At 40.8% G+C, this 288,358-nt stretch overlaps 8 protein-coding genes across 11 annotated transcripts in view; 3 read left to right on the top strand and 5 right to left on the bottom strand.

The window, feature by feature from the left end:
* Positions 1-1,650, top strand: part of PRELID3B (PRELI domain containing 3B) — a 6,003-nt gene extending 4,353 nt beyond the window's left edge. The window contains 1 exon segment of the mRNA XM_062009367.1: positions 1-1,650. This exon segment is cut by the window's left edge and continues 360 nt beyond it. The gene's annotated coding sequence lies outside the window, so the exon portion shown is untranslated.
* A 7,105-nt stretch (positions 1,651-8,755) lies between these two features.
* On the top strand, positions 8,756-14,413 carry ATP5F1E (ATP synthase F1 subunit epsilon). 2 transcript variants are annotated; one of them, XR_009819825.1, is made up of 4 exons: positions 8,756-8,862; positions 9,023-9,149; positions 10,587-10,728; positions 11,887-14,413. XR_009819825.1 is itself a non-coding variant. In XM_062008786.1 (3 exons), exons 1-2 carry the CDS (start codon positions 8,831-8,833, stop codon positions 9,144-9,146), a joined length of 156 nt encoding a protein of 51 aa, XP_061864770.1. In that variant the 5' UTR covers positions 8,756-8,830; the 3' UTR covers positions 9,147-9,149; positions 9,742-9,876. The 2 variants fall into 2 exon arrangements, 1 of the variants encoding a protein (XP_061864770.1); XM_062008786.1 differs by lacking the exons at positions 10,587-10,728; positions 11,887-14,413 and adding an exon at positions 9,742-9,876.
* Positions 10,829-15,240, bottom strand: TUBB1 (tubulin beta 1 class VI). Its single transcript, XM_010207175.2, has 4 exons — positions 15,069-15,240; positions 13,311-13,419; positions 13,017-13,127; positions 10,829-12,894 (listed from the first exon to the last, which is right to left on the bottom strand). Exons 1-4 carry the CDS (start codon positions 15,123-15,125, stop codon positions 11,822-11,824), a joined length of 1,350 nt encoding a protein of 449 aa, XP_010205477.1. The 5' UTR covers positions 15,126-15,240; the 3' UTR covers positions 10,829-11,821.
* Positions 15,241-19,457: 4,217 nt separating this feature from the next.
* On the top strand, positions 19,458-25,242 carry CTSZ (cathepsin Z). Its single transcript, XM_062009477.1, has 6 exons — positions 19,458-19,723; positions 20,001-20,164; positions 22,519-22,698; positions 23,271-23,421; positions 23,655-23,817; positions 24,296-25,242. The coding sequence occupies exons 1-6, from the start codon at positions 19,587-19,589 to the stop codon at positions 24,407-24,409; spliced, it is 909 nt and encodes a 302-aa protein (XP_061865461.1). The 5' UTR covers positions 19,458-19,586; the 3' UTR covers positions 24,410-25,242.
* Positions 25,243-26,743: 1,501 nt separating this feature from the next.
* On the bottom strand, positions 26,744-35,598 carry NELFCD (negative elongation factor complex member C/D). The gene is made up of 15 exons (XM_062009476.1): positions 35,524-35,598; positions 35,010-35,125; positions 34,713-34,822; positions 33,547-33,656; positions 33,126-33,233; positions 32,366-32,518; positions 31,839-31,969; positions 31,257-31,422; positions 30,484-30,618; positions 29,789-29,928; positions 29,303-29,417; positions 28,870-28,965; positions 28,513-28,653; positions 28,034-28,163; positions 26,744-27,635 (listed from the first exon to the last, which is right to left on the bottom strand). Exons 1-15 carry the CDS (start codon positions 35,587-35,589, stop codon positions 27,601-27,603), a joined length of 1,752 nt encoding a protein of 583 aa, XP_061865460.1. The 5' UTR covers positions 35,590-35,598; the 3' UTR covers positions 26,744-27,600.
* Positions 35,599-42,835: 7,237 nt separating this feature from the next.
* GNAS (GNAS complex locus) lies at positions 42,836-188,174 on the bottom strand. 2 transcript variants are annotated; one of them, XM_062009497.1, is made up of 12 exons: positions 187,876-188,174; positions 126,899-126,971; positions 92,929-92,983; positions 92,725-92,844; positions 80,902-80,999; positions 51,757-51,811; positions 50,999-51,072; positions 50,178-50,236; positions 48,824-48,944; positions 48,206-48,336; positions 47,604-47,671; positions 42,836-46,740 (listed from the first exon to the last, which is right to left on the bottom strand). In XM_062009497.1, the coding sequence occupies exons 1-12, from the start codon at positions 188,132-188,134 to the stop codon at positions 46,594-46,596; spliced, it is 1,260 nt and encodes a 419-aa protein (XP_061865481.1). In that variant the 5' UTR covers positions 188,135-188,174; the 3' UTR covers positions 42,836-46,593. The 2 variants fall into 2 exon arrangements, with proteins under 2 accessions (XP_061865481.1, XP_061865482.1); XM_062009498.1 differs by lacking the exon at positions 187,876-188,174 and adding an exon at positions 130,907-131,997.
* Positions 188,175-218,987: 30,813 nt separating this feature from the next.
* Positions 218,988-233,825, bottom strand: NPEPL1 (aminopeptidase like 1). Its single transcript, XM_062008857.1, has 12 exons — positions 233,641-233,825; positions 232,539-232,724; positions 231,250-231,420; positions 228,607-228,696; positions 227,868-227,949; positions 227,565-227,707; positions 226,946-227,023; positions 224,575-224,675; positions 223,801-223,924; positions 222,901-223,077; positions 222,076-222,186; positions 218,988-221,289 (listed from the first exon to the last, which is right to left on the bottom strand). The coding sequence occupies exons 1-12, from the start codon at positions 233,788-233,790 to the stop codon at positions 221,131-221,133; spliced, it is 1,572 nt and encodes a 523-aa protein (XP_061864841.1). The 5' UTR covers positions 233,791-233,825; the 3' UTR covers positions 218,988-221,130.
* A 4,066-nt stretch (positions 233,826-237,891) lies between these two features.
* Positions 237,892-250,543, bottom strand: STX16 (syntaxin 16). 2 transcript variants are annotated; one of them, XM_062008858.1, is made up of 8 exons: positions 250,297-250,543; positions 245,355-245,462; positions 244,021-244,161; positions 243,288-243,450; positions 242,256-242,347; positions 241,482-241,625; positions 240,917-240,997; positions 237,892-238,791 (listed from the first exon to the last, which is right to left on the bottom strand). In XM_062008858.1, the coding sequence occupies exons 1-8, from the start codon at positions 250,429-250,431 to the stop codon at positions 238,687-238,689; spliced, it is 969 nt and encodes a 322-aa protein (XP_061864842.1). In that variant the 5' UTR covers positions 250,432-250,543; the 3' UTR covers positions 237,892-238,686. The 2 variants fall into 2 exon arrangements, with proteins under 2 accessions (XP_061864842.1, XP_061864843.1); XM_062008859.1 differs by having other exon boundaries at positions 250,351-250,539.
* Positions 250,544-288,358: the final 37,815 nt, after the last annotated feature.

The raw sequence follows: 288,358 nt of genomic DNA on the forward strand, positions 1-288,358 counted from the left end.
GTGGAATTTTTAGTTTTGTGTGACTGATGGACTACCTCTTTTGGGACCAAACCCAAAATTAAACAGAATGGTTTGTTCCAGCATTGTTCTGTTTGTTAATTTTTAACAGTTGTGTGATACAACTTGGTTTAACAGAAAGTTTATTACTTGATGCTTGAAATATAAAAAGAATGTACAAAATATTTTTAGACAAAACTTTTTAACTTGTTTGGTTGAGCTAACATGGTACTCAAGCTGGTTTTTTTCAGTCAATATAGGTAAAACATATGAAATGTCTTTTATCTACTAAGACCTAAATTCTATTCCTAGATGCAACATTCATGAGCTGGGCAGGCAGTAACTTGAAATGAAATTTTGTCTTAAACTTCTATAATAAGTACCTCTGTTTCTAAAAGCCAGTTAAATAAAGGGGCCCAGGAAGCATAAGGGTTTAAAATCTTGCAAGCTGACAGGGCATCTAAGAATAGTAGGAGTTCACTTCAGAATTTCAAAGCACTTCTTAAAGGACTACACTTTTGTGAAGCTGGCTAAACAGTTACCTGGACATAAGAGGAAGTAATGTTAAAGAATGCTAATGATATCCTCATTAACTAGATTTTGCTCCAAAAATAACCTGTTCCATCAGCTGAATATTGTGTTGTCCTTTTAAAGTGTTTTAAGTTCCAGAAATTCCACTACCTTTTGAACTCATTTGAACAAAAACCTTGAGGATAAAAAGTTTCCTACAGTTCATGTTTCTTGGTACTGTCAGCAGTCATCAGCAGTGGGAACTTATAGGTCAGACTTTGACAGGTCAGACCTTGCCATCCTTCCTTCTGTGCCACACCAGTCTGTGAGTGGTCCTCTGGCTTCAGCCGGGGCTGTCTGTCCCAGGAGGCTCCTTCAATGTGAAGGAAAAAGGGAAGGACATAGCCTTGAATTAGCTGATGCTTATATTTTGGTGCCAGAGGCTTTTCCTGGAATTTTTATTGTAAACCTACAAGACTGTCTCTGAGCCTTTAAGAACTGGACTGTCACCTGTCCCAGCATATTTTATGTTGCATGCCATTTCTGTTCTGTCAGAGTTGCCTATTGAACAGCATCTGCTACATGCAGTAGCAGAGCTTATAATAAGTGATGAACACATCCTTCTGTAAGATTTGTGTAGGAGGAAAGAAAACCAGGTATGTGTATATGTGTAACTTTAAAAAATTCAATTAATTATTTTTCTAAAAAGAAATGCTTTGAGAATCCCATACTGAGTTGAACTCATTGAGGTTGCCATGCTTTCACACGAGATCATTACAACTGAAATAGCATTTTACAAAAGTGTCTGTGCAGCTTCTGCCAAACCCTACCATCATTCTGATAGAAATGCAATACTTGGAACTAACATGAAATGTTTTCTTAGCAGTTCATATCACTTGGCATTTTTGAGACAATTTTCTCTTTCCCTGATTTCCTGCACTAAGGACTGTGTGGTATGAACTCATTTGCCCTTGCACTGAAAAAACCCTACAGTTTAACTTTTGCAAATATTCCACAACTTCTTGAAAGATGCTGATTTTCTTCTGTTTTATTTCTGTACCTGCATCCTCACTTTCAGAGCACAGCTTTCTGTATTTCGTGCTTTTTCAATAAAATTTTATCTGATCTGGTGAGTTCCTGAAACTTTCTGATCTACTTGGTTTTTATATAACTACTAGGTGAGTAATCTGAAATGAGAGGGATGAAGGTGAAGTAGTAGCTGCTTCTTTTGAAGTACATAGCCTAAAATGCACATTCAGAGTTGCTGTGGCCTTTTTTTGCTTCTAAATAACTGCTTTTCTGCAAACCTGACACGTTAACAAGCAACCAGATTACAGTCTGCTAGATGCTGTAAATAGATTTTTGGTCTACTTGGACCGGGATTTGCATTCTACATTTTCTCTTTTAAGGAATGTGTCTCTGCACGTGGAATCTAATGCTCACTATTGTAGAGAGCAAAAGAAAAATGTTTTTGAGTCCATACAGTCATGTAACAACTTGTCTGTTTAGCCCCAATTTTCACAAGATGAGACTGCACCTAAAGAAGCTTTGCTTGATGGGGAGTAGGGGACTGCATGGAGCAGTTACAAGGTATGTGCTGTCCCACAGCAGGAGAAGGAAGTGGACACCTGCCCTGGGCTCGTTATGCTTGCACATGCACACTCAGTTGGCTACTTCAGCAAGAAGAGGGATCCACAGCACGGCAGGGTTGGCGATGCTCTGGGGAGGGGCGATGCTGCAGTTGAACGCACCCACGCTGAGGTCAGCGTGACCTGAGGAGAGCAGGGGAGCTATGTTTAGGAGTGGAGGAGGTGGGTATCAGCGCTACAGCTGGAGGGACAAAACTAAAGGAAGGATGGGGGGGTGGGAGGGGAGTGGAAGGAGCAGAGGTGGAGGAATATGATGTGAACCAAGTGATGGTGTGGTCTTGGGTGGATTTCTGCCTGCTTCTACTTGCCTGGATGGATTCACGTTTTACCTTCTCTGCAGATTTAGCCTTTTTATAAGTAGAATTTTAAACTCATATATGTAACTTTGCTGAGAAGTAGAACAGAAGTGAGTAAGTTTTAGATCCAAAGCTCTATGGCCTTCAGAATATTTAAGATGACGCTTAAATCTTTTGTTCTCACTGCTCACTTTCTGAAGTTTTCAGTGAGAAGTCTTTACGTTTCCTTGCTGATCGTTTTCTTCATTATTTTGGATGACTTTCTCACATTCCTGTGACCCTTAAGTATACCCAACACAGCTACTAAGGATTTCTGCCAGGAGGAGAGGCATGTTAATAAGTCTCAAAAGCATTCTTCTAAAGCAAGTTGCATCTAGAATGCTATCACAATAGCATTAATTGAAAACCAGAAGTTTAAACTGCAGCAGTTGGAATTTTGAGGTCTTGGCAAGCTTAATGCCCTCTTCTGTTGAGACTGAACACTTGCATCATCTCCTGCTTCTGCTGGAAACACAATGCTCTTGAATTCTAAAACATTTACATGGCCAGCACCATGTGCCTGTAGAAACGTTCTTTTGAATGAAACTACTTATCTGATTTGTATCTTAAAATTGAAACAAGGAATGCAAAAATGACCTTTTCTTGGATTTGACAGAAGAATTGGCCATGCTAGGAATGAGATGTTGCTGTTCATGTAGTAAAGATAAAAAATCCTTACTGTAAATTACGCTGATCTTGTCCTTCACATCTTGGTTTAAACAGGCTCAAGAGGGTTAAAGCAGCACTATAATGGAATACTCGTTTTACACTGACTACAAGGCATTCTAAGAAGAGGAGATCTATAGGGTTTAAAATGTCTTTCAGTGGTGTGTAGTAGCTTTCATGTGCCCACCTGCACTATAAACTTGTTGAAGACTTGTGTCTGTGCACCTTGCTAATTGCCTGCTGCTGTCATGTTCTTCAAGACACTGCTTTTTGACAATCTGAAATGATGAAAGCTGCTACCATGGAAGAAAGCAAAATACTAAATTTATTGTGACTTTGAAATGACTCATGTCTATGTGAACACTAAAATAATACCACTTTCTTCAGTCAGCAATAGAAATGAACTTTAAAAGGCTTAGTTTACCTGAGAAGTATTTCTCTTTGCTGACAACGGCTGTCAGCACATGTTCAGTCACAGAGCAGTGAATTATGGATGTAAATGCGTTGTTTCCTCTGGAACACACAACAACACACAACATTGCTGATCTGTCTGTTGTGGTCAGTACTTGAAACTGTACAGTCTAGCACCTTTCCAATAACTGTCATATGCAATAAACCTACGCACCCAGCGTTGAGCAGCTGCAGCCTTTGAGAACCCCTTGGCCCTGGCAAATAGTTGGTTCAGAGGGAAGATCAGCATCCTGGTGAGGTTCCCCTTTGTGGGAGAACTGCAGAGTGCTGATTGAGAGCTTGTGTGAGAGCACTGAGCCAGTTTAGAATCCTTCCATTTCTCAAGATGAAAGTTGTTCTTTCACTTGTTAATTTCTTTCTCAAATCATTTGATAGATTTGCTTTCTATTCCTGCTTTTCCTGGGAAAGGACAGAACACAGAGAAGCAGGGTGCTGCTGCACAGATTATTTTATTTCCCTACCTGCACAGTCTCCCTTGTCTTTCACCTCTCATACTTGCTGAAAACAGACTCCAGCCATGGACATCACCTAGGTGGTTTTAAAACTTATATTCATTCTTATAACCTGTAGACAGAATGTTTTACCTTATCATCCTATTTTGACGTAACATTTTAAAAGTAGCATGACTAGCAAAATGATTAAACACATTACAATAGGAACTAATGCACAAGATACTTTAAACTTGAGTGTACCTGAAATCTTCTCTGCAGATCCTGGGTCCCTCCACAGACTGTTTGTGCCAGTCTTACAGAGTGGACAGCTGAGAACTTGGATGACACTGCAAAATTATTTTTACTTCAAATTCAGATGTCCAAAACTTAAAAAATACTGTCTTCATTGGCTTCATCAACCAACTTTTGTCCTGTAACAGGAATCAGCACAGACCTGCAACTCTATCTCCAGATCCCAGCCAATTTGGGAGTGTGTGTTGTACACTGTGCAGTGCTGTGCTTAGACAAGAGGAGATTAATGGGAGATGACTCACATTGTCATCAGCATGGCATGATTTCCAGTAGCTGCGGAACAGATTAGGGTCAGCAGCAGAGAGAACAGCGGAGCTTTATCAGCACAGCCCAGTATGGCTTACACAGGCAGAGAAAGGAGATAAATCCACAGCTATCAAAGGTAGGAAGCATTATTACTGACCTGTACGTTTTATATAATAGTGACCATAACTCCATGTTTCTTGACAGCATTTCATAAGGAAGTGTGCAATGACTCTACCATTTTAAATTAAGGCACACAGTGAAGGGATGATGAAGTTAATAGCCTGTTGGAAATCAGATTGATACTGGCTTTTTATTGTATTGTACTTTGCCTTTTGTATAATTATTTGTTTTCCCCTGAACAATGCACTTGAGAAACCTGAAGTCAGTCACATAACGAGAGTGTGGCTAGATAGTAAGGGATTTTATTTTAAAGGGGTAATTATTGTTTTCTTAATAATATGGGGCAGCAAGTAAACTTGTAATTTCATCACAAATTATGCATGTTAAGAAATATTCCTTTGTTCTGCCTTTTGAGCTGTAAACATTGTACTCTTGATAGAATTACAACTATTTTGGATGAGCTCTAAAATTACAGATGCATTACAAATAAATAGTAAGTGTATTTAAGAACTATTTGGGGTCTCATATTAGTACATAAGCAGCTTTTTTTTAGTCTAGTAATTTTTGTGTTGTGCTAAATCCCTACTATTTTAATATTTGCATAGTAAGACATAATTCCTGTCAACTTCAGTCCATGTTCAGCAGACACCTGCTTCAGTTAAGAGGTGACCTCAGTGGGAGTTGTACCCATAGTGATTACGTTAAATCCATTATACACTCATCTGGACATCAGTTGTGTAATGTCAGGCAAAGCTTGGGTGCATTCACCTGAGAAGCTGCAGCCTCCTGTATGTGTGGATCTTTCACCTTGGTCCATTAAATACTTTTGTGATGACTCACTGAAAAACTTTACGTGCATTCTGTGCCTACACCTGTAAAGACACCAGCAGATTTCAACTACTTTCTGCTCTGCAGCAGTCCTGAGATTGGAGAAGGCAGCTGTTGATCAACTTCTTGATCTACTCATACTATAATTAGATGCACTGTTATGAACTGTTTTCAGGTGTCTGCCTTCTATCAGAACTTCTTTGTAGGATATTTTTATTAAACTAGTCAAACTAACCACAAACAAAAAAGTATTGTTATTAGTGTGCATGTCCAGAGGTACAAAATAAAAGTAATAAGTCCTCTTATTTTATCTGAAAAGCAAGTAGAAATGGTGATGCTGAAGTGTGTATTTCTTAAGTCACAGAACCCGTTTAGCATCCCGCTAGTTTCCAAGTCCTGCAAATGCTGCAGAGAAAAAGACTGTTTTGTTTGCTATTTTTGTTACCATCATCAGGAAGATCCAATTTGTTTAGATGTTATGAATCAAAAGGAAATAATCCCTCATACCTTTATAGTCAGAGGCCCTGATTGACTTCTTGCCATTTACAACTGTGTATTTTTTTAAATCTCTCTCCATAACCAGTCAGCCCAGTATCTGGATATCCTGTAGTGTCTGGATATCCTGTAGTGTCTGGATATCCTGTGGTATCTGGATATCCTGTAGTGTCTGGATATCCTGTGGTATCTGGATATCCTATGTTATCTGGAAGAGAAAAACCATTTAATTTCTCTTCTATTACATAACTGTTATTTTATTCCAGACCCTCAGGACAGGGAGATGGCATTTGACAGGATAGCCTTGTCAGGCTATCATAGATGCTAAAATCTGGTTGAAGAAGAAGAGATATGCCAGGATAGAGCAATGTCTGCTACTGTACATATTATTCTGTACTGATGCTCTGTGAAGGAGCAATAGTCTAAAGAAGTCTGTGAGCTCTTATTATTGGAGTTTTTCTGCACCAAAAGAAAAAGTGCTAAGAGACATGAAAAAACTGTATGCTTAGTTATTTTCAAAAGTAATATTATTTGGGTTCATTATGTCTTTTTTGGTGTGTTTTAGTGTCTTATTATAGATTTTTAGTTTAACATACTTCTGCTTTAACACCAATCATGTTGTGGATTCACTTGGCTTTTCAGTGTCACCTCTTCACTCTACCTGGACCTACTTGGTCTCACCTTTTTGGCCTCCCTGGACCCCTCCAGTGTCAAGACCACAGCCTCCTTGGAACTCTTTAAAATCCCATTTTCAGATTCTTTGGATTTATCCAGTCTCAGCTCTTCATCCTCTGTGGACTTCTCCAGTCTCACTTCATCTTCTCTGGACCTTTCAAGTCTCACATCTTCAGCCTCTTCAGACTTCTCGAGTACCTCCTCTTCAATCTCCCTAGAGCTCTCCAGCCTCACCTCTTCAGATTCCTGGGAGCGCTCCAGTTTCACCTCTTCAATTTCCCTGGACCTGTCAAGTCTCACTTCGTCAGCCTCTCTGGATCTCTCTGGTGACAGTTCTTCAATCTCCTTAGATCTCTCAAGTCTCACCTCTATATCCTCTCCAGATTACTCCAGTCTTACTTCTTCACCCTCTCTGGACCTCTCCAGCCTCACTTCTTCATCCTCCCAAGATGTTTTCAGTCCCACCTCTTCGGCTTCCTTGGATTTTTCCCCTACAATCCCTCCAACCTCAGTAGGTGTCTCAGAGCACACCTCTTCCACCTCCTCAGAGTCACTAGATCTCACTGATATTAACTATTTCACGTTTCAGAGCTCCTCTGAACTATCCTCATCGGTCTCTGTGGATGTTTCCAATCTCATCTCTACACCTTTTCTGGATGTCTCCCATCCCACCTTTCAGGATGCTTCTTCCCTCACTTCCTCAGTTTCTTTGGACATTTCTAATCTCACATCTTTAGTTCCCCCAGACCTATCCACTCTCACATTTCTGGATGTTGCTAATCGCACTGCTTCAGCTTCCCTTGATCTCTGCATCTAACCCTCTTCACATATCCTTTCTTCTCTCTGCAACCTCTCTGCATCTTTCTAAACTTTCCTTCTTTATGTGTAGTCATTGTGTGATTCCCAGGGATTTGCACTTCAGCAGGAAAACACAAAGCCTCTGTGCAAAGAGGAGTAAAGTCATCAGTGTTTCCTCAAGACCTGTACAGTCTCTGGAAGGTTCTTACGTATTTTGTGATGTGATTTGGCTCTGGATGGAAGGAATAGAGATGTACACATACTTAAGTGGAAGGATTTAATAAAAACTCAATCCATAATCTCCTTAAGTCCTTAGTTGTAATTATTAGGACCAAACTGATTCCTTACCAAACATGATTCAAGTCTTCTGTTTTTGCTTATTATGTAAGGAAAACTCTTTGTCCGTCAAGTGTCAACAGGTGATGATTGCTTCTCATTTCTCATGTTCTGTTTAGAGCAAATGATTCCATTTCATTTCAGGGGTATGTGTAAACGGTCTTGTATCCAAAAGAAACCCACAGGCCAAGGCACCCCGTCCAACGGGACAGAACTTGGACTGTGGCAGGGCTTGGCCACACCTGGATTGTAACTCCAAATGGCAGTCAGTGCTTGTATACCACTTTCACCTCCACATTCTTCAGAAAACACCAGGGCACGGAGGGCAATGGCAACTGACTTAGCTGGGAAACAAACCCATTGCTTTAGCCCCTTGCTTGGATTCTTAAGAGTAGGACAGGACTACTGAGAGCTGAGTTAGTGTGTAACCAACGGCAGTGCTGGGTAGTCACCCGTCAGCCTCACAGGACAGGCTGCTAACCCCGTTCTTTAGCCGACAGACGGCTACGACCGGCTCCACACCACGGGAGCCCGCATGCCCTCCCGCTTCTCTCGGCCCCCGAGGCGGGTCCCAGCTGGCTTGGGCCGACCCCTGCCCAAGCGGGGAACACCCGAGGCCTTTCCGGCCGCTGCTGCCGGAGGCGCAGGGACCCGCTGCCAACCCCTGCGGCCTCCGCTGCCCAACCCCTGCGGCCTCCGCCGCGGCGCCTCACCCGGACGGGCCGCGAGCCGCGGGCTTCACGCCGCTCTCTGATTGGTCGGTGCCACGGGAGAGCGCTTGTGACTGGAGGAGCGACTGCGCGGTTGCCATTGGTCGGACTGCCTGAGGTAACTCGGATTGCGATTGGCAGAAGGATCATCCTGCTTGTTGATTGGCTAGGGAGCAGCGCGCCGCTGCTTCCCCTTCCGGCGGGCGCTGACCTTGTCCGGGCGCCGCCGCTCGTCCCGCGGAGCCGCAGCCATGGTGGCGTACTGGCGACAGGCCGGGCTCAGGTACGCGCCCGCCGGCGACGCGGCCCCGCTCGCCTCAGCCTCGCCGTTGCTGTAGCGGCCGGAGGCGAGGCCCGGCGGGGTCACAGCGGCGCCGCTGGAGCGGGCGGGGCCGCGTTGGGGCCGCGTTTGGGTCTCACCTTGGCTTCTCTCCCGCCTGCAGTTACATCCGCTACTCCCAGATCTGCGCCCAGGTCGTCAGAGCGGCCATGAAGCCGCAGTACAAAGCAGAGGCAGAGAGGGCGGCAATGGCCAGTGTGAAAACCGTGAAGCCCAAGAAGGAATAGAGAGTAAGTACGCGGAGCGGGCAGGGGCTGATCGGCGCTGGGCGCGCCAGCGGGGCCGCTTCCCAGTGCGAGCCGGGTTCATGGCAGGCTTGGCTCGCTCTGTACTATGTGTGGAGAGCAGATTGCTGTCTGGTTTAGGGCAAACGGGTTCATCTGTCTCTGCATCCTGATTCCGTGTGGGATGGGAAACAGCTTAATCTCACTAGCTCGGTGGAGTGAGATGTTCTGTCCAGCCGTGCTTGCAGCAGTTGCAGGTTTGATCAAAGTTCTCATGGACTTAGGCAAAACAGTGGGTTTCTGCAGTGGTGTTCAGAGGTTTCCAGGCTCTGACTTTATTAAGCTGTCAGACAGCCTCTCTGACCTAGTGTTTCACCCATCAGCAGACTTATTTTTGCAAGGGTTATGTGCTGTATGTGAAGGAGAGATGCTACTTGCACCTCCATTTCTGATACTGTATACATAGGGAGCAGCTGAAATCTCTTCTAAGTAGAACAGCTTCTGTTCCTGATCTGAGGTTAATACTATTACCTTTTGTTCGAAGCACACCTTGTACATATTCTTGAATCTAATAACCTGTATTTTAAATCTCTCACAGAAACTGATCTATGGTGAATAATAGCCAACTGCAAAGCTGTAAGCAAGCTCAAGATTCTGCAGTATAATGTCATCACCTTGACTGTAAAACTTGCCTCTGTATGTTAATCTTGCTAATAAATGTAATTTCTGTTAACTGAATGTGTGCTAAGTAACTGTTGTTCCTCTTGAAGCAAAGTACCCCATTTCACAGAGATCTTTGTGTTTCACTTGCGTTAAACTACCAGATTGGTTTTATCACGGTTCAGTAGCACGTTTTTAAGGCAAATCTCGTATTGAATTTCATGCTGATATTTCAGGCATGTAAATAACTAACAGATTTAATCACTAAAAACTTTTCTGCCTACTTCATTTCAATGATTAGTCATTACTTTGGAAAAAAAAGATCTCTTAACTAAAACTTATGTCAAGAGAGACTGTAGCAGATGGTTTTGGTAATTAAAAATACCTCTCTCTGCTGGAAGTGGTATGCTGATGGCTTTAAAATTCCCTGTTATTGTGGTGTTCATCTTCTCTTTCAGCTCAGAACAAAACTAACTCCTTGAAAATCAATTTTATGAGGCTTAGGGTTACAGCTAAGGAATGTCATGGATGTGCTGCCAAAAGCTCCCAAAACTGTCAGGGATCCAGTGGGTACAGAAACCCCTGGGCTGTGCTCTAATCACATGGCTATTGGTTGTCCTCTTCGTCACCTCTTTGTCTCTTTACTGGGGGGAGAGGGTTGTTTGCTCACTGGGAAACAGTGTGGAGGGTGATATTTCATCAGCTCTTGTCTGGGGAGGAGTGTAGTTTACTTTCAGCTGTCATGGTTTGGGGGAGGACTTTGCATGTTCTGTGTCTTCACAGCAAGTGCAACAGTGTCCTGCTTCACAGGAAAAAATCCAGTGTGCATCCAGAATGGGCATTGGGTTTGTGTTCCCTTAGACACTTCTGCTGCTGACTTGAACATGAGATCTTACATCCTTCACAGTGTATAATAAACTCTTCTGTGAGTATAATAAAACAAGCTCCATTTTTTCATGTAGTGTGAAGTTAGTCCATAATAAGCTGATGTTTTTTGTCTAGCAAATGTTTCAGGTATTAAAGTATTGTAGAGAATGGTATATAACTTTTATTTTAAATAGTAGTATCATACAGTGTTAAGTAGATGGCTGTGCATGGCAAGAAACTTGTCCTGAGGCCACAATACATTTTTGACTTAGTGATTGCTGTTGAACTCGTCTCTTAACTAGCTGCAAACCATTCTATCCACTTTGCTGTACTAAGTGATAGGAAGAAAATTTATACTAGTTAGTACAAGGGGAAAAAAAAAAACAGAACAAACCCACAGCAAAACTTTTACACAGTGTTCACAGCTCAATCTATAGTTTGAAATGGGAACAAACCACACAATGATAATGAATACAAGCTCTGCAATAGTATAAGACAGCAAGGTGATAGAACTGTGAAAGTACTTCTCTTTCTTCAAAACAAACTAAAAAAAAGAATGTGTACATTCAGTCTTTTGCCCTGTGTTGTTTCCCCTTTCCTCCTCTTGGCAGTTTAAGGACCTGAGCTTGGCTGCAGCTCTACATCAGCCTGTGGAGTGTGTGATAATAAGATTCTGCTGGTATGGGCCTTACTACAGAGGTGCAGGTGTTCCTAAACCAGAAACAAGCTCACAAACAAACCAGGGACTGGGTTTACCTGAGAATAAATAGATTTGATGAGTTGATAGCATATTATGCTGTTGCTTATGATCCTGATACATATATACACAGGCACAGAGGCTGTATATTGCATTCAGTATCTGGTGGTAATATTCTAAAAGTGAATACATTTACAAGAAAGGCTGTTACCAGATAACTGGTCTTCCTAGTGGCTCTTTTTTTGGAAGAGATTCAGTGTCAACAATTATCTAGGAGAGTAAAGCATAGCTTCCATTATCAAAAGGACTGTATTGTAATATTGGATATAGTTTGGCCAGATGCAGAGGAAAAAATGTTACGGCAGGTGTTATTTTTCAGGATGCAGACGATGGCTATTGCTTTAGTGAGAGCCAACAGGCCTATTTGGAGGATGTTTTGATATTACCATTGTTTTTATTGTGCTTCCTTTTCTGGGCTGGCTTCCACTTCTACCTCTTCATATTCCTCAACATCTGCAGTGGCATCCTGGTACTGCTGGTACTCAGACACAAGGTCGTTGGTGTTACCTTCTGCTTCAGAAAACTCCATCTCATCCATCCCTTCACCGGTGTACCAATGGAGAAATGCTTTTCTCCTGAACATAGCTGAGAACTGTTCAGAAACCCTGATGAAGAGCTCCTGAATGGCTGTGTTATTGCCAATGAAGGTAGCTGCCATCTTCAAGCCTCTTGGTGGTATGTCACACACAGCCACTTTGACGTTATTAGGGATCCACTCCACAAAGTAGGAACTATTCTTTGTCTGAACAGCCAGCAACTGCTCATCCACTTCTCTGGTCGACATTCGGCCTCTGAAGATGCACGCCACGGTCAAGTACCGCCCACGCCGAGGGTCGCAGGCTGCCATCATGTTCCGGGCATCAAACATCTGTTGAGTAAGCTCTGGCACCGAGAGGGCTCTATACTGTTGGCTACCTCGAGCTGTCAGCGGAGCAAAGCCTGGCATAAAGAAATGCAGGCGAGGAAAAGGCACCATGTTAACAGCCAGCTTCCTCAGGTCTGCGTTCAGCTGGCCGGGAAAACGGAGTGAGGTGGTGACACCGCTCATCGTTAGGGACACCAAGTGGTTGAGGTCGCCATAGGTGGGATTGGTGAGCTTTAAAGTTCTAAAACATATATCGTATAGAGCTTCATTGTCAATGCAGAAGGTTTCATCTGTGTTCTCTATTAGTTGATGGATGGAGAGGATGGCATTATACGGCTCTACGACTGTGTCGGACACTTTGGGTGAAGGCACGACACTGAAAGTGTTCATAATCCTGTCGGGATATTCTTCTCTGATTTTGTTGATGAGGAGCGTGCCCATACCTGAGCCTGTACCACCACCAAGTGAATGGATGAGCTGGAATCCCTGGAGGCAGTCACAGCTCTCACACTCATTCCTGACCACATCCATGACATTTTCAATCAATTCAGCACCTTCTGTGTAATGGCCCTTAGCCCAGTTGTTTCCAGCACCTGAATTGCCTGTAACCAGAAAGACAGAAAGAACAGCCACAAAGTTAACAAGAGAAATGATTAAAGGGAGCTAAAAGGCCATTTTAGGACAGTTGGCCCTAGTTAGCTTGCTGACAGCATGCTGTACATACCGTGAATAAAATTGTCCGGTCGAAACAGTGGGCCTATTTTGCTGGATCGTACACTGTCCATCGTACCAGGCTCCAGGTCCACCAAGATCGAACGGGGCACGTACTTATGGGCTAGGACAAAACAAAAGGAACATGACCAATTACTGTTAGAAGCCAGAAAGAAAGGCTTATCATCTACTCTCAAAACATCCAATCCATCTAAAGGCATTTGGGCTTTGTTTTTAATTATGACTTCTTTTAACCTTCATGTTGGCTCTGCAAATTGCCAACAGCCTCAGAGTGCTGAGCACTTACAGTAAGCCTCATTGAAGTACACGTTGATGCGCTCAAGCTGCAGTGATGCATCCCCATAGTAGTTTCCAGTGATGTCAATTCCATGTTCATCACCTATCACCTCCCAGAACTGAAAAAGGAAAAAGATATTCAATACACTCATCAAAAGGTTGTTTCGTTTGTGTGTGTTTTTTTTTTCCCAGCACAATGTGTTCAGCTCCAGGCTCATGCCTGGCTGCACACAGACTGGGAACTGTGCCTGAAGTGGGGGGATGTTTTGCTATTGATGTATTAGAGCAGGTATCTGCTTCTCCTTCCCTCCCCAAATAAGTTCAAGGCAAAATTTAGTAGGCTAGTTATGCTACTTAGCTATCACCCATGCACCAAGTGGAAGCCCTCAAGTTGTTCCCTTTGCAGTAAATGAGAATTGATATTAGTTAAATAACTCAGGTGCTAGTTGTTAATGAGCTTAACAAAAAAGTCAGGGCTGGAGGTGGACTGGTGAGGGTTGCTTTGAGGCTGTCCTGTACAAGTGGGACTGTGGCACAGCAAAGCTGCCTCAAACACATTTGTAAGTGAGCAATGCTTTCCACAAACAGATGTTCGTCCTAAGTGTCCTATCTTGACATTCATATGGATGTCCTATACTGGGGCTCTTATCTAGGCAGCAGACACAGCACTGTTAATGTAGACACACCCACACTCTATAATGACCAGGCTACTTTAATTTTAAAGGTCTCCTGGTTTAGCATCCAGTCATGTTTTGAGTGTACAAATACACCATTGCCAGCATGTGTGTGGTGATTAGTGTGTCCTTTTCTACAAGTATTAGACATAAGCAGTTTCCAGATCAAAGCCAACAGAAAAGAACACAAGTCTTTTGACTGTCACACTGGCTGCATTCAAACTATCTGAGTCTAATAAGACATTCCCTGGCCATCCACAGCTTCAGGCTCCAATAAAAGGAATCAAGATGACATTTGTGTGAGCAAGAAATGAACACAATGGCACCATCCTTCAGCTATCGTGCCTCCAACGACCTTCCAGCCACAAATTAACACAGATTTTTTTCCTGACAACTTTCTACTTGTCAATAAAAAAAAGGACAGCGTAGCAAAAACCAATGTATCAAGGAGCTTTTTGTTCTGGTTTGTTTTGTTTTTCTCCTAGCACACAAGGTAAGCAATGAGTGACTTATTGCTAAATAACACCATGCCAGTGTTTGAACTACACAAGAATACTCCAAATGACAACACCACCTCTAACAGGAGGCCAGTTAGGCAGGAATCCTTAACTGCACTTTGTGCTACTCAGAAAAGTCTAATTGGTCACTGATAGCACAGGTCATCCTGTTGACTAATACAACTCCATTTTAATTATTATAATATGGCACAATTACTGCTCTATGTCAGAACTAATGTACTGACATCACAAATTTGCAGCCCTGGAATTACTAGCTCCTTCACTTGTCCCAGGATTTCACAGACCAGATTAGTGCCCCGGGGAATATGAGTCTCAGCTGGAATGCTCTAGAGCACTCAACAATCACTGTGCCATTGTTTCTTTGACAGCCCCAACATTAACCTGTGCTTGAGCAGCAAGCCCATCATATGACTGTCATATCAAAATACTCACAGTCACTGCTAACGAGCCATGCACCCTGCCACTGAGTTAACAAAGCAGTTGTTCTCCCCAAAAGCTCCCATCCATCACCAGTGTTTAACCTGCCATCACTGCTGACCCTTACTGCCCGTGACCATTATGGACAAGAGACCTTACCTTAGCTCCAATTTGGTTCCCACACTGGCCAATCTGAAGATGCACAATTTCACGCATTGTTGTGTAGCTCAGACCTGTTGATGGCTCCAACCTAACACAGGGTTTCCAGTTGCAGTCCCCAAACCAAGCCCTCTTTCTGCTGCTTTATCAGCTACACCCAGTGCAGTCCACCCCAAAGGGCCTTTTATAGAGTGGGACTGTCACTCAGCCAGGAAGGGGAGTAGCCAGCTCCTCAGGCTGCTCCTCAAAGCACTTCACCAGCAGGTAAAGCACCTATTCACTGCCTGTGTACAGGGTCCAAGAGCATAGGTACATTACTGAGTCTCTTGGGAAATTGTCACACACACTCCCTTAAAATGAATTCCAGTTCCCTGTGCACCAAAAAGTGTGATTCACAACTATCAGTGGACATCCTGTGTGACTTGCACAGGTGGTCCTGCTCTGACAGGGGGATTGGACTAGATATCTTTCGAGGTCCCTTCCAACCTTTAAGATCCTTTGATGCTGTGACATTGTCTTTCAGCATTTTGTTTACATTATATTTAAACAAATATAACATTTTATGCATATATAGAGATTATACCCCAAAATGAGCAATCTTAATTTATGAAGAACATGTGTTTCTGCCATGTAATTTAAATTTTAACATCATATGAGTCATATGGGACAATATCCATAATAAAATCAATAACAAGTTTTGAGCAGTAGCCTCCTGGAATCAAAACATTCAGTGGTGCATTACCAGGCAAACTTGTAGTTCAGTAGGCATCATTCTCAGTGTCTAACTGCATGAAGGAGGAAGAGAGGATCAGTAACAAAAAATTACCTTGTAAAACAAATATAACACTGCTCTCCCAGTGATCCATGTTCCTTAAACATTTAATAAGGATCCATTGACTTCAGATCTAAAATCTGAATCAACCTGTGACTAATTTGCATAAAAGTTCTCTCTCTCTCTTCCTTTCCTGACACTAGAAATACAGCATTTACAGTCTTCCTTATTTTCCTGTATCTGATCTGTATTTCAGAAGCTGCCATGAAAATGCTGGAGGTGAAAACCCAGTTCCACTGGAGTTAACTACAGTGCTCACTGTGTTAAATGTTTGACTGCGTTAGAGGAAACGACGCAAGGCTGAGCAAAACATGGCACAGTCATGTTGCCTGCTGATAAACAGCACTAATATCACTCAGCAACAGAAACACAGAATGGCTTCTGGAAGCATGTAGTAGCTTTATTACATCAGACTACTGTCACAGCTTTGCAAGTGCTCCTTTTAAGGACAGGAAAAATAATGATAATTTGGAAAGCACCTTAAATTATTTTGTATAAAAAGATGACAGTGGAAGGTCTTGACTCACTGAAAGCTACTACTTCACCACTTCATGGGTTGCTAGAGATAAGGAATCTCTGAGCTTCCATATTGTTCCAAGAGAAAAATCAGCTTACTCCAGACTTCCCCACCACAGATGACTTCCACTTCTTCCACCAGCCAGTGGAGAAACTGACAACTGCTCTGAAGACAAAGCTCAGCACTAGTAGCACATTGCAAAAACAAGTAGCCAGCAAGCATTGTAATTCTCTGCCAAACTATGAGCCATCCTCAGTAGGGAGCAATATAAATTCAGGTAGATTCATTTTGTTTCCTAAAACACAACAGTCTTTTCATTTTCTAAAAAATCAGTATTCTCTAAGCAGTTTAGTTTACTCAGCAAGACAACACAACAGTTCTATTGCCATACTGTAGATATTCTCTACACTGGCAGCAGGTTATCTTCTACGATTTCTGAAGACAAAATGCTGGAAAGGCTATTTGGACATTTACTTTGAAAACAAATTCAATTTTATTCATGCACATTTCATATGTTTCCTCCAGCTACCCTTAACTAAAAATAATCATGTAGTTCTACCTTGTATATTCAGTTGCTGCATTCTGAGGGAGAGCTGCATGGACACAATGTGTCAGAGAACTAATGACACTAAACTGATAGCACTTAAAATGCAATGTACTAATCTACACTAGCCACAACTTAGGAAAAAGCTGAAGACACTAATTCACTGTCCCAAAAATTTGGCAAAATCATTTCAGCAATAAACATACTGAGAACATCTCACAAGCAAAGAGAAAAAAAATGGGGAAGTGAAAGAAATATGCAATCACTTAACACTGGTGTTTTCTTCTTGCTAAAAATAGCTCCCTGGAATCATGTGCCTCCTCTGAAGCACTTCCTTATAGAGTCTTAAAGATTATGGCACATGACACAAAGTACCTGAGGTGCTTTGAGAAGTAGAGGCAGTTTTGTGCCTCTTTGCCCTCTTCTCTCCACCCGCATTTCTGTGAATGTCCAAGTCTGCTCTTACACCAAAATGTCTATTTCTTGGTAGGTTTTGTTTTCAGGCCTGTCATCCCTCAGCTCTGAGAACCCTCAGGCCTGTTAACTGCCCAAGCCTGCTTCCCAGGCCCAGCCATGCACCAGCTGCTCCTGCAGATTAGCAGTGGGAGCGTCAGCAGAGAGAGGAGCCGCTGGCGGCCACGGGGCTCAGCAGAACTGTTGGCACTGAGGAGATTAGGAGCAGCCTGGCATGGCACAGCCATCACCAGCCTGGCCCACACTGCCTATTATCAGACTGCCCACTGCTTCCACTGCTCTCAGAGTGGGCCCTAGATACCAAAGCCCTGGGGACTGGCCTAAGCTAAACCACAAACAAGCCAGGTTTTTTTGTTATTGTGGGTTTTTTTGCTCCTGTTTTTCTTGGTTGGCTTTTCTTTTTTTAATGTCACCACAGTGCTCACTAGTGGCAAACACACACGTGCAAGGAGGCATTTTGGGATACTTTTTTGGTAACATGTTTTTTGGGGGGAGGAACTAGCTTTTCACAGTAGCAGAGAAGATCCAAGCCTGGCTACAGGCCACCAGATGGTCTTACAGAGATCTATGAATGGCCACCAGATAAGCTGATGCTAGTCTCAATTAATCTGGGCTAGTTACATCACCATAAGGGAACACTACCAAAAACCACTGCATTCAATAGGCAACAGAAGCTACCTACTTAACATTTTCATTTCAGTTAGTAAGAAAAAATACTTCAAGACTCTGGGAAGTGGGCCAAAGGGAATAAGGGAGTAAAGCTGCCCAGTGCAAATTGCCATCAGTATAATGACTCCCCATGTTTAAACAAAAGGGGTTTGGTACAATCAAAGTGTACAACTGAGCATTGTGTTACCTTCCCCACACTGGTGATCTTATGATATAACAACAAAAACCTGGGGCTTGCAGCATGTGAATTGTTCTGCTGGGTGATGCCCTAATTTGGGCCCTACTGCCACAACCACAACTCCTGTTAAGTTAAAGTCATTCCATGAATTGACAAAAAGGTCAACCACACAGCAGGCAGGCCCAGTTTTTGCTCTGCTGTTCCCTTTGTTGCAGTGGTTCTCAGTGCCTCAGCTTCTCTGACAATGTGGAGCTATATAATCCTCGCACTTTTCATAAGAAGTGCTGAGAGCTAAGAAAGAAAAGCTATGAGGGCAGAACTGTCTGTGGTTTACTAAACCTGTCTACCAAATTGTGAAAGCTCTACAAAAAATATGGGAGAGATGACTGTCAGTCTACTCACACAGATAAACTTTCTGCAGGAAAATCCTGGAGGTTTCCAAAACCCGTCTGGACACGTTCCTATGTGACCTATCTTGATGAACCTGCTTTAGCAGGGGGTTGGACTGGATGATCTCTAGAGGTCCCTTCCAACCTCATCATTCTACAGTTCTGTGAAAATTAGAAAACTATTTTTGCTATTGACTAAATCCTATAGAAGATAACGAATCTTCTACAAGATCCTTCAAACGTCATAAACGCTGAAGAACAGCCTTAAAAATGGACAAAGGCCCGTATTTCTTTGTAAATCGTAACATAAAAGGGCTTGAGAAATTCAAAACCTGGGACTAGCAAAAAAACAACTCAACCAAAAAAACCAGCCCGCCTGGCTCTGTGCAATCACAGGGTCACTGGGCGCTGCCTTGCACAACACTGATGGCTTAGGCCAAAGGTGAAGCAACCTGCGACCCAGGCACACACAGCAGACCCAGACACCAGTCCTCCCCACCGCCCCTGTGTTGGCTCCAGCTGAATATATCGAACCTTCTTCATATTTTAATGGCTTTTCTCATTTTAGGGTGGGGTTGGGGTGTCGATGCGATTACAACTGCTTCATTTTTGAGGGTGTGACACAAAGGCCTCGCCCGAGGGCTCGGACACGGAGCGTTCCGGAGCGGCGCGTTCAGCGCTCTGTCCCTTATCTCCCGACACGATAATTAAAGACCATTGGGAAGGACTTAGCGACCTATCACGTGCACGTAGCGTTACAGAGTCCACCAGACACACCTTCGCAAACACGAAGCGAGGTACTGAAGAACCGCCTCGCCCGCCCTCCCCTCGCGGCACCGCCCCCTGGGGCCTCCCCTCAGCCCTTAAATCCCGGCGCCGGGGCCGCGCCGCAGGGAAGGTGCCGCTGCCCTCAGCATGGCGGGGCCGTGCCGGCGCCTCGCGTCGCTGCTGCTGCTCTGCGGCTGCCTGTGCGCTCCCGCCCGCGCCGGCCTGTACTTCAGGGAAGGGCAGCACTGCTACAAGCCGTCCCCGCGCAGGGCGCCCGGCCTGAGGTGAGAGCGGCGCGGGCAGCGTGCCGGAGCGGAGGCCGCGGCGCGGGGCTGCGGCGGCGCGGGAAGGGGCGTCCCGGGGCTGCGCCGCGTTCCCGGGCGCGGGGGGGCGGTGCGGGGCGGTGCGGGGCGGCCGTCACGAGACACGGCCCCGTTACGAAACTCCAGAAATCTGGGGTTTTAAAAAACAACCTAAAAACACCCCCCCACACACCCCACGCACACTGCCCTGGAAAGAGCAGCGCGGGAGCTTCCCCCTCCTCATTCTGCCTCCGCACAGGACCTACCCGCGCCCGCACGAGTACCTGGACGTATCCACGCTGCCCGCCAGCTGGGACTGGAGGAACGTGAACGGCGTCAACTACGCGAGCACGACGCGAAATCAGCACATCCCCCAGTACTGCGGGTCCTGCTGGGCCCACGGCAGCACCAGCGCCCTGGCAGGTACGCTGGGACCGGGAGCGCCCCACACGCTCCTTGTCCCCGCTGACAAAGCCTTTGGTAAAGAAAGGAACTTTACCTTTAGCTGTGAAATAGCTGGTAGAAGGATCAGGTGCCAAGTGACCACGGTGGCTGATGCGGCAAAAAAGGCTGAGGTGTCTGTGAGGGCGCCAGGAAGGGTGGGAATGCCAAGGTATGGTTTCAGTAAAAGCAGCCAGTGTGAGGCTGTCCCTGATGGAACTTTCCAGGTGTCTCGGGAAACGAGCTCTGGGGATGAGAAGAAGGGGTTAATGCCTAGGCTATAGTAACACCATTTAGGTTTGGATGACCATAAATCAAGAGCTTCATTATGTGACCCTGACTACTTTGTATCCTTCAAGAAGAGATAAGGAGCTTCAAGAAGATTCATAAGGAGGGAACCACCTGCCTCAGAAGGCCCAAAGACTGGATGGTGCCTAATTAGCATGAAGTCAGTAAATGTCCTCCTGGGGGAAAGGTAAAGGTGGTAGGGGGAGATTGTGACTACTGACTCACAGACCACCTGCCCAGTTTATACCTAAGTATACTAAGCAGCATGCTCATTTACATGCCAGGTGAAGGACTACCAAACAATTACTACACAGAACAACAATACTTATGTATTGGAATATAGAATATGCTACTGTTTTGTGTATAAATACAGCACAAGAGATAGTGTTGGAGTGTGCTGGCCACACAATGCAAATACGCAACAAAATACTTCTGCTTTGTGTATGTACCTTGTTATCTTGATAACCAGTTAAATGACCCCACCTCGGGGACAACATCCCAACCCTCTCAAAATTGTGTGAGTGAGGAACACTGTCATGGTGAAAAAGCTGTTTGCAGAAGGAATGCAGTCACACCTCCTGCCATACTGCTCTTTAGGGTCTGGAGTAAGAACTGGGTTGTCTGCCACTCTTCTTGGAGGTGTGGTGATGGCAGCAGCAGATGTGAAAGCAGTTATTGTGTCTCCTTCCCTTTTTTGGTACCTCAGCCTGCTGCACAGCCTCTACAGCAACAAGGGGCTGCTGATGCCTGAATATGAGGAAACAAAAGTTGCCTTTTGTGGGAAGTGCCTCCATGGTATTGACTTCAACAGTCCTGTGATTCAACTGAACTGACTACAACAGCATGCAGACAGAGCTGGGCTCAGCAGATTCTCCCCATCAGCCTTTTTCTTGGAAAAGAGGTTTGCTGCAACTGGAGAAGTATCTTCTCTAGAGAATACATCATTTGCACACAACAGTAACATGCTCCAGAAAGTACTGTTTGTGTGGGGAGGCTTAGGAGGATTAACTGTGAAGGAGAAATAGAGGAAGGTGTGCAGAAATTGGAAGACAACACAGATGTGAGCAGACAGTAGAAATCGTGTAGGAGCAAGACAAGAATACTGACATGTATGAAACCTGCCATGGTGCAGCAAATAGATAAAAGATAACAACTTCTTAATCATATAACTTTGGTTCAAACTTAACTGTATACATAGGTATGCCAATATTTGCATGTTTGTGAGTATAAAAGGTTGATTATAAAAATCAGGGTGTGTTTTTCTTAACTGCTGTGACTAGTTAAAGCATTCACTCCAGCTCTTGTTGCTGGAAGCTCTGGTGGGATAATGCCTCCAGTTCTGTCAGGTATAGTTGAATGTTGTTAGTACTAATAGGATTGAAAGTACTACAGTGGCATCAGTTAATGCAGTGTGAGAAGCAGTTTATAGATACCCATCAGGAAGTGAGTTGTTTGTGACAAAATAAGGCAGCAGGGCTATAATGCCTGTCTGAGATGGCAGGATAACAGTGAGACACTGACATAACAGCAGGGATAATACTTCTGAAAGCTTTTCCTTACTTAATGTTTGTGAATGCGCTCTCTCTCAGAACTGGAGATGTGGGCTGCATGGGCTTATGACTCTCTGCATGGGCTTTTGCATAAATCTTTACTCCTGTAAGAGAGGTTAGTGAGATCTGGTCTTACAATGTGTATTTGAAAACTCTTTGCTGTCAAAGCCAGGAAACAGACATGGAAGTTTTCAGAAGCTGTGACTTGAATCAAAAGAGGTTTAAGGCACTTCAAGGCTTTAAAGAGATCTTACTCAACAGTCTCTTTGCTGTTCTTAAGGGGAAAAACTTCTAATGGAAACCCACAGTAATAACTCAGTCTGCCCGTCTGAGTTGGGTCATGCCATGTGCCTTGCTGACAGCAGCAGCTTTTCCAACCACAAGTACTGTTGCTTGCAAACGATTAGTTTCAATAAAGCAGAGACTGTTTTAATGCTAGTTGCAATGTGTAGCCACCTACATATTCCCCTAACAAACCCCAGTTTCTCATCCTTACAGATAGAATCAACATCAAGAGAAAAGGTGCGTGGCCTTCTGCTTACCTCTCTGTCCAGAATGTGATTGATTGCGCGAACGCGGGATCCTGCGAAGGTGGAGACCACTCGGGGGTTTGGACGTATGCCCATGACCACGGCATTCCAGATGAGACCTGCAACAACTACCAAGCTAAGGATCAAAGTACGATGCCTGTTTATTTTGCTGTAAGGCTTCATCTCAGGTTTAGCAGATTTTAACACACACACACACGAGTTTCTTGGGCTTTCACTGTACTGGTTCCTGCCTTTCAGCACAGTACCTCTCTTTGACTGACAGAACGGGTTTTCTCTACTCCAGCCAGACAATGTAGCATTAAATCATGCCCAGACAAGCTGCACAGCTCAACTGTTTTGACTGAATTGCCTAAGTCTGTGATATACTATCTCTAATGTACTGAAATATTTACAAGTGTCACCTCAAGCTAAAGGAAGGAGAAATGTAACCTTTGTCTGGCCATGTATGACTGAAATAGTTTCTGTATCTATAGAGAAGTACATCTGAAACATTTTCTCATCAAAGCACTTAGGCCTATGAAGAATAGGGATTAGTGATTGTAGGTTTCCAGAGAGCAACTTATTTTACCAGAAAGAGTATGTATTAGCAATTACTCTGCCTTAGAGCAGTTAGAAGAAAAACCATAGCTTGGTGTCATATCACTGACACCTCAAGACAAATGTTGTGTTGCAGTGATGATCTCAATTTTGTTTTCCTAGAGTGTAAGAAGTTTAACCAGTGTGGAACTTGTGTCACTTTTGGAGAGTGCCATGTGATAAAGAACTACACTCTCTGGAAAGTTGCTGACTATGGGTCTGTCAGTGGAAGAGAAAAAATGATGGCAGAAATATATGCTAATGGACCAATTAGGTAAGAAATGTTTATATACCAGTAATATTTGGATCAGAATACTTCAATCAGTCTGACTGAAGTGTAATTCTCCACTCCAGCATATGTTAGCAGCTCTGCACTAGTATGCAGACTTCAGCTTGTTTGTAGATGAATTGAGCTCTGAAGTCAAAATGCAAGAAAAACAATTGTTTTAGCCAAGTCCTTGCCCTGACCCCCTTGTATAAAAAAATGCTTTCTCTGTTTTATTATAGCTGTGGCATAATGGCTACTGACAAGCTGGATGCCTACACTGGAGGACTTTATACAGAGTACAACCCCTCGCCTTCGGTGAATCACATTGTATCTGTGGCTGGCTGGGGTGTGGAAAATGGAACGGAATACTGGATTGTTCGTAACTCGTGGGGTGAACCCTGGGTAAGGAAACATGGGAATAAACAGGATTGCAGAATGACTTTAAGAGAATAGGTGGAGTTTTCACTTGCAAACAGGAAGCTGCAAAGCTAGTCTGTGGATGGGAAAACTTCCTTGAACTAGACTAGCAATTTAAAAATGAAACCTAAGTAATCTGAAGACAATGATATTCAGCCAAAGTTACCTGAGCAATGTGAATGCCATCCCAAGTGCGACCCTTCCGTGGATGTGCAGCTCCTGTTATGGGCACCTGTAAATTACTGTTACCTGTAGGCAAAATTAAGTCTCATACCTGGAGTAGATGAGGGGCATGTAAATTCAGCCTTTCAGCAAGGTTGTTGCATGAGCCCAGCGTTAGACTTCACTAAGTAAGTTCCTAGATTCACTTAAATCATGCATATTTGGAAGAACAGACAGACTCAATAGCATACATTTTTCTAGAGTTGTTTGCTAATTCATAATGCAAATTAATTCTTTACAGGGTGAAAGGGGGTGGCTGAGAATTGTGACAAGTGCATATAAAGGTGGAAGAGGAGCAGAGTACAATCTTGCTATTGAAGAGGACTGTGCATACGGAGATGTTGTGCTTCCCTGACCCCGTACTGTACATCTTTGTTTAGGAACCACTTTGTTTGGAAGCTTCTCCACACAACCTTTTTCTGTTTAAAAAATAGTATAGAACTTTTTCCACAGTTCAACACCATGAGGCAGTTCTGCAACATTAGCCCAGAAAGCAACACTCAATGTCTTGGGAGTAAAATAGAGCTGCCTGAGATAAATATTTACAATTTTATAACAAAAGTAATTTACCCATGGAAAAAGGTGTCAGCCTTGACACAGTGTTTCAATCATACTGAATTATGTCACAAACTGTATATGTAAATCTCACAACATTTTTTTAAATACTCATTATGTAGGCATACTGGGAAGGAAAAAGTATACTCAATATTTGGGTCTAGAGCTTATATTCAATTCTCTGCCAGCACTGTGCATGTATCCTCTCACAAGAATGTACATGAAAATGCAAAAGCCAAGTCTGGACAGGACACACTGAAAAACTAAATCTGCTGTTGTTTCCCAGTGCAACAGTGTTGTTGGAAGTCTCATTTAATGCACTTGCTTTTATCTAACCTAAAAACTGGAAGAGGAATTACTTTGATCAAAATATAGTCTAAACACTCATTGGTTATTGAATTAGTCTTGTCTTTGCTCTAAATTCTTGCCTTAACATGGTATTGGATGTGACATTTTTCTACTAAAGATGCAAAGTATCAATTGCCACAAGCCAGAACTCTTCAGTAATTAGGAAGATACCAATTTCTCTTCCTTAGTAACTGTCTCAGTTTTGAAATGACCCTGATTTGCCATTTAGATGTTACTAACTGGCATTGGTAATTGCCTTTAATAAATGGACTTTTTCTTACATGACTACGTATTATAAGAGCTTATTAATACATGGTTTCAGTTGTCTTTGATTGCTGTACTAAACAAGTAGACTAGTCATACCAGGCTGCTACTGCTTTTACTGGACCTCTTCTTGTGAAACTACTGGTTGATAACCCAGTCTATATAGAAACTATGATAGGTCAAACAATCCTTCGACTTTAATTGCAATAATTAAGACAAACTACAAGGAAGCATCTGACTTCAGTAAGCAACGGAGAGAAAAGATGTTCAGATCTGCCTTGTAGAACACCACTTTGTCAGTCTCCCAAGCCTACCATAAATCATACCAACCTCTGAATTATGCCTCAGTAAAACCTGTAAGTTAAAGCTTTTTAGTGGTGCAGAGGAAGAAAAACAAAGTCCAGAAACTGTCTCTATCTGCTACCTCCCAGTTGGCAGTTTTTGCAACTTACCTTGGTTTAGCTGTGCAAGAAGCCCCTCATCAGAAGGTAAGTTTTGCAGAGTGGTAAAGACTAGTAAAATTGACTTCTTACATACAGGAATCATACTCTAATCAATCACTACCATTCAGCTCTTAAGCACAAGAGACAATATTAGACCTCTAAAGCTAGGCAAAGGACAATTCCATCACTCTCCTTGGCTTTGCTTTACTATAGCACTCTGCCACCAGTAAGGATTAATTCTGCAGTGTCTGCTCCAAGTTGTTACATTGAGATATGAACACAGCAGTACACCAGTACTGATGACAGCTGCATTAAAGTTTCTACTAGTTAAAAATCACCATCTGAGTAAGTGCAGAGGTATTCAAATGTTGAGAGGAAGTGATACCAACCTTGAACACCGAGAAAAGCAAAAGTATACCCCAGTTCAACAGCTGGCAAACTTGCAACGGACAAAGTGCTTGTGAGCAGGAGTAAAAGAATACAGGGCTACATCTTAGAATGAACACAGGGTGAATTGCTTCTGTAGTTAGTTTCACAAAGGAAGTTGGGGGCTACAAAAAGCCCAGTGTGTATGCTCATTCTACTTCAACTACTGTGAAAGCTTATGTTTATTATGCAAGTTTAAATGGTGAGAGTTAGTTGGAATGATAGTACATCCTCTATTCCACACTGCACAAAAGTTCAGAACAGCTTGGGCAGAGGCAAGTTTTGCCTTTTCAGTTCGTGCTTTGATTAGAACACTCTGGCACTGTGGTATGAGTATATAAGGGAGCAGCTGAGGAAAGGGAAGATGCACTCCTTTGTGGAAGGAGTTAAGAATGTGTATAAGTGGCTGCTATCTCTGTAATTATGATGGTAGCTTAGAGATGCCATTCATTAATCACTGACACCAGAAGAAAGTTGCTTCCTTTTTATATTTACATGCAGTTGGATGTATGTCAGTGTCTTTTAGAGACCAGGTTCTTCATAAAAACAGATGTGCTTGGAAAAGCACAACATGCTCACCTAACACCCCCCCCCCCTTTAACAACTAACAATTGTCTGTACAAAGAGAAATCCAGCCCAACACAGAGAAAGAGTGGTCTTAAAGAAAAGAAAAAAACTTTTATTTAAAGATAAATTATAAGCTTGGGTGTATCTGCCACTGTTTGACATCACCCAGGACAGATCAAGTATAAAAACCAAGCCACAACAAGCAGTAATGAAATTTCTGCACACACTCCTATTTTTGGACAGCAGTACAAGTCTGACACGGTAATGAAACTTACCAGTAACACCTGATGCATCTATTTAACAAAAATAGATTCTGAAAGACAACACACTCAGGTAGGATTGATCTGGTAATACAAAACTAACCTTGAATGTTACAACTTGTGTTACACAAAATGGGTTTTTTTCATTGCAGTAAGTATGGAGGACATTTAGAATTCCAATACAATACAAAGGTGAGAAAGAGGCATTGTGGCTTCTCTCCAGCACAGAGCTATCACACAAACTCCTTTTTTACACCAAAACCTACAGCATTCAAGATACAGTCTTCAGAGAACTATCTGCAAAGTAGTTTTAGTAGGAACTACCTTCCCCCTTCTTCAGCTTTTGTATGAACCAAAATAACACTATTTGAAATAAATCTGTTTCTCTGCTGTTATCCCTTTGGAATATTCTGGTTTACACTGATTTGTGTAACAGAAAATCCTTCAGTATTATTCCATTTTCCAAAATACATTAACAGTCCTCTGATATAAAGCTCAAGGTCACCATGCAAGACCATCAAATGCCCTTCAGCCCTTTCTTCCTCCTTTTGGGCTTGTTGGTTTTGGTATTTTGTTGGTTTTGGGTTTTTTTTCTGTTGTGTTGGTCAATTTTAGAACCTTAGTGGTGGAGAGGACAGCAAAGTAGTGATCATGTGCTTTGCTTTCTTGATATTTCCCACTGGTTAGTTCATCATAATAAAGTTAGATTTGCAATGAGCTTAAAAGAAAAGAAAAAAAGGAAAGTGTTCAGTACATTGCTGTGATTTATCTGCTTGCAGATGTATTTCTGTACTGTGTAAATAATTAGGATTTTAGGGGCCGGACAGATGTTTTCATTTTAGAATAGGAGTGCATTAGGACAGGCTACTTCCATTCCCCTCCTTTTCTTACTGCAGTGCTAGTTCTAAAAACCCAGTATTTCTCTCCATTTTCCTCACTAATATCCAGAGATTCTTGATGAAAGGGAAAGTGCTAAACACAGCCCCTAAAAGCAAAGTCATATCTGAAAATATCTGGCAGGTATTCCTATTTTTAGCAATCCTTCTCCTAAACCCTGTTTGCAAGTTATAACAAATACAAATGGAAGCAGATAAGTAAGGAATAAATATGACTTACCTATAAACTCGGTGACAGGGTCATGTTCCCCTTCTGCTTTAATAGTACCTGCAATACTTTCATTCTCCAAGATTGGAAGAAAAAGCTGCACAAAGTCTGAGGTATATGGAGGAGCAATCACATCCAGCACCTGAAACAGCAGATGAAAATGGATTATTCTTCCAGTGACAGGAGTAGTAGGGACAATATTTAGTTCACAATACTAGTCTTAAAAGCATAGAAGTAGTTACACTTATGGCCTCTTGTACTCCATTAAAGCAATTAAGTATTCTTGTGGTACTCTATCCAGTACATTTCAGAAGTCAGGAGTCAGTAGGACTAAGTGACATCCTAGTGAATACTGATACTACATACATTGCTCAGAATCTGATCTCTTATCTTGAAATATCCCTGAGTCTGAGGCAAGCCAATTTAACATCCAAACACACACAACTCACACTAAAGTTTAGGCTCAAGTAAAGACAATTTTTGCAGCTGACCTCTGTAACAAAGTATCTGATGAGTGAGATATCTGTATCCAGCTTCTCCAGGCATTTGCGGATGTAGCTGACCACAGGCAGCACATATCCTCGACTGAGTAAGTGCACCATTCTATCCAGGAGAGTCTTCTTCAGTTCCAGCTGATGGTGTGGGGAGGGAAGAACCAACAGATTAGGCCTTCCTCTCCAAAGTCTGCCATTTGCATTGCTCATTCTTATTGATTCCTTATCTGCTATGTTACATTTTAACCGTGACCATATTCCTAAATTAAACTCTTACTAGCTTTTGCCCTCACAGCAGTTTTATCTTGAACAAAGTGAATAAGGAACACAAATACTGAATCCTGAGAGAATCACCTGCTCCATTACATCAAGCTGCGAATGTTCTGTTTCAAAGAGCTTGACAAGAAGTTGTAGAACTTGGGGGTGGAGCAGCTGATGGCATGTACTGATCTGCAAACACAACAGCAAAGTGAGATCCTCAGAACTTCAATCTAAAAAAACCCAGCAACGTCCCAGTCTTTACTAGACGAGTGTACCTGGATGTTCAGTGCCAGATGTAAAATGTTTTAGAAAAGTATTGCACTTCTTTCTTTGATGCCTAGTTTTCCTAGCATAAATAATGCTGGTCTGACAAAACCAAATACTTAGCTCTTTCTATTAAGAGATTCATCTTTGTATATTTACTGACTTACTGCAAATGACAGGCACTTGGGGAACTAGGTGTACTTCCAGTTACACACATCAAATCTGTTCTTACTCTCCAGCAAGGTTTTATATAGACTTTTACCTCATCTAATAATGCCAGATGAACTGGAGTGTGATCAGTCTGCAGCTGGAAGTATCGTGGTTCTGACACTGTCCAGTCCACCCACTTTAATACACCCATTGCCACCACTGGGAACCTACAGAAAGAGAGATCACTTCAGCACAGGAGCATGGAAATACCCCCAAAAATAATCAGAACACCACAACCAACCAAAAAACTCCAAACCAAATAAAAAAACCTATCATCTTTTTTCAGAGGCAGAGAAAAGCATGTTCTGTGACACAAGGAGTACAAATTGTCTGTGAAAGCCAGAGTTTATGTCCTCATGTAAGAGATTCCAAAGAGCCAGATGTACAATTCTGAAAGCTGCTCTCAGAATACACCTTCATGCATTGTACTGTGAGGGTGTCCTCACAGAGGAGACCACAAAGCATTTCCCTTTAGCAGTACTACTAAATCATACTCCCCTTCCAACATCTGCAGCATGGGAAGAGTCTCTCTGCTCACCTGATGCACTGATAGAGTGTGCTCAGTTCTGCCACCAGCTCTGACGCTCCTTTGTTCTCATTGCAACACAGATTGTGAACAGTTTCAATGGCTTTGGAAGTTGACTTGAGTTCATCCTTGTTTATACTGACTCTCTTGTTCTGGAAAATAGCAAAGTTTGAATGCAAGAGTTGTGAATATACCAGATTTCTTTGATTAATTAAGAAAAGGAACCTGTGATAAGCTAAAGACTACATCCTGTTTCTCACCTCAAATGCAAGTTTCAGAAGAACTAAGTATCAACAAGTACAAGGATGTTTGCTTTATTTGGACTAGATGATCTCTAAAGGTCCCTTTCCAACCCCTATCATTCTATGATTTAATTCCCTAGGAATTACTTCATCCTCTTCATAGAATTAAATTGCTTTTCCTCTGAAAAAACACATACAGCTCTAGCAGCACAGAACTGCTATTGATAACCTTTGAAGGGAGGTAGGGGAAGAGAGAAAAACCATTTAGTGCACTCATCCTTTTATACTATTTGATCATCAGGATCTACATCTTTTAGTCATTTTAGTTGAAGCCAGAAATACTTCACGTACATATTAAAGTATGTATATCAATCTGAATACATTATTTTAAACTGAGGAACTTCACAAACATACATTTCCTTCATCACAGTCAGGACACTGGTTACTTACAGAACTAAGCATTACCTTTTTCCACATCTCTACTACACTAGCTGCATATGCCAGTATGTGAATGTATTTATGTTTGTGGTCCTGGTTGATCTTAGCACCTGGCTTAAACAGTGACTGCATGAAGAGGTCCAGAAAGGCAGGTACCCGAATCTGTGAAGAGTATTAATGGTTTATTAGAGCCCAAGAATTGCAAGAGGCAACTGAAAATACAGTTTTTGCATGTTATATACTTTGCATTGAATGAGACATACCATGTTCTCCCTTTGGGGTAGGTTAGATAGTTTTCTGAAGTGACTCAAACTTTTGACAGAAGGGGTGGGGTGGGAGGGGAAGGAAACAACAGTTACAGACTCTATTGCCACCATTTATTACCAGAAGACATGTTACAGAGGGGCAGTGAGGAATGTGAAATGGGCCATTTAGGCCTGCTTGTAACAAATTGCAGAGCTAGGTGGGCTTTTAAAATTCTTTCTTAGCTTTCATTAAAAGAAGTTAATGAATTTGTTTCCATCTTTATCCCTTATTGAGAAGTTCTTGAATTAATTTCATTATATGTAAAATGACAAGTCAGAATGATTAAACAAAAAAACTCAATGAAGAAGCTAATCCAAAATAGAACACAAGTAGTAGTTTCATGTTCAGACATTACTTAAAATTATAGAGGGAGGAGTCTGAGTGCTAACTGCTATTTTTGTCACTACAACACTTTGCGCAAGAAGACTTCGTGTTTCCAAGTGCTACTGTAACAGAAGTTAAGTTTCAGAGGTTATAAAAAGATAAGTACTGACCAGTTCTACTGGAGGTGGGTCCATGCTTGTAAACATTTTGAAGAGGACAGTGATATCTGCTGGATTCAGAGCTCCTTTGGACAACATTGCACCAAGAGCCTGACATGCTCGAGGATAAGAGGCTGCAGTCCCCAAGGCTAAGGTGATCTGACTGGCATCATGGCCTCTAGATGAGGAGCAAATATACAGAGCAACTTATTTTCTTGATTTGGGCATTTTAGTTTTAGCCTCACCAAGTCAACAGGGCACGTCCTATGGAATGCAATGCCTTAGGGTAGAATCTCTTATCCTGGGCAGTAATAGAAAGAGGCCTGTATTTCCCTGTTTTGTTTCTGAAATGTTTGTAGGACAACAAAAACATTTTTTAAGTGACAGAAATTTCAATTCTTTGCTCTTCTGGTCTCCCAGTACAGGACACTGAACTCTTCTGTTGTTCTACAAACTAAAGCTTGCTACAAGTACTGCTCTGTTGTAGCTAAGAACTCTCCTTTTGCTGGTAAAAGGTAATCAGGAGTGAGCAAAAGACAGTAGGTTACAAATCCTAGCGACTTACCTCTCACTAATAATGTAACTCTCACTTACTTCTCATGGGCATATCGCTGAACCTCCTGAGCAATCCGTCTGACAGCTGATCCTCCTTGCTCTTCTTGAGCTAATATGGACATCATAGATTGAGCAAAAAGGTAAGTGTGTTCTCCATGGCACACCATCTTCTGTGAAAGCAAACATCAACAACCTTTTCAGTCAACAAGAAACATGCAAATATGCTTCTGTGATTTCACTGCCACAAGAGCAAAGACTTCACTGAAGTCTATCAATGAAAAGAAAAACAACAACCCAAACACAAACAACCAAAAGAGAAAACCAACACAACAGCCAAGAAGAAAGTACAAACAAGCATAGTATCACTGTGCACTGATACCATGCAAGAAGAAATGGCTAAATTGAGAACTTCACTTCCCAAATGCCAAAATCCAGGGGAAAATATATTCTACTGACATTCAGGACTTTCTCCACGATATTTAAAGAGAAGTACAAAGCCCACCCAAAACACTGTTGTCTTTCCACATATAAAAGGAAAAAAAAAAAACCCCAACAAACAAACTTACAGCAAACTCAGGGAGGTTTTTTTCAAGGTTTTCTTCTCCTCCATCTAAAATTGTTGCCAGAGATGTACGCAGGACTCTGGAAAATACTTCTAGTTGTTGACAGGCTGTTGAAACACTGGTTATTTCCCCTTGATATCCAGCATCAGATATGAGCTATAAAAACAAAAACATCAGAGAAAACTTGTATTACTTACATTTATGTTTCAGATATCCTGCCAAGTCTAGAAGACCATACAGAATGTAAGATTTGTCTCTGCATACACTTATTGGAATTCACATTCCTCTTTTACACTACAGAAAAGGAAAACAGTAAAAGGTGTCGCAAATAACAAAAGTAAACCATAATTACATAAAACTACTTCATAGACCAGCAAGATGTAACATTCCTCCCCTGTCACAGAAACATAGACTGAAAGTGACTGACATGTTCCACTGAGAAAGAAATCCAGAATTGTCAAACACAGGTCAAAGGAAAACAAACACCAACAAAACAAAGAAAAAACCCTCTAAAGAAAAGAGAAGAGAGACATCTCACCCGCACCCGAAAAAAACAGTACTTCGAACTAGGAAACTACACTAACTACTTGCAAATTGTAACATAATTCCTCAAACCATTGTGTATTTGTAACTATTCTGACATTTGAATATGTAGCATTAGAAAGAACATGTAAAAGACATAGGCAAGACCACAGCCAAGGCTTGATACCAGTACAATTAGCCCTTTATTGATATTCTCATTTATTAGACTTGAGTACACTACCTTCACGGTAAAATTAAGCATTAAACAGTCAGGATGGGCTTCTGCCAACTTGTAAAAGAGATCTCTCCACGTAGTATGTGCTATCATTTGCTCAAGCCAGGCTGGAGTCTGAAAAGATTAGAGCAACGGAGAGAAATGTAACATTACCTGGTTGTCAACATCATTAAAAATAAGCCCTTTACCTCTCAGGAGTCCTGTGACTTGTTATACACAACTTCATTACAAAGAAGAATGCATTCAAAGTTTCTCTAAGCCTTTCAGGACTCCAATGAGACACAGCTGGTTTTCTGAAAGCAGTTACTTCTTAACCAAAGAGCTTGGAAGATATAATTTTCCTTCCCCCACCATCTACTACTCCATCAGATGAAAGGGTCTATGTAGGATCCACTCATGTAGACAGTAACAGGGACTCCATGCACACCTCTCCTTCCTCTGTAAAGATGGAATCTGCTTTCCGAGGGTCAAAATGCTTGATAAGTAAGCTCTTTAAATGGTTTTCTACAGTCTCCTGAACTTGGACTGGCTCAACACCTGTATAGAAGGAACAAAAGACTTGGCAGATGCAATCCAATCAAATACGACAGCAGTACCTTCAATTTTTCAATGAGAACAGAAACTACTCAGAAATGTATCAACACAGAGAAGCTGAGGAGAACTATCGGTTCTACTATCCAGCCACACTGACACAAACAGATTTACAGATTGTCTGTCTTTTTTCCTAGATGCAGACTGTTAGGGATCAGAGGCAGGTCCCATCAGTCCCTTTCCCTTGCTCCTTTCATCAGTCATGCAAACAGCAATGCCAGGTATCTCACAACACTGTTACTAAGCATGATACCAAAATGCACGTATCAAACACAAAAAGGATTACCAGGATAGGTGCAAAAACCAACCCTACTACAGACTAAAATCTATTAACATATTGGCTCTCAGGAGCTTTGACAGTATACTACAAGACAACACACAAAGCAGTAATCAGTTGCTGTACATTTCTGAGATCAGAGTATAATAATTCTGATGACTTGCAAACAAAAGACTATACTAAGGGCCAAAGATATAAGATAGTGATAAAACATGTCTTGCAAGAGGCTGCTGAAGAATTCATAAGCAGACTGGTAATACAGAATTCTTGCCTCAGAGAACAGAGGCATCCACATGAGAACTCTCCATCTAGCCACTGATCCAATGAAAGGAGACACTTACTAGTAATAAGGTAACTGGTTTTTTTTCAATATTAATTCTATGATACTGCCACCAAATCTCAGGTATTGCTAACACCATCTCCAGAGCACTGCCCCTGCCCTTCCGCATGAAAACAAAAACAAACGATAGTTCATGCAGCTGCTTCAATTATATGACCCTTTACAAAACAGTCTGTGAGCATTTCAAAACACTCATCAGCACATTACTGCACTTATTCTCTGAGTGGTATAACATAGTATTCTAAAGAATTTAGTTACATACAAATACAGGATGACAACTTCATAATGATCACCTTCCAGTGTACGATCAAATTTGCCGCCAATTCAGCTATTTCTGACAAAAGAAAGATTATAATCCTAAATTATACTGTATAACTTATCATACCTGTTTGAATGAGCCACTCTGCCAGCAAATTTACTGTCTGTGCCACCGCAGTGTAGTTCTCAGAGAGGAGCTGGATAACATTCTCTGGAGAACCTCCTGCTTGGAAATATCTGATGAAAGGATTGGAAAAGAACGATTTGAAAGTCACATCAATCACAGAATCACAAACAAAAGCAACTGAACTCTAAATAAAGGGAAAACCATAGCATCATTTATACATTTTCAGAGACACTTCCATCCAAAGCGACAACACTGCACCTATAACACACACTGTAACACACGTAAGGGCACACTCACCTCTTCAACGTGTTAAATATTGACGGCTCCATTATATAGTCAGGGGTTGAAAATTTCTTCAGGCATTCTTGCTGGACTTCGGCATCATCTTCTCCCTCCCCATCCTCATCGTCTTGCTATTCACAAGCACAGTCAAGTCAATCACCTCTCTTGTCCCGTTTCCTCCCCCGCTCCTCTTATATTTAGGCTATTTTTGCCCACGGAAACTCACACACCTTCGTTCCCCAGACAAAAAACGATTTCATAACAGAGGAGGCGCAAACCCAAGCGCCGTCTCGCAGCTGTTTTCCTCCCTTTTAACCCCACCACAGGGAAGACGGCCCCGGCGGCCTTTCCGCTCGGCGCTTTTGGCCTCAGCTCGCAGCCGCTGAGCGAGAGGGCCCGGGAGCTGCCCCAGGGCCCGGGGGACCGGCGGCGGCCCCGGGGAAGCCCCCGCGCTCCCGAGCGGCGCGGCCGGCGGCTCCCGCTCACGGCCCGACGCCGTGCAGCCGCCGCACCCCGCGTCAGCACTCACCGTCCCTCCGTCCGCCTCGTTCCCCCACTCCGCCGCGCTGCCTTCGAAGTAATCGGCGTCCTCCATAGCTCCTCCCGTCCCGCCCCGCCCCGCGCCGCGCCGCGCCGCGCCGCGCCGCGCCGAACGCGCCGCGGCGGCAGCCGGAACCAGGCCGCGGCCGCCCCCTTGGGCGGAGCGACGGGCAATGGCGGGCGCCGGGGGCGGGGCCGCCGTGGCGGCTCGCAGCGAGGGCCGGGAGGTGCGCGGATCGCAGCGGCCGGGCCGGGCCGGGCGCGCGGGGCGCTGCGCGTCCTCTGCTGTCCGCCGCGCCGAGCCGCGGTGCCAGGAGCCGGCGGCAGCGCGGGCTGTGGCCGCCGCTACCTGCGGCTCAGTGCCTGGGGAATTAACGGCTGAAAGCGTCCATGAACGCGGGCACATAAAAATGACGGGCGAAACGCAAAAGCGGGCCCCGTCGGGTTCCCGAGGAGGTGCACGTTGGCTCTGTCGCGGCTTTAAGCAGTTCACCGTCGCAGGAGCACAGCGTACAGGCAGAGGGAAAGAAAGAAAGTCTGAGAGAAAAAGAAGCCAATGGAAAATGTAAAAACCGACTTCCCTATCCAGCGAAACCTCCCAACGCCTGCCTGAGCCGCGGCTGCTGGGTGGGATCGCCAGGGACGAGGGGAAAATGGGACGTGTGGCGAGGAATCGCAGCCTCCTCACACTGTCCGAAGCGTGAAGATGTTGAACAGCAGCAACGAGTTGATAAGAATGATCAAATGCTATGGTAGAACTCAAAAGCTTACAGGTATAAGAAAAAAAAGGGCTAACTTTGGTGGAATGGAAGTGGTAAGATTTTTCTGACCAGACTTTTAGTGGTAAGATTTTAGGACCACTGAGGTGTAGCCATGTGTACCCAAAGCTTGCCAGAGAATAATGTTAAAGAACATTTCTGCCTTTTCTCATTGCATACTTTTTTTTGAGATTACCTCTAGCCTAAAACAAAACTGTGAGGTCTTTGGTCTAAACAAGTCTTAGTAAGCCAACTATAGCCTGTATCAATAACACTACTGGCAGTAAAAGTTAGCAGTTTCATTTCTGGTCAACAGGGCAGCCTGTTAAAAGGATTTATTCCCCTGTACATGAAGCTGTACCCCCACAGCAGTGGTTGTGCTAGCCTCAGCACCTTAGGATAGTACTTACTGGGGGTACTGAAGGAGACCGGCTGAGCTGGGGTGCTGACCGAAGGCAACAGGCCAAAAGGGCCCCTGCTGACAGGAGGAACTAGGAAGTTACAGACAAAAGAGGGGACAAATCTACGCCAAAAACTGATCATACAGTCTGACCTTAGGCAAGGAGATAGCCATTACTGAAATGGAGACCATGTGAGAGAAACAGAGTCCCTTTGTCTCTCTTCAGTTGTATAAGAGTTTAACTGTCAGAAAGGGGAGGGTGAGGGTGTTGTTCTGGGATTTGGAGGGCAGCCAAGAGCATTGCTGATTAATTATTTAAATGGTCCTTTATTCTCATCCAGTTTCTAACTGAAAAACAGTAAAAAGAAATGCCAGTCTTCCATGCAGTTCACGAAATCGCCTGGGAGAAAAGGTCAGAAAATCCTGTTTAGAAATACGTTGTCACAGGATCTTCAAGAAACACAGTCCTTGTCTGCAAAGTATGGGCACAACACCACTAGTTAAAGGGCTCAGTGCATGTAAAATTTCAGTATGGAAAATATACAGCATCACCTGAACTGCAGCACAGTGCGAGCTGGATTGTCACGTGCTGCCCTACAGTGGTAAAGCAACTCTTCCTGAAACCTTTCTTCAACATTTTTGTGAGCCCAGGATAAAACGTTCTTTTTGCTCTGTCAACAGAAAGGAAAAGAGACTTTTCCAGAACAAAAGGCATGGGATTGAAGCAGAGGCAGAATGGACACTCCACCTGTGCTAGACAATTGCTCAATGGCCTGCAGTCAGGAAGATGGCAAGGGAACATCTTAACACCTATGGAAGCACTGGGCATTTTTTTAATGAAGAAAGAACTGAGAGTGAAGTGACAGGCTGAGGCTGGACGCCAATGGAAATATCCTTGAGGAAAAGTTTTTGGCTTATCTCCATTTAGTTGGCAGGCAATTTCCATCTCATAGATGTGAGAAAAATAACAGTGTACTCAGAACAGACAGTATAATTAACCAGTCAGAACTGCTAAGAAAATACCCAAATTTAATCTATCCCAAACCAAGAAAGAAGAAGGACGAGAGTCAAATAAGAAACATCTATACACCTCCAGTGCTTCATCAGCCCTTTTTCTTGGCTTGTATTGATGTACAGTATTACAAGATGAAGGATGAATTCTCTGAAGGTGATTTCAGGATGACTATTAAATTACTCTTAACAGAAGGTCCAGAAAATTTACAAGTCTAGAATTTAAACCAATATTCCAGTGAAACTGAATGGGAAAACCACAAAGCTACAACTCTTTACAGAAGGCTCAAATAAATACACTTTGTATGACAGCTGTCTTTATGTAGGCAGGAGAGTCTTCCCACAACTGAAATCTGCTGTGCACCTCCTAGGGTCTGCAGTCTGGCAGAATTCCCTTGTGCCCAGAGCTTACGAGCTGAAACAGGACATCTGAGCTTCAGTAAAGCATTTTTAGAGCAGGTGAAAGTTTTGTCTAGTGACAACAGTTGGACCTGTAGGACTTCAATGGCAATTATGCTACAAAACTTACTGCTCGAGAAAAGAAAAAAGGAACAGTACCAACTGTGAGCAAGAGGCATGGGGGTATTAGACGTTAATGATACTAGTAATTTCAGCGTCTGAACCTCAAAATTAGAAGTTCTTTTGTCTTTATATATCTCTTTATTTCATTTGCAGTAACAGAAAATGAGTTTGGGGTTTTTATTTAATATATAAAGAATGAATAATACTCAAAGCATTTACTTTCAGCTGTTCTTGAGGAGAAATCTAGGGACCTGTAACAGAGCCAGACAATTGGTGAATAGCCCTTTGCAGAAAAATTGCAATATCCAAGCTTTTTCCCCACTTCAGGTCAATAAACAAGAGGCAAAGTCAGATCAAAACCAGCTGTTTCAAGGTATCATTTAAACTGTGATGAAACACTAAATGTACCAGAAATTCATTTTGCAAACTAAACTTTTACAGCTTTAAATGGAAACAATGTTGGTTGCCTTCTGGGGCTTAACTGTATTCTCCCATATGGATTTGTGTTTTACAATGTTCTGTGAAATATTAATAAATTGAAGCACTTGAGATTTCCCTGTCCCTGATTTTGCATATTTGACTACATTTTGTGTGTAAGATATTCTTCAGTTGCAATTCTAATCTAAGGAGATTTTCATGAGGCAGTGAGCACATGAAAGGTAAAATTGTGAGCCCAATTCATATCCTATGAAGGGCAGCCTAGGAGCCTCTGTTGCATGCTTTAAAGCAGCAGTGAAGGCATCCTGGAAAGCTGATGTGCAGGAAGAAAAGACAGGTCTAGAGATATGTGGAAAACTACTTTTCTAAGGGAGTAAAGAATAAACCAGGTATGAAATGCTCAAGTTTCAATTCCACCCACCTATCAAAATTTGTTGCTTTTTTATCAAATTACTTAACAAGTAAACGTCAAGATTCCCTACCTAAAGAAGGGCTGAATCTAACATAGCTGATGAAATCATCCCATTTCATTTGGTTCCTTCCTAGAAAAGAAGAAAAATCCCAAACAGAAGAGCCAACTTCAAGAAAACTGCCTTTTATTCACGGTTTTTAAAAATATCCACTCTGGCATTCTCTGTATGCTAATCACCTTTGCTTCTTGCCCTCTACAAATTCTTTTAGCATAACTCTGCATTTTGTACTCTAGCCCTTTACAAATCAGCCAATACATTCAACTAGAGATAAGGTAATAGACTTTCAAATCGAGTAGGAAATTACAGCAGCATCAAGTCAGGCTAATGAGTTTTGGCTAAAGAGTTCTTCCTTCTCAAGCAGAACCTCAAGATAAAGCATTTTTCTTTGTACCTCGAGATTCACAATTACTGGTAACAGTGTTATTCCAGACACTTTGCTCAGTAACTGAGAAGTGTTCTGAGACAAAACAAGGTTGTTTTCAGGTTGCCCATAATGTCACTCTAGTCTCCTTCCAACTTCAGCTTTGAAGTCAGAACTGTATTTCTATACTGTGGATTGCTTACAAGCACAGCCTCATAGTGCCTCCAGTACTCGTCAACATGAGCCTATCTTCTTGCTTCAAAGCAAGTTCCAGTTAATTTGCATACTGATCATTAAACTTACACTTCACTGAAGTATCCCCCAGTTCTGCAACACATGGATTAAGTGCTTTTTTTGCAGTTTCTTAGTTGGAGATATCCTGGCCTTTTAGAAACACACGTTCTCTGCCTGTGACAATTTGTACAACGATCCCTGCCTGGGTCACTTACCCAGGGAATGAAGAATTTCCCCCTTAAATATATTTTTCATTCTCCAAGGTGATGGACCTAGGAGTCTGGTTTATCTAGCTTTCCCTAGTTCCTCTGAACTTTTGGTGAGGTTGCCTTGGAACTTTCTTTCATAGATGCTCTATTCTCTCTTATCAACCATATATGGTCGAAGAGGTGGCGTGGGGAGGTGAGGACAGGAGAAAGCAGCTGAATCCAAGGGCAGCAATTTTTGGGCCATGATGTTGGACAGAACAATTGGCTGTAGGCTCCCCAGTTTTAAAGTACAAACAGGTTAACAAGAGCTGTTGCTTGTGACAGCACTGGGCTTCCTGTCTGTCTTACACAGATGAACCTCTGTAGCCCAGCAGTTTTGTCCTGTGGGAAACAGAACTCAAGGTTAGCACCAAAACTTCAATGAAATCTATTACTTCATTTTGGATGTCGTGCCTTCAAACAGAAAGAGAATGCAGACCAAAAATACTGAGATCCATATGAACCACCACACACACACTTCAGGACAAATGTGCCATCTCCCATGGCTCTAGCTTCATACAAGTTTGTACCACCCATCCCCTTCATTTGTCTTTTATGGAAGCTGTTCTGACCCTGCCAACAGAAAAGGGGTAATGCAGTGAAAAAGCAATAGAATGGGCCCTCTTTCCAAGCAGCCTTTAAGTCACAAGCCTGGTGCAGTAACCGTAACCCTCATGCAGCACCTCCCTCTGCCTGATTGCTGCTGGCACTCTCAGATCTTAACTGCAAGAATGGCACAATCCCAAAGTCGTATCAAATACTGTGAAACTACAAAGAGAAACACTATACTTCACTATTAATCATTCACATAAAATTCACAGCCTAAAAACATCAATTTGCATAACAGAACTGAGAGAACTCCCAACATTACTACCTCTGTCCTAAGCTTGTTCCTTCTCCAAACTTTAGTAGTATATGTACTATTTTTAAAAAGGGTATTAGCCAACTCATTTAATAAAACAACTGGGTAAATTAAAGTGAAGAGATACATTCACATTTTAATTTTGAATTTGCTTACATTTGTCTACTGGTACCCCAGCCTTTGAAAGCACATTATGTTACACAAAAAACGCATCAGCATCTTCTCCCTCATAAACCGTATCATTCTCTGTATTTGGGACAACACTTATTTGTCCTGTCATTAAAAGAACAATTTTTGAGGCAGACTCCCTAGTGAAAAAACCTCTAGTTTGGTGGTGGTTTTATTTTTTTCTTGAAAAGAATATTACCTGTTACATATTGGGTCAGTTACCCCTTGTTGCAGAGCTATCAGGGAGCACTCACTGTTCATCTAGCGAAGAACTCCCTATTTTTTCCACAGAGACAGGTTAAGCTTATAGGATCCCAGAAATTAGGAAAACAACCCCTTCACCTTGTTATTTTTATGTTTAATGCTGTGAGAGATGTTTGCCTCCTCACCTCCTTCCAAGTTGCGTTTCCAAGTAGACTTGTGTTTTAAACTGCACCCATTTTGCTCAGCTCAGTACATTGAAAGTAGACAGGGGAAAGAGCAGTTTTAACTTTTAGTAAGAGGAGATTCATGGTTGAAATTATGAAGCCAGTACTCATGGCTGAAATTTTAGCCATCTCTGCAATAGAGTAAAATACTCCAAAGCAGTTTACCTACCTAGTAACTGAAACACACACATCTGCAGTACTTACGCTAATTGGTTATGACCAGGATTAAAATAGGTTCACTTATGGAATTTCTACCTTGTCAGTCACCAGGGAGATTTTTCAGTCAGAAATCCCCTTTGTAGCTTATTTTATTTACAAAGACACTTCAAAGTTTGTCACAGAACAGAAAGACCTTTTCCCAACAGATGAATGTTCAGAAATACCAAGCTGAGAAAGAAGGGTACAGTTTTGGTTTTGAACTGCAAAGAGATGTTTGCTTGTAAATATTTTTTCTGTTACACTCAACGTGTATTTTAGGGATGAGGATCTGTTCCTGTGTGAGATTTCCACTGATAGTAATCATTGGCCCTGATCCTGGTTCTTACAGTTAGTAGGAAATTCATCATCTACTTCCATGGAATAGGAGTGCCAGCATTGTTAGAAACACACACAGCATACTGCATACGGCTGGGGAAAGAAGAGAACTTGTTCTCTTCCAGAGTATTACATAACTTTATAACAACTTTTATCAATCTTAGACATTTGTATAGCACCAATCACCAACAGTATTATCACTAAGGCACTGGACTGGTACTCAGCTGTCGCAGGGTCTATCTCCATATCTGTGGTCAACTTCCTGTGCAATCTCATCTCTTTTGTTTTTCTTGGTACATAATTTTTGACATTGGAAAATAGGATATAATACAAAACATCCTACATCATTTACAGGAATATCACACCACAACTAATTACAAGGTGCTCAGATTCTAAAGTGTTGAACATTAGTATTTCTGTGCATAGATTTACTGGTAAAAGAAAATTACCTTCCAGATATCAATGATGTGCAACACACTGGAACAGAACTGGCTCCAGTTCCTCTGGAGCTAACGACATACTGAAAAGTTCTGCCCTTAATGTCATCAAACTTTTTAGATAAATGAAGAGAAGCCTGCAGGGCTCCTGTCTATGACAACTGATCCAGCGTGTCTTCGTATGCTTTTGCATCAAAGTCTGCTCCTAACGACTTACAACGCTCCAGTTTCAGCCTCTGAGAGAGCAGGTTTTGATGCTTTCAGAAACAGCTCATTATTTTTTTCTAGTCTCTCCACATGATTTAAAAAATAACCCATCAGGAGTTCACTGTTCTGCTGCATCACACTGGCTGCTGAGTATGTGTACTGATGTACAAATTACTAAAAGTTCTTGAGTTGAAATAAGTTACTGCAAATGCACAGTAGCTGATTTTGAAACCACAATCTCTCTACAATTTATTATTGTTTTTACAAATTACCCAAAGTTATCAGACCATATTGTAGGTTACTGGCTTGCCAAAGGTTATGTTTGAAATTCAAAACCATTTCTGAGTTACAGAAGTGCCAAAAACAATCTTGAACCAGGTTTGTTGTTTCTGTGTTTTTGGGTTTTTTTGTTGATTTTTTTTTTTCCCTTTTCTTTAAAACCAACCCCCATCCAACAAAACAGTTGTATAACTTAAAACAGAAACAAGAGTTTGTGTTGGAAACTGTTTAAAAACCAACCCACCAAGTCAAGCTTGAGCAGAAGCCTTGTATGGCAAAGATTTAGCTTAAGGCAATTTAGTGCCAAGATATAGACCCCCTATGGGTTTATAATGGAAATACTGACACAACCTTAACTATAGTGATGCAAATGTGCCCTAAAACACTGTATTTGCTTTTTATTAATAAAAGTGGTAGTGTTTACATTTGCAGGAATCTTACACTTCAGCATCACGATGAATACTGAGTAAAATGAGTTAAGTTTTGGCTGTAAGGTCAGAAGTTTCCAAACAGATGAATGAGACAGAAGTAGAAGTCCTCCATCATGAAAAAAAAAGTTCAAATAAATAAATAAAACAAAACTAGGAAATATGGGTAAGCATTAGGTTGGAATGGTTCAATTAACTGCAAATTATGGCCACTAAATTAGAGACAGAAGAAAACACAGTTACTTATTAAATAGCAAGCATTAAAGCTTTATGGGTTTGTACTTTAAAAAAAAAAAAAGCTGTTAAAAATAAGACTTGCATTTACCAGGCCACCAAACTGCATGGACTAATAGAGACTAACAAAGGCAATACTGAGACATTAAGACACACACACGCTCCATACTTGTGCAACTCAACCATTTTCAAAACAATTGCCTTTTTCCTTGCTTAAGGAAAAAAAAAAAGCATCCCCTAAACATTTCTGTTCATATAAAGCTTTAGGTTTCCTAAACTGTTGCTGACTTATAGGGCTCATTGTTATTTTGTATCCTTCTTATTACCAGAGGAAGAAGCTTATTCTTTAAAAAGAAGAAAAATAATGGAGGTGCTTTGTTTCTCTCAGCCGAGAGATTACATTCCTCACATCACGACAGCTTTTTGCCATTTAGAAATTTGGTGTTTACACCAACTTGTCATAGGCTTGGAAAGATAAGGGTTGGCACTAAAGTAAAGATTTTGGCTCCCGTAACTTAAATTAAGGCTCTCAATGAATTTCCTTCCCACTACATGTGTCCGATTTTTACCTAGTGGAAACGTCAGCCCTTAACCTACAGGCACTGGGTACATTCTTCAACTGCAGGGGGCTAGTTTCAGTCACGTTCTCCTACAGTTCCACAAAGTTCAGGTGGCAACTTTCTAAACCTGTGGACAGGAAAGATAATTTTTAAAAGATGAGTGGCAACTGCAGCTACAATTTTTAGACGATTTAGTGTCTTCTGGAAGATCACTAGTTAATTCTGAACTAAGAGAGACAGGACAGTAACTCCATCGTGTCTCTTTATGTGAAAGTGGACAAGGTGATTCATTTTCATTTAAAAGTTTTGCCACAAAAGCAACGAAAACTCACAATTCTGAACAGTTGCAGTTCTTAGTATTAAAAAGGCATCTAAAACCTGAAGCAAATCTAGCTGCACAGACACCACTGACCACACCTGAATTTTCATTTAAACTGGACCTCTTTCCCAAAAAGAAAGTTAACACAGTCTCTTGGGTGGAGGGAAGCTAGTGTGAAAGGCAGAGAGGCAAGAATTTTGGTGTTTTTTGTTTTCTTTCATTTGTTTTCCTTTTAAAGTCACTGCAGTAAGATCCAAACCAGTTTAGGGGTGTAAATGAAGGGGGAACAGGGGTGTTTGAGTAATATAGGCTAACACTGTTCTAGATGTGTTATTACAGCTGTAATTTCTGACTCTGTACAAATTGTACACGTAGGTTTAGACACATGAAAAAGTAACACACTCACAGAGACATAAAACACCTAGGTATAAAATATAAAGCAGTGTAGTAGTTACTAAAATTACATGCTCTCTTATTGCTACAGTGATTTTTGCTCTTTTTCTTTTTACTGTACCACATGTTGTTCTAAGCATATAATTTGCATAAATTATTCAAGTTTAAGAAAAATCCACACATCTTCACTTTAAGCTACTTATATAGTTAATATAAAACAAAAGGTTCTAAAGTATCTCTTTATTAAAAGAGAAATAAAAATGTCACTTGAAACTGGAGTTCAGTGGCCAAATCCAAGGGCAGTGCATACCTTGTCACTCTGGTAGCAGTTTGCCCACGCAGCGCCAGTGGAGGTTGGTGGGGTATTTGGCCCAGTCTCGAGATGGTCACCAGACCTGCATGATGCCCTATGTGTCTTGTTATTGTTCTGGTTTTGTCTTTAGCAAAAAGGACTATGAATGACCAAAGACTAACATTTATAATTTGTAGCAAAATTTGGTTTATGTAGAAACAAGCCATGTTTTGCATTTGGATAGAGATTTAAATGAATTAAAGCTAAAAATTAAAAAGCATGATGCTGCAACATCTGGTCACTTGCTGAAGACCTCACTTTTAAAGTGGTTAAGTTTGCACAATTTGTACTTTTTTCCTTTTTTTTTTTTCCTTTTTTTTTCCTTTTTTTTTTTTTACTAAACAGTATTTTTCCTTCTTTTATAAACCAGAAAAACTAAACTACAGATAAATTTTCCCTACCTTGAGCTAATGCTGCAGATAGGGTTGACAAAGCTGTACAGCGCAATCAAACATACTTACATCTTAGCTCATTGTACAGGTACAGCCATAATCAAGGCACAAAGATCTTCTACAAGTTATTTTTTTTCAATAAAGTTGTACAAAATAATACATTTTACAGTCTGTACAAGAATAATAATCCAGCAGTAAAATAAAAAATGAGGGGAGGGAAGAAGAAAAAGAAGGGAAAGACTGTGAGGACTACAGTCCAGATAATGATTTTTATAGCAGACGGGATCATCAGTGGACAAACTGAAAACAGTGTGTGGTTAACTCTCTGCAATCACAGGCCATACGCAGTTCAATTCATAAATGTCCATGGTTGTCTTTAGACCACCAAGACTGGTTTTAAAAATACCCTTCTGAAAGGTAGCAGTTGGTTTTTGCACTGTCTAGGTCTGTTGTAGAATTGTCAGTACTTCCGTTCAAAGCCACATTACAGTCAGAGAACCAAACTCGAGTGTCTGTCTTCAAACTTGGTCTGTGACTTGGCACCTTCTTTAGTCTGATGCAGTGAATGACTCAAAGTGGAGATCAGGGGTTATACAGTTACGCCCACAACAGTGCTAAATTACCTAAAAGTTTTCTCTCCCCAATTTTTGTTCTACGCTTTGATTTTTTATCCCAAATTCTTTCAGGTGCTCCACATTCAGGGCTCTTAATTAATTAGGCTTTATTTCTTTTTTTTTTTCCTCTCTTTTTTTTTTCCTTTTTTTGTTAATAACAGTGTTAGGGAATCCTCATGGAAATGGCCTTTTAAAGGTTAGGGGCCATCTCAAACTGTCCGAGGGGTACAGAAGCAAGCTTAGAAGTGCTGCTATTGTCCAGCAAAGAGAAAAAGTTGAGGGGTGCAAATCAATGGGAGATTCAGACAGTTCTCTTCCACCCTACGTGGGCAAGGGTGGGATTTTTTTTTCTTTTTGTTTTTTAATAAGGAATAAGGAGTCCAAAACACAGAAAAAAGTGCTCTCCATCACAACAACTCGTATTGGCGAAGGTGCATGCGCTGAATAATGTCCCGACAGTCATTGAAAACCCTCCGGATGTTCTCTGTATCCACTGCACACGTGAAGTGAGGATAGCAATAGTGCCTTCCATCTCCACTTGCTGTGCTGATTCTCTGTTGAGAGAGAGAGATAATGGGTTAAAATAAAACTGAATAGAGCAAAATCTTCATGTTACCAAAACTCAGATGAATGAAGATACCTACGTGTGAATTGTGTTTTCAAAGGGCGTAACAAAGTGGCAAAATGCCCACAATTTTTTCACTCTCTCACCTCAAGCAGGATATTTCAATTTAAACTGATCAAAATGATACAGTGAGAAGGTCACTACATACTGGGGAATTTCAGAGTTGAATGAGAAGTCAAGAAATTGCTATAATTTATATACAGCTTTGGTGAATTTATCCACACGACTTCTAGTCTTTTTCCATAAAGAAAGTGGGATTTTGCTGCTTTACACAAAGGCAGCAAAATTTTACTTCCTCAAAATTTTGTTTTGCTCCATTGAAGTGAGTCCACAATTTGATTGTCATGCTCACCATCACAAGTAACTGTAATAATACTTTTTAAAAGCTATGTCTATTTATAGCTTCAGCTGACCAGTAATGAGAGAGATAATAAGAACAGAACATTAATGTTTTACAATTGACATACCTTTTGATTAGTCTTTCCTTTAGAAATAATGCATGAATTAAAAATCTGCCCCCACAAATAAGAGCAAGATGTCACTCATCATTCCATAAAAGGTTTGTTATTTCTCACCAATTCTTTTGCTATTTAATTATGTATCGTGTCAACAAACTGACAGCCAAAGAGCAGCTAACAAACAGCAGCAAAGCTCTTGAACGTGCAGTGTTTTATACAGTGTGGATTTTAAACACCACAAAAAGCGACAGCACTTTGCAATAGTAGAAAGTGTATAAAAGCTTACATTTGAGAAAAATCACATAAGAAATACTGAAAGAAAAGAAATACTTACAAGAAACTCGTCTCTAATAAAATACTTGGCCCTTGTAACTCTGGGATCCTCACCAGGCTCTGGTGTTGCTGATTAATAATAAAATAAGTATCTCATTAAAACATACATTTTTTAATGATAGTGACTAAAAAAAAAAATCATAACTTGCTCTGTTTTCTGCCCATGGGATAGAAACATACTTTGCAAAACTGACTAGAAGACAAACTGTAACATGTTATTTAAATTATCAAGTTGTTAGGAGAACAAAGGAGTGTCACAATGGCCACAGTACCAGGCATTTGGCAGGTTACAGAAATGATCAGAGCTATGACTAGCAGGAAGCCACAGGACATACCTGTGACAAGCTGTACTGTGGTCTACACTGGCAAGGTAACAAGATTTTTGCATGATGAAATTATTTATTTGTTAAATATATAAAAGATAGATCATTAATATATAAAAGATCATTATTAATACCTACATTTTAACATTATGGTTTGGCTGAAAGACATTCAAGCTTATATTCTCTAAGCGTTTTCAAGTCTTAGCTGAAATTACCAAGAACATTTCAAACGTGCTTAACAAATAAGTGATAAATTGATAATAAAACCCCAAAATCTTACCATCATCTGGTGTAGTGTAGCGAGCAAATTCTGGAAAGTAGTCTTCAATTTTAGATTTCCCTGCCAAAACTTTCTCTGCTAGCAAATCTTGTTTATTCAGGAAAAGAATTACTGAAATGGTCCGTAGCCACCTGCAAAAAATGGAAACCAAACCCTGAGAAGGCACAGTGAGGATCCCACAGCAAAAAGAAACTTAATCCAGTTCTGGAGACAACAATCAAATGACATACTCTAATGATTTTGAAAGGTTCCCTCTATACCTGAATGCAGTTGTGTAACTCCAGGTGTACACACCCTTAGTTTCGTTTGTGTGCTTCTAATGTGGGCAATGAAAGTTGCTCACTTTCTACTGCTAATCCAAATACATGCAAACAGGTGAGTATAGAACCCAAATCATTCTACAGTTCTATGATATCCACTTTTTAGTGTGCTACTCTATCACTGCTTTAATTAATACAGCAAGCACCAATTTCTAACTCTCCAGAGTTTTCTTCAACTGGATGAGTGTATTAGACATTAACATAACAGCTAAGCAGTTGTGATCAATTAGCTTGAGTATAGTTTAAGACAGGATTACTAATTTAAGTGATATGAACAATGAAAGTTCAATTCACTGACCTGTTGTTCCAGATACTCTTGAAGAGGTTTAGTGCTTCTTGAAGTCGATTGGTCTGATTGTCCTCTCGTATAACCATGTTGTAGCTACTGCTTGCTACCACAAATATGATAGCAGTCACGTCTAAGTACAAAAAATATACATTAGTTAATAGCAAATTTCAGAAGAAATATCCAGGAATCCTGAAGTTCAGTAAAAAGTTGACAGACTTCCAGCTCCATGAAGAGAACAGCTGACAGCTTTCTAAATACCAAAAAATAAAAAACAAGAAAGGGAAGAAAGCATGAAAGATAGGAAAGCCAGGCCACAGAACAGAAGCTGACAGAAAGACAGAAAATGTAGGAAAGAAAGGAACAGAAGAAAGAGAAATAAACTGAAGAAAGGTAAGAGGAGAATTAAAAGAAGATTTAAAAGGTGTAAAGATATTTAGAAGGCAATTCTGAGCTTTCAGGATAGGACAGAGGCTCTTGGGTGAAGACCTCAGGACAAACAGCACTTTTGATCTGTGTAAATGGTAATAATAAAAATAGTAGATTGCTGTGAATTCATGGTTCTAGTCCTCCTATAGTGCACTATACTGCCTGGAGGCCCTTATCTCTTTCCTGGGAGATATTTCCAGGATCACAGAATCCAGATCTCTGCATTTCTGTGTGGCTGTGCTGCTCCACACCCTTTGCACAGACTTCCAGGCTCAGCTACCTCAGACACCAACAGCAGAGAGATGAGTCAGATCATGAGGTAACAGGAAAAGGAAGGAACAGAAGTAAAACCCAAACAAATCTGTTAATAGCATGAATATTGCACAGTAGTTCCATATATATATATAGACAGAGAAAGAGAGAGTATTCAGGTGATACTTTGTAACAGTAACTAGCAAAACACAATAAATTCCAAGTTGCATTCTATTTTATCTGTTCTGTAGGATCTCATTACAACTTTTCTACAAAAAGATACTTTTGCACAGCTTCACAAATATTTGGACCAAACAACAAAGACGGACAAAAATATTTTCATAATTTCCAGATTTAAGAAAACTTGTGTGGAGAAAGGTTTCACAAACAAAAAGAGATACAGAATAAAATAAACAGTTGTAGTGAAGGTACATGCAACACTTCAGGATATATACAAAACTTCCTGATTTAAATTGTATGAGATAATATATTATATTAAGAATATAATCACTTGAACTACATTTATGGGGACATCACTTTATAAACATATTAACTATGCTCTGATAAATTCTTTACCGGGCTACATTGAAGAGAAGATGGCTCTCACACAGTGAGAAAATTAAGACTGGGTAGTAAAATTTTGCAGAGAACTATTTTATGAAACAAACAGAAATTCTAATCATACCATTAAAACACTGGATCCATTTTCGGCGTTCATCTCGTTGCCCTCCAACATCAAACATACTAAGAAAAGAAAACTGAGTCAGAATACATTCTGTGTGTGTGTGTTTTTCCCCAAATGCAAACAGAAAATGTAACAAATTTCAGGACTTTCATGTCATAGAAACCCAAAAAAACCTGAGGATTATGAGAGTCTGAACAGGTAACAATAAACCAACATATGCAGGCAGAGCTTTCATCACAAAACATAATTATGTTTGCTTTCACTAACGTCTGTACTTGAAGGTAAGAAATTCTGGTGTTTACACATTGCAGACTCATTTTCACCCTTGCTAGCTAAGATTTCATTAAAAGAGATCCTACAAGTCACGTGCTAAAAGAAGTATCACAGATCTGAAGTCAACAAGACCAGACTAAAGCTTGGGGCAGTTTTTGTTTGAGTCAAGTAATTTTTCTAACCTGGGACAGTAAAAGCACTTGCATTTTCTGTTACTTAGATATGTACAAAGTTTTTGGTAAAAAATGGCACTATATAAACTAGTAATGAATCAGACAGAAAAGGCATTAGTAAAATAGTAAAATTAGTAAAATAGATTTAAAGCATTTTGTTCTCTGCAATACAGAAGAAAAGCAGAAAATTTCACACCAATTTGAATTTCCTTTGAAAGCTCAACTGCTAAATTAAAAAAAACCCCATAAAATACTTGCTTTCTATTAAACATCAGCTTTAGAAATACAGTACTCTCAATGACTATATGGTAGACTGACCTTCAAATTACCAATGCAAACATTTATCTGCATTGTTATAAAAAAATAGATACTTACTGAAAATTTACTTTATCCACCTGAAACTTGGTTTCAAAAATTCCCGATGTCAAAACTCTGCATCTCAGAAGATCCTAGAGCATAAAGGAAAAGTCACTGATTCAATACAGATACTTCATAATACAAACTGCTCTTTCCTCATCAATACAGTCTGCAAAAGTTTTTGGACATTTATATGTTTCTTGGTTATTTACCCTATAAAGGTACTCTGGAGGCTTAATAGCATTATTTATGGGCAGAAAGTTAGAAATATACATGTAATTTTGCATTAGGGATTTGGTCCTAAAAAGATCCTCAGATTATTTGTAACAAAATGAAAACCACAATTCCTATTCTGGTAAAAAATGAAATCTTCTAACAAGGTTATTTTTACCAAGTCTATTTTACAGTGGAAGCCAGTGAGACTGAGAAGATAACAACCAACTTTGCATCAAAGAGAGTGCATGACAGCTATGCAGTAAGGAGAGTAAAACATTACAAATTACTCATTTAAATGGATATTGGAGTTTTGGTGTCACAGAAGCATGATGTAAAGTTTGAATCTAGGCAGGTTTTCATTTTGTAGTATATTTATGTGTCCAAGCGTAACCTCATTCCAAATGACAAAGTAATTTCTACTAGAATACTGACTATTCCAGTACAGCATGTGGTTAAAACCCATATTAATGCCACAAATGGCAGTTAGAAAATTAACAAGATAGTTATCCTTAAAGATGGAGGGGGCAGAGAGACTAATTTCTCAGGGAATGTTTCCTTACCTGGTCAGACGGTGTATATTCATTTTGTTTGACTATGTCAATCTTGTCTAGAAAACTGAGGAGAGGGAAAAAAAACACAAGAGAGTAACTTTTCATTCTCAAATCAGACAGATCAGTAACTGAGAGGTTCCCAAATAAGATTTATAGCATTTTAATGCACTCGAGATTCAGAAAAAGCCGACTCCAACGGAGCAGCTCACCATCCGCGTGCTGGGACCGAAACCCTGCACTTCCCAGCACCGCCCAGCAGAGGGCCAAGGCCACAGCGCTACTAACGGCTCTGGGCATCTCATCCCAACCCCCTCTCACTCTGCTCCCTCCGGTAACACAGACAAGCAGCTTCATGGAAATCGTACTATATAATCTGCTACTGCTAACAGTAAAGCAATGACTCAAATAAATTGCCTACATGTAATTTTCCTCAAATTAAGATGAATATTAAAAATATTATTGTCACTGTAATTGTTTTAATAAACAAAAACCCGAAACCAATTTCATTACAAGTGAGAGGGAATACAGATTTATCTGTCCATTGTTGGTTCCAGTTTGTCAATTTACTTTCTGAAGAAGCAGCAGTAGTAGGCCAAGTGGGTATAAAAAGAGACATTTTATTAAGGATACTCTGGAGTCTTCAAATGTTTCTACCAATTAACTGCAATATCTTAACCATCTTTTTCAAGTCAAAGAGCAAAAATCTCAAGGAATCAATCTGTTAACTTTGTTTTACTGTGATGTTACTATGAGACTCATAGATGTTTTGCTATTTGCACTCCCAATCACGTTGCCCAACACCAAGTGTGCAGCAGGGTTACACAGTGCTCAGATACCTTCCATTTCAGTATTACTACATCTAGCAATGCTTCTACAGTTAACTTTACCTGCAACTCTAATGATTAATCACAGTCTTAAACACAATATACTTTAAGTTTCTTTTAAAATTTCTTTGCAAGAATTCTTGATAAAGCAGAAATCACAAAGATAAATGAGTTTTCCATTCTTATTCCTGCACAAAAGCACTGAAAGCACATTAACTGCAGCCACAGGAAACAATTTAAAAAGGATGAAAAGGCAGCCCCCCTTCCTGGATTCTCAAATCAGAAACCAAAGCCCCATTAAGAATCAGCAAGTCTCAGTCCTCAGTGTCAGATTCTGCTTCCCAACTGACTTTCCAAAGCACCTAATGAAGAGCAGAGGAAAGACGAAAAATAACTGTATGTTTAAACAGTGGCTTCAATGTAAAGTCTTTTTCATCAGGAACTTGATAACCATCTTGTTTCAGAGACAAATTAAAAGGAATATTTGTTTAGTCTGAATCGGAGTTCTAAACACATTAAGCTGTATCTTAGTAAACATGTTACTAAAAACATGAGACAAAGTGTGAAGATCAAAGTCCATCATGAAAGGTGACAGAGACAGATATACAAGGATAAAATTCATGACAAAATGTGTACTGCAAATTGCCAGCTGGATTTTTTTCCTCTTTCAGGCTGTTACGTAGTTTTTTGAGGTTTTTAAAATCCAAACAAAAAGAAGTAAAGCTCTTTGTTCAGTACACAAAAGATGTTCAATATGTACAACTATCAGGAATTCCAACTAGTACGAGTGTTGTCACATTATATTCTCCCCTAAGATGACAGTTTGAGAATCATGTGGCAATTTCACAAGTTGGAGGGTGCTTGAAAAACGTTCAGAACATACCACGTTCATAAAGATTTAAAGGTGATTATGGCAACGACCCAGCCTTTCTGTACTGAATTTGTCTAAGCATAATGTTTTATGCAAGGTTCCACAGAGGTGGATTTTGGGTTTAGGCTGTTTTTTTCATTTTTTTCCCCTTCTTCTTTTGTTTTTAAACACTCTGCTAATCGGCTTAATGGATTTTGGAAACTGACAATTAGAAAATAACAACACGATATTGCTAAAACCTGGAACTCAAAGTACAAACCTCTTACTGTTGTTTATGCAGACTATTTTTAGGCCTATGATTTCCTTGAAAAACATCAGCCACATAGAAGCAGCAGTACTGTACTTGAGATGAATTCCAATAGCAATGTTCATGCCAGGTAAAACAAGTTCAAATGGAATAAACATTTCTTCTTCCCCCCAAAACAAGTTCCAACATTCAGTAACATCTGACACTCCTAACAATACTCATTCAAGAAGGAAGTCTTTCGCTGTGTGATAGTTACCAGAAAGCCTACTCTGCTTCCAGTGGCATTTTAGGGAAAAACCAATACATTAAATGGACAATTCCCTTGTGCATATGCCTTTTCATGAATCTGCTCTAGCAACTTTAGAAAGGGATGAAGATATTAAAACCCAGCTTGATTTGTTTCTCAAATACAAAGGGGACTATTTTTTCAGTTGGTCAACTAAAAAATAAATATGTCTGTAAGGGGAAAAGATTAGCAGGAATTCAATCCAGTCTGATACACCTAAAATAGGAGCAACAATGGGAGCATGAGAGTTCAGAAAGATAAATACGCTATTGTTCAGAGACTTCTAAGTCAATGTTAGTCAAGACCAAATAATTTATCCAGTAAATAAAACTCATAATCAAGTCAGATGAGAACAAAGTCTAATTAAAAACAAATTCACCATCATTAATTTCTATTTTTAATTCTTGTTATGCTCTACCCAAAACACAAGTGAGGCCACTTCAGTAGTACTTTGTGTGGTGAGTTCACTGCTGTTAAAGTCTACTGGAGATGTGCCCATCTACTATGTCAGCAATGAATTTTGCAGGGAGAAGGAAAAGTGACCTTGGTGAAATAATTCAAATAAAACTGTCAAAACCACAAAACCAAACTTTATACTGTGAGCAAGTCTTGCACCAAGTTACAAAGTCAGGTGTTTTCTTCTGTAAGATTTTCCCAGACATTATACAGGAAAGCTATTTTCCAGAAAGCAAATCACTCATTCAGCATCGCTGCCAGTTCTCACTTAGGGCCAGATTCTGGACATGACTAAATAACAGGATCAGTTATTGCTCTGCATAGTACTGTCAGTATAGGGCGCTTTTGCCTGTGCTATAGAAACATCGACACTGATATGACACATTAAAAAAACCCCACAACATTAGATCATTTGTACTCAGCAATACTAAGAAGTATCTCCAGGACTGCAGCAGACATGTCTCTCAGATATTAACATGAAAGATATTAATAAAAATTTAAACCAAGTGCTTTATTTCTGAGTTCCTTTCTTTAGCTTGGGGAAAGAAAATCACAAGTGAAATGTTTTAAAAAGATCACTGTGAAGCAGCATCTTTAATTTTAAGGGGTACACTTAGGAGGCAGCCTTCATATAGAGATACACAGAAGCTTTCCTGAGTCCCTGCAAGTCAAAGTTCTTAAGCCACACACCTATATTCCTAATTGTTTCCAAATTTTTAACAAGTGTATTATGTCAGAACCACGTTCCAGTTTTCAGATCAAGATATATGGCAGTTACTGATTTTTTTTTCAGGAGTTCTTTCATACAGAGAGAATTGGTTTATATCTATGTGGAGAGAATTTCCTTAACGAACAATGCTGCTGCCAGACTAAGAACTGCAGCCTGCACTCATTTTCTCCCCACTGAAAAGGTATGTAATGCATTAAATCTTCTACCTCAAGAAACAACATAACTTCATAGTTTTGGGAAGAACGGGGAGGGGGAAATCAAATTGCCTTCCTTCAGCATTTCCTGACAGTCTTTTCAATAAACAGTAACTTGGAGTTTTACTCTTTGTGATCTGACGAAATGGTTGGCAGACAATTTTTTTTGCTTTGTGAAGAAGAGCTTTTGTTTTCAGTCTAGAAGAACACTGAGAGACACATAGAACTGACACCACACCTATATTTGAAGAGCTTTATTTCCATCACATTATTCTTTTTGTCAAGTCATAACCTGAATTTGTATACAAAATATCTTTCAAAAGACAAGTTAAGATCTCATCTTTAGTGTCAATAAGACACAGCAAATCAAGAAATTAAAATTTCGATCCCAACCAAACTTAAAGCACTCAACAGTAACTCTGTATTTCTGAAGTTTCTTGCCTCTGAGTGCCTGAAGCTGTTTTACAGATGGTAAATTATCTGCACAACGCCTATCTGCCTCCACTCATGCTGCAGTTCTTGCCTTTACCATCGAACCCCAAAATGCACATCTTATATTAACCCTATTTTAAAGACAAGCACAGAGAGAGCATGTTAATTGCCCAGAACCCCTTGAGTCAGTGGAAATGACATTTTCATTTCCTTTGAGTCATGTGTTCTTATCAAGATCTTACTAAGAAAACCAGAATGTTACTAACAATTAATTATCAATAACCTACCAAGAATTAAAGTTGTATTTACCCCTATCACCTCTGAAATAGTTTTTACAAATCAAGTTTCTATGCCTGAAATGAGTGTTTGCTCACTCATCTTCCTTAAGACCAAACAGTGCAAATACTCAGCAGGCTTTTTATTTATCCATACCTTACCAGGACTACAAAACTAACTCAAAGCTCTCCAAAGTAGTTTTAAGCAGAAATTTAACTCAACATTTATAGTGCTTATAAACAACAGTGTATTTTTTATTTCTCAAAACATATCATGCTTTACTTCTACTTTAGTCTGGTTTTAGTCCTTGCTGTAATCCTTTATGTTATCCAGCAACAGTTTTCTAAATGCTAAATAGTTAACTATTTAACAAATTCCTTCTGTAGCTTTTTTGTCTATGCTGAAGCCAGAGTCACAGAATTAGTACAAAGATGTAGCAGTCTATTTAAGAGGATGTTCAAGCTAAGAAATACATGATGTACATACAGTTTAAAAACATGGTAACACTGAAGCTTTTTCCAAACCTTGAAAAAACATGTGTGTTAGTGTCTAAACCATAGCTTCCCATGCAGGCCAATACACTGACAATAGCTCTGGGGCACGCGCGTTATTTTCAGTTGCAAGCACACATCGACTGTCCCTCAGGTCTGCTCCTTTCTGCTGTTCTTGGGAGCAAGAACTGAGAGAGAATCTTATTCCTTAAACTAGTGGTAAAGATTTCTGTTACATTTCAGGTAGTTTACTTTGCAAGAGAACCAGAAATGCCTGTGACTTTACAGGAATGATGCAAATAAAATAAACTAATGTTCAGTCTCCTCATATTTACAGTATCCTGCATCTAAGGACAGTATTTGAAACCAAACCTGTCCTGTTTTCCCTCAAAATGAAGCTAAAATTGCGATGTAGTAGACCTTTTTGTTTGTTTTTAAGATATACAGATAAGGTGGAGTTGGCACTGTTAAGGTGGTCACAGAAGATATCCCACAAGTATCTTACTGGACGATTAAAAATATTCAGAAAGGCACGGGTCTTTTTTTTACCCTAAAAAACTAGACAGAGGAAAAATTATATCAAAACCTTTGGAGTTACTTGAACTACTTCAAAGAAAATTAAGAAAAAAAAGTGCCTTTTGAGACAGGCACATAGGGACAGCACTGTAACAAACACTACTGGTATAATTATGAGACCACTATTTTGCACGTAAAAATATTTCACATACGATGCTCCTGCGATGAAATTCTGCATGTCAGTTCTCAGATATAAGGACCCCATTCAAAATCAGAATTCTATTGGAAATGAATTTTAAAATGTAGCGTAAAACTTGAACAGGAGCAAACCAAAAGACAATTCTATAGAAAATTTTCCCAAGAAGCTGCCAACATTTCTTTAATTTCCAATTTCAAGTCAAACAATTATTCCGATTTCCTTATCTGAGTAGCAAGTCACACAAAAAACATTTCAAAACAGTCTAAAGCTCAGAAGTTAATTATAGATAGTATTAATGCATACATATCCCAGAAAAGTGATTTTGAGAGCGGCCCCAGCTGTAATTACAGAAGAGCCTCACGGCATTCCAGCCGCTTGGAGGCGGAGGGGCACCATGGGTCTAATTTTGAAGCAAATAATGAGAAAGCTGAAAAGTATGACTCCATATATTTGGAATCATCTTGTGGTAATCAAGGTTACAGTTCCTTATATGGTGTGGAGAACATGAAGCACATACAAAAAATAGAATATTAAAACTACAGGGTATAAATATCTGCAACTATTGCAAAACCCCCTAAACATAACCCACCGACCAACCAGCAAAGCCCCCTTACTTTTGTGCTGCCATGAAATACAGACCTTGCCCTAAAAACGAGGCTGGTTACCCACCCACCTTCCTAAACTGCATAATTAAAAAAGCGTAATCCGCCGGCAGGTATGAATGAATTTTAGGCAAATGCAGCAGAAGGCAAACCATCCCTTCAAGAACTGCTAGCAATCAAAAAGAGAAATGGGGAAAAGGTACAGGAAAAAGAAAAATCTATTTAAAGAGGTTGTAGTTATCTTTTTTTTTTTCTTCTCTTCTTTGCCTGTCTAAAGTTAGTCTGGCTTAGAGGATGCACTAACTTTCCCAATCAGTTTTACATTACAGCACAAGTCCAGAAATAGCTCCCAGCCGCCTTGGCCTCTAGCACGGTTGCCATGACAATGGAACCACAGTGCTATAAATAGCTCATCAGCACCAAATCTTGTGAGACACATCTGGAATGGGGCCAGCCCAGCCCCGGCCTGACAAATAAAAATAGGCACAGGCAGTTTCAAAGGCTGGAAAGGTACAATGCGGCTCAGCTCGCGTGGAGTGGAGGGCAGAGAAACGGATTTGATTGCTTGTTAGCATGAGATTTATTTGATAGGATATTGGGCAAAGTATAAAAGTTACTTTATTGCATACTAAACAGTCAGTCTTTCTCTAAGGTCTATTTTTATTTCTCTTTCCCCTAGTCTGCAGCAAAACCATACTGCTTTTGAAACTTAACAATGCAGTCTTTTGCCCAGGAGACCATTAAAGTAAGGGAAAACAGAAGAGGAGAGATCTTCAGAACTTCCCCCTCTAACTATTTCTGTACATTTTTGTCTCAAGTGTATTTAAGCACTTCTGCGAGTCCTACAAGCACTCTGGATGGGATCCTGCACGGGCTGGAGCCCTTTGCTCCAGTTCAAATAATTCACAGGCTGATCAGTGCCTCCATCAGCCTAGTACGAGCCGTAGTTCCTCAAATCCTGCTGCCAGGCTGCAGCAATGGCTGCTCTCCTTTCTCCTCACCCTCAATTCCTCACTTTGAATCGTCACCAGGGACAGAACTGCAGCCGTGGACTACAGGGAGGTTACAAACCAGCTGCATCTGCAGCTCGGGCCAGACCTAAGCCTTGCCTGCAGAGGTGAAAGGCAGAATCAGTAGTCACGGCATAACCCAGCCCACTTTCCAATGGCTCTGCTTGACAAAAATGCCTTTTGAGCATGCATTTTCTTTCACTTAGTGGGTGAGAAAATGTCTTATTTTTAGCACAGACTCTTGATCAACCCATTCAATTACATCCAAATTATCTGTGTGGGAACAGAATGTTATGTCAAAAATGTTATTCAGTATATTTGTCAATATTACCCAACAGAAGACATTTGTATAATCAGGAGATTCAATATTTTCTGCAGCACATGAAAGCAACAGTTCAGGAATCAGACTGAAGTTGTAAGACTCTGCTTTTGCACAGACACTGGAAATAGTACTCAGAGTGATCTAACATAGCAAACACCACTCCCAAAACATAAAATCTGAGTTGCTGTATCAAAAACCAATACAGAGTACAGATGGTAATCAAAAAAACTGCAACTATAATAAGCATGAAGCCACAGTAAAATAGCTTCTGTATACCACAACAGCACCGTGCATGCGCTCCACACAAACTGCACCATCAGCCCACAGGATTCCTTTAGGTCCCTACATGGATATCTTAATTTCTAAAAATTGTAGAGTAACTTCCATCTAGACTTAGAGCTGTATATAAACTTCCCTCCCCTTCCCCCTTCCTTTTACCACATCCAGTCTGCTCGTTTGTCATCTGAACAATGCATGTTTCATAAAACAGCAGTCTTCACAGAAATATTTTGGAAACTGCACTTCAGAACGTGCAATGGAGCACAATTCAGGGGTTATTGTTTTTTACAAAGATATGCTGAGTTAGTTTAAGAGCCTATAATCAACTGGAAGTTTGGATTAAAATTCTATAAAGAACTAGATACTTTCTTCTTCTTTAAAAAAATCCAGTTCATAAATTATTATGAGATAGCCCTTTCTGGCTCATATAACGAACAAACTTTCTGGCTTTCTCTGGGAGAAAGATGTGAGGGAAAGGGCTGTAGAGCAGAAAACACTACAAGATAACCCAAACCTGGCCAGTACTGCAGTCCTCAGGTGGAAGAGCCTCCACAGTACCCCCAGGGTGCCTGCCAGATTCCCTCTGCCATTAACTCTTCACTTTGATTTGATGCTGCTCAGAGATTCCTCCTCCTCCAGCTATGGCTTTGGAGGGATGTCTGCCCCAAGCAGACCATTTGTGCTCCTTCGTGCTTCCCACTGCCCAGGGCCACAGTTTATCCCCAACATTACAACCATCTGCCCGTGACTGCACTTGATTATCGGTTTCCAAATGACATGCACCCTGCACAGCTTCTCCCCACCAATAACTGACACCAGCCCTGAACACCTGAGGCTGCTCGAGCTGCCTTCACTTCTACTTTGCGAGCTTGTAACAAAGGTATTTTCACACTCTACAACTAGCAAAACAGACAGATTAAAAACAACTCACTACTGCGTGCCTCCGAGGCTCACTCCACGATACAAGCCTGTATATGTCAAATAACTTGAGAACAGCCCCTCACCCCACCCCAAAAAATTACTTTGCCGTGCCAGGAAGAAACGTAAGCTGATCCAAAGCCAAGGCTGGGTACAGAAATGAAAGGTAACGACATGGATGAGATCACTATGTCGTGATCTGATTCCAGGGCAAGCCCGGGGCAGGAACACAGTGTGAGTAGGGAGGAACATGGTGCAATCCCCATTTTTCATTCTTTTAAGTAGGCTGCTAAGGAAGACAAAAAGCATGGGAAAAAGAGAAGCAATGAAATGGTCCTGTAACAAAATTTATCACTTCACTTTGCTTTTTGCCCCTTGTTTCCAACTTTTCTTCCTGAATTGTGGTGGATCAAACACCATAGACTTGGATCTAATCAATGCCATCTGCTGCAAAACACTATCAAATCTATTGCCTCAGATATAGGATGCTGTTTCTTCTCTATGCTTCAATACAATTTCCTTTACCTGCCTTCATTTTTACTTATCTCTATTTATGACTCAGTGTTTAAAATAAACCAAGTAGTAAATTAACCAAAATGAAAATATCAGCCAATTCCCGTGTTACTGGAAACAGAATGAAATGTAAGTGGTATGTTGAGCCTGGAGATTTCCCAGGGGAATCCAAACGTGGATGTGAGTGTGGGAATCAGGGATGGTGAATGGGAGAGCTGATGCAGCACCCTGCCCTTCCAGGTTGGTCTGTGACTTACTTGATGCCATTTCTGTCTTTCATGATGCTTGTAATGAAATGGTTTTTACCTCCTGTGACCCTCAAAGACTGCCATCTTGAAGAATCAAACTTCTAGGTATTCCATCAAGTTTGGTACATTTGCAGTTATTTCAGGAAGAGCTCTGCACACTAAAGACTACAATTTCAGCTTTTACACAAGGAATGAAAAGCTGAAGTCTAATACCTAACTGCAAGAAAATAACCAATTGTTTCCATGGTACTGACTATCAAGCCACCAAGCTGGACTAGTGAGAACTAAAGCATGGCTGACAACTTCTTTCCCATTCTGCTCCTCCTCAAATAGCCATATTCTTAATACAATTTTTTGCCACTCTTCTTTTCTGGGATGTAGAAAAAGATCTAGATCTATGAACAAGGTCATGAATTTTTCTGTTGTGAGCTCTTTTTAACCATAACCTAAAGTCACAAATCTTATACACGGCAGAAGAAACCAACACAGCTGTACCACTGACTGCATCACTCCTGTGCTCTGTGGGGGATAAACTTGGAAGAGAAACTTTGAATTCAGTATTGTTTTGAAACCTATTTAAATCAATCAGGTACAACAGGGATCTTCTTAGACAGCTTTAAGAATACTTGCTGCTAAGTTAGACTAAGGAGACTGTTTAAGCACAGTCATTTAGGCAAAAATCAATATTAATTATTTTAATGGAATTAAACAGTGCCTCCAGAATATGAATTTGTTTGAAAACTCCCCAACATCTTTGAGCTCAAATTAGCAAATGAATGCTCCAGTCAATTTCAGATGTCATCTTTAATATGGCAACAACCTACGCTTTTTGTAAGTATGTCCCCTACTGTAGGCTGCTCTGAGAGATTAAACAGGTGAATTTAATGGCACATCATTTCACTGTGTTTCAACTAATATTGTGAACCTTGTCCTCACATCGTGAGGTTCATCATGGCCCTCCAGTGCCATCAAATCAACAGATTTCAGTTGATAAAGACCATCATCACATACATACAACTTAAAAACTACATTATTCTGACAAAACTAGTAACATCATTAATAAACAGAAGAATCTTAATACTTTAAACTGTTAATTAAAAGCTTATTCTCCCTCAATGATTGTGACCAAAAACACAGCTGGGGTAAAAAAAAAAAAAGAGACAAGAAAAGAACTAAATCTGAAGTAGGAATAAAACTATACTGACAGTCATGAAATGCTTTATAGTGTTATTTGTAACATACCTTTCAGATGATAAAAGAATTAATAAACTAACATCCCATGCTAGTTTCCATAATTTGAAGAAACGAAGCTATTGGCAAAACCAGGTGAATCAAAGGTTCAGACAGTTCCCACATTTTTAGCTTGCATGTGGCTTGTATAACCTAAACCCCAAGTACCAAGAATACAGAACTAGATACTTCCCCAAGTGAAAAATGGGCAACATCATTTCTAACAGAAATTTTAGAGACGGAAGAAGGTGGAACTGACATGATCTCACATGACAGAAAGGAATTTGATCCCAAGACTGAGTTTCTGCAGGAACTGAGGAAGCAGCTATAGCTCAGAGAAAGGAATCAGGCCCTAGATGAGCTCAAAATAATGGGAGGACAAAGAGCTGCTGGGTTTTGAGCAGGGTGGTAGGGAGGACTTCACTGCCTTACATACACTTGTTCGAAGACAAATAGTTCACACGTATTTCACATGCAAGAATATAAATTTCATGTTGGAATTTTGCCTACTTAGGTGCCATCTGAACTGGGATTTCTGGTCAGTATTTTATGAAGCTAGGTTATTTTGCAAAAAGCAGTAATTTTGACTGTTATCCTGCTCATAGGATGATCAAATGTTTCACTTCTTTTACTCCAGCGTCACACGTGATGCTTGCTGCAGGCACTCAGGACTGGAACGGCAACAGTGTGTTCACAGTATTACCTGTCAATACCTGTTTGGGAGCCGACAGTTTAAACAACTCACTGCAGCTCACGTTTCAGTTTTTGCTTTTCTCAGAGGTATGCTTTTCCCCCCTGGCCTCCCTCCCTTTTTTTTAAAGTGTTCTTTTTCTAACCTTGGAAAAACAACTCCAGGCCTCTGTAAAAGAAGGCACAGAATCTTGCATCTACTACTAAAAGTATCTGTAAAGAGCACATCTCTCGTTCCGGTGTGTTATAAAGTTAACCTGCTCTTTTCTTGAAAACATTTGCTCAGTCATGAAATTTAATACCAGATATACTTTAAAAATTCATTTTAAAATACCAAAGTGATACAGAGCTAAAACAGCATTTTCACACTGCTAATTTTGAGCAGTACATTGACATTAATCTTGGCTACCATGAAAAGCATTGCCTGCAAATACCTATTTCTTTGTTCTTTTAGTAGACAGTAAAATGAAACACTAAAATTTAAGTGCATATCTCTCCTGACTATATGTTACATTCAGGCAGATAGAAGGAACAAGAGAAAGCAAGCTTGAAACCAAATTCAAATGCAAACAATAATGATGAACATACTGCTTCTGTGAGAAAGCCATCCACAGGGAGTGACCAAGTTTCTGAAGAAGTGCAGCCAAAACCAGCACCATTCAGTCTCATGATTTTGCTCTTCCCTCAGGTTTTTGGTACTTCTAAAGCAAAAATCTTAACACAGACTCTCCACTTTCACTCACTTGCTCACATGTTGTTTGTGAGAAATCAATACATAGTTACTAACTAGGGATTATTTCCTCAAACTGCATTTGTATATTTAGTCCTTTGACTCTTACAAATGAAATGGCCATCTCGCAGAATATCATATCTTTACAAAGGCACACAAACAGCACTAACTTAGCAAGTGACATGATATACCATGATAGAATCTTTTAAATAAAATATCTCAGCCCTTCCCCCTCTCCTCCCCATTGACCTGCTAACGTGAGACAACTTATTCAGAAGCAGAATTTTAATTATAGAAATACAAATGACTCTAAATCCCATCTCTCTAAACAGAAGGCTGTCTATAAAAGCCCTTAAAGAAAGTATTAAAAGCTGTAATCATTCAAATGTCTGTAGAACAGACAGTAGAATATACTTTGTATTTGTAAAACATATTTTAACGTTTGTTAAATGTATTTTTTAACGTGGACTTTTCTAAGCTGCATGCTTTGTAGATTAAAGTAACAGAGAATTTAGAATGAAGTGTGTACAGGAAAAGTAAAATCCCTGACAAGGCAAAACCTTAGTCTGCTTCCCCTCTCAGCCAAAAGACATGTGTGCTGGTTTCGGCAGAGATTTCCCTGACTCACAGACAAGCAGTCAGGTGCTGCAAAATATGGAATAGACATATGAACAGAGTAAGTGTGCAGAGCTGTGTGTGTGACAGACAGATGTGCCCGTGTAAGAGCAGAAAAATGACATGAGGGAAGAGTTTGGAAGGACTTTTAAAATCCCTTGTTCTCTAACTAGCTTAAGACAATGTTACAACAAGCAAGTGACAATGGAGCGGCTTCAGGTGGAATGAGGTTTTTTAAGGTAGCTTCCCTGACTGTACTACAGTTATATCAAAGTGCTGTAATTATTTAAACAATTACTAAATATATTATTTATAAAGAGTAATTATTTCAGCACTGTAACTTAGAAACCCCTCAATAGCAGAACGGATTGCTCTGTCTCAAAATGGAACCTTTTTCTCAGGAGAATATTAAGATTCAGGCGGTACTAAAGGTGACACATGCACTGCCCTTGCAGTTTCAGCATCCTCCTCATCGCTCTCTCTGTTGTCAGACTTCACATAAGGCCAAGGAGTGAGAAAGCCTGGGCTGGGAGTGTTCTCCCATAGCCCCATCCTTCTCTTCTGACATGGGTGTCTGCGATCCCATGCAGTGCCAGGGCCTTGACCACAAATCAGCCTTCTACCGAGTTCAACGAGAATCTCGGCACAGAGATACTGTACAAAACTTTGCTAAATTTAAATTACTGCCAAGGTTTCTGGAAACCTTAACTTTAGCCCTCCTCTCCTCGGGGGATGGGGAGAAGGAGATTCTACCATTATGGTTGTGAAGCAAGTACAAAATGGTGCTATAAGCTCAACCTATACAGGTAGCATGAAACAATCCCATTCAGAAGTGGAAAAGAATTTAATCTCAGTGGGCACTAGTTCCGAAACTCCAGTGATGCTGGTTTATGCTTTTGTTACACTGAAAAGAAAGTAACACAAAGTTATGAATAACAACTTATTTTTACACCACAAGAGACTGGACTCCCCAGTCCCACACGCTCAATCACAGACGGCCAGCAGGGTAATCCGAGGGAAAGAAAAGCCAAATCGAAGAGCCCAAGGTGTGAATTCAATTTCAGAAAATTTCCAAATTTGACTGGATGACTGCAGTTGTAAGCTTCATGTACGACAAACATCTTTACCATCTCTTTGTCTGCAGAGGGCACTGCCTCATGTTTGCATTTTAAATGGCTGAAACCTTAAACCTAAATAATTTACTAACACATTAAAAATTTCCTATATGAAGAGAACTTTTAAACAGTCTCAGGAGAAGAACTGAACTAAAACAGATGCTAAAACTCATGGGTTGAATTGCTGCAGTGGAAAAGATGAGAAGGGGTCTAAGAAGGCATTTGTGTTTCACAAATGTAGTGCCTATTCCCACATCCATGCGCTAAGGGGTTACGCACCCAGTCATGGCTTCCAGCCACCCTTAAAACACTGTGCTCAGTACCCAAGTCTATTACTTTGCACAAAGACATAAACCCAGCAACTCTCTGGAAACATCTTACTGCAAAGAAGCACTAAAGGATGTACAGTACCCTTCAGCGTTGCTGTCTTGGTTCAAATATGTGTCTAAAACTTCGTGGGCATCTGACATTCACAGTCCACAGATCTTGCAATAAATGTGCAATTCAAAGCTGTGCTGGGAAGCAGAGGCATACAGCAGCTCTCACGGAACAATCATGATCCAGTTGGAGCCTGGATGAGCTCACCTATTGCTCTGATACCTGTAACTAGAAACTAGGTGATTTAAGAGTGCTGAAGACAATTCCAGGATCTCCATTTGTTCTGCATTACTATAATTAGAGCTTCTGGATCACAGTTTACACTGAACAGCAGCAAGGACTGCAAGGTGGAAGAGACTCAGATCAGATGGGTCAGATAAGGAGAAAGTCTGGAGAGAAGGCTCAATGGTTCTGGTGAAAAGAAGGCATGTTCTTACTTACACCCTATCAGGTGCTTATACGTACACAGTCAATAAACATGTGACGCACAATTTTTATGACACTACAGCATTTTAACTCCACTACCCTACTCGGCAGCAAGCTATTAGATTTGCTACAAAAAAAAGAGAGTGCCTAAACACAGAAAGTGGTATATTACACAGAAGTTAATAATATGCAATTACTAAATATAGCCATTCTCTGTTTTCTTCTACAGTTTTCAGCTTAGGACATTTCTGCAGCATCTTGAACGCACTAGCTTCCCTGTTCCGAGTGTGATGCTCAAAACTAGTGACAGATGCGGAGCTCTCAACACGGCGCTTTTCCCTCACCTCATCCCACCCACACATAGATCCTATGGTTCAGTTTGTAAAACTAAGAGTTATCTTTTTTGTATAAATGCACATGCAGAGGAAGTCCAAGGAAGAGACTGCCAACAAGCAGACGAGAAAATTAAGAGATCTGAAAAGCTAATAAACCATGCCAGAATTCTACACTGCAACTAAATACAGGCTTTAAGGGAACCCAATGGAGTACTTCTGCATATAAGCACATCCTTCACTTTAATTAGAAAAGAAAAAAATCCCTTCTTTGAATGAACTCACTTCCATTTGCGACACCTATGTTTTATTAACACCTGTTACTTCTGCTTCTTTGCTGGAAGACAACAGAATGGGGGGGAATTAAAAAAAAGGCCCACAGATTCATTACATTCAGATCATTAACTTTTTTGATTGTGGCTCCAAATAGGAAAATTTAAAAAGGAAAAAACCAGCCACCCAAACCCCATAATGCTCTACAGTAGAACTTCCTCCTGTTACCCACATTCATTTTCATCACTGTAAGCTACAGAAATTTAGTGGATATAGGGTAAAAAGGTACTCAAGGAAAAAACAAAACATCTTCAACTAGCATCACAAAAGAAAAACACAACTTTTCTAATGTATTACTGATTTTTAAGAGAGTATGCGGGGAAACTGGCATACATTTAAATAAACATATATGTCTTAATTCTGTGGAGTAAAAACTTGTTTCAGTTTTCCATATGTCTCACTTTATTACAATGATCTGTCACATGGATGTTAGGGATAAATATGAAAGAGTTAAGAATTTACAAGGTACACTATTTAGATATGGATACTACACCTCAATTCACTCTGTAATCCATGTAAGAGCAGCGTATGTTTGAACAGATTCTGATAGTTACAGAGTTTTGTTTCAAAAACTCCCATTTCATACCATATAAACACTGTAATTGTCACTTTATCTTACAATCTACACTGTGATTTCAATTACGCACAACAAAGGAACTGTTCATGAGAACTGAACTGAGAGAGTAAATCACATCCCCCATAATACTAGTAACAAACCTGTGTTCATTAATGTTTGTTTGTTTTTAAAGGTATTTGTTGAATTATTGCAAACACCTCTTATAGACTGGTGAAAAAAGAAAACACACTGGGTGCGGCACTAATCTTTCATTTGTAAAACTTGTCTTGAGGGAAATCAGTTTCATATTCTTCACAGCTATGTGACTATCAGAAAACCACAGCACAAAATATTGGCATAATTAGCAGGACCTTCTTAAATACAGCCCAGAAGAAAGCTCTGAGGGAAACAAGCACATTTCACATCATTAGGGAAAGTCAGAGCTGAAATGAAGGTACCAGTCTCTGCACAGAACAGCAGAAATCCTACCTATTTTTAGTTCACAACTCGAATAAGAAAACAGCTGGGAGTCTAATGAAATTATCTTGGTGACAAATTTAATGAACTGAACACTGAAGTTACTATTTTTAAATAAAGTTCCTAATTATCTTGCAAAACAAGAAGCAATTAAGCAGCAGAAGAGCTACAGCTTCACTCCAATCAGATTGAAACAGGGAAACAGCTCAACACCTTTCTGATCCTAAAAACTGGTTGAGGGCCAGGCTCAGGGTTTGGGCTTTTTTTAATATGTTTAATGAAAGCAGCTCTGCCTTGACCTGTCCAGTCCTGCCTTGCCCTGTTTTTCTATGCCTGTTCTCCAGTCACCCTCCTTAGGAGCAGCAAATGCCTCTGTGCAGCTGCACAATTTGCAACCTGCCCACATGAGGAGAAGGTCGAAAGGAAAACAGAAACGGGGCTTGTAATGTATGAAGAGAACTGGTGAGAACGATAAATTATAGCAAATTGCCCGGACCTGAAGGGTAGTTGAGCTCTGTGGAGAAGTGGACAGTGAAGAACTCCAGAGACAATGGTGGTATTGCCTAAGTCCAGAGTCAAGGACATCACCTAGCAAAGAGCTCTAAAAAGAGCACACAAGGAATTCACAATATGGAGCACATCGATATTTGCAAATCTACTGAAGAAGTCACATAAATCACAATAAAGCAAGTTATAATACGACATGTTCTGCTCTAAATAGCTCCTAAAACAAGACATTTTAATTACTGGTTCCTTTGATAACATACTGTGGCAATAAAGGGTATGTTGTACTTGTAATCCCATGTAAGATGATTCCACACTTCATATATACTATATATGCCTTATTTTTAGGATAAATTTTTAACGACAGGGGCAGAGAATTGCAATTAGCACTGAAAACACACAGATAACTTACTGATATCTACATTTTAATGTGACATAGAAGGATCTCAAAGTCTGGAATGTCCATTTGGGGAATATACAATCTATGCTGCAAGGACAGGAGGTCATCTCAAAATTCATCCTTCCACCCCTTCTACAAAACGATGGCATCCTGTCAAGATTCTTGATCATATTGAAATATGTCTTCGTGCTCTACCATGAAAGACTCAACAATAACATCCTCCACTTATCTGACTTCACTTAAAACATCACACTATCTAAAATCATCCAACAGGATTTGCAGATGTGAGTTTTTGTATTTTTCTTGAAGGAGAGACATGTCCCAACATCCATTTACAAACGAGGAAACTTAGTTTCACCCAAGTCTGGCCTTGGGTAACAAAATGTGCGGATCCTAAAACAGTTCAGCTCCATGGAACAGAAGTGAGTACCAAGTCCTCCAGCAGAAATAGTGCTGAAAAGCCATTCAGCCTGAACAAAGAAAAAACTGAGACTATACATCTTAACTGTCAAATCCACCCCTTATGACACACAAATTGATAAGCAGTGCTAATGTCAAGTCCAAACCAAAATAACAACCATTAGACTCAAGCAAGACTGGTTCACTCTTGAGATTGAATTTGATGAAAGTATACCCAGAAAACAGCCACACTCTTGTATGGAGCAAGGTAAAAAGATTACCTCACCAGACACGAAGCTTTGAGATGCCTATCTTTTCCACATTGTCCCATGTCTTGTAAGATCTTTATTAGAATTATAAGTGAGTAATTAAAATCCAGCTGAGATGCCTTAATAACAGTGGTGGACAGTGTGTGGCTCCCACCAGCACCAAGCTCCTCTGGCAGATCGTGCTCCAGGACCCAAAGCTATGTCCCTCCCCCAGCTGCAACAGCTTGCCTAAAAATAGCCCTCCACTGGCTTTTACTCTGCAGTTTACATAAGCCCTTTGGGGGAAGAGGAACCTTGCAGAGTACCCAAGGCACTTCACAGCCTTCACAGAAAATTTACTGGGCAGCCAATATGTTTCAAGTGTAAATTACCATCCATACACTCAAAATCCTCACTTGCATAACAAGTACACTACAGTTTAGTGGGAGACTTAATTAGTGTTCACCCCACAAATAGCACAGAATGATATTTTAACTGTAACAACTTATTTTAACACATTTCAGCTACAACATCAATGTGTAACATACTGCAGAGCAATTAGTTCAAAAATGGTATTTCAAATCACAAAACCTATCAATGACATCCTGCCTCCAAAATTATTCTTCATCACATGCAAAGTTAGCTAGCAATTTCTTTCAGTTTTTTTAAGACATAGTCACATACTACAAAAAATACTTAAAGAATACTTAAGTTCAGCTTAGTTTGATAAATTCATTTGATATGAGCTTAATCTGTTTTTTAATATTCAGCCCTCTTGAAGTATGGATTTTATGACCACGTTCTCTGCATGCAAGCACGTGGTCTCTATAAAGTTTTGAGCTTGCTGGTAAATTTCTACCAAACAAATTGCAGACATCTTTGCCAGGGGTCTCAAAAATAACAAATTCAGCAGTACCTGTGAGTGCAGATGACTACCCACACAAAATAAATTGAAATTTAAATCCCCAGTGAAGGAAAGGCTTTGGTGCACCATCAAACAGTGCAGTTCACCGAAGAGGAAAAGGAAGGAGAGAATTTGCAAGTGGACTGCACGGAGTGGTGCCTCTCCCTGGGACTGGCAGTTACATATTCACAGTGATTCAGCCCAGGGAATAATTGGGAATTGAACCCGGTGCTTTCTCATTGTACCAGCAAATGTACTGGCCTCATTTCATCCTTGTATCAGAAATTTTCCATTGCCTCCTATCTTTTGGAGCACTGTGGCTTTTAATTCCTTTTTTTTTTTTTTAAGCAAGTCTTTAATGAGGTTTTACAATTATCTTTTTAGGTCTTAGTTTGATAAAAGTATTCTCCCAATTGTCGTCTGCTAATCTTGAAATGTTCCTTTTCTGTAGCAATACAGCATGAGTGATAAGAGCTCTCATAAAAAACCCCCAACAACCCATGCTCAAAAAGCCGCCGTGCTTGCTGACAGCGAACATCAGAAACAGCAGATCCCAAGGTCAGGCCAAAAGTTCCAGCAACTACTCACCCACCAAGGCAAGTAAACTGCAAAATCCTAAAAATACCAGTCACACCTGCTCCACGTTCGCTGCCATGGGAGCGCCTGGAGCAGCACACCATTTCAGCAAGCCATTTCCTGCTGAAGCAGCGTTTACTGTGGCTTCCACAGCAGCTAGACCTGAGGGGTGCCCCCGCTGCCAGTCCACCACTACCTCCCACACCAGCTGTCCCAGCACTCCTACCACCAAACCCACCCAGGGAACACCAGCCTGGCTGTTACAGAGGCAGTGCACAAATGATGCAATCCACACCCCACTCTTTCTCATTTCCTCAAATGTTTATTTATAGCTTGCCCTGTATTCTGCGCCTGCAGATCTTCCTGCGGAAGGGATTCCTAGTGAAGGCTGCTCCAGCCCGTACAGGAGTCTTGTTTCCCATGTTTCTGCGTGATATTTGTTCTAATCACTGCTCAAAACAAACCTAACTCAGGGCACTTTCTTTTTGCACAAAGGGAGGCTGCAAAAGCACAGGAAAAGGTGAGTGAAAATTAATTCTCAGGAATTATTATGGAGTTTGTTAACAGCGGCTTTGATTGATCTCAGCACTTGACAGCCATGGTTTTTCACCACTACAGTAATCCAAGACCACTATACTGTAAGTCCAATACTAACAATTCCAGATGTTGTTCACTTGTTTTTAATAATGTTATGGGAATTTTAAAGTAAAACCGAGCACATTTTTTAAATTAATGGGTAAAATTTCAATCAATACAAAAGTCTAATACACCCTAGATGCATGACAACCTTACACAGTTTACATAAACACAACCCCTCCTCTTAACTTCTCATTGTAACACAGAGACTGACCACTATCTGTCTCCATAAAAATCAGAGGATTTAAGAATACTGTGTACACAATATCACTATTTTGCTGGTTCAAATTTACTCAAAGAGCATAGATTTTTGAGAATGGAGATTACAGACATATCACCTGCAGTAAACAGTTTTTAAGGTAAATTTGTTGCACTTTACATCCCCATAATGAAGAAATAAATTCTGTGCCTACTGAGAAAGAGACAATAGAAAAAAAACGGCAACACCATATGCAAGATCCACATAGAGTGAACGAAAGTCAAATAATCTTGAGCTTTCACCAGTTATATAGCTCTGCCAATTGTACGACTTTCCAAACTCATAAAATCTTGTCAAATGTTGGGCCTGTCTTGAAGTAAATGTACCAATTGTGTGTTTATCAGCTTTGCACTAGGAGCCTGATAGGGTGTTCTTTGTACAACAGAGAGATCCTCTCACCCCAGGAATTCGTGACATCTTTTAAAGGATGACAGGCTGCTCAGGAGAACACCAAGGAACCCCTGCAATCAGTGGTGTTTGTGAAACCTGCTGTTAATGAATTAACTCACAGTAGGAGAGACTCCACCTACTTTAAGAGAGTTCCTGTAAGGATTAATCCAGGCTTCGTTTTTTTTTCTTAATCTTCACAATCATGAAAGAAAAATAAAATTGTGTAGTAATGCTATGTTAGTAGCTTCAGTTAATGATCTTGTGCAACTGTGTAACATTCTAATTTCTCGAATAAATTATTTCCTGTCAGGTCTTTAACAACAGTGATTAATTGCTCAAATGGATTGTGCATTGACTCAGGGCTTTAAATACATACATGACATCTTGCTCACTAAAATACAGTTGTTTGAAAAATACTGGTGATTTTAATTACAGGGAAAATGACTTATGAAGTCTCAAAATGTTAACAAAGAACTAAAATCAACCCTACACGTCTCCTTGAAGCAACTGAACATCCTCAAAACATGTCTTTGAATAATTGACCATACACAAAGGATCTCAAAGTCCTTCTTCATTAAAAGCTGGAAACATTAATTTTCAAGGTGGCAACTCTGTTTTGCATAACTAACCCCAGAGGTGTTTGGCTTTAGGTATAGACATACAGACAAAGCACACAGTTATGGGCAGAACAAGGACCCTGCCAGTGTAGTTCACTAATTTTCATTTTACTACAGACTTCTACCTATCAACAGAGCAAGATACCAATGCAGTATTCACAGCATTCCTTGATAATAAGCCTCAGCATATTCTCTCATTTTATTAACATCACAACAAAAACTTTTGGGGACAGGAAAAGGAAACTGTGGTAAGGAATGGGGAACCTGCTGCCATTAACATGCAGAAATTAGTAAAAGTTTAATTAACAGAGAGTTTAGGCTTATATTTCACCACCTGCTGTACTGCATTTCAACTCTTCCCCTTAATCCACAGAAAAAAACCTCTACTGCATTTGAATTTGTACATTTGCAGAAAATAGAGTCACAGAAACTAAATTAGAAGCGTAGACAGGTATCAGAAACATCCTGAGTAAGAAGTCCTGAGACTACTGAGCCAGACTTAGAAGCAATTAGAAAAATAGGCACCTGATGTTTGCTTTAAAAAAGATTATTTTATTTTCTCTTTTTGAAATATAGATCACAGGGCTTATGCACATTTTATCATTTGTTTGCATTATTTGTTTACTAAAACATTTAAAATCATTTGGTGACGCAAGCATAATATTCTTTATCAAACACAGCTTGCCATTACCATTAGTAACAAGGAATCTGTTATTCTCTTAGTGAATTATTTTTAACTCTGTGTTAATTAACTATATGAGCATAGGCAAACCATCCAGAAACTAGGCTACAGAACAGCTTTGTCTGCAGAATTTTGAACTGTAGCCAAATACTTTTAGCCCAGAATTATCTTATGAAGCTGCATCATCTTCAACATTACACAGTAGTAGTTACTCATACATTCACATTCTTTGATAACATCAACTTTGGTTTTAAAGCAGACTATTAAAGTAAAATATTAGCCAAGTGATACATCCTGAGCAAACTACCAACTGGAACTGAAAAAAGTATTCTTCACCAGACAACTAAAACGTTGATACGCTTGCTATTTAGTCCTGCACTCACAATGCTGTCTTGACGTGCTTTTGCCCTTTAAACTGAAAATTATCTGTCAGAGGAAAACAGTAATCTACTGAACTAATCATGTGGATGCCTACTTATGATCACAAAGGACATTTACTATTTAAAAGACAAATTTTATTTAAACAAAATGTTAACATTCATGCCAAAGTTTCAAAAATATTCCCTAACAGTTGTGTGTCTAACCTGAGCAAGTTTTGTGCATGTGACTTTCTTACTGAAACAAAGGAATGACTGTTTTAGCGGGGAAAATGCTCCATTTGCAGGTGAAAGCAAATCTAACACATTGAGAAATGAACATGCCACTAAACCATGCATCCATGAACACTTGCACTAGGGTTTATCCTTAACTCTTGCAGGCATTAGCAAGCAACTCATTAAAAGACAAAGTGTGACTCTTTGGATGCAGATCTGGGTCAAGAAACTGAGGAAGAAGTTCCAACCCAGCTTTTTGATGCTCTTCTCATCAGGTCAGCCTCGTCTCCAGCTGACGGCAAATCCTTCCTATTCACAACTAGACATGGAAAGGAAGTTGCATCTGTAGCCAAAGTCCAGAAAGGAACTGACACATTAACAGATGTGTGGAACAAAGGAGAAATAAAATGCAAACGAATGAAGGTGATAGGTGCAGAGTATTTACAATGGCAGAGCAAGTGAAAGTGAGGACAGAAGAAACCAGATTCCTGGAACAGTTAAACCCTTTCACAGTAACTCAGACCGATGTGGTGGGCATCACAAAGACCTCAAATGGCCATGGTATGACTCCAACAAACTGTTCCAGGTCACCTTCTGTTTTATCTTTCTTCATACTGGGATGTGATTTATTCTAAAGACAGAGAAGTTTATCTGGGGTTGTGTAGCTTGAAATTATAAATTTGTGATTAACTGTGACAACTGTGGAAACATGTGTTGGATTCATAATCCATTTATTGGCTAAATTTAGGTAATCTGGTTTTCACAGCACTTGCCAGCAGGCACATCCCTGCTATTGATAGTCTGAAAGAAAGGGCAGACACATGGAGTAGTTAAGTATAATTCAGCTACTTAGATTGGACTAGTTTTGTTGGTAGTGACTTAAGTCATGTAAAGACAGGAGTTACCGTGTTTCTCATTATCTACAGCAACTTATCAACTTATTTCTGCACCTAATACCCCACTGGACTGCAGAAAGAGGGTTTTTCTGTGGGTGGGGTTTTTTGGGGGGGGGAGTGTGGGGTGTGCATATTTAAATTTAACCTTTTTGAAAACATGATCCTCTGTAAACTCAGGATGAAGAACCTAATTCAGTTATGTCCAAGTGCTCTGGAAAAAAGTAAGGTGGCTTTTACAATCAGGACTAAGGATTAGAAGTTAGATGATCTAGATCTATTCCTTGACTTGCTGAAGAATTCACACAGCAGTAGGCAAGCTCATGAGTTTTAGCTCAGTGAAAGGGGACATGGATATTATTCTTCCTCATGGGAATGTTTAACAATATAATTGTTAATGTCCGTAAGAAGCTCATGTATGCCAGGAATATAGGCCAGGGAAATTCCTGTCCTGTTGAATGTGAATATGCAGACATAGCTTGCAGAACTGGAGGAGACGAGCAACTGCTCTGCCAAAATCACATGGAGTGAAAAGAAAGTAAAAAGAAAAAAGGTAATAAATAATATGAATAAGACTCTAGACTACCAGTAGTGCCCCTGATAAACCAGACACTATTTTTAAAAGGTGAGACTTTCAGAAAATGCGTTTTACTACAAGTTCCATGAAGGGAACTTTGTAATGAGATGAAATCAACATGGAAGAAAATCATTAAGTGTTCGGATCATGGCTCTTAATTGCTCTCTATAAGCCAGCAAACCAGAAATAAAACACACTATAAATCTTAATAAAAATATAAAGAATTTACAACCCATAACAAATTAGAAATTAAAACACCAGTGTGTCCACATTTGCTGATCCCTTTGCAGTCCCGCACACAGTTGGCTAATAGTTGCACTCCCCCTCTTTCTTTGATAAGTATTTTAAAAACAAACATCTTAAAAAATACTTCTCATAAAACTCTTCTGGAGCAGCCTGGCACAGTTTCAAGCTGTCTGAGTGACTCTGCTGGTGCTGAAGTTCAAGAAACACGACTCTGCACCCACATCAGCCACCTCCCCGTGCTTTCTCCTTCCCTGAAATGGCAGGCGGCAGGAGAAAAGCCAGCGAGGCCAGCGGCAGGAAATAGCGTGAGAATGGGCTCCCTCATGCTACTTCCAGTCCTTCCTGATATCGGAGGGTGTGAAATGGGTTGCAAAGACTGCCTCTCACAGTATTTCCTTTTCCAATCCAGCTGAAACCAGGCAGCGTCGGCTAGGATATACGTAGAGAAAGCATCATGTAAAGTGAAGCACAAAATCAAAGGCTAACTAAAGCAGAAATTCAAGGATCTGTGAGCACAGCCTAATATCAGCAATTCTAAGAGGCTCACATACCCAGGCTCTGCTTTTTCTTTGCTACACAGCTATTCCAAAGGCTACTGACATTTAAGTGATTTTCTTCAGGATATCCACAGCCTTTGGGTCGGACCTTACAGGACAGTGCTGGCACCCTTCACGCCCTCATGCCAAAAACAGCACATCTGTATGGGAGATCCAACTTTGACTACTCTGCTGTGTATTTGTGAGGCTTTAAGGACACTGGTCCTCAAGTGAAAACCAAGGTAAAAGTATTAGAAATAGCACTTCAAAGAGATCATGTTTGTTTCTGTTTGACAGAAGGCATATATTTGACAAACAGGTCTTGGCATATTAGAGTGGAAATGGCTTCTGTATTCTTAATATTAAAGTAACATAGTCAAAATACAATCCTGTGCCTTTGGGAAAGAAATACAAAGGATGGTAAATCATTTCTTTATCACTGTTTGGGGTTTTCTATATTCTAGACAGTTCTGCATTCTTCTGTTTATTATTAGCCAAGAGTTGTATCACATGGTAGCTTCAGTACAAACATTCATTCTCTTCTGTATACATCCCCATCAGATGCAAGAGCAATAAAATGTAGTCTCCTCATACATAATGCTCCCTCCTCACAGTTAAAATACATTCCCCTCAGAGAGAAACTGGTGACAACCTCACATACTATGTTGTTCAAAAAAGCAGTACTGAAACTAATTACTTAGTAAATCCTGTTAAGAAAAGGGAAACAGCCTCCTTGCCTTTCTCTGCTTCTGAAGACTGTAAAATATGGCTAGGCAAGAAGTACAGTAAAGCTCATGATGAGCAGAGGCAGCTACTCTTTCAAAATGAACAACGTTCCTCCAAAGTGACATTTTCATTTAGCCAGTGAGCTTGAAGATACAGGGCAGGATACTAGAAGGGTTCTCTAGCAGATGAGGTTACTGGCCAGGCCTCTCAGCTTCCCATCTCCAAAGATCACAACTGCACTTAAATGGAAAGCCAGGACAGTACCTGTGGCTTTTGGTAAAATCATATTTTCTGAGCCAGTGCAACCAGGAACTTGGTGGAGCAATGGTAATAGTGAATATTAGCATTAACTTCTTATGGGGAGATGCTGAAAAATTTTAGTGAGTCAGCAGGAATTATTACAGTATCTGAAGTTACTGTTCAGGACTAAGTGAAAAATAACATTTCAAGAATCTAAACCCCTACATTTGAGTTAGGCAGACACAACACATTAGGTTGATAATTTCATTAATTCCCACTTTCCTGAGAAAGCACAGGCAGTAAAAAGCAGCTTTCCCCTTGCCATTTGTTCATCTAGGAGAGCTCCTAACTCATGAGCTAGTCCCCCTCTTTCCTCAGCACAAACACTGAAAGGAGTTTAAGTCTCCATCTCCCCAATATCTTTCAAGATACACCAGCATATCCTGCAGCTATGCCATAGAGTCCTTAACTCTGAAAAAACCTTCTGTTGCACTGTAGCTAAGCTGCCTACTTGGAAAACCAGTTTTAATCCAAGAAAAGAAATGTAAAAGTAGCAATGACAGACAGAAGGGAACTGGGTAAGTCCTTGTGGCCTTCCTAGTGCCTCACTGCCACCATCACACCAGTAACAAAAGATGGAAATGAGGGAAAGGATTTTGCCAGATCTCTGAAGACAGCAGGCAGCGTGCTGCCTTAACAGCTGCCACACAAGCAAACCAGAAGCCCTGCAAGGTGCCTACTCCCTGAGCACAGGCATGAACTCTTCAAGATCCCTGATGACAAAAAGCCACCCAATGAGGTGCTGAGGGACATAGTTTAGTGCTGGGCTTGTCAACATTAGGTGAGCAGTTGGACTCAATGATCTTATCGCTCTTCCAACCAAAACGATTCTACTGCTCTGGAAGAATCTCTGCATACATTTAATGCAGGTTTGGGAGAAACATTAACGAATTTCATTTTGATATTAGTATTTCAGAAAGTCTAACAAAGCCCAAACACACTCCTCACTGTTCCCTGCTAGAAGACTGACAAAATTCATTTTGAAGCACTCGCCAACATCTCTTTGCAAAGCCTCCTATATATAACTGTGTCACTTCCAAGATGAAAAAACCCCTTCATTTAAAAAAATGCAGAATGTTAAATGAGCCCATATGAAGGAAACTTTACACTAAGCAATTCACACTTCAAAAACTGACAGTTTAAAAAAATATTAAAATGTAGAAGTACAACTATAAAAAGTTTATTTCTGTGAACAAGAAACATTGTTTAGAATTTTAATCAATTTCACCAAACAAAGAATCCATTCATAGTTAAGAATTTTTTCAACTTTCGAGAGCACAAAGGGATTTTTGGAAACTAGATTGATCCTGAAAGAGGAAAGTCACTTTCCTACCCTCCATTTTAATCATGCTTTTCTTGTTTTAAACAGGGATTTCAAAAGGATAAAATGTTTAGAAGGACTCTTCTCTAAAAAAGAACTGTCAACTCCAACAATGTTTGCTCAACTTTCTAACTTCTGTTAGCCCTAATGATGATTGCTTGCACATTCAAATTAATACCATTTTCACCTGATAAACCTTAGCTACATTTTATATTTTGCCTTTGCTATTTTTTGAAGAGTGGGCTCATCAGGTTAATTTCAAGGTATCAATCATGTCAGATTTTACATTAAGGTATTGAATACAATAAAAACAAATTCAAAATTTCAAAGTGACATTAACCTCTAAACAAACATTTTGACATTAAAAACCTCTTACTTTGCACATTCTGTTATTAAAAACATCAGTACTGCATAATAAAAATTACTAGAAACAAGAACTACCACAACTACTAGAAAGCTCCTTCTGCAAGAAATCCATGTCATATACTTAACTAACAAATTGAATAAATATTAGAACTATGAAATATTTTCGGAGGATGTAGTATCTCAAAAAATATCTATAATTTGTCAGCAATGTAAAAGGTTTATTTTTGGCTCAATAGTCCGTGATGTAGAATTAAGTGCTCCACTAGATGGAGCAGGATGGTAAAACCATCATGAAGGCCACCCCCCTTGCTGGCCCATGAAAAAGTCAACGTCCAGCAATCGAGATGGTAAGAATTTTAGTTTTCTTCTGTGCATTCAGGGCAAAACAAAATTTGTTTCTCTTCCAAAAAAGGGCAACACAAAACCCCATCAGTCCTTCTACCAGTCATATAAGCTGAGTATTAAACAACCAACCAAACTATCACAAACAAAAATAGATTGTCTCCATTTCTATCAGCTTTACGCTAAAAAGGCAAAATTTACTAAATAGTTGACAATTTCAATCTTGTAGTATTTTTTACTTTGTACCAACTGAACTTGCAAAGAGATCCATGCCAAATGATCAAACATTAGTCACCTAATGCAGAAAGCATTGCCACACATCAAAAAAAATCACACTAGAAACAATGGCAAAACTTCAAAGAGGCTCCTAAAGACCTGGAGCTGTGTAAGTCATAGTAAAATTATCTCCCTGCTCTCTTTTCAAACAAAGTTAATCATTGATTTATCTTTAAGTCTACCTAAACAAACAAGAAGAACCTTACAAATTTAATTCCATCAAATGTTCTTTAAGAGATGCAGTAGTAGACAAAAATGCTGCTGTCCATCATCATGTGAAATGAGGAACCTTCATTTCTTTTACTATTAAATCTTATTTCAGCATCTCCAAAAGAAACAGAGAGACTATAAACTAACAATTAAGAGTCTTAACTATTAATATTCCAAATTCCATACCAGGAATGGTCACAACTATCACAAACATCTTACCATAAAAAGATTCTGAACCACACTATATTGCTATATGTGATAAGTAACTACAAACATGCAGCAGTCTCTCTTGCCAATATTAATTACTACAGTAGTGTAACTAGTAGAAGAGAATAAATCATTTGCAGATATATGCATGAAGGCACACAAGCAGAAGTCTCTGTGACTGATCACAGGTTGCTGCCCATGGTTGTTGCTGCCATTACTTTGTTTTCAGATAAACTGAAACAAAAGCTACAAACATAGGCATGTTTCACACAAATGAATTTTCCAACTTAACTAAAAGATGCTGCAGTATTTCAAGCTGTCATTTGGCAATGAACTGGTCTAAGTGGAAGCAGCAGGAAATTCTATCTTTGAGGCAACACAACTGTCCACTGCGTTATGGTAACAGCCTGAATTAAGACCATTTGAAAAGCTCTGCAGGGCTTTCAATATAGATATTATTGTTTAGCTGAATCCAAATTTTTCCTACCTCTCTGAGTAGCTGATTAGCAAAAACTGGCTATATACTGTACACTCTTTCTCCAAGGTAAGAAAAGGAAAGCATTAGGACTGTACAAATAAGTGTCATTAACATTCAATAAAACAATTTGTGTATCGCAGTCAATATACAGGAGAACAGAAACGATACTTACTACTGTGCACAATCAATCAGTTGATATTCATTAGATCTTTCATAGCAGGCTTTCACACCTTCATCTTGCCAAAGTGTTTTTGTATGTTCATAAAACTCCTGAAAGAGTAAAAATAGTATTAGCAAAATGGATTACATATTCTGCACGTATACAGAATGTATTGTGACTCAACTTACTACTAACAAAGCTAGGAATTTAGAAAATGAATTGTCAATTGTATGAGATTTTTTTTGTCTGAAACAGCAGCTGATTCAAATGGACACACACCATTTAAATTATCTACACATACATCCCAAAATACTTGCTTCATCTTTGTAAATAACTAGGCAAAGATAAGTTTATAGTAACTGCAATAAACCAGAAAGATTCCTCATCACTTACAAATGCACATTTAAAGTGAGAAGAGTCAGTGCCTTAACAGAAAAAAGTCACAGCACAGGAAAACTGCCACAAAAATCAGAGACAGAAGTCCTTCCTCACTACAACTATGGCACTCTGGTAGAGAATGGATATAAAGCAATTATTTCACAGAACTTACAAGCACCATCAAATTTTACAGAGAAACATTTGGAGTAGTTTCTGCAATCTTAATATGGGATGAAAATTAAATCTAGTTCCTTGCCCTAGCATACCATTCTATGATTCTATGGTAATAAAAAGCCTAGGACTTAGATTAACAGAACAATTACATATTATTCAGAAGAGTCACCCCTCTGTTCTAAGGGCAGTTCTTAACTTCTAAGAAAATACATAGATTACAATAACGGGATAATAATGAATGTTGGTATCTTGCTAGGCCAGCAATAGAATACTTAATACTGCCTTTCTGTCTGTCCTGCTAATCTGAACTCTAACCAGCAATATTTATGCAACCTTTTCAATATGGTTGTTAACTGTCCATTAGGATGGAAAATACTTAAGTCCAAATTCTTTAAACTTTTTATTGGTGTTTCAAAATCAGGATCTACGAGTAATAAATTCTAATACAATGATACAGTGAGGTTTTTTTGGGGGGGAGAGTTTTTTATGTTTCTCTTGGTCTTTTTGTTTTAGCTTTGTTTTAAAAATTGAACCACATGACTTGTGACAGCCAAATATGAAGGCCTTTTATTAACAAACAATGTTTTGTCTTTAGGCCACATGAAATACACCTTCATATATTTGGGGACTCCTGCTGACCCAACTTACCCACCTGTCAACTAGGAAGGTGTTCACCAAAGAAAAGTTGGAACTAGGCTTACCAAATTCCGCTCTTGCTTTATTAGAAGCCTGCTTACGCTAGTGACTGATTTTGGAACCAAGACATAGTGGCTAGTTGCAAAAATAACCAGATTCTTCCTCCTTCCCAATACACCTACACTAACCACAATTCTGAAATAATATTTAAGAAAAAGAATAACATAAGTAATCCTCAGCATCCCATCTGAGTCATGGAATGTAGCCTGGGGCTATTCTCAGGGAAGGCAAGTAAAACCACAAGATTTGTTATGTATTTAGGTAAAACAGGGGCTTCAGAGGCCACTAGAAAAATCAAGCTAGCAACAGGTTGGTTGGTTGGGGTTTTTTTTTTGGGAGCTAAACAGGTCTAATTTGTATGAGATCTCTAAAAATAATGAGTTAGGAAACAAATCAACCAAAACTAGCAGGCAAATTTCCTGAAAAGAAATAGCCTGAAAACTAGTCCTTACATGTCTGGTTCTTGTTTCCATAACACTGATTCATTTGCTGGCACATTCTAATATAACAGACTCTACAGCAGCATCAACACAGGTTTCTCTTGCTTTATAAAATGGAGCTCCTAACAAAACAGCTAAAATAAACAAATAACACTAAGTAACAATTGGGGTTGAGATGACATCTTATAATAAACAGGATTTGAATGTAAGGTTCCAAACGATCCATAGCATTTACAAAGTACCATCACACCATCCGTTGTTGCCATATGCATACTTAAAACTGAAGAAAGTATTCAAGTTAAGTCATTTTCCATTAAAGAAAAAAAGAAGTATCTGCAGTTACACAATACACACCCAAGATCCTGTTTAAACTATAGCTGAAGCTGTGTAAAGCAACAAAAGTCAACAGAAGTGATGACAGCATGGCATCGCCAAGGAAGGTGAGAAATGAATTCTTCCTAAGAATTATGTCAAGATTGTAGCATTTATTTACCACCAGACCAGATTTTACACTTTTCAAAGCGCTAACATAACCCAAGAGGGAGAAACCCTAGTGCAGATCATCTCAGGAAAACAATGCCAATGTAACACAAATCTGAACAGAACAAACAGGGCTTGACTTTGGATGTGTTCAGGCTCAGCAGAGGCACAGTCTGAATTCTGGGCACAATCTCTAACAGGCTATGCTTCTGTGAAGATATTAAAAACTCTGAGAAAATCCCGTCTGGGTAAACCTTCTCTGATCTTACTTAGGTAACTGAAGTATCAAGGACCATGACTTGCTGATGGTGAGGAAGCCTCACCTCTCATCATACTGTAACACAGCAATTAATATCAAAGTTACGAGAAAAGAATTAGATGATACTTTCTCCACCTGCTGAAAGTTTCTCAATACAATAATTCAATAGGCAACATTTGTAAATCACTTGTATTTACTTACTGGAATCTACACAAGACCTCTAGAGCAAAAAACCTATCAGTGGAAATCATCTTGTAAAAGAGATGCTTTAAAAACAGTACTTTGTTCCTGAAAGAATTTACTGACAATTCTGGTTAGAAAAGGGACATTACAGAGTCTGCATATTAAGTGAATTTCAGGAAATTCAGGAAGTGGCAGCAGGTAAACAGTGGTTTTATTGAAAGTCAAACCAGAGAAAGTGTTAAAAAACTTGAAGGTTGAGCATTTTGGTTGTTAAAAAAAAAAATCCTCAAGAGACAAACTCAAGGCCTGGGAAAAAAATATAGGAACCAAGATCAGCTTTGGAGAGATAAAGTATTAGTAGAAAATGAAAGAGAAAACTGGACATACTGTCTACAAGGTTTTATTCCTTCCAGATATATAAATACTCCAGAGACTTCAAAAAAAATTATGAAGCAATGTTTTATAGACATTAGGATGCTGGCAAAGAAAAACACTGGCACAGTTACTGACACTGATACCATGTTCACAGGAAACTTAGCATGGACATGCAACATTACCTTTTCTTTGTAAAATATAATATAGGGTGGATCTGTCATTAGAACAGCTTATTTACTGTTTAATTCCAGCAGAAGTCAATGTCATTGAAAAAAACCTTACCTATTAAAAGGTGTGTACAACCATTACACAACATTGTGGTTAAAACTGGGATTCAATTCCTGAGCAAAGTTCACTGTCCCATAGAGTTGTTATTTCATAATAAGAGTTTTTTAAATAGGTCATTCACTTATAAACCTAATGTTTAAAGGTCAAACCAAACCCAACTTCTAACTGTAAAAATCTATCTTGGAGGATATTTGCTTCCCCATGTATTCAGCTCTTAAAAATAACACTCACTATTGGTTTCAGACTCCTTTACAAGCCTGCTCTGTAAGGTGGGGGCACACGGACTTTCATGGCAGTCAAGCACTTTTGCTACATTCCACTAATGGACCACATTAGAACAGACTGGTTACAGGACAGCAGGGCAACAGGGAGCACTCCAAGATGAACTGCTTGACTGTCTCCTTCCAGGATAGGTAAATACACAATAAATTGATTTATTTTTCACTGCTCATGTCTGAAATCAAGTGATTACTATTGACTGTAAGGCCAAGCAGAGGAAACGGATGGCATTGTGTAGTTTTCTATGTTTGGGCAGGGATACTAGAATGTGTTAAATTTGTCAAATCAGACAGTTTAATAAGTCATTTACTTGAACAGGGAAACATCTGCATTCCTAATGGTGTGAACAAGTGTTAATTATTGCTTGCTATTTTAGGGAAAATATGCTGATGATATCACAAAGGAAACGCATACCTACAAATAGTTGAAGATATTCTCCAGTTACTGGCACGTATCCAGAGCTGAATACAAAACTTTGGGAGAGGCCAGAGTACACAGCACTTCCCATAACTGAGTCAGAAATATTTTCAGCAAAGATTCAGTCTCACTATCAATAATTTTTTGTGTGTAGAAAATAAGAATGATGATGAACTACTTTGGGCTTCTGCTTACGGTATCTTCACATTTCTAGTAGCAAATTAAACTGCACATAGCCATGGGACAATGGCAAAGGGAATTTCATTTAAGATACTCCCATAAAGTTTGAACTTTTCTTTTTTCCTTAAGAATTTCAAAACACCACCATATCTGAGAGATATGTCAACATACAATACCAATAATCTACAAAGTCCCTTTAGTTAAAAGGCCTCACTAGCATAGTATCATCACAGAAGTTTAATCCATTGGTAACTTAGAACACTTGTCAGATTTAATAATTTTTCACATAATTCCAATGTAAAGCACATAATGTACATTAGGGAAGAACTACTCACTTTTGGGGAGAGCACTACAATGGAAGTTGGCAGATGTGGATCCTACTCCCCATTTCGTCAAGATTCCTCTACAATTTTAAACCACGTAATGAATGTTTTTCTGCTTCGTCAGAGTATACTCACACATGGAAAGAAGGTAATTCACAAATGGATTAAACTTACCAATTGCATAAAAAGCTGACAAAGAAGTCTGCTACACCATTCTAACTCTCTCTTGGGGCAGCAGAGTGGGCATAGAGGTATTTCAACCATCAGCTATTTTTGTATATCTCTGGCTAAGAAGGAAGTTTTAATAAAACTGAGAAATTTCCTTTGAGTCTTAAATTAGAGTTTGGAAAATGTCTTTCATACTATGTCATTTAGTTGCTTTTTGTGTAATGAATATACAATACACTTAAAGCAGATAGTCAATTCAAACGACCTTATTACCTTACAAAGTGCTGAGAAAAAAAAAGTCATTTCAAATAATGGCTTGAACCTGGGACCATACTGCAACTTTGCTGTCCTCTTTCAGGTTAGAAACGAAAAGCCTATTTTTTCCAGAAACTTCCACCAACACAAAAGGGTAAAAGATACAATAGTTTCTCCTCATTTTAAACACAGACAAATTCCAAGGACAGAACACTAATCATCTTACAATTTTTCTGAGGAAGAGAATCTGTCTTAGAGAAGTCAGTTTACGTACTCTTAAAGTAAATTAACAGTTCTGTTTATTTACTGGGATTTTTTTTAAGAGTAAAATGCAATACAGTTTCCTGGGAGTTTAAGAAATCTTATTCAGAAATTTTACTGAAACAGTCACATACTCTCCAAAGACAAACTGAAAACCGATAACTTGCCGGTTCTCTGATTGGCAGGACTCTAAGAAGAGGTGCTTGCATTTAAAAAACACAACACACTTAACATCTCTGGGCACAACAGGTCTCTGGAAAGATCAAAACTTGGAGTCATGCACACAGCAAACAGACAAATACCTGTTCATCCACACACCTTCATTCCCACATGAGCTCTTGCCAACTTTCATTCAAGTCTGACAAGGGAAAAGGCCTCTGCTTGTGGATCTCTCTCATGATTTGGAACCTGACATGTTTTTAAAATTCCATCATAACTTCAGAAACTAACAGCACACTCCCTGTGAAGTCTCCCTGTTGGGAATTCACAGATGGCTGTACTTAAAAAAATAACTGTACAAACGTACCGATACCACAGTATATTGTATTTGGTACTGGAGTAATTAAAAAAAGTTGAAATTTAGCACTGTGTAAAAACAGCAAAGATTATTCCACAGAATCAAAATGTAAGATACATCATTGCTTTCTTTTTAGTTACTTCCATGCTCATTTAAATTCATCCTTTACTCACCTGAAAACGTAAATGAAATAAAAATACAAAAAAATCACCATTTTTTAGAAGCATGTTTATCATCACTTTTTGTTGTACAGCCAAAATGCATGTCTATAGGGCAATTATCACATTTACATGTTGCTTAGTCTTCATACAGTCTCTCACAGAAAACCTTCTCAAGCCATTGCAATACCAAGTAGGCTAACAGATACAATTTTACCTCAACTACGTGTACACCATCATTTTGTGATACTCTATTACTGTGATTAAAACCAGAAAAAGCCTAAGAATGTCTATATTAAATTTATGCCTATTTCCTGTTTAATTCAGATGACAGCTCTTCTATTTCAACATAAATTTAATTAATCTGTTCTTGTTCTTTAAGACTGCTCTGAAAAAAAAAACAAAGACCATCTAACAAGAAATTAAGTCACAATTTCTCCAAATGAATTTCTTAATACAAACTTACGAACCTGTAAATATGGTACGGAGGGAATTTACAAGTGCAGAATGAGCATTAGAATTTACTTCAAATGCAAATAAATTGATAACAAAGGAAAAGATAGGGGTTTTTTTGGTACTATAAAAACAACTGCCCCACAGGAAAGAGACATAGATAATCTCCACTGTCTTAAGTCCTGGACTGTAGAGTCTCCAATTTAAGGAAATACCTCATGGTACTTAAACAGAACTACATGAACAACTCAGTGAAAGCATTGCAAGATTTAAAGGGCACACTCCTTTAGTTTCCTAGCCAAAAATATCTTTACTTTATGCACAGAATATGTTGTATTTTACTGCATGCAACAAACTGAAGAAGTAATAGCATCCCCATTTTCACTGCAGTCAGAAATTGCTGTTACTGGCAATAAAATCTGGATTACCAGAGGGTGGGACAAGAGTTGCTCCTACAGATGCTGTCACATTTAAGAATTGGATCAGGTGTAGCAAAAAGTACATGTTTTATTTATGAGAAACAGAAATGAAGACAAGTGGCTGCCTACCTCAGAGTCCCTATACCAAAAGAAAGCTTCACAAGAACTCTCTAATTAATGTGTATTCAAGAATTTATTTCTGCTATTAAAGGAAAGGGAAACTAGCCTTATTTAAGTCCTGTTAAACTTTAATCAGGTAAACTAATTAGATTATCTAATAGTCCATTTAGAAGGAGCTGCTCTGTATAGATAAGATAATGGAGATTTAAAAACACTAAGGAAAGTTTATTTCAGAGGATCTAGTACCACATCACTCTGCTGATACTGTGTGTAATACTCCCCATTCCTTTTTGTTAACAACATTAACATTCTTGAGGTGTAAATACTTCGCAGATCTTCATTTTCTAACAGTTTTGCACCTCAAGATGCATCTCCTAAATACATATATTATCACTATTTTAGAGATAAGAAGATATATGGGGCATTTTTTAAAAAAGAGTATATAGGACACTGAGATGACTTGCTCAGAATCATAAAGAGAGTCTGTCTGGATAAGAAAAAGTAAGAGCCTCAAATGCTCTTGCTCTCATAGCTAAGCAAACTGCATACAATATTATCCAGTTAACTAGAAATTGGGCTCTTACTCCTACCTTTCCCAGCTTCCCATGGGTATAACCACAAGAGAAAATGTTTTGCCTACTTTCACATCCCAAAATCTATGATATTTGAGATATTCACTCTAACTGGGGACATTTCCCATAAGGCTATGTTTGTCATTACATTATAAAGCTAGTGATGCTGTCAAACCAGAAGAGCTCTCTTCTTCTTCCATGATGTATTTAGACAGGAATAATAATATATCTATCATTATACACATCAGGGTGATTATCTACTGGGACAGATAATTTTGTTCTGTTGCTTACATAATTAAAGAACACTTTTGGCAGCAGAGAGATCCTATTTCCTATCTTTTGTTACTCAGACTATATTTTCTTGTAACCTTCTTGAAGATTTGGTTTCAAAACCATATTAAGGACTCTTATCCCCACCTCTGACCCTGCTGTGCATTAATGTATTACACAATTTGTACCACCTCATTTATATCACCCTGCTTACGTGCCATGTTGTAAACCAGCCCTCAAAACCGATCCCTGTTAAAAATAACGTCTCCAAAATAGAAGAGAGAAGAAGTAAGGGTTACCAGGGTTATTTTTAACCTGGATCGGTTCAATGGTCTGATTTATGCTGGGGACCTGATGGGAGGTTTTCTTGGCACTAATGAGGGTGGCACATCATGGTGTGAAGGAGAGGGAAGGGATGGCTGTGGGCAAAGGGGACGCTAAGCTGGCTTTGAGGCCGAAGCCAGCATGTGGTAAAGCTCAGCCTCAGAGACATCACTCAGAAACCATAATAAAACTATTCATCAGCACTGGTAGTGGGAGATTCAAAATAACCACAATGAAGCAGTGTAATAAAAAATAAACTGGGATCAAAAAACCTGTGGACAATTTCACCAATACCCTAAAAATTATCACGTCTCTTCTAAACATGTATTTCCTAGACCCAGGGAGACACAGGCTGCAGTGATTGATTTCTCGGTTATTTTGCATTTCAATATGTAATATTCCGATTTTACTACTTTTTTGAATACAATCTTTCTGAAGTCCTTATGGTATTTTCAAGAGACATCTTCCTCAGCTGAGTCTAGATCAATTAGAAGTATGCAGTTGAAAACACAGTTCTGCTATTTTGGCTATTTCATGAAAGCCAGAATTATAAAGGGACCGTAACCCAAAATAAACAGGTTTTATTTAGCAGGTTGGTTCAAACTGATTGAGCACAGAAAGCAAATTGTTCATAGAACATGAGTATTTCCTTTCCTTTTCTAAAAAAGCAAAAAGAAAGGGACGAGAAAATGGCCAGTGACAATTTAATTGCACGGTAAAATCCCAATTTGAATAAAGGCAGTGACAATGGTCATTAGTACTCTAATGTTTTAGAATAAATGCAGTTCTGCATTCAGTACTTCTCTACAGAACGCATGGTCTCTATGTTACTCTCAGTGTTCCTTCAAACTAGCAGGGCTAAACTTTTTTTACCAGACTTAGTCATTTAATCTCCTGTTATTTTAGCAAGAATATGTTTCCCAATGGTGCAAACAGAATACTACACACAATATTTATCAGTGCTGTTCATATTTATGAACAATAGTTTACATGGTCCTAATTAGACTTCTGTGATTGCCATTCTGCTTTGCTCTAAGAAAAGGCTATGCAACAAGTCTAATAATAAAGATTTTATTTTACCCTCAAAAGAAGCAAAGTATTTTGCAAAACTAAATCAGAACAGCACTCCATTACCCATGGAGGTATTATGTCCTCAAGCTATTTTAGAACTCCACAATGAGCTAAGGCAGAAAACACTTCAGAGAAAAACATGAACTTACTACTCAGTTGTTTTGCCTAGAGTATTACAAATTAGGGTTCTTCACAGGTTTTCAACGTGGTTATGTTGCTAGCTTTTATCAATTCACTTCAGTCACATTGTTTTAGGTTTCTTTATGAAACTGAAAACATAACGAAGCATTGCACTGTACTAACATTATTTTTAACTTTAGTTGTTGGATCTTTTCTGGTTTTTAATTCAACACAATATGCTTGACACAAATGGCACAATTTTCTGTAAGTCAGATCTAAAGCATCACTAGCATAAGGCTATCCTTTCCACTTACAGAAAACTGTTTTCTTCAAAGTACTTTTAATCAAACTGTAATAAAGTCAAAATTATTTTTACAGAGGTACCCAAGGATCAGGTATTTCTGATACTACCTACTGAGAACTGGCACCTAGGGACTTAACTTGATTTAAAATACGCAATTAAAATCCAGGTTCAGTTTTTCGGGTATCAAAGGACTATAAACCTACATTCAGACAAACTCTGAACTTGGATACATATAAGCTTATTTAATCACCAAGGGCAGCAGGAGCCAACAATATTCCTTAAAAATGAGATCTAATATATACTCAATTAAAAACCTCAACCCTACAAACATTTACATATGAAACAGTTAATCATGACAATGAAGGTAGTTACTAGCTCCAAGTTATGCACAGGTCTAAATCTCTGTAGGCTCAGGGCGTAAAAATTTAACACAATACCTTTGCTTAGAGAAGAAAAACTAGTTCTATTGGAGCACTGCTGTTCCTACAGTTGTGTGTCATCCAACACAAAGACTAGTCACTAATCATGAAAGTACTTATGGACTTGGTAGGTAATTTCTGCTGCTTTAGATATCAAGGGCTTGCTAATATGTACCCTACCAGAGATAACACATAATAAGTATTAAGTTTTTTTATATAAAAAACAGTTATGTAACACATGTATTTGGGTTATTCATTTACCACTACACAATTCTCCTTTGATTTAAGAGGAAAGGAAAAAACTCCACAATCATTAAATAAATAAATAAATAGATAGAGAGATAAAATACTGGATTCCAATTGAATGAAAGGAAAAAAAACAAAAATCACTCTGAGATAGAAGAGAGAGAAAAATCAAGTATTTCAGTACAAGGTAGGTCACAGGAACTTCTTATAGCATTGTTACAAATCACGACCTGAACTATCACAAAACAATGGAGAGCTGCGGGCACACAGCCAGCTCAAGAGCACACAGGGTGGAGTAAGGAGTCACTGTCTTCTTCAAAAATTGTCCTAAAACTATCATCAAACAATGAATATTTTTGTCTCCTTAGCAGGACAGATAATACATGGAGGGAACGAACATTCCTATGGACAGCATTTGACAAGTATCAAAATTAAAAAGATGTCAAGTAAAAAACCCCTCAAATAACAAATGTTATTAAAGATAAAATCAATATTATTACAGCTTATGCGTTAGAGAAAAATCATATCTGCCCCTCTACATCAACCTGTCTGTGTCTGCTGAACTTTGAAAGTTACTGACGAATAGTACAGTGTCAGTATTTCCAATTACTTCTTAATAGCACGTGACTTCTGCTTTGTACACAAAGTATGTGGTTTTGATTGCTTGATTTTCTCTTTTAATAAAAGCTGACCAAAGCAGAGAAATTCCCAGAAGCGGCAAGTTGCAAAAGGTAACTGTCACTGGTTTCACAGATTTGTTCTATAATGTTTACAAATCAAGAGTTACGAAAACTTTGCTGTGATGCAAACTATCCCACATCTTACTACTCTTTGCACTTGCACTTTCCTTCCAAGCATCTGGGACTGACTACTACTGGATACAAAATTCTGGTGTAAATGGATCATAGTTTTGATACATCATCATAGTTCCTACCCTCAGTCCTCTGGAACAGTGCATAGAGAAAGAATATGAGCTTTGAAACACTCCTGTATTACTGCAGATACAAGGTACTTTGTGGTAATTAGTAAAAATGTCTTCTCAGTATTTAAGAGTTCAGTGTTTGTCTACTGTATTTTCATGGGCTTCTGCTCCTAACCTGGCTGAGACATGGTAGAAAACTAATCACAGTGTGTGGGCACAAAGTTATACCATCAACCAAATAATTATGCTTTCTGCATTTTCTCTGGGACTGTTGGCATTCTGAATGATTAACTAGGACTGGGAGGGCTGGGGCAAGGACGTAGAGTGTGGAGCCTTTGCAGAAAGCCTGGCTGACACAGCTGTCAGAGAACATGTCTGAATCAGCAAGAAAATTCCACTATTCTTCCAAAAGAGAGAAATACAGGATCACTAAATGCCAGCTAATCATCAACAGACTGCTGTGCATATCTTTGTTCCTTTTGAGCAGGACACTTCCCAGCAATATCCACACTTTACTGCCAGCACTGTCCATCTTAACTCTGTAGCTGGTTATTTCAGTGGAGCACGAGAGAGCAGACACGGGTCTCTGTGTTCATAAAGATTTAGCCTGAATATTCTGTGTTGCTGTACACTTTATTTGATTAGCACTGACCAAAGTCATCTACTGTAGCAACTCCTAAAATGCAGCTCACTGTTTTTTGTAAATATTTACTATAGTGCAGTGAAATATAACAATTTGCAGTCGACTGGGATTGTTTACTTACCGGTGGGAAATCAAAGTCTATCTGGTTAGCTAAATTTAAGATGTAGTCGATTCGAAACTGGTTCTCTGGATTGGCTAGTTCAACTGGAGGTGCCAAATTGCCCATTGCTGTCACTATTGTCTGCAAAGAAATAAAATAAAATATTGTAGAGAGTGTCTAAATAGCTAGCCTTGAATAATTAAATACAATAGCTCATAAGTTTACCTCTATAGCTTCTTTAATATTGTTTTTAATATCTTGAATTTTCATCTTCTTCTCCCTGTAATAAAAAAAAAGTACATGATTAAATTTATAAACCCTAAAAGCAGAGTATCTTTTTGAAACAGACTATGAACTTGAAAAGTATTCTATGGAAACTATTGCCACTAGTGGCTGAAGTGCTCTTAGTCACACAATACTTTTGTAGACAGACTTCATTAAATATCTCCTAACTTTTCTACTTAAACAGTAAATACTCATTTGTATCCAAAAATCACTATCTAATTAAGTAAAAATTTACTGGAGTCTTAAGACTGGGACTAAGATATTCTGCAAAATCAAACACATTTCGATCCATTTAAATGCAAAGTACTAGATGTACATGGAAGTTACTTAAAGAGGCATAATCTGGGAATAAACTGAGGAAGAAAAAAAGTCAAAGTTATTAAACACCAAAACAAATGAAAAGAGATCAAAGAAACTCAAAGTACAAAAATTTGAAGCACAAACCCGATGTCATAGCTGAAAAAAACTAGAGCAGAGAACTCAACCTGATAGAGACAGTCAAACTAACATAATAAATAATAAAGGACTAATCTAATCCAAGTATGTAAAATTACCTTTTAGCTACAAGCACAAGAGTAGGCTAGAAAACCACTTGGAATGTTCTATACAAGCATTATGATTTGGCATTAACAGGAGCTTTATTAAAAGTGTAACAGTCTCAAGCAAACCATAGTGTAAATCATTGCCTCTACTGCAGTATATTGTCTTCTATGTAAAATCTGACAACAGTTATTTTCAATGTTAAATAGTACAGTCAAATGAAATGCATGATGAAACATTTGGTATAACCAAGAATCAGTATCCTAAAGGTTATTACTACTAGTACTGAGTCTGCAAAGTGTAACTTAATTGTAATGCACTATGACAAAAGTTCTACATTAATTTCTTGCCATACACAGCATAAAATTACTACTTTGAGGTAAACGAAGTTAGCCATGTAATTACTAAAAAAACTCCAGCTAAATTGTCTAAGTGACCTTTTAATCTTCACTAAACTATTTTTACAGAACACTTTCATTATCCGAATATTTATACCAACTAATTTAAATTTTGTTTCATGTTGAAAATAACATTTTCCAGTAGAATTTATCAGAGACTTTAAAATATCAACACTATGTTTTCTTTTCACCCTTTAAAAGGTAGCAATGACACATTCAGCTTACAGACCAGCTGGAAAACCTTCAAGTACTCATTTTGCAAATGCTTTTTATCACTTTATCCTTTTTATCATTATTTACAATCAACAACCAAAATGAAACTGAAAGCACATTCACCAATCAAGAATGCAGAAGAAAACAGGGGAAAAAAAAGTATTGCTTAAGTAACATGGCAGGTGCAGACATCCAAGAGTGGTGGGAATTTTGGTTATTAACTGAAACATTAATGCAAATATTATAAAAGACAGTCAAGGAAATCAGCACCACGCCAGCCACACGTTATGCTGCCTTTTACATATAGATGTGGAGGATCTTAACTATACATGCTACAGCTGTGAAAGCGTAACTGCAATGCAAACATAGCTCTTACAGGTGGAAAGCAAACAGCAGCATCAAATTATCTTGTTTGGGATGACTTAGCTGTGTAGAGAACATGTCTGAATCATGAGCAGAAACTCTACCAAACAGAAACATGATTATTTCTAAACATCAACTCCTCATCACCGAGCACTGCATATATACCCCTAACCTTGGGGTTGAGTGAGGAAGGTCACTGAAGCTTGATGTAGAGAAAAAAATGAGATTATGAATAATCAGACAGAAATTTTTGGTTTCCCCTGAAATTCATGATCTACCTACAGACCACCTTAGTGCTGCAGACTAACATTTTTTTGCTTTAGAGATTTGGCAATGCTGATGGGAACAAGGCAGTTAGCCAAGAAAGGCCAAAGCACTGAACTAAGGGAAATAAATAAGACTGGAAAAGAGAGGAAAAACTGAGGCCTTTTCACTTTCTTCCTTCCCATCTTCAATGCTTTCTATTGCCCCAGGTCTTAAGAAACTTCCCATTCCACAAAACCAAAAAGACTTATAGTAGGTGTACAAATACTGTACATTTGGTTGCCAAATACCAGCCACTTTCGGATTTTTTAAATTGATGGGTTTTTTTAATTTAAAAAAATGGAAATAATGGTATGAAAGCAGGAAATGTTTACCTAAGCAATTTGTCTGGCTAGAGTTTGCACCCAGTTTTCAGCTGAGTCTTGAACTTAATGAACAAGTATCCAGATCATTGAGATCAAAAGGGCAACTGGTAGGCTGAACCAAGACAGCAGTGTTTTTAAAGAATTCAGTAAAGAAATAATACTGTCATTTTACTTTGCTTTGGAACATCATTAGACAAAAGTTTAAGACTTTTCTGATTGTTTTAAATTTTCTTTTAAGCAAACTGTAGCTCTGTTCTGTCTCCTGGAACACTCACAGCATCAAAGCATCAGCTTAGTGCACATTTACTTGACACTTCCATACCATACAGTAAAACACTATTTTTATTACAGGTTTCAGCCTAAGTTTCACATTTACACCTTATCACTGACCCTCATGTTACTAGCAGCACTGCAAAGTGATAATGAATATGAAGTGACATAAAACTCCAGCAATTAACAAACTGTTCAATAACCATCATCATCTTTACAACAAGAATACTCATAGTTCCTATTTCTGGTTTTGTTGCCATGGCCCTATAGCATGTCTGGTAAACAAGGAATCTTATTACACAGCAATGAATGTATCATGTCATTTTGTGTTTTGTAATGTTTACTAAGCATAAATTTTCCATGACAATGAGATACTTTCTTCTGGAACTCAACACGTTAATCAATCAACAGCTTACATACAACTGTAACTTCTCTCAAAATAAGCAAGGTGAAACTAATTTTACTCAGGGACTAATGCAGTGCAGTAGACAAAAGCAAAACCCCACCACCTCTGACAGAATTGTTTTTGAGAAATCCCAGCCAGTTTGCACTTTAAATTTCCAAAAGTAATTGAACTTTATTTTCCCCAAATACAAAGGCTGAATATTCAATTTAAAAACAGATTCTTGCTTTCTTCTTTCTTGTTCCCAGGTGCTGGCACAATGGCAAAAACTACAAAAGCAAAAAAGGCTAGGTTCCCAAAATGTTTTCCTCTGGAACCAGAGGAGTAAATTGGGAATGGCACCATGTTATCCTACCTAATGAATGACTGGTGTCTCTGCAGGTCTGTTTTATATCTTTAGATGCCATGGGTTAATAAGGTCATATTTTTAATCCTGTTTAAAACTTTTCTTAGGCTGTGTAGGGTAGGCCAAACAAAGCATTAAAATCTATTAGTTGAGGATTATAAGAAAAATCTCAAATCCTGCTGTTTTCAATATTTAAATGGGCCAAAGCAAAGCTGCACATAGCTTTCAGGAAAACTAATAAAGTCTATTTTAGGTACTGTAAAAAAAGATGACATTTTAATTCAAATAACGTGAAATTAAAAAGACAGGAAAGGTCAGGAAAATCAAATATTCCTTGAAAACAAACCTAATGAGTATTCAGTAAAGAACTTCTGCATCTATGGCCGAGCTTTACAATTAAAATGACAACATTTTTAGTCAGACTTTATCAAATCTTATTCAATAAACACATTACCAAACAGATTATCAGAAAGCAAAGTAATTGAATTTTAATGTTCATTTCTGGTTTACCTTCCAGATAATATGAGTAACCACTACTAGGAACTTGGAACAAATATTTGAAGTTTAACACTCTAGAGGAAGAAGGATTCAGCTCACCAAGTAGAAACATCTCACAGGTAGAAAAGTTTAAAAAATTTGTGGTGAAATGAGGTCAAAACAAAACATGTGAAAGAATTTAAAATTAAAAGAGAGAAAAATAAAATAAAAAAGAACTAATAAATTCTGTGACTCCTTTATGCCATTGATCTAAATTCCTGAAAGCAAAGAAATCTGAATTCCTATATTACTACTGACAGATTATGTCTTGTTGAAAAGTTCTGTTCAATAGGAGGAATACAAACAAGATCAAAGAAAACTGTAAAGAACTAAATTTAAATAATGTGGTATATTACTTATTTTTTCCAGAAAAAAAAGACTTTATGAAGAGCAATGAGGTGATATGTTTCCTCAAACCCTACAAACCTTCAATAAGATAGCTAGGAAAAAATCCAAAGCGTGCAAAGTGCAAAAGAACAAAAAAATTGATTTGTTTTCCTTTAGAAGGAAAAGAAGTTACGATAATATAGCACTATCATTTTAACATATAACAATTATCTAAGTCAGTGGGGAAACCCTCCCCACATCTCTGACAAATTCCCTGGTTATACAGGAAACTGCACACTTTAAATGTGAGAATATTTTAGGAGTCAAACATTACATGTGTCACAAAGAACACTGTGAAGAGATGAATTTAATGCTGTGGGATGCATTGCTTGAGTGAAAGTAAGAAGACTTTGATCAGATAATATGCAACAGAAAAGAGTTTTAATGAGGGTAAATTATAATTGCCAATTAATCCCATAATGAATATGGCCTAAAAAAGGAACATACCCTGGAACATGAATATATAAAACGTGAATACAAAATATTAGAAAATTCTTTGCAGGTGTAACTTTCCTACTCAATTTGTCTTTTAACACATGGTCGTCTACATGCAGACTTAGAATGATAAATAATGCCACATAATGGTTTGCAATTTAATGGTGTTTATATATTATGTCACCACAAGTGAGCCTGTCTAGAATCCTGAAGCTATGTAACAGCATGGGCAGAGTGTACCATGCAGCACAAGCACATCTACTTAAAAATTACTGGCTATGTAATACATAATAATCCCCTCAAATCATGTTAAAATGTTCTTATTCGTTATGTTCCTCATTTTTTTGTACTTCTCTGGATGCTGTTGCAAGTAAGAAAACCAGAAAGTTTCTCTTTAAACTTGTATTGCAAAATGTACATACCTGGAGAGCATACCCACTATTTTAATAGGGTATATTAAAATGTAATCACATAATATTAAATACAGAGCATTAGCCTTTGTCTTCTTTACAAGGTTGTAAACAGCCTGCCTCCTATCAACTTCAGTGATCAGTATAATGCATAAATTACCTTTATTTCTGAAGCACTGTCAGACTTCACTCATCCTTTAACTAGCTGACATAACAACCCTACCTAGTGAAAAGCTTCCTTTGCCCATGCAAAGCAGTGCCAGTTATGTGAATCAATTTGCAAGTGTAAGAGCCAGAATAAAAATCTTACTAAACAATTCACTTGCCTTCTGGCTTTTTACAGGAGAAAATGACATTGCTGTATTTCAACACAAGTGCATCTCAGTTTGCTTTCAGGTAAACCTGAACACACAGGGAAGTAGCCACAGGCTGTCCTCTTTCTGCTTACTTTCCAAAGCCCATCACAATTACACATTGAAAGCAATTCACTTCAAAACATATCTCAGTTCTTTGACAGGCAGTCATACACTCACAGGCACGTGGGCTTTAAACATAGCTATTCATCTAAATATGTGTCTATGATACAGAGAAACACGCTCATGGATTTCATAAACACTCCATTAAATCTGCATTAAAATTTGTTTACTGCAACTTACGAAGGTTAACAAAAATACAAACAACACTACCTATCAATCTACCTCATAAAAACAGGGCAGCACAGTCAAGACCTTCAAACATAAGACCACAAGCAAGGAAATTCAATTAAGATTTTGCTACCAATTCACATGACAAAAAAATTCTGCGGTACTTTTACAATTCAACGGGAAGATAAAATTGGTTTAGCAGCCTGGGTTATTTCTAACAGAACAACACAGCAATTACCTCAAAATATAAGAGCTAGAATGGCAAACAGGGCAGAAACCAAGACAAAGGCACTTGAAAACCAGGGAAAATGGATGTCTAGAGTATTCAGAGAGAAGCTTAAATAATTTCTCTTAGACCTACAACCAAGTACCAGTTTTACAGACAAAACTGCTAAAACGCAACAGCAAAAACGACAGAAAATCCTTTACAAACTCTTCATTTGTATCACACCACAGAGATATCTCAGTAATTGTGCCAACTTCAAAGAGCTTTTCTATTTCGTCCTGTTCAAGAACCAAAGGGACAAGTACACACAGTACCATGGGGTAGGAGCTACCACATAGCAGCTGCACAGCACTAACTCTGTATGGTTTTTGACAGGAAATATCATTTAGTTGGGTTCTTGCAGCAGAACTGAAAGATTTTCTAACCACACCAATACTTTGTTCTTGATAACTCTTGTCACTTTGTAAAACAAAATAATGTTATCCAAAGGCATAGTTAGCTGACAAAATGTAACCTACACAGTCATTGCTGAGCTGGTTACACTCATCATGTGTGTAATAAGCATCTCACTGAAAGAAACAGACTCTCACTGCCGCTGGATGCGGAAGCGTAGCTTCCCCTCCCTAATGCTATGCTCTTCCTCTTACACCACCTTTTCCCTTCAACATCTACTTCACTTTAAAGACTCCTGGTTTTATTTCCCTGAGATTCTGGGTAACAACAAATTCTACCATCCAGCTACCACAGATGACTTACTGTGAGGAGCAATAATAATATTATTAACAGAAAAAGAACAGCTATGAGGATCGACTATTTACTTTCTCTGTAAACAACACCTTTTGGAAAGACAAAAACCCGACAGTTGAATAATTTTGTTATTATATATTTTGGTTTAGGAATACAGTTAAAAATTAATTATGTTGCACAGATCTAACTGTGATCTAAATTATTTGAAAGAATTCAGTGCATTATCCCCTGAAGCATTATCACTTTCACACACACAAGTGATGAGATCTACAGATCTATTGGAAAAAGCACTGTAACTGCTTTACTGTTACCTTTTTTAATACATTACAATATTTACCTCCATGAGTTATAGGCATATCTTATGATGTGGTCACAGACAGATGAACATATGATAAGAAATGTAAGTGCAAAGAGAAATCTTCTATTTACAGAATGACGGAATCTCCCTAAGTTAAAAGGCAAGAAATACAAACTACTAAAGCATTGACAAAAACCACATCACAGCTCTGTGAAAAGACAGACGATGATATTTTTGACCCTTATTTACACTAAAGTGTTAGAGGCTAGGGGTATGACTTGTTTCTTATTTTAAGGAATAGTACCATAATGGAATTCTGACAAAACTCTAAAAAAAAGCATGCCTAAATATAAACCTAGTAACTGAACGTTTAGCTTTATTCCATTTGTTCTCATTGTGATATCCCAGGTGTAAAGGTTAACAGGTTATTTTGTCTCAAATATGTATCTGATATAAAGACTAGCTGTAGGTAGGTTTGGTTCTTGATGAAGTTCAAGGAACCTGGAGGGTGGCTGGACCCACACCTAAGAGCTCCTTTGGTAGGCATTAACAACCCAGGCACATGGCATCCTGGTCATATAATCTGCCCAGGTGGCACAGAGATGCAATTCTGGCTTTAATCCACCTTGGGCCTCCCCTTTGATTTTGTGAATTCCTATATAAAACCAGCTTAACTGGTTTACAGTCTCTATATACCTGTAAGTGGCACAAAGAGACCATCACAGATGCAACATTAAGAAGCATAACTCTGCTTATGCTGCTCCATTTACCTCAGCTAATTAACTAGCAATAGTTTAGGTAAGGAATGAAAACAGAAGTGTTCACAAAGAGCTCTGTGATCTATGAGGTTGACAAAGGTCCTTTAATTCATACTGTGCAATTAAATATCTTTGCAAATTGCAAACGTGGTCTCTAGATCTTCAGGCATGCATACAGCAGGTAACACACCAGTTTTGTTCTCTTGCTCAAAGTACAAGGTAATTAAGTGTATTACAATAAAAGGTGTCCTCAAAAATTTATTATTCTCTCTAGATACCAGATACAATAATTAACAAGGCTAGAGCCTTCAGAGTACACTTTGTGATTATTTTCTGGAACAGAAGGACACTCTCAGAACCACTGGAACAGGAGGACTCAAGTCAAATTTGCTGAATCATCTTACCTTGTACAATTCACTATTTTGAGATAATAATTTTGAATTGCTGTCAGGAAACACAAAGATCTTATTTATTTATGTATTTAAGCACTGTGAATGTAATCATTATTAACACAGAAAAAAAGGAAACACGAATGTTGGCCGTCACCTTTTTGAAACATATCCAACAGTGCAACAGCACTGAAATGCAGCTCACAGCGCCTCTCAGGACATCGCTCTGCTGTCTCAAGTTCTGCTTGTACAGCCATCCTTCACACCAGGGCCAGTCTACTAGGGCCGCCTCAGTTACCTGACTGGGTCTATCAGTCTCTTCATTTCCAGAAAAAAACCTGTGGCGTGAGTACATACTGACTATACACCGCAGTATACATGGATCAATAGCACCTTCTTTTAAAACTGGGGTTAACTGCTGTGTTGTTCATCACTTCGTTCTTGTAACTACTGAGACTTTGCTTCAAAATGCAGCCAGGTAATAGCAGTATTACTGGGAGTCTCGGTCTCATCCCAGTTTTCAGGGATTTTCAAAGCACTTTTGTCTAAACTTTGAAACATCAATCTGATGAGCACCATATGAGTTTCATTTGCTCTGACACTGTTTTGTAAATGTCTGTATGCTAGTAATTTCTTCAACCAGGATCGGGTATGAAATTTTCCAAAGAGGGCAATCATGTCCCAAAGCTCTTCAAGAGACCATGTAAAAGGAGGAGAGCAATAGCTCCTATGATGGTTAGTGACCTCACTGCTACTTAAAACTAAAAAAGTACACAGCTGGCTACGTCCTGAAAATCTCTTGATATTTCATGTGATTATTATCTCCATTATTATCTCAAATACTTCTGGCATGTGATGCTGTAGACAGGCAATACGGAAGGTGCTTGCCTCTAACAGTGACGAACTGCAAGGTTCTTCCCCCAAACCCCTGTGCGTTAGTAGGTAAGATGTAGCTGTCAGAAAGACAAAGCACAACAGAAACAGAAAAGGAGAAGGCTCTAATTCACAGAATGTGATTTCCTACCAGAAACATGGTAAATTCTCCAAAACGTTTTCTACAAGCGTCCACTGTAACTTTTATTTGAATTACCTACATTTATTATCACTCCACATTTCCAACATCTTCATTCAATATGACTAAGGGCTACTAAAATATGCAAAAAGCTTTACATGTGGTAACAGTTTTCCAAATTCACTAAGAGAACAACTGAAATAGTTACCTTCTTGCTTAATGGGGACATACACTTTAGTTGTTAAAGAAAAAAAAAAAGGCAATTTCAGTAGAAAGCTAATTTTGTGGAAAATGTTATAGATGCCATGTTTCCATGTAAACAATTAGCACACTGTATTCCCACTGAAACACCCAGAAAAAAACCTCCTCTGAAATTCTCAAGTACTATTGGACTTCAGGAGTTGCAGTTGTGTATTTACACTTCCAGATAGCACATGAATTTACTATGACCGTGCATGTAAACTGCATTTTTAAAACATAGAGTAACTAAATATTGGAATGAGTAAATATGAAAATCTGTCCCTTAACGATCCAGGCTAATGCACAGAGAGGCAGGTGTAAGACAGCACATAACAAAGCAAGGTGCTGACAACTTTGGCTTTAATCCATCAAAGCACTTAAGCACATGTTTAATTTTAAGCACATGAGTAATTCTATCAACTTTAATAGGGCTACTCATGGTTTAAGTACCGTGATGGATGGGGGCCAGAATGTGCAGAACCTTTAAGAATGCTGCATGGTCTATGTTATATGAAGGAAAACCAGCATTCTTCCAGTGAACAATTAAGTTCTAAAAGCTCTGGAAGCAAAATGTACCTTAAGTTGAACACAGGTCTGCTTATGTAAACACAGAGATGCAAGTTACTCTACAGTTTTTGAAGATGAAACATCATGCAAGTTCTTATGTGCAAGACATCCACATGTCTTTAGTTTGCTCTTCTCTGACAGCTCTGTTACGGTTATATGTCATCTATGTCCATCACACTTTGCTTCAAAACAGAGGGGATCACAGTTAAGTTGTCTTAAGCATAAAAGACCAAAACTTTAGCTACTAGTTACACTTCTTAAAGACACTGCTAGATATAGTTTGCAAGCATTAATACACAGCCTTTCAAGCTGGCCTGCACAGACACCAGTTTCAACTGTAGCTGGCTTAATAGTTCAGTAAAACCTCTGTAATAACAATTATTTTGGCTATACAAAGCTGTACATGTGCCTTTTTTTGTACACATACAATGTGTGGCAAATTCAGATTTGAGTAAAAGTATGATTTCTTTACAATATTTTATACAGTCAATGTTAAGGATGTTAAAAAAAAAGAATCAACAAACCACCTGCTCCACAAATTTCTAGCTAGGACAGCCCCTGCAAATCAGAGGTGACTTATCTCTAAACCACTCACAAGAAAATTCTAGATCTTGCTTTATCTGAATATGGCTCCAAAAAATTGTTACCAAGTTATAGAAAACAGCTTTCTAAAAAAGGAAGGGAACAGAACAATTTGAAAAATCCTTTACAGATGTCTTCCAGGAGATTAAATCAGTCTCACTAAATAGCCACACACAAGAGCCATCTAGTTTTACTCCTGCACTTGTAACAGAAGTCAAAAAAGATCCAGAAAAATCTCAAGTTATACGCCATGTTATCTCTGATGTACAGTGAATTTTAACAGCTTCTAAGATAATATCAAGTGATATCTGCTCTGAAACAAATACTAAGTCAAACTCAATTAAATGATCCCTATAGCCAGGGACCAACTCTCCCCCCATACCAAAGATAACAAAGTTTCTGTGCTTACTATCAAATCCCAACCAATAACAGATGAGGAAGGGAAATGTATGGCTCACAGGGAAACAAATATATTCTGCCAAACACTGAAAGAATTAAAAAAATTGTCACACTTTAAAGCAGAATAAAATGGAAGCTGATTATTATTTGTTTTTCCTTCCCCATTGTATCACATAAGCGTACCATACAGTATAAAACCAAAGCTGCTGGTAACCTGTTCTACTCTTCTTGCAGCAAAAGTTAGAGGGACTCAAAACTTCAAGGTCATGGAAAATGAAGGTCATGCAAGACCACCACTTGTAGCTGTGTCTTGGTTCTTTTGTCATCTCAGACCATTAAACTAAAATTTATTCCCTCCATGACTGTTACCACTCAAAAATTGGTATAGATTTTGTTCTGACTGTTCCTAATAGAACCTAAACACAGATATTTTTCACTCCTTAATTTGTCAACAAGTATGATTAAGAACAAATGTGTGTTTAGGTTTCTTAATTTTTTCCTTTTTGTTGTTGTTTATTTCTTGGGTTTTTTACTTGCTAGTGAACATGCAGCAAAGAGAAGGCAAAAAAATAGCCTTTGCATGGATTACTTTTTCTGAGATATCTTCAGCAAGGGAACTATACACTACTACTTATTAGATGGAATTTATGGAAAATAAAGAACATTACTAGGAGACTTTAAACTTCCCTTAAATACAATTCAAAATGACAATGCTTTAAATCAGTTACTGCAGAGTCTCTAATATCTGCCAGAATTCTCAGTTTATTAAAACAGTGTGTCTAGTGTGATACATAAACATTTTTTAGTGCTACTACCGTTAACATTTCTAATGGTAGTTCTGACAATTTCTAACTTAAAATGCCTTTTAAGTTATCACAATAGGTTTTTGTTATAATTAGTTGATTTTTGTCTTCTGGCAGTTTTACTTCACTTATGTACATCTATCCCAGCAGTACCGTGTGAGATCACAAGCTTATTATCCTTGTACATAAGTGAATGGAGGCAAAGAGTCTATGTCTCCAAGGGCAATTCAGAATAACTATAACAGAAGTAAGCCTTTCTCCAAAAAACAGCCAGAAAGCAAACAAAACAAAAAACCCTAACATCCCGTGCCTCCAAAACAACAGCATTACTTTTCTCTGAGTGAATTCCTCGGCATCACACACAACTAAGGTTGTCTTTCTTTCAAGTTAACACATCCAGAACTTTTACCACCTTCTCCCGTCTTTAAAATAGGAAACATACTGTAGGTTTTGAGCCATGTTGCCAAGGCTTCCAGCAATGTATTGGTTAATCAAGGGTCTGTTTCTACATTCAAATATAGATATGGTTTAATTGTGTTCCAAACTGGAATACAAAGCAGTTTCTTCTGTATTCAGGATGGTTTAAAAATATTACTTATAAAGTCAGAATCACTGTTAAATGATTTTCCCTTATATCTAGCAGAAGTATCAGTGAGCAGGTAATACTCAACAGAGAAAGTCTACCAAACTTCACTAGAAACAAAACACTCTGTTACCCCTAAACACTGAGGTTTGTTCTTCGAGCTCACAAGAATTAACATACAGACATAACAGCTCACAGATTAACATACAACCTCATGTTTATGAAAGACAGATTTATTAATGCTAGTCACACATTTATGTGTTCATTTCTATGTAGTAAGAAGTACCTGTTTCACGACATGACACAGTAAAAATTAAACCAAGCAAAATTTAGTGTGATGATTTCCATTCAAAGCGCATCTCTATCACAAAATCAAAAATCCTGCATACAGAGCTCCAGGTAATCTGACTGCATTGCTATTTATATTGCATCTCTCATATCACTAATATTACAATTACATTTCCACTGAGATGAGACTGTGTCAAAAATCGAGGGCACACAAGATGTGCACTGCATTGCTCGCTATAGTTGGGAAGTGCTCAGACCAGCTATGCCAATGCAGTATTGCTCTGGGGACAGAACAAGACTAGCAACAGGGAACTCAGCAGGGAGAAATCTTGCGCCAGTCTTAGCATTGTTCTAAAAAAGAAATAAAAATTTCAGCAGCAAAAAGCTTGTTGGTTTAAATCAACAAGCATTTCTTATGAAAAGTCCCCTACTTCACCGGGTGACATTCAGCCCTCTGCAGACAGTAACTGGAATGCTGAAGTTGTTCTAATGCCTCCTGAAACCTCACTGGAGGGATGCTTTCCTCTAGGGGAACAGAAAACTTTACCCTCTAGATTAGCACATTCCATTCCTAAAGCTCTGAGGTACAATAACTGGTGGTTCAGTTACAGCTCAGGGTCATTCATATCAAGTTGAAGCTACCCTCAACATAACAGATATAAAGTATACCTTTTTTAAGTGAACACCTGAAGTTTTTATGTCTCCTACACAGCTTATGGGAAACTTTTGTGATTTTAAGTCTTAAAGAAGTCAAGGAAGCACCAACTCTCCTGACATAAAAACAAGTACTGAAATCTCATTTCTGAGACTTTAAAATCTCCTGTTGTTACAAACAACACCTGAACCTGTAAATTTCAGGAAGAAAAGTTTACATTTCACCTTACTTGTGCAATTGGCAGCATTTTTGGACAATCAGTTTCACATTCTAAAAAAGTTCTGTTTTAGGTTCTCACAAAGTAATAGGAATGAAAAATCACTAATTAAAATCTCAAGAAAGGGAATTCTAAGTATATTACATTAAAGTTGCTAAATTAAAACTACAGTAGTTACCACACTATCTTTGTATGCTCAGTAAAGTTCCAATGTATACACAAATATCTTGACACACAGAAGTGAAGTTACTCTCTTAACAGCCCAAGAACTAAGACAGAAATTATTTATAATCAAGTTTCCATGCAAAAGAGATCAAGCATGCTGAATGTCAAATATTACCAGGCATCAACAACAAAAAAATCTTCACTTCCTTCCAAGCACAGCCAAAAGTCACCATCATGTTAAACCCTGTAGCAAAACTCTTTAGCCAGCATCAGAGAGTATTGTTTTCATGCAGTAGGTTCAACCTATCTGTTCTTCTTGCCAATCTAACTTCAGAAGACACTGTCGAAACCAGGTATTTTATCTAGCCATCTAGGACTCTACTTACAGAAAAGCTGGAGTCAATTTATTGCAAGAGGCACAAGTTTCTGTAGTGCTTCTTCTGAAATAACTTTGCTCTGGATTAAGTCAATCTATGTAAAACTGAATTTCAAGTTAACTGACAAAATGTTTTACTACAGAAATCCCATATATTTAACAAAACGTTATCTTCCTGCACTACTGAGAGGCTGTGGAAACGAATCTGAAAACATGATACATATTTCCCTTACTTAAATATTATATTTACCATCACATCCATTCACTTAAACTGTGTAGTAAGAGAACAATTCTTTCACAATTCAATTTTCAAGTTCCTTAACTGTGTCGCAGCATGCTATATTTAGGCATACAGTTAAGAACGACTCTTGAACTCCTTGTAAGTTAGCCCTGAACAGATGGGTAGAGACAAAAAAACCCTCTCTTCTCAGCTTCTTGTCTCATGTGCCTTACAAAAATTTGCTTCTGTGCCAGGCAGATGAATCTTAAAAGATAGTACTTTCTAAGCAATTTTAAGTTGGCAGGGCAGTTTTTCCAGTTTCCTCTTACGCAGATTACTTCCCAACAGACACCAAGAGGCTGAATCTTCACTCCTTGTGGAGTTATTTACATTCAAACTGAGCACAAAGTGGATACTGAGCATCTATACCCTGATTCATTGCCTATTTAGTTCCCACTTATGCAAATCTAGGCCTGAACACACAAGATATAAAATAGAAGACTTGAACAGCTGCTCAGGTTAACAATTAGGTTACTGAAAACAAATACTATCAAAATGAAAGTCTTTCTCATTTAAACTATCAATATTAAACCCCAAAACATTTCAGTTATGCAAAAAAATGTTTTTAAAAAATCTGCTTAGGAAATGCTGCTTCTGGAAGCGAAGAACGTTCCCCACAGGCCACATTTCATGATTCCGGGCTTCCAGGGAACCTCACCTTTAGCACCAGGAAGGTTTGTTTAACCAGGAAGATTGATTCATGTTTTGGACAAACGTTCAATTCCAAGTTAGTGTCTTCTCCAATGAAACACAAATTAACTGGAAAAATTCCTAACAGCTCTTATTGAGAAGTCTGGAAGACATCATGGATGCAGTGCAAAAATTTTCACTTTGCTGTACTCAACATCTACTTATATTTGGACTCAACAAGTAAAAAGAATGACCTTTCACTGAGTTTAAAATTGGAAATTAATTATACCTGAATAAGCACATTTATTATCATTTCCCCTGATAAAAGGGAAGTTATACTGCTGTAATTTAAGTCAAACTACGACAACAGCACAATTACCATGTCCTGGCCCTGACCTGACATTTCTAAATGGTAACAGAGAAGAAGATACCATTCACATTGACAGTATATAACAAATGAGTATGTTAGGCCAAAAGTTATGTGAGAAATAATTTGCTGCATCTCAGTTAGAACATACAGCATGGCACTCTGCTGTAACTGTCCCATTACTTCCACAACATATAGTCCTTTAAATATTAATACTACCGTTTAAATGAGAAACATATACAGCTGAAGAAAATAATCTCAAGAGAGTGTGTATATTGCTATAAGTTATAACACTGCAAATTACTTCAACAGTATTGCTTGGCCACAACTATTGATCGAGCTTTGGCTGTAAAAAAAACAACCTATCAAAAGCACTGAGAAATTGGAGATACATTGGCTCTATCTAAATCTGATTGACTCAGTGACATCCCAGCTACTGCAGATGTATTAACCAAGCAGTACAATTCATTTGCAAGATTTGCATTCTATTCATGGACAATAAAACAAAACAGGAAACTAAAAAACTTCAAAGGAAAAAAAGAATTTTAGATTATTCACAGCTTACTTTTTAAAAAGAAAAACAAACTGCATGGGACTTAACTTCAAAACTAAGAATCTTGCTTCTTGGAGTACCTAAAGTGCCAGTGGCAGAACCTGGCAAGAGACCTGAAGAGGAGTCACTGCAAATCTCTTACAGTTTTTCCATAATCCTCCACAAGTGCTATTTCTGACACACGATATTCAACTACACAAACCATTGGTCTAATTATCTTCCTTGAAATTTTAGCAGACTAAGATGCCACTATGTCATAAAGATATGTGCTTAGTATCACAAATTTGACTTGTTTTAACGTTTGAAATAATTTGGTGAATCATCAGTATCTGCAAAATTCTAAAATAAATATTATCTATCAGATCTAGAAAACAGACTACATGAAATATTTCTTAATTTAAATAAGAGAAGCTGCTTCTTAGCCAACGGGTAGAACACAAGGTGGGGTGGAAAGGTAGAGGAAGAAAGAGAGAAAAAGAGATTAAATAAAGCATCTCTCTTCTCTCCCTCCTCCCTTAAAAATAATGATAATAATAAAGAGTCAAAACATTTGTCTTCATCTTGTACTTTCATATATCCGACTATTCAGAGTAATTATTGGTCACAGATCTTCTCAAGAGCGCAGCTCACTGAGTGCAACTCTGTCTCGGTCATCTGCAGCAGCAGTTCTCAGCTCTGTCTGCCAACCTTCTGAAACAGCAGTTCTCAAACTTTTTTGTCCCTCCCTACTTCTGTTACAAGAACAGGACAGATTGTACCTCGAGGATTGCAGACCATTAGAAAGAGGCTGAAATGCTGCAAGGAGACACAGCTTAGGAGAGCTGGGGCCGCTCTGTGAAAGCTGTGGGTTGTAAGGAAGGGTAGCTGAGCAGAAGCTGCCCCATCAGCAACCACTCAACCTGTCATGGGTCCCACAGTGAGGCACAAGAACAGCACTGTGACTCCTGCCGCTCTCCCAGAAGACTGCTCCTTCCAGATACAGCTCCTCAGAGGAGAAAGGGAAGAACGTTCCCCACGCTGGCAATCACTAACACAGCAAAAAACACAAGGCTTTCCTCTTAAATGTTTAATGTACAGAACTACAAAATCTCCTTCTCCACAATAAGTTTAACTGAAGGAGAAACTGGATTTATTCACACAAGCTACAAGAGTACATTTTCAACACGTGCAAACAATATGCAGAAATGCCTTATGAATCTAGTGCATGGAAATCAGATAACACAGATCTACCTACAGCATTATACTACTGACTGGCATCTCCTCACATGCTTTCATGCAGGAATGAAACTAGACTTTTTAGGAGTTTAGACCTCCTATAGAATACAATGTAGCCAACTGCATATGCTGCACGTTCCAAATACATTTATGAGACGCTTAAGTCATGTATTTTAGTAGGTTATTAATAGTTGGTGTTGGCAGAGAAAAGCTGCGTTTCTCAGAAAATGTAATTCATGTAAAACTGGTCATAAACATTTTGAGTAGGTTTTTTTTGTATGAAACACTGTACTGACATTACTCAGCCAATCCTCAACCTTTTTGTAAGGAGTAGATTAAGTATTAAAGTAGAAACTAGGTGTGGCATCATACCAGTTTACCCTTAGTGGCAGTTACGCTTTCACAATTAGAGCAAACTCTATCAGCTTCATCACTTGAAAACAGAAGCCTATGACAATGCTGAATTTTACCAAGTGATTCTGAGGGAAAAATATCCCAGTGGACAACTTACAGTCCGAGTTGTATAACTACATATTAAGTCACTAGGGGGAAAAGATTAAAATAACCATTTTCACATTACATGGTAATTATGCAATCCACAAGGTACGAAGGTAGTACTTAACGAGTTCTGTCTCGAGCACCGTGCCTCAGAAACTACTTCAAATATTTGTCTGACCTAACTGCATTTATCAATTCTGCATTAACAATCGATAAAAAAGGAGAGGGGACAGCATAAGTAACTGAGTAATAATTTCCCCTTGGGCAATCAACATTCATATTCATCATTAAAATTCAGGAACTGTCCCAAGTCTCAATCATTAATGATTAAGTATCACCACACCCTGGAATATTTTACTACTTATCTGTATTGACATCATGAGATTCAAACTTCAAATGCAGTTGTTTGCCATTTTAAAGATCTTCTCAGAATTAAGGGATGTTGGCTACAACTGCATATATGAACTCCACCTCTGTGCCCAGGCAACAGATAACTGAATTAAAACAGCTGTACCCTTAGCTTCCAACTCAACAGTTCGAGGACACAAGCCATCACCTTCTGGAAGACTGAATTTAGCAAATTAAACCTTAGTCTAAAGAGAGACTCCTTGTATTTAATGAGAAGCACTGCTTTGCCTTTTCACCTCACTTAGTGTAATATATCTTCTGCACACCTTTCTAAAATAAACAGAGCCACACTCCTGAGCTTGCACAACTCAGCTTTTTGTGAACAGTAATGTGCACATCCAAATCGCTCTAGGAATCAAAAACACCCCTTGACACGCAGCATTGCCCAGGAGTCCCATATTACAACTGTGACAACTGCTTCAGCAAGCACCTGCACATTTTATCAAATCCTTCACACCACTGAGCTAAGGAAGGTCCGAAAACCGGGCTGCTGGTGGGTACCTGCAAACCCTTCATGACTGCCCCTGCACCAGCTCACATTCTGATCAGAGCTGGACCTGGACCCACATCTCTGACTGTACTCACACTCCACTAACCTCTGCAACACATAAATGGCTGTTGAGTCCTTAAACAGGTTGCAGTGAGGTCTTTAAACTGGCAGTTTCTGACTGCAGATTCAAGTTGTTCTTCCAGCAGTGATAAAAGTACATGACGGTAGATGATGCGCTGTGTCTGCCAAGCCCCTTCACATGCACCAACTGCAAGGGGTCCTACAAGTTGCTTCTACCAAATCTTAATTCATTGGAGATCCTCAACAAGGTTAATAGAGAATTCAGAAGTCCAATGACATTTAGATACAATTCCATTGTAATAACTTCTATAATAAATCTTCTTCATAAATCTTCTTAAAAAAAACCTAACCCAAGAAGTAGAGATTTCAATGTTTAAAGATATTGACCAAAAAAAATCTCAAGTAAGTCATGTATTTACTTTCATGTTGCAAAAAGGACATTTATTTTTGTGAAAAGGTGTTCTCCACAAAGTAACTGCGTGTTCTTTTTTACTGAAGCAAAAGCTAGACAAGAAGAGAAAAACAATAAGCAATCTACAAATACTATCAAATCAGATGACATATTTGCTTGAAAACCTAAAGTCTAAGGGACTGCAGTGTATTGAGTACCATTCCATATACAAGTATGATACAAAGGGTTAACATACAATATGTAGCAGTTAATTGTCATAATAAGAGTTCAATAAATTCGTAGAAGGATTACAGTATTTTATTATCACCTCCAACACTTTTACTGATGTGCTTATTACTTTTTTTATAGCATATTGCTCTTGAGCAACCAGTTTATAATATTTACCCTTTAAAAACTAGGTATACAGAAAAAAAAAATCATATATATATAAAGGGCAACTAAGTTTACATGGCAATACTAGTGCAGCAGCTAACATATCACATACATATAGTAATTATACACCTCTTGCACAGACAAACCTACTTACAAGCCTTGCTAGAGGCAAAGGACAGCTGCCAAAATCCACGCATTTTATGCATTACAAAGAAGCATGAACTAGGACTGGTCTTTTTCTAAGAGAAGATGAGTATAAAAATATCACCATTACAGTTTTTTGTGTACACATAACACACACAGACACACACACAGAGAGCACTTTTCTATCCCTAAGTTACCTCTATTAGCTGCAGAATGTCTAAAGAAATTTTATTCCAACATAAATAAACCTTAGATGTTGAATATGGTTAAAAATACTACATAATACTGGGATGTTTTCTCATTACACTTCAATCATTTCCAAGTGTAGTTCTTTTGTATGTCTTCATTAACTTCAGTTTTAAGGATAAACTGAATTATCTAGTATTGGTTTTAGCCCTCACATTAAAAGCAAAGGAGAACCTACCACCAGCTGAGTCAAATTCACTACAAGCGCAGTTAGTGAAACATACCACCCCTCTCACATACGGCAAAAAACCAACTCTTCTCAGGCATGCACGCCTTTGGGTCTGCGTTGTGGATGAACACACAGAGAGTAATTCAAACTGCTTATGTTCTCTTAGTAACAGCTGAAAGTATCACACTACCTTTAAAACATCTTATACTCCTGTAGAACCAGGATAGCAGGAAGTCACCTGCAATGTAAGCTGTGAATCTGCACACTGTGTGCTCTCTTTTGTGTGTGTGTGTTTATCTGTACCACACATAAAACACCTCCTACATTCTACTGTTTCTTCTTCATTTTATCTTGAACAATGACAAAATGGAAGCCTCTTGACAAAACCACCTATGTGGACATCCAGTGTATAAACAGACTTGGCACAAAACACTGTGCATTTAAAAGCCTCATGGTGTCTGAAGCATGTCTGACAGGTGTATGTCTTCCACAGACACTGAATATGTAATTCAGGACACATCCCAGTTTGTGTATGAATTCACATTTGCAGTACATCTCTTTTTTACTACTCTCACCCAAAAGGAGAATGAGGAAGTTTTTAAGAGCATCACCTTCAGAAAAAAAAAAAAAAACCAAACAACCACCACAACAAACAGACAAGGAGCAGAAAGGAAAGCTTTAAATTGTAACTAGGACCAACAGCCCTTCAAATCAACACCTGTGGGACAGCTCAATGGCACAGAATTCAGTAACTCTAGGCAGACTGTGACTGAAGGAAAGTGAGCATTCACAGTGTCAGAACCTGCTTTAAAAAAATGCATTACAATCAGTTACTGCTTTTTAGGAGTTAGTTATAAAATTTAAAGTTACCTTTTCATATAGGCAGTCATTGGCAATGGTGGCCTAAATTAAAATGAACTCAAAATTAAGGCAATCTTAATTCAGACACTTGTGTCCTCAATAATGTTGCTTTAGTCAGTCTATATTTAATATATACTTCTTTTTTTTAACTGAAATGAAGATATCATAGAAAAATAACAATCTAAAACCAGAACAACTTTATTTTCATGACAATATATTTTGCTTTGGTAGTTTGTTTGCTGCTCATAGCACACTCTCACAGGAGACAATATAAAAATAAGCTCTATTTATTGCTTTATAAGCATTATAGCAGTATCAAGTAAAAGAAGAGCTACATGCAATTTATCATACTTCTAGTCTAGAAGACTTTCTAGGTGACAAATATTTTAATCAAACTCAACATACTGCAGGTGCATCAGCATGGGATGAATAGACAGTGATGGCTATTTATCAGCAATCACACAAAGATCTTCCAAACCCTTCCAGTTAATCTGCAGTCTAACTAAGAAACACAGGAAGTCAATACAGGTCAGAGAAAGAAATACATATACTAAACTCCTGCCCTCTTGGGACTAAATCTTGCCCTGTGCTCTATGAAGCATAAATATAATTGTTTTTCATTCACTGAAAGGAAAAAAAATAGTCTTTATTTGATAATGTTACAGTTGCTTGATTAGTGCTTGGAAAATAAAAAGGACTACTTAAGTGCTAAACATCATTAGCTTTTTCAGCTCTGAACCTGCCACTCCCCATTTCCTTTCGTAACTCTTTTCATTCATGTCATCAGAAGGCATCTTATTTTCAGCAACAACTAATCTCTTTTTTTTTTTTTTAAATGCTGCTGGATGTGCAAAACTACTGTTGAGGTTGCTTGGCAACTAGTGAGATGTATCAGAAACAGAGATAAGGTCCAGAATGAATAGAATTGAAGAGAACTATATTTGGCTTCATTAAGAGACAGTAATGCACTCACACTATACCAATTTGAATTATCCACACTACAGTGAAATTTTGCTATTTCTTTCAAAATACAGACTAATCAGAGTCCCACTAAATCCATTAAGCCACCTCCTCAGGAAGAACATATGTGTCTGCCTTTACATAAGAGACTTCACAATCAGGACTTCTACCTGGGTTTGCAGTTTCATCCAGCAAGGAACAGTCAGATAACAGACAGTTAAGTCTTTTGGAGAATTTTAGGTCAGAGAGGATAGTTGAATACTTCAGTCTGTTTTCCTGTGTATCACAAGCCATTGTGCTTCTCCATATACTTTAATATCAGGTTGGAATTTCAAATGAAACAACTTTTCCTAAAGGTCACAATTTGAAACAAGATGAAATTGATTACCCACGACTCCTGCAATGTCAGAGAACCAATTGTGAAAACTCTGCCTTAATAATCTGAAGTTGTAGTGGGTCTGAGTAGTGATTTTCCACAGCAGCTCTTGCAAGGCTGTGCTTACTGTTGGTATCAATATTATGACTACTGCTTGCACAGCATCAGGGCTGTCCCTCCAGCATTCCTTCCCCCACCTTCACCAATAGCTGTGGGTGGGAACAATCTTGGGAGGGACCACGGCCAGAAAAGCTGACCCAGGCTGACCAAGGAAATATTCCATACCATATGACATCAGCTCAGTAATATAAACTGGGGGAGAGGAGCAGGAAGGGGAGGCAAGATTCATTTCTGGCCTTCCAAAAGCAACCCTTACATGTACCGAAGCCCTGCTTCTCGGGAGGTGGCCGGACATCGCTGCTGATGGGAAGTAGAGAGGAACAGCTTTATTTGCTTTTGCTTCGCTTCTTGCACGCGCGGCTTTGCCGCTTCTTTATTAAAACTGCTTTTATCTCAACGCACGAGACTTTCACCTTATTTTCTCCCCTTCCCTGGCTTGCTGAGGAGGTGGGTGATAGAGTGGTGTTGGGCACCTGGCATCCAGCCAGAGTCAAACTACCACTGAGGTCAAAAAAGCCTTATGCAGTAGAATATGGAAATGTGCCTACAGTTCCTAGTGAAAGTTTCTTATCTCAAGCTCTGCAACTAATTTTATCTGGATCATGTGAGTAAGAATCAACCAGTCTGGCAGAAAAGAGGATCTTCTAACATCATCTCAACCCTGCCCAATCTTTGATGCTTCAGAAGGAAGTGAAAACAGTGACAAAACACAACTAGCAAACTACCTAAAGGGGAAAAAAAACAAAACCAAAAGTCAGTCCCCACATTTTCCCACCTCTCTGATGCCTGTAGGCAGACATAGGACTCCCAGGTTTCAAGGTTTCAAAATACCAACACAGAATTGCACATATCATAATGATGTTCAGTGTAATAAAAGCAAAAATAAAAGCTCATAATTGCCAAGGAAGCAGTTCATTTGCAGCACATAAAGCAGGCTTCGTGCTCCCCAAGGCAAAGGTGGGCACCAGAAGCATTGCATGCTTGCATGAGGAAAGGTCTATCTCTAGAATTTAGATTTAAATGTGGTTTAAAAATGCAGTTCTTCCCTGGCAGAACTCAAATGAGGCTTCCTCATCCCTGATATATTATTTCAATTAAAGTATCTCTAATGTTAAGGATACGAATCTCTGCTTTCATTTTTAGGTCTCTTTCTCACATGGCATATTACTATGGACATCAGCTAAGACTACCACTTCTCTCTACTTTCCCTTCTATCTCCTTCCCTTGTTTAAGCCACTCCTTTGATGTTTGCAAAATCTGAATGAAACTGTGAGGAAAAATGCCAGACAGTACGATGCCTACTTTCAAACTTTTTTCTGACTTACTGTGATTATGCAAAATAAGCAGAAATGCTTTACTAAACTCAGTCTTTTTTCTTTTCTGTAGTCCTCTTATTTTTCAGTAGTGCCAAAAAGATATTCAGGTAGCAGAAACCTACAAAGTTCTTTGATGATAAACGTAAGTAAACATATGAATGCCTAAGACACAATTACATAAAATGTGGACCATCCAATTAAGCGAAGGCACAGAGGCAGTACAGAGCATCTCAAATTCCAAGCAGTCTGCTGATACTAGAGCCTAGTGACAAAGTTCTCTCTCATTTTCAATTAACAAAACTAGCAGGCAAGACAGTTACATTTACAATTTTTCAGTTTCTGATGTGTAAGTTACAGGAAGTATTTTTATCTACAATGTTCAGCTATGTGCAACAGCAGAATGTGTTCCTAAAAGTAACTATTTTGAAAAAACATTAATGATTTTTACATAGCAAAACTAAAAGGGTGCATCTAATTTACAGGCATCTATTTTAGTGTGCTTCAAAATCCACTATGGGAAATTCAGTAACTTCCTACACTACAGAAACCTAACAACCAAACACCTCAAACAACCTCCTAAGGCAAAAATCTTCCAGAAAGTTCTATAACATGCTTGCTGTAAAGTACCCTGAGACAATGTATCAGAAAACTAAAAATCATAAAAATCCCTACTGACACTGACCTCTGCAACTGTTTTGACAAATATTTGGAAGTGTAGAGGTGTAGGCCAGGACAACTGGAGAACTACAGCTGCTCATCCTCATCTGCATGTGGACTTGGGACTTGTATAGTAGATTGGGTCAGAGTATTATTAGCTTTCCCAAGATCCTGACGATTTAACAGAGCCTTCCCTCTTTCAGTTTTCTCACTCATTTAAAGAAAAAAACCCAAACAACTCAGATCGGCATTGTGCTTGTAATTTTTTCCATGAATAATGCAGTGCTGTCATCATATACTCATTTCAGAAAACCAAAAAGATAAAAGGTAACTAATAAAATATTTTCACCAAATGGTCATGTCCTTATGATTATCTTCCGCTTATTGTAAAAAAGTTATTACTACTAAGTTTTCACCTTTAACTGAAATGGTCTTAAACTGTTAAAGGCAACACTAAATATGTGAAGCTATGTCAATCACTGTTTTGCAATTAAATTAAAATTCATGAAACCAATTAGTTTAATTTTTCCATAGTAATGCCATGTTAAGTCAAATTTAGCAGGCATATTTATTTAAATTATCAAGGTTAAAACTGGTATTACACATAGTCTTCTAAACTTACTGTGCCAAGTGTCTCACAATGCATTTGTGATTAAAAAAACCAACACAACAAAGCATCAAGCAAGATATGAACAAGGCATCCTTTCTCATCACAAATATCACAGTGATTAAGGAGGTAATAATGAATCCCCCAGCTAGCTGTGAACTTGCCATTCAAGGCTAAACATAAGGCCTACGGAGACTACACTAAATCTCAGAAGGAAATACTGCACACCTCTGCTTGCTCCATTAGTTCACCACCACTCCCGGGACGCTTCAAGGATGCAGCTGGGAGAGATCATTATTTTCTGATGCCTTAACTAAAAGGACAAGTGAACACAATGACTTATTAAATAGCCCTTTGGAGAATATAGCCAGCAACAGGTAGCTAACAGAGAAGGTCACAAGCTTTATCATACTTTTGTAATAGCGAACATCTTCAAATAGAGTATCTCATCAAGATATTCCATTACAACATTTCTCAAAAACTGGGCAATTTTTCCTCTTAGTTCCCAAAACCACACTTGTATTGAAGTTTCTAAGAAATCTCAGTTGTAAACAAGTAATTCTGATCAACTGCATGTTTACATTAGAAAAAAAGTTGGAGAAATAACTATTAAAAGCTGGTGCAGTTACACTTGCACTGTATCATAAATACCATTGCATTTATTAGAAACTCAGCATTCAATTGTCGAAGTAAAATGGAGAGTATAGTAATTTCTACATCAGGATTTAAATTACATTTAAAAAAATAAACCCCTCATCAGTCAAAATTCCTTCATTTCAACTGAAAGCTTTGAACGACCAAGGTTAAGCTGAACAATTTCTCTACCTCAGCTCTTCATCAGAGATGGGACTTGGACAACCCTAATAAACCAAAGTACGATATATCTAAAAAACAGAGATACGTTTGCCTGCAGGATTACACTTCAAACCATTAGCTATACCTGCCTTGATCTAGACGACACCTGGGAAGGAAGCTTACAAAACTGGAACAGTAGTAGTGTTTTTCATTTAAAAAAAATACCTAAAACCCTCAGAACCCCAAACCTGCTCTCTCAGTCCAAGAGGAGAGAAATGACAGGACATTTCTTCACTCTTACCAAACCTATCCCGTAAGAAACCATAATAACGCAGGAAGCCCAGCAACATAAGAAGCAGGAACAAGAATTAACACTCATATCTAGATTGCTAGAAGGAGCTGAGAAAGGCACAGTATTTATTAACAATAAATAGTATCTTCTAGAACAAAAACACTACGTTTTAACATAACAAAACTGAAAATATTTCCCTAGTTGGAATGATTGGCAACAGATGAAACATAGCTATGTATTGAAGAGGAATCTTCAGGGGCTGCATTACTGCGAAGGTATCATTTTAACAGCAAAAAGCTAAACTTCCATGAGCTCAAGATGATAAAAGGTGTTCATATATATATATATATATATATATATATATATATATATATATACACATACACACAGTAATTCAAGAAGTCATCTGGATAAATCAGTGAAAGAGTTTTTTTAGTGAGAAAATCACAGTACTGCCCAGTCTGCCCATCCAAAATACACAGACTAGAAGAAAACCAGCGAGAGACTAGAGAACAAAAGTCTTCATATAATACTGATCCTGTAACACTGTCTAGAGAAAAGGTAATCACTCTGCAGGTTTAATCCTTGAGAGGACTTAGGGAAAACCTCATACACTGAAATTTCAGAAAGGACACTGACATGTGCAATACAGATACATATTTAATATCCTCCACACAGAGTTGTATTTTTGACGTTATCTAAAGTTTTTGGGGGTTTAGTTAATTTAGTTTGTGACTTATAAAATAACAAGTTAAATAGAATGTGACACACTGGCTTCCACTAGTAGATGTTTGCTTAAGATAAGAAAATGGAGAAAAAACTCTCACCACTTCCACTCATGAATGTTTAGAGTAAAAATATTTCAAAAAAATATTTTGAGTGAATTGAGGAAGCGTTGAACTTTTTTTAGCTGTTTTCTCTCGGTCTCACTTTCTCTCAGATACTGCTGTCCAACATCAACCACACTTGGAAGGAAGGTTGCTGTTGCAGAGATTAATTTACAGAAAACAAAATCAGAAGCTGAGTAGAAGAGAGACCAAAATTAGTGTCCAATGAGGAGAAGCAGGAAGGGTTCGTGTATATCTAGCCCAGCACATGCTGTGTCCAAGTGGCAGGAAAAGCAGAAGGACAAAAGATGGGATGATCAGTAGTATTCAGAAGTTGGTGTTGCAGAGAAGATCACGGCCATGGACTAGAATGAGGACTGCACTGGTTGGGGATACAAATAGGGGATCCTTGGAAAGTTACGAGTCCCATAGGGAGGAGGTGCAGATGCTGTATGGGACTCAAGAGGGACTACTGCAGAAAATATTTGGGAGACAGAACAAGTGGCAGAAATCAGACTTCATTAGCTCAGCTACTCACAGAGCAGTTTATTTTCTGTTTTGAGAAAGTAAAAGGAAACTTGCAAATTTTGTAAAACAGTTTATTTTCATTTGTTTGTTTTTACCAACACTAATGGATAAAATCTCACATCTGTCATCAAAAGTAAAAATCCTCCCAGACTCATTCACACTGTTTTCTGCATAGTTGTCTTAAGCAATCTTCTGTCTCTCCTTTGCCTCTCATATTACGTCATACTTATTCCACCATTCATAGTTATTACCCTCCAAGTTCTCTACAACTCTTACCTATAAAGCTCTCTACTAGGTTGATAATTGCCTATGCATAGTAAAAAAAAAAGCTTTTGTGAAATTTAAACCTCAAAATAAATAAAACTATCATCATATTTTTGGCCAGTCTCTTTACACAACAAATCATATCTGCATCATAGGGAAATCTGGCTTAAGGGATAAGTTTACTATTGGGCTTTTTGTTTGGTGGGTTTGGGTTGGTTTTTTTAAATCAGAAAGCTGAAATATTTAACTGAAAGCATACGTGTCACATTGCAAGGTCAGAAAGAGTAACTCAGAGAACAGAGAGCTTTCAATGTACAACACCACAGAACTTCTAGTTTAAATACTGCTTTGCTAGGAGTATTCAAAATTTCCCACCAAGCAATAAAGGCAGATTCTGCTATAAGCAACATTTTGCTTCCCATACAATTATAAAAGCATAGAAACTTTAAAGCTCAACTCTCAGGTTCCTTCTTTACCTAAGTAAGAGGTTCTTGAATAAACAAGCACACAAAACAGGCAGCTGGAAACAAAGCATAAAGTAAAAATGAAAGTCTACGCTTTCTTTTAATATTGTGCTGTCATCTCTACAGTAAATGGTTACCCTGAGCCTAACACGACCATGTAAAAACAGAACTAACTAACCTTTTAAACTTTTTGATTCTTTTATACATTGCTTTTCTGTAATACTTTCAGGAGCCTAAATAACATAATTTTGTACCTTGAAAAATAAAATTTCACTTCATTTGCACATGGAAATATCTTAATGGCTTGATTTCAGAATGCTTTTGGGCAAGATAAAGGAGGTATTTCACTGATGATTAAAATATCAAGCACTACAGTATGTTAATACTCTTTGGCAAATAAGGTCCAGTGTCAGTATTACAAACTATCAGAATTTTCTGAAAATTCACTTACAGTATTTAAAAATCACGCTTGAATAGTAGATGTCAATGTGAAACATCTGCATATGTTCCCAATAGAGAACACCTAAGATCTGACTGCAAGATACCACAAGAAACTTGAAAACCACCAAGAAAAGAAAATCAATGAACTTCAGGTTTATGCTTTCACAGAACTGAATTTTCTTCTTTGCAGAAATAATTGTATTTCCAAAGAAAAGATCATTTGAACCACATAAACTCAATATTAAACATCCTAACACTGAAGAATTTCTTGTTTGCTTGGGTTGTTTTACATCACCAGATATTACCTCCCATTTCTTTTAAGTTAATGGAAGTTATACTTAACTTGAATAAACATTTTGCATAAACTTTTACAAGCTCTATGCAGTATTCAGTTCTTAATCATAGTATTTATTCATTGTTGTTATATTCTTGGTTTTTGACAAAACTCAAATAATTTTGTCAGTTCTCAGGCCAAGACCTAAAATAGACTGAAATATATATCCTACTCCCCTCTCCATCCACCCTTTCACTATATGATCTATGATACAAATTTTTATCAAAACACATAACCAGTTTTTCAGTTGTAATCCAACTTTTCATAGTCTTGAGCAGACATGTACTCACAAATTTTATAGCAAAGTAATATCTCATCTGTGTCCTACAACAGGAGCTGAGAAAAAACCCCATGCTCTCTGCTTCACATCTGCAGAAGCCTTCTGACATACACTGTGATGCAAAGAAGGAAGCAGGGAGGAGGGAAATCACAGATACCAAGTCCACTCCAGCCTCATTTTTAGTGTTACTCAAAACATAAGGAAAAAATATTTTTTGTTGCCAGCAGAGTAAAATACAATAAAGTCAGTTTCTTTCTTGGCAAGGAACTGATGTGATCGTTCTAAAAACACACTATTGGTACACAAATTAAAGGAACTGTAAAAACATAGCAATAATGTTTGTGTATACAAACTAATATTAGCCATTAGGAGGGAATTCATTGTTTTTAAATACATAGGTATACATTATAAATACTATACTTTTTCTTCACTCAGTAACATGAACTGCCCTTCCATAAAATCACCCACATAAAAAGACCAAAATTGGAAAACAAGACACAGTATCAGAAGGCAGAAGAGTAAAGTTACCGAGATAGAAACTGTTTTGGACACAAAAGGGATTGACGCTGACCAACGTGACTGGAGAGGATAATTTACTGGTTTATGTGAAATAACAGCTGTACTGCAGTTCGACTTTTGGTGAACGAGATGTGTAAAGAAAAGATTAGAAGGCATTAATGACTACTTTTCTTTCCTCACAAAGTGCTAAATCTAAATGAGGAAACATTAACAAGATCCAAACCTTTAGAAAGGGTGACTTGGCTTTCTTAACTTCTCCATCAACATTTAAAGGTACAAGAGAAATGCAAATACATTTGTCATCTAAGTCTTAAAAACAAAGCTATTCAGTTATGCTTTTGCCATCATTATTAATAGATTTGAGAAATATACAAACTCCTATTCATCATTTAAACACGCCAGCTCAAGAAACAAGGTTGTCTTTATAATAACATCATTTGGGAAACTGAGGCTGAGAAGCACTACCCAAAATTCCCTATAACCTCAAGGCTTCTCAAATAATATCCAAACTTACTAATCACAAAGGCACATTCCCTTTATTTGTCAATATTTGTAGTGGATTTCATAAGTCACATTTCAACAATTTATTTCTATATAAATATTTCTGCTTGTCCCAGTTTTTCCCATGACACTTCAAAATTGTCTCTTGCCCTTGCCAATTCTTCCAAAATCATGCATGACAATGACCCTCTCCTTACAGTCTGTCAGCCAAATCCACAGTGATCACAGAGGGGAAAGATGACTAAAAAAACAAAAAAGTGAGTGAAAGGGCATCATCTTAGAAGCAAAGAACCTCAGCTACAAGATAAAACAGAAAACAGTTACTTTTTTTTCTCCTCTAACTTTACATTTACATTAACCCTTCCACATATACTCCGTATTCCTCCTATCCTCCCTTTTCCATTTTTCATCCTTTATAGTTCATAAATATTGGCATCTGAACTTGTGTGCAGTCAAGGAGAGGTTTTAGTTCCACTTTATCAGTGGATGCTCATATGCAACAGCAGAAACCTGTTCCTCTGGAATAGCCTCATGAAAAGACAGCTGAAATGTTGAAGACTGAGGGAAGCAAAGGAAGGGAAGACACATGCTTCCTCCTATTACAGGCCAAATTTAAACCTTTTCTATATCACAAGGCGCTCTGTTGTTGGCAGTAATGCAAAAAGGAGAAAATTTGGTTGATATAGACTCTTCATTATGCTTAAAATGCACCTCTTCCACGTTAAGACGGGGCACACGAGACTACAACTGTGGGGAAGTCACACTTCCATAACTTCCAAAATTGCTGGAGGAAGATGTCAGTTGATAGCACAGCCAACTGAAGCTGTCCTGTAAGATCTGGAAGCAGGATAAGCCCTTCCAAAAACTCCATCCAGAAAAATTTATGCTGCAGACCATACCTTGCTTCTCCAATATTCTACTTTGCTTACCAAGGCCACAGTGCTGTGACTTCCTCCATGCCACCTTCACAATAGGACCAAAAAAACCCACCAAAACCCTACAAAATCCCAAAATATTTCTGTCTCTAACTCAACTACAGCTTATAAGAAGAGCACTGAAAAAAATTTGAAGTCTTTACTGTAGTTAACTTTAACCACCTTCAAATTCACCTTAGCATTGTTAACTATTGAGCATATTAATTACCTGGAACACTTGATTCCATACAGTTCCTCAAATAATTAATTAGCTAAAGCGATCAAGGATTAGAGTCCCAGAGGAAATTCTTCTAGTTTTATAGAACTACATAGATTTCACCTTGTTAAATGCTGTAACAATTCACCTAAAAGCACACGAAAACTGTTTAAGGCCTGAATCCTAAAACCAAAACAAATAAGAAATCCTTACACTCACTGAGGGAAGCTAGTGCATTTATCTTCTTTAGTCACCAGAAATTAAGAAAAGTATTTAAGCAACATTAAATAAAGCCTTTTGATTCCTTTGTTTGTAGCACATTAGACATCTTTTATAATAGAAAGATGCTTCTGCTTTGAACATCAATTATCACAAAGCAACCGAATCAAAGGCAAACAAGTTTTAGACAGGACTTTAAACTGGTTTTCTTTCAAACCACATGAATAAGCTGCATCAACAGAAATAATTCAGAAGTACAGTTATGTACATGGACACTAACATTAAAAAGTGTCTATTCATTTCCAGCATACAATGATTTTCACCTCCCTCTCTCCTGTTATTCAACACATCATCTGTGGTGTTGTACGCAAACATGTTTACATTCTAGAACAACTGGTAAGAACACTAAGAGAAGTAATGTTTTACTTTTCCTAACCTTCAAAAAAACCTCTGTGCCATATGTCTCGTTAACTAAACCCCAGATCATTTTTTCACAAGGTAAGAAGGGCAAAAAAGGAATAAACTGGGGAAAAAAAAGATGGCAGAGAAAGCAGGATAACACAGGGAGCAGGTAGTTACTTGTAAGAAAATTTAGGACTAACATGTAACTTGCAACAATTTCACAGCACTGAAAAACAGCCTTATTCCCTCCTCTTTGTGTTATGATTCGCTGATTATTTTTGGCAACAACAGCCTAAAACTAGATGCGTTGAAACCTCTTGTACATTTCATATCACTTTTTATTGGATTTTTATGCATCTGAATGTTCCAATACATACTACCCACAAAAGGATCACGACAAAGGGCTGACTGCAAGACAATATGCCATGGGGTGGACAACCTATGGTTCCTGAGCTGCATGCAGATCCTCTGCCACTTGCGCGTGGCTCCGGCACTGGGGTATGTGATGTGATTGGCAGCAGGGCTGTGCTGGCACAGGGCTGCTAGGTAATCCAAATCCTTAGCTATGAGAAGGCAGATGCCAGCAGAGGCTCCTGAGGCCAAATTTGCCATGTTGCTCTGGAAGCCAGCTACACACTCAGCTGAGCCCCCATCTACAACACAAAGTGAGATAGATACTCAAAGAACACGCCACTGTTGCAAATTTCAAGAGTGTTTCAGTCCCTCCCTAGATCTGCAGGCTTTGTGTAATGGGTTTCTGGGCTACTGGTTTCCACAAATTCAGGTATGCAGCTTGCATGGTTGAAGTTATCTATCCATGTAATGCACCATTCATTACACAGCATCATCATCTCTTTTCTAAGCATCTATGTGCTTAGAAAACTCAGAACTGTGTTGGTGAAATGGATTGAAATTTTTAAAGGTGCCAGGGATTCTTGACTTCCACTTTCATTGACCAACTTTTTACTTAGAATCTAACGTTGAGAGCTGCTACATCAAAGTCGACTCAGGCAAATGTTTTAAGTCACTTAGGTCTTTTAAGAGGTCTTTAGTAACAAAGGCAGTCAAAATAATGAAGACAGCTCAGCAGCAACTGGATGGAGGACTGGGCACTTATGAAAAAGAATTGCCTTAGACAAAGAAAATACTGCCTAGGAAGAAGAGCTAAAAACATGTAGCACAGAATATAATTTATTACGAATCAGTCTGGACTTTCTTCCAAAATACTGTACCTTATTCTGAACTAGCACTTGCAGATTAGGAAGAAGTATTGTCCAGGCTCCTTGGCTAAACTTTTAGCTCAGACACTCTTGATAAATAATGAACTACCAAAAGACTAATGAAAGCTAAATCTTCTCAAAAACACAGGACTCAAAAAATAGATGACACTACCAGAAGTTAGAGAAAGTCAAACCAAAAATACAATGTTTGAAAACATGAAAGACAAAATCAGTAGTATAATCCAAAAAAATTAAACACGGAGAATAAGCTCTGACATTACACCACACTCATTCAATTATAATTAATTTAGCAGTTTTTGGTATATGAGCACACACAGATGCTTGCAAGTGTAAATTAACACACAGAAAAATCTCTCCCTACTTCCTATCAAGGTTAGATGGAAAGTTAGCAAACACAAATCTTTCTCAGCAAAAAAAAACAGATTTCTATTTCCCTCTCCTAATGCCATTTCCTCCCTCACAACTGTAAAATCACTGAAAAGATTTTAAGTGAAACCAAGAAAAGCTTTTAGAAATAATGTAACACAAACATCTGGACACAGAAACACAATAGAACAGAAAAGAAAATATAACTTACTACTCACAAAATTCGTAACAGTCTCATTTTCTGAAGAGACAAACAAAAACCTTACTTTCTCTAAATAGAAAAACCTGCATTCATTTTGTATGCTAAGAGGAGGTATGTTTACAGCAGTACGAATCAATGTGCTATAGCAGAGGTAAATCAGTGTCAGCCATGTTGTGAAAGAAACTGCAGTTAAAAAAAACAAACCACAAACTTAAGCCTTAATCAAATCAGCTATACTGAACCCTGACACAAATAATTTTATATCATACGCTCTTACTTATTATTGGTGCATGACTTTCAGTTAATGTCTATTAATCTCATCTAAAAATACCCATCCAAATTCTAGAGACTGTGAAACACTAACAAGAAGAAAATATGCCAAGATATAAAACAATAGCAATGATTACTGTGTGGTGTACAGAGGTAAGGTAGTTTGTAAAGTGAAAAAGCAAATGCACTTACTCAGCATTAAATCCATTCACATGCAAGATCCTCATCTGTTTGACTATTGTGCTTTTACCGGATTCACCAGCACCTACAAAATGAAAGTAAATCAATTTCAGAAGGAAGCATGAGTGATGATGGGGCACATTAGAATTTTTTTCTTCAGGGTAAAAAAAAAAAAACAAATCGAGAAAGTTGGTTTTCTCAGTATAAGAGTGAAAAGTGAAAGAAAAAGAATTGCCACTGGAAACTTCAGTTGTAGCTAAAAATAAATGCCCAGCTCAAGTCATGTGTCAGATTTGAATCTTGGATCATTTCACTGTCCATTTTTCCAGTGTCAACGTTAAAAGCAGATTGCAGGGTTTAGAAGGAAAAAGGACAACTTCAACATTTGACAGAGAAAGAGACAGAGAACGTCAAAATCTGCTTTCCTCGTCACTACTACCCCATGGAGAGAAAGACTGAAGTCCATATTAAACTGAAGCATTTTTATTAGATCCTTAAAATATTGTAAGTTTGGCTGCAGTTATCATCACCCAGTCAAAAGACTGTAACTTGAATCACAAGAACCAAAATATGTAGATATTCACATCTCAAAAAAAGAAGGCATCCCTTTAAGCCTCCACCCACAAAGCTACAGAAATCTCCTTCTCTAATTTGTGTCTCATAAGCAACCTCCTGCCCTCTCTACATGTTCCAAATCAATCATATACACAAGGAGTCGTAAAGACCACCTTTTGTGGCTGCATGTTCCAAACAGCTCCCCCCCTCCTCCAGCTCTCCTCAGATTCCTTTATATACCTGTATAACAAAAACCCCACTCCAGTTTCCATAAGTAGACGTATGCTATTTCTGCTGTGCTGCACGGATGCCAGTGCACGGGGCAACCCATTTGCCTGTAGTACCCGTTTTTCCATGGACACTAAAAAGACTCGAACGGCAGCATTTAACTGAGCTGCTCCACACTGCCAGATCAGTAGCGTTCTATATAAAGCAAACATATTTTTGCAAGAGTACTATCATAACCTGGCAAAATTCAGAAAGATTCCCCTTCACATCTCCCAGCTACTCGTTTATTCCTCTCATTAGCCTCTGTCTCAACAACAGAAAACATATGTCTGTGACAGAATAGGCAGAGAGGTAGTTTTTATTTATAGGATGCCAGGCCTCCACACACTAGCACACACTGACAGCACAAGCCTCCATTTTGAGCCTCACGTACAGAACTGTATTTTAGCAGTTATATTTCAAAGTTCATTTTCTGAAAAATGCATTCCCTTCTGTTTTCTCCCTTCCTTTCCTTCTTCCTCATGATAAGTTTTGCTCTTCTCGCCATAGAACCTGTCAGCATGTTTTGCCACCTTAATACCAGAGCCTTGCTCTTTTTCCTCTCCTTGCTCACTGATGTTTTGTAAGCATTTTAGAGCAGTTTTTATCTACCACTCTTCATGCAAGCACCATCTCTCCACTAAACTACTATTTTATAACATACACACTCTGTTTCTTCAGACATACTGTACCATGCAATAGATAGGTTGCAAAACTAACCAATATGAGTATCTTTGTTTAAGATAAAAGACTGGGTCCTCTTCACAAGTAAGACTTATTCGGGAATAGTAATATATGTTATGGTTGTATTTCCATTCAGAATAATTGATAAATGAATTTCAGTTGTAACTAAATAACATATTTATAAGGACTGGAAGATAAAATCTTTACTTAAGTCAAGAACAGGAGTACGTAGCTGTTGGATTTGCTATAAACACGTACAGTTTGGTATTGACATACCTACGTTCTCTTGATCAGACACACCATCAGTGAAGCAAAATGAAGTATAACACCTACATTTCTGAAAATGCCCATTTCTATATTTGGCTACTCATTAAGGCCCTGTCCTTACCAACAATTATGCATACATTTAACTTCACCACCAAGGAGAGTTCCATTAATTTCAGTGAGACTTCTTGTGGCAGAAGGGGCAAACATGTGTGAAGTGGCAGGGCTTACAATGAACAGTATAAACCCATTAGAATATTCACCAGCTCTTCTTTGCTGCTGTTTGAGTATGACGTGAAAATCTGAAGATTACTTTCAAAGTTTTTTATTTCATGAGTCTTATACATTTAACATAATGACAGGCTTGTTAGCTTTTTCATTTTTTAACAGTGAATTTGTGTTACAGACTGTCCACAATTCATGACAGTTACTGTTAGAACCTGCAACAGCTGAACTATCAGTTTAAAACACATGCACACAGATGACCTTACAGCCATTGCTAAACACCCGCAAGTTTTTATTTACATGTATCTAAACTATTTTTTTAGCCACTTAAACTAAACAGAAAGAAAACCCAGGCGGGTCCACGATGCTTCTGTTTTCTCTATTTCTGTTTTCAAGAAAGTAAATTCGATCTGATCTGATGACAAATGGTTTCTACATATCTACGTAATGTTCATCCTGAAATCTGTAACTCCAAGACTTTCCCCACAAGCTAAAGTCCAAATTATCCTGCTGAAAGACTTCTGCTGGAGCCCTGGCAGGCTCCTCCGTGCTGCAGGTGCTGCTGTAGTCCCAGTCGTGCTCTACATTTATGTTAATTCTCTTTCTTCAAATTAGTATTTCAAAGATTTTACTGTTAAGAATACACCTCTAAATTCTCAGCCTTCAAATATTCCTTTTTTTTCCCCAGTTAAAGTTGTTTCACACCATAACTGAGTCAGCTCACTGAGGCCTAGCCTCTGCTCCACGCTAAAACCCCTGCGTAACGTGAACAAGTGGTCCCTCGGCATGACCAAAATAACCGAGATCTCATAACTGCATCTTATTTTAAAACATTATTTTAAAATACTTCGAAATAATGTGTTTGACGTATTTTTTCCTTGTTCTCACCAATAAAGGTTTCTGGACTTTCTCCTTCCTTGAAGCTATAACTTGCATTTCTAAATGTATGTCCTAAAAAACATGACACATGCAGGTAACCTAAATTAACCGCTGAAATACCTGAACCCATGCTACAAACGTTCACTTCCCTTCAAGCGCGCGATACGTTAATTAATGGTGCGACAAAAGTGATCCTAATGAGCCTGCCTGGGGACAGAAGACCGGCCCGCGACCCGCCTGTTCCCTGCCCGGCCCTGGCCAGACTCCCCCCGCCACCGACACGGAGCTCCCTCGTCCTCAACGCCGGCCGCCCGCTTCCCTCCGGGACCGACATCCTCCCTCCGTTTCCCCCAAACGATTCCCCGACTTCCTCCCTTCCTCTTCCTCCTCTCCCCGGCCTGGCCGCACGTTCCTCGGCACCCGTGCCTCAGCTCCCCGCGCCTCAGCTCCCCGCGAGGGCAGCGCCTGGAGCCAGCCGAGCTCCGGCCGCTTACCCCGCCCGGCCCCCGGCTCCGGCCAGGCCGCGGTAACCGCGCTTCCCCGCGGCAGCCTGCCCTCCGCTCCGCACGCCCGAGGCAGGCCCACGGCCCCTGTCAGCGCCCTGCCCTGTTTATCTCCCAGGTTCCCCTCGGGCCCGACGCTCCCGCGCCCCTCGCCGGCGGACGGCCCGGCATCCCCGACCACCTCCTCACGCTCGGCTGCAGGGCCCGCTGCCCGCCCCGGCCAGCCTGCCCGCTCTGCCCCGGCGGCAGGCGCTGCCCCCGCGGGCGGAGAGCGGCCCCGAGCCGCAGCTCCGTACCTGCGGGGCCTGCCCCCGGCCCCCTCCGGCGGCGCCCCGGGTGGTGCCCGCGACTTCGCCGCCGCCTCCAGGCCGAGGAGCCCGGCAGGCACCGCACCGCTCTCCTTAGCGCCCCTGGGCCCGTTCCCCCCCGGGCGCTAGCGGATCCACGCAGCCCCGGCAGCAACGGGCTCGCCGCTCGTCCCCCGGACCCGAGAAACGGGTGGGCCCTGAGGCTCCGCTTCCCCCGGGCCCCACCTCTCCCCCGGGCCTCGCCGTGCCCGCCGCCCTTCCCTCTTGCCCTCTTCCCCGACGGGGAGGGCCCCCGGCCCGCTGCCCCGACGCCGTGCTGCCCGCGGCCCCCTTACCCAGCAGGAGGAGCCGGTGCGTGGCCCTATAGACCTGCTTGTCCTTCTGCAGCTGCTTCTCGATCTTCTTGTTGGCCTCCCGCTGTGCCTTCTCCTCGTTGCGCTGATCCTCCGTCTTGCTGTTCCCTAAACAGCCCATCTTGGGGAGGGGGAGGCAGGGACGCGGGGCGAGGGGACGGGAGGCGGCCGGGGCTGCCGGGGGGAGGGAGGGAGGCACTCTCCCGGGCTCCCTTCTTCTTCCTCCTCCTCCTCCTCCTCCCCCCCCTACTCGCTGCTGTGGCGGCCGCTGCCCAGAGCCAGAGACATGGAGAGAGCCGAGCCTGGAGCCAGCCAAGGGGGGGCCGATGCCGATGACTTTGCTGCTGCTCCGCCGGGCCTCCTCCCCGGCAGCTGCAGCTGCTTCTCCTCCCCCGCCCCCCCGCTCCGATCCCCTCAGCGCACCTTTCCCGGGGGGAGGTAGCAGCAGGGCCCGATGCGCAGCGATCCGCGGGGATCTCCGCGCCCCCGGCCGGGCCGCCGGCTCCTCTAGAGGGAACAGAGGTGCACCCCCCCGCGCCGCACGCACAGGAACAAATCCAGCTTCAGTGCCACCCCCCCAAAAAAATTAATCCTCTTTAGATCCAAAGGCACGGGCTCCGGGTAAGGAAACCTCCCCAAATCCTCGGCGGGGAGGATCGCGAAACGTCTCTTCCTCGCCTCTCGCCCTGCGCCGACGGGCAGAAGCGCCGAGGGGGTCACGCCAGCCCCAGCTCTCGGCGGAGATCGGGTCCCCTTCCCTCGCCGGGCGCCGCAGCTCCTCGCCCTCCGGCCGCCACGGGTCCTTCCTCCCGCAGCGGGGCGGGGGGTCCAATCCAAGCCCCCCTCTTTTTTTTTTTCCCTTTTTTTCCCCCTCTCCTTGCTGCTGCCTTTTCACATCAGCTTTCCAGGCGGCTGAATCCTCTCGGCTTCTCCGGAAAAAAAAAAAAAGCAAAAAAAAAAAAGCAGAAGGCAGCCGGCTGGGTCTGCGCCCCCGCGCCCAACCTGTCCCTCACTGGAGGATTTTCCCCCGTATTATTTTTCGTGCTCTCTCCCACATTTCTTTCTCCCCCCCCCTTCTTTTTTTTTTCCTCCTTCCCCCTATTGAGCGGCTCCGCGGCGGCCGGGCGGCGGGGTGGGGCGAGCGGGCCCCCGCTGAACCCTGGGAGCGGGGCCGCTCACATGACACCGCGTCAGCCCGCGCCGCCGCTGCCGGCGCCCTCTTCGAACCTGCCCCGCGCCGCTACCGGCGCCCGCTGCCGTCCCGGCGCGGCTCGGGACGCTCCCGCGCCGTGCTGGAAATAACCGTCCTCCGCCAGCCACCCGTCCCCTCGGACGGTCAGCCGCGTGGGGAACACACCGCAGTCGTCCCGATGGCGAGTGGACTCTAGGAAAGGCTTGTCGGGATGAAGGCAGCCCAGAAAATATTTGAGGTTGAAGTTAATAGAATTCTGAATAAATGTTATGGGAGTCGCACCCTGGGGCACTTTATACTACATTTCAAAATAATTACTGCAGAAGTTATTGTACAAAATAGATATATATTTATGTATTTTCTCAATCGATGAACTGCTGTCCCACAGAACCACTCTGCACACGCCGAGGGGCATTAATTATTCTTTTACTGAAGCGGTATTTCTCGACAAACGCACTCTGAGCGCTGAGCACAACGGGCCAGGCAAGCCTCGTGGGCTGTGGCCAGGGACACGGCTGGGACAGAGACATGGGCAACTATGTCATGCAGGGTGGACTGGGGGAGTACCAACCTGATCCATGTAGTTACTCCTACAGAAGGTTTAGCCAGATATCTAGTGCCATTTTGGTTTTTGAAACCTCACTCTATAAATGCCCCAGTAGTTTCCATGCACAACTATCTCTGGAAAACGAGGATTGGTGCTTTGCTCTTTGGAAAACCTGGTTCCCTAAAATATACAGGTAGTTTTTCTCTACCTCCCTTGAGATGAGCAAAATGCCTTTTACTATACATAAGTTGCTTATCCTCATTCACAAAATTCAATTACCTATAACACTATTCCCATAAGCGCACCTTCTTACGTCATCTGGTCACTATATTTAAAGCCACCTACAGTAATATAATTATGTGACTAGAGCGAACAACTAGAAGGTCATGGTTAGTGTCATCAGATACATCTGTTTAGCTGCCCTTGCTGAAAGGGGAGTGGACCTCAGGAGAAACGGGGAACTCCAACACCAAATCTTCGTCTTTGAGGCATTATTGACCCTTTCAGTCTGTTCTTAAATGTTACAACTTTGGGGTACTCAGAGCCTAAGAGATTTGGAATCTGTGGAGAGACTCTTACTGACTTCTCCAGGTGATGTCCATTTAGGCCAAGGCAGTTTTAAAAGGTCTTGAAGAGTCCTTGGCTCAGCAACACCCAGATTCATTTGAAGCAAAGACTATAATAATTCCTTGCATCTTTTATAGGTCTCATATTTATTTGTTTTGTTTCCATGTACTATACATTATTCAAATATATTTTAATTGTGGAGTTTACAAAGCATAAAGGACTCAATACAGCAGAATTCAGACTGAAAAAGCGTAAAACCTCATAGCTGTTTTATGGTCACATGTATCAAGAGAATGCAGAAATGCCAGGAGCTGCCACCTCTCACAACAGGGAAAATCTGCCCCAGCTGCCAGGCTCCAGGCTTTGCTTCCCTCCAAGTCCCACCAGAGGAAGAAGGGAGCTTGTCTCAGGCTCCAAACATGAAGGAATACACAAACAAGATAAAACAATTATTGCTGGAGATATAGAAAAGGCTAAACTCTTGAATAGTGAGCAGTGTTAGAGTAGGGAAAGGGGAGTGGTAAATACACCAAATTATCCACCAACAAGGGAGTCATTGCTGTTGTCCAGCAGGGCACACTCATCCCTGGCCCAAACACAAACTGGAACGGGCTCAGCAAGGTTAAACCCTAGCAATTGTCAGCCACTGCACTGAGGCACAGGAACTGCTGCCATCCTGGTATATATACCCTGTGCCTCCACACGAGTTCCACACGAGTTGAACAAAGGGAAAACGAAACACCTGCTTAATTATGACAGTATTAAGAATTAGCTCCTTGTATTGCAAGTGTCATTAAAGTGTGAAAGTATCAAAAGCAACAGAAAACAAAAAAACCCCCTCCCAATTTGTTAAACCTATTGTCAATTACAGACTTTTTTTGTCTTTCTGAAATAAAACGGGACACAAGACATAAGGCACCAACTGTACTTCCCAAGCCCACTGAACTGCCATCATTTTTTCTAGTGTTGCCCTGATTAGAAGAGCATAATTTGAAGAGTGAGAAATTAGCTGTTCTAATTCTTTTCTATTTGTTTAAATAACACGCTGCTACCGTGTCTTTAAACTGTTTCTTATTGGAATTACTTGCATTAGCTTCCATCTTGTAAAAATAGCCAAACTTCAGTTTCACGAGACTCCTGCCATCAGAAAGGTAAGTGCAGGCAAAATCTGACCCCTAACTCACCGTAAAATTAAAGCTCACTTCTGAAGAACCTGCAGCTAAGGAACAAATGAAGGCAAAGATGAAATAACTATATGTATGGGCACAGTGCCTCTGTGATAAAACTCTATTTGAGGCTTGAAAATACTCCAAAGAGGCTGTTAAAGGACCCTGCTGCACGTTAAGATGGAATATTTTCAAAACATGCAAGGGAACATTAATGTGGAAGTGGCTGCAAGGGACATTAGAAGACTTACATGTATTGACTCAATCCTGCACAGTTTAATGGGAGATAAGAATTTAGGCACAGAAGACTGTGAAAATTATCAGATCTCTTACTTTTAAAAATATCATTGCCATTATTTTCTCCTTTTTCTCTCCACATCTTTTGCTCAGAAAACTACTGTTTGGTGTCTGAGACTGAGGGAAGATTTGTAACAATAGCCCAATCCTGTAAATAAACATCTCTACTCAGTTCAGTAGTCCTATTGAAGTGTATTATTTATGCAGACTTTACTCTTCCCAGCTAGGACAACTATATTAGCTTGATTTAGAAATGGTTAAAAAGTTATAAAGTGGAAGCAGACTACCAATAGTAGTACAAGTGAGAGAGAACTTGTTGAAAAGTGTATGTCCCTTTGGCTTCCCCCATTCTATATATATAAACTCCTGTCTTTTTAAGATTTACATATAGTACTTGTTAGTATAATCACCCAAAAGGACTACAAGAAAAATACTTTGTCCTATTTTAATATATTTATATTTGACAGACCATTGCATATATTTTAATGCATTTTCCTTGTGCTAGTCTCCGATATTGTGCAGGAAGGTATTCAAACTTGTACAGGTAAGAGACAAAGAAATACTATTGTAAAATTCACAAATATTATCTGGACAATGGAGATACAGGAGTTGTTTTTGGAGTTACTACTTTGTTACTAGAGTAGATTTTGAGCCTGTTGCAAAAATGCTTCTGAGGCACATACTTCATGTCATTCCATTCTTTTTGCTTTCTAACTGAATAGATAAAACTTTCTGCTTACATTTCTGATGTTGCATCAGTTATATTCTCTAGTGATATGAGTTAGGGTTTGAATTCACTTGAATTCACTTCTTTGTTTATACAGGTAGTTATAAGACTCAGATCAATATTTCAATTTTACACCACAAATGCGTTCTAAGCCCCCCAGGTAACAAACATCCTTATTTCTTATTGCAAACAATTTACATTTGTTACTAAGTTGAAGGTACTGAGCACTTTGGATGCCCCAACCTCCAGAAAAAAACAAACCAGTTAATTTGGTTTCAGACGGGACAATTATACAGTTCCTTACGGGCTCACACTGTCCACAGTGAACATGACCTCATAAACTTTTGGCTGTGAACTGTGGGGGTGGAGTTGTGACCAAACCAATGTGCTCATTTGGAAGAGAAGACACAGACAACATCACACTTGAGCATCCCTTAGCAACCAGACTGAAATGGCACTGCAGCTTTTGAGGAGGTTGTCAGCCTTCCTTGCCACTGGAATAGCCTGTATTTCAGTTCCTACCACAGCTGAGGAGACACAGCAGAGAAGACAACATTTTTAGTCAAAAAGTAAAAGTGATTGTTTCTGTTTAAAGGAAATAGCCTATTTTCAACAAGTCTTTTTCATGGAAGGATACAGAGCTCAATTGATCTGGGGAACACAAGAAACAAGTGGTTCTTACAGCAACACCTTTATTTAGACTCTTTCAATTTGAAGACTGACACTGTAAACTTTATGACATTCCTCTCTATATCAGGATGAACTGAAACAGAGCTAGGCTTGCTTGCGTGTGTGTGAAAAAAGTCCCCAAACAGAAAAGCATCTCTGATTTTAAGCTGTAAAGGAGTGGATCAGTGAATGACAAACTATGGGTCACTTTACTACAAACCTGGAAATGCAGTTACAGCCACGGATCTCAGTTATCTCCTCTCCCCAGTCCTCACACCTGTGAGATTGCTCCATTCCTAAGAGTTTGGATCAAAGCTGCTCAACATGTCAAGATGAACTTTCAAGGAGAAGACAGTTTAATCTTTGTTCACTGAGAAACTGCAACCCTGTATTTCTCCCATAGCTGAAGATATGCTATTGTAGGATAACGTCTGTAGCCTGCTTTCTTTCAAAAAGAAATAAATCTATGCATTCTTCTCCACTCTGTTATTCACTTGAAATTTTTTACATTTGTACATTTTGGTAAGAATTTTAGAGCTGTGCTTTTTATTTTTTTAGGAAAGTGCTTTTTTCCCTTTTTCCCTGCTAAGGTTTTCAAAGGACTGAAAAGTACTGGGAAAAAAAATAAACAGTGATTGAATTTATATTAGAAAGATGCAGAAGTTCCCCCTATGCATAACACCTTTGAGGAAATATGAAAGAGCTGTGAATTTTTGCCAAGGTGCCTACATTACCTAACGCTTCATTTTGCTGTCCTACAAATTAACAGTGCTGTGGCTGAGCAGTACAAACAGACTTCCCTCTTTCAAAAGCAGGGATTACCTCTGGGATAGATTGACTCTTTCAGTTAAAGGACATTTTTTATAAGCATACACTGTATGTTTTTGTGTATTGGTACTTTTCTGGTTTGAACTCTGTTAACATTTTCAGCTTCAGAAATACAGAACTGTGGGCATTCATTCTGGGCCATAGAAGTAACTGGTAGTACAATACCAAACCTATTGATCTTAGTGTATTTAATCAGCAGTATATTTAGTCTTTTAGTTAGTCTTTTAGTTTTAGTTATATATAAGGATTAATTAAGGTTCTGATTTAGACTTAAATCAGTGGTTTTTTCAAATGCTTTGAACACTAAAAAGGCTCCCATGGCCTCTTGCAATGACTCAGGTCTGCTGCTCACGCTTTCCTTAGATGGAGCCATCCTCCACAAGCTATCGTCCTGCAAAATCCTTTGGACTCTTGGAGGAACGAAACTTGATGATAAAAAGGGAGACAGTTTCAAAGTCTCCAAGTTACCCTTTGACCTGCTGAACAAGGAACCCTTGAGTAATCTCAAACCCGTTTAAAGGAGAAACAAACAAATTAAAGCCAAACAATAATCTAAAAAGGAAAAACAAAGCAAACAGATTAGAATGGGAGCAAGAATCCAATAAGGGCTCCTTTTTTTTTTTTTTCAGCTGTTTCCTTTGCTGTGGCCAGAAACAAAATCACTTTAAAAAGTATTTAAAGGTAAACAAGGTAGGAAATGAAGCCACTATCAGTCAAACCCAGGGAGAGCAAAGCAGGGTCATCAAGTAATGAGACAAGTTCGTCTGTCATATGGGGAAGAGTGAGCCTATCCCAATGCAATGAAACGAGCATTGTCAGGAAGAAATTAATGCACCACTAATGTCTTCAATAAAGAACAAACACAAAATGCTTGAGTACAGATACTCCAAAACAAACATAATGAAAAGGAGATACTTCCCTCTCTGGCAAAGAAGGAGAATTTTTCCATACAGAAATTCTAAACTTGAGAGGGATTTTTGTTTTGTTTTTAAATAAAAACAAGCCCAAAGTCTACTAATAGAATTAACCAAGATCTTCCTTTAAACCAAAGAAAAAAAAAAATCTTTGCTTCTCTCCTTTCACTTCGAGGCTTTTACTCAGAAACATTAAAAGAGACTTTAAGGAACTCATGGAATTATGGAAATAACACACTGAGTAAAAGCTTTTCATGTAGTAGCTTTTCTTATTTTCTGGCAGGTTTTTTTCCTGGTAGTCTTTCTCACTACTCATGCATTCGGCACTGCACGTTATTAAAAAATCCCCTCTTACATAACAAGTACTAGCAGCACATCCTCACTCTCCACATAACACATATGGAATGCCGATTCCCCCCTCCAAAAAATTGGAACAAGTCTTTTCTCAGATTTAGTTTCAGTATTTGTCAACATTTACTGCAGACCGACCCCCGACTGCAAACTTCTTTTTATAAAGAATTCTTCTGCTTTAATCCTTGTTACATCTGGGTCACAAAACTCAGAGAGGCTGCAGTAGTAAAGGCTGTGTTTTCTAAATATCGGGTTATAGTTAGCTCCTGCAAAGAAGCCCAAAACTCCCAAGCCTTTCTCCTGCCGAGGGGGGTCAGCAGAGAAGGAGAAACTCCTGGCTTCACCTTCCCAGCACACGAGGCAGCCAAGCAGTCCGGCACCAGCCGCCGTTCCCACCGGAGCAGGGAGGGAGCTGGGGCTGAGCGTGGCTTAGGCTCAGCCTGACCCAGCCTGCTCTCCAGCAGCACGGTGAGCTATCCCTCCTTGCTGATATTATTTATTACTGACACTGCATTCTCATTTTATGGCGCATAACAGGAAGGGGAATAAGAGGATTGTTAAAATAGTTCTTGCTAAGTTGTCACACAGGTTTTAATGTGCTGTAAACATTCCTCTCCTCCTTTTACCTTTTTTTTTCAAGTAGAACAACATTCAGGCTTTCACGCTCAAAATAGCTTTACATTTTAGTGCTAGCAAACCACAATACTCTCAATACCAGGAGCCATTACCGGAGACAATCCACAAGGAAAACAGAGCTGTGACTTTGCTCCTCCGTCTCTGCATTGCTAGAGCTCTGAAAGTGTTCTCTTTCAGAAAGGGTATTTTCTGCCATCTTTTTCTTTAGATGAAAAAAATGTTAAGCCTAGATCCTAAAATTATATACAGACAAAATTATAGAATAGGGGTCTTTTGTATCTTATTTTTCCTGGAAGAATCTGTCTGTCTGGCAAACTAACAGCATCATTACTTCTTAAGTGCCTTGATGTTAAATTAAGTGCCCCACAAACCCTAGGGCAGCTGCAGAATTTAGACCCTCTCCCAGTGTTCCAAATTAGTCTTTCTGGTGGGTTTTTTTTTGGTATATGTTTTAGATTTTAGAGATGTATACAAAACAATCTGTTATCTCCATGTTTTTAGGTATGCAATGAAAAGTTTTCCTTTGTTTCAGACAAAGTCAAGAAAGACATCCATTGCCATAGCTGTGGGAACCAGGCAGAGCCAGCGGTTCCTGCTGCAACCCCAGGTTGGGTCAGAACCTGTGGTCCAACACTGGGATTTTGCCTCTGCCACATTAAAACCAGCAGAGGTGAAGGACCCTCCTATGGACTCAGCCCAGGGGGATGGATGCTTGGACCTGTTCAAACGCTCACAAAATGTCAATGGAAAAGAGGGGATCAAACTGGGGAACAGGATGTGGGAGACCTATCTACTGCAGACGGTACGATCCAGCACAGCCATCAATCCGTGCATGACCTTGGACTAGCCACTTCCCCTTTCTGTGCCTCTTTTTCCAGCTATCTTTTATCTGCCTCTTTCATATAGGTTGTAAGCTGTTTACTTCTGACATGTCTGCACAGTATCGAGAACCGAGTGGCCCTGATCTCACTGGTGACCTTTAAGCCCTTCTGCTACACGTTTCATCATAAAATAATTATTCGAAAAGGAAGTGATTTTTTTTAACAGTCTGTCTTCCTTTCCTTAACACCTCTTCAACTCAGACATTCTCAGCAACATTAGGTGAAAAAATAGGCTCTGTTTAAAATCTTAACATTTGTTTTTCTTAAATGAAAACGCTGAGAAAACTGCTGGTCTTCTGTTGGGTCCTTCTCACACAGGCCCTCCAGCAAAACCAGGGAAAGCCAGGATCAGCATGCTCACTACATCCAGAACACCAAAGATACTTTTTACTTTGAAAATATATTTTTTAAAAGCCTGCCTACCTCTTAGTCTTTCTTTGTACACCATAAAGCACCAAACAGGGCAGAGACCTGGTGCTGTGTTCTTTTTCAGGTCACCTCCAGGTTTGCTTTATACTCCCTGGAGTTACAGTAACGAATTTGTTTTTCCATTGCTCTGTGCATGCTCTCTGGTCTAAGAGTGACCTAGTCACTTCTGAAGCAATCAGCTTTTTACAGCTTAGTCTATGCTATGTAAATAGAGAGCAAGCGTCATGACTGAGCCCCCGGTCATCAAATCATAGAATGGTTTGAGCTGGAAAGGACCTTAAAGACCATCTAGTTCCAATCTCCCTGGATGGGACCTCAACCAGCTGTGGAGACTGCTACCTCCTTCCTGGGTGTCAGCCCCGAGTGACTGAGCTCTCCACAAGCCCAGCATCAATGAAGATTTCAACGCTGTCCTTCGCTCAGTGGGATCATAGCTGTGGCAGCAGAAGGGCTTCAATGGAAAGCCACTGTGCCCTCTGAACAGCCAAGGATCCAGGTTGCTGCGAAGGGCAGGGAATCCAACGGCATTTACCCTGGTGTCACCACTGCTTCAAGCTGCAGCTCCTCTGCCAGGCCATAAACAAGAGTGACCGGTGACCTGCCCTCAGCCCGCAACACTGGGGTGAGAGCATGGAGACACTCATTCCCTCTGCCCATCCCTTGCTGTGGGGCATTTGGAAGAAGCTGAGTCCCTCCTGGCACCAGCAATCCCAGCTGAAGGGAGGGCCTTCCTGCATGGCTGCATTTCACACCCTATATATAAAACACACAGCTCTACATTTATTCTGAAAAATTCTTTCAATGAATTGGTGTTACTGAGGGATATATACACTAACTCCATATATGTTAGAGTTAAGGAAGATTTGTCCAGGGAACTACTTCCAGAGGAAGTGCTGGGCAGCCACATTATTTGTTTTGTTTAAAATGATTACAGTCTCGATAATGTCCCTTTATCAAAACTACACATGTGCTGAGCATGCACAGTGCTGTGTGCTGTGAGGCATACAGGAAGGGGTAGATTTAATTTATTTCTTTATTATGAATATCGTGGTGCTGTAAGGAGAATCCTGGCTGACAGCACAAAATAAAGCTGAGCTTTCAGAGGATATTTTGAGGCCTGAAGTTCCTGCGCTGCCTTTTCAAATTCAGTCTTAAATTCTGTATTCCTAATCCTCTGTTCTGTCTGGACGATCTCATGAATGGCCAAGTGTATTATTACAGAGCTGAGCAAGCACCTCGTAACATTTGCCATTAATATTCATTTGAAAGAAAAATGGAGTTTAAACTTCCTGATTTTTCTTTCCTTGAGTGAGGAAACTAGTGAGGGAGTTTATAAATTCACAGTTCTGGCAGGCAAAAAGGACCAAGGCAATTGCGACACACCAAAAATAGTTCTCCATCAAAATGATAACCCTGTTTTATTTTGTGAACATCATCTTGGCTATAAGGTTTGTTTATGTTTATTTGGTATCAGACCCTCCATGCTGGATCAAAGCATTCACATTGCTGGAGAGACTCTGTACCTAGCTGAACAACGATGGCCACAAAGCAGAAACAGAGCCACTGTGAGCAACCAGCACAGACCACCTCCGAACTTTCAGCCTAGAAATAAAAGGAATTCTTTCTTCTCCATATTAAAAGCTGGCTTGGAGGGAAGAAAAGGGGCTAAAAAGAAGGGACTTCAGTCTCTTTATAAAAGGGCATTAGCCCACACTGGCCAAGCTCATCAGAGGAAAGGCATGAAGAGCTGATAGGCATAGGGATAGTGAACTAATCTAAGAAGGAAGAGTTACAAGATCAAAACACGCAGTAAAGGCTTGCAAGAATGCTGTTTTTCAGTGATCTGTAGATACTTAATATTGTTTAAGAATAAAGTTTAAAAAGCTAAGAAACTCCCTGCCTAAGGATGAATAAAGGAATTCCCACTACTAGAGAGTCAAAACTGAGACTAGATTATGAAATTAAGAATGTGAAGCACTGAGAAAGGACTGCAGGATCTCACTGCCCCAAAGAGTGTCCTACAGGAGGTCTCTTTATAGAAGCATCAATGTGAAACCTGTAAGCAGGATCAAACAACTCAGATGAGAGGTGGTACAAGCACACAGATTGACTGTCTGGATCCAAACACTCCGAACTGGTCTGCAGGCAGTGAAGAAGATGGGGCAAGACATGACAGTAATAGTCTACCGTGACTTGAGACCTCCTGCCCTAGTAACAATTATGTAATTGTTACAGTCTTTTAATACCCAAGTAAGAAACTTTTTTATTGCATCAAGTTCTCATGTCTAGACAGATACACATCGCGAATGAATCACTACCGACTAGCTTTGAAGACCCGAGCTGAAGAACACTCCATGGTGTAAGCCACTATCTGGACACATCAACACTTATGGAACAATTTTCTGGAGACAGTTCTTTTGGTACATTACCCAAGGGTATTTAGCTGTGAGAAACTCTTGGTTCTCCAGTGGTGTCCTTAAAGGACTATGAAAGAAAACAACATAGGCTTAGCAAAGGAACTTCTGAATCATAGAGACCTAAGTCTTAAACAAAACCCCACCTCTCAAAAAAAAGAAAAGAATAAAAAGATAGCGAAAACACATAAGCAAGGAACAAATACATGTTAAAAAACCAAACAGGCTTGAATTCACCTCTTGACTTGATTATACCACTTCCAGCAGCAATGAGTCTGCCTCTGCTCATTCTAGAAAGTTTTGCTTTTTTGTGAGGGAACGTCTCCTCTCTAAATATTTTGAAACCCTTTGCTTTGGTTTCAAAGGTTCTTAGTTTTGTTCCCTCCTCAAACTGCTTATCAGCTTCTCTGCAAAATGGTCTGATATCTGATGAAATTCTGTTTGTCAGTTATTCTGAACGATTCCCAGCTTTCTCATTTGTCCTCTTGGAGGTGCTCCTCTCCTTGGCAAGGACATGGGGCATCTCCAACATGGGCCCCTATTTTAATTCAGCACAGACATTACAGCACAGGGCGAAGGATTTGGTGAAGGTTAAGGTGTTCTCAAAACCACAGTTTGACTCACATATGCCCCCAAACAATCATACATTAGCAATTATAATGATCTTTAATTAAAAAAAAAAAGGTGCTGTTCTTACAGATAAGGATCTATAGAAATACTTGTATAGGTGCCATGAACGTCTATTTTTCAAACTACATTTCAGTGAGGGAATATTTAACTACCTTACCTATGTTACTTGAATCCTACTCTAAAATGAACCTCTTTGAAGTTTTCTTATTAAAAAAGCTTTAAAAATTAAGCAGTTTGAATTATTCTTCTATGAACCATATAATCTTCTTAAGTAGTAAAAAGTTAACTTCAGCTCAAGTCGTTCCACTTGGAGAAAGGCAATGAAAAACACCGTAGATTCATGCATTTTGCTCTGTATTTTCTCTAAATGTACCATCTAACCCACGATTGTTATAATTTTTCATAGTAAAGCTTTCTGAGTGTTTATAGCCAACAGATTTTGGCTTTTATACTGGAAAGTCTGTTATATAAATGTCACTCTCATTTATATCCTCAGTTATAACAAAGTCATTAATGCAGCTGATTCCTAAGAAACCTTATACTTTAGCAACTTGTCCTAGCTCTGGTACTGCATAAGGTAAACACATCTAACACAGAGCGTAAGAAAATTCTACATTGGAGAGGCTACATTTTTTAAACCAATGGTAGAAGGTAAATTCACACACTATTCTTGACATGAACATCAGTTGTCAGTGTTAACATTTTATTTCCAGAGAGTCATGATCACCTAACTACAGTTTGTAGCGGCACACAAATTATTTTGTAGAGAATGGTTATCAAATGTTTGGTACAGACAGACTGAAGAAATGATGCTGGGTTGTGGTTTGGATTCTAAAGCCCCACAAGATGAGAATTTGGGTTTAAATGACACAGCACTGAATTTGTTCTTCAGAGATTCCATTGCTGTCAAAACCAGAACCAAAAAAACCCTCCCCTCCTGTGTTTTAATCCTGCTCAAAACCAAATATTGGAAGCAGGTAAAGATCTATGAACTAACAGATCTGGCCTCTTGCCATGTGCTGTATTAAGATGCCATATTTAGCTCCTCATTCCCTAATACTCAGGCATTTAACCTGTTCCCTCCAGCCCTTTCATCCACTTCCAGCATACTACTAACCAGCCTGGCTTTTGCCCTTCTTTCTTCCATTTCTGTTAGATGTTTTACATACAATTAGTGCTGCTATCCCATGGCAATGGGAAAAGTGACTGTTAACTTGTGCTCCCTCTACTGTCTGATAGACTTTGCAGCAACACAGCAGTATGTTGGGAGGAAACTGCAATTTCTTCTTGGCAGAAACGTCTATTACTTGCTATAATGTGAAAGGTACTCTTATGAAAATGCATACTTGGAATATTAATGTCCTAAACAAATAGCTCTTCATATCGCTTATACAGGACTTCATCAATTATGGACATTTTGTCTTGCTGTCCTGGGACTGCTCAGTGTGAAATGAGGAAGACTCATAAAGAAACTATGGCAGCTAGGATAAAATACTTCTGAACTTCTGAATAATAAAATCTCAGAATTCATAATAAAATACTTCTGAACAGACACAACTCCCATCAAAGTCAATGTAAGCCACAAATACTTAGGTTCCTTCTTCCCTTAAAAGGCCAGGCCCTTTCAGTTTTGATTATTAGACCAGACAAGTCCTCAGTAAGAGAAGAGGAGGCTGAGTTCCAAGTTCTGACCCTGGGATTTGTGCTATGCTTAGTTAGACCCATGGCTTTTACTTGACATGGCCCCTCACTCCTTATTTGTCTTGGAAAAAGGATCTTCTGTTTTACACTGGCAGTAAGCATCTGTAAGTGGGGAGAGGAGGCAAAACAGGAAAAGACCTGGTAACCCTTCTGTGATTCCTTTTTGCAGGACAGATGAAAGCAGTGAAGACATCTTTAAATCACAATTATGAGCTCCTATTGAGGACTGCTGCGGAACAGATATTGAGCCTTGGAGTCAGCACTGTCAACAGATCAAACAGTGAAGCACCACAGCTACTTACTGGTGGAGAACTAGACTAGTACTGGAGTACTTCATCTATGTTTTGATGTGGCTCATACTGATAGAGACCAGCAAATAGTATCCTCTCAGTACACTCAGGAGCAACAAGTGAACAAACATCTATGTTTTTTTTCAGATATGATTTGACCAAAGGGCCACTGTGTACGTGCAGAAGAAACTATATGCACAAATACCATAGGTCTGCTTGTTCAGCCTCCTAGATGACTCAATGATCTTAAAGGTCTTTTCCAACCATAATGATTCTATGAGAAGACTATCTCTGCCAAATGGATGTATTACGTTGAACACATCTTCATGGTATCTATTTGACCATGCACATGGTACGTGAAGACTGCCTTCATATTTACATATGATGCCATATAAAGGTAACAGCTGTGCAGAAAATGAAACAAAACCCAAAAGCACCAAGCAGTGAAACCTTTTCTCAATATTCTTGAAGGACCTCTTGTGTGGCAAGAGGCCATACAAGCAAAGAGGTAAGAGACATAGGGAAGACCACCAGTAGGGAGTAAAGAACACAAATGGATGGGACACCTGAAAATACTACCCAGCTTTGCTTTCTGGCCATTCCTCATTGGAAGTGGGCCAGACAATTTCTAAAGAATAGTTGTCATTTGCCAGTTACATGGTCCTTGACACTGCTACTGAACCTTCTATCTCTGGGAAGAAGCCTGTTGCAGAACTATTTTTGCAAGAAGGTTGGTTTCCAGGTGATGACAGAGCTTTAAGGATATGTCTCTTCACTTCCATTGAGGAGGATATTTTCAGGGCTGAGAGTATGGAAAATGGCTATAGACATCCAATTAGCTAAACGATTCTCTCGAATCCTTCAGGGCATGGAGTACTTTGTGCCCCTACCTGCTGGAGTGCCCAGCGCCCACAGTCTGGGTGCTGTTATTTATCCTTGTCATGAGTGATTCAGCAGCAAAGAATATTTACAGAGAATATACTGGGTGCAGAGCTTTTAAAGAAATGACCAAGAGATTATGCCTTGCCTTTTTTTTTTTTAAAGGGTATTTCTTTTAACAGATGAGCATGTGAGAATAAAATGGATGAAGCAAAAGATACCTCCATTCTGCCTTTAGAAATGACATTTCTGGTTTATTACTTTCAGAAAAACTTAATTAATATTTAGGATATTATGGATTAAGTGAAAGGTTTACACTGGATTCTGTCTGAAATGTCTGAAAAATAAGCCTTTAAGTCTTTGTTTATGTTGGCAAGTAACCTGGCTGAGTATAAAAGCCAAAGGTATGATTGACTACCTCACATATTTTACAACTGTTACACTAAGTAGGTATTTCAGAATTTACATCTTTACAGAAGAATCTTTAAATAGACTTTCTTACAGGGCTTAAACCAAACATACTTTAGGACATATTTCCTGTTTTGTTACTGTATTTGGCTATACTTTAAGAATTAAATCTACTTTTCCTTAAATAAAGATCCAAAAATTTAACTTTAAGGGAATGAAGAACACATAAATCCATCTTGTTTATTTTAATGCACTGAAATTGTTTAATGAATACCCACAAATCTTTATAAAAATCAAAGCAGTGAACACTTATTAGAATATTAGTATTATGAGTATATTTAGTATATTTATCCTTCCACCCCAAAGAGATGCCTGCATATTGCCCAAAATGGAAAGCTTCTGCTGGTAAAATTCAATTAATACCTAAATCCTAATGCATCGATTAGTTCTGCTTGTTACTTTATTCTGCCTGCTTTGAGATACTGAAAAAGATACTAACATTAATTTTCTTCTACCTCCTTTAGCATCATGTGGGGCAAACTCACAGTGCAAATTCATGCAAACTGATTTTTTTTGATATTTAACAGTCATCATAAACTTTCAGCATTGATCATCAGCTTTGATCACACTACCTGTAGTTAGAATTGTATATCAAATCTGGCACTGTGAAGAACTCCAAGTCAAAACGAGATAACTTTTAACTGTTAGGGGTTATTGTACTCAGGTTTTCCGAGTTTCTAGGTAAGCAAACCAACTGTCCTGCCAATGCTCACGACACCCCTTTACTTTCAACGTGCTTGCCAAGTGATTGCACCCAGCAGCTGCACACCTTCTTAATCCTTCACAGGGGTCTTGCAACAGCTTTGTAACTTAGTGTTTTTTACTAAGAGTGCTGATGCTGCTCCTCCTTCTCCTTCTCCCTTACTGCTCAGCTGCACTTTTAATTTACAGATGGAAAATACAGCTTGTTTCTACAGAAAAAGAGAATACAGAGTCTCATAAGCCTTTGGCAGCAAAAGGTATCTCCCCCTGCACTTCTTTTAAGACACGAGGCTCTGATATTGCAAAACATTAGAGCTAGAGAAGTCGGTGGCATCCTGCAGGAGCCCATTTCTGCAGCAAACTGAAGAATTGTATCTTTATCAGCAGTCAGTCATGGCTTTTACTTTAATTTGATACACTTGAAAGTACTTACAGTTCTGGGAACAAAACTCAGCTTGTTAAACTCTTTTTCTGCACACTTTTTCTGTAATGTATGATATGATTTTTTTATATATAAGTATTGGGAAGGAACCAGGTTAAGTTGATCCTCAGGATGGCTGTGTTGATGAAATTCATTGGGGAATAGTTTTCAAAAGCAGCTAGAGACTAGATTTCAAAAGGTACCTTTGTAGCTGAAGATGCAGGTACATCTCCAAAAGGGCTTCTTCCAGCTGGATCTATTTGCCATACCAACCACAGTATTTGAAAAATAATCCCATTAGGAATTTTAGTGTATTTTCAGGCAAATAGATGTCTCTAAATACTCCACATTATATGATACAGAACCTATGTTTTATTTTTAAAAGATGGTGTAAGGATTCAGAAACATAAGGCTATAGTTGCACCAGTTGTTGCAGGAATACGAGTTCCCACTGCCTGTGCTGCAGTGGCCACAACCTGAGTGAGGCTGCCGATGTCCCCGGCGTACTTCTGGGAGCGTTACTTCAGGCTTTCGAGCTCTTTGCCTGGATTCAAAGAGGGGAGGCTGACAGTTTATGACTGCTCTGCTTTCTGTTAGTGCATTTCAAACAAGCACCCACAAATAGATACTTGGGAAGATATTTAATTGGGAAACTTACTTGCTACACATGCATAGTATTAGCACAACAAATGCTAATGCTGTATATATAATACATCTAAACAGAAAAGCACCTGCCAACAGGCACTGAACCCTCATCATTATTTCCAAGTACTATTTCCAAACATCCACCGATTGCAGTTGGTATTCCTGTGTTTATTCAGCTTTTTGCTTCCTTTTTTTTTGTACCTAGAACTAACATTTAAACTCAAATCCCTCCAAGTAGTAAACTGTGTCTTCCTTTTCTCAAACGATCGCTACAAATTTCTAACTAATGTAGTGCAGAATATATTTTGTGATGCATGGATATTTTCACACTTGTCACAGCATGGTTCTAGTAATAATTACTAGAGTAATGAGTTTGAAAGAAAGATTTACCCACAACTGCAAGCACATCGAGTCCATCTGGAGGGGATTCGGTGTTTCCTCAACCATCCAGGGACTACGCACCAGCAGTCACACCCAGGCCAGGCGTGTGTATGGAACTCTACAGAAATCTGCTTTATTCACAAGTATTTTTCTCTTGTAGTTATTATCTCATTTAAAAATATTCTTTCTGTGGCCCTTATCATTTTCAGAGTAAAGAATAAACAATTAATCCCAAGACCTACGAGAATTCACTGTAAATCAACAGACTGTATGTATAAATTTAGCCTATACAGCATCCAGCCAAAATCCCACAAACTGCTCTGGACTCTTTTTTTCTTTCTTTTTGACAGCTATCTTTTGCAAAGCTGCCATCTTCTGCTTTCTTGCAAATTCATGGTTTTCAGGGGGTTGTTGTTTCTGCTGCCTTCTCAGATTACAATTTCTTTTGTGTTAATTAAGCTGAAAAATTGAAAGAATGTCGCTGACTCTACAAAGAACACAAAACAGGCTTGCTTGAAAAGCTAAAAATAGATTGTTCTGTTCGGAAGACAGACGACTCAGTCTTCAAACTATTTGTACAATGCGAATTAATTGCAGATGGCCAATTCATTTATTTAGACCTCTGTGACAGAAATGAAAGTGCTACTGCGACTCATTATGTGCATAAAGCTCCTTTCAGGTAGCTGGGTCTAGTCGAAAAAACAGAAGGTAGCATATTGTTATTTTCTGGAAGTCAGTTTATCAAAAAGTTTTTTGATCTGATTCTCTCTCTCTCTCTCCAGTCTCCCAGTCTCTCTCCCAACAGCTTGGATTTAAGACGTGAGGCTGATGTGCACAAACTAAACGTTACAATCGCCTGCTCACGTTTACTTGTAGCCTTCCCAGTGTATGTTATAAATCAGTTACATTGCAGTGATTAAAATTACATTTTATAATGATGTAACTGTTAGAGCAAAAGCCACTCAGATTATTTAACTTATTCCAAATTAATGCCATTTTTCTTTTTTATGCGCCTCAGTATTTGTTTTTAATAATATTTTAATTTTTCCTCTTTAGTCTTTCTCTGCAAAATTAAAATAAAGTTTCATTTAAAAAAATAACATTCTTGATTTAATGGCAGAGAATTCAGGAAAATCTAAGTGGAAGCTGATACTCCATCCTGACTTTTATTGTTACATAAATGGGAGGTTTCCAAAAATACCATCTACTAGACCAGGGTCCATAAACTGTAGCTGTGAAATAAAAATATCATTGAACTAGATAAATTGTTTGGGATACAGAATGATCTGTACTAGAACTTTACAGCAGATCCTGAGCAGCATGAGGCCTCCTTTGTGCTAGAAAAGTAGAAACGTTGTCATTTGGGAGTCTAAATAATGCCAAGAAAAAGAAACTAAATATCAGAGTCCCTTTTCTCCAACTCCAGTGTCTCTCCATTGTAATTTCACTTTTTTTACAGTCTCTAAATCCTTGTTTGCAGTCTTGCTGACTTGTAAAAATGTACAAAAGTTGACCCACACAGGGTCTGCACTGATAGGGCTGTAAGAAAACCTCCCAGGTTGTTTCAGGTGGTATGATATCTGGCATGCTGATAGTATCACAGATACTACATTTTTCTGTTACTTTTTTTAAACAATGTAATGTTGCTGTCTGCATTTCAAAGTATTTATATTACATCTTAAAGCCCTTAAATCAAGACTGGTGGTTTTTAAAGGCATTAAGTCTTATAAGCCAAAAATACATCTTGATGCAGAAATAAATTAAATTTTCTGCCTAGACAAATGATCATATAATCTATTAAAATTAAAATACCAGTTCCCTCTACTATTCAGGCTCCTTAGAAAATACTCCTTAAGAAGTTACTTAAACTTATCTGTTATCATAGATTTAAGAGAGGACAGACTTCATCCTCTATATTTTAAGCTATATTCCTTTGCTGTAACTTCATCCAAACTCCCACCAAGGTTAAGGAAAACAATTTGGTTTTAGGTAATACAAAACAAGCTATATACAATTAGGCTACAGTATCTTCCTTCTGTTTTTATGGACTACAAAACAAACAAACAAACAAAAGTTTAAATAGAGATAGAAGCTTCCTAACAGGAAACAAACCCTTTCTTTTCCTTTTTGTAGATGACCACTGTCCTGCATGCTTCAAAATGTTTTCATGTATTTCCTGGAAATACAGGTGATACCCAAGCTGGAACAGAAGACAGTGAAGCTGCTAAATAACAAAGGTCTGTTGTCTTCAACTACATCTATTAAAAAAAAGGCTGAGATATCCCATCAGGGATTTACTGAGGCTAAGGTGATGGGGGGGTCACTCATAACGTCACTACACACAACATGGTCCTGCTCCTGTAATGAAGTTACGTATGTCCCCACTTAATTTTGGTGGAAAACTGAATTTTTTTGGCCACACATGTAAAGGAGGAATCTACCATTGTCCTTCAAGACACGTAGTAAGGAAAATGCTACTGGGGAAACACTGTCAGGCAGCAGCCAGCATACACCAGCCATGTCCTAATGATGAGATGCTTGAAAAGGAAGAGCAACAAAGCTCCTGTTTCTCCTTTTTTTTAAACTTTCCACTGTGGATTTTCTTTTTTTAATTTATACTCTGTGGTGGGGCAGACTCCACAGGGATCATGTCCTTACACAGGCACATCTACCTCCTCTCAAAAGAGAAACATCTTTGTTTACTTAAGCTATTTTTGTTAGACCTAGTTTTTGCTGGTTCTAAAGAGTTTTGCCTTGCTTGTAAAGTAAACACCAACAGCTTTGAGAGAAGCACCAGCTTTGAGCACCCACAGAGTATCTTGGTAGACCTCGTCAAGGTGGCACATATATATATATATATATGTATGTATGTTCACTGTGTTCTGAGGTGAATAATGTCAGCCAAGGTCTTTCTAAGAAACAAAATGCTTTCAAAGCATTATCTATTAAAGATAGAGGACAGCAGGAGTGGAAAATTTTTGTAGCAGAACCAGAGCAGGATCTGGGGTTGTGATATAAACCAGTACATGTATCAAACGCCAGGGCTGGAAGAGAAGAGGGTTGGACTCAAATAGTGCAGTCAAGGGCTGGGTCTCCTCTCAGTGCTCTCTGCCCTGGTAGGATCTGCTACACCTCCAGTGTGATACAGTACCCCATGCAGAGATGGAAGAGCATTTTTTACACACACTGGTAGAGCCTGGCTTAACACAAGGACCACGCTAAGAGGGCTGAAAGTTCAAAACAACGAACAAAATGTGAGAAAGCACATGTGGAATACCCACCACCTACACACAAACTGTGTGCCCTGCAGCCAAATACCCAGGAGATGAACCACTCTATTCCTCATAAGGTAAGATAAGAGCAGAAAAGCAAGAAAAATATATCAATTGTTGGAATAATATTCTACAGGCTAAGTCATTATGTGAACACATTTCTCTGACTGCAAAGGCTATGACACGTGTAACGAGAGTGGCCATTTATTAATTTCTTTCCAGGACACCACAAGAAGTTGCAGCCTACCTGCAAACCAACAGCTCAAAAGAAGTTACACCACCTCACTTTTCAGCAGTGACATCTTTGTTCTAAAGCCAGAAAGTGATTTAAGTAGCCTTTAATAGGTAAAGACGGAAATTCAATGTCAAGTGTTGTTACTCATGCTCCATGGAGGAGGGGGAAGAAGAGAGAACAAGGTAGCAAGGCAGAGACTACTTAAATAGTGCTTTAGTATTTTTTTTCCACTTCTGTAAGACTTTGGGCTAATGGGAATTTCAGTACACCTTCTCTCCAGCACTATATATTCTTAAATAATTTTTAAACCTAGAGGAGTGCTAGAACTTAGCACCTGCCCAGCTGACAGAAGTGTCAGGCTGGTATTCCTCCTCTGATCAGATTTGTTCCTTTTCTCGTGCCCCGCATTGCCTTATTGAAGCATCTCTGCAACACCTGAAGGAGAATGAAGTTGAAGAGTTTACACTAGTTCTTGTACATCTATAACCCCTATCCTAGCAGAGACTTGTCTCCCTGGATGTAATTAGAGCTCAAGGAATAGCCTGTCTTTTAAACTGAGATGACTGAAATCAGATTGTGCTATTAAAAAAGCAAAAAAAAAGGAAAGAAAAACCTTTGTACAGACTGCAAGATTTCTCAAGTACTGAAAATCAAGATATCCCACTGTTACTCAGGATGACTGAGGAGCTGCAGGATTCATGTTTTCTAAGGTTGCTCTCTTGTTTTTATTTCCCCATCAGGTTGCATGAAAGGAGCACTTTCATTTTGTTGAAAATCCAAACCATCAAATAAATATCAACATGGTTAAATTAAAATAAATCCATCATCCTGTAAATTTTTAAAGAAATCAATGTACTGTTATGTTTTGCAATGGTATAAGCCAGATTTCTCCCCCTCTATAATTCAAAACCAGCCTTAACCAATTACTTCAAACTTTTCCCCAGACGAGACACATCTCCTTTGGCTCAACATTCCACATGAGAGTTTTCAAGCCAAAAAGTTTCTTCCACGGACAAAATTGGAAATGAGAGATTAAAATCACCCTAATGATAGGTACTGGGGGTTATACCTTTCAACTATGGATCCATGCCCATATCTCTATAATCGTGGCAATATTTTTCCAAGCAAAGTATCACGTTCTGTGTAACACTGAAACTTCCTGGTCTCTACTCCTCTGCTGCATGGTTACCATCTTATTTTTATAAGCATTCCATTCTGGGGCTGGCCCTTCAGCTTTGGCAGAGCCAGGCAGCTTCTGCTTTAAAGCGGCTATTTTGCAACTAGCTGCTGCTTGCTGCATCTTTCTGTTCCAGCCAGCAAGTACCTGTAATGTTTTCCTCTCCAGCTACTGAGAAAAAGGCACATTCTCACAGGTGCTGACCCTAAAACAGGGCATGTGCTGGGAACAAACAGCAGTGACCTGGACCACACAAGGAATTATCAGGGTAGGTTTAATTTCTGGTTTCTTTTTAGAAGAGCTGCAAAATGATTGGTTTTAAACAATAAAAAAATAATTTCTATAATCACATACTGCTCATGCTGGCACTTCTGTCGCTGAACTAGTCAGGCTTGCATCAAAGGAAAGTTTTCATTACTGCCCCAAATCAACGGATAAACATCAGGGGAGCTCTAAGCAGCACCACCAGGCACTTCTCAACACTTGCTGGCTCAAAAATAGTGGTCAGCAGGGCAATGGCAGCACATTTCCCTTAAAATATTAAGTAAAGTAACTAATGAATGATTTCACTTCACTTAGGCTGTTCTGTAGTGAGAATCTAACCCTTTACAAATAATAATTAATGTTCTATTTTTTCCTTAAAAGCAAACAAACAAAACCCTCAAATGAGTGGATTTAGAGCACCCAAAACGCTAAGCAATACCTGGAGGGGAATTCTGCCTGTCCCAGGCTGCAGGGGTGGGAGTCTTGTTCACACAACTATTTTCCCACAGGACAAAGCAGCTACCTTGTCCTAGAGGCACATGTGGTTGTTTCCTTCCCAGTTTCCTCAGCCTTTAATTGTTGTAGTTAAGTCACATAGATACAGAGGTGTCCAACACCAACCAAGAGAAAAATTCAACCCGTCACAGTAATCCTGGTCACAGTCCAGGAGGCACCTCAGCCTCCTGATACACTCAGGACAGAGCTTTCAGGACATTTTTGGCTGATCTTTACTGCAGATCAGATATCTGCATCAAGGCAGTAAGTACATCGTGGATTTTTCGCAGAAGACACTCACTGCTCTGGTAGGCAGTAATTAGATTATGAGAATTACCGAAATGACAGGCTTGTTGTCTACTCTACTGCTGTATGGGCAGCCTGCAACAGCTGGGAAAAGAGTAAAGCATTGAGATTAGTATAGGGATCAGCTCAGTGTAAATCTAAATAATACCAAAATAATACGTATTAAGAAATAATGCCGCTGCACCGGCACATTTACTGCTGCAGCGCTCATCCTTATCCTCCGATGGCTATCTTGCCAATCTAACAATGCAAAATATCCTGTGTATAGGCCCCTCTGGTAATTTGATTTTCTGGAGTATTTTGGCATCATCCTTTCCCCTGTGCCATATCCTCAGTTCACAGTTCTATTAGGAAATTCTAAATAGGTGGGAAAACGCTGGGCACTCGCCTGCATAAGGGCTGCAAGCACACCTTGCAGTGGTGACTGCAACCACTGCGCTCCAGATACATACAAATGAACGTTAACAAGCATTCAGCTTTACTTATAAAATTCCCATATTCAGCACTGCTACAACACATAGCTTTCAAAATTTGAGGAGGGTTTTCCCATATATGGGAAAGCTGACCTGCTGCTGCTGTACCAGTGCTGGCCCGCTCCCTGGGCAGCGTGCAGGAGAGAGCCTGAGCCTCACAAACCCAGCCTGTCACTTCAGCCAGGCTTAGTGTAAAGTAGGGGTGCTCCCTTCAGTGGTCTGGGGTGATGCTTTGCAAGATAGCTCCATTATTTCTGCACTAGGTTCACTTGCCAGCTTGACTGAACCTATAACAATAAAGATGGTATGGTTTTACAATTCTTCTATCTAAAGTTGCATCTAAAGTAGGGCTGACACTTACTGATGCCTAGTCAACTGCATCCTCTTCTAGGCTTGGGGTTTACCCCCTTCTGAGGTTCCTTGGGGCCCATCAATCTTGGAAACTCTCCTCGATACCCCTGAATTGGGTTGAAGGACCCCACGAGCCAAGTTTTAGTGCTCACGCGTGACGCATGAAACCCTGAGAGGATGAGTGCTAACAGACACTTCCCTCAGGCTGCATGAAAGCATTTGAGCAAGCACGTTGCTGCACAGCCCCAGATGGAGGGCAAAGGACCATGCAGGGGCTCCCTATGAACTGCTGGTGGCAGCTGTCAGGGCTTTTGGGGAATATTCCATTGTTTTGAATGTATAGAAAGCACAGAGAAACTGGTGCCAGCGACCGCGGTGAGGAGCAGCCAGGGCCACTGCCAGCAGCTGCAAACTTCTCACTGGGAACAGCTTCTTCCGTGGGTTTGGGGCATGTTGCATTTAATACTTTTGACTCCATCAGCCTATCTGCTCACAAAATCCTGACTCTGGGTAACTGTATGAGCAGCAGTGTGTATTTATAAACTCTTTACAAAAAAAGCAGGATGAGCAAGGCTGGGACTATCCAGCTGCAGCTCTGGTTATGCCAGACAGCTGCTCTGTCAAAACTGCTGGGAGAAACCTCATTTCTTTGCAGGGGATGCCCTTTGATACTCTGCAGGAGTCTATTTTGGCAGCTATTTGCTGCTTAAGGGTGAGATCTTTGCGAAGTGATTTTTCAAGATACCAATGGTATGCACTGGGTACCTGGCTATGTGCTTCCGACTACAAGGGATTTGCAGAGTTGGGGGTGCAACTCTGGATAAGCACTAGTAATCACTGAATAATCATGACTAATATAATAATAATAATAATAATCATCATCATCATCATCATCATCATCATAACCATCATCATTTTTTCCCCCTCATATTTTTAAAAATCAAGCAAATCCATCACATGGGACTTCTGAGCTTCCTGACACACGTTTTACATTCTGCATGTTTCAGACTTGCACTGAGGGAGCCAGGGCTGGGGGCTGCTGACTCATGGGAAGGAGACTCACACACAGCTCTCCTACCAAACAGGCTGCGTGGCAAGGGTTAGAGCTGCATTGCACAGCTAGTGAGCAAGAGTAAAGACTTCAACAATTTAAATGAGTGTCTCAGTACAGTGACAGAACCAGCAGAATCCAACAAAAGAAGATAGATTTGTAAGTTGCTAATCTCTCTCAGTTTTGTTATTAAAGTATAAACAAACTATTTAGGTAACTCTTCCACGTGAAAGCCTTGCATGACTTTAGGAAATGTTAATTACATCAGTGGTTTTACTATAATAAGTTTCTTTTTCCTTTCCAGCTTTTGAAAGCCTTAGGAATATTTCAAAGCGAATCTTTACCAAATATGCAAGCAGTAAGTCAATACTCTGAGTTTTTGTGCCAAGCTTCCTTTTCTCTGTATCTCTCACTCATTAAAATGATTTTAGGTACATTCAGATAAATATAAAGGGCCTCGAGGACTAGCTTAGCAGGTCTGTTATTGCCAAATAGTTACAGATAATCAAAATCATTGCTAAACGAGTCATACATTTCCTCATCCAGTGTGGCCTCCTGATGTTAAAGTGCTCCCTTTTAATAAGTAATTTAAATGTCTGCTCCTGCTGTTGCACACAGGAAAGAGAAGTGCAGAAGTTGGGAAAGTGCAAGCAGGTCTCCAGCGAGCTCTGGCAGAGGCCATTCCAGAGAGCTGCAAGTCTTCTGGTTTGAGACACTGTTAAGCAGGTTTTACTGTGTGAATTGTGTCAAGAATAAGCTGGGTTCCCGTTCTCTCACCAAAGACCCTCGGTATTTTCCTAGTTTTAATTAACTAAGTTTCCATGTGGAAAAAATTACTAAGGATCAATAACAAACACCATGATTAATATCTCACTAATTGCATTCTTTCTTTCATTTAGAAATGCCATGCTGCAGCTTCTCAAAATATTAGTGTTACTTCTTCTCATTTTTTAGTATTCAGAAAAATGCTAAAACTCTATTTTTACCAAGATTTAGGAATTTTAGAGTTAAAAATTATTCAGTATTACTTTCTCCCATCATTAAAAATTTCTGTATTTCTAATAATGGTGTCTCCTATCAAATTCCCTACTTTTCCTTTAAATATAGATGTTGCAATTGCATGTTTAATGCTATGGTTACAGTTCACACTCAGGACAAAACTCAGTCCTTAGCACTGAGCCAGTATAAATGTCCAGAACAACCTTCAAATACATATAAGCAGTTTCATGCATCCCCAAGCCTTTTAGCAATGAGCTTGTAGTAACACTGATAAAATTAAGTTTATTAATCTGATAATCATGTAATACTGTTTACATGAAAAACTGGACCAAGTCTAAATTCATTTAAAAGTCTACATCAAAATGGTGAAAAGTATTAACTACACCCACCTCATTCATCTATGTATCAATTTGTAACGACAATAAGAAAAATAGTATCCAAAAATTGTAATTACCAAATTTTATTTAGCCATCTTGAACTCAATGCATTCAATGTAAGGGGAGGAGGTTTTGAAAAACAATGTAAGTATCACAGAAATTGATTCAACACCCCTCCCACACCCCTTTATGTCTTTAGTGTGATAACATACAATGGGAAAAGTCTGCCAGAAAAAAAACTGTAATTATCTTCTCAGAGATTTTTGGCTTTTCTAAGGAAATGTAACTCTTCTGCTAAGTTTCTAGAGAACAGTACTGAATTCCCTACTATGCATCCAAAAAGTATACTTCTGAAAAAATAATTCTGAACAAACAAGGACTGCAAGAGCTCAGCTGTGACTTTCCAGAGACATTCCATTCTTACATTGTCAAAAAGTTACTAATATTTCACATAGATAATGTATTACAGGGTTTTGAGAATGTGTAAAACAAATACAATTTATCTGAAGTTTTAATAATCTATGGCATCCCTTTCAAATAAAATGGTAAGTTATTAAAGCACTCTAGATTCTGATACTTATCTATATTTCATTATTTTAGAAGGTACTAAAAATACTCATGAGTGATTAAGTGCAATATCCTCACCATCGTATCATTGGCAGGAGTGGGGTTAAATTTTATTACAAGTAAGAATCACAGGACTGATTTCTTTAAATCTCATGCAGATGAAAAAACACAATTGTGGAATTTTGTTATCTAAACCAACATAATCCTAGGAGTTAATCTTAACTAGCTGTTACCAATTACCAACGTGAAGAGACACGCCACCTGCGTTCTCAAAGGTGGGAAAACATAACAAAATGTTAAAGCAGTTATGAACAGGAGCAAAATAACTCAAAAGGCAGTGCTAACAATTCTACAAGTAACAAGTTAGCAGAGCCAGATGTAGAAATACAGGAATTTTGTATGCTATAGGTATACACATTTACACTGCAGTAATGAGATTTTTTTTTTTCACTTTCTTTACTTTCACTCCTGTACCACCAATGCAATTTGGAATTAGATACATATAATTCAACAGTCCATTCACACAAACAAAACCAATAAATGACTAACTAATACATCACTGTTTCTGAGAATCAAAATCCTTTTTATTTATGCTAGACAGTAAAATAATACACTTTTAAAATAACTCTATCTTGCCTATACTCATCTTCAACTCCCTCACAAAATTCATCATCTAAGTTTAATTTATTTGCAGACTCCTAAGGGATTAATTTCAACTACATTTGAGCTGTTTTCTTCTAGTTCTGACTTAATAAGTTATGGAAGGCAGTAACTATGTAAAAAGGTAACAAATTTTAAATGACAGTTCCTGGAAAAAAGCACTCTTTAAGTGTTAAATTCCCTAAAGAATAGAAGCGGGCAAGATATATTTCAGACATCTGACTATTAGTCAACTATTGTTAAAGTGATCCAATTATTAAATAGTCAAGAATTATTTATTTTACTTATATAAACCATCCCTCTTTGCTGGGTCTGGAATAAATTAACACATCCACATGTTTCTTTGCTTACTATGCCAAGAAGAATGACTAATATTTTTCTATAATAATATTTTGATAAGAAAATGAATGTTGAGTTTAGATTCATAACAGGAGTTTCTGCATTGTTTTTATGTGCTGAATCAAATATGAAATGATCAAATTAGAAGGATCTGAACAACCTAATTTAAAAACAAAACAGCTTTGCTCAAATACAAAAAGTATTTTTTTAGCTACTCTATCAAATGAAAGCATATTTTGGCTTTCACAAATACACTGGTTAAAGGATTTCGACAGGCTTCATATGAAATATATTTAAACATCAAAACTAATTAAAAACGATCTAGAGAAACAAGCTGTGGAATGTCCAATCCCTTAAAAAAAAAGTAATTAAATGCTCAGGGCTTAGCTTGCTAAATACAATTAAGGACATTCATCTCCTTTTGCACTTTGCCAGATAAAATGCCCCCTCCTTCACCTCCCACCATGGCAGAAGCACTTGCAACCTCCTTGGAGGCTAACGCCAGAACTGAAAAAAGGGGAGATAGTAACCTGCATTTTAAACCCAATGATTTCCAGATGCATCAGTGCTATATTGATACAGAAACTCACGTAATCTCATTTATCATGTTTGGTTTTCATGTTTATTAGCTGAGGAGCGTGCAAACAGCCGGGTACCATGGGCAGGGCAGGTTATTCTGCACAGCTCTGCTCAGGGCACAGGAGGCTGGGCACAGTCCGCTGGGCTGTGCTGGGTCCAGCCTGCCAGCACATCACCCCCATCAAAACCAGTAAAGAGAACTGAGAGGACACGTTACAAAATGCCCCATGAAACACCCAGTGCCTTTAACCTGGGGCAATAAAGAGCCACGTAGAAAGTTTCAGCTACTTAGTTATAAAAAATAAAAATTAATCTGATTAAAAGTGTAATTGCCTTTAAAATACAGCACCTTCTGTTTGTCCCTCTCCTGTGGAGAGGCAGCTTCAGGAACCAAGTCTGCCTGTCTGTCACAATTGTTTCTGCCTCAGTTATCTAGTCCAGTCAAAACAAGCCAAGTTCATAGCCAGAGCTGCAAAAAGATCTCTAAGGAGATTTCTGCAAGCTCTCCCAAGCATCTCCCTTGCACCCCTGATCACCCCAGCCCCAGCAGCCTCTTCTCCTCCCTGACCCCTCCCAGCACCACCATCACACCCAGAGCCCTCAACATCTTCACCCCACGACGAGAAGAGACAAGCCAACCCTTTGCTCCATAGAACAAGCTATTCAAGGTCTCCTTTCCTATCACGCAGTTATCTGCTCCCTCCCTCTGCTGTCCCGTGGTACCCTGGAGAACAGCCTGCACCTTCTCATCTGCAGGGAGCCCCGGGGGTCCCCGACACCCCCGGGGTGGCCGCTGCCCCTCGGCCGCAGCTCTGCACAGCTGTGGGAGGTTTGTCATCCATCTGCCCAGTGGGTTTGCTGCTGCCAGGGCTGAGGGGCCGGAGCAGGGTGACAAGACTGAAGTCTGCTCTCCTAAAAGCGACAAGAGGATCTTAAAAACCAAAGCAAGACCACCACCATCAAAAAACAAAACAAATGAACAACAACAACAAAAAAGACAACCCCCTCCCCCCCAAATCAAAGCCACACAGAAAAGATGAAAAGGAAGGGGAAAAAAAGCAAGAAAATCACAAGGACCTTCTAACTGGTCTGTCTCAGGACTGTGCAAGAGGCTCAGCAGAACTGGAATTTGTTCCCCCCTCTCTGGCACAAAGTTTCAGCAAACAAACAAACAAACAAATCCATAAAAATGTCAAAAAGTAGCCAAAGCTCATCTTCTGCAGAGTGCAGGGTGCTGCTTTAATGTTTTCAATCTGCAGAGGGGTTTGCTTTGGGATTTCTAGCTGGAGAAGGAACAGGGCACAGGGCTGGAGCTGATCAGAAGGGAAAAGTTCCCCAGAGAGTTTCAGAAGTTACTGCACATTTATTGCACCGGATACTATTTTTAACCCTGGTGTTACTATTTTTATCCATGTCACTGTTTTCCATTTGCTGAACTCTGTCCCCACGCAGGCAGGGCTCCACTCCTCCCCACCACCCCCCTTCTCCCCCCAGCCCACCCCTGTCCTGTTCCCCCCAGCTTCCTCCCGGCCTCCCTGCACGCACAGCCCATTCGCTCCCCACCACTTCTCCCTCCAGCGCTTGCATTTCATTTCAGGCTGTACTTTTGGATCTCTTTAAACAGCATCAGAAAAGCCCATACTCCCCTCCTCCTGCCCCTCCTTTGTATGGAGATATATATATGTATATATAGAGAGAGATATGTATAAAAGTTGCACGCAGTGCAAAGTCCAAAGGCGATCACCCAGCAAATCTCCTGCTTTAACTTCATTCCTCTCCAAACACATTCCTGCCAACGGGGAGGGGAGGGGAAAAAAAAGAAAAAGAAAAAAGAAAAAGCAAACAAACGCCACTGTTGCTAAGTTTTGCACTTTATACCCTTTTATATTTACAATCCTCTCTTGGCTAAAAATAGCAACACATGATCCATTTATAACTGGCCGGACATGCCCCGCAGCCGCTGGCGGGGCCCTGGCTGATGAAAGGAGCTCTTTGCGTTCCTTCTACCTGAGCTCATCTCCCGCTTAAAGGGCTCAGACAGCTCTGCTTCCACAAAGCACACATTGAAATGACTGCTGCTTCCAGGGGAGCTCAGGATAACAGAAGGGGGGGAAAAAAAAGCACAAGAAATAAAAGCCCATAACCCATGCAGGCTGCCCCATGCCCTTCTTGGCAGGCTTGGAAAGCATACAATTAGAGAGGCAGGACAGAAAGCAGAGGTGGTCAGGGACTGGCAGGCAGCCCCAGTACAGGGCAGGGCCTCCCCTGGCATACTTCAACAGTGGGGGGGCTCCAGAGGCAGTTCCAGCTTGGCTCCATGTGTGATCACCACATAAAGTCACTCCAAAGGAGCGCTGAGAACAACTGCAGCCCCAGACCCAAGGGCAGGTTTGAACATTGTCCTGGAAATCAGAGTTGCACTCAGAGGTGGATGCTAAAAAACAATCTAGACATGGCTTTAGAGGTGGCTGTAGAGATGATGCTGCCTGGCTTGACTCAAGACAACTTTAGACATGGCTTTTGGGTTTGGAGAAGGATAGAGAAGGGCTAGAGCTAGCTCATGGGTAATGCTGGAGTCAGCTCGAAGGGTTGGTCTACAAGTGGCACCACAACTGGCAAAGACAGGATTACACAGTGTTATCTGCAACAATTATCCATGCAGGAGATTTTAACAGTGTGGGATTAATTAATTCACTATTACTAATGCCTACTGAATCAGATGTTTAAAACTTCCATTGCTACCTGTACAGGACTCGCAAACTGCATGTGCAGCAGAAAAGCTGCCGGACTAAAATGAAGTCCCAAGGGCAAGGCGAAGCACCCAGTTCAGTGGAAGCCACACCTTCCTGCTAAGGGAAACCATGACAACACTAATGCCACCTCCCATCTAATAGTGACACGCTTCAGTGTCTTAAAATTTCCTCTCTTGGAAGAACAAGCTTCCTTGCTTTACTCTCTTGTCAATGAAACAAAGAATCCCAGTTCAGAGGCAGGATGACAACTGACGCATCACTGAGCAGCAGCAACAAAACCCACCAGCATCTGCAAACAATAGTATTTTAGTGCAATTTATCACAAATGTGCAAATCCCAGCTACCTAAAAATAAGGGGTCAAACCCTCCTGAAGTTATGAGACTTAAAAGGAAAATATACCTTCCAGTTATGAGTCTTTTGGGTACACTTGAAATGTTTCTCAGCAAGAAAATGTAGTTTGTTTGGACTGACAGCAGAAGTTCAGTGCCAGTGCTCCACAGATGTAGCTGTGAGGGAAAAAGTAACAACCATGGTGGGACTCTGAGAGAAAAAAAAATGATCCTAACAGTTGGCAACATCATTACCTACATTTATTGCTTTTAATAGTCCTGTTTCAGTTACCTTTCTGATATTATTCTTGATTTTGGCTTCTCAGTGGGAAATCACATCACCTTGTGTCTTGCCTGCACAAGAATTTTCAGGCTGTATTTTCCCTCCATAGCACTACCACGTGTACACCCACAGCATTTTGTTTATACAGGAACAAAAAGCATCTATGTGTACTGGTGCCTTTCCAAAATTTCACATATCACCAAAACAGACATGCAGCAAGCTGGTCAGACTTTTCTTGGTGCTGTGCTCATTGTATGCATTATAAATTTTTTATTGCAATATACATACTTCTACACATTTCCACTAGCTTTTAGATACCTGCTACAGGCACACTAACCACCTCCCATGATCTGACATTGGCAATCAAGTGTCATTTTCAGGCTGTTTTCAGAACGGCTAGAAGCAAAAATCCCTGAAAGCCATGATCCTGAAAGTCATTAATATGAGAATGTAGCAGCGGTTCTGCAAATGCCTTTCTGGGAGGAGATGCTTTAAGCAGGGAAATGGAAACTTCACTGCCACATTGCTATTGGTGGTGTAACTGTCTTTGTGTTTGCAAGAAATACTCTTTCTTTCAGTCTTCACTGAGTTGCTGCAGAATGACAGTGAAGCATACATTCAGAAGACACAGAAAGCAGTAGGGACAAATCTGCCCTGAGAAACGTGTCCTGGTGGGGTTGCTGTGCAAGATATTTTTCTGAGTGAGAGTTCTCAGGGCTGGGTGCAAATCTCTGCAAAAGGCTTGATTTTGCTATGGAAGCACAATGCCGACATTATTATTAATGAGGAGCTTTTTTCCCTCCCTAGAGCTGCAAATAATAACATACTGCAGATGTAAAAACTGTAGCCAGAGGACAGTGGCAGCCATCCCCTAGAGCTGGGTAGGCACAGCCCCATTGTCCTGGGCAGGCTGACTGGGCCCCCATCTCGTCTCACACACCAAATGCTGCTTGGGAGAGCCTTGGTTTGTGCACCCACAGTCACAGGTTTTTAACCAAAAGGATGCAGCGAGGTTGGGCAGCTACAAAATACAACAAGCTTTGCCAATATTGACATCTTTCTTCTGAATGTGTCTCTATTAGAGCTGCTTTGCTGAGGAGCACCCTGAGCCAGTAGGTTCTTATGCCTGTTGGTGTGGGCTTCTCAATCACAGTCTCCCTGCTACTCCTGCCCTCTGCACTTGGCCAAGCCCGTGCCTGCCTCATCCTCTTCAGTGAGGAGTTCCTTTCCCTCCCAGCCCACTCCTTGGGCTGAGCCCTATGTCTCCGTTTTCAACTGCTTCCAGTCACACAAGCTTGCAAACCCTTTTCTCTTGTTTCTTCCTTGCATTCTTCCCATTTCCACCCTCTTCTTAATCTGAAACCCACCCTCAGTCCTTGCAGCTTTGGCCCCCTCTTCTGTTAGCAAAAAACAAACTCCCTGGTCTTGTTCCCCTTGAGAGGTTTAACAAGTATTTATTAAGTGGAAATTCACTTTCTTCTCCAGCCCTCCCCACTTTCTGTGGGTTGGGGTTTTTTTTATCTTCTTTTCCCTCCTTCCTTTTTGGAGGGTGATGGTAATGCAAGTGCAAATAGAACAAAGAAGCAATGCAAGTTGTCCCTGCAACACTGTAATAGTGTGACGTTGTTTGTTGTCCTCTGAAGCAGAGCTGTGTGGCCTCCAACACAGGTGTCATGGCCATTTCTGGTGTCAAGAGTGCCTGGATTGGGGTTGGCTCTATTAAAGATCAGCATTGTAGACATCTCATCACTCAGTGTCTTGCAAACATTCAACTCCAGCCTAGCAGATGCAAAGAGAAGAAGAAAAGGGAGCACATGTATCTTGTGAAAATAAACTCCATCTCTTATTAACTTGCATCCATCCTGGAAGATATTCTTGGAAATGGTTTCTGCCCCGAATCATTTCCACATCTCTGCTAAAGCTCCTGACCAGGGAGTTCACCTTTAGATTTGCTTTTGGTGTGTCAGGTTGTCACAGTCCAGCATTCCCTGCTGAGATGCCATTAGGCATTTCACCTTCAGAAAAAGACTATAAATCTAGCATCTCTATCTGTAGTCATGTAGCATTACAAGGCAGGATTAGAGATTCAAGGTATATGAACTCATGATCAGAGTGGTACATTTAACTGCATGCCAGAATTCAAGTGGCAGGGGGGCATCCAGGGAGAACAATCCAGGGACAAATAGGCAGGCTAGTCCCCAGGAACTGAACTGGGTGTGACAGCAGCAAAACCCCAACTTTATATGAGGCCATATTTATTCTGGGATAATCCCTTTTGGAATGGAGTAATCTTGCTCCTTAAATGGATTAGAATTCAATAAAACAGAAATAAAGTTGTATATGTAGCTAAGTCCTCTACACTGAAAAAATAAATTATGCTAGTGAAGAAGAGACAATTAAGAGACAACAGCTTTCCCATGAATTTAAAGCTCACCACTATGTCTTATGCCTGCCTACAGACATGTCACATGCAGTATTTCACACATTGTTCTTTTATTTTGGTCTAAAATACCTAAGGAGTCGAAGAGGGTTGTATCTTCTTCTGTACCAGGGAGCATCAATGCAGATGTAATAGGGAGCGAACCATGTAACCAATATTTGTGTAAATCAAAACCAGCCCAAGGTCACCTAATTAATGAGTTGTGTGAAAGTCTGCATGTGTAACGAAGAGCAGGACTTGGGCCAAAGGCTTTAAAACTTGCTTGTATGAGTAGCCAAAAAAAGCCCAAGTGATCCTGGGCTACTGGATCTCCAGATGGCCATTGACCTTTGTATTTGTTTATTTTAAAGATATGTCACTATTTTAATTTTTCTCATAATTCAAACAATTGAAGGGTTTTTAATTTCTCTTTCCTCTGACCTCCTGTTTTCTTCCTTTTTTAGTCTAGAAATGCTCATTCAAGACTGAAATATTAAGAGTGACTATGACCCAAACATTGCAATTCTTCATTCCACAGATTGCTATCAGTATTGTAATTGCTATTGCCTCTGTATCTGGAGAAACTCACACGAAAGGACATTCTAAAATACACATCTGAATAGTATATGCAAGGAATATAAAATTGAGAGTTTAAAGTACCTTTACAAAAATACTCCGTAAGAATTAGAAAGAAAAGCCTTTTTTTACACAGGGAGTGCTGTAAGTGGTGCCTTTGCTCTCAGCAATGCCTCAAATGTTCATTTTGGGGATATAGGTACATACTAGGTGCTATGATTGCATTACTGTCACGGAATCATTCTCTTGGGCTAAATTCACACCTCCAGACACACCGGTATCACTTAGCAATGCTGCTTTTGAACAAAGATGACTTGACCTGCTTTGATCATACGTGCTGGGAGACTAGAAATGGAGAGCTCAACAGAAGGGATTTCTCGAGAATGGAGGAAATCACACAGCCAGCTTTGTCAGACAGCTAAAATAGATGCTGCAATTTTGGAAGCGACTGTGGCTTTATTGCTGAGAAGTTGAAGTGCAGGCTTGCAACAAGGGATCCCTCCAGCAGCTGCTTCAAGGAGAGATGGAATTCTGCTGGCAAAATCACAGTCTAGTAAGTCCAGGGGCTACAGGCTTCTTGCACAGCCATAATGATGACAGTATGTTTAGGATGATGTAACACTTCTAGCAGACCATAGTTACTTTATATTGCTGAAGTTATGCCCAAACAGTTTATAATGGTATGAATAGTGTACTGCTCCACAGCCTACCAGATGTGGCTATCCCACTACCAAATGAATACCACATCTAAATCCAGAAAAAAATATTCATTAAGGCAATGAGTCACACCAGAGAAGAATCTGCTCCATTACCTCTACAGCCTGGACTAAGAAAGGGCCATGGGAGCTGAACAGCAGTTTGTAAAGCTATGCACTAGGGTCTGTGGGCACTGAACATCCCAAATTACAAACTGACAACCTGCAGAAACTGGGCCATCACTAACCTAAAACCTCCTCTGCCCAGGACTCCTACCATCGCTTCCAACAAAACTGGTCCTGACAACATCTTCCTTCCCACAAAGCACTTAAATAAAAACTCCCAAACCAGCACACTTCCCTTCATGCCACTGTTAAATAGTCTCTCAAATCTGTGTGAGCACTCAAAATGACACCAGAATAATTGATATGCCCTTACTGGGCTGAACATGCTAAAGAATCAAGCTCCAGTCAAAAAAAACCCAAATCCCATTGTGCTGTGGGAGAGACACCATTAGACCTTTAAATTGTCACAGCACTTGAGGGCGCTGCTGCAATAAATTTAACTCACCCTAAACACCTCTACTTAGTTTTATTATGACTTAAAATCTCCTGTTAAAGTATCAGTGACCCGTGTTGACAACTTACTTATAGTACTGCTATTACACAGTGGCCCTACTGTTTTGGTAAACAATGTGCAGAAATTGGGACTAACATTTAACATTCAAGGTTAGCACACTCCTATCCTTTCAGATATTTGCACAAAATGATAAAGTGGAAGGACAAGAAAAGTTTAACTCAGAAATGTTTTGTTTTCAGTATAAATTATTTGCTTTCAGTGAATTGAGCATGTGTGAGAAATCAGATCTGTTCAACCCCAAAAAAAATATTGAGAGTGAACATGAAACATCACTTTCTTTTAAGGGGGAGATACATGAGTTGCTGTAGTCCTTTAGGGCAGGCTGATTACACTGTTTTGCTCTGTTTTCCCTGGCCTATACTAGCATCCTTCCTGCAAGGGCTTCTTGACTCTCACAATCAACCCACACCCTTGCTGCACCTTCCAACCGCTGCATCCAGCACTGCATCCTTCCCACCTTCCTTTTTGCAGGACCCAGGTCCTGCAGGATGCTGATGTACAGCTTGGGATTGTCAGTTCCAGATCCAAGACCCACTCCTATCAGTGATTGCTTTCTTCAGATACTACTCCAAGTGCACATCTACTTCAGTGTTGGGTCATGGACACCTACATTCTCCATGGGTTAAGATAATGTTTCAGCTTTTTCTGAACTAGTCTAACTTGTTCCCTGGGAAAACTTTATGTCCAGAAGTTCTGCCCAAGTAACACTTGATTGGAAAACACCTTTTTTTCCATCACAGAAATTCTACATTTTGTTCTCTTCTCTTTCTCAATTTTGAGCAGTATGCTCAACATTTTGCATTACAGTAGTGTATTAATTACACAGTTGTCTCAGAATATACTGAGGGGAGAAGACTGACAATTTTACATTTGAACTTTGGATTAATACTGACTGCTTAACAGAGAAAGAGTAAAGGGAAACAGTGAATACTGAAAAGAACTTTCACAACTTTTTGTTTTAATATTCCTGCAGCACTGTTTTTCTCCATCATTTTATTCAATGTTTGTCTGTGTCCTTAAGAATTTTCTATTTAAAAAGATACTTGTCGGTGTTTCAGAAAACACTTGACCTTGATTTTGAGAAAGTATAGAAATATCATAAAGCAGGTGTGCTCAACAACACATCCTACAGCATACAGACCCTTTTGATAAAGGTTAGAGAAAACTACAGCATCTTTCCCATAAAAATACACTAATGTAAGGACTACTGCTTATATGTCAAAAATCATCTGTGAGTGTGAAAAGGCAGGGACAAAATTAAGAAAAGAAAAGCAATCAAAGAGAGATGACTTAAAATACCCATTTTTCAAGAAAAGATAAGAAAACAAAGAACAGAGCAAAGTAACTCAGTACTTTATCTGCAAATGCATGAATCTTCTCATAATAGCACTCTGTGATTAGTTAAGAGCTAAATAAGCAATAATAAATAGTGCATGTCCAATTTTAACAGCTCTAGTTGTGATGTGCTACTGATCTCTGTGTTTATAGCTGGAACGCAGAACAGCACATTCTACCCTTGAGTTTTGGTTTGCTGAAGCTCTCTAGAAGGCTCAACATGACTTGAGACAGCGGGTAGACTGACAGCCGAGCTGTTCCCTGGGATCAGTTACCTACCAAGAGACCTCTCTTTGGCAGGGTTGGGAATCCTTCAATCTCGTATCTTTTCCTGCCGAACCAGCATAGCTGGAATCTTCTGTTAACAGCCAGCATAGTAATTTGCTGAGCTTCAGAGTTAGCATTTTAGCAAGACATATGAAAACCTCATACATCTGCTAAGTTTAAACCCTCTAGGAACAAATCCAATGAGATGCTTCATGTTTCCTGCTCCATGTAAAAAAAAACCCACCAACCCAAACTCATCTATAATTGACCTTGACAGATATTGAGAACATTTGGCACCTATAAAAACCTCTTTAAGATGAGACCTTCTGAGCTATAAAAAGAAACATAAATGTGAACTTTATACCACGTTTAGTTCACTAGAAACACTATCACGATAGGTTCAGTCAGGTTTTTTTCCATTGAAAATTGTCTTAAAATATGCCCAGAACTAACTTTTAAAATGTTTATTGAGCAACTAGAAGCCTTCTGTTTCATCCTATGCATCTGCTTTTTGCAGGCAAAGTATTAAAAGTTTAACAAAGAAATCTGAATAGCTTTGTTGGTCATCTGTCTGGTCCACAGATATGCAAAGGGGACAGCTGGAGAAATACAAAAATTCACTTAATTAACTTTTGTACTGAGAATTATTCCTACTTGTAACTTAAAAGATCACTAGAACCACTATTAGACCACATCTAGGAAGCAGTGACAAAGCCAGGAACTATCAACAGTGAGGTCTGTCTTGGTTGCCACATGGGCTGCTGTCATTAGAATCACAACCCACTTAAGTGTCAACAAACAGATACTTAATCAAAGGACAGGAGGAAAAAAATACATTGGAGGTTTTAGAGATCCAGGAACACGACTCCCACTTGAGAAATGGAAAGGTTCAGCTTGAAAATAGGGTGAGCCAACATCTGCTTCTGCCTTACTAATTAAAACCTAAGTGCTTGGCTGTTACTTGAATTGGGCAAAGAGGGCTTGGGCTCTTCCTTGGCTCAGCACTACCCTTGCTGCTGTGATCAGCTCCTGTGTTTGAGGGTCTCTCCCGAAACTCACTGTTTTCTCTTAGCATCTGGATCACATGTGACAGTCTCTTCTGGAGACAATTTTGGGAAATGCTGGAAATTCGCTGCATCTCAAGTGACAGAAGCAGGATTTTCTTTATACACAGGTGCAAGTGGGAGATAAAGCTAAAAAGTAAATAGAAATCTTATCTAATAATGCAAGACAGACAAATTCCTAATGACCAAGACACTCTTCTTGCATGTGACACCCTCACAGGAAAGCTCAACTGAACCAAACTGCCCCCCACCAGATGTAATGAATTCATGCACTCCCAGCTCTGTTCCCATGGGGAGTTGGCAGGGATCTCTCCCACCCCACAGGCACAGCTTTAGCGCTTCAGCTACACAAAAATTCCACTTTCTTTCCTGAAACACAATAGCTCCAACAGCATCTCACAGGCCTCCAGGGTGAAAGGATGAGCCATTTCTCTACTCCAACACAAAACGTGCTCAACTCCAAGTACACAAACACAAAGAGCTATTCTTGCTCCGTCAGGTCTCACCCAGCGCCTTTTGCTGTCATCACTCTTGAGCTGGAGCACGCTACCCTGTACCAGGCTTTTCACCAGAACACAGGGTAAGAATCACAAACTGGGCAACAGCCACTCATCCTCAAAAGCACAGCCATTGCAATGCTGCGGGACAAGGCTCAAAGTTGGTCTAGGGCCTTTCATTTGATAAAACTGTAAAACACTGGAATGGCCTTTCTGGTTTTAGCATTAAGAAGTCCTGTCTGGCAGACAGAATGCTCAAGTGTACTGACAGCTCAGGACAGATACAGAGCTACAAGAAGAATATGGGACTGAACTGCAAACTCTACATCTCAAAAGCAGCTGACAGATCCCACAATCTCAAAAGACTGAAAGCAGGTTTAATAATTAACTATTGACCATGGCAATGATATTAGGTATACCATTCAAAAATCTTAGAATTTCTCTGGAATAAATTAAATCCAACTATTTAGAAACTAACATTCTGAAATTTAAGAGCTTTCAGCAGACAAAATAAAGTTTCACTGACATGTGGATTAACCAACAGCAATTCCATATAACAAAAATCACTCATTTGTATAAAAGTGTTGTAAGTAATAAAGCTTATTTATTATTATTAATAAAGATTATTTGAAGTCTGGGGATTAAAAACCCCAAACAAACCACAAAGTAGCTGCCCTCTAGGCACTATACTGACTACCAGTGGCACAAGACCAATTCTCACTTTTCTTGCCATGAACAACAATTCATGTTTTTTCAGTGTACCAGTCTGATACTATTGCTCTTGCCACTTGCTTAGGCAAAGCCATCTGTACTGAGAACTGTATCCTTACCCTATGCAGGGTGTTCTCATACCCTCCAAGTTCTTTAAGGGGCAGAATTCCTTGGTGTTCAAAAAAACCCATTAAATCACAGGCCATATGCCTGTTGGGTTACTGAATGCTTTCCATGCTGAACAAACTTTGACGGGTTGCATGGATAAATTCCCAATTCACCGGTGAAAGACAATTGCCAAGTTATATGTGTTGCAAGTGTTAAAAAAAAAAATAGGATGATATGGAACTACACAACTTGTCTTTGTTGAAGGTGTTTAGGTGTGAGGTTTTGTTTTGTTTTAAATCCAACAGTTTTTCTTCTTCTCTGCTTTTCCATGTCTCCCATATTTCATCAAACAGCTTCTACGCTATTGCAGGGGGTTAAAGTCCAGTCCCTTGATCACTTCCCCAGCCATTCTCTGAAATGCTGAGTTTTTGAGGCTTCTTGAGTAGTTTTTTTATCCACAGAGCTTTAAATATGTAAGGCTTGTAGTCTATCCCAGTGGATTTTTCATGACTTACTGCATTTTCCACATTTGTCTACTCCTTGGAGTCCATCCACATCTTGGTAAAGCAGCCACCACAACGGAGTTTGCTTGCTAGTCCACAGCATGGCTGGTTTGTCTAAAAGAGTCTTCTGCACCCTCCAAGGAAGTTTCATTACTCCATTGGACTCAGAAGCAAGTTGTCCACATTAAAATTGTATTCTCAAATGATTATTTTTAAATGACAGAAAATTAACCAGTCTGAGGTGATGCCTTAGAAGTGTAGCATCTCCAGTGGCAGGAAACTGGGCTTTCCGCTCTCATTACAAAGAAATATTCCAAGACACATTTGCCATAATTTTACCCTTACATTCATTCATAAACCTGCATGAAAATTCTGTTCTGTAAGAGAAATGTACCAGAGCGATTTCCAATTTTGTATCTGATTCTAAAGATCCAGCTTCAAAATGTAAACACAACAAACACTAGCAAACTTTTTCTGCAAATCTAGCAGAAGTTCGTCTTGAAATTGCTCACTAGAATTACAATTTCATTCAGGCAATACCACGTGGTTTGGGAGCCACAGAAAATATCTAAGACAGTTGATAATTTTGAGGAAAAAACCTACCCCACCTGGAACAGTGTCTGCAGTGCTGTTCATTGCTACACAAATATTATTATATTGCAGTGTGTGAAGTGCTGTAACACAGATGACGCCAGGTCAAAAGAATCTAACTTACACAGAAAGGCTGAGGTTAAGGTCTTGCTTTTACTGTAAAAGATACTGTCCAAAAGGAAGTCTAACGTGAAGGAAGTGGTGAAAAAAGATGAACTGAACTAACAGCTGACAAGCTTTTTTCCCCTGTGAACAATAAAGGCTTCCAACTCCAGAAGGAGGTGTTCCAATAATGCTAATCAAGGTAAGAGACCTTAGGAAACATTTATTGTAGTAATTGATATTTATATAAATTTATAATTATAATAAATTCTAATTTGAATATAAAGGAATACAATACATTATCAGAGCAGATTGCTTAAGGCTTAAGCAAATCCAGAGACCCCAAAGAGAATCTCGGGGAAAGAGAACCTATATCCTTGAGCTTGAAACTTCGGTGCCTTAAACAATGAAGACTACGAGTCAAGTATAACAGCTCAAAGTCAAGGTGAGTAGGGCATACCAAAAATACCTGATGGAAAATATGTAACAAAGCAGGGTTTGCATTAGGCATTTGCTTGTACAGCAGTGTTGAGTTTTGGTCAGCCCTAGGGATGTGTGTCAGAAGACACAGTTCCCAAGAAAACTTAGTGGAAACGAGACATGCCAATGAATTTGGCCATCTCCGTGAGTACAGAACAGCCGAGTGAGATGCAGAGGACCTGTAGTTTCAGGCATAGGAAAGGCAATTAGTCACTTAGCCCCTTTAGCTGAGTTAGTTGTGCAGTAAGACAACAACAGAAAGGGCAACAGAACCAGTGGCACACAGTGGTGACAAGAAGTTCACTAGGTGCCAGTTTTGTATGTGACAGCAGGAGAGAAAGGGGAAGGCTCTGAACGAAGCAGCTATAAAATGAACTGAGAGCCCAGAGAGAAGCAGATGTAGAAAAAGAGGTTCTGAGAGGGTATTTCTTGAAATAGAAGTGAGAGGAGTTTTTAGAAAGCACCTCACCAGTGCTAAGTGTTCAGAAATGCTGGCGTATTTTTCTGAACACAGATCTGACATGCTGCAGCTGTGGAAAGCGTGTTAGGAACAGAGCAGCAGGCAAACCAACAGGGACAAGATGGAGCAGGCAGAGACCAACTAATCACAGACAACACCCATCAAGATCACCAGTAATGCAGGGAAGATCACCCTTCTTGCAGGAATACAAACAGTAGACCACAGATAACTTAGGCCCCATGTTTCTAACAGCCTGCAGAGGACACATTGAGGATCAAGCCAGTGACCACCCCAGCTGATTGCTCCAGGGAAGAGAACCAAGGGGACGCAGGAGCTGTCAGGGGTGGTGAGAGCAGACACAGCTTCTCTCCACTTTTCTTCTCCAGTACTTCAATACTCTGCTCAGTTCATTCATGCAGCCTGTAAACTGTGAATGAGGACATGGAGTTCAGTATATGGGGCATATGGGTGGGTGCTGAATGCTGCTTAAATGTTTTAATAAGGAACAACTAAATAGCCTTTAACAAAGGCTTGGTAAAAATTGACAGGAACTCTTCCTGTTGGAATGGTGTTGAATTTTCTAACACTGCACACAAAAATCTCAACTATAGTTTGGCATGAGAGCAGGCAGATAAAGTACTTAATTCCTATATAGCTCGCTCAAATTTCCTCCATTCTTCAAAGCAACATGTGGCAATACACTGTCACATATGCATGTGGATCAGCCAGGCATCAGCTCAAACAAACATTCATCACTAATGATACGCCTCTGCCTTCCAAGAGCCATGCCATTCACACCTAAACCCATGAGCAAATTCCTCCACAGCAGCAGCACTACTAGCCATAGAAATCTGTCCATAAGTTCTCCTCTACAGAAGCTACAGATGAATACTGCCCATCCTCCTGCAATGGTAGCAGGGTCATATACCGTGGTGCAATGGAGACATACTGGGTTGTCTGAAGAGATGACTACAGGTCCCCATGCTGTTCTCTGGCTCTTGGCTAATGCTGTCTGCTGTCACCACATTGATGGTGATTCCCTGAATTCTCAATTCCAATTTCACAGAAAATTACTCCTGCAGTATTCCTTTGAAAGAGGGGTTCTGTACTGGGCGAGATCAGTGGGAAATGAAGATCCTAAGCATTCAAATGCCATGACAAACCTGTTGTTGAGTAATCCAGATTTCAGCCAAATTAAACAGCACACAGTTAATCAGGAATACAAACATCTGTTTTCAAGAGGTATCCAGATCATTAGAAGCTAATCCTACATCTCCATTACATTCCCTGCCATATGCTGGGGGATAATCTCAACAAGCAATAGGGATTTTTCATCTCAAATCCTAACAAATCTGCTCTGTTGGCCTTCATGGTTTTTCTTATTGGATAATACCTCTCAGCTGCTCCTCTCTGCTCTTTCTATGCCTTGTGTCTACTCTTTCACAGCATCCATAGGCTCCTCCAGCCTGCTAAGTAACAACTGACTTCTTTGTGTCATCCTAGAAAAAAATTCCCTCCCTTGTCAAGGGTAAAAGCAAAATCTGCTTCCTGGAGAAACTCACATTCAGGCTGGAGTTTTTATAAGAAACTTCGTTAACTGAAAGTCAGACCTCTTTGCAACTTTCCCTGGCAAAACCAAGGTGCCCACCCAAAAGTGTGATGGCACTTCTGTGATCGTAGCAAATGTGTATATAGACAACCAGAATTTGATCTTTGGCATTAAGCAACAGTAATAACACAACTGGAGGTGACTGCAGTACTGACCAAAGACAAGAGACAGGCTGCTTAGGAGCCTGGAGAAGAGAGTCAGACCAGGACACAAGCAGAGGTATCATGAATCTGTCACAGTGCCCAACCTGGTGGCAATTTTTCTCTGCACAAAGGGATACCAAAATCTCATTCGAGCTTTTGGCTCTTTGTTCCCTTACAAGGTGTGATTTGTGCTGGGCTTCCTGACACATCTAGCAGTTGCTTCAGCCTCAGAGACATCTGAATGGCATTTGGGAAGAAGAGCTGCTGCCAGCAAGAGCTGCTGGTGTTTCCATCCCGCATATCCCATTGAACAACTACAGTGGACTTGAAACAATCTTGAATGAACCATGGCAGACCAACCTCAGGGTGGGGAGAGCAGCAAGGGTTTAGCAGTCCTGTCTCCTGCCAGCCCTCAAAAATAACAACCAGCAAGAAACAATCCCATAGCTTCCACTGAAGCCATGAATGGTGCTGCTGCTGGCAAGGACGGACGTGCGGACAGGATATTTTTATCTCCTCTTGGTTCCCATCTCAGTCAATCCAAAACAAACTTCAACTAGTTAGAGGTGGGAAAGATGGTTCATGATGAGAAAAGGATTCCCTGGCTTGGTCTGTGTGTCGCCGCTGGATATGGGGATACGTGCCACTGCGGTGGCACAGCTGCATCAGCCCTGGCTTCCCAGCTTCCAGTAACCTTTCCAGACTAAAATAGCAAACCTACTGCTTGATTTTTAGCAGCTGAAAAGCAGCAGTAAACCGCATAAGTATTATGTAAAATGATCTTTTTCTAAGTATATGTTTATTGTGCACAGAAGAAGTGGATTTAATTACAAACAACTGGAAGTTTTTAACAGTCTGGATTGCCCCCTACTCCCTTTCTAAAAACTAAGGTTTGGCAGCAGCTTTTGGGTTTCACTGCAAGTCTTCTAAGCATTTCCTTGGAAAGACTTTACACTTGGTCCCAGGCAAGAAGTCAAAATCAACATTTAAAAAGCATGCCCTGCATAATTTCCAGGATTCAGCAGCATTAAGGTATACTTATGGAGGCCAGGAGGAGAACTGCTTTTCAATTGCATGCATAAAGCTGGTCTTCAGACAAGGAAGTTTATATTCCAAATAATATTTTTAACTACATGTGGTCAAGTACATAACTTATCAGGCCTTTCCTCATCCCCCTCCCAAAATAAGCCTGAATGGTAAATATCTTTGCTGTATTCAGTTTTTGCATAGACCTCTACTAAATGTAAAATATTCTCAAATCTAATACAGGATTATTCAACGGCAGAAAAAGTTTCAAGAAACATTTTCTTGAACTCCTTTATACAGTAAAACTCCAATTTGGGCCCAATAGTGATACTCGGGCTGGTTCTAAACTGGATGACACATGATTTCATAGTGTGTCACCATTACTGTGTCAGGGGATGGAGTGCTGTCTGTCCCACTGCTGACAGGACAGAGTACACAGGTGACTCACCGTTCCCGCTGGCTTGGGGATCTCACTCCTGTGAATAATCCCATTGAAATCGCCATAACTGCTCTGGAGCTTGCAAGACTAACATTTCTGGTTTCATCCAAAGGCCAGGAATGAAATTTCACCCACTTCATCTCTTTGCAAATCAAACAGGCCTTTGCAGGATGCTTCTGACCTCGCAATGGCAGCACGCATGGCACTTCTACGTGTTTAAGGACTATCCACTCATATTTCATCTCAATTTTGATTTGAGGGAAAAAGAGGCAACGAGAAGTATCTTTTTAAAAACAAATAGATATTCTTCTGAAATATCTGCAAATCAAGTCTTGCATCAGTCACCACCTAAAACCACAAAATGCTGCAGACAAGAGATTAAACGTCACAGAAGCCGAGAGAAATGGAAGTATGACCAGTGTTAAGGAACTAGGCTTAGAGAAGAAAGTATCTCTCAGGTTTTACAGTCTAAAAAGGTATTTGCTATATATTTCTAATCAACAGAGAAAAATCAGGTCTATCAAATTGTGAATTTCCTGTGTGGAGATAAGGCAAGGAAAGCATCAAGAGTGTTTTATGCAGTACATTTCTTCTAAGCAGACAATCTTCACTCACATTTATAAAAACACCAAAGTCTGAATGCAGATTTTCAGCTCACAATGCCATGCCTTTCACCTCAGCATACCCGTTTCCTCCCCTTGTAAAGTCCCAGCCTCAAAAATCCCCCAGCGCTCCACAAAACCTCCCAGCTAACCAGCAATCTGGAGATTTCACCATTAAAAACAACCAGGAAAAATGCAAACCCAACAAATAAAGCCCACAAACTACACATTTTGTTCAGTAGGGGGTGGGGAAGGGAAGAGGAAGAAGTTGTGGTGTAACACGTGATGAGGGTGTCACTGACAAGGAGAAGGACAAACCCTATAAAGTTCCTCATCTTCACAGCAGCATCTCCTGCTGATGAGATGCAGCCTGAGCCCTGTACCCTGTGCACCCAGAGGGACTGGAACCATTCTCCAGGCACCACCACTTCTCTCAGACTGCAAGGCAATATGAGAAGCTCAAGGTAACAGTGAGTGTGACACCAACCAGTCTGTGATTAAAAGCTTTACAACTTTCTTACAAATGGTAGAGTTGGAGCACAGAGAATCCCTTCCAGCAGGCTTTGGTTCCCACACGTGCTGGCACACAAGACACGTTCACCAGTAGCAAGACCATGATCTCAATTGTTTCAGTATATCAGGGAAATCTAAAATCTCTGCAGTATGACAGGAACAATTTCCAGTTCAGGCTTACGTTTCTGGCAGCCTCAGCTGCCCCATAACCTGTGCTGAGTGGTACAAGGGAGCAGCACACACCTCAGGAGCTCCTCTGCAAGGCAAGCTGCTTTTTGTCAGTCAGTCAATAACAGCACTCTGTGGAGGCACCATCAAATTTCAAAACAAAACGAATGCTCCCAAAATGCAAACATTAGATTTTAAAATCAGCTTGTTTTGAGTTAGTGTTCCTTTCATTTAACAGAGAGGAAGCCTGAGGGTAGGTGCAGATGTGAGAATTGCTAGGGATGTAAGGGTGGGATCACAGCCCTGCACAGTGCAGCCCAGAGCAGGAGGATCCACCAAGAGCTCAGAAATTGCCATCTCTGAAATTGTGCTTTAAAATGAAAGCCTCTTCCATGAAAATCCACATAAAACCACTTCTGCAGTCATGCTGGCAGAAGTCCACCTTCCACATAAATCACCTCTGTACACAGGGGAAGCTGCAGAGAACATTTTCACAAGCAACTCCCTCAGCTTTTTCCCCACTGGCACTGTGATAAATGCCGTCTCCACACAGGGCACACATGGGGTGGGCAAGAGGTTGGGCTCTCCTTTCATTTGTTTTTCCACTGAACCTTATTTACTTCCTTGAGGTCAAAGAAGTGCAGCAGCACTGCTACGAACAAACTTGTGTGAAGCTGAACTGAGGCAGAAACATCTGGATTTGGTTTTTGAAAACGGTGCTCAATGCATTGACAGCCATTGCCAAGCTGAGACTTCTGGGACAGACACGAGGGGATGAAAAGCACCAGGCTGGTTTGGCTGCTGCCTTGTCTATGATTTATTTCTATATGTAAAATCCCTCCTTGCAAGATTTAATTGTGCTTAAGATGGGAGAATGGAGAAGGAATACTCTTCCAGTGAAAGGAAGCTTCCAGCCCCCTAAACTCTTCCTCCAATGTGGAATCAGAATTTAACTAGGTTTTCCCAGGAGTTTCAGCACTCCCCTCCCCTTCCTTTCAACACACTGCAGCAGAGACAGGAGAAGTGGTTAAACAGAGCAAGCCCATACATTGTAAAACTTCATCTTATTCCATGTTAGGAACCAACCCACCCTCCTCAGCACCCACTTCCTTCATTTGGCAAAATAAATGGCAGCTTTCTGACATCTGTTTAACACTCTCTGCCTCTCCATGTTCCTCAATGTAGAGAGCATTCATCACTTTCTTTTCCTTTTAGTGACATACAAATCTTATAAAACGCTGCTCAGACACACATACTGTGGATTTTCTTTGCAGAGGGAACACGTTAGAGGAAGTAAAGAAAACTTCAGCTGAGCTATTTATAAAGCATACATGGCTTGTTTCTCAAATGCTTCATTGACCAGGGGAACAATGAGAATAAGTCAGAGTTCAACTGCTCTTCTTGAGACATATGCTTCAGGTCTGACTATCTAAACCAACATGGATTTATATGTCTAGGCTTTCTTATGACAAGTACATGGTGTGTACTCACTTCAAGGATTTGCCATTTTAAAATTATAGCAATTAGAAGGAAATTCAGTGAAACCTTGCATATTTGTTTAAGTGCACTCCCAAATTTAAGAGAGGTGGGAAAGAACTGCATGTAATCAGGACTAACTGCACTCTTCAAAGCCTTGCCTCAACGAACAGTGAGCACACATTTTGGAGATGTGTGGGTTTCGTAGCACAAAAAAGGGTCATAAGAAGCTGTCCACATTTCTATTGGGATTACCAGATATCCCTTTTCTTCTGAAGCTGGAGGTTTTGATCAAGCTAAGATTGCTGGCTAACACACTTCTCAGTGTCTTGCTAGATATCTGGGCACAAGTGAAGCTCCAGAAGCCAAGGTACTGTCTGAATGAGGTTGTTCAAGGGCTGACAGCACTGGAAAGGCACCAAAATTTTGTGCAAGAATGGACCATATTTCCATGGAAGAAGCTCACTAAGGCATACAGCAGCAGGGATTAAGTCATGCAAATACCATGAAGCCCACCCTTTAGGTTGAAATGCTGCAGCCAGGATGGATGTGCCAGGATCTTTCTCTATCCTAAAGTCCAACCCTGCTGAACAGTATGTTGAAGAAGTGATTAGTTACTTATTACAAACTCTCAAAGTCCTAAGCCCTTCCCCTGCACAGGGCAAAAATATTCAGTGATTTCTGTAACAATTTCCCAAGGTTACAAGAGATGCCAAAGAAGGTGAACATAAAGAAGCCAGTAAGTAGTAACAACTGTTTTCAGCAATAACACTTGAAAGCACCAAAAATTAAAACACCAGTCACATCGTTTCAGCAGTGTTACTGGCAGACTGACAGGCTAACATGCACACTAGTTTTGCATGGAAATTTTTGCAGGAATAATGACAAGCCTGACATATACACATGGTGTAGTGTATATCTGGAGCCAAGGTGGGATGACATTCTACAAACTCAAGGGAACAAGGGCTAAAAGAGAATTATTAGATTCTTTTAACAGCAAAAGAACAAGTCAGATGTGAAAACTGGAGTCATAGCTGAAGGCTTTTTCCCTAACCCTGACTGCAGGGGTTGCACCCAATCTGAGGGAAGAAAATGAAATTCTACCTTTAAGCACCTCCCAGTCGTAGCTGAGCTGCCACTTTAAGGCAGCATACAATAGCCCTAACACAGCTTCAACATGTACAATGGAGATAGATGCTGAGAAACTGGAGAGACTTTGAGCCACATTGTTTTAGGCAGTTTCAAAAAATTCACAAGTGCTTCATGAATCAGACAGAAAGGAGTTTGCTTGTACTTTATTGCAGCAGTAAAGTTTGAACTATTAATAACATTAAGATGCTTGGGGCTCCTCTCTCCTTTTCTTGCTCCTTTATTTTCTTGTATTTATTTCCAAAGCATTTGTAATTTTAAGCAGCACCAGGTAGGGTTCAGCCCTCCTCCTCTCTCTCATTTCTTTGCTGCTGGTCCTTTCTATCAGCTATTCCCAATCCAGGGCTAGAGAAACCCTTACATGGGAGACGGTTCAATTTTAGATGTCTCAGTGCAGAGAGGAACCATGAGTTGCACAGAAGCAATCAAGACATTTTGTCTGCTCTGGAAACAGATGGTGCTGAGCAAGCAACAGGATGACAAGCTTCTGCCAGCTCTGTTGCACCTAAATCAGTAGCAATTTGAGCATATCATGCCAGCTACTAGTTAAAAATGGAACAGCATAGGTGAGCCCTACACACCATTTAATTGATACCATGCTCACCTGGTAACTGCCTTGTAACTACAAACAGAGCTACAAAGAGAGATTTTCGCAAGTTTGCAATTCCCTTTAAAGTCAGGCCACCCATTTAACACCTGAACATCCTCTTCCTTGACCTCTTCCCATTCCCAAAGGAAAACTGCCCTAATAAACTCCAGTCAACTTGTGTGTTAGGTTTCTTTCAGGCAAGAAACATGGTGGTTTCACTCACTAGAGATGCCAGTAGGTGCCACAGCCATCCTTTCTACCAGTGGAAAGGAAAAGCTTTCCTTCAGAACAACACGGATGGAACAAACAGCTAAAGAGCAATAGCTAAAAATACAACACTGCTAGGGTGGAGTTTTAGCTTTAAAAAAAAAAGTCTCTGATAACTCTGAAATTAAGCCCATGTCTACACATGAATGTGGCCTCTCTAGTGTAATGGATGATGAACTTTATCCCAGCAGATATTTAACAAGTAAAAATACAGATTGCCACTAACACAGAGATTGCATATATGCTGGGGAAGAGGGGAGATGATGTACATTTATGTTGTGTGACTGCACAGCCATGGGTGGTCCCAAGGGTCAGAGAATCCCCCAGATTCCTCATCTCCTTCCCACAAAAATCCATGCTTACACACACACAGAGCATCCCTTCAGTATTAGTCACAACTGTGAAAGTAATTACTTTGCAGTTTGGATGTCTACACAGAGAATATCATCCTATCATCAATACAGTACACCATCCATTAACAGCCCTTCATCGTAACACTTTTATAGCAGTGCTGCTCTAGGTTTCCTGACACCTTCCATTGCCAGACCTTGTCTGAAGCAGCTCAAACTTTGCCAGACTTCAAATATGCTGGGCTGAAGCTCTCCATGACCCCCACGTGCCTGCCTGAGGCTAATGAGTTTTTTTGTTTATGTGGGGGTTTTACAAAGAAAAGTCAAAGTCAGGAGTTCTCAGGTTAAAAAACAAAACAAAGAAAAAAGCAGGGAACGATAAGTAGCTTGCCTGACTCTTTTCTATGAAATTTTAAAACAAGAGCAGGAGAGAACCTACCTTACTAAGTGATCTAAAGCACAGAAGTGCCAGTGCTGAAGACACTGCATCATGCTGTGGTTCAGCAAATGTTCACTAAATCACATCACAGGTCCTGGAACCAGCATTGCCTGCATACTGGGTGAAGACTTGCTATAATTTACACAGCTTTCCAGGTATTTTTGTTCAGGGCAAATATGCTCCAGACCAAAAAGATCTCTGTTTACCAACTGAACAGGCAGCACTCTATGCCACAGAGCACATTTTGTATACAGCAGTGGGAAGTGAGTAGGACTCATCTTGCAGAGGCTCTTCATCATAAAGGAAGGCCCATAATTAGCACACCACCTCAGGGTGTCCACAGCAGGATCATCCTGCCAGGCCTGGAAAGTACTGGGCAGATTGAAACCACAGAGATTCCCACGTCCAAGTGTTCTTGTAGTATCTAGTAATTACTGGGATCCTATTGGAAAATATTGTAATTCCTTCACCACTAATGACAGTCCATTTGGAGAACAACCATGTGCTGCTGCCCTGAGAGCTGCTACCACAGTGTGCAGGGGACAGGTCATTCAGAACAGCACCTTAAAAGATACTCACACAGCAAGCATCCCCTAGGATTGAATCCAGGCTGCTTTGGGGTTCCTATTCCTGCTTCTCTTAAAGCAGAAATGAAACACCAACTTGGTACAAAAATGTTTGGTGTCAAAAATCTCTTTCTCAAGAATTAGGAAGCACCAGGATAAAGGTTCATTCTACTTTTTTAGTCTATTATGTTCTGCATGTATTTTACACCATCTTCTAAGTGTGTGCCCCCTCTTCTAGCTCACAATACACACAGCACAGGAAACAAATTGGTTGTAAGTGAATGAAACTATTGTCAACAGGGACAAGTTCCTTTGAGATGGAAATTCATCAAGTGCTAGCACACATGCCTATCTTTATAATTGGGTATCTTTCTCTCCCCACCCACCTGATCCCCCAAAGAAGCAGTGTCAGGATAACTGCTTGCTCACTGCAAGCAAGCAAGATAGGGAATCACAACAAGGGAAAGAGTATCTTGTGGGATTTGCCATTAAATGCTGCTCTGGAGAACCAGACCAGCTTCATTCTGCTGCAGCACACAGCCTCTGTAGCCAGCATCCATCTGTGCTTCTCTCTCCCTGGGTTGCACTTCAGAGCATCTAGAGCTCACATTGTAAAAGTGCAGAGTACGAACACTGATGAGGTCCATGCTCTGAACACATGAAGTGTTACTAAAAAAAAAAACATTGAGTACTACAGAGAAAAAAAAGTGTTAGGCAAAGGCTGGGCTTTGAAAAGGAGTGGTGTAGATTCAGACAATTTTAGCTTTAGTCTTTGCTGGCATTTCCCTCTCTGGCACCCAGGAAAGAAGGGGAACGATACCACCTTATTTCGCAGCAGTGCCGTGCACTGCCATTTATGAAGCATTCAGTCCCTGCAGTGATCAGTACCACAGAAAAGCCCACAAGGAGTTCAACAGTTCCTTATTCAGTACAGGGTATGGATGGTGTGTCGTAAATAGGGCACAGGGTAACACATTGTATGAGGAGGATAAGAATATTGAATAGCTGCTCATTCACTGCACAACATCCATCTTGTGCCCTGAATGAAGTACCAGCCCTGTGGAAAAAAAATACAATGTAAACCATACAAGACAGTCTTTAATTATATGGTATGGAGGGGCTTACCATACAGCATACACACAGAGAGGGTGACTGTGGTTAGTCTTCATGCTGATATTTCCTAGCTGTTTAAAGTATGTTTTTCTTCCTGTATAATATATTCCCCCTATAAAAACTTCAAATTTACATGCCCTATATTCATATTTGTACCAATATAAATATTTCTCTTAGAAGCATTTTTACTTAAGCACTGATGTAGGTAAGATTCAGAATGGTCATTACTCAATATATTGTAGTTTAATATAAATACCTAAGATGACAAGTGCATGTATCTATATTGGTAGATTGATATTCACATTTCCTTTTCAATATGGGAATAAACTACAAGTACTTTTTACATGGACAAGAGTTCAGCCTGAGAGACTGAAAAAAACTAAGTACACAAAGATCAGCAAAGCAGAGAGAGAAGACCAACCCAAGTTCACTCTCCTACAGCAAACCAGAACACAGAAGACAATTAAGTCCATGGTAAGGTAACACACCAGAAGAGATGAATTATGATTTCAGACAGAATGGGCTTTTGTTGGAAAATGCTAACTGATCAAAAGCATTAAAAGTCCTCAGAGAGGACTACAATTCTTTGGTTTTATATAATACCAGTTGTAAGATAAAAACAAAACTTAAATTGAGTTGTATTATAAAATATTTTTTTAAATATAAAGACCCACATTACTGCCACCAATGAGAAAGCACACACAGAAAGGAATTGTTTTACAGCAAAGTTTAAAATCCTTTCCTCCATAAGCACACACTTTCAATTTTAGAGCCAGGATCGTTTTCAAACAAAAAACAAGCCCCATGCACAGAAAAATCATCCTCCATTACCCGTAGTAACCCTGAACATTGAAAACATAACACTGATTGTAATCTTAAAGTTGTGACACGTACAGTACACCAAACAAAATCCAAAGAGGTTACACCTGATTGTGCATTTTCCTTTCACAAAAGCAAAGCAGAAGAGCTACTTTCCTGCAAGTACAAAGTCAGACTATTGCTTCAAAAATAGAGCAAGAGCAGCTGTCTTTGCTCTACTGAAATTGACACATTTCAGGAACCATGAATTTACCTATACATCTGTGGTGGTGCAAAAGGTCTGAACAAATGATGAAAAAGACCTAGAGTCAAGTAACAGGACATACAAGTATCAACTGAGTGACTACACCCATACACTGCACATCCCCGAGCACTATGATAAAGGAAGGAATTTTTTCTTTCCATAAAAGGAACAGCAACGTTGTGCTCAAGACCACTAGTTTGAGTGACATTCTCAGTAACAGACTAAAGCCTACAGCTGTCAGCTATGTTATATGCACACCACACCACCAAAAGATATACCTGTGACTTTGTGGACTCCCTGTATCCTGTACAGCCGAGCACATGAAAGGAGGAGACATTAGATCTGTGGCACAAACTTGCAGCCCTTGAAAGTATCTGTGCTAGGGCAATCACATGTTAAAAATAATTGATCTTGGGGACCAACCAGACCTGAAGCATCAGGGCACTTTCCATTTAAATTCTGTTACTCTCAGAGAACAAGCAGCCACCTGAGCTGTCCTTTGCTCTCACATCAGTGATACGCTCCTTCAGAAGTGCATCAGCCTAAAAAGTTGAGAGCACAAGCAACAAACCATGAGTACCTATTGCAGCTTTCATCCCTCAGCCTTCAATCCAAAGCAAGGACATGTCCCTGGCTCTGCACTTCTTCAGTCTTATTTTTCCCCACCCATTCCTTGGAAGAAGACTCTTGCAGCTTTAAATCCCAGCTAGATGTTCCTGCCCCCCTCATTCAGTATCACCGTCATGTGCTACTTGTGTGTGCAACTCGTAAGCATCTAGGCAAAGTCTGAGCACAGAGATACTCAGCCGTGGCAATACCTGCAGACGTACAGAAAGCATAACCAAATATACCCCAAACTTCTTATTCCAGTTCAGAAACAGAAAATTCACAAAGTAACAGTGAGTGGGATGCAGGGGAGAAGCAGCAAGGGAAGGAAGCTAACTGGAAAACTGACAGTCCCTGTGCAAGGAGCAGGGAAATGGGTCTCCTAGGCACCTCAAGATTTACAAGAGGGCCAAAAAGCGACTTCCTGCTATTCAAGTCCAGGCTGAAATATAATAAACCACTGCCAGCATAACACTGACTCATATCCATCAGATTTATAAATCAGTCCCTTGACAAAGAATGCTCTCTCTGTTGGCTTCGCCATAGATAATTTTAAACTGCTAAGATATGTTGCTTAACCCACTCAATGTTTAATGTCATTTTTGCAAAAAACAGTTCTGTGGCACAACATGTTAGAGGCAATATTAAAAAACAAGCAGCTGAAATACTGGCTATTGCAAACAGAGAAGCCCATCAGATAGTCTTTACAACTTAAAGGCTTGCAAATTAACATCAAAATAGCCATAGGTTTTTTCTTTTTTCCAACTATTTAATCTACAAAGAAAACCCAATTCTCACAGCTCTTTTTTTCAAGCACTTATTCACTACAGACCAAACTTGACATTTGTTAAAAAACCCCAAATTCCAAACTATAAAATACCTACAGCAGAGCCTGTCCTTGAAAGGTGATCCATGCTGGTTACAGGCATGATTCCTTACTAATACAGTCACAACACACAAGCGTTAGTCTTTATACAAGTGTTGCTCAGCCCCCTTCTCATAAGAACACACGTCTTTATGAACAGACTTGTATCAGTATAGCAACAACCATATCAAAGGAAGCTGCATTTCTGAAATAAAAACTTTTACCACCAAGACTTATAAAAATATGTCCAATATTGTTTTCTAACACTCCTGAAAGCTCATCCCTCCTATCACAGGCTACAAACACAAAAGAACAGGGCCAAATCTTGACATTTATCACAGGCGGTATCACACACACCTCAGGGGGCAGGAGGCTCTTGAGTTATTTGCAGACATTTGAAAACATTCTCTATTATTCCAAGGTGTTCCGAGTTTAGCAATCCACTTGTGCAGGATAATCTGTGCTCTGTCTGCAGTTGTGCTGGCAGAAAGGAGGAGTAGAAACATTTCCAAACCACTTTGACTTACCTTAAGGGCAATACGTGACTTCTTATGACCATTTGTGTTGGGGTCACGTACCATACAAGCTCTGACAGCACACAACTAGATGAAATACCTTTCCATAGGGCTTCCCTCAGGAAGGAAGCACGGTGCCGGAGCTGTCACGGTGCTGGAGCATCTCCTGCCTGCAGCCCCGCACAGCCCCGCTGCCATGCAGCAAGCAGGTGCAAGTGGATGCGAGGGCAAGGCAGACACGAATTAAGCCTTAGCCTTAGAGGCTGAAACATTCCCAGTGTGTATTTTAGGAGGTGGAGGACGCAACAGCAAAAAATTAACGCATATAGAAAAACTTCGTCTCTCTCCTTACAGATCGCACCAGCTCAACAAACTCCCCCTCTCCCAGCGAGTGGCTTTGTGTCAACAGCGAGGCTGGAGGGGCGGCGCGGGCGGGTGTGGGCACGGCACCTTGGTGGGGACCGAGGGAGCACCTTCCGGGGAGCGAGGAGGGCTGCGGCTTCCCTCGGGCCGCCTACAAGCTCCCACCACAGCGCCAGCCGCGCTGGCAGCCTGCACGACGCCCCCCGCCGAGCCCCGAGCCCCCGCGGCCGAGGGGTCCCGCCGGCCGCCCACGTGAGCGCGGCGCCCCGGCCCGGCCCGGCCCACCCGCGGCCGCCGCCCACTCGGCGAGCGCGGGGCCGCCGGGCACCGGCACTGACAGCGGCTTCCGGGCCGCCCCGCACCTGCCGAGCCGCCCCGCTCCCGCCCTTCGCTCACCCAGCAGCAGCAGCCGGTGCGTCTGCTTGTATTCCCGCTTCTCCGCCTTCAGCGTCTTGTCGATGCTCTTGCTCCGCTTCTTGTCCGCCCGCTCCTTGGCCACCAGGTCCTGCCGCAGCCGGTGCCGCACCTGCGGGTCTCCGTGCTCCCCCGCCGCGGCCGCCGAGGGCGCGATGTCCGCCTCGCCGCCGCGGCCGCCGTAGGGCACGGAGGGATGCGCGGCGGCTAGGCGGGAGCGCAGGCTGTAGCACAGCCCCATGGTGCCGGAGCCGCCCGCCCTACCGCGCCGCGGGCATGCTCTCCGCCGGGCCGGGCAGGGCGAGGCGGCGGCGCCCGGCGGCCTCTTAAAGTGTCCCCGCTCGGCCGGGGCTGCAGAGCGCGGTGTGCCGTCCCGCCCCTCCCCTCGGCCGGTCCCCCGCGCCGCGGCCGGCGGGAGGCGGCCACACGTGATGCGGACATGTTTACCGTATTCTCTGGAAAGCGGCTCACGCGCAGCCTGCCGGCGGTGGCGGGTGGGGGGACGCGGGCACACGGAGGCGGCCGCGGCCCCCCCGCCGCGTCTCTGCCGCCCCTGCGGGGTGAAGGTGTCGGCGTTCCGCGGTGTCCGGGGCCGACTGCGGCTCCGCGGGCTCCCCTCCTTGCTCCTGCCTGCGGGGAAGCCACCGGCCAGCCCATCCCCGCGGACACGGAGTTATGGACCATCTCTCCTCACTGCCAACACCCTCAACAACCGTAGCTATCGCTGGTTTGATCTTTCCCTCCTGCCTCGGTGAGGCTCTTGCCCCGTCTGTGAGTCTAGCTCTGGAGGTGAGGGCTCTGGGATGCTGCGGTGATGCTGAGGCAGGTGGAAAGAGCCCTGGTGCACGGGAGAACTCATGTCCCTGTGGCCAAGCTGCTCCACCACAACATCTCAGCCCACTGGAAATAAGGACGTGACACACAGCCACGCACCATTTTCATGTCCCAGTTTCTCTTGTTACACAGACTTTGATTTGTCAGTGGCTTCTTGTCTTTTCTACGAACACCGTCATCCAGTAGAAAAGTTAATAATGGAGCTTGCTGTCCTGCTCTTGCCCTCTGCTCTGCTGGCACCACATCTGCCACCTTACAACAAGCTTCACCTCTTCAGTTGCTATCGATGTACCTGGCTTGGGGTGATGGTGCCGATGTGGTAACATCCCCCTCTCTGGCAGCATGCTCCAGGCACAGCACTGCCAACTTTGTCATACTGTATTTTACACTCATCTCCGGCCAGCTCTGAACATTCACTTGTGATATGACTAATACTCTCTGGGGCCTGGCCACACATCCTGCACTTCCGAGTTAGAGCTTTTCAACCAGCTATCTGTGCTGTAGCCCGTCTTCTGCAGATAGCCCGTCTGCTTCTCACCAAGGTGTCGGATACTCCTTTCAGTGCTTTCTCACACTTTAGATGTCTTCTTGATACAAATTTCTCTTTCAAGATCTTCCAGGAGTCTGTGTCAGCAGGAGGATAGATTTCCTAAGAGGGTTGCAGTGACCCTCTCTTCCTTCTTTATTAATGCCACCCAAAAGGCTGAGCAGGTCATATCCAATATCAAACCTTCAAGTGCTTCTGTTGCTGACTCAGCAGGACAGCTTTGGCAGGGTAGGAGGCGCCCTGCAGGAATTACAGAGCTGCCCACTGAGGGAAGTGTTAACTAGGTGAGCTAACCAGCCCTCCTCTTTTTTTTGTACCTTTCATTACTCCTGTTCTTGAGACCTGGGCTTAAATCAATCCGTTTGTGCTGAAGCAGAGCGGGAGCAGTGCCCCAGGTCTGGTGGGAAGCAGCAACATAGACCATGGTTGTGGCAGGCGGCAGCAGTGTTTCAGTGAGGCTCAGCCCAAGCGCTGTCCTGCAGGAGGGAGCTTGGGCTTCTCTGCAAACTGGCTCCCTGGCATCCTGTTCCTTGAGTGGTTCCAGGAACAATCAGCACCGGCAAGTGGGGAACAAAGTTCAGGAAACGCGTTTAAATGGTCTGTGAGTTTGGGCTCAGGCAGAGACATGAGCAAATGCTTCACAGTGGGAACATGCCCAGATAGACTTGCGTCCATTCTGTGGTGAGACATGTGTGTGTCCCTTGTAGGGAGAATGTTAGTTATTTCAACAAGTTTATTGCTATTTGACTCAGTTTCAGTCAGATCTGATAACTGATGGCCCGGTTCTTACCTCTTCACTCCTGCAAATTACCCTGTGGAAAGTCAGCAGGTCTCTTCCTGGAGAAAGACATCACCTGAGCAAAGGGAGAAAACATCTCCTTCTTCCCATTTTTCTCATTGCCTATATACCACTCAAGGCACCTAATCAATACCCTGCTGCCTGGCTGTTATAGCAATTAGTAAGTGTACAAATTAAATCATTACACAGCAGACAAGTTCACTTTACACATCACTGTGAGCCCAAGCTCCAGCAGCAGTTGCTGCCTGTTGCAGGAATTAATCCATCTCACATCAGGCTCGAGATGCCCAAATGACTCACTCTGTCTCCACTGCTGTAATGCCTTTTCCTCTGGGACTGAGAGCTTGTTCTTCTGATGAACACACCCCTGAGAATGGAATATACCAAGAAAATGTAAAGGTCAGTCCAAGAGGATTATTAATAGAGGTTTTCTTTCTCTGCTTTTTGAAGAGGCACTGAAACAAGAGGAAGCTTATTACTTACAGCAGGACAGTTCTCTGAAGCGTGCTAGATTGTGGGGATCTGTCAACGTGCCACCTGCAGAAAGAAAGGGAACACTGGAGGGCTGTGAGGAAAACAAATCCAAACAGGCACAAAAGGTAAAACGAGAAACTGGAAAGCAGCATTCAACCTAAGAATTTGTTCCTCTGTCTCTGCAGGTAGGCAAGCAGAGTTTTCCTGCTGGTGCAATTCCCAGCAAGGCAAGTTTAAGATGAGTCTGTCCCAGTTTCTTTACTTTGAAACCCTTTCCAGTGCAGGCGACAGGTTCTGCAAAGCACACCAAGCCTGTAATTACACCTTTGCTGTAACTGCCATCCTCTCCCAGGTATTGATGTGAAGCAGAAATCTGAAAACAAAGTGGGATTTCAAAGTGGAAGACAGGCTTTCCCTCATCCTATTATTCTAAACACCCTGAATAACTCATAAAGCTTATAAATTACTTGTTTTGGGTATAGTCCTGGCTATGGCCCTCCTTGTAGTTACAGTACAGAGGTAGTAACTTCAATTCCAGCTGTTAACAATGTCAAAGGCATGTCCATCAGCTGCTCACACCAGTTTTAGTTGGTGGCAAAAAGCAACAGCAAGGATAAGGTCATGTAGTTCACCTGAATAAAGAGTGCATGACACAATTTGACAGAGTTTTGAAATCACATGCCATTTCAAGGTCAGACCTCCTTCTGCCACACATGAACATTGTTCATCTGCATTGAAGCATTTCTGCTGTGAAAGAGTCAGGCTTAAAAAGCACAGATTAAAAGAGTTTCACAAAATGCAGTTAATGTGTTTCTATGGGGCACTGGTCAGGCTCACAAACATAGGCTGTGTACCTACTCAGCTCTGCTTGTGTACAACAAACTGCACAGCTCATGGCAACATGTTCAGCTCCATTCAAGCTCCTTAAGCAACAAACATCACAAGAAGCAAATAAATGGCCATGCCTATTGAAACTGAGAGCTGCCCTCTGGGACAAGGCCTGGCTGTACCAGCCCAGGAGGAGTTCTTCACATCAAGGAAATGAAAGGGCTCTCGGAGGTGCTAAGCCTGAAGCAGTGTCATTGAATAATAGAATGGTAGGGGTTGGAAGGGACCTTTAGAGATCATCTAGTCCAACCCCCTTAAGTTGGCTATTAAGTGTCATGGCTGTACAGTTGGCTACTCCTCTGTACATCTCCTCTACCACTCCCGCCCCTCTGGCAGCCAAGCAGAGTGCGGATGACTTAAGACCCTGTCTCTTCCTGACTCCCAGCAGGGAGGGAAGGGAATACAGAGTTGTCTTTCCCTGAGCACTCAGCACCAGATTTCTCTGTATTTTTATTCTGTTGTTTCTACTATCTGCAACAGGGAGAAAAGAAGTGGAGAGGTTAAAAAGCAGAGTGAGCCATCTGGGAATGCAAAAAATACCGAGGAAGAGAGGCAGTAACTGTGAGACTGCAGCGTTAAAAGAAGAGACGTGGACACATAAGCAAAAGAACTTGGATTAACACCAGGAAATATGTCAGCAAGAGAAATGTAAATGAGTAAAATTTGCATTTATTTGTATCTTGGGAAGGGAAATAATTGATTGACCTCAAACTCCCACTCCTATTACTGTAAGTGATCTATACATGCAATGCTCACTTCTTGTTGCAAAACACCAATGTGTCAGAGCAGCTCATGAGCTTCTGGCGCTGCCCTCCCACAGACAGTCCTCTCTCCAGCGCACTGCTTCACACTCAACTTTTCCAATGTAGGTGGTTGTAGCCTGGCACCTCCATTAAAGGCAATTTAAGTAAGGGAGTTAGCTTTTCAGACAGGCCCTGTGATTGCTGTTCACAGCATGGCTGGTGTAACAAAGGGTGCTGAGCACCCCCGAAAAATAAATCATATCCCCAGTTGCAAAACAAGGCTTTCGGGGCATGAGGAGAGCAATTTACATTTGTGGGTTTTGCTCAGTGTCTATATGCTTGAACAACCACTACACACTGCAAGTGCTTTCCATTCCTTTTAGCTGAAGCAGGTTCTATCTGGTCTCTGCTTTTGGTCCTGTGCTTCAGGTAAATACTTGTTTTGCTGTCATTCCTCTCTTTCCAACATTGAAGTCGATTTAAAAGGGTGACTAAGTGCCTAATTCAGTTTTGAGTTCCTAAATCCTTAAGTAGCAATCTAAACTGTTAAACTTTTTGTGTCTTTTTTCAGAAAGCGTGAAAGCCAAGTGTTCCTATAACCACAAAGCTACCATCAGTGGCCTTGTCACATCTCTTAACTGAAAAGCCAGCTCATCTGTAAAATAAACGTCATGATACACAGATAAGGCACAATGGGTAGAACTCGCTACATTCGAATTGTATTTCAAGTATAAAATGACAAAAGGTATTTGGTCATGGGAAGGTGTTCTGAAGACATGATCAACAAATGCAGTATCACGGTTACTGCACAGCAGACTTTCTGCTTCCCAGCCTGGGCTCAGAAGGATGTAGGCTGAGCAAATCCACTTTCATTTAGGAGGATATTCAAGTCCATTCCATGTATAAAGAGGGCAAAGTCTTTATGTGGGGAGACCAGAGTGTATAGCTATGGCTATGGGAGAGAGAGACATCCCAGTCTAAATGTCAGTTCTGACTGATACCCTCTAGTCCGTCTTTGGTTTCCATAAGCCACGGGATCCTGGACTCCAGAAGCAAAGCTGTGCAGTTCACTGTGTGTAGTCAAATAGAAAAGCATTCAGCTTATTAATATCCTGGTTAGTTTCATGCAGATGTTGGTAATCCCAAAGCAATTCCCATGAGATCTTTCATCACTTTGTCCAGCGTTTCTCTTCTCTTTGATCCTCACAACACAGCGAGGGATAAAAGACTGGCTGTGGCCAGAAGGGCATTCAGAGATTGCAGTGGGACTTGGATAGCTCTATCTGAGAGTACTGCATTATGGGTTCAAACCGACATTGTGGTTATAAATTGAAGTGTGACTATTTGCTCCTAGGTCCATTCCTCCTGCCAAACTTGTGCAGGCACCTTCTCATGTTGCTATCTTTCAGTAGCAATGATAGCCTGTGCTCTGGAAGACCAGCTGCTCCCTGGCAGGTAGGCTTCACTGGGCACAGAACCAGCCAGTGTCACCATCCAAACTCCAAAGTACAAACTTTTCACTCTGTCAAATACAATAAAACTAGCTACCTTTCCCCTTGACTATCTTGGTTTTCAGCATCATGCGCCAGTTTTCTTTCAGGAATATAATAATAATTCCCCTTCTCTTTTTTTTTTTCCCCACTGAAGACCATGTGTGAGGTTCCCTACAGCAGCATTTTGGGTCCTGAAAAAAATATTTGTGGCTTCAGGTGGGAAAAGTAGAAAGCACATTGTCAAATTCCTTCCATTCAGAAATCACTTAACCAGATAACCTACCCAATTCCCCTGATTTTACTGGGCTTTATACACATATCTAGCATTAACCTGACGTGTAACGGGTGCCTCCAGTTGGTCTAGAAAGCCACTGGGATTCCACCTGTGAAAACAACAGAGCAGTATATTGATAAAGCAGCTTATTTCCATTTCTTAACTGCTTTTCCAACAGCGTGCAGATACTCCCTGCTTCCCCTACATCCCTCTCCAGCAGATAAAGTGACACGTTTGTTGTTGAGATCATTGTGGCACCTTTAGCAAGCGGGGTTGTCATGGGACTCCCTGCATAAACAGAGCAGGTTTTCAAGGATAATACACAGCATAAATGAGCAGTCTTGTTCTGTCAACAAAAGTCTGTGTGTTTATAAGGACCCTTGAATGTGTTTTTAAAAATACTTGGGTGGGTATTTTTAGCTGTGAGAGCCTCTCCAGCCTCCCCTAACACACCGATACTGTTCTCGGCACCATTCTCCCCCTCTCCCAGGCACGCTGCAGTCGTCTGATGGTGAAACTCCCACCCAGGGATGTTTCTGCAGACGCAGAGCCCTGAGCAGCAGCACTGCCTCTTGTTATTCAGGCTGCACTGACATCTGTTGGCTCTCACCAACCGAGGTAGGGAAAAATAAACCTGCCGGTTTCATACGCTGAGTTAGCGCCCGTGTGCAGAGACAAATAACCGGGAGAGCAATCCTGCAATCACACCGGGCTTGCAGCCAGGAGTGATAAGTAACTCAGACTGTACTGTCCAGCGGGCAGGGTTTAGTAAGTGTAAAAGCTCAGGGCCTCCTCTGCAGTTAGCGATGCACCCCATTCCCTATAAACATGCAGATCCAGCCACCGTCCTTGCAATGCTATGGCTCACCTTGTATCCTGCAACAGCACTAGCTGCCTCTCTGAAGAAAAAGGCTCAAGCCAGCTTGAATCACAGAATTGTTTTCGTTGGAAAAGACCTTTAAGATCATCAGGTCCAACCACTTACCTCACACTGCCAAGCCTGTCACTAAACCATGTCCCTCAGCACCTCATCTACATGTCTTTTAAATATCTCCAGGGATGGGGACTCCATCACCTCCCTGAGCAGCCTGGGACAGTGTCTAACAACCCTCTCAGTAAACAAGTTCTTTCTAATATCCAAACTAAACCTCCCCCGACACAACTTGAGGCCATTTTCTCTTGTCCTATCACCTGTTACTTTGGAGAAGAGACCAGCCCCACTTCATTACAACCTCCTTTCAGGTAGTTGTAGAGAGTGATCATGTCTCCCTTCGGCCTTCTCTTCTCCAGACTAAACAACCCCAGTTCCCTCAGTAGCTTCTCATAAGACTTGTTCTCCAGACCCTTCACCACTTTATTGCCTGTCTCTGGACATGCTCCAGCATCTCAATGTCTTTCCTGTAGTGATGGGCCCAAAACTTTGGCCCAAATTGAAGTAGAGTGGCCCAAATTGAGCAAGCTATGTGCTTCACTGAAGCATGTTGTTCAGTCCACGTGACTAATTAAGCCAGTAGGACATGAACACTCATTTCTGAATCAGTGTCTGAAAATATCACATAACCTTTTGGAAAAAACAAGTAAGAACTGAGCAAAGTGTTTCACTTGAACTAGCAAAGTCTTACTCAGATGTGTTCAGTGTAATAAGTAAAGAACAACTGGGTATCCTGGAGTTTAGACAGCATCCTGCTTTGGTTAAAACCTCTATCCTGCAAATACTGTACTGGTATATCAGTGCTCCTGTTGAAAGAATTAACACAAGACTCAACTGAGGTGGATAACAGTGCTACCCACTTCTCTGTCAGGCTTAACGATGAAGCAGTTACAAGCCTCTTGGTTTTTTTCAATGACTAAAGCCCAAAGTGTGGCAAGTAGCAAAGTGTTTTCTGAGAAGCACTCTGCAAACTTGGTACCCAACCAATTTGGGCACTGACATGACTACAGCGCTTTGTGAGTGAGAGAAAGAACAAATGAGTGGCACGAAAGTATTGTGAGCATGGGAGGAAGTTACACAGAGAAGGACTTTTAGGATAGTAACTGGAGGAGCAAGAATTGGGAGAGATGGAGACTACCATCAGTTCCCTTTTAAGTGGAAACAGTTCTAGAAATCTTTCCCCCTGCTATTCCTCACAATATTTGTTAAAAGCTTGGGTCGACACCATTTAATTTTGGCCTTGCAAAGGATAATCTCATTTTTAAAAGTCAAATCTGCCCTTTGATTTTAAAGACAGTTTGTGCTGTTCAGGTTTAGGAATAATTTGAAATAGAATTAGCTTATTTTACAGCTTTATAAGTCTCTCCTGGTTGGCTCCAGTGTAAGTAGGCTGTTAAATTCTACCAGTAAAGATTTCATCTTTCCTCTGAGCGCTGCAGTTTAGTATTTCCCATGGAAGCACTAGGCTAGGCTGACTGCGTGCTAGACTTCATTGCTCTCATGCGTCTTTAAAGGAGAAAATGGCAGAGAAACAAGGAATCTACATTCTTGGTAAAAAATCAGCACTGAACATGAAAGCATTGCTGGCTGTAGAGGACATGGAAGAAGGCTGGTATCTCCACCACCAGCGAGCCCTGGAGCACCCTGGCAGTTCTGTCTCTGAGCAACTGTGCCAAGACATTCAAGAGCCAAGGAAAAGAGTTGGAGCTGCCAGGACTGAGGAGGCTGAGAAAACCCAGGGCTCCCAGGTGCTGCAGTGACATACCTCAAAGAAATGGGAAGCAGCAGCCCTGCAGAGAAGTTTAAGCTCCTACTTATATCTTCTTTTGATACGCTCATGTCACCTGAACACCTGCCTTTTGCCTCTCATTGGAACTGCAGAAAACAGAGGCATCATTTCACTGTAGCATCAGTTACAGTCATAATGTGATTACTTGTGCACTGCTTCCAGGGCAAGACACTGTCGGTGACTGGGAATGGAACAGTGGAAACACTCCTGAGGTCACAGCAGCTGCTGCTGCTTTGCATCACACACTTGACCTCGGATCCAGGAACAGAGTGTTTCCCCAGACATGGGCTCAGCCTGTCACTCAGCAGTGAGGTAACGGATTTTGCTCTTTTCTTCTTCACTTGCACTAGTACAGTTTGCACTGTTAGTTAATGAAATCTGAGAGTACAGCGAGGGCTGCGGAATAAGGAAAGCACAGGGGCACTTACATGTGCATGCACCATGTTTTTTAATGCTTTCCTCTATTATCAGAGGAAATTTGTTTGCTGGCAGCAGAGAGTGGCTCAGGGGTGGAAAGCTCATCCTTGCAGCAGTGTGGAGCTGCAGCCAAGGCAAGCTGGATGCCTCTAGATGTCACCACCGCGACGAGTTGCAGGTGCCTGGTCCTGCAGTAGCATCCCTGAGAGTGTCCAAGAGCAAAAGCAGAGTTACAGCCTTTGAGACGGCCAGCTTTAAAGCTGTTTTTAAGTTGCTAATGAGGCCCCAGTGTGTTAACGCCAGCCTCATTAAAAGTTAACAAAAAAAAGAACAAAACCATTTCATTTCTTTTCCACCGTTTTGGCTGATACTTCACTACTTGCTTTCTCACATCTGGTGTCTAATCAGCTGTCTCCTATCCTCGCTAACGCTGTGGTGCTCGGATTGCAGGCACAAAGGGGAGTGATTAGTAATTTACAATCTTTCCTCTTCTGGTGCAACAACAACAACACAACCTAGAAAAAGATAACGTTCCTACTCATCCTCACAGAATGTACTTTGCTGTTATTTCACTGGCTGCTATATTTTTCAACTTCCCCGTGGTTTCCATAGAGTAAGAATTGGTAACTCTGCCTGCATAGAGCTGAAGAACATCTGGTTGGAACATCTGAGCAAAAGATTTGTGTTTATTGGGACAGACAACTACTCTTCGCTCAGGAGAGTCGCACGGTGCTGAGCTGAAGATCTTCAGTATCCACTGAACCGAATGGAAAGGCCCCACAAGAGAAAGAGACAACAACAGTGTCAAGGAAAAAACTTCAAGCCTCACATTTACAAAGCCTTCTTGGAAGCACAAAACAGTCGTGATTACCTTTGCTGTTATTCCTACTGAAAAAAATACAAGAGAATAGATGGAGTGATGAAGACAATGAAGTCTTTTCATGTAAAGAAAGTTTCACCTGGCAGAAAAGATACACTATCAGCAATGGGTACAGGGGCTACAAGAGGGAAAAGACAAAAATCTCTCATTTTCTGGATGTGAAAGCAAGTACTGCCAAAGGATTCTTGCTTTCAGAGCCACAAGCCAGAATTCTAGCATTCTACACCAAGGAGGGTTTTTTGCCAAACCTATGTCTATGTTATGAATTCAGCCATCTTGTGCACAGCTAGTTAGAAAACATGAACAATGTTGTTTTAAAGCCATTTTATTTTCTCCAGAGTTAGTCTTTTCCAGGAAAAAAAAATCCCAAGTAGTTTTTTTTAAGAGTAGATTTTCGTCTATTTCTTAAGAACGTTGTTCCAAATTTTGCTGCCACATCTCAGTGATGCTTGAACATACCATAGAGACAAACTTCCTTTGAACAGACTGTGTAATTAAGGCACAGTCCCTGAACTAATTCCTGTTCCAGTGTGGGAGCAGCACACAGCTGCCCAGGGCTGGAGGAAGCCCTGGGAATCGATGTGGCTCAGTACAGTCCAGCCACCTGCATTATTTCAAATGAACATATGCCTCCATTTACTGACTAGCACAAACATATTACAGCATTCTGGCTAGTCTCTGGGATAGGAGCTCTGGTTCACCCTATGATTAATTTCCTTTAAAGCTAACAGTAACGTAAAAAGAGACTTCACACAAGTACCAGCCTCAAAACAGCTTGTAATTGCTTTTTTGGCAAACCATTGTAAAGAGCTCTGTGTGTTCAGAGCTGCAAAGTTCATTCACAGATAAATTTGGCAACCAAACTCACACCCCCACCTCAGTTGGATTATCAACTACAAAATCATTAGCCACAGATTAAAGGGAAAATTCACAGATCTACTCCAGCTTTCACAGTTTAAATAGTAAATGGTGTCAGTAAATAATTAATATGACAAAGAGGATTTGCTGAGTGAGGCAACAGCAGCAGCATTAGTACATTGACTTAATTGTATTCAGCCTTGCTAGTTAATCCTGCCCTGAGTATTACTACAAATACAAACTCAGGTGAAGTACTGTGCAGATATACCTCTCTGTTCTTCCCAGTGCCCAAGGTAATTTGCTCAGACTTGGTGTCTTCACGCAGCACAGGTCAGTGGCAGCTCAGAGTTCACACTTGGACCTACAGCCCATACAATCTGCTGGTGCTCTGCTGAAGGGGACACAGCAATATGGCACAAATATGTGACAATCTGGAACTTTTGATACTGTAGCTATTCATTGAAAGCATTTGAGTTAATTTTAGGATATAATCATGTCCATAGGCAGCTGCTTTCTGTTTCAATCCAAACACTTGTGCCCACACATCAGTGCCTTTCTTTGGAATAAACTTTCTGGTGGATAATTCAGGCAGCTGTGTGTGGCCTCTGTGATCCTTGGGTTCACAGAATCACAGAATATTAAGGGTTGGAAGGGACCTCAAAATACCATCTAGTCCAACTCCCCTGTCAAAGCAGGTCACCTAGAGCAGGTTGCTGCTAGAATTTTCTTTAAAGTCTCTTCACTTGGCCTGTTAAATATTTAAGGATGTGTTGTGTACAGACCGTCTGCATTTACCTGAAACTCAAGGATTGGGCTTTTAAACATTAATGGGGAAAAAAAGAAACCATAATACTTTTTTTCCCCCCAAATTTGAAGAATTTGTTGTGTTCTGACTCATTATTTGCATCTGGAAAGAAACCAGGCAAGAAACTCTAATTCAGAAAGAACGATCCGAGAGCCACATTTCACAATACTTGTTCAGCAATAAAGACACTGGATTAAAGTGAAACATAAGGGATCAATAGTTCCCATTTCAGAGAAAATGAGAATTATTGGACAGAAAACAAATCCCAGCATTTGGTTTGATGGTTAGAAATGTGTACATTAAAAGTACCTGCAAAGCAAGCTATTAACACAGTTTATGCTTTCTGCTGGAGAGAACTTGGAAGAAAACAGAAACAGCTCTCTAAGGTTGCTCCCCCCTTTTTAAGCAATGTAAACAATTGCTAGCAGCCCACGTTTTGTGGAAGCCTTATAGTTTGCTACACCAACCACAGAAGTGATGTGATAATCATGGAGAATAATCTGGCTTCTGGGTTAATTTTTCAGAATGGTTTTGCTATTTGCCCTGAGAGCAAGTAAAACAATTTCTTCATGGCTAGAACAGTGCTCCAAGACAATGGGAAGAGAGTGCAAAACACTCCTAAATTAATCAAAGTTTGATGAAGGTGAAACAGGATTGAAACTGAACCATGTTACTAGAGATGGGAAGAAAAAAAAATGGAATTTACAAATATGATTTTTAGGAGCTGTCTTCACTTTAGAAAAACCCCATCAGTGTTGCAGTGTGGGGAAAGGCAAGTCTTAGTTTGGACAAAAGATCTGAGCAGATCTGGAAGGAAAACATTGCAGGGCAGCCTCAGAAACGCTCCAGTGCTCTCTGACATATTTATTTGTCAGAACCTTGAAAGACATTCTTTTTTCAGAAGAAAGTTTTTGTAGGTAACAACTTCAGAGAAAAAGAGAGAGGGAGGGAGGGAGGGAGAGAATGATGATGCTTGGAAAGGAAGAGTTGCTATAAAAATGTCATGCTGTTGGCACAGGGACACTAGTGGCACCTCACCACCAGCAGCAGTTGGATTTCTTTTTTTCAGAAAGGATTTCTTCTCCTTAAAAAAGCCTTGCTCATAAAATGCACATGGTTTTTAGTATATCATATATAACTTCATTTATCCTGCTGAAACTTTAGCATCTGTACAGTTTTTGTACTTGAGGGCAACGTAGCATGGAAAGCTCTCCTGGAAAAGAAGGGAAGCTTTTTCAGTTGCTCTGTTACAATACATTTCATAAACATATTTTAAGTTCTAATAGCTTAGTTTTAATTATCTGACATGAACTTGCTTTCCTGTACTTATTATTTTTGGAAACTTCTTTTGAAGAATAGGCTGTACAATATGCCCTTGGTTATTCTTTACACTTAAAGAAAATACTAGCCTAGTAAACTTTTCAAATAATAGTACAACATTGTACACAAAACAGCTGGACAATATGAATATATGACTTAATTTACAAGTGTTGCCTTTTTTTGGCACAACTTGATGGCCATTGAAAGTAGCATCTTGTAACTGTATTATTAGCTTGGCATTACCTACTACACTGAAGAGGTGTCTGAAATACGTGCTTCTCTGTTTCATTAGTGATCCAAACTCTTTACAGACTCTTGAAAGAAAAGTTAGCAATACAAATTTGTTGTGTTACAAAATGGGCCAATTCTTGTTTCATTGTAAACTGGCATTTTGTCAGCTTTGTATCTGAATAAAATGAATATTTCAGGGTCCTTCATGTGCTATTGATTCATTTAAAATACAGGTTTTGTTCATTAAAAGTTATTAGCTGTGTTCTACTTGCAGTGGTTAGGCAAGAACCGCTGCGATGTACATAAAAGATGTTTTACATTTAGAGTAGAAGAAAAATGAGGAAAAATTGGTTCTCTACTTTAAAAACCAATCAAACCCTCTCTCATTACCTTCAAGTCAGAGTTTAGCCAAAGCTTCTTGTTAATTGAACTGTAACAAAAAGACCCCAACAAGTTGTTTGCATTCATGTCAGTCTCCAAACCTTTAGCCCCATCTTATCAGAGCATTTCCTCTTCAAAACACACCAGCAGTCCACATTTCCAGTTTGAATGTGATGCAAAGGTCAGGAAGTCTCAATCATAAGATACATTTCAAAAACTAAGTAGTAGAGAAGTCAAGTTCATGTTCAAGGTTGTCTCCCAAAGGCATGGAATGGCTTAGGGAAAGATGGAGAGGAGAGATGGCTTAGAAATAAAATACTTAATTCTCAATACCATCAGTATTGCTCATTAGATGTAGGATTTACTTTAATTCCATCATCCTTCTCACTTGAAGTCACATCTTAGTTCAGAGCTATATCACTCTATACAATGGACTTTGTTGCCTATCCCATCTTCCTGCTGACTTCCCCATGGTTTCCAAGACCTACAGCAAAGGGAGAAGACCTCTGTCAAACTCCTGATGAACAATACTGCATAATTACACATTTCAGAATCACAGGATGGTAGGGGTTGGAAGGGACCTCTACAGGTCATCTAGTCCAACTCTCCTGTTAAAGCAGGTCCACCTAGATCAAGTCACACAGGAACTCATCCAGGCAGGTGCTGAAAACCTACAGAGAAGGAGCCTCCACATCCTCCCTGGGCAGCCTGTGCCAGAGCTCCCTCACCCTACAGTAAAGAAGTTTTTCCTTAACTGGAACTTTTTGTGTCCCAGTAAGCATTGCTCACTAGACCTGTGCAAATACATTATCTCCTGTGTTCTTACAGACCTGGATATGGTGTCCAAGGAGCCCAGGTCTGTCTGTATCATCATTATTTCATTAGCTTGTGCATTTTTTTCACCCGCTGCCTCTGCAGTGCTGACAAACAGCAGTTTCCTCTCCACATGTTACGCCAGCATCTTCTGGTGTGGTTTTATCTGAACATGCTCATAGTTGCCCTAGGGTAGTGTGTCTAGGTGATGTAGCCTGTTAAATCCTCAGACTGAGGTTCTTGCTTTGTTGTGTGTTTTACTTTATATGATACGCATTTTTCTACTGGTACAACAAAATCAGTATCTGTTGTTTCAGGAAGCATACACCTTACTCATCAGTTTCAGCAGTTTCCTTATGATCCAAGTAGCATTTCGGATTGCTCATCACTGCCTGCTGCCTAACAGTGAAAGCATTTTTCAGAGCAACTGGTTACTTGATAGTAAAAGCTTCAGGAACTCATTTACTGGAGCAAAGTGCCGTCACTGATGGCCTTGCTCCAACCACCCTCAAGTTAAAGAACTTTGGATACTGATTTCTCTTCATCTAATGGCATATTTACCTGGCCTGGGTCCAGATGTCACAATTCAGTGACATCTCTAATCACCACTGAAGCTGTTTCTGTAATTATTTGATCCACGAAGCACAGACTGCAGTAGAGACTGCCAGTAGAGACACGAATGCATCAGTCTGACTGCAGATAACATCAGTGTGTTCTTCAGAAGCTTCTTGAAACTCCTTGAACCAAAATCAGGTTCTATTTCTGTCATTGTATTTTTATTGTGAGAGAAAAGGACCCATACACTGTCCTGACCAAAGCCAACAGCAAATTAATTGGGGTGTAGTAATGCAGGATATATTGTAATTCAGGCTCCCTTTACAAAAACATAAAGACAGAACTGGGAGACACAACTCCATGCTAGGCATGTGTTTGGGGATTTGAAAATATGGTATTTTATGAATATCAGTTCATTAAAAAAATCTTTTTGTTCTTATCTACCACACTGCAGTTGTGGTAAATTGGTTTTGTGATGTTGGATTGTATGGTGGGATCCCAAAGCATGGCTCTACTACTGAAACGTGGTACCAAGAAGTGTATTAAATACATCAAACCATAGTCAGTGTTGGCTGTAAAAAAAGAAAACAAGCAAACAAGCTGTTAAATTGCACTGTCTATTAGGCTATCTGATCTTTTCTCTCTGAAAGAATTATGATAATCCTTCTGAAAGGACAAAATGAATCTGTTCTCGGAAGAGAGAATAAATGTTTTACTGGGGCAACTTTATTGCTCGATTGATTACTGTGATGCAATTTGCTTTGTTTTAAAGCACACCAGTGTTCTCTTCTGTATTACTGCAGTTACATATCTGGGTGCTAGAAGTAAGAGAAATTTCAACTTAATTATTCAAAAGATGACATGGAAAATAATGAAGCTGTACATTTTTAAGCAGTTCTTTCTGCTCAGCAGGCTCAGTGGAGTTGATGCTGGTGGTATCTTTTGCCTACTGATTCCTGATTTTGGAATGTTTTTTAGCAGCATCACAGTTACAAGAATTTGCAAAAAATAAATCTAACAAAGCCCTAAGTTTCCAAGCACAATCTCATGCTGAAGACCAGGAGCAAGAGGAGAACAATGGAGAGTGACATGTAGTATTCCACTACTTGAATTAAAACTCCAACACAGCTAAAAGGCAGCTGGGATGAAGTTTGTTTGCAGCATATATAGGAGCTAAAGCAATGGTTTTAAAGAGCTTTGCTCTGTCTAGTTTATTGTGTAGCCTAAGTGATCTTACAGAAGTTGTGAAGGTTCAACACAGCATTTAGAGTCTTGGACGTACCTTGGCCTTTCTGGACACTCTTGTGTACTGTTCTGCATACCACCACATCTGGATTCAATCTCATTTATCCTTATAAGAAAGTGCATCAAAGCCATTTTGAGCCTTGTTTAGCAAAAGCATGGTTTTCATGTTACTCCTCATGTGGATGTTTGTGTCCTGCTTTTTATGGGCCTGCTAATAGAAACAATTTTTAGGGGTGTTGATGAAACTGTACTGTTATGCTCAGCTAGTAACTTTGGTACTGGATGGTGTGTAGCTGTGTTGCAGGAACATGATATCCTGGTGTGATATGCAATTCAAGAGTGCAAGAAAGAAGTCCTAATGTGATGAGCTGAGATCAGAGGTCCAGAGTAGGAGAACGTGCTACAGCTGACCAAGAATGACGAGAATAAGGTGTACTGTGTTATCTCTTATCAACACAAACGTGTTCAGAGAAATTGAGAGCTATTGTTTTTCTTTTCATACTTTTTTCTCTCTACCAATTTGAGTTTCTTAGCAAACAAATCCCATATTCAGAAAACTAACACCTTGATGGCCATGCCAACATAGAGGAACAGCAAGTCATCAGAAAGCAGTTCCAGCTTCCTGTACCAGTGCACTAGAAACCTCTGTGGGAAGAGGAGGTTGCATCTACAATATTCTTGTGTTTCATTTTTAGGCAGCTTGTTTTGCAAGTAGAAGCTGGCAGGACGCTCCCTTTTCACTGTGTGTGCACAGCATTTCCTGCACAGCTCCTGCCAGCATCAGCTAAGTACACAGCCCTTCTTTATCAGGTACAATGCTCTGTGATAATTACATGACTAAGAGTGACACAGACCAAAACACAGTTGCCACTTAATGCCATCTTAAAAACTGAGGCGGTTGTGCTGTAAATCCACAGCCTTGGGGAACACAGAATCATGAAGGCAGCTTGCCTGCCATTCATGGATCAGAGCTGGTCACCCATGTGTGTGATGCAAGAGGGAATTACTTCCCTTAGTATTACCAACACAAACAAATATAAATGATTCTTTCTTAAGGTTAGGCTTTTTGGTAGGGGGGGAAGGAGGCCAAGGGGGATGGGGAACACAGCTAGTTTCATGGCATCCATTGATTTTTTAACTATCACTAGGCAGTTTATGATTGACAGAGGAAATTCCAGTGTCAAGTGAGCACTAAAAATAAAACTGCACTTGGATGTCATTTGCAAGAACTTTATGATGAAGAGCACACAAATAAAACATGCTTAGCATCTAGTTGGTTAAGACCATCAAACCTGACTTTGCAACACGCTAACATGGTGTAATCTGTCTAATGTTTGCAGGTAATATTAATGTACCTTCCAGTGTCACACCTGCTTCCCACATGAAGAATGAAAGTCACAGGGACTGTGCACACAAACTACAGACCATGAGCAGAAGGGCCAAGAAAGGTGCTTAAAAGGGCACTGGCCACTGGTTCCCTGAAGAACTGCCCATGCTACCCCATTCCTTACCGGCACACTGAATCAAGCTTTTGGGTGCCCATTTGTTTGGTGCACACACACAATGTTTTTACATTGTTGCTGATTAATCCTTGATTTTGTTTTATGCAAGAGAATTAAAAGTGATAACATAAGCACTGTGTTTCTGACATACTGAAGTTTGAGGCAGCATTTCCTCCTTTGTGTGTTTCTGTTGCCTGTGCAAGTTTGCAGCATTGCGCATTACAGCTGTTGGACTTTTGTTCTGCTGATTTGGTCCTGCATCACTGGGATGGCTCGTGACCAGAGGCATTATGCCTTGCGTAGTTCCCCATTCCTTCCTGCTTATGGGAACATCCTGCTTGTCCTAATTTTCTTCGCAGAGCTAAATATCTCCCCAGAGGAATTCTTCCCTACAATCCCACAATCAGTTCTCATCAGCTTTGGCTTAAAACCACACTGACTGCCAAGCATGCCTCTTGGCATGAAGGTAGGACTTCCATATTTTATCCTTCCCTGGTTAGGTGAGCCAGAGTTTGAGAGAAAAATAAACCTGTGTTTTGATTGTTGTGCTGCACTGTGCCATCCTCTCACCTGCAACACCCAGTGCCACGCTAGGAAGGATACAAGAGACAAACCAACACTACTTGACAAAGGCACTCATTAAATGTACACACAGTTCAGTGTGTGTGTTTTCAGCCTCTGAAAGCAGGCCACATGCAAAGCCTGATTCTTGTTGTTAAAGCCTGGGAGTGTGTTCCAGGCTTACCAGTTTACCCTAGCACAGGAATTTGGCTTTGTAAGAGAGCCTGGAGTGGCTAATGGCCAGCCCTGGAGTCTGCATGGGAGAGCGCTGTGGTGTTGGAAACACTTGGCATTTGATTTGTCGAGGACACTTCAGTGTGGCCTGTGGAGTTCAGCTGGGATCATGCTCTATAGCCAAGTTAAACTTTCTTCTTCCTATGCTAACTTAATTAACTGTCAGAGAAAACAGTCATTTGTTGTTACTGAAGAACACCAACTAGACTTCACCCCCCATTTTTCTGACAATGCTCAGACCTCAAAATGTTCTATGCAATACCAACATAAAGTAACTCCTGCCTCCAAAGTCTTTGCAATCTGAACTCCCTAATTTACACATATATAAGATACAGTCACTGGGACAGACATCCCCTCTAAAGTATGCTACTTTTTTAACTTGTTTACATAGGTGATAAGGATCTAGATGTCTAACCATTTCCAAACAGGGAAAGGTGTTGCTTGCATATCTCTAGGAGTTCTGTAGAAAAATAAGGTGCAAATGTGGTTTAATTGCAGATCCTCCATGCAGTCACAGTCTGGCTGTTGCTAAGGCAACATGCAATTGAGACATATGAAAGATAAATAAGAGTCTTCCAAGAAGAGATATTGAACAAGAATGGTAAAGAAATGACACTAGTTAATCCTAGCATGGTTCTTTGACCTCTTTAGAAATACAGTCAAGTATTTAGTCTTGCTAAACAAAGCTGGAACCTGTTACCAAAATACTTGCTTTTATTAAGTATCAGTTATACAAACATGAGCACTTGATTTGTGTAGACAGCTACCTGGCTTGCCCGTGAAGTTGCACATGTGCTTTTGCAAACAGCTCTGCCGTGCTTTTGCCTCAGCATTGGAATGAGAACAGACTTCTTGGACATCACAAGCTTCCCAACAACATGCAGGACAGAGATAGGTGATGAATCCGTGCTCACAGGAATGACATTCCAGCCATTCTGGGAGCAACACAAAATATGGCTCCTGGAGAAGTTTCTATTGCCAAGAACATCCCTCCATTTCTATCAATTGTTCAGCTCTCTATGGTTGCTGTTTTGAGTAAGTGGATTTTGGACAGACAAGAGGCCTGACATGTACACTAGAAGACAGCATGTTACATGCATTCTGGAGCAGCGACCACTTGATGGGACTGCCCATCTCCTCTGCATTTTTGGCCTCCATTGCTATGTGACAACGTTTAAGGCTAGGTAAGGCACCTACTAAGAGAGGTGTTTGGAGCCATAGGCAGGGGCAATTGTAAAAATGGTGTCAAAACAGTACAGGGATATTATCGTGTCCAGCAGATTTGTTTTCTTATTTCAGAAGGAGACAAACCACATAACCTTCTTTTGGAAATCCCTGCCTCTCTGCTTAAGGAAATGCTAGTCCAATACTGGAGCTATTTCTGTGCTTCCATGTTTTTAATTCTTGGCTTCAATGGCAGCACAGTGGTGTACAAAACACACTATTCTCTTTCAGCTCCCTGTGGCTCAGTGTCAGGTAAGCAGAAGAATCAGACTTTAGCATAGATTTTCAGATGGAGTAAATTCTCACATCTCTATTGAATTTTGTTAGGAGGGAGGGAAAGAAAAAAGGTTCCTTGGGTGTCATTTACACCATTGTGTCAGCCTGAAGGAGCTGCTGCACAAACCTGCACTGTCCTATGCTCCTATTGACATGTAGACTGGGAAGGAGGGCTCAGGGTAGGGGATAGGGAGATGTGATGACTTTTGCCCTCAAGGTAGGAGCCTTATTTTAATAACTGCATTGCTGGAACAATTTCATAGGAGGTCCAACATCTGATCATGATCTGGAAGACATGCTTTTTCTCTCTATTCCACTTCAAATAGCCTTCCTCCACTCTCATTCTCCACTGCATCCTAAGCATCCATGTCTAAAGAGGGGTTAATTCCTTTTGATAGAAAATCACCATCCAAATCAAAAGTTTTTGAAGCCAACAACTAAGATGCTTGGCTGAGGCCCACGTTCCAAAATGAATCAACACCACAGTATTATGCTCCTGACAACTTTATGTCCACAGTTGAAAAGTCTCTTAGCACACCACACTCTGCAAATGACACACGGTGCATTTTGGGAACCTGTAACCCAAGTGTGTACATTAACGGTCACTGTTACAAACCATTCCCCCATCTGCAGCCTTTATGTCTATCTACAAAGCAAAATGAAAAGGGCAGGATTGAGTTCCTCCTCAATCCCAGCTGACTCCCCAAGACCTCTCCCTGCTTGCAAGCAATCCAGGCACCAGCATTCACCCACCATTCTGTAGGGCCCAAAGTCTGGCAGAAGGTGGCAGAGACAATGCAATGAAATATTTAAAACAGGGAATTTAAACCAGGGAAGAATAAAGGGGGAAGGGATATCCTAGAGCTTAGTTAGGAATTAACAGAGTTCAGGTAATGCCAGCTAATACAAGAAGAGACCAGAAAGCATCTTGGAACAGACTCTGATGGGCTTCTTCTATTATATCCCCAAATCACCAGTTGTTGAGCACTGAACTGCACGCAGAGTGTGCAGCTGTAAACATCTATCTTCCATTACAAAGGCTCCTGTTGACTTTTCCCAGGGCTGAGGTCAACTCATGTAGCATCTCCCATCACTTGCTCCCAGCATTAGAGCACTGTGAAGTTAATGCATGATTGTGGACAGCCACACTGGTTCTGCACACCTCACCAGTCACAGATTTTTCCTTTAGAGAAATGTCTCTATTCCTACATCACAAGTACAGAAACTGGCTTCAGGCATTGCATGTGATGGGTATAACCCCTCTTGCTAACTGTCTCTCACCAGCCCATCCATTCCAACCTGGCTGAATGGCTTTACTTGCCTGATTTTGCAGACATCTGAAGCTGTCTCGTGCTGAAGCTAAACTGCAGTGTAATTTTCTCTCTCTTCTGTCGTCCCAGATGACTTTCAACTTCTGCTTTCTACCTCCCTCCAGTGGCAAGTACTTGAGGATGAGATTAAAGCTTGCCTGAGAACACTGGCAGGAGGACTCGTGGGGATCAGTCATGATTTAGACCTCAGCTATTACAGTCCCACACCAAACGAGGTGAACTGCGGGTCTGGAAGCTGCTACAGGTGGAAAGGAAGGACCTTTTGATACTGACTGAGGAGATTACACAAATGCTACCAGCTCTGCCACCGCTAACTCAGAAATCGCTGTTCTGCAGAGCAGATGCTATCACTGACTCTTCTTTCTTCCATTACTCTCTTGTAACATACTTTAAGCTAATTTTACATATGTTTTGTGGTTCATGTGGGGTTTTTTTCCATTTATCCTGGGTATCCCACCACGTCATTTTCTAAAGGAAACAAGAGCTATCTTCAACATACAGTCTTAGCCTGAAGAAATCGGGAGACGCTCCCATTTCTCCTGACAGTTTGCTCTACCATCTAATGACTTTTCTTCCTTTCAATAATAAAATGACCCAGTATTGTCAAGTTCTTCTACAAGACAGAAACTTCCAGTATTAACCATCCAGTAGAGTGCCCGTGTCTTACACAGTTTGGAAATGGCCAAGACACCAACTAATTATGTGCAACTGTAATATCAGAAAATGCCATATTCACACTGGTGCAAACAAAGGGCATAAACACACTGTATCAGCATAAACTGGGACTCACCATTGTGCTTTGTCACAGGCTCTCCAAAAAGCCTTAGCACTGAGACAATGTGTTGTGTAGATATACCAGTGTCAACGCCTTGCAGTCACAGAACCACAGACTGCTGGGGGTTGGAAGGGACCTCTAGAGATCATCCAGCCCAACTCCCTGCTAAAGCAGGTTCCCTTCAATCAGGGGGCACAGGAACATGTCCAGGCAGGTTAGGAAACCTCCAGAGAAGGAGCATCCACAAGTGCCAGGGGTCCCTTATGGCACCAGAGCCTGCGTGTGGGCTTTTTGTGTTGAAATAACGAGGCACATTTTGATTTTACAGCCAGGACTGAGGGAAACCTTCTCAATGCCTTTCTAGGTGAACAAAGATTGATCAAACATTTTGTGTTATCTGTGGCAGAATCTCACAGATGTTTCCTTGAAGAAACCTTAAGCAGAATACCAAATGTTTCAACATCACATACAAAGCTGGTCCAGAGCCAAACCTTTATGAAGTTGTTTTGTGTTTGCCTATAGTATCGCATGTGCCTGTCAAATCCGCTTCCTGTTTTGGATATTAGATCTTGGGATGGAGAGCTTCCAGATCATACCAGGTCCAAAATACGCTGTGCTCCACAAAAATAAAAACACTATCAAAGAAGTACAAATACTCAGATGAATAATTGTCTCTGTATTATTTCCTGGCTTGCAGGCTTACATGTGTTCATAGGAGGGGGGCAATTTCAAAAGACATATGCTAAATTCTTGCTGGCCCATGATGTGAACGTTTCTGTTACTCTCACTGCCTTTACATCTTACATGTCAAAATGATATCCAACAAAATACACACGTAAGATCCCTTCTGATATTCATACAATGGGCTTTGGATTAGGTTTGTGAGCTTGCCCACTGTTAAGCCTGCTGAAGACAAGGGGAATGCTATTTTGCAATCACTGGCAGTATTTCAGATATGAAGAGTGGCTAAGCACCATGAAATCGCTTGTGAAGTACAATTCAGAAAGAAACACCTTGGCAGGACACGCAGTCGTATGAGAAAGAGTGTGATGGTCAGATGGGGAAGAAATTCACATGTGTGAATGTGAATGCCCAGAACAAACGGGCGGTGTTTGAAACACCAGACCCATAGCCAGTGTCTCCTTGGCTTTTGTCTTAACCTTACATCTCTGAGAAAAACATTTCCACCTTTGCACTCCTTGATTTATCAGCAAATAAAAAATGTTGTAAAATAACAACAGAATAAACATGTTTGACTAGTTGGAAGGAATAGACTAAAAAAGAAACATTTCCCATTTCTAAAGTAATCTCTAAATCAAATCTGAGCTTTCTGGTCATTTCTGTAAGGGTGACTGAAGACACAGACTGGAGAGTTGTCACAAGGACAGTGTTTGCAAGACATTGAATTCAGATGAAGTGCACACCTAACTCAAAGCAGTTATTGCCTTAAGTTTGTTTTCAGGAACTGGTAGGATGAAACTAATCAAAAGAAGAGATAGTTTTAAGCAAACTGCTAGCCCTGAGATGCCAGCAGAGGAAATGCAGCATCTCCACGATGCAGGTAAAACAGCAGCATCATGTTGTGTCTCTGACCTTCTTCTCTCCTTAGGTTCTGCAGAAAAATGATGGCAAAAAAAAATGGTGGCAACCTTGGCTGAACCACACCTCATGGAAGTTGAAAGCCAACAAGCCATTACTAGTTGGAAAGATGATGTGTAGAAGTGGAAACAACACACCCTGATGGAGACGTGTCTCTGTACACAGCCACAGGCTGCAGGGTTGAAATCCTGCAGCTCTCCAAGAGCTGCTCTGAGAGCTGCCCTCATTGAAGGGGAGTGTGTGTATTTTAGCAAGATGTGTACAATTTTCCACTCTGTCCCTCCCAAACACTACAGTTGCCCAACATGCTTCAATGTAAATTGAAAAATATTTTCTTCTCAGATGTTCCTATTTAGAGCTCCCCAACTGCCTTAAACTGTATTAAAATGACATTAGAAGTACTAATAAAGAGAATAAAAACATTAACTGTATGTTCCATTATGCCGTAGTTCAGTTGTGCTAAAAAGTTAAACATACACACTAAGATGTCCAGCTGCACACACATGATTGATGGGACAGTTCCTTTGGATTTTGAAGAGCATTGTCCTTCTAAATCATCATCACAACTCTGAACTCCACTGTTTTGTAGATTGCTTTAGTAATTTGAACTGAGGGCTACCACCTCTTCGAGGCTGAGTGTGAAGAGGAGGATGACCTGGGGTACACAGGAAAGCACAGATGGGACATCTGCCACTCAGCAAGAGCCTTCTGTCATCTCTCAAATGATGATCACCTATTAATTTTCTTTTTCCTGATAGGCTGAGTGAGCCATAATGCTGAAGAAGTGAGTGGAGATGAAACAGCATAAAAGATGGAAGCTGAAGATGACACAAAGGCAAGGTGCCAGAAATGAATCCTCCACCTGATTCCTCTGCTCAGTTTCCCTGCACAGAGAACTGTTCCTTAGCTGCAGCTGATCACAGCCCTTCCTCACCAATTCAGAGGGGCAGGCAGACCATTAAACAAAGTTCCTGTTACAATCACTGTGAGCAACAGTAAGTTGTTGCTGAACAGACAAGAAGAAGCTAAAAGCAAACCCATCTGTTACAATACATGTGATCAGTGCAAAAAACCTTGGGAGGAAAAAAAACCCCCACACTTAATAGTTTCCAGGTTTTTAACGTGCTCTGAGAAGGATTTGATTCATGCATGGACTAAACAGATGGTGTAAATCAGTTGTCCTAAACTGGCATTACTGCTGGTACCAGTTGTGAGCGTGTGTGTGCCTCGTGGGGCTGCAGCCTCTGCCAGGCAGTGCCAGCCCAGGAAACGCTGCTGCTTTTCACACTGAACATCGTCTCCACGGCCTTTTAAAGACAATTCAGCTTTTGACAAAGTAATCTGGCGACTGCTCAGTGCCCTATTTGAAGTGTAAGTGTAAGCACACCTTGTAATTCAAGGAGGTTATGGAGCAGGTGCAATTTAGATGATTTAACTCATATCCTTTTAGTGCCTATAAATCAGCCCTCGGAGCCCAGGCTGTGATTATCAGTGACTGAGTCAGCAAAAGCTTTTATGAAAGACTTGGTTAACACGCTGTTACCACCTCACACCTGCAGTTCTTACTAGGTTCCATTATGCCATCCTCTGGTCTGATTTATTTGATCATCTGGGTTAAAAATGCTCTTTAGCCATCTTGCACCCTTTTTCCTAGAAAATAAAAATGATTCATTTGAACTCTTTTTTTCCCTTCCCTTACTCTTCGTAGTTCAGGATGTTTCACAGCAATGAACTAAGAGGAGTCAGAGCAGTTTATCAGTCTGCCTTGTGCTTTAAAGCTGTGCTTTGATTTGTACACTGCTACAGTGTCCAAGCCAGAAAGACTTTGCTATTTCGTGACCATCCTAAATCACAGGATTTCTGCTTCAATTCTCGCCATGGTTCTGCCCATTTCTGTCTTTTTTTTTTCCTAGGTCCTTTTATCTGTTCCAAGGCCAACAAAATCCTTCTGAATGACAGCTATTATTTATATAGAGGTACATTTTTCTCACTGCTGCTAAAGTTTTTCTAAGAACTGAAGTGAGTAACTTTTGCAAGCAAGACAGTTTTAAAGTACAATGACCACTGTTAGAGTGGATTAGAAGCACATAAGACTGAAGATACTTTTTTTCATTAAATGTAGACAATTTATTGACTTGAAAATGAGAACTACATTGAGCAAAAAGAGAAAATGTTTATCCACTCTAGAGTTTCACTGGTTTTCAGAGCAAGACTCATTCCCAGAGTTTCAAACCATTAGGAACGTCTGTTGGAACCATCCAATACTTAATAGGAACCACCTACAGATCTGCAGATTCCTTTGACAATAACTACAGTCCAGAACTCCACCTAATTTGGTTCCTCCCAGACAACAGCAGTTGTCAAATATCTTCACAGTTTGGATTAAATGGTATTGTGCAGAAGAACCCTTCCTTCTGCCAAGCAGGACTGAGGCGCCTGGCACTTTGCACTTTGATCTCATCCAGCTGCTGTGGTATTTCACAGCTCAGTCCTGAAGGTAAATTTTCATACATATGGAGAGGAATTATTTTGTATTCCTAACTCTGATGCATGTTTGCAGTTAAGTGCTGCTGACTGTACTTAGTCTTTGTTTTTGCTATAAACCCAAATCTGACTTTGTTGTTTCAGCAAATACAGCCTCAGTATCCAAACTTTGACTCAAAGGTGTCTCTCATCTTTGTAAAAGGCCAAATCACAGACCTAAGAACCATTGTCCCTGCTTCTCATGCTACACCACGCAGAGATCTGGATAAAAAATGCATTTTATTCCCTTTTTCTCCTTCTGATTGCTTTGCTCTAGTACTAGGGACATGATGGGAATTTCCTCTGATCTCCAGCCACTTCTTTTTGCTTACTTGCTTTTTGATTCAGCCTTAACAGAGAGCAAATCTGGTACTTTTAAGTAATCACATTTTTATTTGTTAAAGTGAAATTCTTTAAAATACTCCAGCAAATCCTATGCCTTGCACATTCCCAGGAGTTTTAACAGAAACCACATAGCTCAGCTTCAGTATTTGGTCAGATGCATCTATTTTGGTTTGTCAGACTACCAGACCAAGCACGGCTCTAGCCCAGTTTGGTCCTGGGCAACATTCTGATGGAAACATAATCATATTCACTCTTATTTCAGGGCTAAGCACAGCACTGACATTCAGCTTTTACAACAGAGTATGAGAACTGCAAGCCCAGTCCCACCTACAAAGGAGCCTGTGGTACACTCCTGCTGTGGTTTAGCCCAGGACATTTGCAATTTATGGAAAATGCACCAGAAATTCTTTGCAGAAAACAAAACCAACATCTAAACGCTCTTGTATGACCCCTATGTACCAACTTACTGCCATGGGAAGCCTTCCTCCTTCTTTCATGGAGGACTGGTCCAATTCTAAATGATTCCTCCATGAGTATTTGAGACACATGGTCTCATTTCTGGCAGCCTCCCCTACGCTAAATTCTCTCTGGTGCCTGGAACAGCTGCTTATTCCTCCAGTTTGGGCCTTTGAGATGTAAATAGTGTAATCCAACTTCAAGAGGCAAGGAAATATTAGCAGAATTTAATGTAAATATTGTATAAATCATCCCAAAATAGCATGGCCACGGGATGAGCCAAAGACACTAACTGAAAGTTAAACAGACTAAGTAAATACAGACTAAATATATTCCCCTCCTGGAATTGCCACTGGAATGGATCCAGACAGGAAATAGGTTAAAATGCAGTCTTGTGGCAGTGATATTAAAGAGCAGTTGGCCCGTTTGGTGACATTTATAATGAATTTTATGTACTCCATACATTTTTAATACATGCTGAGTTAAATATTATCAAATCTATAAAAAGATTATGGAAAAAATGGCTGGTTTCATATGGGTGGATGCTGCCTGGAACTCTCCCTGTGGGTTTTGTGTAAGAGAAAGTGTTTGAAAGAAAACATGAAAGGGAAAAATAAAAGTCCCCACACTGCAGGTTTTGAACACCATCACTTGTCCATCCAGAGCCTAGAAGTCATCACACCAAGGCAACAGAATTTCCAGGACACAAACTGCAGGGGAACCAAAGAATGGGATGTGTTAATTCCATCCCTTACACATGCAAGTGGGGAAAAATCAATTTGACTGTCTACAGTGACTTTGTGCAGTTTGTGATTCAGTGTTGTGTGAATATAAAAGGACCCTTTGCTTGCATGGATGCTTTCTGGGCAGGTCCTTAGCCCTATCGTAGTAAACATGATCTAATAGCTTTGTGTAGGTCCTAGAAGATAAAAAAGATGCCCTGACTCACCTAGAACAGCCTTGAAACACAGGCATTTGTCTTGATGTCCAAAAGCTTATTTTTTAAGAAATTGCTTTGTTCAAATTACAGCCAGGGTGGGATTTCTGTGCCTTCCACTCACACTGTGCCCAAGGAAAGCAGTAGGCGCCTACGATCACTCTGCCCTGAGCCACCCAGCAGAATTCAAACCAGAAGCTACAGGTCAAGTCCAACACACCCAAAGGGAACTAAAATGTGTCTGGAGTAACACAACCCTCAGCTTCTCTAGCTGGATCTGGGTTTGTATGATTTATTTGCTAACATTTTCATTCTGACAGGCTGGACTCTGAGAAGGTGAGCAACTCCTGCTGCACAATCCCTCTGCACAAAAACTTCTGTGGAAACAGCTGTGGCAAATTAACTACAATTGTCTTTGCTGGAACATCCTCAACTTATAAGGCAGGAGAGATGATTGTGAAATCTGTACTGATCTGTACCGTGTGGCCTCCTTTGCTCCTTAAGCCACTTCATTAGCCTGTGGCAGGAGTGACCACCCAGCCCTTGGACACCTCTGGACTCCCCACAAGGAGTGGTTACAAGGTAAGAGGTTCTTCTGACCAAAGCATGCCACACCACTACAAAACTGACTACAAAACAGCTAAGAAACTCTAAGATATCCACTTAATGGTAACTGAAGGCTGCTCAGTCCCACATGGAAAGCAGTGGGGAGGAAAATGAGAGAAGAAAGATAAGGGAGAATGAAACATGGATGCAGTGAGTCCCACTTCAGTTTCTTTCTGCCTTCCAGCATCACAGGTTTTGTTGGCTTTAGTAAATGCTGTCCCAGCTGCAGGAGGAGGCATTTGTAACCACCCACCAACCCAGGCTCCCTGTAGTCAGTGGGAAACAGTTTGCACTCACTGGCAGTCAGCCCACAGTATCCTCCAGAGTAGCTTTTCTATATATATGTCTCATAAGTGACCAGGCTAATCCATCTCCTCATCCTACACACAGCCCTGGTGCTATAAAGGATGTACTCAGAGCACCCTGTGAGGTTCTTCTCCATGTCATCACTCACCCCAAGTTCTCCACAGAGGACTCTGATTCCTTTTATTCAAGCACTACACAACAACGTGACAGATGGCTCTGCCCTTCACCTTGTGAGCGCTGTGCAAGAACCTAATGCACATAATAGGTGAGTGCAGGACCCCTGTATGATTTACACGTGCTCATGCAGCCCAGCTGTAGTATTTTTTGCATGGCCCTGCACCAACTCCTCTAACAGAGCTCCACTAATTATATCGGTACTGTACTCAGTCTGACCAGCACATCACATCCCACAGCATAGGGGACTCTGTGAAGGGTTGTATTGGTACATCAAAGGGAACACATCCTACCCTGTGCTACCTAAACACCCTCCCAGGGTCAGCACTGACCACTGTTAAGTCCTAAGCAATGTTTTGCCTAAGTCCATCTTTCCTCTAGGGACTGAGCCCTTGATAAACTCTGGTGATGCATCTGTCACCAGTCTCCAATTCAGACAGCATTTGGCAGTGGCAAAATGGGGTAAAATATGCCATTGGCTTAACTTTCTCCAGGCAAAATACAGCAGGCAAAATACTGCAGAAAAGGCCTTTTCTGCAGTAAAGTTCAAAAGCTGAAAACATCAGACAAGTTTTTCTGAATGAGCACATTGGACAATCCATGAAACATCAACTTACCTTCACTTTAACAAGCAAACCAGCAGCTCACTCTTCTCCTCCCCTCCTAAGCCTGCCATGCAGCTCGTAACAGATAACTGCCCAGAGGCTGTTGTCACCCAGATAAAGAACAGCACTGCTCTGCTGTGGACCATCAGCCCCTAGAGCCAGAAAGCCATGGTGGAGTGTACCAACTTACCTGTCTATTTCAGCTTCCACTAAACCTTCCTCAGGTAACAGCAGCACAGGTCCGAGGAAGAAACGAGAATAAGCTTGTGCTTGTCAACCTCCTCTTAAAAGTGTTGGCTCCACAAGTGTAGTGATTTAAACTAACTCCTACAAAACAACCTAGAGAGGCCCCTCCCTGGTGTTATGCTGCCTCTGGAGTCTGGTCTCAAGGCTTCTGTGACCCTGCTCCACCTCCTGTGGTTGCTCAGAAAGCAGCTGAGGAGGATATCTGGGAACCCAGAGCTTGGGAGCCCCCAGGTTTGAGTTCTCTGCTTAGATATTGAAATAGTCTTCAGCACCTCACTGTGCCCTGCACCCCTTCAATATCTTCGATGGGTGGGTCCAGGGTACCTACAGCGTGCAGGCCCAGGACTTAAGAGTTTTATGAACTCTGCAGGCACAGACTGCCCAGCATAGGAGTTTCCTTTGAATGTTGCTTCAGTCATGCCAGAATATACTTCAGCTGTAATCACCTAAGTTCACTGAGGTCAGCCTCCGGTGTCTGGAGCAGTTTCCTGTGAGTAACTCCTGCTCTGTCACACAGAAGGGACTGTAAAGCTCAAAGTGATAATAATTGTGGAGCCCTCGGTCAGGATGGCCACAGTTAGAACATGACAGCTTCTGCAATCACCTCACTTCAGGCCACTCAGCAGCAGCAGAAGTGGGTGACAGCTGCAGAGCCCTAATTCCAGCTTTGCTGCTCCACACTGACTGATTTCTTTTTGTTAACTATCCCATGTATTAATTTCTGCCACTTGAGCATCTGCTACTTCTACGGCAATTTCAGGATCTCCCTTTCTGTTGACTGCCTCCAGTTGTCATACCAAGATACTTCAGGGCAAATGCTGCAGAAGAGAATGTTGCACATTGCCTGGAAGTAGGTAAGTAAATCCAGGTGGTGGAAGGTCTTGGATGAGCCAAAGTTCTACTCATTAGGGGGCTAAGAAACACTGCAAGCATAACGGTGCTAATCCCTGCACAAGCTCTGTGACAGACAGAATGAGAGTAATTTACTTGTGAAGCACAGCTCACCAATCTCCACAAGAGGAGATCCCTAAGCTGCTGCTCTAGAAGACAGACCTTTTATTTAAACAGAAGGAAATAATAATGAGCATCATGATTAGCAAGAGATTTTATTATGGAATTTAAAAAAGGCTTGATTTTTAGTTTCTATCTCTGAAACAGTGGAAGCATCAGACCTGTGAAGTGTTGGACTGATTTATTTGACTCTGCTTAAGCAAACTTAAGCCAGGTGTCAGTTTTTTATTTCCTCTTTGCTTTTCAGGCATTTCTTTACATTGATATTGCTTTTTAAAGATGGCTGCTGTTATGTGCCTTCCAAATGAAATCCAGCAGTTATACAGACAGCAAAACTGAAGAATAATGATAATCAATCACCAAAACCTTCTTCTTTATTTGGGCTTGCTGCATTCAGGAAGTCACAGGAGAATTCAGCCTCATGCCACAAAACTGCAGGCTGTAAAAATGTAAAAATCTGCCTCATTTTGGCAAAACACTACATTTCAAAATGAGGACTAATTGGAACAGTGTTTCTACACGATGGAGACTGAGGAGTTGATTTCAGAGCACTCAAATGGGAACATTTTGCCATTAGCTGCAGTGGTCAGACAGAGCCAATAGTGAAAATAACTCTTCAGAAACCCATTTGCCACAAGAGTTTTTGGTACCAGACAGGGCTCTGGCCTGAGTGTCTCGAATGACCAAAGGCAGAACTCATTGATAACACGGATCTCTTAAAACTCTGATCAAGTGGACCAGAAATCAGAACAGCAAATGGAGAAAGTGATTTAGTTTTGGGTTTTCTATTTTTTTCCTAAAGAAAACTTACTTTCTGCCCAAGAATCAAATGTAGCCACAAAGACAGGATGAAAAATGTTTCTTCTCCCTCTACGTTAAGCTTTCCATGAAGTCTTTAATCAGAAAGACTCATGTCTAAACCAGATGTGTACCTCATTGTTGGAACTCCATCTAAAACCTAACACCAGTTCTCTCCAGAGATCACCTCCGACAGAGAAAGGTGCAATTCATCACAGCTCAGCTGGACTTTATCTGCAAAGCAGCCAAAAGCGTGTGCTGGGTGGGATTTTTCATCATCAACACCGCTTGAGCCAAGAAATGCTTCCAATGGCCGATGCTTGAACCACGGGGCAGGGACCAGCACTGAGTAAAACTTGGTCACTCTGTTCCCAACTCCAACGATGACACTACATAAATTTGGGCAAGCCCTTTCCCATGGGTGTCCAAGCCAAGCTTTCACTTGTAAGCCCCTTGTAAACTCCTGGCTTACACAGAAACTAATACTCTGCATCCTGGGTTGTTGCTGAACCAAACGAAGTGGATCAGTGTGAGAGCAACTGCCCCAAACCATTTGGTGTGAGCTGTTAAGTCTGTTTTCAGATATGTGAGTGCTGGGAAAAGGAACAGAGTTAATGATGTCACACACAAGCTTTTGGAACACTCGAGTGTTCTCAGCAAGGTAAATAACACCATGAAACACCACATGGGATCCGTAAGCTGCTTTAATAATAATAAATCTATCAAGTGGCAAGAAGCCACTCTGCTTTGTAAACCCATTTCACTCCAATCACAGTCCCTCTATTTTTTTTTTCCCTCATTTAACATGAATACATTCTGTCATTTGTATGTGAAAGATTTAAGCAGAGATATGCTCTGGACAACTCTTGCTGATTTTACTGGTCAGAAAAACATGAAACATGCGGAAACAGCACCTTATTAAAACTATAGGCCTCTTCTCATTACATCTCCTTTGCTGCTAAGCTAAATTGTCACTGAAGAAGCCAAGTCTACAGAGGCTTCTCTTCCTTGTCCTGTGTTCTGGGACGTAGTGGGGCCCACAGAGATGTCTGATAAATCCTCACATGTAATTAATTCAGAAGGCTTTGTAAGCAATAGCTGCAGTTGCTTCTTCAGACTAGGGAGAGCTTCTCATGCATTAATGCACTTAGTTAGGATCTGTGAGGAGCTCAGAGGAGGATGTGCCCTCTCCCCGATAACAGTTAGTTGAGCCTGGACTCTGCAGCACTGATATTGTTCAGCAATTGTGTGCACCAATAATTTAAAACCAAAATAAACAGAAACAAAAACCCCCAAGAAATCAGGCTGTTTTTATCAGAACCAAGTAATAAATCTCATCACGATCGTACAAACAATGGCAATTTCTGACGTGTGACGTGTTCATTGCTTGAGAATGAATCAGTGCAAAGTGAGGTAACCCACGCACCCCGTCGCTTCGGCCCGGGGGCACATCAAACCAAGCGGCGCCTTTTGGAATCCCTCTCCATATCTTCAGTGGGAGAGTCTCCATTGCACCCAAGAGGAGACACCATGTTTAGCAAAGGGTCTTCAGATGCCCCACCAAACAGGGACAGCAGCAAAGCTACACCATAGCCAGTAGCTCGTTCACCCTAGGGAAAGAACAAACAAACCCCCACACGATTCACACGTCAGATTGTGTCATTTCAATTTACTTCCTCACTCAACCAGAGCAGTGACGGTGCATGGGACAGCCAGTGCTGGGGCCTCTGGTGGGCCTGCTCAACTTGTGCTTCTTTATCCTTACTGCTACTAGAATCTGCTGCAGTTAGACTAAACCAACACATTGGCTGATTCGTGTGAGAGCAGAACTCACACTGAGCCCGGGGTGGATCTATGTTAGCCTTGTTCAGGGCAGGGAATGTTCCTTCCAGCATGAGCAGGGATCTGGAGTGTGAGCTGAGTAAGTTGGGTTAAAAAAACAAAGAGGCAGGGGTGGGGGTAACTGGCTTGGCTTTTAGCGAAAAAAGAATATACATGACTTCCATCAAAGGGAGGAGGGGATTGCCCCCAAGAGGAAACAAAATCTCTGCTGCAGGGCAGCAGGCAGGATGATCAACTCTGGTCAGTCACCTTAAAACAATATAGGTGAGAATTATTGTCATGAACAGAAAGCAGGCAAGCTGTCAAAAGCTCATAAAGGCGTTGCTGATGAAAGTGACTGTTAGAATATTTTAAAGCCAAAAGAAAAATGTGAACTGAAGAAGCTACTGAAAAATTCCCAGCACAGATGAAGAGTTAATGCTTTTCAAACCAACTCTTCTCCACCTAACTCTCTCACTTGGAACTTGATGGCACAGAATTCAGAGTATATGCAGACACAAACAATTCTCTTTGCCCAAGAAAACCTTTGTCCAAAGTGGTATGAACATACTCACTGCATGAACAGGTGCAGCAATGTCTATATGGACCCAGACTCCAGGCCAGTCGAAGCCAATGTGAGAAGCAATGAAGAGCCCAGCACAGGAGCTTGGGGTATTGTCTCGGTCCTGTAGAAATCATAAAAATACTTGGTCTTGCAGGAAAATGTCAGTGTTTAATTCCTGCCTACAGAAAAGACAGTTGTGTAAATCTAGTTCAAAGCTTAACGAATAGTGGCCCTAAAACACAGTCTTACAAACCAGCTATACTGTAAATCCCTGGTAGTCTGGCCCAGCTCAATTCCTCTTCTGCCTAAGCTCCTTTCTGCAGTGGTTTTGGAACTTACCTGCACACTGCATCTCTCAAACACAACAGAAGCAGCTGCAGCAATTCCTGAGGCCTCTAACCAAAATTTCCTGGTTTCCTGGTTACTAGATGATTTTTCAAGGCCTTTTCCAACCCTTAAGGCTCTGTGACTCTGCATTCCCAGTTACTGCCTCTGCTCGTTACATATAATCCAAGGAGTATCTGTCTACTTCTTAAACACTCTCCATTCAGGAATTTAGCACTCATCTTAGGGCTATGCTTAAAAGAAAAGCAGTTCTAAGATACTTTTGCAGCAGGTAAAGGTTTAAAGCTGACACTAAATATCAGTGTAGTGACATACAGTCTGCAAAATCTTCTGGTAAAAGATCCTGAAGACCATAATCATATGGTCCATTTCTAAAAGATTACAGCCCACATGAAGAGCTGTCAGACAGCTATCAACAGGCCAGCCCATTATAGAGAAAACAAACATTTTTATGCAAGAAGTGAAATTTAAAAGAAAAAAGAAATCTTACTGCCACAGAGTTCTTCATGTCAGCTACAGCAGAGGTAAATTCACTGAAGTGGAGCTCAGGGCAATACACAAGAGGATGGACCAAGTCTCCACACTTCCTGCCAGCTTTAACACAAGCCTTTTCCCACTCTTCATTATTGGTAAGGACAGCAGCATGGTACTTTCCTGTAGCAATCCCCTAAGGAGATACAACACAAAATTAGGAAGGATTCACCTTGACTCTGCTGAGCAGGACAATTCTGAACTGCTCCCTTCTCACCATTAACAGTTGCTTTTCATCTAACAAAAACACAAAGAAAACAATGTCTCCAAGCTACTCCACAAGAACTGTGAGAAATGTAACCAGAGACACTGCGGCTGCTGCTGAATGCTTTAGCATTTCTGAAAATCCATTCAAAGCCTTTTCAAACCACTGTCCCACAAAAACAGGTCTTTATTAGTTACTGAGCAAGCAAACTATATCACTTTATTTATCCTTAGAAATTAAATCTCAACAATTCATACATAAACCTAATGAGAAATAAATAAACCACATGTAGAGGATACCCCACCGACACACAAGACAACTCATGATCACTATCATCAAATCAGACCTGCTAATTAAAAAGCTACTGGACTGCAAACACTGAGTGTGTTTGAATTTTAAGCATGCAAAAAAGTTGAAGAAAGAACAAAAAAATCTGCTTGAGCAACACAGTTACAGATGTGCCATGTTGATAGCACATGCCATGTGCACAGAGGACTGCAGTTCACTGGGGCTGCTCTTGGCAACTTTCTTCTGCAAAAGTTTAGGAAGTCACCAACAAGCCCAACAGTTCCCAACATCTACTTTCCCCCAAAGAGGCAGAGTGTATACTGCACAGACAGTGTGTTATACGTGTCAGCAGCTCTGTATCAGTACCTGAGCTCCAGTAAGAGTAGCCATATCGAGAATGATATCAGCTCCAAGATCTTTGCAGGCATAAGCTACTCCATCAGCCAGTATCAGTCTACCTTCTGCATCAGTGTTATTGATTTCCACAGTCCTAGGAAGAAGAGAGGGCATTTAAAACAACACTGCCTCGGGCTGGAGGTTGAGGCTCATCTGTGTGGACTAGAATACTGGATGAGGAAGCAGATTCAAACCTAATGTGCTCTCTTATTTGCCTCTGCAAGTCTGTACAACTGCTTATTTCCCAGCTGCAACCAACCAGGTAGAGCACACATGGGAATGGTTAACACAGCACTGTCCTCATGGCTGAGTCTCCTTGCTGGGCCTGTATAATGCCTGGCACAGGGAGCTGGGATTTTACAAACTCCTGCCATACAAAGAGGTATCACACTGCTTAAAACAAGAGATTCTTATACAGTGGTAGCCTGTGTCTGTGACTGACACAACAGAGACTACAGGTGGACACGGAAAAGTGGCTGTACTGGAAAAAACACCTAAACCTGAGTGTTTTAAGGAAACTTCAGCTCATGATAGACTACAAGTATTTTGATGTGTATTTAAATACCCATCAGGAAACTCTAAGCATACTTAAAACTCACTACTAAGGCTGTCAGAAATACCATTATCAGCATTTAGGGAAGCTGATGAGAGACAGGTTCACAATCTGCATGGTACTCGGATAAACAGAACCAAAGATAATGCTTCCTCTCAACGTTCCTGTGAAAAGGATAGATGCAATCTTACTTTCCAGAGTAAAGAACATGAATGTCATCAGGTCTTGTTGCATGTGGTCCTACTGCATTCTCAGCCAAACAAAAAACAGCATGAAGATTGTCTTTGAAACCCTGTAACAACAATAGGAGAGAAATGGCTTTGATTCACATCAAGTTAATATGGTCAGATACACCCTACCAGTGTCTGTCCTCTCTCTTTCCATGTAAAACCAAACACAGCCATGGCTAAGATAAATTTGGGTTGGAATGGGGTTCTTTTGTTATTTATAAAATAGCTGTGGAGGGACCTTAGGAACAGAAAAGGGGGACAGCAGCATTTAACATATGAAGTTCCTCCTTAGCTGGGATGGTTAGCCCTAAACCCATCAAATTCCTAGGGAAAACAAGAGCAGTTTTACTGTTAGTCTCTTGATAAAAGTCTGTAGCTGAAGAGATCTGGACTTGCTGAATCAGCTCATGTTCTGAAGTCTAAAGGGCAAATGTATCAAGTCTAAACCTTTCAAAATAACAGGCAGCATCCAGAAGCCAGAAAGTCAGTTTCTAGTGCAGTCAGTGGGCAAACAGCATTGTTGATGAGATAACCTTCCATCTATGACCCTTTGCTCTTCCAACATGATCTGTGCAGCAAAAACCCCACTCTGTGCACAACCTCTCACTAGCCTAGACAAAATACTCTAAGTGCCAGATGGGTTTTCACTTTTTGACAGTAAATTTACCACATTTCCAGTTATCAGTTGCCTTCTCCTGAATATCATTCTGTCTGTAGCTCTTCAAAACCAGGATTCACTATGTTAACACCCAGGATCAAGAAGGACTGCAAAAGTTTAAGTGAATATTTTTCTCTTCTACCTTGAATTGGAAAGCTCACAATGGATGAAATTCATCTATCCAGGAAAAATCATCTGCTTAATTTTGCTTTCCAAAGCCTTTTAAAATCACAGTGTAAAGCTGCTGAACAGCATGTAGGCAGACATCTTCTGAAGATGGGTAATAACCTCTGCCCCTCTTCCCACAGAGCTTTCTATCCAGCACACATTTCCAATGTCAGTCTCTGTGACAAAGCAAAGCTAATTTAAACCTCTTCCAGCTTTAAATTATTCTTAAAGAGCTTTTAAAATAAAAGTCTTCAAACAGTTAACAATGACAAACTCTTCCCACTACCTACCTGAATACATTCTCTGCAGGGATTTCATTAACAGGTCTTATATGAGGTTGGAAAGTTAAGCAGTGAGATCATTCTTTTGTTTTTACATATAAAGGCACAGATTTCTAGTGAAGTATGACAACTTATTCAAGCTCAGTTTGTCCAAGCTTATTACTGCCAGTTTATTCCTTGTTACAATATTTGCATGTGAAATGACAGATCATTTACATTCACACCTACTGTGACTGTGAGTGCAACTTCTCTCCATGCAGGTAATTACACACAAAACTCTGGAAACATGGACTGAATCACCAAAAGGGCAACCATAGCTGTGGCTTTCCCAGACTCTCCCTAAGCACCAAGTTCTAGCTCTTGTCCCTTGCAAACATGTGACCTGACTTTCTGAAGGCCTATGATGCAGCCCACAAATCTGTTTTCAGTTTTAAGTCTCTGCAGATAACAAGTTTATAATCTTTCCACATCAAACATTCTGCTAGAGCCAAGGCACAGAGATAAACCATTGCGAATTTGGCACTGATCATCTCCTGGCCAAAGCCTCCATCACATCTATGCATTCATCTGCAGCAGTAAACGTTCTTTGAACTTTGGATACTCCTTGGAGGCAACAGCTGCTCTGTCAGCAAGACTCAGTCACTGGATGTGTGGAGAGGGCAGAGTTTTGCTGGCAGCAGCTATTTCTTTTCCCCATTCCATATTGTTTAAGTGCAATAAGCATTTTTTTAATTCTTCATGTTTCAATACCTGGCTGCTTCTCAGCTCCCCCACTATTTTCTGACCACAAGAGCAAACCAACAGGCAGCTCCTGATGTAGGTTAATATTAGAACTGGCATAGGATTTGCAATATGGACATACTTTGTATCTCAAAGTCACTCATCCCTTTGCCAAGCAGACAACAGCTGTCCTATATCCCACAGCTTAAACAAAATCAGCACTGGGTAACTCGGATAGAAATCTGATTCAAGGAACCAGAAACCACTTAGTCCACAGAAAAACCTGAAATTCAAGAAAGAGTCTTAAAAAAAAGCAAAGCACTCAAAGAATTTCTCACAATTCTCAAGATCCCAGTAAAGATTTGAAATATCTTCCTGAAATAGCAGAGTGGCTCAAGATCACTAATAGGCAGAACTTCAGGATTAGACTGGCCTCTGTATCTGGGAATATATCCAAAAGCCAGACTGCTGGGATACATGATATCAATTAACATGTTTTACTTACTTGCTTTACAGTGGCTTTGAAGGCACCCAAAATAGCAGCTGCTCCACCACAATCTCGTTTCATTCCAGGCATAGTAGTCTGTTTAAACAGAACCATAGAGATTTTAAGTTTAGAAGAGAATTTCATGTAATGCCAGCTAAAACTAGTATTTCTGGTGCTTCTGTAACTTTAGTCTTGACAGAGCTTAGCTGTAACAGAAACACAGAACACGTGCATCTGCTTATTGGTGGATCTTCCCTTAGAAATGGAAAGTACTAAACCTCTTCTGCTAAATTGTTAGAAAATCAAAAAGAGAAATGTTGTCAACAACATTTGCACTGAGGCCAACTCAAATGGGGTTTGGCCACACCTCCAAAATCAGAAATTAAACAGCTTTGTTTTGTGCTCTCTCTTAGCAGTGGGCAATACTTAAAAGGGCAAAACAGTAGGTAGCTATTTAATGGCTCTGTAAAGTGTTCCTTGGTCTTCTGCCCCAGTAGTTTGTGTCCATATGGATAATAGCACATCAATTGTTTTCTCAAAAAAATATACTCTGGTTTCCTACAGATGTGAACTGAGTATTTTCCATTGGAAAACAACACTGGAAGCAAAAGCATCAGCAGAACAAGCAGTTATGTACCTTTCCCTTAATGCTGAGTCCTCCAGTGTCATACACAATACCTTTGCCCACCCATGCAATGGTCTGTGTAGCACCATCGGGAGTGTGACTGAGAACTGCTAGGGCTGGAGGATGCAGAGCTGCCTTGCCAACGCCATAGATACCTGCAAAAGAGAGAATTAAACCACTTGTGGGGAAGAAAGACTGTGGGGAGCTACAAAACCATCTGGAACACTATGGGCAATAAAACTGTTTGAAAATGTGCAAATAAAACATTTCAATGGAGATGACAAAACATTCCAATTAACTTTCAACAACATGTACCTCCAAAGCCTCTCTCTTTCAGCTCCTCATCTCGAATAATGGTAGGAGTAATCCCAAGGTCCTTGCCAACTTTTTTTATTTCCTTAGTCATAAAAAGAAAAAGGACACTGTCAGTCAGTCATCAAAAGGACTCGTTTGTGTCTTCTCACACATACGGGTAACCAACACAAGGGTTTTGTGTGATTTTTGCATGCAGACACATACAAACAATTCACAGTTTTGGGAGTGAGGCTGGCTTTCTAATGGCCTAATTGCCCACAGACATCCGTGACTTACTATGGCATGAAATACAAAGCTGACCTTCAAGCTCCGCCAATAAACGAGATCTTCAGAGGTAAAGGGCAGCTGTTCCCTCTACTGGATCATGATGCAATAGGAGAGCACTATTTTCATTCTCAGCAGCTTTCCAGATCTTTATGATAAAACTAATTTCAGAAACTCTTATCACCATCAGGCTTAAGGCAACACTAGCACTGGCAAAGAAGACAGTGTCCTGAGTGAATCAAGAACTCACATCTTCTGACTACTAGTGCCTCAGCCATACACTCTGCCTCCTCCTTCCAAGGTACTCAAGTTCTATGAAATATTAAAGGCCAAAGAAATTGCCTCAGTACTCCTTGGACAGGTTCTTTGATGTGCTTCCCACTGCTGACACACAGGTTTTGCTAAGAGATAGTCAACACTAGTTCTTGATTATTGTAGTCTAGACTTACTCTTACTCATCAGGCGTGTTACCTACCTCCAGGAAGTTATCTGTGTTCATCTCATTGCATGGGGTGTCCACAATCCGAGCAGCCAGCCTGACTCCCTCTGTAGCACTTGCCAGACTCTATGAAAAGAGATGAAGACACCTGAGGACTCACCTTGGTTTGGTTGGGTTTCTGCATAGCTTTGCATTTAGTCCTATGCAGCTTACATTAGATGTGTGGCTCCTCTGGAGCACATTAATGCTGAACTGCAACCAATCACAGGCACTTGTACAGTATGAAATCACGTCAACCAAGCTAATCATTATTTTTGTATGTGTTAATCTTAAGTTATTTTTCCCTATGGTCTAATTTCCAAGCAACTGTATTTCTTCCCACAGTGAATTGATATTGCAAAATTAGTAGCCTGCTCCACTATCAAAGGGAGATCAACAAGGCAATGTAAGGAAAGTGAGATAAGAGGAAGCCAATTGAAGAAGTCACAATGAGCCTGCAGGCTGCCTGGGTTGGAAACCTGCAGAGATTATATAATCTGCAACATGGGGAAACCACAAAGTTTATATATGGCAGGCAGAGTGGCTGAGTGCAAGATAGATTACTACCCTAAGACATTCTGTATGGCAGGCTCACTGGGAATGTGGAGTATTTCATGTTTGTGTAAAACATGCATGCATCTGTTTCCTCATTCCTCTGGCAAATGGACTGACTCTCACCTGGACTGAGCAAAAACTTATCTAATAGTGGGCACAATCAAAATGGTCAACAGTGTGCACACCAAGGCTGTTTCCTTAAAGGAGCCTCCTGGCAAAACAGACAATGAGGGCACCAGACACTAAGCTTCAAGTTCAGCGAATCAATGACCTGAAACAAAAAGACTAGGTGGAAGGAAAGTTTGTTCAAGCCTTCCAGTAGCCACACTACACTGAAGACCACACACAGCACGTGGGTGAATCAGAATGGGTTTCAAAGGAATCAAACATGTTGGACAGTTGTTTGTGCTGAGGTATCTGAAGTTTATCCTGGCCAAATTGGCCTAAGGACTCCATACATTCATATCCCAGCAGACTCATAAACCTTGGCTTGCTTTGGAATGGTGCCTTATTTCCTACAACTACTTTTGATTACTTTACTTCCCCTGAAGGGACAAGAGCTCCTCAGGAGCCAAGCTAGGTTTGGAGTGATTCACCCTTAGGGTCATGCAGGTAAATGGCTCAACCCAAAGGGCAAGTCAGAGGGAAACAATAGGACCTACAGAAATAAGCTGTACCTGGGTTTGACTTCCAGAGTACTCAAGAGAAACTGGATGAAGGCAGCCTCTAATAAGCGCCTTGCAAAACTATGGCAATCCCTGCTAGTCCTCACCATGTAACATCCTGAACAATGTTGTAGGTGCAAAACACAGCAATATGCCAAGGGAGAGGTTTAGCTAAAAAAAATCCTACCCACATGCCTTTTCTATGTTCTACAGAAACTGTCTGGTGCTGGTTGAATTTAAGGGGTGAAAATTTAGCTTGGAGGAAACCAGTAATGGTTTTGACATTGAAATGAAGGGGAAGAACAGGAGGAACAATAATTTCAGCTTTGATTTTTAGTTATAAATAAAGCCAAGTGTTTGGAATCTTCCTATCTGAAGGAACTATTTTTGACACCAGTCTGTCTTTGTCAGTTTCCTGAAATCTGGACTGGCAACATTTGCTGTGGCCAAATCAGCTCATAGACTATGGACAAAGTATGGAGGGAAAAGATATTGAAAGAAGAAAAATACCCTAAAGCTGAAATTCTGTGAATTTCAGATGCAGCAACATTGCATCCTTGTCAAATCCATTGCCCAAATTTTTAAGGGATTTGTAGGGATTTATGTAACCTCACTGCTTGATCAGCAGAGTGAGTGTCCATCCATGCTGATGCACAGGACCTGAAGCACTGAACAGGAAGTTGCTTGACAGCTTAACTGCAAACCTTGGAACAGTTTTTAAGTTAGGATCTGGAAGAGGAATGGCTTAGCATACCAGAAGTTACGTGATGTGGAGTTTCTTCTCTGTAAGAGTCAGGTGTAAGAGAAACATTTTTGACTATCTACTATTGAAAGATAGCCTAGATATATTTAACTGTCATATATAGCTCATGTGCAAGCTGTATTGTATGAGTTTTCTTTCTGGCTACACTTCTGCTAGAAAAACTCAGGCAAAGAGGTACACCAGCCAGAATTAGCACAGGCCATATGCGATCCCAGAATAAGCAACTTTCAGTGACTTCACTGTGATATTCACCTGCACAGTCAAACATGGATTTTGCCTGGGTAAAAAACCCAGAAGCCCACACATCAAAGCCAATGTAACATTAAGACTAAAAATACATCATTTCCATCTATGATAAACATAAGTAAGGAGACATTTTCTTTGTGCTGTTTTACACCCTTGAAATCTACATTCTGAGCAACATCTTCAGCCTTTACTGCAGAGTATGTATGTTCAATCTTTTAACTCACAGGTTGAACTGATCGATTTCAAGGAAGTTTGACCTAGTACAATTGATTACTTTAGACACACCACCTATGCCAGGCATAGCCTGAGACAGATGCATTTGTGCATGCAGCAAATCGAAGGAAAAATAAACCACAAACATTTCAGGGAATAATGGAAACCACTGATGACACTAAATAACAAAGATCTTACTTTAAGTGTTGCCACTTCTATTGGTCCATTGTTTTGTCCAACTAGGAAAAACTCGATGGTTACAGTTTTCTTCTCTGTGCGTCTCGATGCGCTGGAGCGATGTGTGAACAAGGGGAAAGCCCTGGCCAACGCACATGCAGAAGCAAAGACTTCAGATCGCTCACAGACCATCTGAAACACCAGCCAGAAGACAAGTCAGACAACAGCAGGGATGTGGAAGAGTACATTTAAAAGGATCTGGTACCTGGTGAAGAGGGGAAAAATAAAGGGGGTAGGTGTGAAATAACTGACGCCTGAATCAAGACAGACTCGTATGTCATGTTTTGCATGGAAGGAGCGGCAGCATGGATGGTACCACATTGAACTGGGTTGGTTTATTTCCCATACGGAAAGGAATTGAACTGCTGGACTTAGACTGCATGGGAATTAGTACATCCTTATAAGGGAGCCAGACTGCTTTAATTATACTAGTGCAATTAACACAGGTCAGCCTACATATCAAGGAAAAAAAACACTCCATGAGAACCATCAATTTCTGTTCAAAACAAATGAAACAAGGGAGAAATGATATGAGAATGTGGCTAATATGAACAGAGTATTTTTCTGAGGTTCATTACAGAAATTACCAAGGGAAAACAGTTTTAGCTAAACATTTTCCACGCTAATTATAAGGGAAAAAAGTTAAGTAGAGTTACTACTCTTGCAAATAAGTTTTCCAAGGGAAGAGGATAATTAGATTTTGTTACTGACACTGACTATATGAGTTTTCTCCAACAACCTGGAAATAGGAATTAATCTGCAGTAGCCACAGAAACAAGTAACAAATTCATCAGGCTCATACAGATGACCAAAGCAGTTCAAGAGCTTGTCCTGCAAAGGACACCTGCACTGGGGCCTTAGTTTGCATTCAGACTTTTAAAACTCTCTGAATAACAAGGCACCTTAAGTGAGATTCACAGCACAGACACAGTACCCTGCACAAGGCTATGGTCTTCTAAAGCACATGCTAATGTCATCAATCCCAGCCTGAAAAACGCCACTACCAGTTCTCTTTGCATGGACATTCCTAGTTGAAGACATTCCATACGTATCCAACCTTAATTCCCTCCAACTGCTTGCACACACATCAGCTACCACAGCTAGGTCTTGTTTACGCATCAGTGCAAATGTCAGCCTAATTATCCTGGTAAAACTTGCCCACCTCCTGTCTCCTTGGATACAGCTAAAATCCTGAAAAGGAAATACTTGACTAGACATTTCACCAGAAGCATTTTCAAACAGCCACTTACAACAATGCATCTGTTGACACCTCCTGGAAGGCAGTTTCTAACGAGGCGGGTGATGAACTGAGCTGCAGATGGACTATTGTGCCGGCTGACCCTGGAAGGCAAAGCGGCCACAGTGGCATAATTCAGGTAGAGAGGACAGCTGTCGGTGGGGTTTGGATTCAGAGTGCTTAAAGCAGATTGCCATATCTGGGGAGAAAAGAAGAATTTAAAGACAAAGAACTGTATCAGACTTTTCTTTCCATCTCATTCCCACTATGTTTAGGCAGTCTTTGATTACAGGATTTCAGGTGTTGGAAACAAAGGAATGGTGTGCACACTTTTAAAATGCAATCACCTCTAGAGTGAGGAGAAACAGGAAATGCAACAAACCTATTTATTAACCTGAAACTGCAAACGTTCTTTCCATTACAAGCACCTATTAAGCCATATGAATTAAAATTTTAAAACACACCATCAGCTGCAAAGGCTTCTTCAGAGCCACCACCATCTAAATAAACAGGACCGCATAACCCACCGCAGCAGCCGAAGGCAAGGGAGGAGGGAGCGCTGGCAGCGCCTTCACCCTGGGCTGGCAGCGAGGCTCATTCTCCCGCTGCCATCTGCACCTGAGAACGCGTGTTTTCGGCATTACGCTAACTGACATCCCTCTGCCGCGGTTCCCGGTGGGCTCGGGGGGCGTGGGAGCGAAGCCACGGTGCTTCACTCGCGGGTCTGGAGAGGCTGCGCGGAGTCGCTCCGCCGCCGCAACAGGCTCCGGCCCGGCCGCCACCGGCTCATTTCCCCTTTATGTTTCCGTTAAGGGACGCTTCGAGGGGGGTTTCACGAGGTGAAAACCTCCGGCTCCGGGGTCCAAGGACCGGCTCCCCCCGCGCCAGGCCGGGCGCCAGCGCCCCCCGCCACAGCAGGCCCGGCCCGGCGCCGTGCTGGCAGCCGCAGGCCGGGCAAGCCCCCGCCTCCCCCACGCCACGAGGCCTCCCGGGGCCGGAGCGGGGAGACGCGGCCTCGAAGGGGCCCCGCGGGTGCTCCGGAGGAGTGCGGTGCCCGGGCTGCGGCCCGCTCCTCGTCCCGGGGCCGCCGCGCTCCCGCCGCGGCCCGGCCTCACCTCCTCCGTGACCCGCGGCTGCAGCTTGCCCCGCAGCTGCGCCCAGGGCAGGCGGTGGAGGTTGTGGAGCTGGCCCAGGACGAGCAGCGGGCGGCTCTGCGGGTCCGCCTCGCCGGCGCTAGCCTGGAACTCCAGCTGCACGTTCGCCATCTTCCAGCCCCCGGCCCGTCCGCGCGGCTCCGCCCGGCGCCGGCTCCGCGGGGCGGGGGCAACACGGCGGCGCGGGCGGCCCCCGGCGGCCGAGGCGGGCAGCGCGGCGGGACGCGGGACGCGGGACCCGGATGCGGCGGCGGCCGGCCCGGCCCTGCCCGGCCAGCGGAGAGAGGGGCCTTCCCGCCCCCTTCCGAAACGGCAGCGCTGCCCCGGGGCCCCTCACAGCCCCAGCAGCGGACCGGCGCCCTTGGCTCCGCACCCCGGCGCGGTGTGCGGCGTGTTCGCGTCGGCATGCCCCTGCACAACGGGCGTGTAACCGCGGTGGCCTCGCTGCGGGCGCTGGGAGCTCTCGGTTGCAGAAAAGGTTGGTGCCAGGCCTTTGTGTCTGACCGGAGTTTCAGAAAACACACGACTGGATCGGGGGAGTATAAAAAAATGGGGGAAAACCCATAGAAAAAGCACGGCAGCGCTGCTGGGCTACATGTGAGATCCCGGCGCCCTGCTGCAGGCAGGGAATGGGACTGTGTCTTCAGCCAGGGAAGTAGTGGTGCTGATCCAGCCACCTCCCTGTGCAACTGACACGGACTTCTGTCAAGCTGAAAGTCCGTTTTTCCCCTCCATAATACCATTTTAGGATGGAAATGCTTCATTTGAGAGTGTGAAGTTATTTAGAGATAAAAATGGGAAAAGCCGAATTCCTCTTTTCCTCATGAAGTATCATAAAATGTACATCTAAAAAATATTCCAGAAACATAGGAAAAAGCAAAAATAGGCTCTGAGATACAGCATGGGAATTCATTAAACTATGTTTTCCAAATGCCAGCTTTAAAGTAAATTTAATTCTTTGTATTTAATAGAGTGTTTATCTTCATTTATTTTGTCAAGCACCTATTAACGTTAGGTCAGTAAGGAATGATTACTCATCTCCAGAGAGGAAAGTCCAATCATCAGAAAGGGACTGCACTCATTGGAAAAGTGAATGCTGATGCATGTAATGGAAATACATCTAAAAAGAAAAATAAAAGGTTAAATTGCCAGAAAAAAAACTTCCTTAAAGTCTTGCTCAGTCTTTGAAGGAACGTTATGGGAACTTTATTGTTTGATACATTTAAAATTACCCTGAATAAAAGACAGGAAAATCTGTTGCATCCTGACAGACAGGATAACTCCATAAACAACCTCCAACTCCAATTTTCACATAAGAGTTTCTACTAAGCCTCAGAACATTAACAGTTTAGGGGTTCATCAGTATTCCACTACAGATGGACAGTGTGGGAGATAGGAAGAGACAGTAACACACAGCAATTATTTCAGGATTTAGACATTCCAAAGATCCTACCAGGCAGTAATTTCCTGGTCATTCAGTACGAATTCAGCTACTGCTGCTACTGCAAAAATATCAACATAGTACTGTCCCCAAATCCATGTTATCTGGGAGGTAAACAGAGACATAAAAAATACTCATCTAACTCTTGATCCTTCCTATCCAGGTCCAAGAGAATCAATTCTACCCACAGCACAGAAACTTCCTACACATGTTCCCCTAACAGTAGCTGCAAACATTTCTACTTGTATGAGACAAACTGGATGCTGCAGCATGGACCAACCTTCTATGGCCACTCCAATTATTTATCCTCTACAAGTATTTATGAATTAAGCCACTAAAACAATTTTAAATAATCCATAGCTAATATGCAAAATCATAATGGATTCCCTGTTTAAATTCATTTTACCTAGGGAGGCTGTTGGGTTTGGTTTTTGTTTGTGGGTTTTAGGTTTGTGTTTTTCTTTTGAGATAGTAAATATACTTTTTTCCCCCAAATCAGTTGCCCTGACACCTATTGAAGAACTTGTGTTTTGCAAGGCTTCCAAGGATTTGGGCAAAGAAGATAAGATTTTGTGTTATGATTAGTGTTTCATCAATGCAACCCTTAAATCCATTCAATATAGACATCCTTAGCAAACACTGCGTCGTTTATATTCATTCAAGTTTTTAGCACATTCCAAAAGTCACCGAGCAAGAAATTAACCTTTTACTTTTCAACTTCTAGAAGAGGATCACAGTAGAAATAAATTTGCTATTACAGAGCTTTTAATAGTTCCATTTTCACATACCACTAGAGCTGACTTCTGTTAACAAGGAACAGCGGCTCATTTTTGCACACTTGCATGCCATTAATGGAGAAGTTCTGTACAAGCCAACAGCTTTCTAGGTCCTTCTCACCAGGTGCGGTCTCTCAGGAGATGCTCTAGCAATGCTGTTCTGTTCCTTCATAAGGAACCAGAGGTTCAATACAAGCCAAAGAGAATCCAGCCACCTTGAAGAGGCTGCCAGAACCCCGTGCCAACATACAGACGGGATTACAGGGCTGCACAGAAGCCCAGCCAATAGGTTCACACAGCTCTTCCTACTTTAACACCCGAATAGGCAGCAGCCACTACTGAAACAAAGCTACACCTCAGCCTCAGAGGCTTTTTTGGGCTTTCATTGCCCGATGGCAGAGAGTACCCCCTTCTGTAACATGCCACGTGGAGATATTCTTACAAAGCACAGCATGAGGGTTTGATTTCACTACTGAGAGTTACTTGGTGACTCATAATAATCTAGACACCTGCAATGATTTAGAAGCCTGTCTTTATATATTGTGGGTGGTTTTTTCCCCCTTGATGTAATCTTCAATAAATTCCAGCTCAAATTGTACAGGACAGTTTAAATCGAGTTTAAACTTGACAGCTTGAGCTTAAACTCTTGTGCAATGCACATTAAAAATGCGTTTCCTGTTACACAAATTGGACAGAATATGCAGCCAGTTGCCTCAGTGCAGTTCAGCTACCATGGGCATAACTCATGGGAAAAAACTCTTGACAATGTAAGTTATATTCTGGTACAGAAAGTTACGTTTTTTAAAATCAAAGATGTTTCATGTCAATGCTGCTTTCATTTAATGATCAAGAACAGAGACACATAAACATCACACAAGTATGTTTCAGTTAGTACCTTAAAAATAAAAATGAATAATTGCCCAATTAGGTTGGAAGTGTTTTATTATTTCTTTGAATTCATTAGCCATGATAAAATGTCAAAAGCACCAGTCAAGACAGAAATAAATAACACGATCTCATGTTAGAGAGAAAGTTGCAAATACAGTATATTAAATTATAGCAATATGCTGCTTCACACCAACCGATGTAGACAGCACACTAGGGAGACAGTAGTTTTACTCACGATCATTGATCTATTACCAGAACAGGGGAGCTGCACACCCAACTACAAGCATCATTCCTTCTCTTCCCAATTTACTTCCGGAATTTAGTCAAGGATTTGAACGGGCAATTTTGGAAGTTCAACATCCCCTTAGTCCAGAGGTAACAAGAGTGGTACGAAGCTTTTCACAATAAGCCACAGCTTTCACATTTTGCAGTTTGAGCTTTTAGGTGCATTCCTGCACAAAGTCAGTTTAAAGCTGCATCTTAAGTCCTCCTCATTACATGGTAAAGATAAACTCAGGGCAGGCAACATATCCAACACTACTATCATAGCCCTGTGAAACTGGACTTAGAGGCTTTGAGCAGAGCACGTCTGCAAGCTTATGGGGAGCACTGTATCAGCCAGACAGGGAACTTACTGTCCCTTTGGGGGGAAAAAAAAATCCATACAGAAAAGCTGTATTAAAAAGATTAAGGCAAGGCCTCTGCAATTGCACACCACTTTGGGCCTGAATAAAATCATAAGTATTCTATTACTTAGATGTCCTAATTTCTTTTATGGCCTACAGCAAAGTTTTCCACTGAAAAAAATAGTGGAAAAAAACACAAATTCTCTACTGAAGGCATAGTAACATGTCACTTGTATGACATCTCTCATGGTCAGAAAAAGACTATAAACACATCCTCTTCAGGCAAGCATTTGAAAGAAAATCTTCTTTCAGGGAAAATGGATGTAATGTATATTGTAGTGAAGTCACTGACATAAAAAACATAACACACATGGACAAATGCACTGTAAAATAAACAGCTTATACAACAACTAAAGTACAAAACATCTGAGACTCACTATAGCAGGTGAGATGGGGTAGAAAGCCAAAAGGAGAATCTCTGTTTTTTAGGTTTAACTTCACCACTGCTTTAATGTGATGTCTGTACTTGAAATAAATTGTACATGAAGAAACACATATGATCATCCTGGTGAGGAAAACATTCCCATGATTACTCAAGGTCAGAATTTTTTTTAATTAACTAAACGTTTTAAATTATGCCCATGATTAAATCTAGTTATTTACAAGATCAAGTACTACTTGATTCTGAGTAATGGCACAGTATCTAAATTAAGATCATAGGGGTTGGATTACATACTGGTTGCTAAAAGCTTTCTCTTTTAGCTGTCTATCCAGTTCTTTGGAGTTTTTGAGTCTGGAAGAAAGGAGATGAAGTCAAACATTTTTGTGCCTCAACGTATTTTATATCTAGATCAATTTTTGTTATCTAATCCCATGACTCAGTAATGTGATTTAAATCTGAAGCCTGTAACAATTGGGACGTAAGAATAGAGAAGACAATACATTTTTGTTCACAGTTACACACTAATTACTGTACTCACTGGTAAACTTCAATTTTGTAATTATTTTTAAGTACTGTATTTCCAAATACCTCTGCACAAAGTGCAAAACTATTTGTGTGGGAGCATCGACTTTCCTGACATTTTCCACGTAATTCTTACAAACACCTCACAGATCACCAAACTTGTATTTGGAAGAATTCTACAGAAACATTGCACAGACTTTTCACCACAAGGGCTTATACATTCAAAGGCAGCTTTCTGGAGTGCAGGTCCATCCATTCACATTGGGGAAAAAAGTTCACACAAACTTCAAAAGTGAGAAAATGAAATGAAATCTAGTGTGACTTTACACCAATAAGAACAACAATAAGGACAATTACTATAACAAACAAAATTAAAATAACAAGCATCTTCCGATTCTTCTTTTGATATTGCTCTGCCTGTAGAAACAGAAAAGAAAGAGGTAATACTTAAGACCTCTGCAAAGCTACAGAGTGCAGACTCCACTTTAGTACAACAGAAGCATGTGTATCTCAGAACTCTGTTTTGGTAACTTGACATTTCACAACATAAATCTGAAGCAACTCCCACAGAATAACTCTGGACAACATCATGGACTTCAGGGAAGGTAAGTGTATGCTGAAGTCACATTTATCTGTCTGTATCAGCAGACTTTAAAGAAGAGTGAATCCTCATGTCAGCTAAACAACCTAACTATGACTTCAGCACTCCCTCAGGAGGCCCTGTGCCTCCACAGGACATATAAGCTATGCAGAAGGATGACACTTTGTTTGGTACAACACTTCACTATGAAGACCATGGAAACAAGATCAGGCAGCTGGCTATGTGAAAGTGTGAACAGCAAAAGTGGCAAGATGTTTTAACTCATTTTGCTGATGCAAGATTCCTGTATTCTATTTGAAGAACATTAAGATTCACAATAAAACTTCATTTTTTTTGTTGTATCTGATTCAGCTGTGCATTTTCATTTCATTTAAATTAGAACTGAAAGCTTTTTTTGAGTTCTCATCCCTTTCCTCTTTTTCCCAGGGGAATTAAAACGAGGCAATGTGGAGAAAACTCTCCAAAAGCCAAACGAAAGGCTGCTAATAGAAGCTAAACCAAAAACTTGCATTTAATTCAATTTTAAAATAATAAACCCTCAAAATGTAAAGAGAAAACAATATTAATTCTTCTCCTTTACAGTACTTGGCAAGCAATTATTTATTATCAGATCCACTAAAGAGGAATTTTTGACCTGAAACTATGCAACATACCACCACTGTGACTATTTACTTAATTAGGCTTTTCAGAGTCAAAGTCCTACAAAGTATTAGAACCAATTCCAATTTTTATGTGAAACAGGAATTGGTAACTAGTGATTCATATCAGACTTTGCAGTGAATTAATGCCACTTCTGTGAATGTGTCTCAGTAGTTTGTAAAAATGATGCCAGTTAAAACAGAAAATGGGTATTACAGATTCTAAGTCAGAATAAAGCTGCCAACAGTATTACACACAGCAACGTATCTGTGTTTGCTATTACTACTGAGACCTGCATATCTTCCACAATAGGTGAAAACATTTCTGTGCTGCACTGAAAACAGGTACATATTGCAGCAAAAACCCATCCTCTAGTCAAGAATCCAAACAGGGGTTTGCTGACAATTGATTAGCTACCACTAGCCTAGGAAAGGCATCGATTCCAACTCGTTTATTTCCAGTTCAGTTTGTGCAAACTGCTTGCAATTACTTTAAGACTTGTTCACTGATGGTCAATGACATATTGATCTCAAATTTACTTCTATGGAGAACAAGAATTTGCCTTTAACTAATAACTGCTTTTCCTCAAATGGCACTTCTTTTGCTGTCCATATATTAGAAGTCCACCATATTATGAAGAAATGTGTAGTAATAAGATGTCCACATTTCCAAACCAGGGCTTTAAGAGGCTGTTGCACAAATCTCTCATTCTACTTTATTTCCAGCAGTAGAGGGACTGAACTGAGCTGACAAGTCAGAACTGAGCTTAAAGACAGCAAAACAAAACCACCACAAAACTCCATGTTCTGCTGCCAGTTCAAACTTTTCAGATGTTCACAGTAAAACCTTCACATTAAAAGCACGAGGTTGGACCTAACTTCTAACAAGTATCAGATGGTAAGAGAAAGCATTATTTCTGCTGCTCACAGTATTGAGAGAATGTTTTTCAACTAGTATATATATCAGCTGACTGAAATCTATACTGAGGTACCCAATAACCAGTCCTATTTCACAGGCTCTCCAGAGAAGGGCTTGCAGATAGGTCACACCAGGTCAGTAATAAAAAGATCAAAGCACATGCCTTGTATGCCCAGAAAGTTATTTAAGAAATTAACATCAGGCATGAGATTAATAGAAGTTATAGGGGAATTCCCCACTACAGTACAGCCAGATGTTTTACACTGTAGAGCAGTCATTTCTAAAGGAGACGATGTCCAATTGAAAAAATGACTAACTTAATGGCTACTAAACTATAAAATATTATCAGATATGCAAAGTGACTTAAGCATTCCATCAACTTACCTTATGTAGTTGTTTTAGTCCCTCTTCAGTTTTCATACATGACTGTTCAACGTTGTAGTCAATTCTATCTAGAACTGTTCCCTAAATAAAATGGAGAGAATGAGCGCTGAATTGAACCTCAATTAACTTCAAAAAGCAATAATTCTGAGCAGAGTAATTAAAAACACACACCCCAAACAGCTAATGCACTTTTACAGAACTAGTCAGGACTTTATTAAAGGACCTCCTTGCTCAGTGCCAAACACCACATCCCTTAATAATACCCTTATGTCCAGTTCAGATGCTTTTGGCTGACTTATTTAACCTAAATGCAACCTCTGGGAGAAACAACCAATGGAATTTTTGCATTCTATGGGGATTTTTGCCTGATGCTCATAACCAGTTATTATTATTTATTTTCATTAACTCCTCTGGCAGATTTGAAGCAGACGAAACCTTAGCTGAAGAGGTATGTTAGGAAAAGGGAGAAGCACGTGAAAACAGAATGTTACAACAGGAAGACTCTGGTAGCCTTAACACTACATGGCATCTCCAATTTCTTACTAAGACTGTGATGTCAATGTACCTGTTCTACTATCATTGCTCCCAGGTCTCTAAAGATTTCATTGAGATCGGAGATTGACTGTACAATCTGACGGATTTCTCTTTCCCGCTCTTCCACCAGCAGTGTGTTTTGCTCCACCAGTGCTAGCTGGTCATCTGTAAAACCCTGTTAGAAAAAGATTTAGATGTTGAAAAAACCCCATTAACAGGATGCATGCACTAGAAATAATTATATGAATTTAATAACACAGATCCCACCACTGCTTGGAAATGCAATATCCCCAAAATCCACAATGAAGAAGTGGGTTTGGTACAGCTCTACAACATAGTAACTTAACTGTGCAGAAACAAATCATTACCCCATTATTTGCAACAATTTGCAACACTGAAAATCTTCAGCTACACTTTAAGATTCACTTTGAAGAGTGCTACCATCCACTCAAATTCAGAATCAGTTTTCTAACAATTGATCTTGCATCTGCTCAGAAAGGGGGTACAACAAAGGACAGCAATGTATTTACAGACCTTCTAGTCCCTGTCACTTAAGGAGATTTGAGTAGTCAAACTGAGCTCCCTCAGGCTGCAACACTGAGGCTAATGGCACAATCATCTTGACATTGCAACAGCCATACTAGTTAGGAAAATTAGGAAAATGCATCACAGAAATCTGCAGAAAAAGAATTTCCATGCAGCTTGGTATGTTCATGGCACACCATTTTTATATTTTCATAATAAAATCAAGGGCACATTAGAAAGTTTATTTGTATTGAACCTGTGTAATAATATCTTAACTTACTCTATCATAAAGTGTATCATCCTCCCCATCATCCATCAGTGGGACTGAGGTGTCAAAGAAGTGTTTGGATCTTTCTTCTCTATTCTTCATGCCTATAAAAGACAAACTATGTTTGAGCATATTTATGCTCAGACTAAGAGTGAAGTCTGAAGCATCAGAAAGAAAAGCACAAGGAGGAAAATCTGGCTAAGAAATGACATAAATAGTGGTATCTAAATTTTAATGGTCACACAGATTTACTATTAAACAAAACATAACAAATTCAACCAGACTTGAAAGACTCCAATTAAGTCATTGATGTCACAAAGTCATTATGTTCCTTGAAGTTAAAAAAGACAGGTAAGTTAAAAGCCTTAAAGTGTGATCACTTTAGGCTACTTGCTAATAAATTCTCTTTAGGAACATCTCTTGTCTGAATTGCCATCTTAAGTTCCACCTGTGCCATTTATACCACAGGAGGAAGAAATATTATATCCGTATTAAATTTGAAGATCAAATTTCTCTGGATTTCTTCCAAGACTAAAATAATCCTACTTAGCTGAAAATAGAATTGCACACAATTTTAAACAGAGGATCCACTTCCCATCTGTTTACAGATGCAGAATTTTAACTTATCACAGTCTCCCTTTTGAGGTTTTATCTGTCACAGACTACCAATGAACAGCAGGTGTCATGTCTGAAGATCAACACCTGCTTCACCAGTGTAACAGAAATAGCTTTGCAGAGCACAATTTGAGAAGCAATGATGCATCAAAAGTGTGGATGGATGAAATACACTGGTTTTGTTGACATACTTAACCATGAAATTTCCCTTTTACAAATATGAAAGAGAGGTAGAATAAAGCAGTGTGAATGTGGGCTGTGAACCACAAACTCCTGAATTCTAACCTCTGCACTAAAACACTTTTAGTAGTCATGTGTGCATCACTTAACCCTTCTGTGCTTCAGTTTTCCCAGTCAAGAAAATAAGCAAACCTTAACTAGTGGTTTCCACAGAAGGTGCCCATGTATTACTGTATCTCTTATGCTTACGTTTGAGATAGTCAGACTGTGCATGCCTAAAGTTGGTGGATAGGTCCTGAAGGGACTGTGCTAAGGAAGACACTACATTCCTGAGAACACGTGCTTCTTGTTCTGTACAACTACGTGACCTGCTCTGCAAGACCTGGACTGCTCTCTGACATCTGTGAAACAACTGAGAAAACAATTCCATTAGTAAAAACCACACAACAACACACACTTCAAATATCACATCGCCAAAGTTCCCAATGGAAGACTAGTATTATGATTTCTAGATATTTAAAATTAACTTCTTATTGCCCAGTACACTGTTTAAAAATGTATGGAAACACAGAACATAGATGAACAAACAACTTAAATCTAACAGAGTAGCAGAGTAACAGAACTACTTCTGACCAAAGACATTTGCTTCACTCTAACTGCTCACACTGGAAGCCTTAGAATATATGTATCTGTATTTCTCTGACATATCTGTAAATCTGACTTGGTTAAGTCTTCCAATCCTATGCCAAGTGGAAAAGTAAACAAAAACAGGGAGGTTAAGTGACTCAAGGAGAAGTTTGCTGAAATAGTCCAGTCCCATACACAGAGGCCAGGACTTCTGTCTCACTCTAATACTAATTACAAAAGAAATGTTTTACTATTAAGTAAAATATGAGAGGAGTTCATATTAGAAACCACTGCCTCATCATGAGGCATCACAGATATGTCAGACTGTAGGTTTAGAATTTAAAGTAGTCTCTACCTGTGTGATTTCTTGAGTTGTTATTTCTATTGCCCGTTCCTCTTCACTGCTGTCATCTAGTGTTGGTCTGTTCAGATGTTTATCATGAAGACTGGCTAGTTCTTTCATCTTCTGTTTCACTCTGGCTATATCATACTGAATCTAAAACCAAACAAACAGAAACAAAGAAAGTGACTGATGATGTTTCAGAGGAAAAAGTTCTGACAAATGCTACACAAAAAAACCCAAATCACTGGAAAAAAATCTAAATAACATAAAAACCAGACCAAACATCATTAAAAAGTAGCAAACTCAAAGTATATGAAAGTATTCACTTACTTATTAGTTAGCTTTTTAAACTGACTCATATTAACCTTAGGCAAGACTGCTATTTCAAATATGCTTCATAAGTTGGAATAATATTTTTATCATTAGATAATTAATATCATAGTAAGGTTTAGTCAACTTCCAAAACATCAATGAAAACTCAGGTCACACTTTCAACTCTGTCAAACACTGGATACCCTGAACTTAACAGTAGAAGTTATATGCCATGCTTTCAAACAAGTGATTAAAAATAAATCTGTAGGGATGATTATTGTAGTAAAAAGGAAACTGATCACCTTTCTGCACAGTGGGGTCTGTATACAGAAACCGATGAGCCTACGTTTGTTCTGAGAGTACATCCTAAAAGTATATTGTAAAAGTCAAGAACAGCTTCACACTCCAAATAGTGGAAAAGGTTTTTAATTGGACGCCTCCAGACTTTTCCCTCTCATTTGTCTTGCAAGGCATCAGTACTGCATAGGCAGGAGAAATTCTCTTGCTAGAAGACACAACACTTTGTTTTCAAATAGTAAATTGCTGATCTCCACTATTTTAAGGTTTATTCAATTGGACCCCTCAACAGGTTCAAATGAAAAAATCTATTGGAAGTGCTAATTAATTTTTTTCATACCCTTCCTTCTAAATTTCAAACTGAGAACAACTTGGCTTTGCTAAGAGCTTTAGGACCTTCCTGCAGCCTCAAGCCCAAACACTCAGCTATGGCACATCTACCCTAATGATCCCAGTGTACTGCTAATGATGGCACAAATGATGCAAATTCAGTGAGCTGATGTTTCTGGCCCTAGATAATCTCCTTTTATTTCACTTGCAATATAACCTTCAAGATAGTAAGGCACTGCTTGCCTGATATTTTCCTCTAAAAAAGGATGTCGGTTTGAAAGACACACTTACTATTATCTTTCTTCTAATACTACTTCTGTCAGAAAACTTACAGAATGTAACTGACAACACTAATAAATTCCTGCATGAGAAATTAAACTCTGTGTTGGATTTGCTACACGACTTACTTCATCTGCTCCATCAACCCATTTGGGAGGTAAGCGTTTTGTTACTCCAATTGCTGCTTCAGGATCTAAACTTATTCCCGACACCAGTGCCATACGATCATCAGCAAGCTACAGAAGACAAGACAAGAAGAGCAAATTAATTTCATATCTTTTAGTATTTTTAATTTTAGAATTAAATCTTTGAGCATTAGGAAAAAATGCATGTCACCCCATAAAAACTCATCTCACAAATGTGATAGGGACAAGCCAGGAGACCGATGATACCTGTGTCGTGTGCTATGTGCTAATGAGCTACATTCTCCCACTTCCTGTACAATGTGAATGATTAAAGTTACTCTTAGCCTAAATTCTTAGCAGATTTTCATGGTGACAATATGCTACTGCAGTAGGAGTTCAAGTAATTCCCATTTTGGTACATTTCGTATTAGACGCCATTTCACATCCCTAATCAATGGTGTAGTGTGGTTTATACTGAACTAGGCAAGTCTGAACATCTCATTTGGGGAAATCTCCAAATAAAAGTGTTTCTTGTATCTCTAAGAAATAAAAACAGTATTCTGTGATTATTCTCAAATAATGTTGTATTTAGCCAGATGCTCACCTACAAGGCAGCTGAAGAACAAACACTTACAAATTGACTTGTGAATCAAATTATTAATGAAAAGGTGCTGAACAGAAATAGCCAAGGCTGTGACCAATCCACACTCCACTGCATCACAATGACACACACTTGCTGCTTCAGATATATGGCCTGAGGCAGAGAAACTTGCAGGAAAATAGGTACAATCTCCAGAAAATTCCAGAGATTCTCAGAGAGTAAATAATACAATGTGTCAGTTGGCTTATACACAGCTTCACATAGACCCACGGGAGGTCTGGATATAGAGGAGTAGTAAAAGAAACCCCTTATCATAATTAACAGTCATTTAATAACTCAGGTGCAAGAAATCAGGGTTTATATTATTGGAGATTGATGCTCACTGATGTACAGCAGCACTGCTGCAGTTGCAGAAGCACACAATATACATTTTTTGAGACTATTTTAGGGAATATAATAAAATTTGTAGGGTTTAAATACTAAAAGATTTTAGGAAAAAAACAAGTAACTAATTGAGAGTATTTTTTAGAGTCACAAAATGTCTGTGATAAATCTATGAGAATCTTATTTTTTCAAATACTACTTCTGGATGCAGGTTGAATAACGTCAATGTCAAGACAGCTTAAAATATGACAGCTACTAAGAAATAAGGACGTAATGGACAAGGTGTTTGTTTTGGCTTTTTTTTTAAAGCTCACTTTAGCAGAAACCAAAAGCCATGGTCTGATTTTGATGCACAAATACAGATTTATCTGCTCTGGTATCATTGCCAGTAAAACATGCTGTCCCCCCTCAAAAAGAATTCTTTTGTTAGGGACAGTATTAGCACTGCTGACCTTTAAATGGGTCAGACGATTTTTCTTGGTAGGATCTAGAAACTCCAGTAAACAGACTCAGTGCTACAGAACAGGTATAAAGAAATTTACTTCTACAATGGTACAGTGTTGGGTGTGGTTGTCTAGAAAAAAGTACAGTGCCTTTGGTTTCGGAGGTTTTCAAGATCTGGTTAAACAGAGTCATGGGTGACCCTTACATAGATTACCAACAGTCCTGTTTTGAGCAGGAGCTTGAACAAGATATCTAGAGATTCTTCCAACAACCATGCCTATGATTCTCCAACTGAAGGTGTGAGCATGATACACACCTAAGAATGCGAAAGGCCACAGGTGCTTCCAGTCATCTTTCTCCTCTGAAAGCACGGCAGGGCAAGAGATGGAACTGAAGGACAAATATAGATCTTCTTGCCAGTTGAACTAGGCTTTGCAATTTCAGAGAGAATCTAATCTTCCTTTACTAGAGATAGAAAGAGGTGGTATCAATGATACCACTTGAAACACCCAATTACTTCACTGTTTGTTTGCAGGGAGAGATTTCATACAAAAACCTCACTTGCCAGTTTCTCTTAGACTTCTAATTTTCCCTTATTAGGCTGGAAAGCTTTGTGGCTCCCCATCCACTCCCCTCTTAACAAAACCAACAAGCTCTCTTCCTTCCTGGGCAATTCTTTCCTGAAAGTCTGTTTTTTATCCCTGACCTTATTTCCTGACCAATAAAGTTTAAACCATTTATGCACAGCATAAAAAAGTTAATAGCTGCATTGCACAAAGTCACTATATCCCATATGTACACAGTAAGTCAGACCAGTATCTACATGCATCTGTAAACAAATGTAACATCACAAAATGCTCCTCCCCTCTATGCAGCCTTGTCCTTCTACTGTACAGAGACACCTCATACTACATAACAACATATAACAAACTAGCAGAATAAAGAAAGGAACATTTTAGCTCTACTGTGGACACTTGAGCACTGCGGCAGAAAAAAAATCTGAAACACAATACCTCATCCAGCTCCTGAAGTGATTTGTGGATCCCATCAGCCCCATCCAGTTAGCAAAAGATAAAAGGGAAAAAAAGAGACATAGGACAGATATAGGGTATGGTCAGTTGAGAAAATACTGATTTATGTTTTAAGCATGATGGTTTACCAAGAACAAAACTAAAACATGATTACTCATTAAATACATGATGATATTGTACTTTAAGTCAGCATTTCGCCTGATGCACAAACTTTTACAGATATTTCAGTTGCTTGGTAAACAGAAAGAACATAAAGGATCAAGTTAAGAGCTTGGTTTGCTTTCCAAAGGCAGTGCACAGTGACATTTCAAGTTATTAAAATTTCAGGTAGAACTGCAAGAGAATATGTTGAAGTGTGACAGCAAAAGCAATTTGACTGCAGTATTCATCCACTTCTGAGTTACAGGGTTTATGATTGGAGGATGCACACATACACAAAGCTTTTAAGACATTTACTGACAAGCACCCCATTTATCACAGATAAAACAGGCAGCAGAAGACAAAAAAGCAAAAGCAAGTGTAGCTCACGCTTGCTTATGTACACATATCAATTATGCTGTAATTTCAGCTAACATCAATCCTATATGCAACTGAAAATACACAAAGGGCTGGTATCTGCATCTTCTCTATTCAGATATTTACATTGCAGAGGATATTGAGAGCAGAAGGATTAATAAAACAAGTACATCAGATCTAAAACAAGGACAAAATACTTGTGGTTTAACAAAGCAGCAGGCTTCAACTAATGATCTCTTTTATCCTCTACCAAGCTTTTAAAACAGGACTGTACTATTGACTGCTACTTTGATTATCTGAGTTTAAGAAACAGTTGACTGTCTGCACAAGAATGCATCTTCCAGGGCAGGATGCAGTTTTTCACAAGAGGGCTCTCACAGGAAAGGATTTCTGCAGCAGGAATCTGGAGAGTGAACTAAGATAAGCCAAAGTACTATGAGCTAGAATTTGCAACACTGCCCTGCTGGCCCTTATCAGCTCTGCTCTGCGGATACCACTCAAAAGAACAGGTAATTAGCTGCAACCTGGACAGTGATAGGCACCTTAGGAATACAAAAGGTGAGTAACTCTCACACTCCCACTTTACACTTCTGGCTAAAATAGCACATATGTAGGTAGTAACTACAGAACTCTCAACTGTCCACTAGGAACAAGATCGAGCCACTGACTAACTTCATCCACTGCACAAGAGTGACTATTTCCAATCATTAGTAGCTTTCATTGCATTTGAATGAGCATCCTAGAAAACAGTTTCCATTAACATTAACAAACACTGTAAAGAAACATTTTATGCAAATGCTAAGTGTTATTGCACTCGTTGAGTAAAAGCATGGTTTCACTGCTCAGGACTGTGTATGCGAGTTTAAACTATCACTGACTTCTCTATGTGATTTTCTAAAAGAAATCCAAGGATCTTAAAGTGATATTGATATTGGCAAAACCCAATGGTAACAAGAACTAAATGCAGTGCCAAATTAAACAGGTATAATACACATTACTATTGACATTTCCTGTTCTGCAAACACAACGTAATGCATAGCTTGTTAGGTGCAGGTGTAATAGAGTTAACAACGAACAAAGACCATTCAATAGCAACTCCTCAGTTGAAATAAAGTTTGCAGCATTAAGCACTCAACTTCCTAATAAAAAATGCATTAATGGAAAGCAATTCAGAATTATGAGACTGCTAGCACACGTTTACTGGTGGCTATTCCATAGAAATGAAAAGCTTCAACAGAAAGGGTAAAAAAACTCCTCAGTAAGGCTGAGCTGCCCAGCAGTCTGTCACAGACTCACTGGCTTGAAACTTAGAAAAGCCACATAAATTGGCAGTGAACAAACAACTTCTTGTCATTTTTGTAATGAGAGCTCACATTAGTATCTACTGACTCCCCTCTCTCACAGATGACTTTCAGTATTATTTGTATTTTAAGAAGAAACAAAATGAAGAGCAACATATATCAGAGCAAATTATGGAACAAAATAAATCAAGCAATGACAATAATCTACACTAGTGTATTTAACGGTGCCCACACTTAAAAGAATAGAAGAGTTCTGCTCGATGAAATCTATTGGATTTTTTTTTCCTTTGGGGAAAGGAGGCATCAAAAACCACAACAGACCAAAAAAACCCCTCCTCATGTCAATGCTGACATGAAGTTATTACAACAATAACTGTATTTATTATTCATGGAGTGAATAGAGAGGCGATCAGCACAAATACAGATCTCTTCTATTCATTTTACGTGAATACGGAGGAAAAAGGGATCAACAAGGTGGGGAGGAAGGGGCAGTTGGGGAAAGTACAGAGGAAGGTGGACTTTAGAGAAGACTCTGAGGAAGGGAGCCAGGGAAGCCCGGGGCGGGCCAGGGGGCTGGAGGGCCGGACGGGAGGAGCGGGGCACAAGGCACGGCTGCCTGGCAGCCCGAGGCGCAGCGAGGTACAGTAGGATGAAGGGAGGAGACTCACCGCAGCAGCCATGCTACGTGAACTCAGAGGGCTGGAGGAGCCGTAACTACTCACTTGCTCGGCCAGCAGCTGCCGGCTCTGCACCGCGTTGTTCCGCAACAACAAGAACGCGTCCGTTAGACGCCGGGTGGCCATGGCCTCCCGCCCCGGGGCCCCTCGCCCCGGGGCCGCTCAGCGCCTCGCCGCCGGGCCCTCGGCCCTAGCTCAGCCCGGGGCCCGCGGGCAGAGGCGGCGGCCGCCCCCGGGACGCCCGCTGGGCGCTCACAGAGCCCGGGCGGAGGCCGCCAGCGCCGGCCCCCCCCGGCCGCCGGGCCCCGCCATCCCCCCCCGGATCCGCCTGCAGCCCCAGCAAGGGCCCGGCTCACTTCCGCGTTGTGCATCGCTCGGCCCTTTCCGCCCGCTCCGCCCGGGCTCCCGGCCGCCGCACCAACGTTCCGGGCTCCCGGCGGGCAGCGTTAGCAGACCCCCGAATTCGACCTGTGTGCCTCCATCCCCTCCCCCGCCCCGGGCTGAGAGCCCCCAGCCCTCTCCTCCTGGCTTGCGTGTGGCCTTAGTTGCATGTGTTTGTTGCCCGCAGCGTCTGCAGGTCGGGCTATGAGAAGCGGCAGTCTGCGTGCCTGCCCTTGGGATCCCTGGCTGGTGGCTGGGCTGCAGCCTTGCTGTTCCCTGGGGAGGAATCCTGGCGAAAATGACATCACACGAAGCCCAGCTGTTGCTATCCTGTTTTCAGTTGACTCGCTCCTTTTCACTGTTGTGAAGCATCCTCCAGCCAAATACACCCCCACCCCCGCCCAGTTCCTTTGCTTCCAGTGAATTTGCCCTGTCCAAAACACTTCACACAGCTTTTTTTGCCCACTTCCAACAATTCAAAAAGTAGGATGTTCCCTGAAAACGCTCAAGCCAAGGTGGGGTTTGAGCTCCCTCCTGCACGTCCCCTGCCAGGTTGGATCCCAGGGGACATCCATGGTGTCTCTTGTGGAAGCAGCAGTGGCTACCATTTGGTGTGGCCAGAGCAGCTGCTGCATGCTGGTTGTCAGGATACTCTCTAGCTTAAACTTTCAAAAAACCCACCAAAAAACCAACTAGTATTTACACATGTGGTAGGAACAGTGTCTATAATCACAACCACATTTTCTGGAAATGTTACTTCGCTTTTTTGTACAGTGAGAAATAGAAAAAAAGATATTCCTTTGCTATTATAAGACATTTGGAGAGTTTTCTCGAGTAGCCCTTCTGCCTCAGTGGGACAGACCTTGGAATTTAGCAAGGAAATAAGCTTCAGTCATACAAGGACTAATGCACACGTTTCATTTTTTCATGGTCTGCTGAAATCTGTTTTCATTTTGGCCACCTGACAGAGGCTTTAAAAGTATATGTATATACTTCATTTCTTCATGCTAATTTTTAATCTACTGTAACAATTTTTTATTCTATGACAACAGTTTTAGCTAATGACCTTTCATCCTTTTCTTGGCATTGCTACCACAGCTGTAGGTTGAGAGGAATTTCTCCTGCTGTTGTTGGTCTCCCCACGATCTTTTAGCTCTGGATGTGTGCGCAGAGAAAACCGGTTGGAATGTTTCACATGGTGGTTGGCAAATATAAACCCAGGGGGAAGCCTAATGTGCTGGAAGCTGGTACACACCAGCAATTAACATCTTTTGCTTCCTGATTTTTGACAGCTTAAAAGGGTTTGAATGTTGGGCAGGCTTGGAATTTAAGCAGAGGCTATAAAAAGTAGTTGGGCCTTATTCACAGAGGGATAAAACTTTGTAAGGAAGGAGTCCAGACCTAACTCTGTGAATAACCACTTCAAAGTGGATATTAGGAATAAGCAAAGGGAGTAGAAAGAATGGAAAAATGGATTAATCAAAGAAAACGACATCTTAGAAGTTAGGGAGTGTAGGCATAAAGTGCCTTCCGTGCCAGAAGTAAAGCTGAGTTAGACCCTCAAAGGAAATAAAAACAAATAGCAAAATGTTCTTCAGGCACACATACCATGAGATGAAGAAGAGAAGAGGCAGGGGTGATGAAAGGAGGAGAGTCAGGACACGAATGCATAGCATGTAGTGGAAATGTACATAGAGGAAATTAATGCATGGAGATAGACATTATCTCATCCAAGTGGAACAAATCATAAAGATCATAATGTGATGATAATTTGGACTAGGTGATCATTACAGATCCCTTTCAACTGAAATGTTCTAATTTCTGGCCCAGATATCCAACAGCATTGGCCTATCAAGATCATATCTGGCTGTGTAACAGCATCACTGACATGAGCAACAAAACATAATTTGAGAGCAGCAAAATTGTTTTAGCATTTAAAAAGAGGAAAAAATGATTGAAGGCTGATCCAAATAAAATACAAGACTTTTGGATAAATTTATCAGGAAAGAATAATACTGGACATGATGGCAGCTAGAAATGGACTAAAATACAACATGCATTTACTATAAGTGAATGGTGCAGGACTAACCTGATGGCTTTGTAAAGTAACTAGCTTTCCAAACAGGGAAAAGCTAGTACATGTCTTCTGTCTGATGTCTTCTTTCTGCAGGCTGAAATGAGAAGAAAATATGTCACCATCAGAGGAATGAGGCCCTGGTATATCTTTCCTATGGGCATGGCAAGGGCAAACAAGTGCATTATAAGGCAGCTCTTGATTAGTTCACAAAAAAAAGGGTCATATTTTCCCTTCCTGAGGCAGCACATATCCCTAGATACATCTTCCTAAGTATCTGCTGTTTATTTTTTAGACTGTTTCTTCTTGATGCTAAAACTCACTGCCATAGGTTTGGAGCCTATGTCTTCATTTGCCCCTTTTAGCTGCTTTTTTAATGCCTGATCTATTGTACTGTTCTTAATAAACAATGAGATAGCAATGCTGCCTGTGCTTGCACATTCCTGCACCCACTGACTCCCACAGCCAGGGCCAAAATGGTGGGAACTTTCCACTTAGTACTGTGGCATTTGGATCAGCCTTCTGGAGGAAGGCAACAATACTCCATGTTTCAGAGGAACATTCTATTCTGAGGCAAATAGCTAAGCTTTTTGTGTGTGTGTGTGTGTATGTGTTTTAATGGGAAAGTAATCAGAGCCATGTTTCAAAAGCCAGCTTTTAAACTGTGCTTGCAGATGCCTTTCTCACAGTCCAGTCCCAGTATCACCACTGTGATATAGGCTAAGTCAAGGGCAAACAGACCTTATGCTTCAGTGATCAGATGAAGGTCAATCTCCATGACATTTTATCTTGTGTAATTGAGTAGATACATGGAGGATGTGAAATATCGCAGCCTTCTGAAGCCTAAATAATTGGCTTGTGCCAAAGGTAGGATTAATGGAGCTTTAAGTTGCATTTTGCCCTGGAAAATCCCACTATCCTTTTGCAGCTGTGACACTTGGCTGCCAGAAAAGTTCTTCTGTAGGAAAGTTTCTGAAGAGAAAAATCAGCCAAATGACTAGAGTAGCTTTGTCATTGATAGAGGTGAATTTTCTTCATGGGAATTAAGGGCCTTTTGGAAAAAATAGATGGTATTCTTGCCTTTATCCTGTAGCAGAAGACTTTGTGGCTTCAGGGCTGTTAAACTCACAGTTTCCATAGTGTGTTAATCACTGATTCAGAATTTGTCTTCCCTGGAGATACCTCTTGGTATCTAACCATATGCACATTCTGATGAGGAGAAACATAGTTAATAACAAGGTAAAAAAAACTCAAAAAGCCCCACTAAACAAAAAAGAAACCCAAAAGAACCTCCAAAACCAGAAAAAGAACCACATGGTAGCACAGTAACCTTGGAAACGTTCAACTAAGTTACAGATAGGCAGTATTTTCCTACCTGAACAGGAACAAAACCAGCAATGTGTGGCACACTCAGCTGAAGAGAGGCAGCTAAAACCCCCACGTGAGGGGATTAACAAGGACAATCTCACATCCCCTGCACCTGGACCCTATTTAATAATAAGAGAAGTTAAATATGATTCTCCTGAGGCCATTAAAAATCTCGATCCAAATCTCAATTTTATCCAGCGACTACAAGAAATGTTGTTTAAAAGCATGAGGTAGAAACAGTACCTAGATGGGGAAAACAAAGTAAAAATCAAGAAAAGAAGAAAAAAATATAGCCTATGCAAGCTGAAATTCAGTGCTAACAATGTAACAAAGGTGATACTGCCCATCCAGGAGCTTTAGGGACAAAGAAGACCCTCTGAACTCCCTGGGCTGCTTTCCAGCTCTGCCTCTCTAGCTCTTCCTTCAACTACTCCCTTCTTCCTTCCAGGAAGCTGTCAGTGAAGGTGACAAACAGGTGGTCACTTCAGTCTGAGTGATGCTTTGCTACTGAACATTCCCCATCCAAACACTCCCTCACCATACACGCTGCTGGAACTCTCTGCAGACGTGGACATGGGCTGCCATCATCTTTCCTCCAGACAATGTTTTGAGTATCTGCTACATTAAACTCAACACAAGATTAAAGCAAAAGGAGAGGAAGAGTTCTGGTGAATAGAGGAAAAGTTCATGCTGCTGTAGAGCAACACATTTTAATTCTTTTCATCCAAATACAGTTTAAGTGTTACTCCAGAAGCCCCATCTTAGAGCATCACTACTAAACAGAACATACCTCTTCCTCCCTTTTAAGTTTCAAAAGTCATTAAGCAAATATTATTTTATCCCTATCAAAAGGAAGAACTCAATTTCATTTTACCTCTGAAAGTACCAATTAGCAACTTAAAGCATGGTATGATTTGTCTTCAAAAGAAATTCTAGAGAAAACTGAGATGGTTGGGATTTTGTCACTAGATCTTTAAAACAGTCATAAAGGTTTTTTCAGACAGTAAATAAACTACACAGACACATCCCACATGTTGGCAGCATAGCAGGTAGCATAAGCAAATACAAATTCAGAAATCTATCACCACAAAATACTTAATATAGTCTCAAATGGGCATTAAAACGTGATGCTTAAGGCACAACCCGCGTTAGTAGTTTAACAAGGCTTCAGCAACCACAACAAAGAACACAAGTTGTTTCTCAAAGAGGGAAACATGATTAAATACACAGAATGTTAGAAGCAGTCTCTTCAGGTGTCATCCATTCCCTGCTTCAGCCTCTCTGCTATTTTTGCAGCCAGACAGAACATGGAATTCAAGAGTGGAATCCGTCTTGTTCAATTACTCCTGTTAATTACAGCTTTTGTGTCCATGCTTTATGTTATTAAGGTCATTTGTATTAGTGCTAAACTTAGATCTGGAGAAGTGCAAGCAGCTGAAAACCTGAAATCTCCAAGTGCTGTGTTCTGGCCTCCATAAGGTGAGCAGACAGGCTATGGGACCACTTGAAAGGCTCTCTACCAACAGAAATAAACAGAAATACAAATCATCCAGATTAAATTAAACAAAAGAAAGAAGAAGATAGGGAAATGGTTCACAGTCTGCTGGTCTGACAGATAAATAGAAAAAGGAATCCAAGGAGATTTCACGCGTTGCAAACCAAAGTGATACATCATTGTGTGCATGTAAAAATGCGTGTCTGCTTGCCCCAACCCACCACACCGCTACTGCCCTGCAGGTTTTAGTTGCTTTTTATTTAATTGAGCGAGTCCATGGAACAGAATATTGCTCAGTATGGAATTGTGCCTGGAGTGAGCGGTGTGGTGCAGAGTCGAGGTGTGATTCTGACAGCGTCTCTGTAGGTGGTGCTGCAAGGCAGAGAGATGTGTGGAAGAATCTCCTGTGCTATTTTCAAAATTCGGTCCCTTGGTTTCCTAACCAGCTGTTGCTATTCCAGGGTTCTTAAAAGAAGGACGTAATTTCCCATAATTTCTTATTATTTTTTCCTTTATTTTGATGAGATATCATCTGAAAACACCCACTGGAAATGTAAACAGAGTTCTATTATCTCCTCTGTGTTCTCTCCCTGGAAAACTGCAGTTGAACAGACTGTCTTTACATATTGATCTAACCTTACCAGAATTTTAACGGCAGATTGTGGAATCTGATGAATTAGAAAAGACTATCTGAAAAAGAATAAGTTGATCATGCAGAGACCCAATGTAATGGGTGTTTCAATTATAAAGAAATTCACATTTCTACGTGGGCTCTGCCCTGTTTTGCTCTACACTCAAATGTGGCCTTGATTTCAACTGCCCTTCTGCATGCTGACAAATGGTAGAATGTGAACGTGTCTGCACTCTTCCCTGCTACTGAAATGCAATAAATCCAAGTGGAATCAAGTCTTACTTCAAGCTGGGTAGGCAGTGAAGACTGATGTGTCTGCTTGGAGGGCTGCGAGGAATTTTTTAATCAAAATTCAGCTGCAAAAATGTGGTGTTCACAGGCAGACATACTTCACATACATAATTAGTCAGGCAACCTTGTTCAAAGGCAGATGTGAGAGTTACAGTCTATGAGCTTGTCCCCCAGTCTTGTGACAGGCTAATAACGCTTGTGGTACTTAAACAATGGAACAACTTTGTCATCTAATATTGTGCAAAATTCCTTTCCTCAGCTAGGCACTATATTAAATCTTCTGTGTCACCACAGTGTTAGGTCACCCCTGCAGCAAAGAGAAAAGATTGCTCATTGTAGGCATTTATATCTCTGCTTATCCTAATTACCTCTCCGGTAGTCACATGAAGATATTCTGTATTTAAATTGATATATCAAATGCAAAAAACTTGTTGCTGGCCTCTTTCTTGTAAGATACATATCCACAGATTTTAGATCAAGATTTTAGATCAGGATACCTGGCTGTCATGGATGGATGTTTTAGCTGAGTGAGCATTGTGGAACTGGATGTACAGCCATGGTTAGATGTACAGCCATGGTTAGATGCTCATCCACAGAAACAGCAGTGTGAATTCAAGCTGTTTCTGTATCCAGCTCTTTGCTATTGACCATAGCAATGATGTTACCCTGCAATTTATCACAGTATGCTCTGTGAGTGCTTCTTGTGCTTTAGTGCAAGTCAATCAGTTTAGTTACTAATATAGCAGCTTTCCTTGAGAGGTCAAGTGACCACAGTTGATACACTCGAGTGCTGAGGAGGGTTAGCTCAAAGCTACTCTGAAAACCCATATTTGAGGGTTGAACGGTACCATAGCTGGAGAGACAGGAGGGAAATGTGTTGTTTGCATACTGTAGCAGAGTCCCACCGTACCTCAAGTACATCCATAGATGAAAAGATTGTAATCAAAATAAGTAGAGAAGGGAAGTATTATTATTCTTCTTTTAGGGATGAGGAACCAAGCCATGAAGAGATTCAATAAGCAGTTCCCTTGCAGATATGCATAATTCAGGAGCTGGCAATGAAACACAGGACTCATCATTATTGCCATTTTACCCATGGAAAAGCCAAGTCACAGAACAATAGTGGCTTGCTCAAGGTCACACAGAGTATTTATAGCAAACCCAGGACCTGAATGTGAAGGTGCCAAGTCCTGGTCAGCACTTTTCCCAAGGGAATCATGGATAAAGACATTAGTGTCAATAGTTACCCCAAAAGCATCAGAATTTCAGAAAGAGAAGGAAGACTGTTCCGGAAAAAGATGCCTGTGCTTGTGTTAGAGAAAGAACCTTTGACTCCAGTATCCTCAGCAACTCATACTTGAGTTGTTGTGATCCTAATTAGTAGCAATGTTCCACTTACAGAAGGTTTTATCTCTTTAAATTAGATGGGTTTTTTTCCAACTAATACAATTAAAGAAGGCAATTCGGAAAGATGTATTACAGTAGATCACAGTCTGACATTCATTCCAGCAATAACAACTGTTATCAAAGAAAGATCTTTTTCCTAAACATAGGAAACAAGTCAGGCTAATGAAGACATGAATATGTTTTTGCACATTACAATGTAAAAATAATCAATGAAATAGTGAAAAAAATCTAGTCAGTCTGCATAATGAGTATTATCTTGCACAGAACTAGCCTGACTCTATAATGAATAGCATTTAGCCATAAATCATTCTGAAACGAGAGGGAAAGAAGGAATGGCTCTACTAATTTCAATGCCACTTGAGAGCAGCAGAGGGCACAGAAGAGCAGGTTCGTATTTAACACATCTTCACTTTTTTGGCCTGAATTTTCCTGCAGAATCAGGGACTGCAACTCCTGCTTTTCTTAATGAACTAGTGCCAAGTGGCTAGCAAGTGGGGATCCTCTAAACAAGGAATCATAAATTTTCAGACTGGTTTTCTGACATTTAGAACTGCTGCTTGCAGCTGATGTATTATGCCAAGATACTGCCATACATGGCTGTACGTGTTTATTGCTATTCTCAGAGGTGCTTAGAAATGGGAAATGCTAGAATCTGAGATAAGTACAAAGATGATGTAAGAGCACAAGGAAGGAAACTAGACCAAGGGAAAAAAGTTTATTAGAGCAAGTGGAGCAAGTCGGGGAGAGGAGTCAGAGCTGCAGCTGAGGATGGCCATGGGGAGATGATGAAATGCCCTTTCTGCCTTAAATAGCATCAGAGAAAAAAAAAGAAAAGAAGAGAAGAAGAAACCATACATCTGAAATCAAAACCAAGGGCTTGCAAGGAACATCCAAACAGCAGCTCCAAGAAAGGAACTGCTCTTGTTTCTTTCTCTTTTTCTTATAGTTCAGAATCACAGGGTATCTAGAAGAACTTTTACCACCATCTGTGAACTTTCACTCCCCAGAGCAAGGCATCAGGAGAACATGTCTTATTGACTCCATTTATACATGAAGAAACTGAAGCAAGGGAGTATGATGCTGATTTGACCACCAGTTTTTCTCCAAGCTGTCCTGGTTTGATCCCTCTGAAGACATGGATGTCTGACCTTGGATGACTCATGCAGCCCAGACTCAAGTAGTTTACCTCCCACTGATGTCCCAGCATTTGGCTTTAGGCCAGGACCCTTCAGCTGTTGCCTGTGGGCTCCAACTGGTCAGCAGTAGTAGTGAATATCCCCTTCAATCATCTGCACCTTGAACTCCCCACGCACCCCCATTGCTGGTAGAGGATCATCCAAAGCACTGTGGTCAGAGTGGTTAGGACCTCAGCGCTGCCATATGTAGGCTGATCTGGGCAAGCTCTGCATTCTCCAGGCTGTATGGCCCCATCTCTGTGCTGTGACCTTGTTGCATCCCTGCGGGGAAAGATGATCCTGTGCCCTTTGGCTGTGCTTTGCAGGGCTGGTCACATCTTCCCACCCTTGGAGTGCATCCACCATTGACCATAGAGGTTTCAGGATCCTTGGAACCCTGAGGTGAGCTGCAAGGGAAAAAAAAGACCCATGTCTGAATAGTTGTATCTGAAGAAAGGATGCATCCAGCCTCTGCCACTCCAGGCTGGCTGTTTATCTTGACACATCCACCCCATTTTCCTTTCATGGGAATGTCTGCCTTGGCATCTGTCCCCCTTAAAATCTGTAGAAGAGGTCATCAGAAGCACTCAGCCATCAGGAAACACTGAGCACAAAGACCACAGTGGGATTTAGGGTGTCTGAATCTGGGTTATTCTTGGTGCTTCCCCACTTAGAGACCAGGAGGTGTTCAGTAGCAAAGGGCCTAGGAAATGGTCTAAATGCTGACCCGCTTTCCACTTTTGCACAGCTGTGGAAGATGGTGGTCTGGGAGAAGTTAATGGGACAGAATTTGGCTTCTCATGTTTTTTTTTGAGGTATTCTGTCTAAGTAGGCTCAGCAGCTTTGCCTATCCCCATCTCAGTTTCCTGACCAAAGATGAGGTGTGAGGAACTGAACCACATTCCCTGGGAAGAGCTGATAGAGCCTCCCCCGCTTCTCACCCTCCTTTGGTGCGTCAAACCAAAACAGCTGCAAACTTCTTGTGGCTGGAGATGTGCTGAGTGGCCTGGCAGGAGTTCAGGGAGAGGTAAAGGAATCCCACCCACCAGTAGCAAGGTCTCTGTGCCACCGCCAGCCCTTGCGTGCCCCAAATCCCGTCTTCCTGGCAATTGCTATCTCCATAAATACCAGTGGGCCAGCAAGAGAAGGGACCTGCATCACTGGACTGTGTGCTATCGTGTGAAATATGAGGTGCCATACAATACACTGGCATTAGGCAAAGGAGTTGTCTGCTGATGTGGTGACACGCTTGAGGCAAAAGTGGAAAATTTGATCCCTTCCTGCCCGCGGTCTCGCAGAGGCTGTGGTGAGGCACGCTTGACTTGCTGTGCTCCAGGATGCTGAGGGAAATGGGAAAATGAAACACATGGGCCAGCACCAGCTGCAGTTCGTGAACTCAGACGCGTCAGGTTGGCAAGTGCCCACAAGGCCGTTTGGTTTGCTGAGCCTGGGTCCCACCACAGCTGGATTATTCGTGCTGAGTGCAGCCCTGCCAGGTTTGTCTCTGGTGAAACTCAAGGGAGGTGAAGAATGCTGAGCTGCTTTTGGCAGTGTTATATCAGAGGCGACTTTGGCCTTTAGTTAGTCTGGCTCCGGATCCAGCTCAAAATGTCTCCCTGTTGCATGAATTGCTGGTTGCCCTTTCCACCTCCCCACAGGACCAGCTGCCTGCTTTCCTGTTGAATCAAAGGATGGCAGCAGCATCTGTGTTTGATTCTCCTCAACATACAGTCCAAGGGTGACAGAGACCTGTGAACATCTTTCTGTGCTCCCTGCATCTGCTTCTCCACCTTTCTCTCCCTCATTTCTGAATCCAGATAACTTTTCTTTATTTTAAAGCAAGATGGTAGCTGTGATACAGAGATCAAAACCCCAAACAAAGAAAATCACCTCCCCTGCAGCTGTATTGTTAATTTCTTTTTGTTGTCATGGCCCCAGCTCCAGAATGATGCTGTCTATAGAACAACCATGGAACCATATCACTGCAGTAAGTGCTAAGAGACCCTGAATTGTATATGTAATCCATGCGTGGTCTGACAGCAGAGCGAGAGCAGGGCAGGTGGCAGCAGGCACAGGCAGCTGATGGGTGAGGAATCTCCCTCCTGATGGGGACTGTGTTGTGAAATGCACCTTGGTGAGATTTCTCCTATACCTCAGAGCAGTCCTGCAAACACCTGCCTCCCTCCAAGTGCCACTCCTGAGAGCATCTCTGTTCCTAACTTAACCAAGAGCTAGGCAATTTTCTTTGGGTTGCCATGTGGGCTTTGTAAAATCAGTTTCCAAAGCAGCCCAACAAAACCACACAATGAATACTAATTTCTGTCAGTTCTAGCACGGCACTTGCACAGGGGAATGAGAATCTCTGACATGTCTGTGACACTCCCTTGGGTTGGTGTGTACACATGCACTCATCCAGAAGGATTTGTGGTTGTTTACGTAGCACAAGTGTCTCAAAACAGATCTGTTTGCTCTGAAGAGCAAAGGATTAATGAATAATGTGCAATTAAAGCCTGCACAGGAGGTAGCAAGTACAAACAGCTTCAGCTCTGCTCCCTTTCCAGGATTTGTTTCATGTGCATGTTAAGGAGTGCTTGTTTAAACTAATACCTCTCCTTCTGTTCTTTGGGAGAGATTTTTCATCAGGGCTTTAGAAAGGCAAGTACAGAATAATGCTTCTCATAACACACGTGCCAGCCACTCGTGCAGCAGCTCAACAGGCATGTGCCCGGCGGGCAGCAGCAGTGGTAACCGAAGGGCTCAGGGCTGATGCCTACAGCCCCTGCTAGGAGGAAAAGGTTGGTCTCGTTGGGGAGCGTTTGCCTGGGCCCCTGGAGATGCAAATCCAACACCCTGCACAGTGATCTGTGCTGACACACATTTCCTGCGTGACCTCCAGCGAGCTGCTCGGGACTCTGACAGACAAACTGTGCCAAATCTTCCCTGGGTGGCAAAGGTATAAGCCTCTGTTTTTATAATGGAAGGGGAGAGAAGCACAGATGTCTGCCAGGTCCTCAGCCTCTGCAATTCCCAGTCTGCTGTATTAGCTTACGCTGATGATTTAATTCATGGCAATGAACTGTGAACTGCAGTGGCTGCGAGCTGTGCTTTCTGTGGGAGCTGCTGGGCTGTGACAGCAGCTGCCAGCAGAGGAGCAGTGATCAGCTCTAGTGCCACCACCTCGGACTACCAGAGCTGAGCCTGACAGATCCTCACCCACCTACTGGGGCCTGTCTGCTCTGTGCCCAGGCCTCCAGCAAGAAAGGCTGCATTCCCACACTGGTTTTGAGCTCTTTTGAACATTATTCAGCCATCCTGGGTTTGGCAGTTCCGGCTCATGCTGGTGCTGTTGTGAGAGGGAAAGAACACACAGGGATAAACTCTTTGCTGCTGCTGACTGCAGAGACCAAACCCCAGGGAGTTCAGAGATGAGTTTTCAGATCAGCTCATTGCCTAGATGTTGAACTCAAGGACATGAACTTTGTTTCTGTTTTGAAGGTGGGAAAACCCTGGCACAGGAAGGATGCATGGAAATGGAAAAGATGAAGAGACAAACCTGTGGCTGAGTCAGAGGTACAAATAATGTCTTGAGTCTGAGCCTTCATCAGCAGATCAAGGCCTCTGTATCACCAGAAGAATGTGCTGCAGTATTCAGTGCACATATTGTTCTCCCTCAAAGGAACAGAAGTGTGCACATCATTAGAAGGAAATATTTTATGCTGATCTTTCCCACATGCCTGCTCTGTATCTATCTGGGTTCTAAAGCAGCACTCCTTCTGCACATAATGTCATGCATTTACATCTCACAAGGAAGATCAGACCTCCTCATGCTAGGCAATTGTATTGTGAGACCCTGATAAAACTGTTTTATGGAGATGAATAACTCTTATGGTTTCATGCTTCCTTTCTCTGAAATGCCATTAGATGAACATCAAGTGCTTTTGTATTTATTTGAGGGAATTTCCTTTTAGACTCTGCAAGCAGAGAAAAAAAATGGGAATGGGAAGAGAGGTAGTCCTGAATTATGATCTAACTGGCAGTGCCTCAGTGAGAGCCGAGGAGCAGGGCTTGCTGCCTCATTTGTATCCATCAGAGGTGCCATGAGCTGCAGACTGGGATAAGCTACCTTGTGTGCAGGACTGAAATACCACATCAAAGCACCAAGTGGATCAAAGATGAAAACAACAGGCATTCCTGGCTGGCTTCTGTCAGACCTTTCTGTCTCTTTAGTTTCCTCTTTGAATCTGATAATGGAGCCTGAACATGGCCTTTCATATGCCTTCATTCCTCAAGGCTCAGGAGTATGTATTTCCTTGTCAGTGGGCTTCATGGGGCATAGGATTTCCAGGGCTTAGCTCTCAGGCATTAGAGTGATGGAACAGACCGATGGAGTTGTGGCAGAGCAGAGGGTCTCATGCCCCACGTACACAAAAAGGACCAAGTTTACTAAGAACTGCTCAACAGTGAAACACTGGTGTTGAGTTATAACACACAGTGCTCAGGGAATCAAACCTCTGATTCAAAGACTTATATGAAACCAATCTGTAAGCCTTGGAGAGGACACACTGAGTCACACAGGGTAAAACTGAGAAGGTCACATCTAATGACACACAAGTACTGATGGCAGTTGGAAGGACATTGGAAGTTTTTGTGCTAAATGAAGTAAATGCAGCAACTTCAGGAGCACAAAAAGAAGACTTTCATCCCACAAGTGTTTGAATTCCATCACATAGAAGAGGGTAAGAGGCAGATGACCTTGTGTTGCTCAATGTATATGAAAATCTGGATGTTATCCCTTCTGTACTGTAGACTGCTCCTGCAGTGCTACTTGTCAGAGAGGATCAGAGACATCACAGCATGAAGAAAAGGCTTCATGACATGAAAAACCCTTTAACTTATGTCAGCAAAGTTTTTTTGAGTCCATAGTGGTACTCTCTGGGTGGAAGTCTCCCTGTGAGAGATGTTCTGAGCTGCGCATTCATTGCTGCAGTTTTGTGTCAGAATCAATATATGTGCTTAAGTGAGATTTGTGGAGATGTTGTCCTCTGAATTCAGAGCTCCATACTAGCACATAGAGCCTTAGCAAGGAGCTCTTGAAATTTAGACCCTCATATATCTGTAGGTTCATATAATATGAAATATTATGTTAAAGCTGAACTAGATTCTTTCATGTCAGGGTTGATCTCCAAGATTTATAAAGCCATTCAGACTGGCAGTGAGATGAACAAGGCAATTGTATAGCTCCTTCCCCTGCTCAGATCTGCAAAACGAAAACATTGTGACTCATTGACTAGAGAAGTTGTGTTTTCTTCAGCAGGAAGCTTTGCAGATTCTCTGCTCACAGATCTTGTTACACTCCTCCATCCCACCATTCTGGAAAAACTCCCACAGAAAGACAAGCAGATATTTTAATCACGAAATGGTCCTTATTTCCATTAGCAACAGCTGTTTTCCTTTTAATTTAATTCTCTGTTCTGGAGTCTGCTTATGAAAGTTGCCATTAATTATATTTTTCATCAGTCAGTGATCAGAGATGGCTAAAGGCCCAGCACACCTAATTAGTCCTTCATGTATGATAATGTTTCAGCAAGTCTATAGGTAGTGTGTAGGGCTGATATCTGCTGTGTAGCGGAGCTGTGAGTGGGGCTCCCCAAACTCTTCTGATGTGTGTCTGATAGTGTTACAGCTGTGTAACAACATGGCTGGCTGGGGGCTGCAGTTAATGAGATGTGATAACAGCTAGTGCCAAAAGTGCCTTCTAATGCCACTCCAAGCATGCTAGCAAGAGGCTGAAGAATTCAAGCTGCCTTTGGAAGCTCTTTGAAGACAGGGAGTGCAGAGGCTGGAATGATAGATACTTTTGTTTCGAATGATGCCTCTGTAAGTGTCAATGTTGGCTAAATGCAGTGTGCTAGAGGTCCTTTGCTTTAGCTTCTTGTGTGCAGAAACCTTCTGATCCTCCTTGCTTAAGTTCTTGCAGCTGACCCATCTGTCTTAGGTCATGTAAGGTGCCAAAGCAAAGGTGGCTACTTGTGATGCCAAGACCGTTGCTCTCCTTGTCACTGTAGAGACATTGGGATGACCCAACCTCACTAACCTAAGGATGCAGCTGGGTTTAGGCAAGTATTTGGCTAGGTATTGCAAAAAACTTGATAAGATCGTCCAGAAACTGTGGGCATGAAAAACTGCTCTTGTTTGCTCAACAAGATGCACAATTAGCTTGATTGAATTCTTTACATACCTTGAAGCTGGAGCGGCAGCTTGAATATCAGTCTTAGTTGGAATATTGCCTTCATCTTGAAGGTGTTTGCAGCTGCAGAGAATAGTAGTAGTTATTGGCAGGTAGCCTCAGGTAAGAAACATTTCAAATGCTCCAGTACACAGATAGCTTTGAAAAACAGTCACATCTGTCACAATTGGGTATTGAAGTTGGCGCGTGTGCAGAGAGCTGGCTCTGTTCCTTTGCCCAGGCTGTCACCTGCAGAGTTCATGGCACTGTGGAAAATGGTATGCAGAGAGTAGGGACATGTTTTGTTTATCTTGGTAGAAAAGTGCCAAATGACCAGGTCAGGATTTGTAGCTATATATTACATAAAACAATCACCTTCAGCCTTTCCTATGCTTGAAGGAGTCTGGTGCTCACAATCATTCTTTGCTCACTTCATTTTATTTTGCTGTGAGCTTTATGGGAGGCTGCAGGAAAGTAAAGCTGATGTAGCAACATTTGCTGTACATAATAATAACGATGTGCTGCAGTGAAACCACTTCAGTGCTTGAATAATGAGAGATGCTCTAATATTCTACCTGATCAGACTTAGGGGAGAACGAGTATTCACTCTTCAGTGAGTATTCAATTGACCAGTTTCTGACTGTGTGACCTCACTAAACTCAAAACCTCTTGACTGCAGGAGGAATGAATCTGCCATCTTCATGATGCATCTGCTTCCAAAGCAAAGGGAATTTGCTTTGATTTTCTTGGCTTGTAGAGGGATGAGAGCAACATCTCAAGGAGTCATACAGGATGGGCTCAGGAAGAGTTTAAAGGACAATGAGAAATGCAGGTGACCTGTTAAAGAATATCTCCTGTTCCCAAAGCCTAGAGCACTCAGTACTGTGAAGGGGTGTAACTGCAGACAAATAGATTTGGACACAGAATAACTCTACATTTAATACTACTCTAACTTAACACATTTTTTGGAGAGGGGAAGGCAGGCAAGTGTCCAAATGTTATTCATTGTTTGGTCACCTCTTTGCTAGTTGTTTGATCACCTTAATTTTGAGCTCTCATCTGAAATGTCTCAGCTGGAAAGTGCTGTATTTATGGAGCTCTTGCAGTGGTGATACAAGAAATGTTCTAGCAGAGTGTTATGGTCCTGCTGTCAAGTTCTTTGCTGGAAACCCAGACTAATTCCAGTGCAGCTGATGGGTTACTGTCATGTAAGCAAAGCAGTGTTCATCTCTTGGACATCACCTTTTGGCCTCTTCTGTTGGCAAATGAACCTGATGTAATATTGCAAAAACACATCCTTTGAGTGAAAGTGATAAGAAAGGCAAATGTTTGACTTTAGCCAGAGAATTTAAAACTCAGAGTCTTTTGAAGATTGCTGAGTTCTGTGCTGTGTTAGTCATCCATATCTATCTAAGAAAACACTCATTTCATCACAGCTGATGACAAAAATTCAGACTTGTGAGCAAATGGCTAGGTTGAGTTAAATCACCTCTCTATCTGCTAATGGCATTTTTGCCTTTGCTTGATGATGAAGGTTATCTTGCTGTTTGGAAGTTATAACCTACAACTGTTAGACAGCATTATCTGCAGACTTGGGTGAGATATGTTGTATGAAAAATCCAGGGAATCTGAAACTTATTGGCTTCCATTCACATGAAGCTGAAACACTTCAGGACTCCATCAGCCTTTGCACACCATGTGCCTCCTGCTGTACAGTGGGGAAGGAATAGCAGCCAGCAGATGATGGATAGCAATGCTGCAGCCTGCTGTATGGTTAGGGGTGACATCACTGATAGAAAGGGAAGAAGCTTGAGCTGTTTATAAAACTGCAGTTGGGAAGTTTGCCCCAGACTGCATTAGCCTCTGTTCACTGCCTTACCCTGCTTTTCCCCACTCAAATTCCAAGCTCCTTCAAGGGAAGCAAACATCTGCAGAGACACAATGTTAATTGTTGTACTTAGCACCGCTGTTTACATTTTTGATGCAGGCAAGTCAAAGCATGTCAAGGCCATCCTGATGGCTAAAACAAGCCAGAAATCTTGTTCCGGCTGAAATAACAAGGGGCCGAATTCTGATCTTGTGTACCAAGGAGTTCTGTGTTGGCCCCAGATGACAGAAATCAGAGTCTGGAGAAATCAGAGGGTGCAAAAAAAGTAGCAGAGAGGCTCGTAAGAGAGTGAGTGTGATGGAGTCACCAGGGAAACATTACAAGGTTAATGCAGTTTTCCATTATCTGAAAACATTTGGGGATTACACTGCCTTTGTAAGCTTAGAAAGGCTGGCTTCCCTGGGTCCGACTCCCATCAAAATCCAGCCTAATGGCTCCTTATCAGGAATGATGAATCACTCTTGTGCCTGCACTTTGGTCCCTAATTTCCACTTTTCTTGCATCTGCTTAAAGTCTTTTTTAATTTTAACGTGTAGAGCAGTCTCTGAGCCAAGTGTGGCTCTGGTGTTCACAGTCGTTCTGGTAATTACTGCCCTCGCCAGGTCCCTTTAGGATGCAATTTCAATGGGGTGTGACTTTCACAATATTTTTTTTCTTGTTGTTGCTCGAGCCACTCCAGGAAGGAGCTGTTAAACACGAGTCTCAGCAGGATCCATCATGACTGAGGACAGAACAGAATGTAATGAAACAGGGTGAATACGTGTCTCACTGAGCAGGATATGTTCTCTCAGTTATATGGTTGATAAAGCTTTGGCTGAGGTTCAAAAAGGTGTTCAGCTTTCATCTCTCTGTCTTCCTTCCTCCACTCCCCTAAATATAAAGGGCTGCACTCATACCTCCCATATTCATGGCTGCTTTAATTGGTGGGACGAAGGTTTCAGGAGGGCCAAGGTGTGCCTGTTTAACCCTGAGCATCTCTGTAACTGCAGTTTAGCAACTAGGTTCCCAGATTATGAAGAAATTACATCTATCCAGATGAATATCCATACTAGGGGGAGAGGGAGGATTTGTATCCCACTTAATGATGACTATTTCTTCCAGGCACCAATTGCTCCCTTCATGGGATTCCATTGTCTCAGGAAAGATTCCACATGGATCATAGCAGCTGGGAGTAAAGGAAGAGAAAAATCAATCCCACTGTTCGGCTTTGGTCATGTTGCTGTGCTGTATTTCTGTATCAGCCAACCTCTGTTCATGAAAGTCTCCTTTATCACATTTTTGGCTATGTTTGCTGTGTAAATTACGATACTTGAATTAAGGTCTGTGTTTACGAAAAGAGACAAGAATGATTAATATTAATCTGAGCAAAAATTAAATTAGTATTTTTAATCCTATGGCAATTAATTAAATCAAGGCAGTGACAAATAAGAGAATAGATGCCTGTCGCACTGGCAACTGAAGAAAAGAAAGAAGTTTATCTGATGTAATGTGATTTGGATCAAGCCCTTAAGAAGGAAGAGCCTTTCTGCTTCAAATAATTATTCACTTGATTGCTATCAGAACAGGAATTTACTACAGTGTCTCTGGCCACTCTGTCCTCTTCATGTGAAGAGACTTGGGTTCGCATCCTCATCAGAAATGAGAAAAAAAGCTATGAATGAAAACATGTTGGTGAAGTGTGACATCATTAATGACTGGTACCTGGGAAGGAGTGTGTTAGTGATGAAATAGAATGATTGTTTTCACCCTGAGTTAAGCATGTTTAGGGATGCCCTCCATGTGCAGGGAGATGAACTGGCTGATGATTTGTTGTGCAAGGGACCGGACAGCAGAGTGAGTTTGTGAGCAGCCTCTGCTCCTGGTTCCACATCTGCCCAGATCAGAAGGGACTCGGATGATTTCCTTTCCCTTAGCCCATCTCACACTACCCAGCTCCTCCCTGATGGCTGGCATGTTCCAAAAGCACTTCTAGAGGTAGAAGGGCAGGAGTGCTCATGGAGCTTGGTGCAGATATCAGTGAGGAAGGCAAGGTCTTGCCTGCAGGCAGTGAAGCCATGGCAAACAGAGAGGGCAGGGGCCCCACGGCAGGCCAGCGGCTGCTGTCAATGAGGCCGCTGGCAGAGCTGCGGGTGCTGGGCAGGCAGCTGGCCTGGCAGGCCCAGGCCCTCTGTGCTGGGATTAGTCCTTGAGCCCTAACCCACAAAGTACTTGGGGAAGCAAAAGAAAATCGTGCTTATGTTTGGACTTTAATGGCTGGCTTTTTGCATGTGACTCTCTTATTCTTGGTCATGAAAACAGTCAGTTTGCATAGCAATTCAGCTCTGAATTCTTTAACCTGGAAGGCATTTGGTGTAGTGTAACGTCTCCCAGCCTAAGACCAAGTCAAACATGATGCATCAGTGATCTTCATTTTCCAGGCTGGTAATTCTGGCTTACCAGACTGATGAACAAAAGTGCTGAATAAGTAAATGGAATAGGGGAAAAAAGCCTCCCGAAATGGAATGGACACATTGGTTGAAACATCCCATTTCTTGAAAACTTGATTTTGAGGTATCTGTCAAAGCAATCCATGTACTTCTTATGATTATTATATCACATGGCCTTGGAGTGGTTTTCTGGCATTTCATGGGGACCACCCAGAAGTGGGCCAGGTTTGGTTATTGGATTTACTAAACAGAACAAGAAACACAGAGCTCCTGCCTGCTGTTCAAAAATAATATCGCAAGGGAAGCAAACCACAGTGAGACCACAGGGAGGTGAAGCCCATTTTCCACTTGCTGAGGGAACTGCCCTCGCTTGCTGGAGAATGCAGTCTCCATATGCTGGGAATGATTCCCAAAAGCACTCCATCCTTGCCGACTCCACTTCCTTTTAGAAGTTGCATCCACTGGGATGTAGGGCAAGGAAGTGGCTCTGAACAGGATACTCTGGGGTGTTTTCTCTGTGCAGCGGGGTGGAGAGAACAGCCTGTAACAGAAAACACCAAATGGTGTTGAACTAGAACAGAGAAAGCCTGTTTCTCCCTGTCAGTGTTTCTCAGATTCTGGATCCTGGACCACCTGATAGCTGGAGAGAGGTTTCTGGGGTGTAGCACACTGCAGGAAGGGCTGCTCCTGTGCCACAAGTAGCTTTGCGCTCACTTTGCTCTTGATCCTCTGCCCCCTTCCTGCTTTGTGGGAAGAGGAAGGGGAAGAATGTGCACTGATGGAGAGAAGGGAAAGAATTTGTGCCTCCCTAAGAAGCCATTGAACCATCATGCAGAAAACAGCAGAAGAAAAACACGGGTGACCTGGAGTGACCGTGAATTAAGGAGAGCTGTAAAAAGCCAGGCTTCGCTTTGTGACCTGCAGGAAGAAACATTATCAGAAAGATGTGGAGTGGTGAAGTAAATGCGACAAATTGTTTCAGAAACAGAGATAACTCACCTTACTGAGGTCTTGAGGGCGTTTGGATCTGAAAAGAGAGAGGCATTGGCTGTATGTGAAACTCTGCCTTGTAGCCCAAGCTAAAAAGAACATCAGGATTCCCTAGCAATAATGTCCAAATGATGGCTTAGCAGAGTGCACGTGGGTAGATGTGATGTGTTGGTGGAACAAATCCTGAGAGATCTGGAGGAACCATAAACTAACAGAGGTGTAATGCTGCTACACCTCTGCTGTATACTGTGGTTGTGTCAGAAGCTAAAGCTATAACCAACAGGTCAGTATATTTCAGATCTTGCCTACTGTAGGTAGTGGTCTCAGTGATTCTTGCCTATGCTAACATTTTGCAATATCAGAAATCCCTGCATACACTGTTATTGGATACTGGCTTTGATGGGAAAGAGGGCAGCAATGGAGACCTTCAGCTGTCTGTACATTGATTAGGTGACTACTCTTTCCAGCTTCTCATTTGTTAAAGGGTTAATGAGAAAAGCTCCACCATGACCTTTCACTTCCCCAATGTGTTTGTTGATTTCTTGTTCTCTTAGGCCTGATTTTTGTTTGGGAATGAAATGTGCTTACTCATTAATATGCATTTATTACATAGACACCCTGTTTGGGTACATCATCCATCAGTGGAAATGTCACACTGTGTAAAACCCTGTATCCAGAGTGACAACAGAGTTAGTGCTTCTGGCATGGAGCAGTCCTCTTTGCCAAATTTATGCAGCTGGACAGTTTTAAACAGAACTCACTTATGAATAGATCCACCAGCAAAAGAATCTGTGATTGCATGTTTCTCTTGTGGAAGCTGCCAGCTTCTTTAGGCCACTGGCTTTCTCACAGGGGACACTGAGGCAAGCTGGTGGCCCATGGCCAGGGAAGGGCCACAGAAAGGGTTGTGATCAAAAGCTCTTCTCAGCTGATCGGTTTTTGACTTCTCCAGCAAAATGACTCATTGCTCTCTGTTCTGTGAAATAGATTCAAAAAGTGCTGGTGCTAATTCTGCTGCTAAGCCCGAGGATGAGGATTAAAAGGCACAAAAACTCACCACTACTGTTTGTCTTCTTGAATGGAGCTCAAGTTGGAGGAGTCGAATGGAGCTCAGGTTGGAGGAGCAATCTTTAGTGTACAGCAGTGATGGCATACTTGCTTAGACATATTCACTTCCCAACGTGCTATTTGCAGCTTCTGCCTTTATTCTACTGTACAGACATCTATTTTTTTAATAATGATTTGGAGTTTTTGTGGCAACAGCCGTGAAAGCCGATGGCAGTCACACAAGTCAAACTTCAAGCAACACTTTGCAAAATATACAGTAATCTATTTTAGTGCACCACATCATTAATTAGAAGAGACAGACTGGGCAGGTTTGGAAAATATGATCTCCAGTGCTCAATTTTAAAAAAGGCTTCTGAAATGACCATTGAAATTCTGTGTTTTCTACACATAGCAGAAAATATAGCTAGAAAAATTAGGCCATATATTAATCTGAGAATTGAAAGATTTTTTTTTATATTACTTATCAGCAGACTCTGTGATGGATCTTCTGACTATAGGCTTATTAACTTAATATAGTAATAATGGGAGAAGCAGAGAGGGATAATGGGAAAATCTGAAAGTAGTTTCCAAATGTACCCCTGTAATGTGGTGCTTACAGTAATAAAGGATTTGGATTTTCATCCATCTAATTTATGAGACATATACATTGTGCATAACAGCCATCATTAACTCATCTATCGAGACATTAACATTTCAGGACTCCAGTATGTCACCAATCAGTTTTAGCAATACCTGTAGGTACAATCATACTGGTGACAATGTCTTGAACTCACACATGTAAAAGCTGAGTATGTAGAGGGAGGAGTGGGCTAAGAGCAGTGTTACAGGGTAGCTCATTGCAGCACTGCTGGGGTGGGTGTCTACATGTATGTGTTTAACTGCACATCTCACTTGAATTTGCAAAACTACTGAGGCTGTATGTAAGTGGAAAATATGCAGAAGTAATTGCAGAAACGGTCCAGTTGTTCAGACACTCTTTGCAAAAGAAATTGCTGTATCTGTAGCAGTATCCTCTCCAGTTTAGCTTTTACTTGAGTCCCTAAAATGATATTTCATCTTGCCAGACTCCCACAGAGGGAGACTGGGACTCCTCCAGAGAGTGAGCCAGGACAGAGCAATCCCTGCCTCTTGGATCCACAGCATCAACATGAAGCTCCTACAGGCTGTTGTAAAAAATCTCCATCAGTTCTGTCTAGCCCCTCAAGAGTGGAAATGAACCTTTTCTCAAATCAGTTTGATTGGAAAACCCATAACATTCCCAACAAAAACTGCTTATTTGAATGGAATTGAGACTGGGATTCCCAGGTCTCAGTAAGGACTCCAGTTTTCTCTGAACTGTGAAGTACACCTGTATTGCTACAGTTCAGCTAACAACATGTTATGGGAAAACCTTTATTTTTGAGTTCCCAAATTTTATTATACTACTTCCATATTAAAACTTACTTTTCTGAGTAAATAACATATGTATGGCTCACCTGTCTTTTCATCATCACCGTTATCATGATGACCCATGATGAAAGCAAGTTCTCTCTTGTTAAGTTTTGGGAAGAAAAAAAGAGTCAAGTTTTATATATATGGTGTATTTTCATGTTAAATCTGTATAATCAGGATTGCATGGCCTCAGAGCTTACCATCCTCTACCAGGCAAAATGACTTCATTTCTGCTGAAATCTTAAATCATTGTCTGTTTACAGAAAAATGTCAGATGACAGAGCAGTGAGAGGTAAATGGGAGTGTGCTGGATGCTATCACTTTTGACTGAGAAGGCACATTAAATCTCTTTCTAGCAAGAAGAAAATTGTACTATCGATAAAACAGTATTATCCTGCCTCTTCCAGTATGTTTTCATCTGATGGATCAGGGAAGCAAACATCAGTATTAGTGCACAATATACTTCCCCTCTGAATGAAAGTGACTTTATATCAGAAACACATGCTAAAAACGTCTTTTGCATTCCTGCTAATTGCTCAGATCCAGCACTGGGCATATGCTCCTTATCTAATCTTGATTGCTGCATTAAACCAATGCATGCTATTTTATTTTATCCTTTGTGTGATTTCAAACATGGTTTCTGTTTTCTTTGCTCTTCACCAAGGTAGCACATAACTGCTTGGAAAATGTTAACATCTGCAAGGGGAAAAAAAATAAAAAGGAAAGGAATTAATCAAAGCCTTGAGATTTATGGGCTAAATCCTTGGACTTTGGGCCAGGCAGTGGGTTTCTTTCTCTGCTGAGGCAGCAGAAAGCAGCCAAGGCATTGCCCCTGCAGAGTAGTGAAGGATTCTCTGGGAGAGGAGCCCTGGGGCAGAGAAGAGCTGCCTTGCCTGGGCCTCTGCTGCCTGTCCTCCAGCCCTGCCTTCACACATGGTGACAGCACATAGCCTTCAGCCACCTCCTCTGCCAGGCCAGCAGCTGGATGTGCCACAGCAGCCCCAAGGCCATCATCCTGAAGCAAGCTGGAAAGCTTTTCAGCCCAACTCTTGCTCAGCTTCAAGGAAAACAGGGACAGAGCTTTACAGTATGAACCTGATGCGGATGAGGGCTGAGCCAAGTTTTGTGATGATGACTGTTCTTTACCTGAGAGTTTTGATGAATCAACATGCCTCCCCCCAGCATGGCAGGGATCATTTGGCTTGCTAGGAACATCCTTTTGGTGCAAAAGAAATGAGTAAACACAGATACTCGGGGCAGAATTACTGACCTGCTGAGGCCAACATGACCTGTGAAATCCCAGAGGTGAAAGTGGCTGTGCTCGGGGAAGCTGAGATGCCTCATGGGACTCATCTTTGGGCACCCTAGCAGCTTTGCAGCCAGGCTTTACCACAAATGCAATGCCAGCAGAGAATTGTGAGCCTTGCCTGTGATGTCATCTGTCCTGACATAGCTAAGATAATTAAAAGCTCAAATCATCAGTGCCTGAAAGAAATGTGGACTTGACATGCAGTATGTCTGTTCTTCTTAAGTGTTCCCCTGAGGCTTGCAGTCCTCCCTGAGATAGGAGTGCTGTGGGAACCTCTTCACTCCTCATGGGCAGCTGGGAGGATTTACCTCTGGTGTAAACAATTAGTAAAGACAGGATACAACTTCCTAATGGAGAACGAGACCTCAGGAAAAGCCAGAACTTAAACAAATCTAAAGCTGTGGTTGAGGTGTGTGACAGGGAGGGGATGGGGCCATCTTCATTTGAACTTCTTTCTGAATTTCAATGATCACATTTTAAAAGCTGCCCCTCGTTTTTCTTTTCTTAGATTTTCAGAGATTAGTACAGCTGCAGGCAAAGCAGGAACATTGTGTATGCAGATGCCTGAGCTATTTCTGGCGAGGTGAAAAGGAGACTTGGACAAGTCTGATTTGAAACCCTGAAGGCATGGACTTCCACCAAGGGAAGGCAGCAATGCTTGCATAAACCTGGTGGCACGGAAAGAACTGGGAAATCCTTTGAGAAGGAATTGCCTTTGATGGCATCCATGGTTTCACGATCAAATTCTTGTATCTTTCTCAACAAGATTGGCAGGATGAATGGCTGTGCCATGTACAGAAATTGAGTTGTGCACTGATGTATTACTGGAAAACACAGTTACTCTACAATTTGTTACTCTTATGATCATTATGATTATTGTTGTCATTATTATTACTCATTTGGGGAGAATATCAAGAAACTGAGATTTGAAATGGAAAAGTCAAAGTTCTTGGAAATGTTTTACTGTTCACAGATTACCTGCACATTTGTGGTTTCACAAGTACCACCAGTACTTAAACAGTCTACTGTTACAGTCTGCTAGAAACATACATTCAGACTGACTATCCGTTACTGGAAATGATAGTGGATGTCTGGAATGGAAATTGTATGTTCTTTTGAAAGTTTCAGTTGTCACTATATGTTACTTGAAGCATTAATATTGCAAACTGGAATCCAGTGTAGAAACATAAAGGGATATACTACTACAGAACTGGATGTGTTATGTGATGGAGTGTTGTGATATTAAACAACGTGACATTTCATGAATAAAACAAAAGATCTTACAGCATTCCTTCTGAAGGGAAAAAAGGGCTTGAAGCTGGTCACATTTACAGGGTGACTCTCTGAGGACTGCTTCAAATGCTAGAAATGTAATGATGGCTCTTAAAAATCTAATTATATACTGACTAACATTATTAAAATCTGCAGGAGCAAAGACAGGAATTAATGAAATAAGATCAGTGCAGATACGCTGATGAACAACAGCATTTATGATAACATTTGAAAATCTCACTAAAACACCATCTAAAAGCACACAAAACCTTGTTAATGGAACTTGAAAGAAAAATGATTGCACAAAGTAATAAAGATACTCCTCCTCAGATTAAACATGTTCTATCAGTCCAAACATTTGCTCAGCACACTGCAAAGACGAGGACGGTCGGTAAATAGCTACTCGTGATTTTTCAAGGTGGCTATTTGACCATCCTGATTGTGACTGAACAACCTCAGGAGTGGTGGCCACTCAGCCTGAGGCAAGGCATGACCAGCAGAGCCTCTCTTGGCCACCCCTTCTCCTTCACTGTGGCTCAGACAAACCTTTTGCCTGCATGTTGTTTGGGAATGGTGGTGTACAACCTCCTCCATCAACTACTCCCTTCCTTTGTGGTGCTGGAGGACAGAACCAGGCCAGAGTGGACATCATGATCCATCCAATAGATCAAGATAGAAGTGGTCTCTGTGGCTGCCTCAAAATTTAATTGGCTGGTCTGGGGCTGTCATAAAGCCTGAGATCTTTCCTAAATCCCAGAACCTTGCATTCATTCTTGTCTTTGCATGCAGGATGGATTCAGCCCGAAATGTCTAGAAATCCCCTCTGCCCTGGTAGGGAGTAACTGTTGTGGCCCTCTAGGAAAGATTTCAAGTGGTCTTGCCTGGATAACATTAATGACATGGCATCAGGACAGAGGCAGACAGGGCAGAGGGAAGCTGCAGAGCTAGGCATGGGGCTCTGGGCCCTATGTAAGCTGTGGACATGCTGTACAGTACAGAGAGCACATCAAATTCTCCCTGTCTTGAATTGCCAGATGGCTCACCCCAGAGCTGACTCAGGTTGCTAAAGCAGCAAAAAAGTGTAGGTGAACAGCAGAGCTGGCTTTGAGCCCAGCCTGGGGTTTATTTTTACATAGATGCAACCACTGTCCTTATTTGCCACTTCCCATGCAGTATTGTGCAACTGCAATGCAATGCATTATTCTTCCCATTATTTTATTACCAGAGAACCATGATTCTTCACTGAGGGAATATTCTCATAGCTGAGCTCAGACTCAAGAGTATTTTGGCCTCTAAAACTTTCACTAGTGTTGACATGGAATGATTTCCCTCTTAATAATCTCTGGACTTTGTGATTCTGCAGTAACATATGGAAAATATTAAACATGGTAGCCTGCCTGGGCTTTCTATTATTTATTTTTTGTTTAGAGAAGTATTTACCCACGTTGCTCTGAAGCCACCTGTTCAGTCATGGACTCGGAATTTGCACGTTGAGAGTTCTGTGTGCTGTCCAGTGCCACGCAAGCCTAAGCACACACCTCTTTGCACAACTTGTTGGTATTTGATTGCTGTTATTATTATTATTATTATTATTATTATTATTATTATTAGATCCAGAGGGAAGTCACTTTAATCATTAACACGCAATATCATAAATATGACCAATTTTCAGCATTATCAGCACCTGAACCCTGATATCATGATAATGCCATTCAACTTGCAGCTTTTCCTCTTGAGTCCATTTTTACTAATTAGCCAAAAACTACACTGAAAATTCTTGGCATTACCACAGACAGCATGTGTGATGTGGGCTGTAGCCTTCATACCTGCCATCCTCCACCCAAACCCTGGGGCAATGCTGAGGGGGCTGTTCTAGGGCACGTGTACCAGACCAATCAATCAGGCACATCAACTTGCTTGTACTTAATTAGAAGATGCCATAGGTTCATTTGCAAAGACAAATGTGTTTGCAGTGTGTTTTAGCATCCTTGCTCTTCTTACCAGCTCATAATCCATGATACTTCAGTTGACTGCACTGAATTGCTTTGAGAACATTTGTTGGGACCTGCAAATATTTCTCATACTTACACTATATGCCTAAGTAACTCCGTGGCAACTAGTGTTATCCTTCTCAACAGTAAATGCTAGGATTATTGGCTCTAGCAAGATGATTAATATGTCCAGTGACACATGTTTTCAAAACTGGGATTTCTCCAGTCTCCTCTGCTATTAGTGAGTTGTGGGGATGGAATGTGTTGAGACTGACTAAAGCAGCAATAGCAGAGCTGGAGAAACCCTCAGGCTTTGGCATCAGAAAAGTTCCGTATGGCCTCAAGTTCCACTTTGGAAGCTTACTACTCATTGAAACATAATTAATGGGACATCTACTAATTTTTGTTCTTGAGGTTCATTTTAACCACGTTCAGCATTTTGAAAAGTTGAGACGATGAACACTTGATGTTGCAGAACGGTGCCAAAAAATGTAAGTTTCGAGCGTTCCTACTCCTGATTTGTTTTGACAGACATTTCATTTTTCTGAAGCTGCAGTTAAAGCAATAAAAACAAAATTCACCACAGAAAAACAAACAGCAGCTCCCTTTCCAGCAAAACTGATACATTTTTCGAATGCTGGAAAATTGTGCAGCTAGAGCCCATTGAATTTCCACAGGAGGTAAAGCTCATTAGTAAACACATGAAAGACAGCAAGCAGATTATTGCAAAAAAGATATTTGTACAGTTACTTCAGTAACACTTTATTTAAAGTTTCTGGTTGCTGGCACTTAGACAGTATGTGTGACCTTGGTTAGGGAATGGTTATTGCTGAAAAACAGACACTCTAAGAACTCTTAAAGCCAGCAAGAGGGATGGAGTTCACTGAAAAGGAGGGAAAATCGACATTTCTCTTTTTATTCCACCAACAGATCATCTATTTACGGAGGTATATGGAAGAGGAAAAGCATCTCAGGAGTGGGAAAAGGAGGGATTGAATGGAGCATGCCCAGGATTGTATGCTGCTAATGGGGAGGATCTCCGATTTGCCCCCAGTCAAAGGGGATTTGTGCTAAGGCGAAGGACTCTGGTTGCTGTGTGCCCAAGGAGCACAGAGGAGCTTTCTCTTATAACTTCCTGTTCTTTGTTTAAGAAAATCCATTAACTGGAGGAAGAGAGTTCTCACTACAACCCTGATTACTATTTCCTTTAATTCCATCAAAATGACTTCTTCCCCAGCCAGACGCTCTCCCCAGTCTGTGAAGTGTTTGAAACTCCTTCATCTTTGCTGCTGTTAATGTTCTGCAGCTTTCAGCAAGACTCCTGGGCTGTGTGTATAAAAGTACAGTTTAAGCAGTGACAAATAGAAAGCACATGCTTATTAAAGCTCTATTACACAACTCTGTAGGGCTTTAATGTCATCTTCTCCTAAAACAACAAACCTGTGGGGACTTGTGCCTCTGTGTGTGTCTTGGAGAAGGAAGGTAGGTCTGAGGTTATGACGACTCATGAGGACAAGCTGGTGTATAGATTTGGGTCCATGCTGAGTATGTCAGGATCACTGTTAGCTCAAGGACACAGTGAGGATTGATTGACATCCGATTAACAGACACATGTATAGTTCATACGTGTCAGGCTCTAAACAGGACAGCCCCTGGCTTGTCTAAACACCTGACAGTGCCTTCACCATGAAAAATGAGCAGAAATATGGGATGCTGGGCTGGCTGCAGCTGCTTCCTTGATTTACTTGATAACCCTGTATCAAAACCTCCATGTTTGAACCCTGAGTTAAGATGGGTTCAGATACGCAAGCCCAGATTCTGCAGATCAGGTTCGCTCTTCATTAATATTTTGTTCCACAGTCAGTGGATCTTGCCAGGATCCTCTTCCAGGACAGAGTGGGAAATAGAAATTAACCTCACAATGGAGGATCCTCCTCTGCTTTTGCCCCTGGGGTAAGGGAGGGCAAACAGCTATGCAAAAGCAGCAAAGAGCCTGGACACCTTCCTCCTTGCTTCTACTCCTTCCCCTAAGCTTTCTCAGCTGGTGCCTAGCAATCCTTGAATATTTTCAGCCATCCAACTTTGTTTTACTTAGAGTCTGAGGCAGGCTTCACAAGCCAAACCTGTAATCTTTTGGATTTGAGTCCCTGCGTGCTCAGCAGCACACAGCACATCATTGGTATGCAGCACTGGTAGCATTTGACTGAGACAAATGTTCTGTATGTGAACTCAGAGGCTGTGTCTTATTTAATTTTGTCATTTTCAATTAAACTTTGCCTGTCCTTCCATTACGGTTTTGAGTCCTGTTCAGTGCTAATATTTAATATACACACACTTCAAAGTGTTTTTCTTATTTCAACTACATATTTCACACATTCTTTCCAAGATAAAAATGTTTGATTTTAGCTTCTTGATTTCTTCTCTAACTTTTGTTGCTACAGAAATGTTGATGGTTCAGTTCAATTAGCATCATATCAGTGTTTTCGTATATTTGGAATGGGAAGGGAGTAGGACAGAAAAACAGCCAGTGAAGGCACAGAACACTGCTACATGTAAAACTTACAGAGGAAAGTGAAATAACATGGGATATTATCACAGGTTTTTTTTTCAAAAATGCTTTCTGAAGTTATCTGTGTATTTTAAGTTTCCCACAGTGATACACTTGAAGTTTTTAAAACAACACAAACATTTGCCTTGGCTAACAGCCTAGTGTAAAGAACAAAAATTATCAACACAGCTAAATGGCTTAAAAAGACAAGGTATTGTCCCCGAGGAGAAGTGGAGAATGTAAAAGTAATCTGGAGAGGCACAATCCTATTCAGGTGTGGCCAGCAAAAACAAATGGGTTGTGTCAGCTATCTGTTTTAAACAGAGAGATTTCTTTCTTTACCTGCCCATCATCTCTCTAGGATGTGCACATACCACCTAACTGGACTACCTTAAGTACAATTAATATTTGTTCTGTGCCTCATAGGTGCTTTCTCAGAAATGACATTTATTTATTGCTCTTCTTCAAGGATTAATAAAAAAAAGCCAGAGGAGCTACAGATCTTATGATCCACTGGCAGAAAGTTGTGAGCAGGTTATCAGAACTATCTAATCCCCAAAAGGTCGTTTTCTTCATGGTTTGAGGCCTGCTGCATTCACAGAGGTCACTGAATTCCATTTTTTCTGTCTCTGTTATTTGTTCTTCAGCCTTTTTGTGAAAAGCATCAATAAAGTTCAAACCTCTGTCACACTGAATTCTTTGGCAGCTTTTTAAAGCTGCCCGGAAACCATTGTGAAAGATTCCATAATCAGATAATGACTGATATACAGTATGTGTTGATAGAAGTGTTTGAAAATAAAATGCAGGGTGCTATAAAACTGGTTTACTAGATAGTAAATAACATTTCAAATATGCAAGGGAATCACATTCCAGTCCTGCTGGCTCTCTGATGCCTTCCTTCCTTCCCTCCAGGATCTGCTGTGCTGGTGGGAAGTCCAGTGCAGACTCGAGCAGTTGTAACTTTGTGGAATATTTACACCACTTCATACGAGACAGTTTAGGTGTCTCTGTTGACTGACTGGTCTCCCTGCATGGCTTTCCCAGATGATGGGAAGAGACAGACCCTCCAAGGCCTGACACAAAACAGAAGCCTCCCTCAGGTTCCTCATCACCCTCATCAGGAGGGTCTCACTGAGCACTGAAAAACCCCAAAAGACCAGCAGCTACCCTGTACCCTGTCCTGAGTAGGAGGCGAAGCCATCCAACCCCTTGTATCATGCTGTGGTCCACTGCCTGCAGTTGCCCTTCTCTGCACACTTACAGCCTAGAAAAGGGTTAGAGGAGAGAGGACAGAAGGGTTGTATTTATAGGGCATGTCCCAGCTTTGTGACCAGACAACTCTGAGCTGTGGCTTCCCATCAGCACCCTCAGCTCTCAGCCACATCCACAACTTGCATCTTCCACAACATTTCAGCCCCAAGCTCTCCAAGGGCTGCGTTTATGCCATGTGTTCATACCTGGCCAAGCATGATATACCTGGACTAGAACTTAACTTGTATGCAATTTCCAGGTAAGTCTGGAGATAACCAGTTGCATCAAGAGCACAACAGCAGCCGGCGAAGGGACGGGATACAGAAGCACCGTGGTTCAGCCTTGGCACCAGTGTACTGGGTGAAGCTGCTGTGTATGTGCCCAGTCCACTTCAGCCTGCAGTACCTCTTCATCTGCTGGCTCTAATAAACCTCAAGCAATCTGAGAGAGCTTTAGTTCTACTGAAATTTGAGTGCATGGAGTTACTCTCAAAGCTTTTGAGAGGCTGTTTGGTTGCCAAAAAGGAAAAAAAAATGGTGGAATATACTCAATACAAGAGCAATGTCTGATCAAAACGAAACCGTGAGAGTGACTGCTAATGAAAAGGACTCGTTTGCCTGGAGTTAGAGTTGAATGAATGACCACTTAAGGGTAAATATTATTTGCTTGGGAAAGTTTAACATTTGAATAAGTAAAAAAGGCTGCTGCTTGTCTGCAGCAGATTGCTGTGCCCTGTTGAAAACACTGCTATGAATTTTTCTCTCCCACTTTCTGAAACTGTTGTTTTTCAGAGCAAGCAAAAGGGAAACAAATGTGTAATTGTCTCATACATAATTTTTAATCTCAGTTTCAGCACAAATATGTGGCAGTGCTTAACGGAGTGAGAGAAAAATGTGACTCTTTGGAATGAATGTTTGGTTGTCTTTAAACACAGTGACCATGGCATACTGGTCACACGTTGGGAAAAGGATTCTTGTGACTTCTAACTTGTTGATAAAATTTACTTTAAATGTTTTTTAACCAGCAATGAAAATGTATGGGGTCATCTTAGAGACTGAAGCACAAGGAAAAAACCAACAAATTCTGTGGGATTTTTGCATGGAGATGCAGGGAATGACTGTTAATTGCTGGCATAGGCATTGGTTCATCAAGATATGTATGCTCATTTGTGACTATACCCCCTGAAAAATCAATTTCAGTTAATGAGAATTAAAATAGAAACATGCTTAACTCCCTTCCTGGGACATTAAATGGCTGCACCAATGTTGGCTGAGTTTTGGTAATGCTGAAGTCATTCTTCTTAATTCATTTTGCCCTCTTAGTGTGAAATCACGTGTGGTTTGCAAGAGAATTTTGTGAGTGGCTTTGAATGCAAAATCCAGCTTGTAGATGTGTGGATGAAAGGCTCTGTGTAAATGTCAGCCTTTATTATTGTTACGAATTTCCGGCTTCTGTTATTAAGACATTTTATAAGGATCTTTGCGTGTCTCTCCGCCTGTGAGTTTGGATTAAATGCCTGCCACAAATCTCCCTGGCATCCCATAGAGGGGATTGCTTTAACTTGGTGCTCTTCTAACCTTTCCTTCTGTTTGGGGAATAAACCTCCTTTAAAAAAATGACCTCATAAAAATGGGGTAAACTCTGAGCTCTTTGTTTTTCTCAGGTCTGACCTCCAGTAAGACTATAAATTAATTTATTCTATAAAACACAGAGAAGTAAATCTTCAGCATAATGTGTGGGGAATTAGCCACTTAACTCCCATTAACATTAATGGGAACTGAATATTTATTTACCCCACAGCACATAAATCTTCGCCGTGTAACTTCTACAGTTTCTAACTAAAATGTTTCCATTGTTCTAAGGATCATGGTTATCCTGCTACAGTGTTTACTAGGTTGTCAGCCTATGGGAAATATATTGGATGTTTCAGTCTTTTCCCTTCAAGAAAGCTGTAAAATGCACTGGGGCTCTGTACTGTGAACTTTCTTAAACCCCTGTGTGATAACCTCAGCTGATTCAAACCTCCTCTGTTTGGTGCTGGTCCATCATCCCAGCTGGGAGGTGGAATCGTTTGACATGAATAAATTGTGACTGATAGGCTTTTGGTCTGTGCCTGGGGTGATGGATGGATGGGACTGAGGTCGTTGGTGCTCTACTGTGAGTCTCCATCTCTTTCTGAACCTGTATTTCTTCCTTTCTTCCTTCAAAACTCAATGTAAGAACATTACACTCCCATCTCTTTCTTCTCTACCTAAAGTTGAGCTCAGACAAATCAATCAAGCTACATATAATCCTGCTTTAAAGTGATTTTTTGTCTCTCCCTTGGAGGGAGGGGAAGGGGCTATAGCTCAACAAGACTTATTGGAGGCTTCACAGTTGGTACGTGTATTTACCTGGAAGCCACTGAGATGCTCTCAGGATGGATGGGCCAATGGACCCTAACAAATATATGACTATGAAAACTGCCAGTCCCTGGCAGAAATCCAGGCTCTGTTATACTCCATGGCCAAACTTCCCATGATTTCAGTACAGCAGGTTTAACTAGTGCATGAAACTACTTTTCCCTAAAGCACTCCACAGAAAGCTATTGCTCTTCTATGTGCTCTGAGGAAGCTAATAAATCCTCCAAATTTCTGGTTAAAAACAAATAAGTAACAATGGAAGCAGAAAGGCTCCACCTAGCATTCTAGCAATTTATGAAGTATTTGGGAAATAAAGCTTTCCTCTGCGTCTAAGAGGATTGGGCAAAAAGCAATGGGCTTAAATTGAAGCTAGAGAGTTTTAGGCAAGACATCAGAAAAAGCATCCTGGGGGTGAGGGCTGTGAAGAACAGCTGCAGATTGTGTAGGCTGCTGTCTCTAGGAACAGGCTAGATAAATTGTGAGGAAGGACCTAGGTGGTCTAGTCCAGGCTGGACAGCTGAAGAAGTAGAGAAGGGTTGTCACATTAAACACTCCCTTTCAGCTCTGTCAGTCTGCTGCAGCGAGAAGAAATCAATTGATTTTCAGGACTGTTGGATTCAGTCTGTTTCTTTCTGTAAGACTTTTCAAGGAAGTAGGAAAACTTTATCCAGTGCCATCCCTCAAACAGCAAAAAATATGAATGTAGGGCAGAAATTACTGTGGAATGTAGTGTTAAGAGTGAAGAAACCTTGGTCTGCGACTGACTCATGACTGAACTCATGGTGAGAGTCCTACTAAACTATAAAACCATTGCAAAGGAGAAAACTCATGGAAGCCCAATCCCTGTGTATGTACCTCCTGTGTGAACAATTGACCTCTTCTGATCTGATTTACCCCACTCTGTGTTGCTGTGATGTTGAGCAGTCACACCTCATGCCAGATGATGGAGAATCTGCCTTCTTTCCCCATTCTCGATATTTTGGAGGGAGGTGAGCACATGCAAACATTGCACACACCAGGAGTGCAGACCTTTCCTCTTACAGCACTTTTACAGGCAGCCCTTAACTAGGCCAAGTATCCAAGCTGTGTATAATGCCTTTTTTAATAGCGTACTGAACCTATGGCTTTTATTATCCCGATCAACTTGCTCACTGCACCTGTCAGGTTCCTCCTGAGACTGAAATCAGAGCAGTCTCTGCATCTGTTTTCACAGCTCCAAAGCAGAGACAGGGATTTGTCAGGAAACCATTAAGCTATACTACAGCATTTGTTGTGGATCCATTTTCTTTCCTGAAGCCAAAGCCTTTGTCTTTAAGGTTCAGGAAACAGGATTCTTGTGTGAGTTATGCCAGTATAAACACACAAGATCCCTCCAGGCAATTAATAGAAAGATTTCTGATTCACACACTTTGCTACACACTGATGTACACACATGAGAACCATGCCTATCTCTGGAGCTTTGCTGGGCTCAGGGATATGGGACTTACAACATATTAAAACATCAATTTGTTGCTGTTATTAGGTATTTAAAGCCCCATAATCACAAGCAGTGGGCAAACAGACAACCCCATGTGCAACCTGCTAATGACATGTTGAGCACAGACTCAGGAGATGGCTTTGATTTCAGGTTTAGCTCCTGTGCAACATACTTAGGGAATCTTTGCTCAGTATTACTTATTTTTTATTTGTTTTCTCAAAGGTGGCACTATTCATCAAAAGTATCAAAGTAATCTTAACTGTAAACATGTACCATTGATAGGTGCCTAATTGTACCTGACATGTAGTGTATTCCTGAATGATCCATTAGCAAACTATTGGGTGTATTTGGAAATATCTCAAACAGAAATTACTTTACAATGTTCAGCATCTTTCTTCAAGAAAGGTTAGGAAATGACAAAAGGAAAAAATGGAGCAAAATACAGATAGAAAATTGCAATTGCACAGTCTTAAGCCAAAGGTTTTCTATGGAAAAGAACGTGATGTCTTTCATCATGGAAGGATGAGATTCCCATTAGCCGGTTTGCCTTCACATTACAGGGCACTAACTGTGGTCACAAAGGCTCCATCCAGCACAGTGGTCACAGGAAACTCTTCCAGTTGCAATGGATTATGATCCATTTGCATGATCCATGTCCTTGGAAGGAAGGATACTCAGTCTGGACTGAACCACCAGAGCATCCCTCAGGAGATGCCTGGCTTGTGTGGATGCACTGCTCTACCTCAACCTGGCTTGTAACAAGATGATTAATTCCTATCTGATGGTGTCATGGCTATATCAGTTACATGGTAATGTAGGAGTATGGTTATGCTGTTGGGCAACATCACTGAATTAGTCAGAATGATATATGTTCAGCCAGTGAAGAAACAAATGCAGGTATTACATTTAACCATATTTTTCCCTTCCTTTTTTTTTCCTAAAGTGCTGAAGGGCTTTCCAGCAATAGATAAAAATCATCTTTACAAAATTGAAATGCAACATTTGTTCCAGAGCTTGTTAGGTCCTGAAATCTGTAGGTGGGGTTGGGAAAATGACATTCTCAGCTCTCCGCCAGCAGCGAAGCTATTAGAGTCTTTATAAATGTTATCCAGTTCAGTGCTGCTGCATGTGCCATATTCCCAACAGCAAATGCAAGCATCATCAGGATCCAACAGGCTCCCAAGAATAAGCCCAGCAATTCAACTAAAAATAAATGTAATTAAACCATAAAAAGAAAAATGTCTGTAAGATTATCATCCTTGCAGCTAGCTGGAATGTACTTGGGAAATATTTTTGTAGTTGCAAATAAAATATGTTTTACATGGAGAGAATGCTGCCAAAGTAACACAAAATAGATTTATTAAACAAAAATGAAAATGGAAAGAGATAAAATAAAAACAGAAATAAATTTTTCACACAATTAGACAAGTTGCTTATAAATATTCGCTCCTGGTAGAATCAACTAGTTGGTGTCTGGCCTTAGATTGTGTTTTGTAACCTGTCGGATTGGAGAACAAACATCACATGAGTGATCCAACAGATTTACCCATTTTTAGTTTCTTGATCCTTCATTCCTATGATGTCTTAATCATTTGTGACCTTTATCACAATCCATCCTCTCCTAAAATTTCTGTTGTTGGGATACTCGTGAACTTTTTCAGACTGACTATCAAATATTATGAATGTAGTGATCTTGGAGAATCAGTAGGAACGAGTGTACAATGTCTCTGAAAACTGAAATAGTGTTCATGAGTATTTCATCTGACATTGTCTGAATACTGATAAATGAATAATGTCATATAACATCCCTAAATAACTTTGAAGGAAAATGAGTCAGTAATGTGCTTAAAGTCTGATGGATACATACTCTGCCACCAACTTCTGATCTTGTTAAAGATTTCTTTCTCATACTGCTATGGGATGACATCTGGACATACTCTCACTGACGTGCTCAACAACTTGTGTAAGGGCAAATCAGTAACTGTGCTTCCCTTCCACAAGAATGAATTAATTCTCTTGACTTTGAGCAAAGTCAATAGCGGCACTGAGCACCTCTGATGAACTATCAAACACCTCACAGATCTGGACTCATTAGCAAGAACTGTAATTAGTGCTCCCATTGCTGTTACTGATGCATTTGTTACACTATCACCTCAAAGGCTTCCAGTGTTTATTTGTGAGATAAATTTCTCTGTGTCCAGTGTCTTGAATTATTCTCTTGCTAAGAGTCCAAGTATATGGGAAAGCTACACATTAGGCAAGAGAGAAAAACCAAACTGTTGTCAGGTTTGATGGGCAACTGAACGGGAATCTGACAGGGAATTCATTAACAATCATGTCACATACGCCCAGTGCAGAGCCATGATTGGCAATTGGTTTTGTTGAAACTAAATGGCTGAGCCCAAACTTTGCTGGAAAATTCCCTAAGGCCATTTCATTTACAAAAAGACCAAGCTTTTGAGAGCATATAATTATCTGTCATCCCTTCCATCTTATCCTGCATTAAATTTAATTGCTTACAAAACTTGGCAACATTCTCACACGCATTTAAAGAAATTAAGTGGTTCTGTCATTTTTTAGTGCTCGTGATATGAAAGTGTTTCAACTTTCACTCTATGACAAGAACCTCTGCCTCCCTCCCTTCCCCCAAAATATACATTTTTCCCGAGAGAATTGAGTTCAGAGGGAACAGATGGGCTAAAAATAGTTGATTTTGGCCAAGACTGTCAAAAGTCACCAGTGATATCCAGTGCCTCTATTTTTAGAGGTGAGTGCTGACCACTTACTGGAAATCGCATTCCTTCACATTTTCAGAGCTGGGCACCCTGTGTCATGAGCAATGGTAACCCAAGGATTGTGGTGGGATTGTCACCTTGGGTCTTGCCCCTTCACCAAGCTCTGCTATCCCACCTCTGGAGAAGCTCCCCAGAGTTGCTGCACATAGGGTTGACC

The sequence above is a fragment of the Colius striatus genome, chromosome 16 (assembly GCF_028858725.1).
Source record: "Colius striatus isolate bColStr4 chromosome 16, bColStr4.1.hap1, whole genome shotgun sequence".
In the NCBI taxonomy this organism is placed as follows: Eukaryota; Metazoa; Chordata; class Aves; order Coliiformes; family Coliidae; genus Colius; species Colius striatus.

What these genes read in the sequence shown, in the direction of transcription:
- ATP5F1E (XM_062008786.1), top strand. Translation starts at nt 8,831, where the DNA reads ATGGTGGCGTACTGGCGACAGGCCGGGCTCAG. An exon ending in TGGCGACAGGCCGGGCTCAG is followed by an intron (nt 8,863 to 9,022) that starts GTACGCGCCCGC and finishes TCCCGCCTGCAG; the next exon opens with TTACATCCGCTACTCCCAGA.
- TUBB1 (XM_010207175.2), bottom strand. Translation starts at nt 15,125, where the DNA reads ATGCGTGAAATTGTGCATCTTCAGATTGGCCAGTGTGGGAACCAAATT. An exon ending in GTACTTCAATGAGGCTTACT is followed by an intron (nt 13,128 to 13,310) that starts GTAAGTGCTCAG and finishes GTTTTGTCCTAG; the next exon opens with CCCATAAGTACGTGCCCCGT. An exon ending in ACCGGACAATTTTATTCACG is followed by an intron (nt 12,895 to 13,016) that starts GTATGTACAGCA and finishes TTCTGGTTACAG; the next exon opens with GCAATTCAGGTGCTGGAAAC.
- CTSZ (XM_062009477.1), top strand. Translation starts at nt 19,587, where the DNA reads ATGGCGGGGCCGTGCCGGCGCCTCGCGTCGCTGCTGCTGCTCTGCGGC. An exon ending in CAGCACCAGCGCCCTGGCAG is followed by an intron (nt 20,165 to 22,518) that starts GTACGCTGGGAC and finishes TCATCCTTACAG; the next exon opens with ATAGAATCAACATCAAGAGA. An exon ending in CTACCAAGCTAAGGATCAAA is followed by an intron (nt 22,699 to 23,270) that starts GTACGATGCCTG and finishes TTGTTTTCCTAG; the next exon opens with AGTGTAAGAAGTTTAACCAG.
- NELFCD (XM_062009476.1), bottom strand. Translation starts at nt 35,589, where the DNA reads ATGGAGGACGCCGATTACTTCGAAGGCAGCGCGGCGGAGTGGGGGAAC. An exon ending in TGCTTAATTTTACCGTGAAG is followed by an intron (nt 32,519 to 33,125) that starts GTAGTGTACTCA and finishes TTGTTTTTATAG; the next exon opens with CTCATATCTGATGCTGGATA. An exon ending in ACACTCTATCAGTGCATCAG is followed by an intron (nt 29,418 to 29,788) that starts GTGAGCAGAGAG and finishes CTCTTTCTGTAG; the next exon opens with GTTCCCAGTGGTGGCAATGG.
- GNAS (XM_062009497.1), bottom strand. Translation starts at nt 188,134, where the DNA reads ATGGGGCTGTGCTACAGCCTGCGCTCCCGCCTAGCCGCCGCGCATCCC. An exon ending in GCACCGGCTGCTGCTGCTGG is followed by an intron (nt 126,972 to 187,875) that starts GTGAGCGAAGGG and finishes TTCATTTTGTAG; the next exon opens with GTGCTGGTGAATCCGGTAAA. An exon ending in TAGACTTTGATTTCCCACCG is followed by an intron (nt 81,000 to 92,724) that starts GTAAGTAAACAA and finishes TTACTCTTTCAG; the next exon opens with GAGTTTTATGAACATACAAA.
- NPEPL1 (XM_062008857.1), bottom strand. Translation starts at nt 233,790, where the DNA reads ATGGCGAACGTGCAGCTGGAGTTCCAGGCTAGCGCCGGCGAGGCGGAC. An exon ending in AGCCGCGGGTCACGGAGGAG is followed by an intron (nt 232,725 to 233,640) that starts GTGAGGCCGGGC and finishes TTTTCTCCCCAG; the next exon opens with ATATGGCAATCTGCTTTAAG. An exon ending in TCAAAGCCACTGTAAAGCAA is followed by an intron (nt 224,676 to 226,945) that starts GTAAGTAAAACA and finishes TTGTTGTTACAG; the next exon opens with GGTTTCAAAGACAATCTTCA.
- STX16 (XM_062008858.1), bottom strand. Translation starts at nt 250,431, where the DNA reads ATGGCCACCCGGCGTCTAACGGACGCGTTCTTGTTGTTGCGGAACAAC. An exon ending in ATGATACACTTTATGATAGA is followed by an intron (nt 241,626 to 242,255) that starts GTAAGTTAAGAT and finishes TTTTTCTAACAG; the next exon opens with GGTTTTACAGATGACCAGCT. An exon ending in GACTAAAACAACTACATAAG is followed by an intron (nt 238,792 to 240,916) that starts GTAAGTTGATGG and finishes CTGTTTCTACAG; the next exon opens with GCAGAGCAATATCAAAAGAA.